General features: G+C 41.3%; 5 protein-coding genes and 3 long non-coding RNA genes across 10 annotated transcripts; 5 read left to right on the top strand and 3 right to left on the bottom strand.

Annotated features, from left to right (window-relative positions):
• Positions 1-25,645: 25,645 nt before the first annotated feature.
• Positions 25,646-71,175, top strand: LOC134225166 (LIM domain-binding protein 2). The gene is made up of 9 exons (XM_062705023.1): positions 25,646-25,786; positions 55,421-56,141; positions 56,186-56,288; positions 56,370-56,472; positions 56,541-56,713; positions 68,686-68,898; positions 69,066-69,189; positions 69,253-69,386; positions 70,490-71,175. Exons 1-9 carry the CDS (start codon positions 25,780-25,782, stop codon positions 70,775-70,777), a joined length of 1,866 nt encoding a protein of 621 aa, XP_062561007.1. The 5' UTR covers positions 25,646-25,779; the 3' UTR covers positions 70,778-71,175.
• A 33,354-nt stretch (positions 71,176-104,529) lies between these two features.
• LOC134220676 (cuticle protein 76-like) lies at positions 104,530-105,507 on the bottom strand. The gene is made up of 2 exons (XM_062699782.1): positions 105,420-105,507; positions 104,530-105,343 (listed from the first exon to the last, which is right to left on the bottom strand). Exons 1-2 carry the CDS (start codon positions 105,426-105,428, stop codon positions 104,894-104,896), a joined length of 459 nt encoding a protein of 152 aa, XP_062555766.1. The 5' UTR covers positions 105,429-105,507; the 3' UTR covers positions 104,530-104,893.
• Positions 105,508-106,985: 1,478 nt separating this feature from the next.
• Positions 106,986-108,326, top strand: LOC134220674 (uncharacterized). Its single transcript, XM_062699780.1, has 2 exons — positions 106,986-107,090; positions 107,148-108,326. The coding sequence occupies exons 1-2, from the start codon at positions 107,071-107,073 to the stop codon at positions 108,241-108,243; spliced, it is 1,116 nt and encodes a 371-aa protein (XP_062555764.1). The 5' UTR covers positions 106,986-107,070; the 3' UTR covers positions 108,244-108,326.
• On the bottom strand, positions 108,297-109,535 carry LOC134220675 (uncharacterized). The gene has a single exon (XM_062699781.1). It carries the CDS (start codon positions 109,475-109,477, stop codon positions 108,419-108,421), a length of 1,059 nt encoding a protein of 352 aa, XP_062555765.1. The 5' UTR covers positions 109,478-109,535; the 3' UTR covers positions 108,297-108,418.
• Positions 109,536-150,578: 41,043 nt separating this feature from the next.
• LOC134225162 (plexin domain-containing protein 2) lies at positions 150,579-266,366 on the top strand. 2 transcript variants are annotated; one of them, XM_062705009.1, is made up of 9 exons: positions 150,579-151,152; positions 241,067-241,378; positions 241,463-241,731; positions 246,839-247,031; positions 247,098-247,307; positions 247,370-247,524; positions 247,589-247,661; positions 247,723-248,090; positions 264,287-266,366. In XM_062705009.1, the coding sequence occupies exons 1-9, from the start codon at positions 151,065-151,067 to the stop codon at positions 264,353-264,355; spliced, it is 1,737 nt and encodes a 578-aa protein (XP_062560993.1). In that variant the 5' UTR covers positions 150,579-151,064; the 3' UTR covers positions 264,356-266,366. The 2 variants fall into 2 exon arrangements, with proteins under 2 accessions (XP_062560993.1, XP_062560992.1); XM_062705008.1 differs by having other exon boundaries at positions 150,580-151,152; positions 241,067-241,731.
• On the top strand, positions 176,710-178,039 carry LOC134220671 (uncharacterized). Its single transcript, XR_009982003.1, has 3 exons — positions 176,710-177,252; positions 177,314-177,456; positions 177,527-178,039. It is a non-coding gene; the product is annotated as an uncharacterized LOC134220671 (long non-coding RNA).
• LOC134225163 (uncharacterized) lies at positions 253,982-276,329 on the bottom strand. 2 transcript variants are annotated; one of them, XR_009983183.1, is made up of 4 exons: positions 275,742-276,329; positions 275,615-275,679; positions 275,181-275,543; positions 253,982-254,517 (listed from the first exon to the last, which is right to left on the bottom strand). It is a non-coding gene; the product is annotated as an uncharacterized LOC134225163 (long non-coding RNA). The 2 variants fall into 2 exon arrangements; XR_009983182.1 differs by having other exon boundaries at positions 275,184-275,543.
• A 1,698-nt stretch (positions 276,330-278,027) lies between these two features.
• LOC134220668 (uncharacterized) lies at positions 278,028-281,598 on the top strand. The gene is made up of 2 exons (XR_009982000.1): positions 278,028-278,855; positions 279,244-281,598. It is a non-coding gene; the product is annotated as an uncharacterized LOC134220668 (long non-coding RNA).
• Positions 281,599-288,358: the final 6,760 nt, after the last annotated feature.

Raw genomic sequence — 288,358 nt, 5'->3', positions numbered from 1 at the left:
CCAGGTTAGATTTCGGTCGACTTCTTTTATTTCTTGATTGAGGCTTCGCCGCCATGAGCCTCTGGGTCTGCCTCTGCTGCGATGTCCCGCTGGGTTCCAGTCTAATGCTTGTTTACAGATTTCGTTTCCGCCCCTACGTAGAGTGTGCCCGACCCAGCCCCACTTCCGATCCTGAATTTCTGTTGCTATAGGCCTCTGGTGACAACGACGATAGAGCTCGTTGTTTGAGATCCAGTTGTGAGGCCACCAGGCCCGAATTATATACCGCAGGCATCTGTTAATGAACACCTGCATCCGTTAAGTGTTCTCCACTGACACACACCATGCTTCGCTAGCGTATAACAGCACAGATTACACGTTAGTGTTGAAAATTCGTATTTTGGTGCGTTCACTTATCTGCCTGTTTTTCCAGATATTTCTTAAACTCGCAAAGGCAGCCCTTGCTTTCTTGATCCGTGCGCCTATGTCGATCTTGGTACCGCCGTCTGACGCCATTTGGCTACCAAGATATTGGAAGCTTTCAACATTCTCCACTGGTTGCCCGGTTACTGTGAAACTGAAAGGAGTCACCGTGTTTACATCCAACGATTTGGTTTTGTTGACGTTGATGACGAGGAGGAGCGCTCGGCAAGGTCGTTGAGCTTACTCTGCATATCATAGCGCCGTTGCGCGAGGAGTGCAACGTCATCCGCCAATTCAAAGTCGTTTAGGTGCTCCATGGTTATAGGCTGCCATAACAGCCCGCGGTTTGGTTCACGGTCAATCGCATCTACCAGAATCTCATCGATTACGATGAGGAACAGTAACGGTGATAGAATACATCCTTGCCTCACACTAGCTACGACCCGGATAGGGTCGGACAGGACCCCATTGTGCAGCACTCTACACAAAAAGGCCTCGTACTGTGCTTCGATGAGGCCGATGATTTTCTCAGGAACCCCCTTGCGTCTCAGGCCGGCCACATCATATTCTCGTGATTGAGTCGGTCGAAAGCTTTTTCGTAGTCAATGAATACCAAGTAAAGGGACTCTTGGAATTCGTTGACCTGCTCCAGAATGATGCGGAGCGTGACAATATGGTCCACACAGGATCTTCCGGCACGGAATCCGGCTTGCTGCCGCCGGAGAGTCGCATCGATCTTCTCCTGAATCCGGCTAGGATAATTTTGCACAGAACTTTGAGAACGATACACAGCAACATAATGCCTCGCCAGTTATCGCATACAGTCAGGTCACACTTTTTGGGCACCTTCACTAAGATACCTTGCATCCAGTCGACCGGGAAAGTTGCGGTGTCCCAGATATTACGAAAAAAACGATGCAGTAGTTGAGCGGATGTCATGGGGTCAGCTTTGAGCATCTCGGCTGATATGCGGTCGATCCCTGGGGCTTTATTCGATTTCATGCTTTGGATGGCTGTTTGAATCTCTAGCAGTGATGGAGCTTCGGTATTGACGCGTGTTATACGTCGGATCCTAGGCAGATCATGTCGAGGTGGTGATGGCCTGGCTGGCACTTGAAAAAGTTGTTCGAAGTGCTGTTTCAGCTGGTCAGTTGGGTCGGTCAATAACTGATCATTCGCGTCTTTTACAGGCATCGTTACATTCATCTTCGCCCCGCTTAAGCGTCGTGAGATATCGTAGAGGAGGCGAATGTCCCCGGTTGCGGCGGCTCTCTCTCTTTCGTCGGCCAGAGAGTCTGCCCACGCTCGCTTGTCCCGTCGACATGAGCGTTTTACTTCCTTCTCAAGAGCCGCGTATCGTTGACGGGCTAAGACTTTGGCTCCTCTGGTTTTCGATCGCTCTATCGTGGCTTTGGCTTCTCTTCTCTCCTCTATTTTCCTCCAGGTCTCATCGGTAATCCATTGTTTTCTCTGGGTGCGCAGATCGCTCAGATTATTCTCGCTGGTGGCGATGAAGGCATTTTTGATGGCGGTCCATTGGTCTTCCACGCTGCCACCTTCCGGAATATCTGCAGCACGCGTCTCCAGTTCTTCAACGAAGGACCATTTCACCGTGGCATTTTCCACTCGGCGTGTGTTGAATCGTCGTCCAACTCTTTCCTCCTACCGACAAATCCGCGCAATGCGCAGGCGTATTTCGCCGATGAGGAGGTGATGATCAGACGCGATATCGGCACTACGTTTATTCCGTACATCAAGAAGGCTCCGTTTCCATTTTCGGCTGATGCAGATGTGGTCTATTTGATTTTCTGTAAAGCCGTCACGGGAGACCCACGTGACCTTGTGAACCGGTCGATGAGGGAAGAGCGATCCCCCGATCACCATGTCGTTATTACCACAAAATTCTGCGAAAAGCTCTCCGTTTTCGCTCATTTCTCCGAGACCATGGCGTCCCATAATGCGCTCATGGTTCGAGTTGTCGGATCCGATCTTCGCATTAATGTCGCCCAAACAGATCTTGATATCACCCTTCGGAATTCTATCTACGACGGCATTGAGTTGACTGTAGAAGTTCTCTTTGTCTTGCAGATGGGCAGCATCGGTTGGAGCATAACATTGAATTATAGTAAGGTTTCGGACCCGTGTTCTAAATCTGGCAACGATTATCCTTTTACTTATAGGTTCCCACTTCATAAGCGCAGAGTGTGCCTGAGCGCTTAGTAGGAAGCCAACTCCGCGATGCCGGGGAGCGTGTTCACCTCGTAAACCAGAGTATAGCAGAACTTGTCCCGACGGCGTTCTGTGTTCTCCAAAGTTTGGCCAACGGACTTCACTCAGTTCCAGGATCTCAAGTTTCATGCGACGTGCCTCATTGGCAAGTTGTGCCAATTTACCCTGCTGGGCTAGGGTTAAAACGTTCCATGTTTCCATTCGTGTCCGTTGTTTCGCGCTAAGAGTCGTCGCCGTAAAATCAGTCCGTATTCTTTCATTATCGGATTCTCTCGGATATCGGAAATTGATGTTTCGGGAACAGTAGGTTGTTGGCCCAAGGTCCCCTATCCACCGGGATGGGGTTGCCATCTTAGATATAGCTTCCGGGGAATAGCCATTCAGCTCTCACCTTATTCGTTGAGTCATTTAGCTCCCGCCCGTGATCGCGAACGACTCGGATAGTCCCCGATGGCGGATCTAACATACTCCGACGAGATTCTAGAAATAATTTGATTGGATAAAACCCTGATTAATCCACCTAGCGGCGATGGTGCCTTTCTCGTGCATTATAAAAATAGTATTTTGGCCTTTGGCGAGTAAATCGGTTAAGGATAAGTGCCTGAAAAATTTATGACATTTTATGACAAGCCAAAGTTCAGCTCTCCATGAGATCTGCTAATCCATGCCGACACACTTGGGATGGGAAGGCGATGGGTCCACCTTTCATTAGCTTAGTTTGATATGCATCATGCCCGCGAGTACACATGCCGCTGTCGTGATGGGGGCGCTAGCCAAGCCTTCGTCTGTCTCGAAGATCAATACTCGATTCTGAAAGTAACTTCCCAGAATCTTATACAGCCGTACCGGTACTCCCAGCCGAAGCAACGAGTTCGCGATCTCCATCCAGCACGCACTGTTGAATGCATTCCGCTTATCGAGTGTTATTACTGCGCAGTAACATATACCACGCCGCTTGGAATGTCCGCTCGTCCAGACATCTCTGCATGGCTAACCTAAACATGTCCGGATTAGTCATTATGGCTGCCTTCAACACCATGTTCGGGATCCCGTCCGGACCAGGTACTTTACTCGGATCGAGAGACTTTGCCACCGTCATGAGCCCCTCTACCGTCACCTTCGCCATTGCTTCGTCATTTGCTCCTACCCTCGCTGCTGGTGGCCAATGAACCTGCAATGGGTTGGGCCGTGGTGCAGGAATAGTGCTTCGATTATCGTCTTCAGCCTCGTTGGACATCGCTCGGGTGGTGCCAGTGCTCCATTGTTTTGGCAATCACCACCCTGTAGGCGTCTCCCCATGGGTTCGAATTGGCGCTCTGGCACAATCTGTCGAAGCAGGCTTTCTTGCTTTCTTTGGTGGCCTTGTTTAGAGCCAGTCTCGCTGCTTTGAATCGCTCGATGCGTTCCTCCCTCACTTCTGCCGAGCGTGTCCTTTGCGTTTTTCTTCTAGCCCGTAGGCAGGCTGCTCGAAGGGCTGCAATTTGCTCGCTCCACCAGTATACCTGTGGTCGACAATTCCGCGGTTGTGCCTTCCTCGGCATGGTAGCGTCGCACGCTCATGACAGAACGGTAGCTAGTTCATCCCCACTCAAATTTTCCATGTTTTCCTCCAGGCGCAGGCGCAAAGCTTCACTGAAGGTTCTACTGTCGAAGTGGGCGACCTTCCACGCTCTGGTTGTAGGAGGAGTGGCTCCCCGATCTTAGCTATAACTGCACCCTCCGCCAGAGATGCATCATGAACAGAACATGAGCCAAGAGCGTGCCTTGGTGTTCTTAGTTTTGAACTCTGAACACAGTACAGTGTTCAGTAGACTGGCCCAGATTAGTATGGGGAGAAAAAAATGTTGTCGAATTCCACGGGGCACCCCCCAGAATTGTGTCTTTGGGTGAGAAAATCAATCTCTGAAAATTTCAGCTCAATCGCTTGTTGCATAAGCTGGCGCATTTGATTTGAAGTTTGTATGGGGATTTCAGCCAAAATGTATAGGAAAATACACCTCCGTCACTCATTCGATCTGGAAATTGGTTCTGATTGCTCGATTGACCTCAGAATTGCAAAAACGGCAGTTGGTATGCTACAGAACAATTTCACAGAACATTGCATGATGATTAAATGAACTTTTATATAGTTTTCGGCTGGTTTATTTGGAGCTGATTTGTGTATTTTTGGATTTTTTGATCGAATCGCAATTCCAATTACACAACTTTTTGTTTCCTGGGCCAGTCTAGTTCAGTGCACTGGGTTGGTACGCAAGCAAAACGATCGTGGTAATTAAGATTGCTTAGATTTGGAACTATGCAAAAACATACGAGCATGCTTGATTTTTTATCTGTTAGATGCCCACGTGTTCCATTACTAGCCGAAAAATATGTAGCATGCCGTCGCTTGAATTTGTTTTCCTATGATACAAGTTGCTAAGTTAGGTCAGTGCTCTTGAACAGTGTGCTGTGTTCAGAACGTTTTGAACACGAACGCGCGTTCTCGTGTTCAGATGCATCTCTCCCCTCCGCTCTTGTGTTTACTACTTCAAGGATAGGAAATCTTACCGTCGTACAATTCGCCGCTAATCTAGATCCGTCTGCTATCCAGTTCCCGTTATTCGCGGGGATGCGGTACGGGTCCGACAGGATGCTACGTTTGTTCTCGCTTCTGCTACCGACTGCCACAGCAACTGCTGGCCGGCCGCACAATGGTTGAGGTTGAGATGCGTTACTTGCATGGCACGGCATACAAAAACAAGGCAGGCTCATCACGTATGTAAACATTCAGTTTGAATGTAAACATGTGTCGTCACTGCTATCTTCGCACAAGCTGGACCGAGACGATGCTCTATGGTCCTGCGGTCCTCTTCACAGGCGGATGGACGCCTTTGCTACCACCACTCCACCTTGGTCCTTAATGGCCGAGGCAATCTCTTCCGATGTCGTTGTAGAGTCACTTTGTCGTGTAGAGCCCTCCCTTCTACACTCTCGTCTAAGACTTCCTGGGCTAGCGCTCCATATGAGGTACCGTTCGCCTTGAGCCCTTTCTTAAGACAAGGATCACTTCACCCGCTCTCGTCCGCCTTATGCTGCGAACCTCTTTACCCAGGTCCGCCAGTTTATCGGCGCTGCGCATCGCCTTGAGCACGTCGGCGTAGCGCTTTTTCTCTGTTTTAATGTTTTAATTCCATTGTCGAGTTATATCAATTTACTTGAAAAAACATGATTTTAATAAAATTGGTAAAACTTGAGATAAAAAAATTGCATATCTCCAATTTTTTGACATAATACATAATATGAATTGCTCTTTCAAATGCCGTTTAAACATATTTTTTAGACTGCCCTAACCGGATATATAAACTTATGAAAAAAAAGTATTTTTGACAGAAAAACGATAATAACTTTTGATCGGAAAAAGATGTTGAACATATTTACCCATCAAAAGATGCATTTTATTGAGCTCTAGAAGTCACCCGAGGACGACTTTTTTGAGTAATGTATAACAAAATACTTAGTATACGAGAAAGGCAAAAAAGTAGATCAACAATACAGTTTTTTTAAGGTACACCCTAATCCAATTAGGTAAATACTGGCTGTGCATGTGCTAAGACAAGACAAGACAAGACACCCTAATCCAATAAGGTAAAATTGCTCTAAATCAGACAACTTAAGAGCTACAGAAAAAGATTTTGATTTATCGGAATAAGCTGCGCTACAACTTTGTAAAACATAACATGTCAGTATTCCGAGAAATAAAAAAATATTTTCTATTTTTGCCTTTCTCGTACAACTAAGTTGTACCGAAAGGCTATCATTTCACTCCAAATTCGAACTTTTGATAGAAATCCCGGAGACCCATAGTGTTATATACCATTCGACTCAGCTCGATGAGCTGAACAAATGTCTGTCTGTCCGTGTGTGCGTGTGTGTGTGTGTATGTGTGTGCGTGTGTGTGTGCACAAAATGCCATAAAAAACATTAGCCAAATTTTCACATAGAAACTCTTAACCGATTTTCTTGCAACAAGTTGCATCCGACAGAGACTAGAACGCTGTTGATCACTATTGAATTTCATAATAATTTAAAATTGCAATAAATAGATAATATTAAAATAGTGATGAGACATAGTCACATAGAACAATAATGTGTTATGAAAAATGTCTTGCATCTATGAATATTTCTCCCATTAAGAGTTTCATCGTACTATAAAGATGCTCGTGTTGCACGCATTTAGGCGTAGGTATGCTCTTCGTTCAGTTTCATAGTACTATGAAGTTGTCCGAAAGTCAAAATTCGAACATAGGAAATTCGATAAACTTTTGGCAGCGCCATCTGTCGTCTACTAGTGTAAATTTTCTATCATAACATTAGACGGTGTAACTGTTTTGCCTTTCTTGTACATCATCGAGGTGTAAGCGTAAAGGCTACATTTATTACCTTTTTGCGTGAGAAAGGCGCCATCACCGCTAGGTGGATTAATCTGGGTTTTATTATATTATGGGCCCTGTTTTTTGGTAGCACCATAATGATGACTTTACTATTTGGCCTTACTGATGGCCTAAAATTTTGTAGAACAACAGTTTTTTTTTCTAAAAAATATAGTTTTGGCGTAAAATGCATCTTTCCGCGTAAATCTGTATCCTGGACCATAGCAAATATACTATATTAATAATATGATTCACTCTCACGAAATTTTGGCGACACCACATGTGGCGCCAACTCGCGTCCGAAAGGATCGATACACACGTTAATCGAACTACCCAAAATATGACGATCGTTTTACACACACTTCAAAATGTCACCATGAAAAAAAAATAGGGATGCTTGATGTTTTTTTGCAAACTTAATCGATTATGTTTAATCGAATGCAATTGGAAAATCAAATGTTGTAAAAAAAAAAAAAAAAAAAAAAAAAAAAAAAAGAAAAAAAAGGTAAACGTCAAGATAGCCGCCGTGTTAAAAGATAGGCAGAATTTACCCGCTCAAAACAAAACCACGTGCTTTTCGCGAAATGACAACAGTGTTCGATTGTATTAGTGAGAGGCAACCGGAGTCACTGAGTACATGGAGAGTGTTTATAATGGCAAGTGCATACAGTGGGTGAGATTTTCATTGACACTGTTGTGTTTAGTGACCGTTGCGATTACCTGAGAAGCAACCAGCAGGAAGCCGCAGTATTCTATTTTATCTCGAGATGCATAATATATTAACAATATGATTCACTCTCACGAAATTCTGGCGACCCCACATGTGGCGCCACGATACACGATACACGTTATAATTAAACTACCCAACATATGACGATCGTTATACACACACACTTACGGAGCCGAATTTATTGAATTCAACATTTGGCTAGCAAACATTACCGCTAGGCAATGGTTAAACTCACTGGTATTTTTTAACAGCAAGGAAGTGACCCTGATCAATTTACTTATGTTTTGTTACACTTTTTGAATTTAAATGTAAATTAACAAAAATTCGTAGAGATTTATAGATTTATGATTTATAGATATATAGATGCATAAGAGTTTACAAAATGATTGTTTGATCAAAATATTTTATCTACTTGTGAGATGAACATTAGGGTGGTTCAAAAAATTGATTTTGATCCACAGTGCTCATCTGATTCTTTACCATGTTCTGAGTTTCCCCTGAAAATTTGAGCTCATTTGGATTAAAACTGATTTAGCACAAGCCGTTTCAAGTTTGCATGCAAATTAGTATGGAGAAAATTATTTTTTCGTTGTACTGTTAATGAAGTTTCCCCATCAAGCGCAGGGTAAAAGAAAACCTACATAGCTAAAAGGAATACTCAACAGCTTTCACTCAGTGTAAACCGTATCTCAATTAATCGTTCCAATAATTCATGATTAGACAATGTTTTCACCACGTAAAACACTTTTTTGGTAGTTGATTTGCATTATAAATATATAAGGGAGAAATATCAATATATTCAAGGGAGATCAGGGATATTGCTGTTACAATTATTTTAAATTGATATTTGAAAACCATCCCTAGAGCGGAATAAAACTTGTAATGTTGCTTGGGATATCACCATTATTATATCTATGATATCACCGCATGGCTAAGGAAGGCTTTTATATTACTATGGTAGATTATTGTTTAGCATGATCAAACTTATTCATTCGCATAACAAGTTTCAATTTTGGCAGGTGTTGAGAAAGAATTGGGTATATATGTAAAAAATATATCGAACCAGTGCATAATCTCCATCCAAGCGTTTCTCAGCTATTTTCAGAGGATTTCATACATTTATCGAGTTTGGCTTCGTTAGGCTCTTTGACGCTTGAGCTTCAATAAACAAGTTATTTAGACTATAACTTGGTAATAATCGGCCCTCCTTAGCCGTGCGGTAAGACGCGCGGCTACAAAGCAAGACCATGCTGAGGGTGGCTGGGTTCGATTCCCGGTGCCGGTTTAGGCAATTTTCGGGTTGGAAATTGTCTCGACTTCCCTGGGCATAAAAGTATCATCGTGTTAGCCTCATGATATACAAATGCAAAAATGGTAACTTGGCTTAGAAACCTCGCAGTTAATAACTGTGGAAGTGCTCAATGAACACTAAGCTGCGAGGCGGCTCTGTCCCAGTGTGGGGATGTAATGCCAATAAGAAGAAGAAGAAGAAGGTAATAATCGATTCCTCCTAAATTTTTTATATGATGATTGGAAGAAAAAAATTGAGGAAACTCATTTAGTAGTGACGTGGTAAATAATTGACTGTTTTACAACTAAAAGGTTCCGTTTAAGGGAGAAAAAAAAGTTGTTTGGGACCCTCGGTAGATTTTTTTCAAATAGTCACGAAATGAAAGCCTAAAGGGTCAAACACAATGGACACGTTTGCGTGTCAGTTTTCCCATGTGTTTGGCCCATAAGAGCTATATTTTCACGTAGTGAAAGTATTAGCGATGCTCATTTTTTTTGTCACACACCGCGTTGAATTATCTTGATTTTATAAAATCAATGATGATTTCTTTTCAAATTAACTCGCATGCATAATCCCATTTTTGAGAATTCCCAAATTGTTATCAATTTGTGAATATGATTTGACAGAGAGAAACGTACTTTTGTGAACAAACTGCCCGATATGAGAGTCTGATATAAATACAATTCAAACATAATTACGTTTGTGGTACAATCTCTCTATATAAAAATGAGTTTGCATTTCCTTTGAGGCAATATAACTCACGAACGGGTTGACCGATTTGTACGGGTTTCTCATTAATCGATTCGTCTTGAGGACTGCTGTGTTATAAAATATCACTAAATTTTGAGGATAAAGTTGAGAAATTGTGAAAATACAATTTTGATGCGAGCTGTAAGTTGTTTCCTCGGTCCCTTCAATCTACATACATTTTGGCTTTCTACATCTCGATAACTTCCCTATCTTGAAATCTTTCTATCCCGATGTGTTGTAATTTTTAGGCTACTAGACCATATTTGGACGATAACAATACAGATCAACAATAAGCAATGATATTTGTTTTGTTGTCGTTTTTCATAGCAACAAGCTGTTTTGGATCTAGTACCCATTTAAATTTTCCTTCTATTCCTCGATTTCTCCCTATCTCGATGGTCCCTTCAATATCGAGATGTGGAGAGCGACTGTAGTATACTCCCGAGCATAGTCGGGTACTTTCAACTAGTTTTTCTTGCGAAAGTATCGAAAAATAATTTATTAAATCCCAAAAAATAACTGATATTGGATACGAAATCGAGAAAGCACAATAAAATAGGCGTAATTAAGTTTAGCCGAAATATCTCACCGTAATGCTACGTTTTGAAAGGGCAAGTGAATTGAACAGCTTAGTTTAATGCAATTTACTTGCCAAGAGTTGAACATGTTCAACTTACTGACCGTTCAAGTGAGTTGAGCGGAGGTGTTTGGACGCGTTTAATCCAAGCGACTTGTTCAATTCACTTTCCATGTCTAAATGTATCCAAATAATCATACCCATTATGATAAGCGTAATATAACAAAACGCAATCGGATGAGTGTCATCTTCATGGCTTTCCACTCAAGATACATATTCATTCAATCAATGGTGGGCAGCAAAAAGTTTTCAATTCATAATAAGTTGCAACGCAGGTGTTAAGTTTCAGTAGGAATTTAGGACACCGAAGAGGAAGAAGAATGATGCATTGGAATAATATCGATAACATTCAGAAAGAATTAATCAAATTTCTTGCTGAAGAAAATGATAGAAATGCTTACAGTGGAACAATCATTTTAATGTTTGCGGAACGGCTTTCACAGTTTGAACGATTGAAGCAAAAGTGTAGTTTGTCTGCTTTGCACTGCTTCATCGAAATATTTACAGTAGTGTTTGCATTTAACAAAGTCGATATTCCGGTAATCGATTTATTGAAAAATGTATGGACATCCCCACACTGTAAAATGTCATCGAACAACTGTATGACTACTCACCGGAAGATGGCAGGAGGGTTTTCCAGCACAAGCTAGAAAAAAACATGTTTAGATTCCTCTTTGCTCGCTAGATGATGTTGTTATCACCGGCAAATTGTTCGCCATTTCGTTGTATGGAAAAACTCGAAGTGAACCATATTGTTAATATAATATATTTGACCATAGTGCATTGTCAGCACCTAGTGAGATTGCATCTCCAAGATTTATTTTTCTAAATTACGTTTTGTTCAAAATCAGCAGGATACGATTCTGTTTAGCTGATTCCTTTTCCAATTTGAATGGTATTTTAATTCGAGTGACATGAACCGAGGAACACCGTGAATATCATATCAAACTAATGCTTCATTGCCGCTGCCATAGCAGCAGCCGAGTGAAGCACAAGCAAGGCAATGAATCGCTCAGGTGGAAAAATTGCCGATTTGCAATCGCTCCCGCAGCAACGCAGCAGCAGCCGCCAGTCTCCTCTATCAGCTTCCTATCAGTGGGAAATGGTGCCTAATTTGGGAGGGCCCGGTGATCATTTTTGTCGGTAAATCGGTTACATTGCTCTCGGGTGTTTGTCTGTCTGCTGCTGTGGCAGCATAAAATGTGATGTTCGAAAAGCCCCATGTTCAAAAGAATAGAGATTTTTGAGGCAGTTGCACACGCGTTCACCTGTGTGAAGCCGCCGTCGGTGTGTTGGTTAATTTCGTGAAAACAGTGTGTAATGTGGAAGAAAGGAAAATCTGAAGAGCGAAACCTTTCTGGTGGAAGACTTTTTTTTTGGGTGAAACAACAGCACAGTAGAGAATAAAGTACGCAGAAAGTAGGAGTAGGTAATAACGGAACAAGGGAGAGGACGGTTGGAAGCGCAGCACGTACGGCCTCGACCGTCACCCTCCGCGATTCCGTCCCCGGAGGTAAACAGAGAGGGATTTACAGTGCTACGTCGGTCTCCCTCGTGCTGCTTGCTCAATGCTCAGTTGTTGTGATCAACACCGGATTGGCCCTAAGAGAGGTTGGGGTTAATTGGATGTGTACTAATTTTGTACTATGGAGCTAAAATAGACAGTGGACGTATGTGGTAGACGGATAGGTATTTATGATTCTACCAAATACATCGGGTATAAATTTAGAAGCATCCCCTTCAATAAAGGAGACCTCGAAGCCGAAAAAATAAAGATTAAAGATTTTGTCATGAAAGAAAAAATCAACTATAGAGCTTTGTATAAAGTCGCATTTCTTCTTCTTCAATGGCTCTACATTCCAACTGAAACTTGTCTTGCTTTTCAACTGGAAGCCTTGAACTACAATGCTTTGCATGATACAAATATCAGTTGTCTTGCTTTCTGCATTTTGCATCCAATTTTGCATCTTGCATTTTGCATCTAAGATATTAGTGGCTTTACAGTTTTGTACTCAACTCATCAAGCAATTCCACAATTATAAACATGTTAGGTTTTTAGTGTCAAGTAACTTATATCATGTAACTACCATGAATTCAACCATATTCAGCCTCTTCGTCGTCTTTCCGATGGTGTTCCAGTGGCTATATGTCTACGATTAGATCTCATAGCATACGTGATGAAATGCAAAGTAATAGAAGTGGGATGTTTTGAAAACATTGGGCTCGTATGCTAGCCTAAATAACTAACAAAATTCCTTTCCTTTGCCTAACAGTGGTGAGTTTATTGTTTGAGAATTTTGAGATAAATTTGTGTCAGTTATAAAAAAGATATTGGAAAAGCAAGTCGTTTATTCAAACACGAACTGAAAACCAGGAATAATGATTCGCAATTGCAAAAAAACGATTTATTTTAAACTGTTGCTGTTTCTGTTCCTCAGACTTCCTCTATTGCTATACATCTAAGAACATTTCTTCTTCTTATTCTTCTTCTTGGCATTACATCTCCCACTGGGAAATTGCCGCCTCGCTGCTTAGCGTTCATCAAGCACTTCCAAAGTTATCAACCACGAGCTTTCTAAGCCAAGTTACCATTTTTTCATTCGTATATCATGAGGCTAACACGATGATACTTGATGCCCAGGGAAGTAAAGACAATTTTCAAACCGAAAATTCCATAAACCGGCAACGGGAATCGAACCCAGCCACCCTCAGCATGGTTTTGATTTATAGCCACGCATCTAACAACATTTGCGGTGATAGAATTAACACCAAAAGAACTCATTGCTTCTGATTTGAGGCTCAGGTTAATATAACTTTTATCGAATTTTTCCACGACTTCCCCTATTCAGTCGATGGCAATATTGGCCGAGCACAGGGAGACGTCGTCGCTCGCACACCGAGAAACCTACAACGACGTCGGTCGGTCTTCGGTAGGGTAATCAACGCAGTCGGTATGGTATGATGGTGTCGATTCGTTTCGTTGTCACACGAACACTGCCACAAAACAAGTTAAATTTACACCCGCGCGCGCCTGTTACCACCTTCCTCCGTTATTGGGCAGCCCGTGCTGCGATGACGATGACGAGTGTGTTGTGTACTTCGACGGATCGGTCGGACGGACGGTGTATGACGACGGTGACGATAGTATCTAAAAATCACCGTCCATCCAGCCAACAGACCGCGGTCAGAGTTGCCAGCAGATAACATGACCGCAAGCTCGGTTGGTTTGTGGATGAATCCAGAGTAGTTTGCTATTAGGGCAGTCACTACCAGTCAATAACGATCAGAAAATTATTGTGTTCGCAGCTTTCAACGGACAGTTTTATTTTGCAATTGATTGATTCGAGGTATTTTACTATCGGTTGGGTTGTCATGATTTAATAAACCTTATAAAGCATCCTACAAAAATTGATTCCGAAAAAAGATTCTCAATCAAAGTTAGTTTCAAATCTATCGTGATAGAGATGGTTCTGCATATGTCCTGGAACTTGGCCTGCTTCTTAGTGTTTCTTCTTGCCTTCTTCTATGGCTCTACATTCCAACTGGAACTTGGCCTGCGTTTTAACTTAGTACTCCATTAGCATTTCCTCAGTTATTAATTGAAAGCTTTTCTATGCCCGCCATTGCATGAGTATGTATCTTGTGTGGCAAGTACAATGGATACACTATGCCCGGGAGTCGAGAATGTTTCCCACCCGAAAACATCCTAGACCGGACCAAGAATCGAACTCGCCATCCCTGGATTGGTAATCCTACGCCTTTGCTCGCAAGGCTACTGGAGACCCCAACCATTCCAAAATCCTTTCGTGGCTCCTATAAAAACTCGTAGAGTTCTCTGCATCTCAGGTTGGTGTCCAACTAACCATCCTTTCCCTTCTCAGCATTTGAAAGGACGTTTATTTATTTATCATCAGACTAAGGCCGGAGTGGCCTGTGCTGCACATAAAAGACTTCTCCATTCAGCTCGGTCCATGGCTGCACTTCGCCAACCACGCAGTCTGCGGAGGGTCCGCAAGTCGTCCTCCACCTGATCGATCCACCTTGCCCGCTGTGCACCTCGCCTTCTTGTTCCCGTCGGATCGTTGTCGAGAACCATTTTCACCGGATTACTGTCCGACATTCTGGCTACGTGCCCGGCCCACCGCAGTCTTCCGATTTTCGCGGTGTGAACGATGGATGGTTCTCCCAACAGCTGAAGCAACTCGTGGTTCATTCGCCTCCTCCACGTACGCCATCTGCACCCCACCATAGATGGTACGCAACACTTTCCTTTCGAAAACTCCCAGTGCGCGTTGGTCCTCCACGAGCATCGTCCAGGTCTCGTGTCCCTAGAGAACTACCGATCTTATAAGCGTTTTGTAGATAGTCAGTTTGGTACGGCGGCGAACTTGCGGAGTCCAAAGTACGTACGATTTCCAGCCACTATGCGTCTCCGAATTTCTCTGCTGGTATCGTTATCGGCGGTCACCAGTAAGCCCAAGTACACGAATTCTTCAACCACCTCGATTTCGTCACCACCGATAGAAACTCGTGGTGGGTGGCTCACATTGATCTCTCTTGAGCCTCTTCCTATCATGTACTTCGTCTTCGACGTGTTGATGACTAGTCCAATCCGTTTAGCTTCGCTTTTCAGTCTGATGTAGGCTTTCTCCATCCTCTCAAAGTTACGTGCCATGATATCAATGTCGTCGGCGAAACCAATCCCTGCCCTTCGTATTACTCCCTCCAAAGCGATGTTGAATAGCAGACACGAAAGACCATCACCTTGCCGTAACCCTCTACGGGTTTCGAAGGGACTCGAGAATGCCCCTGAAACTCGAACTACGCACATCACCCGATCCATCGTCGCCTTGATCAACCGTATCAGTTTATCCGGATTTCCGTTTTCGTGCATTAGCTGCCATAGCTGGTCCCGATCGATTGTATCATATGCGGCTTTGAAGTCGATAAATAGATGATGTGTGGGCACGTTGTATTCGCGGCATTTCTGCAATACCTGACGTATGGCGAACACCTGGTCTGTGGTAGGACGTTGAAAGGACGTGGCCAGGAGAGATCTCGACCATTGCACAGTGCATTGCTTCCATCTAAAAGATAGTGATTAGTCCTAAATCAATATCTGTGTTAACGGATGAAAGTGACGCTACTCTCATACATCACCTACGAATTTGTGCGAATCGGTCAATGCTAATGGATCGATTATACATTTTAATTATATTTATTGAACGACTATTCAGTCTTACAATTTAATTGAACCGTCTAATTATCCGTAGGTACATGAATTCGGAAGAATTGCTGTCCATTTTAATTATTTTTTTTCAAATTTAAACAAATTAATAAATATTTGGTATCGTTTTAACGCTGTGTGCGATTACTTACTTACTTGATACTTGATGGGCTACAGCTCTTCGATGAACCTACGTCGAATGGAGTATCCTTCTCCACTGGACTCGATCCTGGGCCAATCGCTTTCAGTCGCCCTGAACATTGAGCGCCCTCAGGTCCTCTTCAACTGCAAAAAGCCATCGTGTACGCGGTCTTCCACGAAGCCTGCGCCTCTTCCGGGTTCTCTACTAAATATTATCTTCGCTTGACGTTCTTCCGGCATACGAACAACGTGACCAGCCCACCGTAGTCTGCCGTGTTGTATAAGCTTAATAATATCCAGCCCTTTATACACCTGGTACAATTCGTGATTCATGCGACGCCGCCAGATACCGTTCTCCTGTTTACCGCCGAGTATTGTCCGCAGCACCTTACGCTCAACCACTCCGAGAGCTCTCCGATCAGCCTCCTTTAACGTCCATGTCCATGTCCATGTCCAAAGCCACCGGAAGAATCAGAGTAGTATACAGCGCGAGTTTTGTTTTCGTTTGCAGACTACGGGACTTAAGCTGGTTACGAAGTCCGTAATAAGCCCTATTTGCAGCTGCAATACGCCTTTTCACCTCGCGGGTAACATCATTATCGCACGTCACTAATGTTCCAAGATACACAAATTCTTCTACCACTTCAAATTTTTCACCATCCAGCACTATTTCGCTACCACCACCACTAATGAACACACGTTGATTGCCAGCGACCATGTACTTCGTTTTGCTGGTATTGATCGTGAGTCCAATCCTCGCTGTCTCCCTCTTAAAAGGCGCAAAAGCCTCTTCCACGGCACGGCGATCAATTCCGATAATATCGATATCGTCCGCAAATCCCAGGAGCATATGCGATTTTGTGATAATGGTACCGCTTCTTTGCACACCAGCTCTTCTAATCGCTCCCTCGAGCGCTATATTGAACAGTAGGTTCGAGAGTGCATCACCCTGCTTTAATCCATCTAAGATAACAAATGACGTCGATATTTCATCCGCAACCCTTACACTTGATTTCGATCCGTCCAACGTTATACGAATCAGCCGTATCAGTTTCCCCGGAAAACCATGTTCAAGCATAATTTGCCATAATTCATTTCGTTTCACTGAATCGTACGCCGCCTTGAAATCAATAAACAGATGATGTGTCTACAAGTTGTACTCCCGGAATTTATCAAGGATTTGTCTCAGGGTAAACATCTGATCCGTCGTTGATCGGCCCTCACGAAAACCCGCTTGGTATTCGCCGACGAAGGACTCTTCAAGCGGTCTCAATCTGTCGAACAGAATACGGGACATAATTGTGTACGCCGAATTAAGGAGGGTTATTCCTCGGTAATTGGCGCACTCCAGTCTGTGCCCTTTCTTAAAGAGGGGGCAAATGAGGCCGTCCAACCAGCTAGCAGGCATTTCCTCGTCTTCCCATATTTTCGACATAATATGGTGCAGAACTTTTTTTTTTGTGTCTTTATTAAAGAGACTTTCAGCCCGAGGCTGGCTCGTCTCCGTGGTGCAGAACTTCATAAAGCTGCTCACTGCCATGTTTGAGAAGTTCAGCCGGGGGCTAATCCTTCCCCGCAGCTTTATTGTTTTTCAGCTCTTTAACAGCTTTTTTAACCTCATCTAGTGTAGGTGACTCCACAGCTTGTCCATCGTCGCCAATATTTATTCTGTTCACCGATGCACCGTCACTTCCTCCATTCAACAAAGTCTCGAAGTGTTGCTTCCACCTGGCAGCCACTTCAGTTTTATCTGTCAGCAAATTCCCTTGTTGGTCGTTGCACATGACAGGAGATGGCGCTGTCTTTCTCCGCACGACCTTGACAGACTCATAAAACCTCCGCATATCGTTCTGCTCCTTTTTGTCCTGCGCCTCACTAATAACTTGTTCTTCGTACTCTTTTTTCTTCCTGCGGTGGGTTCGTTTTTCGGCTGCTCTTGCTTCCTTGTACCGATCTCTATTCGATCGGGTACCTGACACCAACATCCGGCTTCTGGCAACGTTCTTTTCGTCTGTCACTCTCTGACACTCCATATCGAACCAACCCGTCCTGGGTCGCCTCTGTGCAGTGTCTACCACTTCTCGTGCTGTTGTGCTCACCGCTCCATGGATCGACTCCCATAGATCGTTGATGTTGTCGCTAACGTTGATTGCACTTATCCGTTCGTCGAGCTTCTGGCGGTACTCAGCCGATACTCCTTCCGCCGACAATCGCTGGATATTGTAACGCATCGTTCGCTGTGATCTTTCGTTCGATACAGTTGACAACCGTGATCGAATTTTACTGACAAGGAGATAGTGATCAGAGTCAATGTTCGGACCTCTGAATGTCCGCACATCGATAACATCCGATAAATGGCGCCCATCCACCAGAACATGGTCTATCTGGTTGCAAGTTTCACCATTTGGGTGACTCCAGGTGTGCTTTCGGATGTTCTTTCGTGCAAAATAGGTGCTACTGATGGCCATCCCTCTGGCAGCAGCAAAATTTACTAGCCGTAGGCCGTTGTCATTGGCATTGGCGTAAATAAGGGGGGGCCGGGGGGTGCCTGGCCCCCTCCAGACCTACCTGTGGCCCCCCCCAGAAAATTTTGAAAAGTAATTCCAACTTAGTCAGTTTTTATTTCATTTACATATTTCCTACATATTTCTTAATATTGATTATGCATTCTATTTACATATTTTTTGTTGCGTTATCCCATCTATGACCATTTGCTCAGCAAAGCATCGAAATATTTAAGTTGGACCCCCGGGAACATTTTCTAGATTTTTAAGCTAAAATCAATGCCGCTTCTAATTCAGTTGCTAGCTTAAAATAATAAATTTGTTTGACTAGTATCCTGGTCGCAGAAACATAAAAACATAATTGTATTAAGATATAAATATTTCTGTTCTATTAAACTACCATCCGCTTCAAAAAAGACTGAAGCAACTACATCAAAATGAGCACATGTACACAAATCCGGTCAATGAAATTTCGAACGACCATTCTTTCGAAAATCTTCGAGTTAATCGCAAGGTATACCGCAAAACAGTTGATCAAATTCCTATGGAGCTTTTTGCTCTCGCTATATATTTCTGGCACAGAAAGATATAAAATTATAAAACTTAAGAATCTTTGTTACAATGACAGAAAAATCAACAACGCATTCCATTGAAAGTATTAGGACAAAACTTAGGCAACCTTCGCACTCACAACAGAGATTGCATTAAAGAAATATTTTTATAATCCTCAGAAGATCTTGTTCCATTTAATTTTTTGGCGATTTCATAAGGATCATCGGAAAACTCTTTTGTGCCTGCTTTAGTTAGAATTTGTTTTTTAGGATAAAAAAAATAGATTTAGAAACCATTTCGTATCAGAACACATTTCTTTTGCAGCACAATTCAGATCGATTTGGTTGTTTCTCAAGTCTCTTTGATTTTTGCAGAGAAATCTCTCACCTATTCAGAAAACCATAATAAAGTCTCTTCCTAACGTCAGTAACTACAAAAACCCTATGTTATTCTGGAATTTGATTTATGACTCATAATTTTATGACTCATGGAATTTATGACTCATAAAAAACACTTTAGGATTCCAAATTTGTGTTCATCGGTACTTAACTATTTCAGCACATAGCATACATTTTGGAATTGCATGAATACTTATATTGATTATGACAAAATTTCGTGGAATTTATTCCACATCTAAAGAGTTTCAAAAATTTCAAGTTTAAAAAAAATCGAGATCTTTATGCATTAAGTAATCATGGAAATGCTTGAAAACTTTCAGAAATATACTCATATCGAATTTCATTTATAGATAATTCGAAGAAGATTCTTGAATCTTAGATTACACACTTATCCACATTTAGTAACATGGAGAAGACAAGTTGACACAGACACAGCGTTTTGAAGCAATCCCAAGTAACATTTTAAGTTTTATAACGCTCTTGAAGACCATAATTTACACCAAAACCAGCATAAAACCAAAATGTTACTAGGGAATCACAGCATCATTGGAAATCAATTGTATTATTCGCGATTTTTTTTATGTTAGTTCTAGGACGAATGAGCGATAAACTTAGTCAAACAATTTCTATTGCAATCCATGCGCACAGTGCTTTAAATCGCCTTTGAAAATTACATCCCACCAGCTGGTGCCATGCCCCCCCCCCTAGACCGAGACTCTAGTTACGCCTATGGTCATTGGTAGCGGAGTGAAGGCTCTCGCTACCGATTATGGGACGGAAATAGTCCTCTCTACCGACCTGAGCGTTAGCGTCTCCGATAACAATTTTCACGTCATGCTTTGGCCACTCTCCATAGGCTTTATCAAAACATTCATAAAACGTGTCCTTCACGTCGTCGGATTTATCGTTTGTCGGTGAGTAAACGTTGATTAGGCTGTAATTGAAGAATTTGCCCCGTATCCTCAACACACAGATTCGTTCGCTAATGGGTTTCCACCGCATTACTCGCTTCATCTGTTTGCCCATCACTACATAACCAACTCCATGCTCTGCTTTTTCACCGCCGCTGTGATAGATGTTATACTTAAATGCAGTATTGGTCGTGGGGTCCACGGCTCGGAATTCACGTTCTCCGGATCTAGGCCATCGGGCTTCTTGAATAGCAGCCACGTTCACTCCAACCTTCTGCAGTTCACGAGCCAGAAGGCTCACTCGTCCAGGTTCATTTAGGGTCCTGACATTCCAGGTACCGAGTTTCCAATCATAGTCCTTATTTCGTTGCCGGGTCGGTTGCCAAAAATAACGTTCTCTTTTTCTTCTATCTCCATTTTTCGTGGTATTTGAGAGGCTTCAGTAAGCTACCTTACCGGGGTCGCGTTACCTACATCGCGATGATGGGGCTGCCACCTTAGGCTGATGACATACTGGGAGCGAAGAGAAGCGAAGCGAAGAGGTTGGAGATAAGCAAAGCGAAGTGAAGCGGCGATCAAAGCGAGCCATGACATACTGAAAGCGTTTTTCAGAGTGTTGATCTCGCAACAAATACAAGTGTGAAAAAATGGATTTCCTCAGATGATGAATATTTTGCTTCTCCAAGCACAAAGAGAAGAGTGTTGGGGAGATTTATAGAATGTCGCAATAGAAAACCGATTTTATGATGTGAGCGATAGATTATCACCACATACAAACAGACGTAGGGCGTAGCTATGGTAACAAATTTTTGGGCCATGTTTTATTCTTATTTTACGTTTGCTCCTATGGAAGATCCATTAATTACGTAACGGGAAATTTTAAAACCAACCCCCACCCCCAACGTTACACGTTTTGTATGAAATATCTGAAAATTTGATATGGATCGTCACACTTCGCCGACAACACCCCTCCCCCTTCAAGCATTACGTAATTTATGGATGTTCCTCTTTCAACATTTCTATACACTGAAGTTGATTTGTACTCGGGAGATACGTACATCATGAAAACAACTTCCACAAAAATCGTTTTGTCTCGGCAACCTTTTTAAAAAACGGCGTAAACAAACGCAAATCCCAAAAACCCGCAGAAAAAAAGGGAAACCATTTCCCACCAATGGCCGGCAAAAAATTGGGACAACAATTTCCTTATCTATCGGATTGTTCCCGAAGTTTTAATATGCGGACATAAGCAAAAATTGCGCAAACTCGATTTTCGTTGAAGTTGTTTTTTTTGCGGTTATCGAGATTTACGCAATTTAACGGGCTTATCAAGGTAGGGGAACAGGTGGTAAAATGAACACGTTAAGGACTTGCGTTGAATTCAATCATAAAACGAGGATAATTTGCAATTTTTACCACTTGGTTCAGCAATTTAACTCATATTCTTATTGCACTGAACAATTTTTTCGCTAAAAAACATTGTTTTATATAGTTTTTCATCGAAATAGAAAACATCGAAATTTCGTATGTACAAAAATAGTGCGGGTAAAATGAACACTGCCTGGTGGTAAAATGAACATCGCTTCTAAAACCCTTTTGAAACATTTAATTTTCTTTTTTATCTCTAGCACTGTATATATAACTAGTTAAGATTATGAGTGCCTTTTGAAAAACCTGGTATAACTTTTGAAAAGCGCTTAATTATCAATATAATAAAAAATAGAAAAAAAGTTTTGAAATATCAGTTATTTTTAAATTAAATTTACATATTCAAAGTTTTATCTTGGTTCTTTGATATGGTTTGTTTCTTGAACTTCCGCTTCACAATTGCACAACTTTTATCATAAATTTGTGAAAGTTTGATACAAGTGTTCATTTTACCCCCATACGTACCTTGTGATAAATAACTCTTTCTCTAACTATGCAAACCAATAATTTTACTATTTACCCCTGCAACATCTTTGTGAAGGTTGTCCTATTTGCCGCTGTGGTTAGAAAAGGTTTGAATCAATGTTATTATGAATTTATTAAGAATTAAAGCTTGGGGAAAAATGGTTAAAAATTACATCAGACCCTATTTTTACGGCCTCGTTTGATATTTTGGATAGTAAAAGCTATTCGTTCGGTCTCAAAACCAAAATATTAGCTCAGGTACCTTATTTTATTTCGAAGAAAAGGTCTGCATGATCAACATACGTCTAAATAGTGTTTTAACATAAAAATAGCCACCTGTTCATTTTACCACCCCTGTTCATTTTACCACCTCTTCCCCTACACGGTACGTATCTCCCGCGTAAAAACCGACTCCAGTGTAAAATCAAATATCAAAGCGATTGAGCACAATAATTTCTTTCGTTACAAACGCGCATTACAGATGCGTGAAAAATCTATCATTTAAAACTAATCCTAAATACGAGAACGATATTGAAATAACAAGTTCACATCCATTTGTCTGTGGTAACATCAAAATACGTGCTTTTTGTTTCAAAGTGTTTCTAAATGTATGGACTGCACCAGAATATACCGCTACCATAGTACCGTTACTATGAAATCTGCTACTACCGCTACTGCAAATCTGATGGCTCCATACATATAGCTAAAACCATACATATTTTAATGTTTTCAATAACCAAATTAACAAAATAAACAATGTTGCTTTCCTCTCCCGCAATACTTTTCACCCACAGCCATTTTACACAACTGCGAACGAGGGTAAACTAAAATCAACAAACATATAGAAGTGATCCTTTGCGATCTCGCGCGGCAAAGCACTCTACGAACTGCTTCACCTCTTTGGCTACCGCTTCTCGCCTCTTCTCATCGCTCCCACTATGACAGGTATAAGCGATTTCCATACATCGCTCATTGAGGTAGCTTTCACGCGGACGCTTCGCTTCCCTCTCAACTCTTCTAATCGCTTCTCTTCTCTCCCAGTATGGCATCAGCCTTAGGTATAGCTGACGCGATACAGCATTTCGTTAATCAGCCGCTGGGTACCAGGCAGACGCTGTTTGAGCCGCACCTCCTGGTGAATAGACGCTCGAGACGTACCTTCTCACTCTAGCTGATGTCAGAAAGACAACAGTGCCCAGGCTGCACTACCAGCTAAGTACACAACCCTTAGCTGGCGGTCTTTTGTCATCGGACGACCCGTGGAAGCGTGAGATAGGGACTTGTGGGGACCAGAGCTCTGTTGGCCGCTCCTTCCTTGATGTCAACCCACCATTTTGCAGCCCGACATATAGATTAGTCCTCGTAAAATTAAGATATGTGAACTATAACATCAAGATTGTTCAAATTATGAAGTTGGCTTTGGCTGAGTTTAGTTCTAACTCCGCAACACACAATAATTCAAATTGAACTCAGCTCTGACTCAGTTAGTGTGTAAAATGTTACTTGGTGCGATTTAGCAGAAACTCGACCATTTGCTTCGAAGAAGGTCTAACTTCTGATCAGAAGGAAAGATCCGGGAAAAAGCCATTAGGTCAAAGAGAACGATCACAAACGCGTGGATCTTGGGCTAATTATGTTGACATAAATGCACTACCAGAATAGACTTTTTCAAATGAACTCTAGTTTTTGAGATCATCCTGGAGAAAATATCACGGTCCGGTAGAAGGATTGTTTTTGCATTTCTTGGGTGTATGCACACATACCTACGGACAGATAGACATTCGCTTAACCCTGCCCACGACTTTTTACAAAGATTTCCATAGGAAGGTGTCATCTTCGAGAAAAATGCTAAAACAACAATACCTTGGCATATCTGAAATTAGTGGAAAACGAAAAAAAAATGTAAATCAATAGTTACTTGATTGTTTTCAATAGTTTCTATATTTTGACATGAAATTGAATATATGTATAAGCAGTCTAATGGAACCATAAAGATATGCTGAATTTTGCTTTTTGTTGGATAACAATGATCAGTCGTTTACACTCCGGCGAATCAAACATTTGTTAGAATTAGAATTTTTATGAAAAATATTTTGCACTGTTTTAGGTAGTATGTACTAAATTAAACTTTTGGTATCACTAATTTGTCAATTTGTTATTTTTTTACTCAAATGAGTCGGCACCTGTCTAATGATGGATCCACCTGGCAACTCTGACAGGATTGCTCGAGGAACGCTGGCAATAAGTATATCTACATTCTACATACTACACCTCTCTGGTGGTGTCAGCGCCAGAGAGCCACGGTATTTCGCGTTATTTTTTCCTACTTCCAAACTTCCCTCACACACAACAAAACCATCGTCATATTATAGCGTTTTTTGCTTTCTTTTCCTCGTTTGATTGTTGGCAGGATGATTCGTTGATGGTTGGTCGCCGTGTGTCTCCTACCCACCGTCATCATCATCATCATTATGATGGTCTTCTTTTTGACTTACGGTTTTTCTCCTTTTCTTTCTTTTACTGAAGCTGCAACTCTCAACGCGAACTCTCGGCGCGCGGATTTCGATTGGATGATGGGACGACGGTTCATGGATCACAACACGGCAGCTTGGAGCTGCGATGCTACCGACTACAATACTGCTGGCATTGCCTCCAATGTTCCTGCTGCTGCCGCTTGAAGAAGTCAAGTGCCCGAAGAAGTGTGCGCTCGTAGTGAAAGAGGGCTAAGTAGAAGAAGAAGTAGAAAATACCTATCAGTGAAACCAAATTTAACGCGAGAAGAAGCACAGAAGCCAAGTAAAGTTGAGAAAAAATAAGAATCAAACCTCCTCTACTTTCAGTGATTTAACAGAATAACAGCACACGCGGAATCTGCTGAGCAAGAATCAATAAGTCTTTGATTGGAGAAGTGAAAAAAATAAGTGAAAACGTGCAATAATATTATATTTTCTGTGTAATCAAACCCGGTCGTCCAAACAGCAGCAGAGCACCTTTTGGCTGTCGAAGAAAACAGTCCAAGCTACGAAAGATAGTGACAAGCGCGAGTGTGAAGAGAAAGAAAACTCACTAGATGAGCAATTTTTTGACCGAAAACAGGTTGGCCGTGTGTTGGGAAGATAAAAATGCGTAGCAGTGTAAAGAGAGCGAAATAGTTGAAGCAAAGTGTAAAAAGTTGAAAATAAAAACGAGATCATTGTGTATCTATCTTATTTTCTCCACCTATTTTTGTTTTTTTTTTCGGGGCTTTACAGTTAATTAGTGTATTAAGATGAACCGGAATATGGTGAGACTGGAATGTTCCTGCCTCGTCAATATCAACTATAGTAACGGTTGCTGGTGCTACTATTACAAAGCGAACTGTGGTTTGTCGCCGTCATCTCACCGTCATCGTCAACAGCAGCTTTCAAAAGGAGTAGCAGCCGTCGATAGCTCGTTGTTATCCTCGTAGAAACCATCGTAGTCACCCACCCCCTCCCGAACAAATTTCGTGCGTAGCTGTATACACACACATAGTACACACGAGCCGCTATTTCTTGAAGACTACGCAACCGAAAACCAACAAAAGAGCGAGCAATACGCATCACGCAAGAGACATTGTAGCTGTTTATAAGAAGAAAAGAGCTTAGAAGAACGCGAAACAATTGCCGTTGTCGAGCAACCCCTCTTCGGAAGAAGATTTCGTCGCAGCACTCTTCAGTTTAGAATATGATAGGTAAGTCCCTTCCGCTTATTTTCCTTCAGTTCTATTTGTTGAAAAGGCACATACAAAATGACAACAGTAAAGGACAAATGAGAGTAGAAATACTGGATTACAGTTGTCAGAGCATTATGTCAGAAATCAGAATGTAAAATGTATGTAGGTATAATCAGTCAAATACCTATATCAAAGTCTTATCAGCTTGCCGTCTTAACCTTAACAACACATGAGTGAGTAAGATAATATTTTTCGAAACAAAATTGATACTGAAATATATCGAAATTGGATTGGATTCCGTGACATTAGATACCCATTATTGCCAGGATTTTTTTTAATAAGCTTTCAGATCCATCGAAAATCTGTTTCGAGGTTGAGCGTTTTGTTGTTGATCCTTTCAATGGTCCAACTACTTAGAAAACCACGTTTCAGAAACACTTCCGAGAGGTCTAACACTTTTATTGCCACGGTTTCTTCTAAATAAATTGTTGACCCCTTCAATCTCCACGGGAACCTGTTTCCGTAACAAACCCAAGAATAGTGGTACCTAAATTGCCAGGGTCTCCAGCAATTCTAATCTAACATAGGCGTAGGAATTGTTAACTTGGAGATGGCCAGTTCGATTCTCGGTCCGGTCTAAGATGTTTTCGGGTGGGAAACATTCTCTACCCATTTGACAAAGTGTATCTATTCTATTGTGCTTGCCATATACTGCCGTCATACGCATATCTGTCCCATGTTTGCTGGGATTTCCTATGTACATGGGACAATTATGCGTAGAACGGCAGTATAGGACATATACTCATTGAAACCGGGTGGCACTAAGTTTTCCTCAGGAGGTTCTAGAATATTAGAAGAATTGGTCAACTCTTATAACTTATAAAAAAGCTTCTTGTAGCAATTTGAGAGCAATATTATTTCAATAATCTCCAATTGACTCCGAGTGGTCCTCCAGAAGTTCCTGATTATGTGGTTAAATATTGGAAATTGCTCTAGAACAGCGGTTCGTAAAATTTTCCTTGGGAGGTACTCCTTCGCATTTTTGCATTAATTGAGGTTCCCCGTATTGTTTCTTGCTGTAAATGAAAATAAGTGTAACTTATAAGAAATATGAAAATTAGAACTAAAAATTAGCGAGATATATGACTCTCCATAAATTTGGCTGAAATTTTCATTATTCCGAGCTTTTGGAGAAAAGCTTCCGAGCCTCTTGAAATGCGACTTTCGAGCCACTTAAAAGGAGGCTTCTAAGCATCTTGGAAGGACGCCTCTGACCCAATCAACACAAGATCGTAAGATGCTAAAGTGGATGCGATAAAGGTACTTCCCCATTCTACATGTACGTATATCGCCTCCACTTCAGCATCTTATGTTACGTCATATACGATTTTGTGCAGACTGATGAGCCTCTTGAACGCAGGCTTTCAAGCGTCTAGAAAGCTGAATTCTGAACCCCTTGAAGAGAGGCTTCCGAGCCTCTTGAAAGTAGGCTTCCGAGCATCTCGAAAGGAGGCTTCCGCACCACTTGAAAACAGTTTTTCGAGCCTCTTGAATGAAGGTTTCCGAACCTCTTGAAAGGAGGCTTCCGGGCTTCTTGAGAGGGAGCTTCCTGGTTTCTTGAAAGGAGGCTTCCAAACCACTTGAAAAGAGGTTGTTTAGCCTCTTGAAAATAGGCTTCCCAGCCTCTTGAAAGAAGACTTCCAGGCCTATAGTTAGAAGGGGGCTTTTGGGCCTCTTGGGAGGGGGCTTCCGGGTCTCTTGAGATGAGGTCTCTGGACCGTTTGAAAGTATGTTTTCGAGCATTTGGATAGGAGGCTTCCGATTTTCTTGAAAGAAGTCCTCCGAGTAGCTTAGAAGCAGGCTTTCGAGAAGCGTAGAAAGCTGCTTTCAATCCTCTTGCAACGAAGCAACTGAGCTTTCCCGAAAGAAGCCTTCATATCTCTCAAATGGGGGCTTCCGAACGTGTAGACCGTAAATTTTAGTCTAGAAGCATATTCTTAACATATAATTCAACATTTTGTTTCGATCAGGTAGATTGCATAGAAGATTTCTAAAATTTGTTCGTTCTGTCCTTTTGATCTTTTGTCCCACAGCTCTTCATCCACTGTGCTGGTCATGCAGGACAAGATTTAATAGTCTTCGAGTTACTGATCGCATACCTCGCGCTTAGATTCATAGAGGCGTAAGTGTATTGATCGATTTCTCTTAATCGATTTTATATTTTGTTTATAACTGTTTCAAAAGCTACAACCGTGATTAGATATAAGAGATATAATCATCCTTTATCACACCAAACCATTAAATCATCGACAAACTAGCGCAATTCGACACAATAATAAAAAGAAAACATCGACAAAGAGAAATCGATCCATACAGTAACGTTTCTATGAAACTAAGCGCGAGATATATCAAAAACTTTATCAATAAGTTTTGAATAAAATTGTAATACATCCGCCATTATGCATTTTTGTCCGAGGTACCTCCTGGGCCCGGCGGGGGTACATGTACCGCTGGTTGAAAACCGCTGCTCTAGAAAGCAGTTATTTTTTTAGAGTTCTGATTGTAGCAATTTGAGAGTAAATCGTTATAAAGAACCCCGTTGAGTCCCGATGGCCACTTCAGCTGAAGTTTCAGAACATTCCTTAGTATCCAATTCTAAAAATGCGCAATAAAAAGCTGCGAATATTTCTGAATCGTTGTAGCAATGGGAATGAAACAGTCATTGTCCCGGGTTACCAGTGCGTCCCGGTCCCGGAAGTGCCCGAATATCCGCAAAAGTTATTTGCCCTAAAAAGCAGCGGTTTTGTTTGAAAATCGCTTGTCGTAGCAATGTGAGAAAAAAGCTATAGCAAGGCTAATTGTTCCTTGCAGTAGGACGAAAAAACATCAGGTACAGTAGGAAGGATTGTAATCCACATTGAAGTCCCTCATTAGTGAACTTTGACCGGTGGCTAGTTATGGTAACCAAAATCCGATGATCCAATGATGAAGTGCGTTGTTCTCCGGAGATAAGACTACTATAGCCAGTCAGACCTAAACTAAGAGAAAAAACTTCAGACCGAAAGGGTTTTCATGACCATGGGTTCATGGGTTTCTGCAGAATTGATCAAAATATCAGCAACAAAAATTTTCAGATCCCTCATGAAAGAACATAAAGCGTCGTAAGGGCTCTGAAAGTGGTAGTTTTCAAGCGGCTGCAAAGCAGGATGTAGTCGGTTGGTGCGTTGGTGGCGTTATTAGCAGCATTATCAGCTAGAACGCTAGATCAGCTAGATTCTGGATGGTATACCGTAGTTGGGGAACGTTAAAATTCGAGTTGAGGGCATCAGCAAATTATGTGTTCAGCGGAGTTTTGGACTCCACAGACTTCGCGTACTGTCTGGAAGGGCCTCTGGTGTGGCCGGTACGGAGGTGGGAAATAATTGACTGGTCCTTAAAGCTAGGTAGATCGTTCTAGGGAACCGTGATTTTTTTTTCGGAGTAGGGTGGTGTTGGAGGCGCCCGCTGCCTCTTCCAGTCCTGGTTGACGATCTTTCGAACCAAGGGTTTGGCATCGCCTGAACTGGATGAGCCGAAGTAGTTTAGCCTCGATAACCAACCCCAGCCAATATGTACGCAGTGACATTTCCTGACACCCAATGTCCTGAGATCCAGGCGAATGTCATGGACTGTAGTTGACACGCACGAATGGCCTGGATCTATAGATGCTTCGCACTGGCGGAGTCCGTAAGAATTCGGATTGCTTTATCGGTGGGAGCGGTGTTTCCACATTGTCCTGGGAGGCTATCAGAGATTGTGATATTGTTTCCGGTGACGCCCAAGCCGACCCCTTGTATTGAGACAGACCCGTCGGTATAGCAGTCCACGTGGTTCCTGTAGTCTGTGCTGAGCAGCTCTGCGACCAATCTTCGTAATGGAGCGGTTTACGTTGGGTATAGGGGAGTGCTCCTCGCCGGCCATCGTGTGCGGAATCCGGTGAAATTTTCATTATTCCGAGCTTTTGGAGAGAAGCTTCCGAGCCTCTTGAAAGGTGGCTTCCGGGCCTCTTGTTAGAAGGCTTTCCAGCTTCTTGAAAGGAGGCTTCCAGGCTTCTTTTTCCTGCAGAAGTTAACTCAGGTAGTGTGGGGATGGGATCACCCGACCCACTAAAACCGAAACCCTTTCGCCAGTCCGTATCCCCCGGCTCGCAATTAGGCAATACTTCCGGAGAGGACTATTGAGAACGCCTATGCTAACGCACTCGGCGGTATAACACACCATCGACTTCAAGGGTGGTAACCTCATCACCCGTCGATCGCAAGCTATGATAGTAACTTATCGGTCTGTATCATAAACTCGCGTAGGAGACAAGCACCCCGACAACAAACGCCACGCGTGAACCGCAATGACCTCTTCTATATCTACATACGGAGGTCCCCGCAGCCCACCCGCGACGTTTTTGTTGTTGGGTATATTCGATACCTCCGGAATCAGTGTGTGGGTCTAACGACCTTTGACTGCAGTGTCCCATGCTCTTTTCTATTTGAGCAACGAAGCTGCTCTCTTGACACGCCGCATTTGCACCGAGTTCCTGTCGTTGAACCACTCCACATCTTCCTCCAGAAGTATGTCTATCGGCATCATCCCACCAATGACGCACACCGCCTCATAAGATATGGTGCAGTATGCGCAGTATGCCACCGGTCCGAGGATCGATCTCTGTGGAATACCTGCTGACACTTCAATCGACTGCTGACCAGCGTCGGTGTCGACTAACAATATCCTGTTCTGAAAATAGCTTTTCAGAATCCTGCACAGATAATCCCGGACTCTATATAGCTGCCCAGTTAGCGTTATTAAATGCATTCTTTACATCTAGTGTAATCAATGCACAGTACCTAATACATCTTCTATTCAAACCACGCGCTATCTTAGCCGTTTCCGTTATCGACCGTATTGCTTCGGTGGTAGAACGTCCTTTACGGAACCCATACTGGTTGCTTGATAAGCCACCAGCACCCTCCGTATAGTCTGTCAATCTATTCAGGATCACCCTCTCTAACAACTTACCAGTTGTGTCGAGTAGGCAAATTGGTCTGTATGCCAAAGGCTCTCCCGGGGATTTCCCAGGCTTAGGAAGTAGCATCAACTTCTTCCGTTTCCAAAGATCTGGGAAGTTTCCTTCTTCCAGGCAACGTTGGAGGCAGTTCCTGAACCTATCTGGAGCGGCAAGGAGCGCGGGCTTAAGGACCAGGTTAGGAATACAATCCGGCCCTGGTGCCTTATTTAGCTTAAGTTTTCTTGCAACGGCGATAAGCTCATCGTTAGTCACTAGCGGTACCACCTTCACTGACTCGTACGGTGTGGCGGGCCAGTCCGATGAGTCATGCTTCGTGATCAAACCTTTAACGATCCTGGCTAACATCGCCGAGGATTTCTCAGGAGGTGTGCTGTTGGTCCTCTTCAAAGCAGGCTCTCTTACTACATTTGATTTCGTAGTTCAGAGCTCTGCTCGCTGTTTGGAACACTCGGCGTCTTTCTAGCCTGTCCGCTTCGGTTCTAGCACGTCGCAACCTTCTTTTAGCTCTAAGACAGGTTCTGCGATGATCAGCTATCGTGCTCGTCCACCAGTGCACCGGTTTGCGGTTGCCGGTTGGCATAGTCCTTCTGGGCACTGTCACGTCACATGCTCGTGTTAGGACATCGGATAACTCATCACCACTAAGGCCTAGAGTTCGATTTTCCCACCGTAGTGATTCTTCCAGCAGTTCTGGGTCGAACTGCGAGGTACGCCATCCTAGATCAGCTTTACTGGCCCGCCTTGTGGTTCTGTTGGGGGTATAGCTGACCATAAAACGTATTTCCTGATGGTCACTAGCAGTATACCCTTCGTGAATCCTCCATTCAGGCTCCACTGTCCATCCCGCGCTGCAGAAGGCCACATCGATGCATTGCAACGCCATTCGGTCCTCTGAACGTTGAGGCTTGGCCCTCGTTCAGCAGGACTACGTTTAGTACCGCTAGAGACTGTAGCAGGATATGACCTCTAGCGTTAATTAACCGAGAGGCCCAATCCACTGCCCACGCGTTGAAGTCACCTGCTACAACTAATGGTTTAAGACCAGTTAGTCTCGCTACAAGATTTATTATCTAACACTCTAGTATACTGCTCTATGCTCCATCTTGGAGGACAGTAGCAGCTGCAAAAGTAAACTCCGTTTACCTTTGCTATAACGGAACCCTCATCATCAGGAGATGACACTATCTCCTGGATGGGGTACCTCCCGCAAGGCAGCATCAGTCTTATTCTCGTGTACCGACTGTTGTAGCAGCGCTTGCGCTGCCTCGCAGTGTTTGAGATTTAGCTGAGCTACTTGCTTGACCGAGCCCGTCTGGAGGCCGGACAGGCCTGCCCACCGGATGGGTGTTTGTTGTCTGTGCCATGACCACAGATCAAACACCTCGGTGTGGCCTGGCAGGTGTGAGCTTTGTGACATTCAGTTTCACACCTCCGGCAAAACCGACTCCGATCAGGACCTTTGCAGTCACATAACTTATGTTCGTAATCGAAACACTTGAAGCAGGCCTGAGGTTGTTGGTTTGCGCTCACCGAGCATACCGACCAATCCACCTTCAGCTTGGCCTTATCCAGTACCTTCTTGGCGTCAGCCACAGGTATCTGGAATGAGGCAACCTGCGGTCCAGCATAACCTTTCCGAAACCGAATCGCGGTATCCTGGATTTCAACGCCACAATGATCTATCAGTGCAGCTCACCGGCTTCGGTAATTTCGTCCAGGCCTCGGCATTGGATTACCTCTACTGGGCATAGGGCTCTCACCTGAACCGCATCACCAAGCACCTCTTCTGCCAACTTTTTATACGCGGAACTCTTCCGCGCAGCATCCCGCCTCAGGAAGAGGATCATCTCGCCCTTCTGCGTTCTGCGGATGCAGTTGACATCATCCCCTAGGCTAGTGAGCCTTTTATCGCCCCGCAAAGCCTTCAGAACGTCAGCATAGCTCTTACAATCAGCCTTGACGATAATTGCTTCGCCTCTGTCCTTCCTGACCATTGGAAGGTGTGCCCTTTCCTCTACGGGCACTCCCCCTCCTTCTTGGCCGATGGCATTTTCGCCTCTTCTGCTGCTTTTCGCTCCTTCTTCGCCTTTTTGGGATTCACAACTTCCCTCCAGGGCAGGCCGTCTGGTTTCCGTCGTTCCTTAGGGCCGGCTTCCTGCTTAACCTTCTCCCGACGGATCTTAGTAGCCTTCTTCTCGTGCAATACCGGCTTGGTGCTAGCTCCCTCCAGGTCGGTTGGCATACTGACCTTACTAGGCTTTGGAGTTGCTCCAGTAACAGCCATGCGTCTGCGAAGTTCTGCAGTCTGGCTTTCTGCCAGCTGCTTTTCTTCCGTAAGGACTCGAATCTTCGACTCGGCTTCCTTCCTGGCCTCCACCGCTTGGCTCACTGCCAACTCTTTCTCCTCGGTAAGTTGGCGGATCTTTCGTTCCGCCTCCTTACTTGCCTGCAGCAAGGACTTCCACTCCTGCTTTGCCTCTACAATCATGTTCAGAGGGTCAGCACGGACTTCTTAACGTCCTTGCTGTACTTCCCGCCGTTGTCCAGAAAGGACATGATTACGGTCGTTACGTCTGTAATAACCTCCATTTATCTGGTCTCCACTCTCCTTGTGACTGGTCATCACTTCCGTGATCAGGTTAGGACCTGGTTAGGGTAGCTCCGTCCATCTTGATCTCGATGGGCGGCTCATCCGACCTGCCACGCTCTTCTGCATCGCTGCCCCTGGCGATCGGTGGGGCGAGCTGTTGTTAAGGCCACTTCGTCTGGCGAAGGCATCCACCCTTTCGTCAGACGCTTCTTCCTCTCCACTCAAATTTGTTTTTTGTTTTGGTTTGGTCAACATTTTGGTCCCACGAGTCGCGTGAGAAAATAGGTCCGCCACGCCAGAGCTCCTCAATAACGTGGTAAGGGAGCGCTATACTGTGAAGGGTGCCCAAGTACCTCACAGGCTCCGTTAGCGGCCTGCTATTTATTTCACCCTTCAGACCATGCATCCCCTTGGCACGGGTCGCTACCGTAGGTTTAGGGGTTAGGGGACGTCATATTATTAGCTGCACTGAAGTGCTTCTGATAATAAATATGACTAGATTTACACCGCTACACACTGCTCAAAAAAAATTGCATAGAAGATTAAGATTTATTCATTCGTCGTTCTCTGTCCTTTTGATCTTTTGTCCCAAAGCTACTATGCAGCTTGTTTTTGAAGGCCTGGATTCAATAGTTACTGACCGCCATGCATAATATACATGTATCAAAACTTTATCAATCATTTTTGATTAAAATTGTAATACATCTGTAATTACGCATTTTTGTCCGAGGTACCTCCTGGGCCCCGCAAAGGTACCCCCAGGGTACATTACGTCTGTAATCACCTCCATTTATCTGGTCTCCACTCTCCTTGTCACTGGTCATCACTTCCGTGATGACCCTGGTTAGGGTAGCTCCGTCCATCTTAATCTCGATGGGCGGCTCGTCCAACCTGCCACGCTACATGTACCCCCAGGTTGAGAATAACAGGATTAGAGCTTTGTCTATCCGGAACCGGGTAGTCCTTTCTTTAGTACTATGTGGTTTGATTTTGGTTTTTATAAGGTTGATTCTCGATCTGCAGCTGGCCTTAACCGTTCTCAAGTGAAGTTTAAAAGATATTGCTTGGTCAATGGAGACACCGTGGACCTTTACAAGTTTGGAATAAGCTGTCCATCAATTTTAAGGCTGAGGCCAGACATACATGCCCGCGAATACTTTTTCTGACCGACATGGTAAAGCCGATCACTGGCACAACTCACAACTTTTCGTTTTTTTGGCATTATGATGGCAAAGCATTGATAGTGGTATAAACTTCCACCTGATAAAGACTCAGATCAAAGTTCCAGGGTTGTTACGACTACGCGGATTTCGCGATTTTCGCGGATTTCGCGGTTTTCGCGGATTTGGCGCGGATTTACATAACGATTTTAGGACTTCGCGCGAATTTGGCGCGGATTTAGTTTTAGGTAATAATTGAACAAATAAAATTCTAGATCTAAGGACGTTCATTTAAAAATTAGTTTTATGTCTATCTAGATGGGTTTTATTCTCGTTAGCAAATGTTTTCGAGAACAAAATTTGCGTTCGTAGTTGATTACTCACATTGTTTTTCGGATATTAACTAGTCCTGTTTGAATTCCATGATTACCCCCTTGAGCATTGATTAAACAAATGTTATGAGGGGCGTCATTTGTTGTCGTTTTTAAATCATTCTGAAACATGACGCATACAAAACATGTCTGTTGAAGGGCATGAACACCCATTATTTATTCCGACAACTTCGTCGTAATTCCGAGATATTTGTCAGTTTCTGATTAATTATTCCTTTTTAGATGCACTACAAGCATGATATTTCATATGTCATTTTTCGAAACTTTTTTTATTTTTTAGCATTCATCTATAACGAATAAGGGTTACACAACAATAAGATACACAAAAATAATTTTTGATTTTATTAAGGTACCTCATTTTAATAAGATTCGTTCAAACATTAAAATGTGAATTTAAAAAGGTGTTTTGAAAAAAAAAACACAATTTTTCCAGGAGCATTTTTTGTGAAACTTTTTAGAAATATTTTTGGGGAGTTTCCACGGAAATTATTGGAGCGCTGATCAAAGGAATTACCACGAATTACTGTAAAAACAATTTGCCGGAATGTCGCCTTGAATTTACGAAAGATTATCCACAAGCATTCGCCACATAATGTTTGCAGATATTTCCAAAACGATTTCCACAGGAATTGAAGGAGAAAATTTGTAATATATTTCCAGAAGAGTTTTTGCAGAGATTCGCAGAGAAATTCACGCAAGAATTCACGTTGCGATTCCTTTCGAAGTTTCTGTAGCAATGATCAAAATGATTTCTTTAAAAAATCCTGAGAAACGCGCCTTGAATTAAACGAAAGGTTTGTTTGTCAAATTTATTTTTCGCGGGAAGTCATCAATCAATTTCTGCAAGAATTTTCAAAGCGATTTCCACGGGAATTAATTGAAGGTTTCCACATGTAGTCTCTGAAATTTTCCCGCATGTTGTTTTGGAAGAATTTACTTGAATTTATGAAAAATGAATTTCCGCATAAATTGCCGGGGGAACTTTTGCAAGAATACCCGGAGACATTTCCGCAGATGTTCTCGGAAAATAATCCGCAGACAATTTTGGAGAGGCTTTTGCAGATATTCCAAGAGCAGTTGGATTTCTGCCAACACATCCAGGATAATTTCCGCGAGAATTGTCGGATGATTTACCACAGGAATTTCTGGGATGAAACTGCGCATGCATAATATATTTCTGCAGGAGTTTTCGCAAATTTTCTCCGAGATTTTAGCTGAAATTGTAGTAAAAAACGACACAGGCTTTCCTACCGAATAATTGCGATTAAATTGTAACTAAAAATGTCAATTGCCGGATTTTACTGCATGAGCTTGTAGAGAGTTTATCTATCACAAGAATTAAAAGAGGACCTTACGCACAAATTCCGAACTAATGTACACTGGAGTTTACGCAAATTATTCTACAAAAATTTTGAAGAAATTTCTGTTGAAACTTTCGAATGAACTTACGATTCAAACTCAGCATTCTGAGTTGCAAATCAGCGGAGCTTGAGCAACTACGTTAGATTTTGTATTATTTGTTTCTTGATACGAATTCAAATAATTGATATACAGAAGTTTTGTTAATAAAACGAAGTTGTATGGTCTAATTCCTTAATCTGTACGCAAGTCTGTCTTATGATCAATAATTACAACAAAATTGCATAATTTATTTATTCAGAAGAAATTACTGTTTTGTCAGATTCTTATTATTTGCCAAGTTTATCTATAATCAATTATGTTCAAATCTGGTATGAACATTCCTGACACACAGATAATAACGGAACATGCTAAAAAATTCATCTCATCTAAAATGCGGTGCTTATTAAAATAGTATTGGCTGTTAGGTTCTTGTTCTCTTAGCCTCAGTACTACTAGTGGTGAAAAGGACCATCTAGAAGGGTTGTTATATTGACTGCTGTACTAACTGTACTGTATGTGTAGCGTTGAAGTTAAAAAATATATTTAAAATCAGTAATATTATAAAATCGAACTCGAAAAGAAGACATTCAGTAAATTGTGGTGACCAAAATTGATATTTAAGGTTTATTTGCTTGGAATTTAGTTTTGGGTCGCGCGGATATGGCGCGGAATGGATTTTCATGTCGCGCGGAAATGGCGCGGATTTGATTTTAGTCGGCGCGGATTTGGCGCGGAAAATATTTCAGGATCTCCGTAACAACCCTGAAGTTCTCAATATATAAAAAGTGGTTGTAGGACAAAAGGTCGAAGGTCGAAAAGGTCGAATGTCAAAAGCTCGAAAGGTCAAAAGGTCGAAGGGTCAAAAGGTCGAAACAAAAAACTGCGCCAAAAGGTTGAAGGACAGAAGGTCGAAAGGACCAAAAGGTCTTTCTTTTTCTTCTTCCTTCTTTCTTATTATTTATTCCTTTTTCCATCTTCCTTTTTATTTCTTACTTCATGTGTCCTTCCTTTAATTTTTTTTCCTTCTTTCTTCTTTCTTACTTCTTTCTTCCTTCCATATTTCACCTTCTTTATTTCTAAGGGGCTGTCCATATTCCACGTGGACATGTTTCGGTCAGGTTTAGATACCCCCCTCCCCCAGCGTGGACAACTTCTCATATAAATTTTCAAAAATTTGTATGAACCGTGGACATTCGCCATACACCCCCTCCCCCCTAAACTGTCCACGTGGTATGTGGACAGCCCCTAACTACTTTCTTTTTTTCCTTTTTCTCCCTTCTTTCCTTCATCTTTCTTCTTTTTTTCCATCTTTTTTCTTCCTTCTTTTTTCATTCTTTCTTCCTACTTGCTTTTTTTTCTTCTTTTTCCTTCTTCTTTCTACCTTCTTCTTTCTTCCTTCTTGTTTCCTGCTTTCTTTTTACTTTCTTTACTCTTTACTCTTTCTTTTTTCCTTCTTTACTCTTTCTTTTTTGCTTCTTTCTTCCTTTTTTCTATTTTATACCTTCATTCATCCTTTTCTCCTTTCTTATTCCTTTCTTCTGTTTTTCTTCTTTCTTTTTTCCTTTTTTGTTTGTTCCTTCTTTCTTTTTTATTCCTTCATTCATCCTTTTCTCCTTTCTTATTCCTTTCTTCTGTTTTTCTTCTTTCTTTTTTCCTTTTTTTGTTTGTTCCTTCTTTCTTTTTTATTCCTTCCTTTCTTCTTTCTTTCTACTCTCTTTCTACGTTCTTTCTTCTTCCTTTCCTTCGTTTTTCTTCTTTCTTTCTTCCGTCTTTCTTTGTTCTTTCCACGTCCTTTTTTCCTTCTTTCTTCCTACTTTCTTTCTTCTTTTTTCCTCCTTTCTTCCTTCTTTCTTCTCTCTTCCTTCTCTCTTTCTTCCTTCTTTCACCCTTCTTTCTTTCTTCTTCCTTCTTGTTTCCTGTTTTTCTTCTAACTTTCTTTTTTCTTTCTTCTTTCTTTTCTTCTTTCTTCCTTCATTCATCCTTCTTTCTTTCTTCATTCTTCCTTTCTCCTTTCTTTTATCCTTCTTTCTTTCTTGTTTCTTCCTTATTTCTCTCTTCATTGTTCCTTATTTCTTCTCCCTTATTTCTCTCTTTTTTATTCCTCTTCTTCTATCTTTTTTCTCTTTTCCTATTGCTTGCTTCCTCCTTGTTTCTTTTGTTTTGCTTCATTGTGTCTTTTGTTCTTCATCCTTCCTTCCTGCTTTCTTCCTTCTTCTATTTAACTTTTGACGTAGAATTACGTCTTCCGGTAAAACAGGGGGATCATTCCAAAGTTTCAAATTTAGAACCGTCACGAAAAGAGGTTAGGAAATACGAGCCAATAACTAAGCCGTTTTTCAACGGATTCCGGAGATTTTGGTATGAGTTGATCAAAAAACTCTCTAAGATTCCTAACAACTATTGTAAATAATTGTTTCAACGCATTTAACCATTGAAAAATTCAATTTTGCCAACCAATGTTAAAATTGCACTTTAATAGTAAATTGCCTACATTTCGGCTATCCGCCATCCGGCATAAACATGCATAAAATGTTGATGATCAAATTTCGTATCCACTATCGCACTATACGTAATTCTACGTTCAATTCTTTTTTTTTTTCATTTCTTATTTACATTTCACTTCTTATTTCTCACTTTTCACTTCTCACTTCTCATTTATCTATGCTCACTACCTCCTTCTTGCATCTCACTTGTCACTACAGTGTTGACCCGATTTTGTCACTCCCCGGTTTTGTCTACCCCCGATTTTATCACGTTTTCGACCCAATTTTATCACATCCCGATTTTATCATGCTTTCGACCCGATTTTATCACGCCAAACATTTTTGTAATTCTTTTTATTTTCGTAAATAATACCACAAATAAGATTGATTTTCATAAAGTAACTTTCACCGCCTGTAGTTTATTACGAACGACTTCTGAGTACCTGGGAAATATTCTGTAAGCAATTTTGACGAGAAATAACGGGTACCGTTCAAGCATTTGGCCTTTCCAAGGCATAAAATGATTCATATTTGTGGAATGAATTAAAAAATTGGATTTTTTTTTTTTTTATTTTGTCACATACCCTGTTTTATCACCCCAAAATTCACCAGGGGGTGATAAAATCGGGATAATACTGTACCCACATTTCCCATCTCATTTCTTGTCTTTTTGTTTTTGACTTTCGACGTTATGACACATATTCGACCTTTTGACCCTTCGACCTTTTGTCCATTCGACCTTTTGTCCTTTCGACCTTTTGACCCTTCGACCTTTTGTCCTTTTGACCTTTTGACCTTTTGTCCTTCGACCTTTTGACACAGATTCATAAAAAGTTATTCGTATTTCAAAATATGAAGATTTTTTGAAAAGTTCATTTAAATCCATAAATTTGTCGATTTTTAGGTTTTCCTGCTGAAACTCTTAAAATTAATCCATTTGTATCAATACATGCAGAAAGATCCGTGAAACGTCGTTTTTAAGAATCTGTAGACGGCTTTTTCGATTCTTTTCATTAGATCCGCACAGCCTAGTGCTCGATTCTTAATATTCTGATGGCATCTCAGCTGAAAGAATGGAAAGTTTAACGCATTATTGATCGAAAGCTAAATAGTTCATACGATTCTTTAAATCAAAACGCACAGTGACTCCGTTATTATAACAAATTCACTCAAATGAAAAACCTCTGGGCAGCCATGATTTAAGCACAAGTACCAGCCTTTTAAATTCCGATTTCATCTAGCAGTAAAAAAGGAAACAAAAACTTCGTTCATACAGATAGGGTGGAAGCACCATTAATTAATTCAATCAATTCACGATTCATTTCTACGACTCTACTATCAAACAATATATTTTGGAGTGAAATTATAGCCTTTTAGAAAACTTTGTTGAACAAGAAAGGCAAAACAGAAGAGTTGTCTATCATGCTCCAGTAATAATTTCTCCAATTTTTCAGATCGGTTTCTGTACAGTTTTATTTATTCTAGCGCTAAGTTATGTTATACATTGATTTTAAAATCATACTAAAGTAGCATTTCTATCATTACCCGTACAGCAACCCTACCGAGAAAAAACTTTTCAATGAATGAAGCCTCTTCTGAAATTCCTGTTTGTTTACATTTGGATCATGCGCCGTTCCTCGCGCAAATATTTCACTTCGAATGCGAGAAACTGTTACACAGAGTTCTCCAGCGGGGTACATCACACAGCATTTCACTGTCATTCGACTGTATCCTGGCGTGTGTCAGACGGACGTCGTCTTCGTCGTTGTCGTCGTCATCCTCGTCATCGCCGCATATGCGGAAGTGCTTGTCTGCCCTTTCCCCTCGCACAACCAACACAAATCAACGCATTGTCGATTCGCTGTGGGAAAGTTTTGACATCGCACCGACAACGATTGTGGCGACACCGACGACGATAACTAGGTGAAACATTCCTTTTCTGGCAGAATACAGGGAGTGAGTGACGTTCCTCTTGCGCTGTTTACACATCAGCTACCCGCCGCGCGAAGGATCGTTCTCACCGTGCGACGATTGCATGCAATGCAAGTGGACTCGACGGAGCTCGGCAATTCTTCAGAAGGAAGATTCCCGAGGCAACAGGCGCGGTGGTCGTGGCAGTGGTAGTGTGACAAAACGAGCTAACAAGAAGGATGATCTCTTTTTCCGCACTGGGCTGCCTGACTGTAGATAGCTTTTGGAATCGATTCTCGACGGTCGACGAAGCGCGCGTCGCGAAGAAAAAACTATTATGCATACATAGCTTTCTGCACAACTACATCATCAGATGTTTTCAAATTACAATTCTGTGGCGGATATTGTGATGATTTACATGATATTTCAATTTCGACTTTACTTTTTCTGTACCAGTATTAATTAATACATAATTAATATTAATACTTAATTAATACTCTCAAGTGAAATGTGTTCATTTGGTATAAAAGCTTCTAATTTTTCTTTGGCTGTACGTGTCTATTGGAAGTTTGCCTGCATTTCTAATTGACTTTGATTGGTATTTTAAAACAAAAGCACAATTAAGTAGAACAATACAATATGCGATATCTTGTCCACTCGAAAAGAACCTGAACCAGGCCGAAAATCAAATTTGTCGTCTTCGAAATAACATTCCCAAGCGCTCGCAAGGTTATATGCTGAACATGTTTAGTAACATGGCCTAGTAAGTAATTGTGGCATGCTTTTGGATTGAGCTATCTAACGTTTACTAGAGCTCTATGATATCGAAATTTGTAGAGATGGAACTGACTTGGGTTGGTTTGACGTGATTGACTATTGTTTCTATTTGATTGGTGATTGGAATGTAATGGCCCGCGCGAAGAATTGAGTAGCACTTAAAATGTTTCATGTTAGTTTCGAAATTTGAATTAGAGAACACCACTATTCGCTCATGCAAGTGGTGTTCAATGTTGGTTTTCCAATACGACAGTTTTGCTGACATGAGCAAAAGTTTTCAATGTTGTTACTTTAGCTATGAAACAAATACATATTATAATTCTGAATTGACAAAATTGTTTTTTAATATGCATACTTCCATGAATTGGGAACATCTAGCTAGGTTAACTAACATCACATCCCTGAGGACCAAGAAGGTACGAAATATAGATGCATCCAGAGAGGGCGCGAACGAGCGAAATGGCACAACTATACACGAACAAACACATTCGAATGGACGCAGCAATGTACAAGTGCGAGAAGGACTCGCGCTTGTTATTATAATATAGTTTTTTGTTTTCTTTGGTTTCGTTCTCGTTGGTAGCACGGTGGGCCTGGGGAAGTATATTGATGAAATTTATGTGTGCATACTATGCTACCAACAGTACCATTTCACCTGTACCAGTATCACATTTTTTTTTAAATATTTTTTTCACACATTGGTTTAATCTTCTAAATTTTTTTTTCTCATTTTTTCATTGCTAAGGCAGCGATTCTCAATGTAAGGTACATGCACCTGGGGGGGTACTTTCGCTTGTCTCAGGGGGTACCTGTTAAATGTATCCCCCCTTGTTGTCCCGTTACGTTAGGATATAGATACTCTGTAGTAGTGTGTAACGGTGTAAATCTGGTCATATCGTCAGACTCAGTTTAATACTGAAGATGACAATATGACGTCCCACGTATTGCGCATTGAGACTGATGCCAGTTAAGACTCAATCAATTATGGTTCTGGCAGCACGCGTAATGGGTTTTGCTTTGATTATTGCTATATTTTGGATGCGAAGGCTGGCAGTCGAGAAATTCTACTCTCTTAGTAAGGCCGAGTGACACTGGCCTGAAACGACGAGTGGACTAATGGCTAGGCTGTCTTATGTCCCATAAAACCGTGGCGGGCCTTGTAGCACGCCGTCCAATTCTGCCACCCAGGTTTGCCTGCTGGATGGTAGTAGGCTTAGATGATAATTCCTGACTAGCGCTGATCTGGATCTGAACACGCAAGTGTCAACCCTCGCATGAACTCCCTACTACCTCGACAAGCATAGATATCCATGGGATCTTAAAGGCGACTACTTCAGTGGGAAGCTGCAAGGGGGACCCAATCGCTATGAAGTCTTATCACTACAAAAAATCAAGTGAAGCAGGTAAAGCGTCCGACAACAAGGTGGATCCTTGATGGACATCGTTGTAGAGGCAAAGCAGGAATGGAGGTCCCTACTGGACACCAGGAAGAAGGCGGAAAGAAAGGCCGAATTGAAGATTCGGCTCCTTTCTGAGAAAAAACAGCTGGCGGAACGCCAAACTGCAGAATTCCGAAGACGGATGGCCGTCACCAGTGCAACTCCTAAACTCAGTAAGGTCTGGTTGGAAGGCGATCAGAAAGGATCGAGTGCCAAGCCAGTACCACCAGACAGGAAAGATACGGCCAAACGTCGCGAGAAGGTCAAGAAAACGACTGATCCTAGGGAACGGCGGGGTTAAGTGTCTCCACCGTAAAAGGGTGCTGAAGTTCGCATGGTGAAGCCCAAAAAGCGAAACGAGCGGAAAAGGAAGCCGCATAGAAAACGGCTGAGAGAGAGAAAGGAGAGGTGGCAAAGAAGGGTAACGCCCGTATGCGAGGCAATTATTGTCAAAGCCGAGGACAAAAGCTACGCCGATATACTACGGGCCGTGAGAAGCGATGAAAAACTCGCTGGCATGGATCTTCAACTGTATTTGCAGAACGCAGAAGGGTGAGATGATTCTCGTTCTGAAGCGGGATGCTGCACAGAAGAGTGCTGCGTATAAAGAGTTGACAGAAGAGGTGCTGGTTAATGGGATACATGTTACAGCCCTGTGCCCAGTCGAAGAAGTCCAGTGTCGGGGCCTGGATGTATCGCCAGTGTGGCATCGAAATCCAGGATACAGCGATTTGATTATAGAAGGGTCGAGAGGAAACGCAGGTTGCCAGTACTTGGCTGATGTCAAGAAGGTGCTGGATAAGGTCATGTTGAAGGTGGGTCAGTATGCCCGGGCAATCATTGAGGTGTCATCCTGCGTTCCACAGGGATCGATTCTTGGACCGGTACTGTGGAATATCATGTATGATAAAGTATTACGATTAAATCTCACGGCCGGCGTGAAAATAGACGGGTTGGCGGATGATATAATGCTTGTGGTTACTGGCGAGTGGCGATACTCTCGATGAAGTTGAACTTAAAGATTGTTATGCGATTAGCAGAGTCGAGGAATGACCCTACTCAAGGAAATTGGCGTTAGCCGTTATCACATCATAAGACGGAAGTCGTGGTGTTGTATAACCGCTATGGGTTGCAGGAAGTCAAGAAAAAGGTAGGGACCTGCACAGTTAAGTGCGTGGGAGCATTGAAGCATCTGGGCGTAATGATCGGCGATTAGCTCAATTTTACGAGCCTCGTCGATTATGCTTGCCGAAGTGAATCACTAGCGATAAAATCATTATCACGAATGATGTTCAACGGATCGGCGGTGCATGGTCAGGTGCGTGGGCTTATATCGGGAGTAGTGTTGTGTATTATTGTTGTCTATTATACAGCGTACCAGCATGGTCCAAGGCCAAAAGAATTTCTCCTGCTGATATTCTGCTTTACGAATGCTTGGACGCGCTCCGCTTCGCTCGACATGTCAGTATGTCATCGCCCCAAGGCACTTCAGGCTAGGTTAAATGTCAAGAAATTGATCAGAGTACACTGGCTGATGTGTCTACGGGTCGCAAGCGCATACAGCACCATATCGTATGAGGCGGTTTGTGTCATTGCTTGGATAATGCCGATAGACATACTTCTGGAGGAATATGTGGAGTGCTTCAACGAAAGGGACTCAGTGCAAGTGCGATGTGTCCAAAGAGCAGCCTCGCTGATCAAATACCGCAGTAAACGGTCGTTGTACTCACAGGATTGTTCCAAAAGCATGGTCAGATCAACTTCCACCTTACACATGTGTACATGTTTCAAGTAGTTTTTTCATAGGTGGAGTGGAGTGGAGTCGACGTAACATGTGATGTTTGATGGATTTGACAACCTCATTGAGAGGATGTGCTGGAACTGGGACGAGGATATTTGGAATGCGGTGAACACAGCAGCTCAACAGATTTTATCTAAGCTGCAGCGATGATGGCGTTTTGAACAAAACCAGCAGCTGCAGTAGAGACCTGTGATGCTGTGAACACCTTGTTCACCCGGCAACCAACATGTCGCGGGTTGTCTGCGGGGACCTCAGTATGTAAATATAAATGTAATTGCGGTCCATGCGCGATTGTTGTTGCCGGGGTGCTCGTCTTCTATGTCTGAGCGTTCTCAATAGTCTGCCTCTGAAGTATTGATTAATTGCGGGTCGGGGGGCAAAGGGTTTTGGTTTTAGTGTGTCGGGGGAGTTTCTCTTCTATCCAGTATTTTGCGCTCGGTAATGGCTGCCGAGTGAGTTCCGATGAGTGCCTTTTTGACATTCAAGAGGTAGAAAATATTTACGTATTTTAATCAATGTAGGCCTTGATTCAGTAAGAAGCATCGGAACTCTTCAAACAAACAACAATGTCAAAAAAATTCCTTCAAGTTATTTAATGTTTTGGTATAAATAGTTTTCCCATGATTTTTTTTGTAACATTTTTTTTTATTTCCTAGGAATTTGGAAGCCATAACCTTACACGGATAGGGGGGTCCCGTAGCGTAGTTGGCTACACGTTCGCCTTACAAGCGAATGGTCATGGGTTCGATTCCCATCCCCTCCACCAAAACCTTCGTCAGTCGTCGGATGCGCAGCCATATACGGTGGCGTATTGGGGAGCGCCCTTGCCGTTACGACTGCCTGATGACGGCTGACAAATTGTTCTTCTCGGAGGCATTCCTCCAACGTACCCGGATAAATGGTAACCGAAAAATGCGCAACATTGCATCATTGAATTCACGACACGGACAAATGGACACAATGGACTCACGGTGAGATGGACCAGCAACGACATCAACAATGAATAATGGAAAATCTAAAAATAGATTCTGTGTGGATTCTGGCAGCAGAATACCACAGTAGATCTCGGCACAGTAGCGGTTAAGTAACACAGAGTGCCTACCAAATAAATAAAGGAATAAAAAAAACCGAACAACTACCGGAGGAGTGGAAGGAAGGGGTTATATGCCCCATCTACAAGAAAGGCGACAAACTGGAGTGTGAGAACTTTCGAGCGATCACCATCCTTAATGCCGCCTACAAAGTGATATCCCAGATCATCTTCCGTCGTCTGTCACCATTAGTGAACGAATTTGTGGGAAGTTATCAAGCCGGCTTCGTTGACGGCCGCTCGACAACGGACAAGATCTTTACTGTACGGCAAATCCTTCAAAAATGCCGTGAATACCAGGTCCCAACGCACCATCTGTTCGTTGATTTCAAGGCGGCATACGACAGTATAGACCGCGTAGAGCTATGGAAAATTATGGACGAGAACAGCTTCCCTGGGAAGCTTACCAGACTGATCAAAGCAACGGTGGATGGTGTGCAAAACTGTGTGAAGATTTCGGGCGAACACTCCAGTTCGTTCGAATCGCGCCGGGGACTAAGACAAGGTGATGGACTTTCGTGCCTGTTGTTCAACATTGTGCTAGAAGGTGTCATGCGGAGAGCCGGGTGTAACAGCCGGGAAACGATTTTCAACAGATCCAGTCAATTTATTTGTTTGTCGGATGACATGGACATTGTCGGCCGAACATTTGCAAAGATGGCAGAACTGTACACCCGCCTGAAACGTGAAGCAACAAAACTTGGTGGTGAATGCGTCAAAGACAAAGTACATGCTTGTGGGCGGAACCGAGCGCGACAGGGCCCGCTTGGGAAGCAGTGTTACGATAGACGGGGATACCTTCGAGGTGGTCGAGGAATTCGTCTACCTCGGATCCTTGCTAACGGCTGACAACAACGTTAGTCGTGAAATACGAAGGCGCATCATCTGTGGAAGTCGGGCCTACTACGGGCTCCAGAAGGAACTGCGGTCGAAAAAGATTCGCCACCGCACCAAATGTGTCATGTACAAGACGCTAATAAGACCGGTTGTCCTCTACGGACATGAAACATGGACAATGCTCGAAGAGGACTTGCAAACACTCGGAGTATTCGAGAGACGGGTGCTTAGGACCATCTTTGGCGGTGTGCAAGAAGACGGTGTGTGGCGGCGAAGAATGAACCATGAGCTCGCCCAACTCTACGGCGAACCCAGTATCCAGAAGGTAGCTAAAGCCGGAAGGGTACGATGGGCAGGACATGTTGCAAGAATGCCGGACAGCAACCCTGCAAAGATGGTGTTCGCTTCCGATCCGGCAGGTACGAGACGGCGTGGAGCGCAGCGAGCGAGATGGGCAGACCAGGTGCAGAACGACTTGGCGAACGTGGGGCGTATCCGAGGACGGAGAGATGCGGCCTCGAACCGTGCATTGTGGCGTCAAATTGTTGATTCAGTGTTATCTGTTTAGATGTTAACTAAATAAATGAAATGAATGAAAAAAAAAAACCTTACACGGAGCTATCATGAAAAAATATTGTATCTACTCGTCAAGTGCATCAAATCATTTGTACGGTAATATCCCGATTTTATCACCCCCCTGGTGAATTTTGGGGTGATAAAACAGGGTATGTGACAAAATTGGAAAAAAAATATTTTCATTTTTTTAATTCATTCCACAAGTATGAATCATTTTATGCCTTGGAAAGGCCAAATGCGTGAACGGTACCCGTTATTTCTTGTTGAAATGGGTTACAGAATATTTCCCAGGTGCTCAGAAGTCTTTCGTAATAAACTACAGGCGGTGAAAGTTATTTCATGAAAATCAATGTTGTTTTTGGTATTATTTACGAAAATAAAAAGAATGATAAAATTTTTTGGGGTGACAAAATTGGGTCGAAAACGTGACAAAATCGGGACGTGATAAAATCGGGGGTAGACAAAATCGGGGAGTGACAAAATCGGGTCAACACTGTACTGACATTCGTTAAAGAATTGTTTTTATTTTACAGCTGGAGACGAATAAAAACGCAAATAACTTTTATGAAACAATATTTGTTCACACATTTTCAATCTAAGCGTCGCACTGGACTTATTGATCGCTTCTAGTGGTACAAACCACTATAATAATTGGTTCTGTTTCACGGAAGCTTTTTTTATAAATCGAATAGTCAATTCCGTTTCATCAATCCCTTACATAAATCCTCCGGAGTCCGCAAATCGATGCGGAGTAATAAGACTGCTGGCAGTCTAACCGAATTGTACTATTCTTGTCACCTTGAGCAGTTATGGTTTTAAATGGTTGTAACTTGTAAGTGGTTGTAAGCTCGTAATGATCAATTTAACACTCGTGATTTAACGGGTTTAGTATTTTGAGAATTCATTAAAACTGCATATTTATCAACATTTGACTGCTTTGGCCAAGATAATCAAGGTAGATAATTGCGAAGGAAATAGTTTGTTTTATATGTTTTAAATTATAACTGGCATATTGCTACCCCGGGTTAACATTTTAACATTTTAACGTTTTCAGCTGGTTGCATTGGCTGTGAAAGTAGATATGTTAAGTGGATTCATGTACAAATATCAGGACGAATGGCTTGATATAGTTTGACATACACTCATTGTCACCACGCTAAGGTAGAGGAATGTTGTGGCACATATTCCTAGAAAATAATATAAAATTAATTCAAAAATATACGCGAAAGCTATCGAATTTTTGAAAACGGGTATACTATATAGAAAACATTTGACATTTTGTTTGTTGTAGACACCGGATGAGTGCCAATGTTTTTCAATTAATCTAGGCCTACATTGATTAAAATATGTAAATATTTTCTACCTCTTGAATGTCAAAAGGCACTCACTCTGCCGCCATTATGGAGCGCAAAATACTGGATATAACACCCATCCCAACACTACTTGAGTTAACCTCCTCAGGTGCCAGATTTTCGTTTACCCTTGCTAAAAAACAAATAAATAGGGGTACCTATGGGAGATCTGCATAATAACGGATCAACATAAATGTAAAAAACAACAACTGTTTTTGACGTAGGACTTACGTCTTTCTTTACTATACTGGGTGTCATTTCATTTTTTGGAAATCGAGAGCGTTACGCTGAAAGGAAATATTTCAAACGTTACTAGCGCCTTTATCTTTCGATAGGTTTTGAAGACTTACATGTTAATCGACTCGGACACTCTCCAGAAATTGCCAATTTCATTGAAACTTAAGATTATCAACGATAAGCTATTGAAAATTTCAATTATTGTCAAAGCCAGTAAAAATTCCATATAAAGGCGCTTATTCCACATGTTCCACCTGTTCTTGGAACAGGTGGAATAAGCTCATTCATCGTCCGCTCAGAATCATCATAGAAATATAAACAAATTTAACCAAAATGGTTCAGCCTTCTATCTTGTTCTATCTTCCGGTAAAACAAAACTTCGAACCAGAAACCAGAGAAGTGCTTTGTTGGACTGGCGAGAAAGAGAGATTTTGAGAGAGATTCTATTCCAAAGGTGAGAGGACAATAACGCGCAACTTCTGTGTCAAGTCATATGACACCAAGGGGTTATGTGGTTCCGAAAAGCTCAATAAATTGTTTCGCTGGCCCTGCTTGCTTTTCCACGGCAACAAAGATAAAGGAGTATGGTCAAAGTCTGGATTTGTCGATTTAAATCATCTGTCGACGGCATTAAGGTCTGAGGGAAGCTCTCTCGCGGTAGAGCGCTATTTTCGTACTAAAATATCTATAACTCGGAATTGGGAACGAATTTCGCTTATCCCAACTGACAATCTCTTTGAAATTTATCAAGGAATGTTCCTACAAAATTTCATGGACCTACTATTTCCCAAATTTGAATTAAGCTCCAAATACTGAACCATTGTACAACTGAAATTTTCGCTTCTCTGTACCTCTCTCCGATGATTTGAGGCACAAAGAAACCAAATTTCGCAAAACCCAACTGACAAAAGTTTTGAATTTTTCCAACGATCATTTTGATGTAATAAAAAGTATATGTCACCGCAATAAATTTTGAAGGAAGCTCTTTTTACTTCAACCAAGTTTTTTAAATTCCATACAAAAGTTACCATTTCGGGAGAGCAGCCAACAGCATATTTTCTTGCGGCGCACGGCAGGAAAGGAGCGATGAGAGCGATAGAAAGTCCGTCAATTTTGTATCTAGCGTGACACTAGAAAAAAGCGTATTCCTGTTTGTGAACACGAGGATACCAAATATATAAATTGAAATCAAATATAGGAATAAGAGATGAACAATTGAAAATAAATATGACAAATAAGACAAATAGAACAAATAAGACAAACAAAGCAAATAAGACAAATATGACAAATCCGGAAGTTCCTCCAGGAATTCTTCCGGAAGTTCCTCCAGGAATTCTTCGGGAAGTTCCTCCAGGAATTCCTCCGGAAGTTCCTCCAGGAATTCCTCCGGAAGTTCCTCCAGGAATTCCTCCGGAAGTTCCTCCAGGAATTCCTCCGGAAGTTCCTCCAGGAATTCCTCCGGAAGTTCCTCCAGGAATTCCTCCGGAAGTTCCTCCAGGAATTCCTCCGGAAGTTCCTCCAGGAATTCCTCCGGAAGCTCCTCCAGGAATTCCTCCGGAAGTTCCTCCAGGAATTCCTCCGGAAGTTCCTCCAGGAATTCCTCCGGAAGTTCCTCCAGGAATTCCTCCGGAAGTTCCTCCAGGAATTCCTCCGGAAGTTCCTCCAGGAATTCCTCCGGAAGTTCCTCCAGGAATTCCTCCGGAAGTTCCTCCAGGAATTCCTCCGGAAGTTCCTCCAGGAATTCCTCCGAAGTTCCTCCAGGAATTCCTCCGGAAGTTCCTCCAGGAATTCCTCCGGAAGTTCCTCCAGGAATTCCTCCGGAAGTTCCTCCAGGAATTCCTCCGGAAGTTCCTCCAGGAATTCCTCCGGAAGTTCCTCCAGGAATTCCTCCGGAAGTTCCTCCAGGAATTCCTCCGAAGTTCCTCCAGGAATTCCTCCGGAAGTTCCTCCAGGAATTCCTCCGGAAGTTCCTCCAGGAATTCCTCCGGAAGTTCCTCCAGGAATTCCTCCGGAAGTTCCTCCAGGAATTCCTCCGGAAGTTCCTCCAGGAATTCCTCCGGAAGTTCCTCCAGGAATTCCTCCGGAAGTTCCTCCAGGAATTCCTCCGGAAGTTCCTCCAGGAATTCCTCCGGAAGTTCCTCCAGGAATTCCTCCGGAAGTTCCTCCAGGAATTCCTCCGGAAGTTCCTCCAGGAATTCCTTCGGGAGTTCCTCTAGGAATTCCTCCGGAAGTTCCTCCAGGAATTCCTCCGGAAGTTCCTCCAGGAATTCCTCCGAAAGTTCCTCCGGAAGTACCTCCAGGAATTGCTCCGGAAGTTCCTCCAGGAATTCCTCCGGAAGTTTCTCCCGGAATTCCTCCGGAAGTTCCTCCCGGAATTCCTCCGGAAGTTTCTCCCGGAATTCCTCCGGAAGTTTCTCCCGGAATTCCTCCAGAAGTTTCTCCCGGAATTCCTCCGGAAGTTTCTCCCGGAATTCCTCCGGAAGTTCCTCCAGGAATTCCTCCGGAAGTTCCTCCAGGAATTACTCCGGAAGTTCCTCCAAGTTCCTCCAGGAATTCCTCCAGGAATTCCTCCGGAAGTTCCTCCAGGAATTCCTCCGGAAGTTCCTCCAGGAATTCCTCCGGAAGTTCCTCCAGGAATTCCTCCGGGAGTTCCTCCAGGAATTCCTCCGGAAGTTCCTCCAGGAATTCCTCCGGAAGTTCCTCCAGGAATTCCTCCGAAAGTTCCTCCAGGAATTCCTCCGGAAGTTCCTCCAGGAATTCCTCCGGAAGTTTCTCCCGGAATTCCTCCGGAAGTTTCTCCTGGAATTCCTCCGGAAGTTTCTCCCGGAATTCCTCCGGAAGTTTCTCCCGGAATTCCTCCGGAAGTTTCTCCCGGAATTCCTCCGGAAGTTTCTCCCGGAATTCCTCCGGAAGTTTCTCCCGGAATTCCTCCGGAAGTTTCTCCCGGAATTCCTCCGGAAGTTTCTCCCGGAATTCCTCCGGAAGTTTCTCCCGGAATTCCTCCAGAAGTTTCTCCCGGAATTCCTCCGGAAGTTTCTCCCGGAATTCCTCCGGAAGTTTCTCCCGGAATTCCTCCGGAAGCTCCCCCGGTAGTTCCTTCGGAAGTTCTCCCGGAAGTTCCTCCAGGGAATTCCTCTGGAAGTTCCTCCAGGGAATTCCTCTGGAAGTTCCTCCAGGGAATTCCTCTGGAAGTTCCTCCAGGGAATTCCTCTGGAAGTTCCTCCAGGGAATTCCTCTGGAAGTTCTTACTTACTTTTACTTATGGATCCTGTACACCTCCGGTGGTGCAAAGGGCCGACTTGAAAGATCTCCATCCTGAGCGATGTCCAGCTATCGCTTTAACCTGTTGCCAGGTTAGGTTTCGGTTGACTTCTTTTATTCCTCTATTGAGGCTGCGTCACCATGGGTTCCAGTTTAATACTTGTTTACAGATTTCGTTTCCGCCCTTACGTAAGGTGTGGCCGACCCAGCACCACTTCCGATCCCGAATTTCGGCCACTTGTATCAACGCCAATAAAGCTCGTGGCTTAAGAACCAGTTGTGAGATCCAAATTATGTACCGCAGGCATCTGTTGATGAACACCTGACCTGTTCTCCACTATATGATTCTGGTACGTCCGGAAAAAGGTCACTTTTTTATGTGAAAACTATCTTCTTATGTGTCAATCTTCCTGATTTCACGAAACATGCTCATTTGATTATTTTCTACAGGACTGGTCAAGACAGTCTTCATCTCAATTCTCAATATCACATAATTTCCCAGCTCCCAGCTAGAACTATGACCTTGAAATATGCATTTTTTCATCGTGTCATTAAAAAATCTTGATTAATCCACCTAGCGGTGTTTATGCCTATTTCCTGCATATAATACCAAAAAATATGAGTAGAGTTTTTTTTTACCGTTTTTTACCCATAAAAATAGTATTTCGGCGATAACTTCTTATACCATAGTCCAATCTGTACAATTTTTAATAGCAAACAATTGGACAGGAGTCCTCGTCGAGTGAAACTTGTTGCGAGTAATTCTGACAATGCTAAGTTCCAAAAAGTGATTCTACACAATTTTGTACAGATACACACATACATACATACACACATAACAGACATCACCTCAATTCTTTGAGCTGAGTCGATTGGTATATAACATTATGGGTGTCCGAGCCTTCTATCAAAAGTTTGGTTTGGTGTGATCATATAGCCTTTACGTATACTTTGTATACGAGAAAGGCAAAAATCCATTCGAAAATACTTTGTTTATAATTTTTATACTGAAGCCCAACACCTCACTCTGAATAGGTTGTTATGTTAGGATAATAATAGTAACGAAAAAGCTTCTTTCACCCCACCCTGTATTGATTCTCGAATCCTTCACCCCGTGCGGGTCCGTTCGCCCGCCCGTCACCCGAACGCTTAGAAAGGGGGAGGTAGGCGGACGGGTGAAAAAAAAAAGAGTAACAAAAAACCGGTTCTTGCACACCGACCGCGACTGCTGAACGTAGAGCGCACCTCAGTTCGTAGGGCGTCAAATGGATGAGGAACTAGGCAGAGGAGGGTATCATCAGGAGGATCGCGAGAAGCCTCGTGCCAGACTATCAAGTGAGCAAAGCGGAGCATCATCGGTGCTACGACGCGTTTGTGGTAGTGTTGCTGTTGCAGTCAGTGGTGCCAATAAGAAATTTTTTAGAAATCTCGATTCGGAATTATGTTTTCCAGTAGTTCTAAACAAAAATTCATATTGCAATTCGATGATTGGAATTGTGTTAAGACGAGGATAAATGTTTTTCATCTCTCACTAATTTAGAAGACAAATAAGATTCTGCTTTAATTCTAGAATTTGGTTTCACTTTTCTTGTTCACTAGGTGTACGCAAAGGCTATAAAATCATTCCACAACCGATTCTTTGATAGAAGGGCCAGAGACACATAGCGTTATGAACATTCGACTCAGCTTAATGAATTGAGATGATGTATGTCCATGCATATGTATGTATGTGCGTTTATGTACGTGTCTGCGCCATAAACTCACTACCGTGCACGCACCATACTTTGCGCAGTTAAGGAAATACAAAATTGAATCAACTCGTACAACTTACAGAAAGTAGCTATCTGCCTGAAATAGTTTCCATGCTGTAGTATTATTATTATATTATTGTTTGAGAACTAAATTTGGTACACAAATTTAAAATAAATAGTAAATTAAACTTCAAAGCAGACCCCTTATTATATGCCTAACTTTGCGCATATAACTAGGAAAACTATCAACACGAAGCAAGCGTCTATCAAACAGTTTTTCATCCAAATTTTATTTTTTCAACTAATACTACTATTATAATTTATGTTCATTCCATTTGTAGGCATATTTGAGCATATTTGAGAATATAAGGATGTCCGACATTATTTTCTTATGATTCAACATACTTAGTATGTTTTCACGTCTGTTGGTGAATGTACAGCCTCATTTATGTACATTGGCCACAGCTAACAAAAGTACTTTTTTGCGTAAACCCTATTCCGCGTAAGTATATCATAAATGTTGAAAATATCGAAGAAATACGAGTTGTGCGCAAAATTAGGTACACTGTATTGAAAAATTGTTCCTAACATTGCGCATCATATATTTTAAAGAAAAATGTAAATAACTAACCAAATTCTCATGAGATGGCTTCTACAATATTATAATTATTGGGTCCATGTGTAATCAGTTGTCAGCGAATGTAAAAATTTACAAAAAATACAGTTTTTCGGGTAAACCGTCACTTGTCATTTGTGCTAAGAACACGCCATTTTGGTCATTTTCACTGTTTTCAGTACAAGTTTCGACTATTAAAATGAAAAATATGTCATTTAACAGCGAAAAAATGCATACACTGTTATGATAACATGTATATTGTGCTGACAAGTAATAATTATATTTCGAAATTCAATTTAAACGCATTATATTACAAAAATAACCGCAAAATGCGCAAAGTTAGGAGCTGCGCAAAGTTGGGTGCGTGCACGGTAATATTTCAGATACTTGCTTCGATTTGCTTGTAACAAGTTGTTACATATTTGATAACTCTCGCCTGATTTTTGAAAACGTCGAATGTCCAAAAGAGAGGCTCGTTTTGTTTACTTTCTCTTTCGATTATTTCAAAGCCGTACTAACATTTACATTGGATTGCTTAGTAGAAATCGAAGAGATTAGATGATTGTCCATTGTTCTGAGATGAAAATATTGCAACAAATACAAAATTAGGCTAGATATTAGCGAAAGGGAGCGGAATGAAAAAGAGTGTCTCTGGACTTACGACGTTTTCAAAAATCATGCTAGAACTATAATTCTTACATTTTAATTTTTAAATTTCAACTTACTTTTTTGCAATTACGAATCATAATACTTGGTTCTACAGTTCATGCATCAGTGATGTGATGTCATGGTTGTTGTTTTGTTGGTTGTTAATTTCTTTCGTGATACGCAGAACTATGACAAAAACCTAATTTTTCTTCTGAAATGTATTAAAAGTATTCTAAAACCCATTATTTTTTCTCTTCCATTTTCCTCCTAGTGAGTCGCCGTGGAGTGAATGCTGGACCGGCATTGAGCTTGCCATCTACACTGGAGGACTCTACGAATAATTGGAAAGGAACACCTTCGGGTCCGTCCGATCCGTCGCAGCAACCCGGTGGACCGGGAGGCCCTGGTGGCCCGGGCGGTGGTGGAGGAGGTCCCGGCGGCGGAGGCCCTGGCGGTCAAGGTGGAGGCGTCAACAGCTTTGGTGGACCCGCGGGAGGGAACAATTTCGGCGGGCCCGTGTTTCCTGCCGCCGGTCAGGGATCCCCCGCGGGAGGATCCGCGGCAAATAACTATGTCCCACCTGGCACTGGTTCGAATACCCCGCAGTATACGGCCTCTCCTGCTCCATCGGGTTCCAGCACGCCTGGTCCCGGCCCGCAGAATGTAGGCTCTGGGTTTCCTCCACCGAATGCCGGCGGAGGCGGTCCCGGTCCTTACAATGGCCCCGGGGGAGGTCCTGTCGCTGGTGGCCCATTCGGTTCACCGTCCGCCAATGGTCCACAGTTCGGTCGGCCGGGTAGTTCCGGCTCGGCCTTCGGCAGTGGACCTCACTTTACGTCGCCGGGTGGCCCCGGTAGTTTTGGTGGGCCACAGTTTGGTCTACCTCCTGGATCGCCCTTCGGTCACGGGCCCAACGGCCCGCAGATGGGTGGACCGATGAACCAAGGACACATGATGGGAGGACCGCAGCCGGTTGATCGAATGGATCAAAGGTTCGTTGGGTTTAGAAGTGATATTTTATAAGATTTAAATTTAGGTTTGCTTACAGTCAATTGAACGTTCCCAGAAGGCATGCTTACTTCGGACAACCTGACTATAGAATATATGAATTAAATAAGCGATTACAGCAAAGAACTGAAGTAAGTCTTTCAATAGATCAATGGGAGGGAGGGATGAGATGGCAAAGTTTCCATATGTTAAGAATTCAATTATGTTTCTAGGAAAGTGATAACTGTTGGTGGGATTCATTCGCGAATGAATTCTTTGAAGACGATGCAACCCTAACACTAACATTTTGTTTGGAAGATGGACCAAAAAGATATAGTAAGTTTTTTTTTTACTAGTAATGCAATATGATTGATTTGATATCTAACTTTTACTCCACATTTCAGCTATAGGACGCACACTAATTCCTCGTTATTTTCGAAGTATCTTCGAAGGCGGTGTAACTGAACTGTACTTTAACCTGCGACACTCGAAAGAGTCGTTTCATAATACATCTATTACGTTAGACTGTGACCAGTGCACGATGGAAACGCTGCACGGGAAACCTATGTACACCAAGGTAAGGAAGCTTTACTGCAAATCAACTTTTTTTTTAGAAGAATCGTAGTCCCTTGAAACAAAAATGAGGCAAGTTGACTGACGTAGGTGCCAGGTTGTCTTAATTTTTAGGAACCGTTTGAATTAGATCATGCGTTGAGATCGCAGCTCTTACAACATTTTGTTGTCAGACATCGACAGTCCGTATGGACATGATGTCGTGTATTTCCTGATATTCAAAATTTGATGGAACCCAACTGACTTTCCTCCCGTCAATAAGTTCATTGGAGTTGACTAACTTGTGTACTTGCTTGGATTGCCTCACATTTGGGATGAATCTTTTTTTATTGTCTTTATTAGGGAGACTTTCAGCCCGAGACTGGCTCGTCTCCGCGAATGAATATTGAAACTTTGGCTTCAGGCCGGCGTCTTTGATAAGACCGACCGCTTTCTCGATCATTGGCGTAACTAGTCCCGATTCCTATGGCGGCTATACCCCCTTCATCTATTTTCTCTATTTTGAGCTTCTTTTCAAAAATTCTCGAACATTTTACCACCTCATTAAGTTAACTTAGGGGAAATGTGATAAATACGGTCCAACCACATCAGGCAATTACGGATCAATCACACTCATCCATATTCTCTTTTCATGAGCATGTGCCCACAGTATCGAAGTGTGTGGCCGATGATTGCTACAACGACTTAAATTGAAAGCGTATGGCTATTACGTCTAAGTGTAGTAGCGCTCGGCTTTGTCCCGCATAATCAAAGGACAATATACCGCCGGAAATAAGTATAAAGACAAGCATGATTTTCATACATTTTCGTCATGATTGAGGATCGATATCTCGATTCGTAGCGATTCGATTTGGCTGAAATTTTACTAGGCACCTGTTTTTCACTTGAACTTTCGATCTTTGAGTAAATTTTATACATATCTGTTGATTTTGACCTCAAAATCTGGAAATAATTATAAAGACACCCCTTTTTATATGGAGCTCCATACAACGGAACTGTCTTTATAATTATTTCCAACAGAAACGCGTATAACCAGAATATATGCATAAATGTAACTATCATTGAATAAAAATTCAAGTCATTTTAGGCTTGTTGGCAAAAAATCAGCCCAATCGAATCGCTAAGAATCGAGATATTGACTTCCCAATATGGCCATTTTGTATGGAAACCGAGCTTGTCTTTATACTTATTTCCACCAGTGTATGTGACGGATCGCCATCAGCATCCCACTGGTAGGCAATGGATATTTTTGGCATATTTCATAAATATTCTATCTATCCCTAACGAAAGAAAAAATAATAATAATGCAACATTCCCTTATGATTCCGACGGAAATCATTCCGTCGGATTCCGGATTCCGATAAGAATCATTCAGTAGTTCCGATGGGAATATGCAAGGGAGTCCGAAGGGAATGTTCCAAAGAATCCGACGGGAATGTTCCAAAGATTCCAATGAGAATTTTCTAGAGATTCCGAATGGCATCCTTCAGGAATCGCGACGGGAATATTCCAGGGATTCATAAAGGAATGTTTCAGGAGTACCGTGAACTGTCCTAATTCCGCGCATCGCCTAATACCGTGGTTTTGATAAAAAATCAGAACCTGGCTATCATGGACATCACATTATTTGGTGAAATGTTTAAACATAATATGTTTGAACATTTCACCAAATATTACGATGTCCATGATAGCCAGGGCCCTACTTGCGGTAAGACGCGCGGCTACAAAGCAAGACCATGCTGAGGGTGGCTGGGTTCGATTCCCGGTGCCGGTCTAGGCAATTTTTGGATTGGAAATTGTCTCGACTTCCTTGGGCATAAAAGTATCATCGTGCTAGCCTCATGATATACGAATGCAAAAATGGTAACCTGACTTAGAAACCTCGCAGTTAAAAACTGTGGAAGTGCTTAATGAACACTAAGCTGCGAGGCGGCTCTGTCCCAGTGTTGGGATGCAATGCCAATAAGAAGAAGATGATAGCCAGGTTCTGATTTTTGATGAAAACCACGGTATTAGGCTATTCGCGGAATTAGGGCAGGTCACGGTACCGACGAGAATGTTCCAGGGATATAGAAGCAAATCGTCGAAGGATTCCGAAGAAACCCAGTCAACACAAAATTGTATATAATGCAACATAGGATGCTAAAGGGGTGGCGATATACGTACATATCGGAGTACCTATATGGCCTCCACTTTAGCATCTTATGTGACATCTTATATGATCTTGTGTTGATTGGAAATCTGTCGAGGAATCTCGAGGCAAATCGTTGAGAGATCCGTAATTAATCCTCCAGAGATTTCGAAAAGAATCCTCCAGCGATTCCGATGGAATCTTCCAGGGATGTTGAAGCAATTTTCGATAGATTCGATTTCGAAGCAAATCGTCGAATGATTCCGAATTAATTCGTCGAGAAATTCCGAAGCAAATCATTGAGGGATTCCGAGGCAAAACGTCCACGCAAAGAAAATCTTGCTTTTTGAACTAAAAAATTAAATTATTGAAATATTTTTTAAACTCAAATATTTTATTTTTAAAATCAAAACTAAAATATATTTAATTCAGAATTTTTTATTGTTGTTTCTACTGCAATCCAGTAAAAATTAATACAATATGTCAGGTCGCCATGCAACGTGGGTGCACCATTCACCGTGGGGTTCAAAGTAATTTTTACTATGTTTACGAAAATATTGAAAAATACTTTATTTCAACATCAGCACCATTAAAGAAGTTCAAAAGAATCCTCTCCGAGGAATTACTGTAAAATATAACTGTTCCAACAGCTGTTTTGACGTTAGATTTTGGTAGCATCCTGCAGCTGTCTGCTTCCACTTTTGTTTTCAGCCATCAAGTATAATCTAATCTCGCTCAATATCAGTGGAAAAAGTTAATGTTTTATTGTTCTTTACCTCTTAATGTCCATGCAATTGAAGTATCAGGTTTGTATTTTGATTTTACGTATAAAATTAAGCCGAAAATGTCGGTAAGTAACACTTTCTCCACCGAATAAAAATGCACGGCGAATGGATCCCCCAGAAAATAACTGTGTCCATTCACCGGCCATCGAAATCGTGAGTACTACGAATTATACCGCCATAATTTTGTACAGGTTGAGCAGAAGCAATGGTTTTCCGGGGATGACTTGTTGCCTTGTTGGTGATTTCTGCATCTGCAATATAATTTTTTTGATTGATTATGTCCTTTCTGTGTTACACTAAAACACATAAACTTCACATGTTTATGCTTAACTAAATGAATAACACGAATAACATTTTAAAATCAATGTTTAAATTCATATTTAAATTAATTTAAATGAAAAGTTCTTATGCACGGTGAATGGGTACCTACCCACACGGTGAATGGTGCCCTAACACGGCGAAAGGATACTCTAATATATCACTGAAAAATCTACATTCATCTACTTTGCCAAAAACAGATAGTTTCTGATTTTCATTCGAACCAAACAATTATGTAAGGTTCGTGACGGTGTTCAAGAGTATAATTTTCAATTTAAATTATTTGGAGAGCTCTAAGATTTGCTAAATTGCCTAAAATGCACGGTGAATGGCGACTTGACGGTATTAAAACTTGTTTGTGAAGTGAATATTTGGAAAAATTACAAATATAATTAGGGAAGATCCATAAAGTACGTCACGCAAAAAATGGCGATTTTCAACCCCCCTCCCCCCTTCGTCACGCTTTTTATAACAATCCTCTAAATTTTTTGTATGGATCGTCACGCTGCTCTGAATCCCCCCTCCCCCCTTGAGGCGTGACGTACTTTGTGGATGGTTCTATATTATGGTTATATTTTTCACACGAAGCCTAACCAAAAATAAAATAATTGATAATCACAAGAAATTTTATAATAACACTTTTTTACTACAATATTTTTTTTGAATTTAAGAAAAAATATTGTTGAAAGCAAAAACTTCCCTTTTTCGTTTAGTAATATTTTTGTACAAACAAAAAAATATTGTAAATTCAACAATTTTTATTTTGAGTGGTGTTTTGGAACTCTACAATGTTTTTCGTCTGATCAAATCTGATTTATTGTTGAATTCAATAAATAAAATTGTTAGCCGGGGAACAACAAATAGTTTTGTTGTTTTTAAACATAATATCATTGAGTTGAAAAAAAAAACATTTCTCTGCGTGTCGGAAGGCTCCGAATCAACTCTTCGAAAGTTTCCGAAGCCAACCATCGAAGGATTCCGAAGCGAATCGTCGAATGATTCGAAGCAATTCGTCGAGGGATTCCGAAGTAAATCGTCGAGGGATTCCGAGGCAAAACGTCGGAAGGCTCCGAATTAAACCTTCAATTCCGAAGCAAATTTCCGAAAAATTCTGGAGCAAATCTTCCATGGATTATAAAGGGTGTCCCTAAACGATACTGAAAGGAATCCAGTGGCAAATATTCTGGATTCCGGTTGGAATACTGAAATGATTCTGAAAGGAATTATTTAAAGATTCCAAGAAGAATTCTGGGATTCTGATTGGAATTCCTCTCGGATTCTGATGAGAACCTTTCTCGAATGATGATGGAAATCCTTCTCAGAAATGAGCAACAAGCTTCAATTTTTTTTAAGGATTCATTATGCTATAGGTATATTGTCCGATCACGGACGATTAGCGGGGAACTGTCGGTATCTTAACCTCGACAGCGGCACCTTCTCTCTGAAGGATGCCTGGAATGAGCCACCCAGTTGGCTCGGTAGGGGATGTGGACTGTATTCAATGCCCTTCGGCTGAAGGGCCTCCAAATCCGTACGATAGCGACTTATGAAAATTATCCTTTAACTCTTGAAGCCTTGAGAAAGGATGTTTAGTTTAACTTGTCCAGAAATAAGAAAGCGGTTTCTACTCAAAATAAAGGTGTATTGTACTTGTACGTGATAGTTCACAACAAACTGAATGCTCTTGAGCGAATGCACATTTCATTTATACATGTTACTGAATGGAATCTGCTTCCTGATTGGTCGGCCAATCAGCGTGCGTCATGTTGCCAAGTCGTCATTACTGTCGGTGCTCTCGTCTTAGGCTTTTTCTTCTTCTTTGTCCTTGGTGGTGGCATCAGCTTCATAACGGGACCTTCCGCTAACGGGACTTCGTGAGCCAAGCATGCAAGCTATCAATTGCCGTTTGGATGAGGAGTGCGTGTTCATTTTTAAAACCTAGTTGTTAGTAGAAAGGGGACCGAAACACCCGCGGTCGACTCGGGGTTAGTAGGATTGGATGTGTGATTTTGGGGTGATTAACTTTAGGATTGGTAACTTGGGACAAACATTCTATCACGTTCGCTTTGGGCGCGAACATTCTCCCCCGGGCGGAAAGATTTGCGGTTATCTACAGAATGTGTATCTGAGTCAGACATCCTCTTCGAAGAACTCCCGAAACACGGAGACGAGTCAGCCTCGGGCTTAAAGTCTCCTTAATAAAGACACAAAAAAAAAACTCCCGAAACAGTACAACGGAATTTGCGAAAAGCCGTCTGGGCTTGATTTTTGAGGGGCAATCGACACTTTGGAGCCTTGAAGATTTTGAAGAAGATCTGAAAGACGCTTATCCATTTGTTTATGATTTGAATGCGTACGTTTCGATGATTTTGGTTTCAATGAAAACGAGAGACTACAATCTCCAGGATGTTTTAGACTAGCAGATCTGTCTACACAATCCGAGTCGAATGCACAATGCGATTGTACAAACGATGAACTAATGGGTGGCACAGCTGTTTTAACGGATCCAGCACAAACCCATCCCAAACGTGTTTCCTGAAGTGTTGGTAGTTCATCAGACAAAACTATTTGTCCAGACAACATCAATTTGAAGAACTCTCCTATTCCAATCAACAAATCAACAGACTCTGGATTATTAAATGATGGATCAGCGAGGAAAATGTTATGCGGAATTTTCCAGGATTTTATGTCAAAGGAATTAGATGGGGTTGATCCCGTAACCTCATCGGCAACTAGGCAATCAATCTCAGTTTGATAATCGCAGTACCGTGAAAACATTTTTAATTTAACATTACTTGTCAACATTGATTTCGTTCCGTTAGCTCCCACAATTTCTGTTTTTTTCTAAAGTTGTTGGCAAATTCAATTTATCAACGAACGATTTGGATGCCAGATGAGCTTGAGAACCTGAATCTATAAATGCTCGGCAGGGAACAAATTTACCCGAACTATCAGCCACGTTAACAAGTGTTGTCATAAGCAAACTGTTATTTAGACGAGGGGTTTGATTCACGGAGCAATTAATAAGTGGAGGGGTGAGGATGCCACAATTAGAACTAGAACTATCAATAGAATCAAGGTTATCGACGTGGAGAAGAGTATGATGCCTGGCCTTACATGTTACACAGGAAAAGCGAGAGGAACACGCACTGCTCTGATGACCCACCCTAAGGCAATTGAAACAAGCTTTGATACTTCTTACCTTGGCTTGGCGTTGAGCGATAGTCATTTCCCGGAAGGCGTCGCACTTGAAGACTGGATGGACTCCGATTCCACAGATCTCACAGGTGCGTTCCTCAATGATTGCAGCGTTGATGCTCGTTGCGTTCTTTGGTAGTTGTCCTTGGCTCCTTACTGGCGACGATGTCTTCACTGTGGACAGTGTTGTCCTACACTCAGTGCGAAAAATTCTGCTCTTTGATTTTACTCCATCTAAACGATTTTAAAATCCTAATTAAGAAAGTGCAACTAATAGAGGGATATTTGAATTTTCTAAATGTCATGTCAAACTACTAAAAAAATGCACACCAGAGCCACAGGAGCGCGCACGCTGAAAATACTCCAGTGAAAACACTCCAGTGTATTTTCAGCGCGCGCGCTCCTGTGGCTCTGGTGTGCATTTTTTCGATAGTTTGACATAACATTTAGAAACGGCACAACGTTTCTTCATAAACTCGATAGTGTCCTTGAATGTTGGCAACTGCTTGTGGGGAATGGAAGCCTCCCACTGAAGTCGCGTGTCTCTGTCAAGAGCGGCTGCCAGCAGGTTGACGACGAAACGTTCTGAGAATCCAAGCATCTCCTCCTTCATGAGACTTAACCCATCAACGTGTTGAGTGACCTTGTCGACAAGTTCTCTCAGGTCCTTGGCATTCTCTCGGTTCATCTTCCGCAATCCCAGCAGACCGTTGATGTGGATGTCTACGATTACACGCTTATCTTCGAAGCGTTCTTCCAGAATTTTCCACGCGTGCGCGTAGTTATTCTGGCTCAGCGTTCGGGTGTCAATCACTCCAGCAGCTCTGCCGACCAGAGCCCTATCCAAATGATAGAGCTTTATAGCATCTGAATCGGCTGACGTCCTCATGATGTCCAAAAACATGCCTTGAAGCGTGGCCAGTTTTCGGATTTTCCGTTGAAGGAAGGGATTGGTGCCTTCAACGGTTGCTGCTGGATAATGATCCTTGGAGGATCCGGTTGTAGTTGTGGGATCACACTCAATGGCGTGTTACTAGTGGCAGTGATAGACTGCATGATGGCTTCCAACAGCACGCAAGCTTCAGTGTGCTGTGTTTCGAACGCATCGTAGGACTTCATCTGCTCTTCCATCCGATCTTCCGGCGTAAGCGCAAGGATGTTCTCGTGATGGCTGCGGTATTCGCTGTAAAAGTGATCCAGCTTCTTCGAATACACCGCAAGCATTGCTATGCTGGGTGTTTCGGATCCAGCTTCATCAAATACTTCATCAAATGCCTTCCTGATCCTGGTAGTCTGGGCTTTCGCTTGGTCCCGCAAGGACACCAACGTTTTAATGTCCTTGGCCTTCGGCTTCTCGCCTTTCGCCGGTGCACAGTGGTGCGTTTGGCTAAAATCGTGAACTTTTTATTTTACCACTTCAGGGTGTTATTTTTTGGCATTGGTGTCTTTGGGAATAAATTTTAGAAAAATATGGCGCATCGAATGACGAAAAGTTGTAGTTCCAATTTTTGCCACAGGTGGCGCTGCAAAATGTAACTTCTTTAATAAACAATTTTTAAATATGGTGTCTTTGGCAAAGTTGTAGTGTAATTTATTATGAATTTTATTGCTGAAGACACCGAGGGTCCATCTATCATCGTTTTTGAAATACGGGCGTTTTTTATGGACAGACCCTAAAAAAACAGTATTTTAGAAACTAACAGTTTCAGGTCAATACAATGTTCTACAAAAATGTATATATAATCAAAACAGACCACTTTCTGGAAGAAACCAGGGATGTTTTTTGCAAACATGACTTGTTATCGGCAATTTAGGGTCGAAAATAGTGATATTTGAAGACTACATATGCAACAGAGAGGCAAATTGGGGCAAGGAAATCGCCACAGGATTTAAAATATCTGGTCTGTAGTTTCATATGCATATAATTATGTCTGTCTCCACGTGTATCCAAACAAGTATTTCTAAATTTCATAAATCGACATTTTCAACTGATATTTTATATAATAATTGAGATTTCACCACACTGCATACCACGCTGTTGAATGTTAATGTAAAAATAAGTGCAGCGTGAAGCTAGTTTTTTGTTCTCTTCATCCAATCATTTCACACAATGCAATTCTGACGTCATACGCTACTATGGATGTCGTAAAATCCCGAATAATCGATTAGTAACTAATCGATTACTCTTTATTCTTTTTGAATCGATTCATCGCTGAGTAATAATCGATTTAAAATTAATCGATTATCACAACGATGAATCGATTAATCGAAGTAATCGAATAATTTGCGACATCTCTATAACGCTAAGCGAGAGAATGAATGAGTTGACACCTTAACATTATACACTTTACAATGAATCCCAAGCAGTAGCTGGTTTTCTACCCACCAACTGCCAGCATTCACGTGCTATCATATACATACATTTCAATTAATCGATTAATCGTTGAGATAATCGAATTATTTTGAATCTATTACTTACCAACGGTTAATCGATTCAATAATCGACAAGAATCGAGAATAATTGATGAGTTACTAATAGATTAATCGGGAATTAACGACATCTCTAAGAAGTCGCAAATTAATCGATTAATCGATTCATCGTTGTGATAATCAATTAATTTTAAATCGATTACTACCCAACGATGGATCGATTCAATAATCGACAAGAATAAAGAGTAATCGATTAGTTACTAATCGATTATTCGGGATTTTACGACATCTCTAGGAGCGTATGACGTCAGATTTGCATTTTGTGAAATGATTGGATGAAGAGAACAGAAAACCAGCTTTACGCTGCACTTCTTTTTACATTAACATTCAACAGCGTGGTATGCAGTGTGGTGAAATCTCAATTATTATATAAATATCAGTTGAAAATGTCGATTTATGAAATTTAGAAATACTTGATTGGATACACGTGGAGACAGACATAATTATATGCATATGAAACTACAGACCAGATATTTTAAATCCTGCGGGGATTTCCTTGCCCCAATTTGCCCCTCTGTTGCATATGAAGTCTTCAAATATCACTATTTTCGACCCTAAATCGCCGATAACAAGTCATGTTTGCAAAAAACATCCCTGGTTTCTTCCAGAAAGTGGTCTATTTTGATTATATATACATTTTTGTAGAACATTGTATTGACCTGAAACTGTTAGTTTCTAAAATATCTTTAAATACTGTTTTTTTTAGGGTCTGTCCATTAAAATACGCCCGTATTTCAAAAACGATGATAGATGGACACTCGGTGTCTTCAGCAATAAAATTCATAATAAATTACACTACAACTTTGCCAAAGACACCATATTTAAAAATCGTTTATTAAAGAAGTTACATTTTGCAGCGCCACCTGTGGCAAAAATTGGAACTACAACTTTTCGTCATTCGATGCGCAATATTTTTCTAAAATTTATTCCCAAAGACACCAATGCCGAAAAATAACACCCTGAAGTGGTAAAATAAAAAGTTCACGATTTTAGCCAAACGCACCACTGTGCGGTGTATGCTCTAGCGGCATGTTCACTCGCGAGCGATAGAAAATAACGGGTAGAAAATGTCGGACACACAGAAACTTGTTCTAATTTCACTCGCGCGCGTCTTACTTCGGTTTGCAGCAATCGGTTCACTCACCTTATCACTTACGCTCAACGGACAGCCAAGAAAACTATTTTAATCAACCCGTCGCTATCGTATCGGTATCGGAACAGGAACACAACGATCGGCTGATCGTCAGCAGCGAACAAAAACTCGCCTTCGTGCGAGAACGGTGTCGCAATCGTCAGATTGGCGACAGAGAACGGTGATGTGGGCTGGCCGCAATCGTCAGATTGCCAGCACTCAGCCTGTTGCGGGTGCAACACACAGGATGCGGATCGTGGATCCGGTTCGATTGGACCAAATGTCCGATCACGGACGATTAGCGGGGAACTGTCGGTATCTTAACCTCGACAGCGGCACCTTCTCTCTGAAGGATGCCTGGAATGAGCCACCCAGTTGGCTCGGTAGGGGATGTGGACTGTATTCAATGCCCTTCGGCTGAAGGGCCTCCAAATCCGTACGATAGCGACTTATGAAAATTATCCTTTAACTCTTGAAGCCTTGAGAAAGGCTGTTTAGTTTGACTTGTCCAGAAATAAGAAAGCGGTTTCTACTCAAAATAAAGGTGTATTGTACGTGATAGTTCACAACAAACTGAATGCTCTTGAGCATTAATTTTTTTTTAATTTCATTAAATAAATGTTTATTCCAGATTTTTATAATACATACATTAATTCTAACATTTTAAGAGATTTACCACTAAGCATGTCAACTTTCGTCTTGTTTTTTGGTGTTTCTAGTATCTCCCTCAGACAATGACGATTTTCTAGCACGACGTCTGAGGTCTTCTGCCAGCTTCCCTTTATCCTTCAGTACCTTGTCTCTGTCACGTACATCTTCATCAACTGGTGTGTTTTCGATGTCTTCCAGTGCAGGTATTTTAGATCGAATCGTTCTACCGTATAGTAATTCAGTGGGGGTTTTACCGGTGATTGAATGAGGTGTAGTATAGTACATCAGCAAGTAGTCGCGAAGATCCTGCCGCCAGTTCTGCCGAGTGCGTTGCTGATCTGAAGGCGTTTCAGCAGGGACCGGTTTTGGCGCTCTACTAATCCGTTCTCTTGCGGCCAATATGGGGTTGAATGCCTGAGAATAATTCCTTTTATTTTGCTGTATTCATCCAATTCTATGCCCACGAACTGCTTTGCGTTGTCCAAAGTAATTGATTGTAGATATCCAAGGCGGCTGAATATTCTGTCTAGGCTTTCTACAGTTTCTTTTGCTGTTATTCTTGTCATTGTTTCCACTTCCTTGTATCGACTATAATAGTCGATAACAACAAGCAAGTAGGTTCCACATGGCATGGGTCCACTGCCCAGACCAGCGCAAGAGCTTCCTTTTCCGTCTGACAATAACGCTTTTCTGTGGTCGTTAAACTTTCACTGGCGTAAGCAATCGGACGGGGGTCAACGTCGGTACCAAGAGGCTCAAAAACTCTCTCTCAAGAGGCTCGAAAGCCGCCTTTCAAGTGGCTCGGAATCCTCCATTCATGATGCTCGGATACCAAAAGGCTTGGAATTTTTCTTTTTCGAATATATGTGTCGAAAATATGGAATCCATTTCGCTAACCCCATTGCAAAAATCCATGTGTGAACTCATGAATATAATGCGGAGTTTTTTATGAGTGTCGGCACGGGTCGCCTGTCACCTTGAAATTCAGGGTTAGGGAAGTCAAATTGTCAACTGCAGTGTATGGAGCTGAAGCTGACAATATGATCAAATTTATTCATGGACGACGGTATTTTTCGGCTATTTCAGTCCTTATGATAAGCTAAAACCTAAAACCAACCTTTAAATCCCTGAAGAAGGTGTAATAACACCGGAACGGATGAGGAGCACCTATCATTTCTTGTGCTGTTATATGGTTCAATATTCCGAGTTTTTAAAACAACTAATCATATTTAAAATATGTTTCATTTATCACTTCCATTGCTTCCTTCCAGGTGACTACCGAGGGTCGACTAATACTAGAGTTCACCTTCGACGATCTGATGCGGATAAAGTCGTGGCATTTTGCGGTGCGGGCGCACCGAGAACTGATACCCCGCTCAGTAGTGGCAATGCATACCCAACAGCCGGACCCGTCGATGCTGGAGCAGCTGACGAAGAATATCACCCGGCAAGGAATTACCAATTCGACACTAAACTATCTGCGCGTGAGTGGTGATGTTTTATCGACATTATCGACGGGAGCAAAATGCGACAGATACTCGACCCGATAAGGCTGTGCTTTCCTTTCGGGGCGTGTCATTCTGATCGCAATGCATCTCTCTGATTGTTTTAACGAGTTTTTCCTTGTCCACTTTTTTTTGCCTCCCCGCAGCTATGTGTGATATTAGAACCGATGCAGGAATTAATGTCTAGGCACAAAGCGTACGCGCTGAGTCCGCGGGACTGCCTGAAGACGACGCTGTTCCAAAAGTGGCAACGGATGGTGGCACCGCCGGGTAAGTTGTGTTGAACGAACGCGTTGACCGTTAAAGCGCTCAAAGAACCTAACCGTATTCCAGATGCGCAACGGCCAGCCAACAAACGGAGGAAACGCAAGGGCTCCAGTTCCGGGGCGGGGGCGGGCAATGCCGGACCGCCGGTGCCGAGTAAAAAACGATCACCCGGGCCGAACTTCTCGCTGGCGTCGCAGGTGGTGAGTATGGTGCATATCTAGACTTATTTCTGGCCCGTTGTATGTCATTTGAAAGGAGGAATCATTTCTTCTATTTTATTCTAAGCTCAAACATAGTTTGAAAAATATCCATTTTTGCCTCTGTTCTCGACAAGATAGGTTATACGAGGGAAACTCTTAATATCTTAAGAACAAAGACGAATTCGAACACATGGTTTAGATTGTTAGGTTATTCAAATATGCATAGGTATATTTCTTAGTTCCTTCCTAATATCTTAAGCGGTTCTCTATTCTTTTACGTGTTAGAAGGGATTCCTTTTTGCCTTTCTCGTATACTAAGTATACGTAAAGGCTATATGTTCACTCCAAAAACAAACTTTTTATAGAAGGCTCGGAGACCCATAGTGTTATATACCAATCGACTCAGCTCGACGAATTGAGGTGATGTCTGTGTGTGTGTGCGTGTGTGTGTGTGTGTGTGTGTGTATGTGTGTGTGTATGTGCGCACCAAAAGAGCAAAAAGTTTAGCTCACTTTTTTGCACTTACCCTCAACCAATTTACTCGCAACAGGTTGCATTCGTCGCAGTATACTGCCCCATTGTTTCCTATTGAAAATTGGCCGGATCGGACTATGGGCTTGGAAGTTATGGCCAAAATACTTTTCCTCATAAAAAAGCGCGTAAAAAAGTCTAGCTCACTTTTAATGCACTTACCCTAAACGGATTCCCTCACAACAGGCTGCATTCGACGCAGTATCTTACTCCATTGTTTCTATTGAAAATTGGACGGATCGGACAATGGGTTTGGTAGTTATGGCCAAAATACTTTTTCTCATAAAAAAGCGCGTAAAAAAGTTTAGCTCATTTTTAATGCACTTACCCTGAACGGATTCCCTCACAACAGGCTGCATTCGACGCAGTATACTGCCCCATTGTTTCCTATTGAAAATTGGATGGATCGGACAATAGGCTTGGTAGTTATGGCCAAAATACTATTTTTTACCGCACGAGAAAGGCATCATCACCGCTAGGTGGATTAATCTGGGTTTTTTATGAAATGTTTCGAAATCGAGAACCATTGTTTATATTTTGCTTCTATACATAACTTTTCTCTTTCCTTGCAGGACGTAATGGTGGTGGGAGAACCCTCGCTGATGGGCGGCGAATTTGGCGATGAGGACGAACGGCTCATTACCAGGCTAGAAAATACGCAATACGATGCGGCCAATTCCCTAGATCATGAAAGTCACAATGCGTTCGGTGGTCACAACGACTCGCCGATGACGGGTCCGGGCGGCCCTGGGGGTCCCAACTCGTGGCAGGTGGATCGGGGCGGTGGTCCGGGGGCACCGAACAACAGCGGGCCGGCCAGTCAAGATTCGGACAAGAAGAGCCCGTCGGTGTCCCAGTGACAGTTGTAATATTATAGGGTGAAGGAGGAGAACCCGTAGAGCAGAATGCGGAGCGCACCCTAGCTGCGAAGCTCTACAAACTACCACCGCCCCTCTCTTCTTGGAACTGGCACCGTGACCGCGCATTATTACCAAGAATCAAGACACAACCAAACCGGATGCGAACACCGACACAATAGCAGCAAGCGTATGTTCATCCTTTCCGCGCGATTTCCGGTCGGGGTCCTAATCCGGTATCCGGATTATCCGACGGCGACGTGGGACGGAGGGCATGCGCCATCAGCGTCATCGTCATTATCATACGTTTCGGGTTCGTTTTGTGTGGAACGTGAGAGAACTGCTGAGGAGAACGTTTCCGTTCTGCTGTGGTTAAAAGATTTCCTAGTCACCTGTCATAAGACGAGTTTGAACAATCCCATTGAATTCCACCACTTAATTGTATCCTGACAGATACGTATTTCGACCTCAACAGTAAGGCCGTCTTCAGTGTCTTGTACTTGACTCGACTTTAAGTCGAGTTATTAAGTCGAGTCAAGTACAAGACACTGAAGACGGCCTTACTGTTGAGGTCGAAATACGTATCTGTCAGGATACAATTAAGTGGTGGAATTCAATGGGATTGTTCAAACTCGTCTTATGACAGGTGAAAACATTCCACTAAAAAGCTCAAAATAATTTTCTTATCAGATTTCCTAGTGTTTATCGAACGAGCGTGTTTGGCCAATCGGATTGCGCGAAATACTTGACAGAATCGAACGGCATGGATATTTTGTTACTATTCTGATTGCATAATGGCCACCGCTGCCGGAAAGTTAGGTGGCTGTTTCAAAGTCTTAGTTTTTTTTTGTTTGTATCAATTTACGGTTACTCATCTATTGTATCCAACGCAATGGTTTCTTCGCATTGGTTTTGATATTAGTTTTCTGATTTTTTATATGCATGAAAACTTAAAAGTTTGTAAATATGACTGCAATGCGACTACCCTAAAAGAGTAGTATTGAATCCACAAAAACATGATTTCCTTATACGCAGTATCGACAGTATCGATTTTATGCAGGAAATGACTTACTTGTATGTAAAAAATAGTCATAAATATTTTTTTTTTCAATTTCTTTTTCTTTTCAATTTACGAGGGTAGTGGGGTTTGAATTCACGAACCTCACCCCAACCCAACGAAAGATGCTGGTTACCTCTAATACATTTTTCGAATTAAATCTTCCACAAGCTATGCTCATCCACATTAGGCTTTCAAATATTGTAATTATTGTCCATGGCGAGTAGACAATACTTGGAAAAAAGCAAATAACATTGATAGAACCGTGAAAGTTTATTTGGCTTCTTTAAGCTATTCGAAAGCTTTAAAGTGTCTATAATAAAATGTTAATGGAAGAAACATTGCCTTGGAACAATCAATGAACTAATAGTAAAAAGTATTTCGAAATCAATTGTCGTGATAATGTGGCCAAGTTTTGAGAGGAATTTTGCAATACTTATAAATAGATATCGCGTTGTTTTTTTTAACCTGCACGGAAACGGAACCAAATTTTGATTCCTGGAATCAACAACGTTTGCGTGTGGTGGCAGGACTGGAAACACTAGGCGCGTAAAACTAAACTAAAATAATTGAAAAACCGCGGGGTCACTGTTAGTGGATAGAGCGGCTGCCAAGCGCCAGCGCTACTAGGGCCAGGGCCAGAACAAAACCTCGTGCTGCATAGAAAGTACCGGCGGAATTCGCGAAACGAGACCGAGAGCGTTTGTTCGTGCGTGCGTGCGTGCAAAGCAAAGTAAAACATGTTGACGAAACCAATCCTTTAAGCTTAGGTGTAAATCATAGGGTCGAGAGCGGTGTAAATGTGGGAATCTATTAGCTTTTCGTTTTTAGTTTTTATTTTCCACGTGGAAATGAATGTCGAGTGAGAGTATACATGGGACATACTCGTAAGGATACTTTTAGTTCGTTTATATTTTCCGATTATTTATTTATAAATTGAAGGCGGAATTTTGCAACCGAAAAATAACGGACTGTTTTATTTATTATCGTACACAATGGGTTCGGAAAAAATCGGACAACGGTTGAGTTTCGTCCACAGGGCATGGATTACATAAATTGATTTCCCTGCTGTATTTTAACGACATTCATTTTTTACCATTCGATCAGACACCATTTGGTTGATTCGGCAAAATCAACTCAATGCCTGATATCGATATATTGCTTTGCAATAAGATCCATGTTAAAATACTGTTCTTTGGTTTGTGGGCCCTTATTATATGAACCAGCATCGATTTATTAAATTTGCGCTTCAAAGGCTTGCTTGGAAAGACCCCGTTCGCTTGTTTAGCTATGGGAGTCGCTGTTGGCTGATCCAGATCGACCCACTGGAAGTTTCCTTCTACTCATCGATGTGAACTTTTGGTTTCGGATGCTATGAAGCAATATTCTATTAAAGACAATCGTGTCGTAGAATAAGTTATGGTCTGGCAAATGCGTGTACTGGGCAACAATGAAATTTTAATGGAGTACCTAGGTAGCATTGCATTGAGAACGCATAGCTATTACCAGGCGTTTTTGATGACATAAATTTCAATAAATAGTTGATAAAACAACTAAAAATAGGTTTTTACGCATTCTGCATTGTAGCAAGCACTAAAAACATATTCGTTTGCTTCTTCTTGGTTGAGTTTTGTACTTCTGAACGTTTTTAATAACTTTAAAATTGCATTCTACATTTTATTCTTCTTCTTCTTCTTATTGGCATTACGTCCCCACACTGGGACAGAGCCGCCTCGCAGCTTAGTCTTCATTAAGCGCTTCCACAGTTATTAACTGCGAGGTTTCTAAGCCAAGTTGCCATTTTTGCATTCGTATATCATGGAGGCTAATACGATGATACTTTTATGCCCAGGGAAGTCGAGACAATTTCCAATCAGAAAAATGCCTAGACCGGCACCGGGAATCGAACCCAGCCACCCTCAGCATGGTCTTGCTTTGTAGCCGCGCGTCTTACCGCATGGCTAAGGAGGCCCCCCCATTTTATTCGATAAATAGTGTAACCGGCTTATTACAATCACCGAGACCTCGCAGTTAGACATACCGAAAAGCATCAAGCTGTTCTGATTCTGGATTCAACGTACTTTTCTTCAAGTTAATCAACCATGGACAACTGCAGTTGGCAGGCCATTTGCCTGCTATGCAAAAGACCTCCCTCGGTTGGATTGTGAGCGGTTTGATTCTAACTAGTCAATTGAGTGTAGGTGGTACGCTCGGGGGAAGCCCATATGGCATAACGATTTAAATGTCTAAAGGCCAATGTTTTGGGTATCTCGAGACCATTTGGCATAACCGTTGAAAAGATGTATCAAATACAATGGGTGGTTCGGCATAACAACCATTGGGCATAATACCCTAAAAAAGTCGATGACTCCTTCTTTAAAAGTATGCATTTGGCCGGAAAAAGACAAAAAAGTAGATGACTGTATCTTAAAGGTATGCATTTGCCCGGAATAAGGCAAAAGAGTAGATGATCCCTTCTATAAAAGTACGCATTTGTCCGAAATAAGGCAAAGGAAAAGGGAAATGACTAGATGACCCCTTTTTTTAAAAGTACGCCTTTTTCCGGAAGAAGGCAGAAGACTAGATAACTAATTCTTCAAAAGAACGCATTCTTTCGGAAAAGTCGAAGCGTACATGATTTCTTCTCTACACATACGATCGACAAATGAGAAGATGATTCCATCTTAGCACACGATTTCTCCTTACATCGAGAAAGCATGCATGCATTTGCTTGGAAGAATTCTAATGAGTAGATCATTCATCCATTTGAAGCACGCATTTGAAAAAAAAATCTTTGAAAATCGCATTTTTCAGGAATAAGGTAAATTAGTACATTATTTCTCGGGTACTTATTCAAAAGGACGTATGTGATTTTGTAAACAAAGATTGAAACGTCGATTTGTCTTTTCTGATAGCACTCCCACGCAAACCATCACCTCATACAGATAGGGGGAGGCTTTGGCTACCTGTTGGTGGTGTTGTTTTGCATGGGAGTGCCGTCAGATTGGACAAACCGACGTTTGAATCATTGTTTACAAAATCACATACGTCCTTTTGAATAAGTACCCGAGATTTCTTCATTTAAATCCATTTGAATTAAAATTTTCTCGAAATTAGGCGAAAAATTAAATCACTCCCTAAAACACGCATATGCCCAGAATAAGGCAATAATACAGATGACTCTTGTAAAGCGGCTATTCAACTCGTTATGCCAAACACGCTAAAAATGAACTACTCAAAATTGAGTCGAATCCGACTCATTTTCATTAAAAACGGGACAACTCAAAATTTGAGTAAAAGATACTACTTCAATAAAATGATGATTGCACTTAAACTAGGAGTCTGTTTGTCGTAAAATGCACTTAGATAGATAGATAAACTTGATTCGCATCTGTGGTATTAAAAATTGATGGAAGGCCAAGCTTAACTTTCGCGAAATCATCATTTTATTGAAGTAGTATCTTTTACTCAAATTTTGAGTTGTCCCGTTTTTAATGAAAATGAGTCGGATTCGACTCAATTTTGAGTAGTTCATTTTTAGCGTGAATGGAATTATGAAGAACGGATTTATGCCAAATGCCGTTTTGCCATTTGGGATAGCCCCGTGCTCTGTACGATCGTAACTGACGGCAACGACATCAGTAAATTACAAGCAATCACCTGAAGATGCATGCGTTGTGCATTTTATTGAAACATATATATCGGCGTGACGAAAACGGTCAATTTTTCGTGCGACTGCCCTTCGACGAGACAAAAGGTCAATTAGGCGATTCCGAAACCATGCCCAGGAAAAGGATTTTGGCCGCCGAGAAAAGCTTGGATAAAGCTTCCAATTTGAAACGGCAATACGCAGACTTTATGCACGAGTATGAAGGCGTGTGGTCGAAATAAATTCGTAACAATATGAAGATCCGACTAAAGCATTTTATTTGCCTCATCATTGCATGCGAAAGTTCGACTTCAAAACTTCGTATAGTATTCGACGGTTCGGCACAATCGTCGACCGGAGTGTCCGTCAACCGTCAACCGAACACAAATGTTTGGTCCTACGGTGCCGTGTCAAGCATATCTGTCCCATGTCGAAAAATATACAACTGAGAAAAATGCGATTTAAGTTGGAAACATATTTTTCAGTTTGTAGCTAAATTGCCTCATGAAATTTTTATTAATAAACGTATATCGATGAAAATAGTGTATTTCTAATGGCTTAGTATGTTTCAAAGGATAAACACTGTTTTTTAAGTGGAATTTATTCAGTGGGACATTTATGCTGCGAAATTGAAGACAAAATTGATAATTCCAAGCATATTTGTCCCAGTGCTAGAGTATCAACAGATTACTTTGCACTTAACAAAACTTAACAAAAGTTTAGTTGGGTCTGGATAATCTGTTTCTGGTCTGTTTCAAATTAGATGCATTATAAGGTCTTTTCAAAGCATATTGTTGTAAGGGGCCGTACAGTAATAACGTAAGCTTTTGGGGGAGGGGGCTCGCGCTCCATAGAAAAAAAATATGTATAAAAAATCTGACATGGGGACGAGTGTGTCTGAAAAACCCCAGAGATATTATACCTTACATAAGTATAAGGACAGTGAGAATTGGTTCAGGTCAGTGGCGTAGCCAGGGGGGTGGTTTTGGACATAACCCCCCCAGAGACAAATTTTTTAGAAGAATTTTATGAAGAAGCATCAAAATCAGGTTCCGTGGTAACTCAATACCGCAATACTGCGAAGGTGTTTGATGATTCCTATGAAATTTATTTCAGATTAGCATCTGATGTGTCGAGTGGAAACTTCCACCAGTGTGGGGTGCGTATATGAACATTTGTAAACACGTGTTAAGGACCATTTTTTCGTAATAAGTTGCACTCGACGGGAAATTCGGCCCCATTGTTTGCTTTTGAAAATCGATTAGTCACTTCCCTATTGCAAAAATCTTGTATATATGTAAATGAATTGAGCCTACCTTATAGCCATGCGCTTAGAAGCACGACTACAAAGCGATGATGCTTAGGTGGCTTGGTTGGACTCACGGTCAAAGAAATATTCAGGTGCAATTAGGTATGAAAGTATTATCGTGTTAGCCTCATCATATACGAATGCAAAAATGGTAATGCCAATAAGGAAAGAAGAAAAAGTGTAAATAAATACATATAGGGTAACGGTACCAATAGTGGAGGTATTAGTAGAGCCACAAATGAAAATATTTTTTAAAAATTGATAATTATTGAAAATTTACTGCTTTATTATCTTAGTCAATAGATAAACTAATAAATTTACTAACAAAAATGAGATAGATGTCATTTAACATCGACAATTACTAAATATTGCTTGCACCACTATGGGTACACTGTTCCTTTAGTGGCGGTAAAAATTAATTTTGGTTCCCATAGTGGTGCTATTCATTGGTTTCTTATGAGACTCGCCACTATTGGTACAGTTGCACCACTATAGGTGCAAGGGAGTCAATTTTGTTAAGGAAATTCATTGTTTTCAATAGTTTTTCAAGTGAAATCTTAAGATAAGTTGCATTTAACAGGATATTTCAAGCAAGACGCATCAACTGAAACCATCGTAAAGTGTATAAATATGATAAATCTCATTAAAACCCCACTACCTCCACTATTGGTGCTACCTCCACTAAGGGTACGGTTACCCTAATGCGAAAAAAATGAGAGACTATTCTCACTCAAGTTTTAATATAAATCATGTTAATATGCTTTAATTATTACTTTTCAACTTTCATAATGCACAAGAAAGGCATTAACGATGTTAGGTGGACTAACCTTTTTACCCATTGAAACTATTTTACCCATATTCTTTCTCTGAATGATTTGGTAATGAAAATAGGCCTCTTCGAAGTAATTTAATACATGTTATATGAAATTGGTTTCAATGGGACAGTTATGCTTGGAAATTCTACAATGGGACAAAATGACCCGATATTTTTTCGCTAAGTTTTCGAACAAACTATATGTATTTATTTGTTCACAATAAAATATACATTAATTTAGAACGTTTGGTGCATAAAACTCAAAAATGATAAAAATCGACATGGGACAGATATGCTTGGGACGGCAGTACGGTGCCGAACGATTTGGTGTCCATTCACTTGAAGTTCCGAACGTTCATGTTTGCAATCAGCGCGGATATTCCGAAAAGGTACCGGCAGGTGCTGATGGATGACGACTTTCTACGCAACCGTGACGGACCACTGAAGGTGTATGATTTGAAAACGGTGACCTACGGACTTGGATTTTCGGCCATCGTACATTGAGGCAGCTTTGAGGAAGAAGCTTGCTGCTAAAGCTGTGATGAAATCCGCTGACGATACGCTTGCAGCAACTTTGGATGAAGCATTGGAACAATTGCAACAGATAGTTTTGAATTCGAATGAATTGTGGGAGCTGGCACCAGTTGAAAAGTGAGAAAAGCTGGTTACGATCGATGATGCGACTATCAACTGTTTGATGAAAACGCTTGGAATTGCCTGGAATCCTACTATTGATGGGTTCATGTTTCGACCTGCAGAATCATCGCCGTCATCATGCTTGACGAAGCGAAGATTTTGAGTGAACTTTTCAGATTCTTCGACCCGCTCGGTTTTCTTGGGCCCGTATGAACAGCACCTAAATAGTTTATGATGTTATGGCTTCTTAAACTTCATTGGCAGGGATTGAATCCAACAGAGAATGAAAAAATCTTTCATTTATCATTTCTGTATACATATAAAATATGTAACATACCGTGAGAGACTTTTTCGCAAGCTGGCAAAGAACTGATTCGGGAGGCTATACCCCATGATAAATTTGTTTCAAAAGGCTCCAAACTCGAGGAGCACTCGTTCCATTGATGCATTTCAACTTGGTCTACACAGCTGTGCAGTAACCAACACACTGTGTTACTTGATGGTAGTGCTGAAATGAAATTCTTCTTCTTCTTAATGGCAGAGATGCATCTGAACACGAGAACGCATGTTCGTGTTCAAAAAGTTCTGAACACTGCACACTGTTCAAGAGCACTGACCTAACTTAGCAACTTGTATCCTAGGAAAATAAAGTCAAGCGACGGCATGCTACTCATTTTTCGGCTAGTAATGGAACACGTGGGCATCTAACGGATAGAAATCAAGCATGCTCGTATGTTTTTGCATAGTTCCAAATCTAAGGAATCTTAGTTATTACGGAGAAAAAGAAAAATTTGGATGGCTCCGCGGAAATAACACGCAGAAGGCAATCCCCGCATAGAAGAAATCATACATAGTGTGCGTTGAATTGAACATGATATCAAATCAACTGTCATAAAGCCCAATAAGTTGAATAGCGTGTTTACACGTCAGGCCTGGTAGCGGGTCACTTTTTTCGGGCTAGTCACTAAAAAGTCTCTTTTTTCGACCTCAAGTCACTAAAGTCACTTTTTCTCGCAAAAAGAAACCGTTGACTAAAATTTTGTTTATAAAGCTTTATGTATCCAACGGAAGATGCTTTGTTCATGATGGAAATTAAATTACGGATCTTGGAAAAATGATCACTCTGAAACATCGCCAGCCATTTAACTCGCTGCTCTTATTGGCATTTCACCAGTAGCTAATTGAAGGTGTTTTACGTCACAATTTATAAATTGGTATACAGTTATGCAAGCAAGAGACCTGTCGGTTTCGAGTTTTTTTAAACTCAAACTTTATGCAGTAGGGGAAGGTGGAGAGACTTGATTCTCCTCTGTTTTACCAAGAACTAAACTGCCCATGATCGCATGTTTGTAACACTCGCATTATTGTTCATTCTGTAAAAAGCCTGTGAATCGTTCACAAAGCTCAATTTAATGGATCTAATCCTACAACAGTAAAATAGGCTCTACTATCTTGCTTATCTGTGGTAAGCTGGAAATGATTAAGTTTATGGGGAGGATTGACAAACAATTTACAAAATCAACCAAAATACATATGTCACAAATATGCGATCATGATCAGTAAAGTAGTATTCTGCCGTTCTACACATAATTGTCCCATGTACATAGGAAATCCCAGCAAACATGGGACAAATATGCGTATGACGGCAGTATTGTTATAGCGTATTTTTATAATAGATCCTCTAGATAAATGATCGTTATGTGGCGAGTTATTTTTTTAATTGACAACCTTATTAACTCTATTATTTACTGTGTTTTGTTCCTCCTGAAGATGTTTTTTAGTGGCCACGCAAAATTAGAACAACTTCTTCCAATAATGACCAAATGCTATCATTTTTCCACAGCACAAATCCATAAATCTGCTAAATGATCTTTACTGAAAAAATGCCATCATTCCACCACAATTTGATATTTGGATTTTGAGTTGTTGCCTCAATTTGAGGAGACTTTATCCCTCATTAGGCATCCATAAAAAAAAAATCGTCTAAAAATTCAAGAAAATATATATTTATTGAGTAGATATCATAGAAAGGCGATCAAGTCTCCCCAATCATGAAGATTGCATGCGCTATCGAATTTCATAGCAAAAATCGTTCATGAATACGCACAGCAAGTAGGAAAATCTGCATATTTTGGAGTTAAAATATTTAAAAGTTCAGAGAGCATGGTCCTCATTACAAGCAGGAGGTCGAGCGTTCAATCCCAGGCTTGTTGTACATGAATTTTCATAATTTTTGTATCGTTTTCTACCAAAACGATCCTACTGTCTCAAAATTCCAAAAACATCCGTGGAACCTATGACAAATCGTAGAGTTCTCTACATCTTTCTTATGTAGGTGTTCAGCTAATCCAATGATCGTAATTTTCACTCATTCTCACGAGAAGAGAATGCTCATTCACGCAGATTTTCGCCGAGAAATAATTTTCAGGAAAGAAAAACAGGTGTGTCCTTATCACGGAATCCAAATTTCGAAGTACTGTCATTCCTATAATTTTACGCATGCTCCATATTTCGCTCACTTCCACTGGCATAAACATTTGATTTGCTTGCAGACTACTCATAGTTTTTAATTGTCTTGCTTTTTACTGATATTGATTAAATTTTCCGTGGGGTTTCCGAGAGGGCAATATTTTTACTTAGTCCCTAAGTAGATAAAAGTTAGCAAGTACGATTTTCGTTTCTCTTCTGAGTTCGTTCTAAGAGAAAAGATTGGTGAGTAAAAGGTGTTTTCCGCCACAAATTACGAAAAAAATATTCTCCTTCGACCCAAAAACGCTTGATTTCGTCTCATCGAACTCGAAAAATTGAAATTGGAAGTCACTATTTGGTCACTTTTTCTACACCTGAAAGTCACTATTTGGTCCCTTTTTTCGTCAGCTTTGGTCACTAAAGTCACTATTTTGAGTGGCTTCGGTCGCTACCAGCCCTGAACGTGTACCAACTTATATAAATATGGAAGGACTCATCATCAGCTCAGCACCCTTTTCATGCCAATAAACCCGAAATGAAGGACTGGTTCCTAATATGTAGTGGCTCAGTACTAAAGCCAGTTAATCGAAGAAATATCTATCATGCAGTTTCACGTCCTAAAACACTCATTTTTTGGTAATGATTGGTGTTATCGGTGGCTTATTGAGTCTGGGTATACTTCTTGTCTCGCCGGGAGGCCGTCGTGACGGGTCTGTTAAGACTCCACCATGATTTGGGTCAGTGTGCTTCGAGCGGCAAACGATCGCTCTGGTAGGTCCTGCTGTTGATACATGCAGCTTTTACCAGAACCCTCTGTCAAGACCCCACCACATCTTAGGCAAATTCCACAGCTCACAGTGGCTAAGGGAGGGGTTGTTGAGACTCTTGGGCATAGTCCTTGTCCTTATTTTTTTATTATAGAAATGTCATAAATATAAATAAAACGTCGAAAATTTTGCATTAGCTGTCTTTGATCATTAGTCCGGAAAATATTCATTGGAGGCGCTTTGAATTTTCCAGGATTCCAAATTTTTCTTGCAATGCGTAATACCATGATCGTTTTGCTTGTGTACCAACCCAGTACACACTGAACTGTGTTCAGAGTTCAAAACTTAGAACACCAAGGCGCGCTCTTGGCTCATGTTCTGTTCAGGATGCATCTCTGCTTAATGGCATTACATCCCCACACTGGGACAGAGCCGCCTCGCAGCTTAGTATTCATTGAGCACTTCCACAGTTATTGACTGCCAGGTTTCTTAGCCAGGTTACCGTTTTTGCATTCGTATATCATGAGGCTAGCACGATGATACTTTTATGCCCAGGGAAATCGAGACAATTTCCAATCCGAGAATTGCCTAGACCGAAGCAACTACAAGGACATCGAATTTGGTGGAACGGCCCTGAAAGCAAATGAATCTTGAAGCGAATGAATTTCCAAATTGATACATCACCGGTTCCGGAGGCAGCTCTTCCAGAATTACGAGTAGTAGTAGTCATTCAACGATCCATGGTCTACGTGATTCGTTCTACTGACTATATTCAGAGCAGAAGAAGAAAATTTGCAAAGGGTTTGCCTACTACCGAGAAAATGAAACGTGCATTGTTGCTGATTGTAAGACTGATTCAGAAATAGTGCAATCTTGGCTGTTGATCTCTTATAAACTCCCTGCTGGCGTCTTCACAGTTACTACTCGCGATACTGCATCTGGGTGCGTGTCCACCACTCTGCCAAGTTTCCACTGCATAGAAGAGACGTTATCTTCCTTGAGTACCACTAAATCACCAACTTTGACCTCGGTGTGCTGTTTGGATCACTTGCGGCGCTGTTGCAATTCGAACAAAATTTGTTTAGCCTGTGGACCATCGTCTCCAGAATGTTGCAATCTAGAGAATGTTCGGGTTTGAGGTGATCATACGACGGGTCGGGAATAGCTGTGAGCGGACGGCCAATTAACAAGTGACCGTGTGTTATAACGTTGTAGTCGTCTGGGTCTGCTGCTCGCGGTACCAGAGGTCGTGAATTTAGCATCCCTTTAATTTGTGTCAAGAGTGTGTTCCATTCTTCTTCGGTTAACTTCGCATCTCCCGCAGTGCGCTTGATTAGGTATTTAGCCGATTTTACGCCAGCCTCCCATAATCCGCCCACGTGTGGCGAGCGAGGAGGGATAAAGTGCCAGTGAATCTCCTTGGGCAGGCAAAACTCTTGAATGGCCTCCAAGGTTAACTCTTGTCTCCGAATTTGCCCCTGCGAAATGTGTAGCGTTATCGCTGTACATGTCTGTTGGAATGCCGCGTCGGGCAACAAATCGTTACAAAGCTGCTGCTACGAATGCAGCCGTCGTTAAATTAGAAACAAGCTCAATGTGAATGCATTTGGTGACCATGCATACAAATAACGACAGATATGCCTTACAGTACAATAGCTTGCAGCGATATTCGTAGTTCAGCAACAGTAGGACGTACTTCTTGTGTCGTATTAGGGAATCGTTTTCGAGCTCGGTTGACAAAGCGAATCACATAGGCGAATATTCGTTGCAATTTTCGGAATGAACTGAACCTTTTGAAGATTCGATCGTACTCTAGCTGACGTTCTGCAGTGGTCACCACCACAGCAACCTTCACTTCCGGTAGATCAATCACCTACTGTATTGTTTCTTATTCGTAGTTGCATTGCTGCAGAAACTGTTGTCCATGCAACCAGAAAGAATTTCCAATCAAGTTTTCCGGATAGAGACCGCGTGAAACAAGGTCCGCAGGATTGTGATTTGTGGGCACGTACTTGTACTCGTAGATTGGTCTAAGTGTAAGTTCTTGAACGTGTGCCACTCGATTAGCAACGTATGTGTTCAGCTGGTATAGGAGATTTCGTCAGCCAGGAGATTTCGTCAGCCATCCTAGTGTGATTGTAGACTCTGAATGCAATACTTTACGATCAAATTTCATCTTTAGAGCTTCGACGACTCTTGTCACCAGCCTTGACATCAAACGAAAGCCGCATAGTTCGAGCCTTGGTATTGTAGCCTTTGGTGCCAAATGAGATTTACTGACGAGCAGATGAACTTCAACAGTATTGTCCGCAAGAATACTTCGCCCGTAGACGCATGTGCCATAGGCCTCCTGCGACGCATCCGAAAACGAGTGTAATTCCAATGCAATTCGGCACAGCGCGATGACTCGACGATCTATTCGTAGATCCATCAATGTTTGTTAACCTTCACTGAACTTTCCTTTTCACCACGATGGCACTGCTGAGTTCTGCTGAGTTCTCCCATGACACTTTGCTTCTCCACAGCTGAAGTAAAATGAGTTAAGCAGTGACACAAACCGGTGCCTGTAGACCCAATGTATCAAAGGATTTGGCAATTTCAGACAATGTATCGTTTCGATACCGGCTGCTTTAGCTGAGTGGGGGCTATCCGAAACAACAGTTTGTCACTTAAAGGAATTTGTCATCGAGGAATTCGACAGAATTTGAGCACCATTTGTGCAGTTGAAATCCACCCTTGTCTGGTACCTCCCCCAATTCTTTGCGAGTCAACAACAATTGCTCCAGTGTATCGGCACTCGAAAGTGCATCGTCGATGTAAAAATCAGTCGCCAAGTTGACTCTCATTGTCACGGAAAGGAAGCTTCACTGTGTAACGACCACTTGCGTTGCGACTGTAGGTTTGCTGATAGAATTTTTCACACGTCGTCTCCTCAAATGACAAACTTGAAGCGATTGATATCGCCTCGGATTCCCAAAAACGTTCGACGAGATCGTTTAAATCCGCTTCCCGTACCACAACGTTGCAGCGATTCACATCGTACCTCCAGCTAGTAGTGTCGGCTACTACACCACCAACCACCCAACCAAACACTGTCTCATGTACAAACGGAAAATTCTCGGCTAGTTTGACTCTACCCGATTTCAGATAACCGAAGAAATGACCAACACCAATCAGCTGGTCCACCCGCTGAGGACGGTGGAAGTCCGGATCAGCAAAAATCATGTTCGTCATAGAGCCTTCCTTCGATTGTGCCGATGGCACCGTAGTTGCAGGAACTAAAACTTGATTGTGTCCTGATATGTACTGAGGAATGTCGCCATGATCCGCCATGAGGAATGTCGCCATGATGTTGCTTTCTCACAATTTTCTCGTCTCTAAGTCGAGCTTCGACGCCAGGATGCTGACGACGATTATATCCGTCCCCTCCATTTCAAACTCATAGAATTCGAGTGCATCCATGTGCCGCTTACAAGTGTCAACTAGCTCCTGTAGCTGCTTGCCACTTTCGGATGTCATCGATTTGAGGCCAAAAATGCCAATGACGTGAATGTCGGCAGTCGAGTGTGTGTGTTTTTTTTTACAAGGGAGAATGCATTTACACACTAACCCAGTACACGTGCATTGTAGTTGCCAAACTACCACACGGAAGTGTACTGGAGTGTCGGACTCGACCATACCGGTAATACCGACTAAACTCCCTTGGGCTCCACCATCGTTTCCCCCAGGAACTACCTCCCAGTACTACTTCTGGGGGATGGCAGTACTAAACGTACTCGCTCATTATCGCTCACACAGGCACCCGTCCCATGCGAGACTGACTTGGGTGCTCGCACACCATTCACTCCATTTGAGTCTTACTTGGATGCTCTCCCGTTCGCTCCGCTGCCATGCCTCGGAGTGTCAATAGCGGTAACTGCCTGGGCCTACAGATATTACGCTACGACACTCCTGCCTCAGCACGAGCAGATCAATCACACCACTGCCGAAGCAGACCACACGCTACCCTGCCGAAGCAGGGACACTCCCCATGCACCACATGTGCACAACTGTAGGTGTGTGGGTACAACCCACTGCTACCCTGCCGCCGAAGCAGCTTCTCCAAAGACCATTCGCTCCATGTGACCCTTTTTCGGGTGCTCACTCTAACACTCCACTGCTATGCCTCGAGGTGTCGATAGCTACCTCGACTCCTACATCAGCATGTGCAGTCCATACTCAGACTTCTGCTGCGCTTCGAGGTGACAATAGCGGCGACACTCCTGCCTCAGCACAAACAGATCACTCACTCCCTGCCGAAGCAGCTCACTCGCTACCCTACCGAAGTAGGGACACTCCCCATGCCAACTGGCACTCCCTGGGCTTGTGCTTTTGAAGCGGCACACAGTCGCTTTGATAGAGTCTGATTACGGGCACTTGTGGTTTTTTGGGAGGGATTTTAGCAGAGCCCACTGCTAAATCCCACCACGCCCTAGGCAGTTCTCCCTGACTCACAGACAGCTGGGGAGGGGTCGTCAAGCCCTTGGACATGGTCCATGCTGTCCCTGCTGTCCCTGCTGCCCCCGCAGTCGAGTGTGTAAATGGAGCGGATTGTACTCGAACTGGTTGAGACTGCACCGGAGCTGTTTTGAGGATCATTTGAGGTTGATGCTTTTCTTCTTGTTTCGCTCCTTCCAGCAACCGGCACACCCTGGTTCGAACATCGTTGTAGAGCTTCTCGAATTCCGTACCATGAACAGGCAAAAGTGCGTAAATTTTGTTCTGGAACTGGTTGAATTCGTCGTAGATCTTCAATTGGGTGCGCAGCAAAAACTCATCCGGAACTGTTTCCGATTGTTCGTGCCGGAACAGAACATTTCTGATCCGTGTAATTTTTCCCTTGACGGCTCCTCGTTGTAGAACCATTTTTGTTAAAATCAGCGGTCTCTGTGCGTACTGACCAAAGGATATGTGTGCGTTTTTTTGTTTAGGGTAAGACGGTATAATGCGCCCCACCTGGCCAAAACGCCCCCCTTGATTTCTAGAAAATTATAACTAATAAAGGGTGAAACACAGTTGGTACCAAATACCTGGTACAAATACCTCTAAGTATTTGTAAACCCATCATACTATGTGAATGTGGAAGTATTTTTGTATAACACAATGAAAATAATAGCAAAATACAAAAAGTTACAATTTTGATGTAACTTTTCATGTTTGTTTACTCAACATTCTGGAGCGACGCTAGCATACTCTCCGCAAAACTTGTACTGGAACACTCAGTTGGGCAACAAAATAACTTTTCTCAGTAATTAATATGATATAAAATTGATTCCATCTTCAAAAATGTAACGATTTTCGAAAACATGTTTCACTGGCCAAAACGCCCCAGTGTAGGCATGACGATATGCCCTTACCAACTGGACACAAGCGCAGCGAGCCTGCATCAGTTGCATCCAAATTGTATGGAAAATATTGAAATGTAAATCACACCTGCTTAAATGGACCTATGTTGATTTTTTAATGTCGAGTGCATAAGGATTTGTAACCTTTTTTATGGGATTGATAAAATACTAATGAAGGGCTATGAAACGTCTTTGGTTAAGGTGGAGCGTATTGCCCAGACACCTTTTGAAATCCATTTTTTCACGACTTTTCAAAAAAGCTTTATTACGTGTTATCTGTAATATTTTTATATGACTACTCACGGGCAATGCATTTGCGACTTCCTGGACTACTAAATAATACAAAGTTTGCATAAATTGCGTTGAAAAGTAAAAAGTTATCAAGGAGTTGCCTTAGGGGGGCATATTATACCGTCTTACCCTACATGGCTACACTGGCTATGCATTTTGAAGCAGTGACAAGTTTATCTACAGATGCATTTCTGGCTACTTTTCAGCGGTTTGTGAGTCTCGCCAATTTTGTTAGTGCAAACAATGAGCTAGGGAAATTGGCCGATCTTTTTGAAACTGATATGCATATGAAAAAGCTCGTCCTTTGTTTCCATAATCGGACGATCCAGACGAAGGGAGGAAAATAAAGCTATCGCAATTCTGGGAAAACAGGCGTTCTTACCCTTTACTCAGTTGCAGTCTGTTCCAAAATAACGGAAAACAAATGAAGCATTTTATTATCACCTGTGGTTGGGGACGGTTTTACAGATTCTGTATTTCTGTATCATGTTACAACTATTTCAAATAGGCTGCAATCATTGTAAGCCTCTCTATTATTGTCTTTCATTATCATCTAAGAGGAGAGACTAACATGTATGAGGCTGAAAGTCCTTTTATAATCATAATTTCAAATTCTACACTCTGTGCACGAAAGTAAAAAAAAGTCTGTATCCATCGCTCCATTTCGTACGATAGTAAATAATCGTCCGTTGGTGATCCTCGCAAGGGAAGTCACTCAAATGCAGGCATGTTGCACCAATTCGGAGATCAACAACACGAAATGCCATTTTATCATGGCCAGCAGACGATGTACCAGATCCACCCTGCATTAGAAACTCTTGTAAAAAGTAATTAAACAAAACCCTCACTGTACTGCTCTAAACTATTCAACACACACAAATTTATAACAGGAACTAAAATGCGATATGGAATTCCGTAAACAGGTAACAACACACAAGACAACGTATAAACATCCCATAGGAAAATTACACTTTGAACAAAACAAAATACATAGACATTAACAAACAATCCAAAAAAAATGCACATTGTAATAAAATTGAAATCTGAACCCTGTCAGAATGCTGGTAATGAATGATGCAAGTGTAGAAAACTACCCGAATGAGAAAGTACTAGTGTATCTTAAAAAGTCTAGTATTTTAATGTATTAAACATAGGAAAATTAAAAAGAAAACAATTCTCTAAAAGAAATGCAAGACACAGAAAACAAGTGGTAAAAAGTAAATATAAATTAAAGCGTTTTCAGGCAGGCATGGTCAAACAAAAAAAAATGGTAAAAAGTAAATTATTTTAATCAAGAATCTCTTTTTACAAAAACCCAGAAAATCACGACAAAAAGAGGGCATACATCCCCGGCGGAGCAACATATTGATTGGCCCGGAACTAAAACAAAACAAAATCGATACGTGTAAAAAGATAAACACTCTAAAGCTAAAGCGAAACACGCTATGTACATTGACAAACCTTGCATTGAACCTAACTAAAAGAAAATAGCGAAAAACCAATTGCAGAAAACCTTAAAGAAAAAGAAAAATAACTTATCGGGAAGCGGAATGTAAAGTAAAATTCGGGGGATGAGCTACGGGAAATTTAACACAGAATCATTCTGGAAATTGGCGAATTGGAACAATAGCAAAAACATAAACCAGGAAGAGATAGGGAAAAAAGGGGGAAAACAACCGGAAAGAGTTGAAAGAAGAGAAATAATAAAAAAAAACATCGTCAGTATTTGTTATATAAACAATCATTAAGAAGAAAAAGAGTGATCATTAAGGAAAAATCATTATTTTTACGTGTATATCTTATTATTATTATTATTATTGTAATTTAATGAAAAAAGGAAATAACAGAAAAAAGTGTTAGTAAATCATAATTTTACGCGAAAAAATGAACATCAAAATTTAATATGCTGCGTTTACATGCTATTGGAATGGTGAAAGAAACATCCCTTTTTGCTTTTCTCGGAAAGGCAATATTTCCGTCATGCCCATATTTGTCCCATGTTTGCTGGGATTCATATGCACATAGCACAGTTATGCGTATAACGGCAGTATAGGACCTGTCCAAAATTTAACTATTGATAGAACATCCGGAGGCCTATAGTGTTATATTCGAATCGACTCAAATCGACAAGTTGAAGTGATGTCCGTATGTGTGTATGTGTCCCCAGTAGGAATCAACATACAAAATTGTTTAAGTCCCACAATAATTTTTTTATGTCTTATTTTTTTACCACGCAGTTTTTTTACGTGATACAAGGAGCAAATTAAAAAAAAAACGGGTATCTTACGACAGACGGAAAGCACATAAGGCGGAATACGAAAGTCAGAATGAACGAAAGGCAGAAACACGAAAGGCGGAATCACAAAAGGCAGAATTGCATTGGACTGTTTTTACTTAGGCGGACATTTTGAACCACCAGATCGAATGGCCGGCCGTTTGATCTGTTGGTTCAAAATGTCCGCCTCAGTTAAAACAGCCCGATGCAATCCAACCTACCTTTCGTGATTCTCTTTTCGCTATAAAAAGATATACTTTGGTCGTTGATCGGCCAGATGCATGATTTCTTGTTGTTTAGTGGGGAGACCTTCTGTACTGCCGTTCTACGCATGCTTGTACCAAATTCAAAAAACGACAAATGAGAAAATGGCATTTGAAATTGAACACTAATTATCATTGCTGGTGTATAACCATAATGCAATATAAGATTATTACATCACATGAGTTTTCTTCAACTTGAGTTATATGCCAGTTGAATTTCTCAAACTTGTTTTACATGGATGAGCTGGGAATCGAACCCATGGCCATCCGCTTGTAAGGCGAACGTGTAGCCAACTACGCTACGGGACCCCTCTGAGTTTCTCATTGTATAAATGTCAAAGATGTAAATCAACAAATTCGACATGGTTGTTTCATAAGGGCCAATGTCGCAAACGTAAACAATGCCTTTTCCTGCAAATTCCTCAACAACTAGGACCGCTCCCAGCTAACAACCATATGGAACTGGTGGCGCTACGCGCCTTCTATCGAACGGAAGTGGAAAATACCGCCAGAAGTCTCTAATCTTCCTGAAATCAGCAGAAGCCAATGTTTACGTTTGTGACTTTCGCCCTTTTGAAACAACAATGTCGAAATGCATCTTCAGTAGCAGTTATAAACTGCACAAACTGCAGTAAAAATAATCTTCCGAGGCCAAATCCAATGTCAAACTGTTATGATGTCGATGAAACAGAATTTTTGTAGCTGATTGGCGCTTTGATGTTGCATGAAGAAGAAGAAGAAGAAGCAGAAAGATGATAATCGAAAAAATCTTCACGGGAAACCATACGAAGAAGTTTTTAAAACTCTTGCCAAAAATTCAAAAAGCAATTTAATTTAAAACGGTAAGCAGTACGAGGTTGGACTTTTCTTCTACTGTATAATAAACACAATATTTCTATTCGAAATTTTATTTTCTAATATTGCACTTAAAACACAGTATTGTACTTCCAGTTGAAAACCGAAGTAAGGTCTCGCGACAATCGAGTTTTCTCCCGTTTCCTTTTGTCGCAACTACGTCGCGACTAGTGCGCATCATGGCGCACGGCGGTGGCATAGATGCGCACTAGTCGCGATGCAGTTGCGACATCAGGAAATAGGGAAAAACTCAATCGTCGCGAGAGCTTACTTCGGTTTTCAACTGGAAGCACAATATAAGAAAAGTCCAACCCCTTACTGCTTACCGTTTTTAACCGTTGTGTGACCGGCAAAAAAACACCCTTAACAGGCCGGCAGGGTACCCGGGTACCCACGAAACTAAAATGCTATCTCTGGAAATTTACAATCGATTTCAACAATTTTGGGCTTATTCGATTCAGAATTTTCTCTTCTATAAAGATGTTACCAGGATGAACCGATTCGGCCAATTCGATTCCTGGAAAATACGGATTTCCAGGAACATGTCCTGAATAAACGATACTGATCGCGGATTTCGATATCTAATCAGCTATACGGGTATCAAACTTCTAGAAATTTCATCAGTAGATTGATTCTTATCGATTTGGGTCCATCAGAAGTGCAGATTTTCGATTGGCCATTCCAGAACAGGTTCCTCGAGGGGTCATAGGTGGCCATGAACATTGTTCAATGGAACATCAACAATATGGGTATCAAACTTCATGAAATTAACTCTTGCGTATGTCCTTAATGATCCTAGGCTCACCAGACAAGTTGACTCAGGAGTGGCCATTCTGGAACAGGTTCCCCGGGAGCCGGGGTTGGCCAAAATTATTTCTCATTGCAACCCCAACAATATGGGTGTCAAACTTCTTGAAATTGTCTCAAGCGTTTATTTCTGATCTATTTAGGTTCATCAAACAAGTTCACCCTGGATCTCCAATTCCAGAATAGGTTCCCTGAGGAGTCAAGAATGTTCATTAACATTTTCAGAGCTCATTGTTTTAAATACACCCAGGTTTTTTTTTTACACGGTTGGGATTCATTAATTTCTCGGTAAACCTGAACTTTCACAGTTTTTTAAATACCCCCTGAATTTTCTTTGTTTTTTTGTGTGATTTTTTACGTAGGGTTAACTCATTGCTTCATTGACGCTAAAGGTCTTAAACGACCAAAACCAAACCGTGTAAAAAAAAACCTGGGTGTAAATCTATCTAGCAATGTGAGTGCAAAATAAATGCAAGGACCACTCATTGACGCCGGGTGACCAGCAGGAGACCCGCCATAAGATTCCGGACACTCGGAGATATGATCGATTCAAGAAATTCTTCTAAACAGATGTGATTTTTCATAAACCGTTTGTTTTAACATTGTCACATCAAAACCAATACATGCACTACTCTTCGATCCTAGGTGGCCTCTATCTGATACTACGAAAGTTTGTTCTAGAAATATGCGCCTTTTCTTATAAACAATCCGTTGTAAATAATGTCCAGGGCCTTTAATTGACTCCAGGTGGACACTAAGTTATCCTTGGGAAGCTCCGAATCATCCGCAGCAGTGGTTAATTCTTGAAATTCGTCATTTGTTGTGAGAGCCCCCAAATGGTGCTCCAGAAGTGCAGAGGCATCCAGAGCAGTAGTCAATTATTGCAGTTCGTTCTAGAAACTTTCGAAAATCGTTTGTAATAGCAGTATAGAAGCAGTCTTTGCTCGCGCTTAGAATCATAGGGGCGTAACTGTATTGATAGATTTCTCTTCATCGATTTTATATTTGCTTCAGGTAGAAGATGCAATCATCCTTCATTACAACCATGAACCTTCGGCAAACTACCGCAATTCACTAAATTGATAAAAGGAAAATATCGTCTAAGATAAATCGATCAATACAGTTACGCCCTTATGATTCTAACCGCGAGGTTGCGAATATCATTCATTGATCCCGAGTGGCCACCAAGAAGTTCTCCTGAAATACCGGAATTCCCGAAGCAATCGTCATTTCTTACATTTTGTTTTCAACAGTTGCGTAATCGTGAATATTTTTTTTGTAACAAAGTAAAAAAAGAAGGAGAAGATAGCGGGCTCATAAGGCTACTGCTTCTGCCTCATACGCAGGAGGTCGTGGGTTCAATCCAAAGTCCGTTCTGTAACTAGATGTGCTCCCTCAGTAGATGAAGAAACTGGCTAGTCTAATCAGTTTCGTCGTTCCAGTTTCAAAATCTACCTGTCTGGCCATGAAGGCTGATGAGATGTCGACGGATGAGATGTTTAGCCTGAAGATGATCCTTTATGAATTTCGGGAGTACAACTTGCAGACTCACCATCTGTCTATTGATTTCAAAGCAGCGTACGATTCAGTGAAAAGAAATTAGCTGTGGCAGATAATGTCTGAACACGGTTCTCCGGCGAAGCTGATTACGATGGTACGTGCAACGCTTGATGGCTCGAAATAAAGTATTCGGGTTGCAGACGACGTATCAACCGCGTTTGTGACTGTGGAGAGATTGAAGCAGAGTGATGCGCTTTTAAATTTATTGTAAATATTGCACTCAAATGCACGGCAAATGCTGGGTAAAACGTACCATTGGTACTTCGCGTACCTGAAGGAATAAAATAGACCCCATCTCGCGGTCCTTAGCCTCTTACCCAGCAACTCCTATCCCTACCTCCCCGCGGTGCTGGCCGGGATACGAGCAACCTTAGGGAAGATCGGGTAACCAACCCCGGTGGGAACTATGGTCGTATGCTGACAGGGAAGGGGGAGTTTGCTCCTCTCCGGAGGTGCAAATCTTATTGAGCTTCTGTTCTCCATGTCAGGATCGGCTCACAACAGCGTCTGTTCTCCATGTTAGGGGCGGCTGATCATCGTCCGAGTGCCAGCGAGGGACTCTAAGTGAAACTGTGCACCATGGTCCACCGGAAATAAGGAGGAATGGTCCTCCGGAAATTTAGGGGGTTTGGTGTCAGGCCCTGCAAGCCTGCCTTTAAAAAATCATAAGCAATGAACAATCAACAAGAGAGTACGGACCGGAACCATCGGCGAAGACCACTGCGACGAAAAGGGACTAGCGATTGGAAACTCGGTTCGTGGAACTGCAAATCTCTCAACTTCATCGGGAGCACACGGGAGCATATTCGCCGATGTGCTCAAGGACCGTGGATTCGGCATCGTAGCGCTGCAGGATGTTTGTTGGAAGGGATCAATGGCGCGAACGTTTAGAGGTAATCATACCATCTACCAGAGCTGCGGCAACACACACGAGCTGGGAACAGCTTTCATAGTGATGGGCGATATGCAAAGGCGCGTGATCGGGTGGTGGCCGATCAATGAAAGAATGTGCAAGTTGAGGATCAAAGGCCGGTTCTTCAACTTCAGCATAATCAACGTCCATAGCCCACACTCCGGAAGCACTGATGATGATAAGGACGCATTCTACGCGCAGCTGGAACGTGAGTACGACAGCTGCCCAAGCCACGACGTCAAAATCATCATAGGAGATTTAAACGCTCAGGTTGGCCAAGAGGAGGAGTTTAGACCGACTATTGGAAAGTTCAGCGCTCACCGGCTGACGAACGAAAACGGCCTACGACTAATTGATTTCGCCGCCTCCAAGAATATGGCCATTCGCAGCACATACTTCCAACACAGCCTCCCGTATCGGTACACCTGGAGATCACCACTGCAGACAGAACCACAAATCGACCACGTTCTGATTGATGGACGGCACTTCTCCGACATCGACGTCAGGACATATCGTGGCGCTAACATCGACTCTGACCACTATCTGGTGATGGTTAAACTGCGTCCAAAACTATCCGTCATCAACAATGTTCGGTACCGGCGGCCGCCGCGGTACGACCTAGAGCGACTGAAGCAACCTGATGTCGCCACTGCATACGCGCAGCATCTCGAGGCAGCGTTGCCGGAAGAGGGTGAGCTCGATGGGGCCCCTCTTGAAGACTGCTGGAATACAGTCAAAGCAGTCATTAGCTACGCAGCAAAGAACAATATCGGGTATATGGGTCGAAGTCGACGGAACGATTGGTTCGACGAAGAGTGCAGACATATTCTGGAGGAGAAGGACGCAGCGCGGGCGGTCGCGCTGCAGCAAGGTACCCGGCAGAACGTGGAACGTTATAGACGGAAGCGGAGACAGCAGACCCGCCTTTTTCAGGAGAAGAAACGCCGCCTGGAAGAAGCGGAGTGCGAGGAGATGGAACAGCTGGGCCGTTCCCAAGATACACGCAAGTTCTATCAGAAGCTCAAGGCATCCCGCAAAGGCTTCGTGCCGCGAGCCGAAATGTGCCGGGATAAGGATGGGAGCATCTTGACGGACGAACGTGTGGTGATCGAAAGGTGGAAGCAGCACTACGAGGAACATCTGAATGGCGCTGAGAGTACAGGCAGTGAAAGTCAAGGCAGCGGAGGAGATGACAACGTCAGTTCAGCGGACGATGGAAGCCAACCAGCCCCCACCTTGAGGGAAGTTAAGGATGCCATTCAACAGCTAAAGACCAATAAAGCAGCTGGTAAGGATGGTATCGGAGCTGAGCTCATCAAGATGGCCCCGAAAAGCTGGCCACTTGCCTGCACAAACTGATAGTCAGAATCTGGGAAACCGAACAGCTACCGGAAGAGTGGAAGGAAGGGGTTATATGCCCCATCTACAAGAAAGGCGACAAACTGGAGTGTGAGAACTTTCGAGCGATCACCATCCTTAATGCCGCCTACAAAGTGATATCCCAGATCATCTTCCGCCGTCTGTCACCATTAGTAAACGAGTTCGTGGGAAGTTATCAAGCCGGCTTCGTTGACGGCGGCCGCTCGACAACGGACCAGATCTTTACTGTACAGCAAATCCTTCAAAAATGCCGTGAATACCAGGTCCCAACGCACCACCTGTTCGTTGATTCCAAGGCGGCATACGACAGTATAGACCGCGTAGAGCTATGGAAAATTATGGACGAGAACAGCTTCCTTGCGAAGCTTACCAGACTGATCAAAGCAACGGTGGATGGTGTGCAAAACTGTGTGAAGATTTCGGGCAAACACTCCAGTTCGTTCGAATCGCGCCGGGGACTAAGACAAGGTGATGGACTTTCATGCCTGTTGTTCAACATTGCGCTAGAAGGTGTCATGCGGAGAGCCGGGTGTAACAGCCGGGGTACGATTTTCAACAGATCCAGTCAATTTATTTGCTTCGCGGATGACATGGACATTGTCGGCCGAACATTTGCAAAGGTGGCAGAACTGTACACCCGCCTGAAACGTGAAGCAACAAAAGTTGGACTGGTGGTGAATGCGTCAAAGACAAAGTACATGCTTGTGGGCGGAACCGAGCGCGACAGGGCCCGCCTGGGAAGCAGTGTTACGATAGACGGGGATACCTTCGAGGTGGTCGAGGAATTCGTCTACCTCGGATCCTTGCTAACGGCTGACAACAACGTTAGTCGTGAAATGCGAAGGCGCATCATCTGTGGAAGTCGGGCCTACTACGGGCTCCAGAAGAAACTGCGGTCGAAAAGATTCGCCACCGCACCAAATGTGTCATGTACAAGACGTTAATAAGACCGGTTGTCCTCTACGAACATGAAATATGGACCATGCTCGAGAAGGACTTGCAAGCACTCAGGGTATTCGAGAGACGGGTGCTTAGGACCATCTTTGGTGGTGTGCAAGAAGACGGTGTGTGGCGGCGAAGAATGAACCATGAGCTCGCCCAACTCTACGGCGAACCCAGTATCCAGAAGGTAGCTAAAGCCGGAAGGGTACGATGGGCAGGACATGTTGCAAGAATGCCGGACAGCAACCCTGCAAAGATGGTGTTCGCTTCCGATCCGGCAGGTACGAGAGGGCGTGGAGCGCAGCGAGCGAGATGGGCAGACCAGGTGCAGAACGACTTGGCGAGCGTGGGGCGTATCCGAGGATGGAGAGATGCGGCCTCGAACCGTGCATTGTGGCGTCAAATTGTTGATTCAGTGTTATCTGTTTAGATGTTAACTAAATAAATGAAAAATGAAATTGCACTCAAGTGGGTGATTATCAGTTAGCGCTCAACTACCGAGCCAAGCGGTCGATGTTTTCGAACAAGCGAATCTCGGGAGTCGTTCACAGACTATTCAGTACGTTTTTTGTTGGTTTAATTCACCGTCGCTGCAAGTGTCGCATTCGCCGCGTCGCATTGTCCGCGCGATGCCGCGTCGCGAAAATACATTTCGCGTCGACTATTCGCAATTCCCAAAATTACTCTCCCATGATGAAATTCATAAATTCATCGGGGAAGAATTGGGGCTCACGCGCGAGAATGTTCTTCTCCTACAGCCAAGCAGGCGGCTTGGCTGTACCTTCGTAGAGGTCACTAGCCTCGAACTTGCAGAGGCAATCGTTCAACAGCATGACAACAAACACGAATACATCTACGACCGAAAGGCTTACAAGCTACGTATACTGATGGAGGATGGATCAGTGGAAGTGAGCCTGTTCGACCTTTCCAATGATGTCTCGAACGAGCAGATAGCTGAATTCCTCTCCGAGTACGGCGAGGTTCTCAACATTCGCGACCTGCTGTGGGATGAACGGTCCCGATTCAGCGGAATCAAAACCGGAGTTCGTATCGCTCGGATGATAGTCAAACAGAATATCCCCTCTCTCGTAACGATTCGTGGGGAAGACACATCGGTCGGCTACAAGGGGCAGCGGCAGACGTGTTTACATTGTAAAGAATACGTACACGTCGGCATTCCGTGTGTTCAAAACAAAAAACTGTTGGTGCAGAAGCTCGTAGCAGACCAATCATACGCTAACGTCGCTAAACAGCCGGCGCTGCCAAAGAAACCGGCCAAAACAAACTCTTTACCGCAAGTACAGGAGACACAAACACAGCCCAACTCGTTTCGGTCACCACAAGTCAAGCCGAACGAATCTCATTCCGCAGTAATCCAGCCTGCAAAACCAATGGCTCCCCCTACTGCACCTATTATCCATCGCAGCCGGCCAACAGAAGCGCAGCCATCTAGAAAGGTAGACGGCAACGAAACGGACAACTCGCAAGCATCAAATGACTCTAGCAGCCGGCGTTTACGTAGCAGACGATCACCACCTGGGAAGAAAATGCGACACAGCGACGAAGCCACTTCCGAACACGCACGAGCTGCCGGGGACGACGTACAGCAACAATAGAGCACATCAGCGTAAACATCGGAACCATCAACATCAACACAATAACCAACACTACCAAGATCAACGCTCTACGAAACTTCATACGAACGACTGAATTGGACATAATATTCTTGCAAGAGGTAGAAAACAATCAGCTTTCCCTCCCCGGTTATAACGTGGTGTGCAATATCGATCATGCAAGAAGAGGAACAGCAATCGCTCTCAAGGAACATATAAAGTTCACACACGTCGAAAAGAGCCTGGATGGAAGACTTCTTGCCTTGCGAGTACAAAACACAACCCTGTGTAATGTGTATGCCCCATCGGGATCTGCTCTCCGAGCCGAAAGAGAGCGTTTCTATAACAGCACCGTTGCCTACTATCTACGGCATCGTACCGACAACGTCATCCTCGGAGGCGATTTTAATTGTGTTATTCGGCAGTGCGATGCGACGGGTGCGAATTCCAGTCCAGCACTTCAATCCACTGTTCAACAGCTTCGGCTAACCGATGTGTGGCAATGTCTCCGATCGCGCGAGACGGGTTACACATATATAACTCACAACTCTTCATCCAGGCTTGATCGGATATACGTCAGCACTAGCCTTCGGGAACATCTGAGAGAAACAGCTGTTCATGTCTGCTGCTTCACGGACCACAAAGCTGTAACTGTTAGAGTATGTCTTCCCATTCCCGACAGAGCACCAGGCCGTGGCTTTTGGTCCCTACGTCCACATCTCTTGACCCCCGAAAACATCGAAGAGCTTCAAATAAATTGGCAATATTGGACCCGACAGAGACGCAATTATCGTTCATGGATGGATTGGTGGATATCATTCGCCAAGCATAAGATCAAATCTTTTTTTCGGTGGAAATCGAAACTTGCTTTCGATGCTTTCCACCATGAGCAACAACGTCTCTACGTACAACTACGTCTCGCGTATGATGGCTATCATCACAACCGTGCCATGCTTGCCACCATAAACCGTGTGAAAGCAGAAATGCTTTCTCATCAGCGTCGCTTCTCTGAGATGTTTGTCCGGATCAATGAAACTCTGATTGCTGGTGAGCCACTATCCACGTACCAGCTAGGAGAACGCACAAGAAGAAAGACCATAATCGAGCAGCTACGAACGAACGAACGAGACGAGGAAATCAATGATCCTGGTGCTATCCGAAATCATATGGTGCAGTATTTCTCCGATCTCTACGCACGAGAGGATTTAGCAGAAGCAGAAGAAGAAGAAAATACTTTTCGATGCGAGAGAATAATTCCCGCCGAGGATGATACAAACGCAGCCTGCATGAGCGAAATCTCAACAACCGATATTCTCTTAGCAATCCGAACGAGCTCTTCCAAAAAATCGCCTGGACCCGACGGACTGCCAAAGGAATTTTATCTACGATCGTTCGATGTGATTCACCGGGAGCTAAACTTAATTATGAATGAGGCTCTCAATTCAAACTTCCCAACACAATTCGTCGACGGAGTAATCGTGTTGGTCAAAAAACGCGATGCAGGAGATACTGCTCGATCATACAGGCCGATCAGCTTGGTAAATTTTGATTATAAAATTCTATCAAGAATACTGAAGAGACGACTTGAAAATGTATTTCGTACCCACAACATTCTAACCGGCTCACAGAAGTGCTCTAATGCCGGGAATAACATTTTTCAAGCGACTCTCACTTTAAAAGATAAAATTGCTCAGCTGAAAGCAAACGGTAGAACAGCCAAGCTGATCGGCTTTGATCTAGATCATGCTTTCGATCGGGTAGACCATAACTTTCTGTTTAACACAATGCGTGCTCTTGGTTTCGATGCAGGGATGGTAAATCTACTATCTCGTATAGCAAACTCGTCCTCATCTCGTCTGCTTATAAATGGATTTTTATCTGCTCCTTTTCCGATACAGCGATCGGTCCGTCAAGGGGATCCGCTCTCGATGCACCTGTTTGTTCTATACCTGCATCCCCTTCTAAAACAGCTGGAACGTGTGTGTGATGGCGATTTAATTGTCGCATACGCCGACGATATCAGTGCAATAGTAAGCAGTGTGGTGCAGTTAAACTCAATGAGAGATTTATTCAGGCGTTTTGGAAAAATAGCAGGAGCACGCCTCAATGAATTAAAAACGACATCAATCAACGTAGGCTTGATAAATAATCCCCGACTGTTACGTGGCTAAGAACAGAGAATAAAATCAAAATTCTTGGTGTTGTTTTTACCAACTCAGTCGTTGAAATGGTGAAACTAAACTGGGATACGCTTGTCACAAACTTCACTCGGCAAGTATGGCTCCATTCTCAGCGAAATCTGTCGCTTCATCAGAAAGTTACACTTCTGAACACCTTCATATCATCTAGGATGTGGTACATTTCCGCCCAATTGGCTCCAACTGCAGCTCATGTGGCGAAAGTGACGGCTACTATGAGACGATACCTCTTCCGCGGAGTACCTGCAACGGTTCCAATGCATCAACTTGCACGCAGCAAGGAAAACGGCGGTGTCGGATTGCAGCTTCCAAAGATTAAAAGCACCTCCTTGCTGCTTAACAGGCACATGCGCGAACTGGATATCATGCCTTATTATAAATCCTGTGTAAATGCCGCAAATCCACTCAACCCAAATTCTCTCTCTGATCTTCCTTGCCTAAAAGCTCTCATAAATAATTACCCTATTATACCCTTCCAAATCCGTCAAAACCCCTGCGCCAGCCATCTGCATCGTTTTTTCATCGAGCGTATGACAGACACGCCAAAAGTAGAAACTGATAATCCAAACTACAACTGGATTCGGATTTGGAAAAACATTTCAATCCCTGATCTTCTGCCTTCCCATAGAAGTATTCTCTACATGTGGGTAAATCAGAAAGTGCCACATCGTCGACTGCTCTTCAGGATGCAACGAACGAACGGAGAACAGTGTACAAACTGTGTGGGGAACATAGAAACAATACAACACAAATTCTTTGCTTGTCCAAGAGTAATCGACGCTTATCGCCTACTGAAACGAAAGTTGCATGAGATAACAGGCGGCCAGTGTTTCAACCATGAAAATCTGATGCGGCCCACACTGTATCGTCTTCGAAAGATGACGAAAGTATCACTATTAAATTATTTAGTGAATTATATTAGTTTTATTGATAGAAGCAATGGAGGAATAGATACTGATGAACTGAATTTCATTCTTGATGTCGGAGTTTAAACAATTACCTATTTGTAAATAGTTTTATAATCATAAATCGACAAATAAACGTATTAAAAAAAAAAAAAAAAAAAAAAAATTAGGAGATCTGGTATGCAGAAGAAGGGCATCGTCGCATATGCTCCTGATCTTTGCGGATGACATTGACTACATTGGTAACGATCACAGGGCAGTAGTGGAGGCTTTTGCCCTAATGAAGAGGGAGCAGGCGAAGATAGGCTAAATCATCGACTCTGCCAAGACGGAGTACATGGTTGCGGGTAAAGATAAAGGTAGGCCTATTGGTGTTAGTGCTGAGGTAGTGCTTGATGGGGAAGATGTTGAAGAATTTGTTTATCTTCGAACACATGACATGTGACATGTGACAATGACGTTTCCTGTGAAGTGAAAAGACGTATTGCTGCTGTGAATAGGGGCTTCGTCGAATATTGGAAACAAAACTTGCTCTGTTTCGTTAAGATGTAAAAATAGGTGGATCGGAAAGCTTTTGGGGTTTTCGAGCGAAAAGTGCTAGGTACACTGACTCCACAATCATGGGTCACACACTAATATGAGTCATTTCCATTTAAGCAACATGCAAATTGGAGTGACTAATTATTGTTACAAAGTGACCCATATATGTGGGATCAGTGTACAATTCTCGATGTTCCAAAAAAAAAAAAGAAAAAAAAAATTGTGGCGCAGACTTAGTGCGAATGTCGGAAGAAAGAATAGCAAAAACAATATTCACCAGAGATCCGGATAGAGGCCAGCGACTTCGTGGCTGCTGCACGCGGTGGAATCTGACCTGGGAACCCTAAACGTTTATGCAAACTGGAGGAACATCACCCAAGATTGACAATTATGGAGCTCTATAATACGTCAGTCAAAGGTTGTTTAGAGCTTCTAGTGGAGTGTCTTCACTTGTCATAAGGCGATTTCGAACTATCCTATTTTATTCAACCACTTGAAATGAACGAACGATTTATTGAAAGTCGCAGAATTATTGGATGTATTGTGGCTATCCGTTTAGATTGCATCAATTATGCTCTCACATTTCTCAACAAGCGATTTCTAAAAACTCACAACTTTCTAGGACGACTTAAAAATTGGCACATCTTCGAAAGTTCCGAAGCTTCCAGATGCTCACCTAACGGCCACACGGTGTCAATGAATGATCCTCGAATTGATTTTGATCGCACACAACTACAAAAAAAAGTCGCAGCTTTCTAGGGCGAGTTTCTAGAATTGTTTACCTTTTCGGCTATTCCGGAGCTTCTGGAGCACCACTTAGTGGCCTCCCGGGGTCAACGTGTGGTTCTTGAAATGATATTGCTCTCATTTTGATGCATAAATAGTTTTGTGAAACAGTACGGTTTATGAGAATGAATTGAAAAATTGGCCCTTTTTTCAGAATGTTCCGGAATTCCCGGAGGACCATTTAGCGGGGTTTTGCTCTCACATTCATAACAAACCACTGTATTCTAGGACGATTTTCAAGAATTTGTTTTTACTATGGGTGTTCCGGACATTCAGCGCCAGATGACCAATGGTGGTCAACGCGTTGGTCATGCAATGATTTTACTCTCACAATGCTACAACAATATAATCTTCTAGACCTGGTCATTTCTCCTGATGTTCCAGAGCTTTCTAAAACCACTTAGTGGCCACCCGGGATGAATGAGTAGTCTTTGTATTGATTTTGTTCGCTCATTGCTACTACAACACTAAAATTCTAAAAAGTCTCAGTTTTCTAGGATAAACTTTCAGAATCGGCAACTTTTCCGGATGTTTCGGAGCTTTCGGTGGTCCATTTAGTTGCCTTCTGGTGTCAAAGTGTGGTCCTTGCAATGATTTGGCTCTCAACACATGGGTTAAAAAAAACTGCAGCTTTCTATTTTTTTATTTATATTGAAAAGTATTTATGGCCACTTAACACCCTACGGGGACCTGTTCTGCAATGGAAACTATAAAGTCAGCACGTCTGGTGGCTCTAAAACAATCAGAAAAACACTGCTGAGGCAATTTCAAGAAGTTTGATGCCCATATTGTTGAGGTTCCATTGAAAAATGTTTATGACCATTCTTGGCCCCACTGGGAACCTGTTCCGTAATAGCCACTCAAATTTTCACACATCTGTTGGTTGGAACCAAGATAATAAACAACAGCCTGCTGTGGAAGTTTCAAGAATTTTGACATCCATATTGTTGGGGATCCAATGAGAAATGTTTTTGGCCAACCTTGATCAAACAAACTCCCCCCCTTCCCCTCCCCACCCGGGAAACTTGCTCCAAAATGGCCACTCCGGACTCAACTTGTCAAGAACACACGTTAGAAATAATTTCAAGAAGTTTGATACCCATATTGATGATGTTCCCTTGAAAAGTGTCCATGGCCACCTATGACCCGTCGAGGAACCTGTTCTGGAATGGCTTATTGAACATCTACACGTCTGATGGACCCAAATCAATAAAAATCAACCTGCTGATGAAATATCAAGAAGTTTGATACCCATATTGCTATTTACCTATCGAAATCCACGATCACTATAATCTATGGAAGACATGTCCCTAGAAATCCAGATTTCCCGGTGATCCGAGGGTCCGGACCGGTCCTATCCTAAAACAGCATGATAAAGGACAAAATTCTGAAGCGAAAGAGCCCAAAACAGTTAAAAACGGTTAAAAATTGCCTAAGATATAAGCATTTTAGTTTCGTGGGTACCCGGGTACCCTGCCGGACATTTAAAGGGTAAAAAAATGTCGGAACCCCTCCTGAATCAAAATTTCAGTTAACCCGTACAATCGATTTTGGCCGTCATTATTGTGGATATGACAGGGTTTCAACCTCCTACTATGAAAATTCATTTAGATATCGCGAATTGAATTCCAAAAAGGTACCCGGGTACCCAGCCGGCCACACAAGGGTTAATTAAATTGCTTTTAGAATTTTTGGCAAGAGTTTTAAAAACTTCTTCGTATGGTTTCCCGTGAAATTTTTTTCGATTATCATCTTTCTGCTTCTTCTTCTTCTTCTTCTTCATGCAACATCAAAGCGCCAATTGTGGTAGTAGCGGATTGTGTTAAAATAATAATCGAAGATACGAAATGGAAGCATGAATTATTTGAATTGCTCGGTCGGATCGAAGCAGTCGGCGTTCGAATAGTAGGCGCCCATTAGCACACAAATATGAGCTCGATTAACAGAACAAAACAATGAAAGAGACGATACTAATCCGAATATTAGGTACATCGCCTAGAGCTACTCGTTCTGTCAGAACATACTTGTGAGTACACAGCCCATGATAATTCAGATAGGTATTCGACGGATGTCCTAAGGACATTCGCTCGGCCACGACACTGAAGACGTCATCTTCTATTGTTTTGAACGAAATTAAACTCGAGTAAATTCTGTTTCAAATTCGTGCAAAATTACAACTGTGCAGTATTCCAATTATAAATTTCCCAATGAAACTGTTTGAATTTTTAAAACTACACGTCTGTTGAAGATGCCATTTTTATAGTTTCAATTTCATTTTCTAAATCCCATACAATTTATAACTCTACTAAAGATGCCCTTATTGTTTGGCATTCAGTAAAATGATCATGATCGAGATTCTCGAATCGCAATTATTTATCGGTATGCTATCGATATCATTGTTAGTAGCCGATAAAATTTAATGTAGCGAATTTGCAAAAGTGTCACCCAAATTAATTAAACTAATTCCACATGGTTTGGCTCAAATTTTGTTCATTTTCTTTTATTATCCGTTGTTGTCGCTGTTGTTCTTATCACAAAAGTTGCGTGTTAGGTGGGAACGTTGCTGGTCGGAGGTCTCATTTCACGTCCCCAGTTCCGTTGACTGTGTGTGTTGGTTGTTGCGTGACTTAGAGTTGTGGTAATTCCCGAGAGATTTTCACGATTGCCGTTGGGCCGGTGGTCCGTTTTGCCGATTGGTTAAATACCTTACCAGGCGTAGTTGATGCCGAATCCGTTGCTGTAGGTCATGTGGGCGACGGTTGGGGCAGCAGAGTAGGCGACTCCCAACAGAGCTGGGGCAGCGGCGACGGCCTTAACGGCTGGAGCACCATAGATGGCTGGGTGGGCGAGGGCAGGGGCGGCGTAGGCTGGGGCAGCGTAAGCTGGGGCGTGATAGGCAGCAGGGTAAGCGGCAGCAACGGATCCGACGGCCAGTCCTGGGTTGCTGATGCGGACATCGGACTTGCTCACCGACGAGTATGGGGTGTCGATGGTCTTGGAGTGGGTCGAGATCTGTCCCAGGTTTCCGTAGGTGCGGAGGATGTTCGATTGCTGGCTGGTGACGGCCGGGGTGTGGATTCCGGCGTAGGTTGGGCCGGCTGGGTTCAGGGAGTAGGCGGCCTGGCACACGGCAACAGCGGCAGCGAAAACAACGAACTGAAAACGAGTCGAACACGTGATTTTGGATAAGGATGAAGGATGAAAATCAATAACTTTCAATTAGAGAACTCACTTTGAACATTTTGAGCGGGTTTTGTTTTTTTTAATAAATAAATAACTTAAAAGTATTTGACTACACCAAGGTGCAACTATCAACTGATAACTTTATTGCAAAATGTGATCGCTTTATATAGTCGCGAGTGCATATTTGAGAGACGCGGTTGAATGTGACACAGCCCGAAACGCACCTCTTTTCGCCTATGACATCGTTTAGGTCGCCCGCGAAATAAGATTATGTGAGAAAAAAAAACGACGGAGATACCGACCTGCGCCGGGGTGTATCGATTGTAGGGGAAGTGGTTTAAAATGCATCGGTGCACTTTGAGCTGAGAAAAGTCAACCGAATCGACTTGAAGGGTTATGCATGAAACTAGCATTAAATAGGCACATAAATCTAAAACAACCTTCAGATACATAGTTCTGATTTAGACCGACATTTTTTTTGAAGAGAATTACATAGAGAGTTAAGCACAGTACGAACAAATATTTTAGTCAATATTAACGTCGACCGACGGCTCCAAAAGTCACTTTCAATTCAATTGAAGTCCTCCAAAGATGTTGAAGGATAAAATGTTGCAATTGATTCCGAAAGTTAACGAAGCATCAGCACAGGGTTTATTTATAGCGAACGAATTTTATAACAGGAAAATGCTGGACTGAAAGTTGATTTTAATTTACTCTGAAATTCTAACGAAACAGCGATCTTGTGCCTTTTACCTTTAGTCTGTGATTTGTTTGTTGTTATATCTAAGCTACGAAACGTGATGGATTCATTTGGATGGCACGGACAAACTCAAAAGAAACTATTTGTGCCAGAACTTTAAATATCGAGTCTGTCCTATACTAAGAACACACCAGTGGTACTTGTACCATGGTACAAGAGGACAAGAAAATTATTCCAAGACTATCTTTGATAAAGACAATAATTGGTATGGTACTAATTTCAAGATTATTGTACCATGGTACTTATACCACCAGTGTGTCATTAGTATTATGAAGGTCACATTTAGTGGAATTTGGAGCAAGTGCCCAACTAACAATTTTGGTGCAAAAGCTTCAACTTCTAGCCTTAGGCTGTATAATATTTGAATAAAAGCAGCCAATGCTGAATAAAAGAAAAGCCTCCGTAAATAATCCCTTAAACTTCAACTCGACTATTACCCAAATATCTATCAGCTAGTCAGTTTGTACCGAATATATTTCATCTTTTATCGTTTATGCAGCTTTCATATATTCATAAAACAGCTCTGTCTGAATTAGCAACAAAGCTCATCGGTTAAGAGCTCATGTATTGGGTATTTGACTGAAAATCAAAAATAGAGTGCAGTTCAGAAAGCAACTCTCTCATACGCGACTACATGTTAAAGAAAAACATACCAATTCAAAGTAAAATGCTACAATATGTTAATTGTTTCAACAGCCTAGGTAGCTACATTAGTCGTTCTTCGGTTATTTAACATAAGTGCATTTATTACATTAGCTCTTTATTTAGAAAGGATAATCATTTCCTGCATGAAAATGCACATTTTTTGGGTTAATTTTCTGTCATATTGAGTAACGTGAACGTTGTCGTGTATTTGTTTATGTTGTCGATACTCACCAGACTCGTTAAATAAATTTCAAGAGTCTTGAGAAAATAATTAATTCCAGTTACAGTTTCATTCATGGATTCACAAATTGAAGAGTAAGTTTTTAATTTCCATTTCCCCTACAGTTGATTATCAGTGCTCAAATTTCACAGATCATACGAAGCCGAGGAATATCTCGATGAGGATGGCCTTGATCTGCTAGAGGAAACTGCTGGGAAGAATACACGAATGTACAGCATTGAGGTTTCCGACGACCAGCGAGAATTCCGGCCGCTGAGTGACGATGCTCCTAGAGAGGACATCCTAGCAGATGAATCCCTAGTTGACACCGAGAATTTATTTGAAGGAGAAGATTTTGTTTTTTCCTTTACTGGCGTATTTTGCCGGAGATTGTATCGCAGTCAACAGCGCCCCAAGGAGAGTGTCAGAGCTCTTGTGAATGGGAATTCAGTGGACGAAACTATCGAATCAATCTGGAATCAAGCAAAGCATTTGATGGACCGGAAAGTTATATTCGAAAATGATGTTCCAAATTGGGCAGAAAAAACAGAACCAACCATTGACGACATTCAGGAGTTTGTAAATTTGCAGGACGAGGTGAAGAGAAGGATTTATACTGTTAGTGTTTTGACACCACGGCTGCTGAGAAACTGGCGCGGCAAGAGCGTTAAAATATTTGTCTATGCATTTTCAACTGCAGTGGAGACGGCCGGCCAGTATCAGCAAGTAGCAAAACGGTTGTTGTCACCACAAAATCCAGATCGAGCGGGCGCTCATTCCACAAGGGATGACTCTGCGTTGGCTGATGAACTACGGAAGAGTCATTGTCATCTAGAAGGCCATCAAAGTTCGTGGTTACTATGGGCCAACACAATCAATTCTTCACCAGCCCATATGCAGGAAGTTCTGAAGCAAGCGGATTCTCCTCCTATCGAGCTGTCAAAGTATTTCCGCTGGGCAGCCGTTTCTGAAGCAGCACGTTTGCAATCAATTCATTGTGGAATGGTTGTAGCTCAGACATCCAATAATACCTGGTGTCGCGAATTGGATGATTTGAAGACTGAAGTTTCCCTTGGAATTTCAGTTCTACAGGGAGTAATGCGCAAATTGGAGGCCATGACGATCCGAGGAAGTTCCGAGTCGGAGCTATTCAGTGCGATGGAATCGGCCACACGCCCAGAGGAAACAAGTTTGAGTCACTCCTTGGCGGATAAAGTAATGGATTGCACTGATGTTGATCACGCGTAGAAGTAATTTATAGAGAAAAGCACTTTTATGATGTAATGACCATTTCCAAAAAATCTTTCTTTCGCAGCTTTTGATAAGCGAATCTTAATGGCTTTTTTACCTTCTTCCATTTTGTTTTAATGAAATAAAAACATTAAACGTTTTACATAAATAAATTATAATTTTATTTGAAAACCTATCTTGGAAATACATTAAAGTCCATGTATTTTGGGTCTTGGCTCAAGCCTTTTTCAGGAATGAACACACCTCCAGACATGTACCCACAATTTTCGAAAAGCTTGTGGCAGGGATAAACTTTAAAGTAGTTCATTCCTTCACAAACTTCCTCCAATATCGATGCATTTTCTTGGTGATATCTCTGTAGATGTCTTTTAATTAAACCGAAAACAATTTCAATGGGATTGAAAAAAGGACAGTACGCAGGAAGGAATATGGGAATGATGCCAATAGATCTTAGATAGCGGATAATGTGTGGGTCGCAATGTATGCGGGCGCCATCTAGAATCCAGATTGAGTGGAACCCTGGATAGTTTTGAACGAGATTATTATTCAACGCAAACGTACGGCAGCATTCAAAAAATTTCCTTCTGTTGAAAGTTCCTTCTGTCCAAAAACTATCCAGCATTCCACCTAATCCGAGAAAACATAGAAAAGACACTCTTGGTTTCCTAGAAAACTCTCCACGGTAGATCAGTTTTTGTCCAACCACTCCATATCCCTTCCTGCGTAGCATGTCCTTGTTATCAAAGGAAACTTCATCCAGAAAAACTAAATTATATAAGTCCCATTGAATGGAGAGCATTTCCTGAACGAATCTAATTATCTCAGAGTCTCGGATTTGTATTGCTCTCCGTTCTATCGTTTTCCAGCTAAGCCCTGATTCATGAAAGTTAGTGCAAATTGAAGAAACACTGATGGAAATTTGAAAATGATGTTGAAATCTTTGCTTGGCTTCATCGAGAAATAGGATTGGTTCATTCCGGTAGAGGTTCACGACCCATTCTCTCTTTTCGATGTTGAATTTTCTGTAAATACGGTCACGTTGTTTCCTCCGGAACACTCCATCACGTTCGTACCGTAAAACCCAATCGTAGATTGTTGAAACAGCTTTCCCGTAGATTGTAGCCAATTCTCTTTTCGAAATGCCAAGGAAATAGTGTCCATAAAGAGCATGGTACACTGTGTTAATACTTGCATGTTGTCGTCGGACGTTATGTATAATAGGATTTGCCATTTTAATCCAGGTTTATTTTACAAAATGTGAAAAAAGCAAATTTTTAAAGCAGATGAACCCTATATTATTTTGAACAGTAATAATTTCACTCTCAAGACTCAACAACAAAACAATTACAAAAATGACAAATGTCATTCTGACAATTGATTCGGATATCAGTCTCACGTCGCGTGTCGCACACGCGCGTTCCGATTTGGTGGGCGCGCTACAATATGTAATTGAGTGGCTTGTTAGCAACTTCCCATATTACGGTGAGTAGCATTCAAAATGAAAAAGTTTTCGCTGTTGTTATCCAGCATTTTACGTGCGGTAATGGCCGCCACAACTTAACTAACTTTTTGGTAGGATTCATTCGATTTGACGTTTGGCTTGTGTCGTATGACACCGCAGCGATCATCATCATCATGAATTCATCATTATGATGATGAAAACTTATCGTTTTTGTGTCATACGACACAAGCCAAACACTCAGAAATAAATTTATACTAAATAGTATAAAAATCATGCTAAATGGCTATTCACCTGGTTGACCCCAAACTCGTATTCCACCCAGCAATACTCGAATAGTATAACTTTGAGAAAATCATTCTCTAGTATAAGTTAGCTTTATGACTAGTTGGATTACCTTGGATATGAAGCTGGTTTCTAGGTTAGGTTTGATTGTTTTTACATTTTCTTATAATTGGAAAAATAAAAGTTAAATTGAAGTACAGTTTATATTATTATTTTTATTGGAAAAACATGCCATAGAAATACTAATGTTATGCAATCGCTCATGACACACTCTGAAGGGACAGAACCGAGGCTTAGTCGACTCGCTGAACTGGAATAACTAGAAGTGTGCGGCTGGTCGTAATTATGTGCTTGGATGTCTTCCACCGAGGATGGTAGAGCTCAAGGATCTGGGAAAACAACGGGCTGATTTAGACCCTGTACTTAGTTGACTTCCACCGATAATGGTTTGTTTAGCACCAGAATCGAAATGAACATCATTTCATTGGGTTAGATTTTTCCGCTCGAATCCCGACGATCTGGAAAAAAGTGAATTGATTATAGAAAAAAAAACCTCCAAAAATAATCCAGGCTTACCAAAAAACATGCGCATTCCAACGCAACTGGATGCCAACTTGATGAGGGCAGATTATTTCGATCAGATGATCCGCGGGAAACTCCACTAAATGCAACCATCTTGCGCCGTAGTTGGCTGAGAGCGCCAACTTCTCAGGAATGATCGTGAAATCCGAATGGTTCGGAGCGCGATGCCCAAGTGCATGGCACCGATTCAAAACGGGAAACATCAACATGGCCGGAGTTCCGTAGCTGTCGTCCTTGAGTAAGCCGTATGCACTTTTCTCTAGACGGAGGGTAACCGGAACACTCGCGACGGAACTGTTATTATTCCCGGCTGGACAGCAAAATTTACGACGAATATTCTACCGGCAATTACTAAGGCGGGCACTCTTTGCGTAATTGTTCAACTGGTTTTGTGCGGATATTTACTGGGAAATAATGAAATTTTAGGAGCAACGTGCGGTGACTTGGTAAATGGAAAAAATATGATTTACAGAAGAAGAATGCAAATCACCAATATTTTCGCGTTATCCTGGTTTAGTATAATGTATAATGATGCATAGTATACTTTTTAAACTAAGTAAAGAATAAACGTCAAAAATGACTTAAAAGATTAATTTCAAACCTTTCATGGCTTTATTTTATTTCTGAGTGAACTTCAAACTGTTTCCACCGACCCTGTGACAAGCGCGGTGTCATCATCATCAATAGACATAGACCGCTGTCATCATTGAAAAGTAGTATGAAAAAAAATTTGTGCCCGGGACATCCTGGCTACGATTTGGCGATAGGCTAAACAATAGCATGACAGTAGCCTGGTTTCCACGCTACCAAAAACTGAGTTGGATTGTGGCGGCCATTAGCGTTCGTAAAATGCTGGATAGCACTAACAATATAGCGTAATGGCGCTACAAATGAACTAACGAAGCTTTTAGGCAACTTCTGTATTTTGAAGATTACACAACGTTTATGTAAACCTTATACTGCTTCTTTTAATAGCTTATCAGTATGGAACGTCAAAACCACAATGTTTACATTTGATTTTTGTTGCCGGAGCTGTGTATGAGCTATTGATTTCTTTAATACAGCTACAAAGGTTTTCACCTGCTCTTATAGCAACTGACAAAGCGCTGTCATTAATGCTAGCAGAGTGTAAGAAAACAAGCCATTTAGAAGCGATATTTTTGTTGACGGCTACTGTTAAACGATTAGCAGTAGAGTAGCATCTATACAGATCGAGAAAATGTTGCCTAAAAACAATTTCAGCGATTGATGATGCATAAAAGTTAGCCAACAGAACATGCTGATATATGTATGAATAATGGTTGAAATAATGCTGAAAGCATAATTTTTAAGCTTAAGTGCTAAAAGCAGCATGTAGGCTTCTTTCTAACGTTTATTCAGCATGAATCCGAAAATAGCGTTAGCAAAATAACCTATAGGGTATGCGAAGAAGCACATCCATAATTTTCTTTGTTATTTACATATGTCAAAGTGACGGTGATGACAGAGCAGCGGCCATTGAATCAGGAGATCAGGAGTTCGAATCTAGGTAGCAACAAAATTGATATTTCAGTTTTCACAAAAAAAACATTAAATAAACTCCGAAATTTACTCTCCTCTCAAATAATATTTAATCAAATTGAATTCAGTGGCTGTATAAAACTTATTTAACAGATTCAAAACATCTGAATAAGCGCCATTGAAGCGAATTATATTACTAAATGGTTTAGTAAAGATTGAGAAAAAATTGTGTAACATGCTGTAAAATAGTTGTGCCGGCACGTCAAAAACAGCTGAATAGATTCGCCAGATTTGCTGGTAAAGGAATTGAATAGAAGTTCTTGATCATATGTATAGCACACATATTCAGCTTGAAGCCGTATAAACGAGTTGAAATAACATTTACATTGATATTAAATGTTAGTTGGGTGTGTCACCTTGACTTGATCCCCTTTCTATGAGATCTACGCAATAAATAATTTTTCCTGCCAACCCTTCATCAAATCTGTCAAATCTACAAAAAATTAGCCTAAGAACAAATTCATATTTTTTTAAATTTTTTCGCCAATTTTTTGTATGGGTGACTAAACTGAGTTATTGACTCAAAGTGTCCCCATATTGAGGCAATAACTTCAAATCCAAATATCCTAAAACTTTGATGGAATGTTGACATTTTCATCAGTACAGATCATTAAGCATATTTATGGCTTTGTGCTGTAAAAAAAACGAAAACATTTGGTCATTGTTATGAAAAGTTGTTCAAATTTTGCGTGGCCAATAAAAAAATCTTTAGGAAGGTCAAAACATACAAACCGCACTGCAGAATAAATAAGGTTGTCAATTCAAAAAATAGCTCACCACATAAAGGTCATTTGTCTAGAGGATCTATACTAAAAAACACGCTAGAACAAAACTATTTTAGTTCTCGATAAAACAGGGGGTGATCAAGTCTCCCCGGGGATCAAGTCTACCCCCCTCCCCCTAAACTCTAATTAAACTGTTGAATCCATAACACCAAAGTACTGCTAGAGTTATAAGCTTTTGTTTAAGTCAAGTATGAAACTCAAACTGGTTGAATCAATAGAGGCAATGGTCAGATGTACTTCTGAAAACACAGATGTGTTGTTTGAACATAGTGGTTTCATAACGTTCTTGCATAGGCTCGGAATTGCAGACTTTCCGGACTATACGGAATACTTAGGTGACGTCTGGAGTAGAATCGCTGAAGCACGCTATATCAGCATGTCCACGAACCTAAAATTATTGGAATGCCATGCTACTTGTTAGCAGCACAGATACGACCTCGGATAAACCCGTAGAGAGGATGCAATGGCTCATGGACGGCGATTGCTGCCTGGGCGCTTCCCGATCCCCACACAATTTGAGATGTCTTCTCAGGCGTCTGGTTGCAGATTTTCGTTTACCTTATTCCAAGCAAAGGTAAGATACACTAAAAATAAACATGATTTTTGAGTGTTACAGTTCCAATTGATTTATGGAAAATAAAACATTCTTCCAAACAGTTTCAAAATAAAGCTCTATTGCTTTGTAAAAATAGCTAAATAAATATAATACAATACATAGGCTATGTTTTTTTTTAAACTAATTTTATTTGCTAATTATCTAATACATGCATTCATCTCTTAGACTAGGTGTTCCGTGTTTTCTTAACACTATCATCCTTATTTGCTATGTTATATTTTTAGTTATTATTAATGCATTTCAATTGCCTCTGGAGTTAATTGTTGCAATAGAAGATTGCAACGATTTTTGTCTAAAATTGGAAATTAGTTTGTTTGACATTTGTTGCAATGTCTCAATATTAGAAATTCTATGAAGTTCATTGGTACTATACCACGGAGGCAACTTCAGAATCATTTTCAGAATTTTATTTTGAATCCTCTGAAGTGCCTTCTTTCTGGTATTGCAGCAACTAGTCCATATTGGCACAGCATACAACATGGCAGGTCTAAAAATTTGTTTGTAAATCAAAAGTTTGTTCTTAAGACAAAGTTTTGATTTTCTGTTTATAAGTGGATATAGACACTTAATATATTTGTTACATTTGGCTTGAAGGCCTTCAATGTGATTTTTAAAAGTTAATTTTTGATCTAGCAGAAGTCCTAAATATTTAGCTTCGCTAGACCAATTAATTGGAACCCCATTCATAGTGACAATATGTCTGCTAGAAGGTTTCAAATAAGAAGCTCTCGGCTTATGTGGGAAAATTATAAGCTAAGTTTTGGAAGCATTCGGGGAAATTTTCCATTTTTGCAAGTAAGTGGAGATAATATCCAAACTTTTTTGCAATCTACTACAAATGACACGAAGGCTACGCCCTTTGGCTGAGAGACCTGTGTCATCTGCAAACAAAGATTTTTGACACCCTGGTGGTAAATCAGGTAAGTCAGAAGTAAAAATGTAAAACAAAATGGGCCCCAGTATGCTGCCTTGGGGAACACCAGCTCTTACAGGTAATCTATCAGATTTAGAATTCTGATAGTTTACCTGCAGTGAGCGATCTGATAAATAATTTTGGATCAGTTTAATAATGTACAGAGGAAAATTAAAGTTCATCAATTTTACAATCAAACCTTCATGCCAAACACTGTCAAATGCTTTCTCTATATCAAGAAGAGCAACTCCAGTCGAATATCCTTCAGATTTGTTGAGCCGAATTAAATTCGTTACTCTTAATAACTGATGGGTGGTTGAATGCCCATGGCGAAAACCAAATTGCTCATCAGCAAAAATAGAATTGTCATTAATATGAACCATCATTCTATTTAAAATAATCTTTTCAAACAGTTTGCTTATTGAAGAAAGCAAACTGATTGGGCGATAACTAGAAGCCTCAGCTGGATTTTTGTCCGGCTTCAAAATAGGAACAACTTTGGCGTTTTTCCATTTATCTGGGAAGTATGCCAATTGAAAACATTTGTTAAATAAATTAACCAAAAAGGATAAAGAGCTCTCAGGAAGTTTTTTGATAAGTATGTAGAAAATACCATCATCACCCGGGGCTTTCATATTTTTAAATTTTCTAGTAATAGATCTCACTTCATCCAAATTAGTTACCAACGAAGGGTCAAAAACATTATCTTGATTGAGAATGTCTTCGAAGCTTCGTGTAACCTGATCCTCAATTGGACTAGTGAGACTTAGACTAAAATTATGGGCACTCTCGAACTGCTGAGCAAGTTTTTGAGCCTTTTCGCCATTTGTTAATAAAATTTTATTTCCCTCTTTAAGCGCTGGAATTGGCTTTTGAGGTTTTTTTAAGAATTTTCGTTAATTTCCAAAAGGGTTTCGAACTGGGATCCAACTTCGAGACATTATTCTCAAAGTTGGTATTTCTCAGAATAGCGAAACGTTTTTTAATTTCATTTTGCAAATCTCGCCAAATAACTTTCAACGCGGGATCGCGAGTTCTTTGGTATTGCCTTCTTCTCACATTTTTAAGACGGATCAGTAGCTGAAGATCGTCGTCAATAATAATGGAGTTGAATTTAACTTCACATTTCGGAATTGCAATGCCTCTGGCTTCGACAATTAAATTTGTCAAAGATACGAGAGCATTATCAATATCACTTTTGGTATCCAAAGGAATATTAACATCAAAATTCCTATCGATATATGTTTTATATAAATCCCAATCAGCTCTATGATAATTGAAAGTAGAGCTGATTGGATTATAAATGGCTTCTTGAGAGATTTCAAATGTCACAGGAAGGTGATCAGAGTCAAAGTCAGCATGAGTTACCAATTGGCCACACAGCTGACTTGAATCCGTTAAAACCAAATCAATTGTCGAAGGATTTCGAGTTGGGCCATTGGGATATTGAATAGTATAATATCCCGCAGAACAATCTTCAAATAAAATGTTGCCGTTGGAATTGCTTTGAGCATTATTCCATGAACGGTGTTTGGCATTGAAGTCACCAATTACGAAGAATTTTGATTTGTTGCGAGTCAGAATTTGAAGATCAGCTTTCAACAAATTCTTTTGCTGCCCATTGCATTGAAAAGGCAAATAGGCTGCAATGAAGGAAAATTTACCAAAATTTGTTTCAACAGAAACTCCCAAGGTTTCAAAAACTTTGGTTTCAAATGAAGAAAATAATTTAGGTTTGATACGTCTATTAATGACAATGGCGACCCCACCACAGGCGCTGTCAATAAGACGATAATTTCTGTAGATAAGATAATTTGGATCTCGTTTAATGGAGAGTTCTGGTTTTAAATAGGTTTCAGTTATAATGGCAATATGCACATTATGAACTGTTAGGAAGTTGAATAATTCATCTTCCTTACCCTTTAGAGAGCGGGCATTCCAATTTAGAACTTTCACACAATTATTTAGATCCATTAAAACGGAGTCCGATAACAATTTTTTGTGTGTACTTTATACCAACCTGAACAGCTTCAGGAATGGTATTTGCTTTGAACATTGCATCAATCATGTGATGCAATTGTTCAGGTAAAAATCAAAATCAAGCAGTCATGCTACCTGAATCGGCAACATGACCATTATTTTCCGTTGGGACATGGGTATAAACCTCATTTTGAGAAGAGAAATTTTGTCTACCAGCAGCGATGTTTGCATACGTAGGTACATTGGAAAATTGGAATTTACTGAAGTGCTTGCTACCCGTTGACGAGCGGCAAAATTTGTTTGTGAATTGTGGTGGGTATGAATTGCTCGACCAGTAACTGGTTTCAAAATTTGAGCGTTTGAAAAATTTCTACCCGTCGGATCTGGGATCCGATTGGAATTTCCCGTCATCAATTTTGCACGGAATTCAAAACTTTTGCGTGAAGGGCATTCCCAGAAATTGGATTTATGATTGCCCCCACAATTTGCACACTTAAATTTATTGGAATCTTCTCTCACAGGACATGCGTCCTTGGCGTGAGAGGTTCCACCACAAATCATGCATTTAGCATCCATGTGACAATGTTTGGTTCCATGACCCCACTTTTGGCATTTACGGCACTGGGTGGGGTTTTGGAAATTTCCCCCAGGCCTGTGGAAATGTTCCCATGTAACACGGACATGGGACATAATACAGGCCTTTTCCAAACTTTTCATATTATTTAGTTCACTTTTGTTGAAATGAACTAAATAAAATTCTTGAGAAATGCCCCTCTGGGAAGTACCAGGGTGGGATTTCTTTTTCATCTTAATTACTTGGACTGGTGAAAATCCAAGTAATTGAGAAATTTCAATTTTAATCTCATCCAGTGATTTGTCATCACTGGGGAGACCTTTCAAGACGACTTTGAACAATCGCTCAGTTTTGTCGTCGTATGTGAAGAATTTATGGCGCTTCTCAGTTAAATACTGAAGAAGACGTTTGCGATCGTCAAAGGATCCCGGCAAAACGCGGCAGTCACCCTTCCTAGCAATCTGAAATGAAACCTTGATCCCCTGAAGGTTACTCAAAATCTCATTCCGGAAGCCAGAAAACTCGGCAACAGATACCACAATTGGCGGAATCCTTTGCTTTTTCGCATGAATCGAATCACCTGGGCTAGAGGTATATTCGATTTGCTCAATTTCATCATTAATCAAATCGAACTGATTGCTCAGTTCGATTGGAGAAGAATTCTCGCTTAACTTTTCAAAAGGTCCTAAGTAACATTTTTTTCATGAATTAATTTGAGTAGAGTAGAGTGGGGCAAGAGTGCGCGTGGGGTAAGAGTACGTTTTCGATTTTTTGTAGTAATAAAAAAAGAAAAACTAGCAGTACTGCATCAGTTTGACAGGTATTCTGGCCAACTATTATCATGTGTAATTGTAAACGATTTGAATAAACAACAAGGGAGATATGGAGTTAGATAACTTTTTGGTTATTTTGCTAAAAATAATTGGGTTTCCGCAACTAGTATTTCATTACCATATATACGTTCAATCAGGTGAACATTATACCATTTCGATAACATATTGTATAGAGTACTTTATGATACAGAACACCAATCCGGTTGATTTTCCAAGAAGTCAAAACCATTACTTGAATAATTTTTGGGACTGTGGGGTAAAAGTACGCAGGAACCGGTGGGGCAAGAGTACGCATATGAATCTTCAAGTTATGATGTCAAACCCATATCTCCGGCCGAAATAAGACTTCTTCCAAAGCGTAAAGATCCACAACTAAGAAAAAAGGGACAGAATTTGAAATTATCACAAGTTTTTAGGATAATTTGAAGTAATTCGGTGTTAGAAAGGACTTTGCGAACAAAGCACTGAAGCGAAATAATGAAATTGTATTAGGACTTGTTGTACACCTAAACATAGTACGAAAACACAATTTCATGTAAATGATAATTTCTTTTAATCAAAAGAAACATTCATAAATTACGCAACGTTTGTAGGAGGGGTTGTGAGATGTGTGACGATCCATATAATTTTTAGAGGATTCATACAAATAGTGTAAGATAGGGGGGAGGGTTGATAAAATAGCCAAATTTTACGTTACGTGGTTGGTGGACTTTCTTTAAGGAAAATGCCTTTGTATACGCCACACGGAACCTGATATATTTTTACCTCTGTAGTTTTTTTGTATATATAAAAAATAATGGTTTTACGTATGAAAGTGCACATTTTTAGGACCCCCTCCCCCTTTAAGAGTTACGTAATCTTTATACATTCCCTAATATATGCTCATTAAACATCAATTAAATGTTATTAACTCTTATTTGTGTTAATATATACTTAAAGCACATGATTGGATAAATGCGTACTCTTGCCCCACCCGATGCGCACTTTTACCCCACCGGTGGGGTAAGAGTGCGTTTTTCACTTGTCTTGCAATAAGGGTTCTACTAAAACGAATCTCAATAATTTCAATATTTTTTCCACTGGGTAACATAAAGGAAGAGTATATGAATCATCGACACTGATTTGATATGCAGAAGCTTGCTTCATAAGGGCCACATGATCGATTGAAAACTAAGTGCGTACTCTTGCCCCACTCTACTCTACAGCAATCAAAAGCTTTCATGTTGTTCTGTTGATTGCGCTATTCAAATTAATTCATGAAAAAAATGTTACTTAGGACCTTTTGAAAAGTTAAGCGAGAATTATTTCCGATATTAGAGTTAGAAGGAATATCTGAACTCTCCAGCTTCCTTCTATTTTTTCCGCGCTTTGGCAGGACGGTCTTGAAACCTTGTTTCTTTGAAGGAAGTGGAGAATTCAGAGACTCCCCCTTCCTCTTGTTTTTATTAATGATCATTGCTGAGCGTGGAGACGTGACCTTCTAAGAGGTTTTGTCCCAGAACGGTGTCCCTGCAGGATTACCACCGCTTGTCGAAATTTTACTTCCGCAAACGGGTTCAACGTAAAACGAAGGCACGGGTCCTTGCAAAGATCGTAACGGGATCAGTGGGTACGAATAGCGCTAAGAAGCACCGTTGTAATTAAAATAGCTTCGGGTAGCATTAAAAACTTCCTTCCGCAAAGAGAGAAAGAACCGCACAGCACGAAAGCACGATGCAGTCTGGAATAGGCTATGTTGGTTTCCTTCTCAGCCCCATGTGGTATTTTTAAAGTGGGACAGATTCCAGCGCTTGCTTACAGATTTCGTCTCCGCTTTTACGTGGCAGACCTACATCACACTGTGGAGTTGCTGTTGGTATTGGATTTCGATGGCGTCGTCGATGGGACTCAACATTCAGAATCCAGTTGTGAGGCCACCAGGTCCGAGCTGTGAAACGTTGATATCGGTTGATGAATACTTGCAAATCTATGTGATCTCTGCTAATACGCACCAAGTTTCCGTATAATACGTTAGAGTTGAGTATTCGGGATTGGGTGCATTGTCTAGACCACCGCCCAACGTTGACTGGCTTTGGTTTTCGACCTTCTTCACTATTTGCCCGGCTACCGTGGAGTTGGAGTTGCTCACATCCAATGATTCGTTGATGTTGATGAGGGGAGCGTTCAACCAGGTCATTCAGTTTATTCCATGATGTCATCGATTACTATTGTATACTATTTACTATAATTGTCAAAAAAATCATTTTGGTATTACAACAATAATTTTTTACCCTATGAATCAATATGGTCGAAACTCAGGGTGTGGTAAAATTCAAGTTATATCTGAGCTCTGGTCAAATTTTCAGCCAAATTGTTTCACACGCAATCGAGATCTAGATCTCCAAAGTTGACCGTTTTGTATGAAAATCGGCGAGTGGGCTTTTTATTATGCAGGTCACTGTACATCTCGATAACCTCCCTATTTCGATATCTCTCTATCTCGATGTGTTCTAATCGTATTTTGTTCTGGATTCACTCTCCTTATGTCGATATGTTCAAATTTGTAGGCTATACTCGGTATACTAGACCCAGGGGCATGTTACTGCCTTAAAATATTATTTTTGCCTACTCAACATGAACGCAAATGCTTTTTTTTTGGTTTGCTGTTTGTTCAAATGATGCAAACGTAAACATTTATGTTTTTTAGATGCGCGTTGAAGGCTGCACATCCGAAAGTTTCAGATTGACAATTTCCAACATTTTTCCATCATTTCCATCAATTTCCATCACGTTCATCGGTTGAATCTGTGAACCCTGGAAGCACAGACAAACAGACGTAACAGTTTGAACATTTTTCAGAAAAATCCATCGCCCATCTCCTCTACTACCATCTTGCGAGCATGTTGCACAAACCAATGTTTCGTATGACATTGTCACCAGAAGGCGCTGGAGTGAAATGTCAAACTCGAAGGATTACGACGCTAGCGCCTCTAGTTGTGAAACGCGCAATCGATCAAATTCAAATTGATCGTTGAAGTCATGGTCGATGGAAATTTCTTTAGTGTTACGTCTGTTTGTCTGTGCTGGAAGATTACAGGCCCTAATTCCTAGATGGAAAATTGGCCACCTTCTAAATGAAGAATCATGATGTAGTGAATAACGTATCAACAGATTTTGAAGCATAATTTATGGGTTTGTGATTTTGTTTTCGTGTTCAAAACCCAGAGTTATCTACAATACATACCAACACTAATTGGCTAACTTACGGCGTTCACACACGCTTTACAGACGTTACAGACGATCAGTTTTACACTGCAATATACACTTGACATAGGGGAACTGCTCCTTGAGTTCATACCATGTACCCAAATCAAAACCATTCGAAAACAAAGAATCTGTGCGCGAATTGTTCTATTTCTCATTTTAGTGATTTTTTCCAGCGGTGAGCATGCCGAATAACAACAAAACACGACACAAATTGAGCCTAAATTGCCTGTTTTGCGAATGTTATTGATATAGGAACATGTTATTAATAATGGAACAGATACCCTATGTTGCTTCTATGTAATCTGACGGCTTATTTAAATTGGTTGGAATATTATAAAATTGCACGCAATTTTGACGTTCTTTATAAAACTGATCAGAACAAAGTGAATATTTCTCGCCTAACTTTTCAAAAGGACCTAAGTAACATTTTTTTCATGAATTAATTTGAATAGCGCAGTCAACAGAAAAACATGAAAGCTTTTAATTGCAGTACTCAAATTAATTCATTAAAAAAATGTTACTTAGGTCCTTTTGAAATGTTAAGCGTGATTTGTCTATTTTTTATAAAATTCCGTACACTAATGTCCGGTAATACGATCAAATCTAGCTAGGTACCTGCTGGATCATTTAATAGATATTTTACTGAATGAACGCCAAGTGGCTCACTTGCTTCTATGGCACACGTGCCCCAAGCGCCGCTACTATTTGTCTAATTGCTTTTGAACACAATTAGAATTAGCTGCGTGCTCTATTTAGAATGTGCTCTTTTACCGAATTAGTGAATATTTGTTTGATAACCATCATCCTTCAAAGCTGCGGAAAACTGGTTTAGGGTCATTTGGCCGAATTCCGTTTGGCCGAATAGTTGAAATACGTTTCCTTATTAGGGGAGGTGGGGATAAAATGGACAGGGAGGGTAAAGCGGACAGGGGTCCCGTTTAACCTGAATCGTTACAAATTTGCACTCCATCAAGTGGATCTTATTGCTTGTTTCAAATTATGAGAGTAACATGTTTTACTACATTCAAATAATGAATACTATTCTGTTTATTAGAGATTTAATGTAAACTATGGCTGAAATGCCATGGTGATGAATTTTGCACTATTTAAGCTTTCCAAATAGAAATAGGCAAAACTAATCCATATGATTTTCAAGGATCTCAAACTTAGTCTACCCAAAAATTGTGTACGGGTTGAATTTATGATTTATCTCAAAATTTGATTTTTTGAGATTTTTATAAGAAATTGGATCATGGTGGGGTAAAACGGACATGTTCTGATGCGGGTAATCTTGACCATATGAAGTACATAAATTTTTTCCAACGAAATTTTATTTATTGTTTGCCTCCGAAAACACCAATCATTCATTAGCAAATTCGAATTTCCGAGATTTGTTCAGACAAATGGCATTTTTAAGTAGTTTTTATTTATGCAACATGCTTTTTTTAGTACAATCATTGTAAGTTACCAATATAATAATATCCAATATTATCCAACATTTTTATTTCCAGAGGCCCATTTTAAAGATGCTTAGCCTATGCATACAATTCATAAAGTAAATTCACTGTTTTAAGCATAATTTCTTAACATGTCCGTTTTACCTACACTCTATATCCATTTCACCTGCATACTTTGAAAACGAGATTTTTTCATCCTGATATTAATTGTCAAAAAAATCACAAAATCCGAGCCATCGTAGTTCTCCTATTCAAGATTCACGTAAGTGATTTAGGCTCCCAATATTACGACGTTTTCCTTGTGGAAATGACGCAATTCCTTAGCATGTCCATATTACCCCCAGCCCCCCTAGGTGTTTGAAGTGAGTAATGAGAGGTAAGCAGTGTTTGTAGTGGGCAGCAAGAAATGAGAAGTGATAAATGAGAAATGAATAGTTGTAAGTTATTGGTAGAAAGTGAGAAGGCATAAGTGAGATTGCGAGTAGCAAGAAATACAAAGCAAGATCATCTCTAAGTGAAAAATAAACAAAGAAGAAGGAAGTAGAAAGAAAGAAGGAAGAAAAAAAAGGAAGGGGGAAAAGAAGAAAGGAAGATGGGAATAGGAAGAAGAAAGAAAGACGAAGGAAGAAGCAAAAAGGAAGAAGGGAGAAGAAAGAAGGAAGAGGGAAGAAGAGAAAAGGAAGAAGGTAGGAAAAAGAAGGAAAAAGGGAGGAAGAAGGAGGAAGGAGCAAGAAAGAGGAAAGAAAGAAAGAACTTTAGGCACATATTTTTTTGTTTCGACCTTTTGATCTTCGACCTTTCGTCCTTCGACCTTTTAACATTCAACCTTTTGTCCTACAAACATGTCATGTTGCTCATTTGTTTTTGCTCTTTGAGCCCATTGTGTGATCAAATGCCAAGCCTGGTCACTTACTTACTTACTTATGGATCCTGTACACCTCCGGTGGTGCAAAGGGCCGACTTGAAAGATCTCCATCCTGAGCCCGTCTATCGCTTTAACAACAGTTGTAACTTTAACAATAGTTGCCAGGTTAGATTTCGGTCGACTTATATAATTCCTTAATTGAGGCTTCGCCGCCATGAGCCTCTGGGTCTGCCTCTGCTGCGATGTCCCGCTGGGTTCCAGTTCAATGCTTGTTTACAGATTTCGTTTTCGCCCCTACGTAGAGTGTGGCCGACCCAGCCCCACTTCCGATCCCGAATTTCTGTTGTTATCGGTCTCTGGTGACAACGACGATGGAGCTCGTTGATTGAGATCCAGCTGTGAGGCCACCAGGCCCGAATTATATACCGCAGGCATCTGTTGATGAACACCTGCAGCCGTTGAGTGTTCTCTACTGATATACACCATGTTTCGCTGGCGTATAACAGTACAGATTTCACGTTAGAGTTGAACATTGCCTGTTTTTTCAGATATTTCTTAAACTCGCAAAGGCATCCCTTTCTTTCTTGATCCGTGCGCCTATGTCGATCTTGGTTCCACCGTCTGACGCCATTTGGCTATCAATATATTGGAAGCTTTCAACATTCTCCACTGATTGCCCGGCTAGTGTGAAACTGGAAGGTGTCATCGTGTTTACATCAAACGATTTGGTTTTGTTGACGTTGATGACTAAACCTGCCGAAGATGATCGTTCGGCAAGGTTGTTGAGCTTACTCTGCATATCAGAGCGCCGTTGAGCGAGGAGTGCAACGTCATCAGCCAATTCGAAGTCGTTTAGGTGCTACATGGTTATAGGCTGCCAAAGCAGCCCGCGGTTTGGTTCACGGTCAATCGCACCTACCAGAATCTCGTCGATTACGATGAGGAACAGTAACGGTGATAGAATACATCCTTGCCTCACACCAGCTACGACCCGGATAGGGTCGGACAAGGCCCCATTGTGCAGCACTCTACACGAAAATGCCTCGTACTGTGCCTCGATGAGGCCGATGATTTTCTTAGGAACCCCCTTGCGTCTCAGGGCGCCCTACATATTCTCGTGATTGAGACGGTCGAAAGCTTTTTCGTAGTCAATGAATACCAAGTAAAGGGACTCGTGGAATTCGTTGAACTGCTCCAGAATGATACGAAGCGTGAAAATATGATCCAGACAGGATCTTTCGGCACGAAATCCGGCCTGCTGCCGCCGGAAAGTCGCATCGAACTTGTCCTGAATCCGGGCTAGGATTTTGCATTAGATGCATTTTGCATAGATTTTTGCATAGAACTTTGAGAACGGTACACAGCAACATAATACCTCGCCAGTTATCACATACAGTCAGGTCACCCTTTTTGGGCACCTTCACTAAGATACCTTGCATCCAGTCGACCAGGAAAGTTGCGGTGTCTCAGATATTACGAAATAAACGATGCAGTAATTGAGCGGATGTCATGGGGTCAGCTTTGAGCATCTCGGCTGATATGCGATCGACCCCGAGGGCTTTATTCGATTTCATGCTTTGGATGGCTGTTCGAATCTCTAGCAGTGATGTAGCTCCGGTATTAATGCGTGTTATACATCGGATCCTAGGCAGATCATGCCGAGGTAGTGGTGCCTGGTAGTGGTGCCGAGGTAGTGGTGGCCTGGTGTCGTGAGATATCGTAGAGGAGGCGAATACTCCGATTGCTGCAGCTCTCTCTCCTTCGTCGGCCAGAGAGTCCACCCACGCTCGCAGCACGCATCTCCAGTTCTTCAACGAAGGACCGTTTCACCGTGGCATCTTCTAGTCTGCGTGTGTTGAACCGTCGTCCAACTCTCTCCTCCTGCCGACGAATCTGCGTAATGCGCAGGCGAATTTCATTCGGATGAATTGAACGTTTGTCCGGTTATTACGTTGGTTATTATGTTGAAAATGGTTTGGACGAAAATGTTATTTGGCAGAAAGTGACGTACAGCCGAAAGGTAGTTTGGCCGGAAGAATTGTTTCCTCTAACAAGTCATTTGGCTGAAAATCCGTTTGGCCAAAATGGTCGTTTGACCGAAACTGTCGTTTTGCCGGATAGATTATTCGGTTGACAATACCATTTGTTAGAAATGGTCTTTTGGCAAGAAGAGTCATGTGACTCGAAAATGTTTTTTTCTGCCAAACACCCATTCTGACAAACGGCATTTTCGGCTGAATGAGCTATTCGGCTAAACGACTCTTTCAACAAAATGGACTTCGGCCAAATGGTTTGTACAGTCAAATAACATATTCGGCAAAACAACTTTCCAGTTTGTGGCCTTCGGATAAATGGCTTTCTGGCATTCTCCGTTCAACAATTATATTTGTAAAATGCCAGAAATTCTTTGAATTTTAACGAAATTTCCACTGTGGGTTCGTCTCAGTTTTTAAGAAGAAATTTCGAAATTTCAACGGAAACTTGTATGGAACTTTCAAGGAAATCATTGGTATTTTGTAGAAAAAATTCTCTGGAGTTTCAATGTGATGTGGAGATATGAATCAGGAAATTCTCCGGAAATTCCATTGAATCCTCTGATTTTCCACGAAAAATTCTGTGGATTTCCAAATTTGAATCGGCGTGGAAAACTATAGATCAGCGGCATGACAAATTTTGAAACGGCGGCGCGTCGATGTAAAAATGTCGTCGTCGGCGGCGGCGCACACCTCTAAGCAAGAGCAGCCGAAAAACGAACTCACCGCAGGAAGAAAAAAGAGTATGACGAACAAGTGATTACTGAAGCGCAGGAAAGAATGGAGCAGAATGATATGCGGAAGTTTTATGAGACTGTCAATGGCGTGCGGAGAAAGACAGCGCCATACTCCGTCATGTGCAACGACTAAGAAGGTAATTTGCTGACAGATATAACCGAAGTGGCCGCCAGTAGGAAGCAACACTTCGAGACTTGTGCAACACTTCGAGTGGAAGTGACTGTGAGCAGAATAAATATTATCAACGATGGACATGCCTACACTAGATGAGGTTAGAAAAGCTATTAAAAATACTGGAAAACAATAAGGGTGCTGGGTAGGACCAGCTCCCGGCTGAACTTCTCAAACATGGCAGTAAGCAGCTTTATGAAGTTCTGCACCATATTATGTCGAAAATATGGAAAGATGAGGAATTGTCTGATAGTTGGTTGGACGGCCTCATTTACCTACTCTTTAAGAAAGGGCAAAGACTGAAGCGTGCCAATTATCGAACAATAAACCTCCTTAATTTGGCGTACCAATTATGTCATGTATTCTGTTCAACAGATTGAGACCGAGAAGAGTCTTTCGTCGGCGAATACCAAGCAGGTTTTCGTGAGGGCCGATCAACTGCAAATCAGACAAATCCTTGATCAATTTCGGGAGTACAACTTGCAGACACATAATCTTTTTATTGATTTCAAGGTGGCGTACGATTCAGTGAAACGGAATGAATTGTGGCAAATTATGCTTGAACATGGTTTTCCGGCGAAACTGATACTTCTGATTCGTTTAACGTTGGACGGATCAAAATCAAGTGTAAGGGTTGCGGATGAAATATCGACATCATTTGTTACCTTAGTGTCGTGACTCAGCATTTCGCTGCCTTGGTCCGACATCGGAAGGTTCGTAGCCGGAACCGACTGAGTGAACTGAGTGGTACTGTTGTTCAACGAAAGAATATGACGCGCTTCTGCGGTTTCTAGGCTCCTATGGCACGGCAACTAGGTTTTAGGTACACCCGTCGAGACCAATCGCTCGGTTCGATGATTGTCCGAGGCTTATCACTCGGTGCGCTGATCGTCGGTCCGAGGCCTATCGCTCGGTGCGCTGATCGTCGGTCCGCGGCCTATCGCTCAGCTCTTAGCATTCAAGCTGCTGCCGAACTCGCTACCACTTCTGCTGAACTGCTTCTAGTGGGTGGTGTTTGCTGGGCTGGCTGATGACTGCTGGTCTGCTCGCTCCGAAAATCGTCAATGGAATGACACGGTCTAGTAGTAGTAAAATTCTTCTTTATTTAATCATTTTCTGTTCTACAATTATTATTTTTCTACATGTACAGTGCTCGGCCGGCTTGGCCCTCCAACTTCAATTTTAAATTTTTATGTTTACATTGTTATTTAGGTGTTAATATGATATATAATGACGGCCTTTAGGAGGCGCTGGTGTGTTTTTTTAAAATTTGATAACCTAACTACTATGTACACTAATATTTACAATAAAAAAAATTTGATAACCTAGATTGGAACTAGCGCCCTAATTTTCTTTACACTCACCAAAGCGTTCATGTAAGGTTTTTATTCCGGCCAGACGGTGGACCTCGGATGTTCTTGTCCTGGGAGGGGTGTTGAGGATCATCCTCAGGAATTTGTTTTGGACCCGTTGAAGTTTGAGGTGGTGGGTTTTAGCGCAGCTCTCCCAGACCGGCATGCCATATTCGATCACAGGGAGGATGATTTGCTTGTAGACAGCAAGCTTATTTTTCAGGGACAATGACGACCGGCGGTTGATCAAAGGGTACAGTAGTTTCAACAAGACGTTACACTTTGTCACCGTTTTGTCAACCTGTTGCCTGAAAATAAGCTTGCTGTCGAGGGTCAAGCCAAGGTAGCCGCGGACCCACGTAGCCACGGTCTTCGATGTTGCATCCTTTTATAACCGCGAGAAATGTTGCAACATGTATAGGTGTTGCATCAATAAACGAATTGATGTCGCAGCGAATTCGTATGCAACGACGCTCTTGTAGCATACAGAAGAAGGGAAACGTACGCCTAACGGTAAATGATGAGGGAGAAAGTTTGCGCCTAAACAAGATCAAGAGTGGAACGTACGAGGTGTAGAAAAGTAGACTAACAATCGAAAAGGTCCGATTTCCCAATAATAAAAGTATATAGGAGATAAATATATTTTTCTTTAATTTATTTATTATTCTTTTTGTTATTTGTATAATCCACTACACTTAGATGAAAGAAGCTTTTGTGCCTTTTAAGAGGGAGACAGCGCGGATTGGACTCACGATCAATACCAGCAAAACGAAGTACATTTTCGCTGTCAATCAACGTGGATACATTAGTGGTTGTGGTGAAATGGTGCTGGATGGTAAAAATTTTGAAGTTGTAGAAGAATTTGTGTACCTTTGAACTCTAGTGACGTGTGATAATGATGTTACCCGCGAGGTGAAAAGACGTATTGCAGCTGCAAATACTGCTTATTATTGATTTCGTAAACCGCTTAAGTACCGTAGTCTGTAAACGAAGACAAAATTTGCGGTATTTGGCGGCGTCGCATGAATGATGAATCAATATTGTTAAGCTTATACAACAAGACAGGGCTGGACACGTTGTTCGTATGCCGGAAGAACGTTAAGCGAAGATCATATTTAGTAGATAACCCGGAAGAGGCCGTAGGTTTCGTGGAAGACCGCGTACGCGATGGCTTTTTGCAGTTGGAGAGGACCTAAAGGCGCTCAACGTTCAGGGCGACTAGAAGCGATTGGCCCAGAATCGAGTCCAGTGGAGAATGATACTCCACTCGGCGTAGATTCATCGAAGAGCGGTAGCCCATCAAGTCCCAAGTATCAAGTAAGTACATGCAAGCATATCCGTTGGTCTATGCGAAGAACACCAATTTATTGTTTATAACAATGGATAAACAAAAAATGCTGCAATGATTCGAACGGATGGTTTTATAGAAGATGTGTCTGACATGTTGAAGATTTTGAGTTTTTCCTAACGAGGCATATTAGTCCATTCTCCTCTACGAATATCAGTTAGCAAATATTATTAACACTTTACTATAGTTTGGCGGATACAAAACTGATCAATGGTGCAAACACTGTTTCCAAAACAAACAGGGCTATTGCAATAAAAGCGCACCAAGATTCGTTATATGGGTTATGATCGATGTCGAATGTGATTTAAATGCTCCCTAAAAGCCTGATCGATAATATAAAAATAAATTTAAAAATTGCATTTTGTCATGCTATCCGTCAGACTATAGTAAAGTGACTATCGCAGATACGCGTGTGCGAGCGCGAAAATAAGAACATTGCGATCGAATTCATATGATCTGCCGTCTGGGCTGGGTGGACCCCGTCGCGTCACAGACAGTCACCACAATAGTGCGCGGAGGCTTGTCGCGGAGAAGGGGGCCAGAACGAGATCGAAAGAACAACAGACGCACTGCCCAAACTGCACACACCATACGGATGGCGGCGACCCGTTCGCGAATCGCAAAACTATTTACCCGCCTCAGTGTAGTATCAATAACCGCAAGTCAATCTCGTGCTTGGTCACACGTACAGCACGTGCGTTGGGGAACTCATTTGCGTGTTCAGTGCAGGGATCATGTCTTTACACCTGTCGATAATTGCCTTTAAGATAATTACGGATAGACGGAGTGATGTAATGACAATCGGAGTAGGATGGTTTTGCGTGTTTTTATAATTATTGGGAAAAAAGGCTAGGCAAATTGACGACTTTGTGCAAGACTAAGACTTTTTAAGCTCAAATTTAAGCTCAACACAATCAAAAAACTGCCCGATCTAACAGTCATCTTATTTTTTGATATTTCTAATCTACGATACCTTTGTTCAACATAGCACTCGGTGAAACTATTAGAAGAGCAGCTTCATGATATCAAACGATAGAGCTTCATACCCCCCTTGTTTATCAAAAACCCTCAAAACATCCACGATCGCGACCAACTTTCGAGCAAAATTCAATCTTCGACCCTTGCTTCCGCTGCAATTACAAGCCCCCTCCGGCCCACCAAAATCCATCATCGCATATAATAACCAACCTGATCGCTTTCCGATTGGGTGTGTGTCTTGTTCTGCGTTGTAACGTGATTAGGCTGTTTCTGTTTCGGTTCGAGACTATATCGCAGGCCTGGACATGACGCATTTTGTTCTAAGCACTTACCAACCTACACCGCCCGTCCGTACTAGGCTGCGCCACACCGTCAGCGCAGAACAGGAGCCAGGAGTGGTGACGACGGATCTCAAAGTGCATTATGCATATGACATCGCCAAGGGGGACTGGCGATAAGTACTCTGGGAAGGTGTTTACACTCTACAGCGAACACATGGCCGCTCGATTGGAAGCGGATCTCCCAGCAGCGACGATGACGACGACGACGGCATACCCGACTCGCTGACCGCTCGGTGGTCTAAGGTCTACTTGGTCGCGCTTGGATCTTATGGGACGGGACATGCTGCCGTGTGTCAGATGTATTGGATCGGGCGATTGTTTGTGGCTAATTGGGTAATATAAAATAATCGAAGGTTGCATTTGGTGGAATAAATTTGAATTTATTACACAAATATTTTTTTAATTCATGTATTGAGAGTATGAATCATTATTGAAATTTCTTGTTTTGTGTCAGTGAAACTATGGTTTGAAAAAAAAATATGCCAATTGGATCCGGCAACGCAAAAACCTTGTGAGACATTTACCTATTACCCGGAAAGGCATGCAGCATGTGGATTTTGTGACCACTAAAAAAATCTTTAGGTCGTTCAAAACAAACAAACCGTCCTGCGGAATCAATATGGTTTCCAATCCAAAATATAACGCACCAAATCATTTGTCTAGAGATTCTATACTAAAAATACTCTAAGACAAAACTTTGGTTCGCGGCAAAACAGGGGGGGGAATCAAGTCTCCCCACCTTCCCCCGCTGTTAGAATAATCGAGTCGAAGGTATGGAAACGGTATGGAAGCACGTTTCCACTTCTAGCGATTGCTAGAACATGAGAAATATAGACAAAGATAAAAATTAGTACATAGAATGGAATCAGCTTGGGATTAAACCCATGGCCTCCTGCGTAGCCTTATGACTACCAAGCCCGTTATTCATAATAATATGACAATAGTGGACCAGAAACAATTTTACATTTATTTAGACTAAGGCCGAAGTGGCCTGTGCGGTATATAAGAGTCTTCTCCATTCGGCTCGGTCCATGGCTACACGTCGCCAACCACGCAGTCTACGGAGGGTCCGCAAGTCATCTTCCACCTGATCGATCCACCTTGCCCGCTGCGCAACTCGCCTTCTTGTGCTCGTCGGATCGTTGTCGAGAACCATTTTCAACGGGTTACTGTCCGACATTCTGGCTACGTGCCCAGCCCACCGCAGTCGTCCGATTTTCGCGGTGTGAACGATGGATGGTTCTCCCAACAGCTGATGCAACTCGTGGTTCATTCGCTTCCTCCACGTACCGTCCACCATCTGCACCCCACCATAGATGGTACGCAGCACTTTCTTTTCGAAAACTCCAAGTGCGCGTTGGTCCTCCACGAGCATCGTCCAGGTCTCGTGTCCGTAGAGGACTACCGAATGAGCGTTTTGTAGATTGTCAGTTTGGTACGGCGGTGAACTCTATTCGATCGGAGCGCCTTGCGGAGTCCAAAGTACGTTCGATTTCCAGCCACTATGCGTCTCCGAATTTCTCTGCTGGTATCATTTTCGGCAGTCACCAGTGAGCCCAAGTACACAAATTCTTCTACCACCTCGATGTCGTCACCACCGATGCAAACTCGCGGTGGGTGGCTCACATTGTCTTCTCTTGAACCTCTTCCTATCATGTACTTTGTCTTCGACGTGTTGATGACTAGTCCGATCCGCTTGGCTTCCCTTCTTCAGTCTGATGTAGGCTTCTACCATCTTCTCAAAGTTACGTGCCATAATATCTATATCGTCGGCGAAGCCAAATAGCTGGACGGACATATTGAAAATTGTACCAATGTACCACTCGTGTTAATCCCTGCTCTTCGTATTACCCCTTCCAAAGCGATGTTGAATAGCAAACACGAAAGACCATCACCTTGCCGTAACCCTCTGTGGGTTTCGAAGGGACTGGAGAATGCCCCTGAAACTCGAACTACGCACATCACCCGATCCATCGTCGCTTTGATCAACCGTGTCAGTTTATCCGGGCACGTTGTATTTGCGGCATTTCTGCAGTACTTGGCGAATGGCGAACACCTGGTTCGTGGTGGGGCGTTCGCCCATAAAACCCGCCTGGTACTGCCCCACGAACTCGTGACCACGCAGTGGCCAAATCCCAAGTAACGAACAAAGCTCCAGTGCCTGATGGAGTTCCGAACAGCGCTCTTAAGACAGCAATCATAGCGAACCCGTACATGTTCAGGATAGCTATGCAGAGATGCCTCGATGAGTGTAGATTCTCCGAAAGATGGAAAAGGCAGAAATTGGTGTTGTTGCCGAAGGCCGTGATGCCGCCGGGACACCACGGGCAACTTGCTAGAGATGATCTTTCTCAACAGGCTGACCCCGTACTCAGAGGGTATGAACGGCCTGTCAAGCAATCAGTTCGGTTTTCGCAAGCAAGCAAATCCACGTTGGACGCTATTAACTCGTAAGACCGTAAAGACCGCCGAGGTAGCGATCCAACAGAAAAGGCGAGGTATTCGATACTGTGCGTTAGTGACACTTGATGTGAAGAACACATACAGCAGCGCAAGCTGGGATGCCATCGCGCTCTCGTTACATCGGCTTAGCTTGCCGGTGGATTTTGGAAAGCTATTTCTAGAACCGTGTACTATTATACGAGACCGATGCCGGTCAGAGAAGCGTACCTATTATCGCAGGAGTTCCGCAAGGTTCAATACTGGGCCCAATATTATGGAACCTTATGTATGACGTGGTTCTGAAGCTTAAATTCCCTCCTGGTGTTAAGATCGTCGGCATCGCCGATGACATAACCTTGAATAACATTCAGTGGTTCGCGTGAGTGAAGTCGCGATCGCATCAAAGCGGATTTTGAAGCCTCGCAATAGACGACAAGCTGACCTTCGCCAGCCATGTCGACTATGCGTGCAAGAGGGCTTCGACTGCTGTTGCGGCATTATCGAAGATGATGTCCAACAGTTCCGAGGTTTGTGCCGTCTACCGTCTTCATCCCTCTATATAAAAAGGGGAGGGGTGGTATGATGTTTGGAAAAGGGCAGGGTGTTTCGTTATCAATCAACCCAATGTAACTTCTGAACCCCTTGGTCAATTTCAACAAATTTTCGAACACATATTCTCTGTCCTAAGGAGACAATTATAGTGAATTTGGGAGGGTCATTAGAAAAGAAGGAGTTTGTGGGGGAGGGATATTGTTTAGTATTCGATCAACTCAGTGTAACTCCTGAACCCCTTGACCTATTTCAACCAAATTTGAACCAGAGGTGAACCAGCCAAGGGCTGAAAGCCTCTTTAATAAAGAAGAAGAAAAAAAAACAATTTGGAATAATTACTATCTGTCCTGAGGAGACGATTTAAGTGGAAAAGGGGGAAGGCGTGAAGGAGGGTAATTGTTCAGTTATCGATCAATTCAGTGGGAGTTTCGAATCCCTCTACTATTTCCACCTGGAACACATATTCTCTGTCTAAGGAAGACGATATTAGACTGGGTGGGAGTGTCATAGAGGAAAGGAATGGAGGGCATATTCATTGGCACATTTTTTATTTTTCTATAGTTATCTTAGTGGTAATGTGATAAATCTGGTCCAACCACCTAAGGCAATTGTGGAACAATCACACTCATCCATACATTTTTTTTTCTCAAGCACGTGCTTTCTGTTGTAGCCCACAGTATCGAAGTGTGTTTGTCAGGTAAGATGATTGCTACAAAGACTCAAATTGATAGCCTATATGGCTATTGCATATAAGCGTAGTATACACATTAGTTGCGTAGTGGCATTAAATCGAGCCGGTGACAAGCGCGGTGTCATCATCATCAATAGACATAGCCGGCTGTCATCATTGAAACGCAGTATGAAAAAAAATATAGCCCGGGACATCCTGGCTACGATCTGGCGATGGGCTAAACAATAGGATGTCAATAGCCTGCATTAAATGTTAGTTGGGTAGCGCTCGGCTTTGTCACGCACACCAAAAAGACAATATGTGATGGATCGCTGTCAGGTTCCCACCAGGCAGTGAATATATTGGCATATTTCTAGAAACGGGAATGTTCCAAAGATTTCAACGGAAATCCTCCAAGCATACCGAAAGGAACCTCCAAGGATGCAATCCACCAGGGATTCCAACAGGAATGTTCCAGGGAGTCAGAAGGGAATGTTCCAGTTATTTCAAATCCTGCTGGAATGTCGACGGGAATCCTCCAAGGATTCCGACGGGAATGTTCCAGAGATGCCGGAGGAATCCCGAAGAAAATCAACGCAAGATTTTGAAGCAAATCCTCCGTGGATTATGAAGGATATCCCATAGATTCCCAAGGGTATCCCTCAATGATACCAAAAGGAATCCAGTGTGAATTCTTCTGGATTCCGGTTAGAATACTTCGATGATTCTGAAAGGAATTCTTCAGAGATTCCAATGAGATTTTTTTCGAATTCTGATGGGATTCCTTTCGGATTCTGATGAGAATCTTTCTCGAATGCTGATGGCAATTGTGAAGATTATCATGCTGCTAGGCAAGCGGAAGTCTGCTAAAAAACTGTCATGTCCGTGATGATTAACTCTGTTTGTACATGTCTGGGTGTACATGTCTTTGACTGCTGGCGAGTACCACGATTGCTTTAATTGATATTTTGGTGGCTCTCCGTTGTTGTTCATATCAAGCTTACTTTGATGCTTTCAAATCAATTAGATATTGCCTTTTCATAATTAACACCAAGTGCAATTTCACTACCACACAGGAATCTCATTTGTCTTCCACTAATTCCATCATGATAGGGTGAATATGGGAGATAACTCCTTTGTCTTCAAACTTTTTCAGTAATTCATTATGCTATATGTTTAAAATTGATATTACTCAGGGGTCTGCGAAGCGGCCATGTTTCTGATGTCAGCATCAAAATCATCGATCAATTCAATACGAAGGCGTAATCATAATTGTTGAAACCTGTGAAAATGTATTTTGAATATCGTGATATTTTGGCGAGGTAGAGTGCTTGGTGCTGATTGAAATATAAAAATTTATTAAAGGCATCAATATTCTTGTTGAAATAGCACCTCGCATTCATACTTTCGCACAAGTTTTTAAAAAATGAAGAAAAAAAAATTACGTCCATTTGGAAAAAATTGTTGAAATTAAATTAAGCGTGCAATCGTCACCCCTCGTGTTCGAAACAACTGTATGTAGGCATTATGGATGTACTATGATTGTATTATCGAATGTTTATGTCATCGAATGTAAATAAATAGGAATTGTATTCGTTCGTGTAAAGTCCAACTGAGTGGTTGTTTTATTTCTTCCGTTCCGACGTTACCGCTTCGCTTTATCGGTCCGCTGTACGTTTGTTGTCCACTGTTGCGCGCTCTCCAACAAAAATCACTTCGGAATAGTGGTTTGTTTACAAAATAGAATTGTCAGTGGGAAACCCAATGTCAATAGAACAATTAGGGTCTCGCCGACATTTCTCACCAACACGAACGCAGGTTCGTGGTTGCAAACAATCCCATTTGATTTTGCCGTGACAGCTGCTCGTGGTTGCAAACAAACCGAGTAAAAGTGTGAGTGAAACGTGCGTGTACGTACACGATCGCTGAAAGCCTAATGGGAAACTCAAAGATGTTGGCTATTGTCAAACGTAGTGGGTAGGATTGGGGTTGCCAGATACCTGATATTACTACTAACTAACTTTTCAAATCCTACAGGGGGGCTAATTTCTAGGAAGCCCCCCTTATTTACGCCAGTGGGCATATTTATGAAACGAACAGTTTTTAACGCAAATTTGGAACACGTATTCTCTAACCAAAGAAAACAATTATAGACAGGCTTGGAGGGTCATTTGGAATACGGGAGGTTTTTGGGGTCGGGTATTTTTTAGAATGCGAACAAGTCAGTATAACTTGTGGACCCCTCAATGGAATTCCACCAATACTGGGATACTAAGAGTGAAATCAGGAGTGATTCAGTTTCGTTCCAAATTTTCGACCACTATTCTAGTTTGAATCTGGTTTCCCCAGCAGTGTTCTATTCATGTTTTTCAAATTTTCAATTAAATAAAACCATCATGTTGGCGCCAAGAAAGGCGCCGTAATTGCAAAGTGGATTGATCCGTAGATAAAATGACGCATTCATACACCAAAACAATTGGAAAATATTTGAATCTCGTGATTCAATCGTGGTTCAAATCTGCAGAAAATAGAATGGAGCGTTATACCAGTTTTATTTTTTTTACATTTGACTGGTATAAAAAATGAATCTAGAACCAGGGATGCCAGGGGATATTTTCAAATGTCTTCACAGTCGAGTAAAAATGTCTTCAAATGTCTTCAATATCAAAATTATGATTATCAGTGAAAAATTTCAAAATCCAATAGGTTTATAATTTTAATCATATCCTTGTTTTATGTAACGTTTATTTTTCAACACTAAAATTGTTAGAATTCAATAAAATATTCTTTTAATCTTCATGGGTAAGGGCAATCACTTCCCCTTGGATTTTTTTTATGAGTCTTTAAATATAATTCCAACGGATTTTTCTAACTGAATTTCTTTGTGGAATTCTTCTGAATTAATTTTTAAAGAATTGCCTGTAGGGATTCGGAATATATATATACCTGAAGAAGCTTCCACAAGATTTTCTGAAGAAATTTCTGGAGAAACTTCAAGATAAATTCCTGATGAATTTTTCGGAGGAATTGCTGTTGGAACATCCAAAAGATTTTCTGAAGTAACTTCCAGATAAATTTCTGGATGAACTTCCAGGCGAAATGCTAATGGAACTTCCGGAGGAATTCCTGAGGGATTTTCTGAAGGATTTTCCTGAAGAATTCCTGGAGGGGTTTCCTGTACAATTACTAAAAGAGTTTGCAGTGAAGTTCCTGAAGAAATTTCTGAAGAAACTTTTGGATAACTTTTTGGAGGAACTTCCTGAGGTATTGCTGCAGGAATATCCGAAAGAACTCCTGGAGGAAATATCAGATAAATTCCAGAGTATAATTCCAGAGGGATTATTGGAGAATCTTTCGGCAACGTTCTTGGAGCATCATCAAGAGGAATTCCTGGAGAAACTTCCGAAGGGATTCTTGGAGAAAATTCCGAACGAATGCCTGCAGGAGCTTCGAGAGGAATTCCTGGAAGAACTACTGAAGAAAGTCGTGAAAGAAACAAACTAAGGAATTTCTGGAGGAACGACTGGAGGACTTTCCGACGGAATTCTTGTAGGATCCTATGGAGAAATTTCTGGATGAACTTATGGAGGAGCTCCTAGATGTACTTCCAAAGGAAATTCTGGAGAAATTTTCTGAAAAATCTCTGAGGGAATTGCTGGACGAATTCCTTGAGGAACTTCAAGGGGAATTTCAAGGGAATTTTCCAGAATTGATTTACTGGAGAAATTCATAGAGGGATTTCCAGTTAAAATACTGGAAGAGTGCCCAAAGATATTTCTTGAAAAAATACCAAAGGAATTCAAGGAAGAATTCAACAAGAAAGTGTAACGAGTTTCTACTGAGTCTTTAATAGAAACTATGGCGGATTTGTTTATGAAATTCTTCTAATTTGTTTCAATAGATTTTCCTGTACGAATTAAAAATATTTTACCGTGGCTATTATAAGAAATATCCATTTAAAACCAGAACAATTTCAATTTCTTGTCGACATTCGTAAGCATTTTCTATGGAAACTAAAGAAAATTTTCTGAGAAAATTGAAAATAATTTCCTGTGGAAATTTAGAATTTTCCGTAAAAATGTGGTACATGGAAATTTCGAAGAGACATCCCTAAAATTTCAAATACACATCCGGAGTACATCCCACGATAATTCAAGACAAATTTCTTGTGGAAAATATTCCAGACACTTCGAAAATGCCATGCTACCAAGGAAAATTTAAACGAATGCTGCCATCGGGAATTTTTTAACCAGCACATAACTAAAAATTGTACGTTTGACGTCTAAAATGTGTTGCAATTAACAACCTTATCAACTGACTAGTGTAAATGTATTTTTACGTTAGAAATTTCAAGCCCGAAACATTAGTCTATTAAGTATAATTTTGTAATATTCATATTATCTGCATTTAGAAGTTGCAACATCCATAAATTAGTAATCAAATTATATTTTCTATTCGCTGGCTTATTGATTGTCTTCAAGTATCTTTCAATAAGAAGGTAAGTCTTCAAATATTTTTAAAAGTCTTCAAAATGTCTTCATGAAATAAATGTCTTCACGGAGATTCAAATGTCTTCAAATTGAAGACATGTCTTCAAATCTGGCATCCCTGTCTAGAACAGCTGCTGGGAAAATGAATGTTTCAGATTCATATTCAAACTGACAGCCCCGAACGATTTGAATTTTTAGATTTTAAGGCTCAAGACTCCATCACAATGTTTTGCAAATTGATGACTGTATCACTTGTTTGTAATAGTGATGCAATTGGTACGGAAAAGTGCAGCAGCGATAAATAAAATGTTGTTTACAACTGCGGTGGGTGCAAATGGGGTGGTAAAAATATGTCAGCTGATGCATAATGTTGCCAGACTTGACGAATTGTTTATTTTATATCATAAGACATGTTCATGGTGTATCAAATATATGGGTATTTATCGGTTTACATTTTTTATACACCACTTGGAATGTAATAGAAGCTTACGTAACATGTTTAAATATTTATTTTTGGTTTTATTGTTCAATCCGACAAACAGCAATGATTTTTTCCAATAAATAAATCTGGCAACGGCGAAGAGATGATTATTTTCTTGTGTATGCACATCTTTGTTTGCGTGTTGGCTGGCGTATACGTTGTATTGTTCGGATTGAATGAAGTTGCATCGCGTATATTTTGTACTCACCATTTCACTTATTGCGCTAGTGAATTTGAGTCTTCCGCATTTTATTGCATTCACAATACGGTCGTCAAATTTGTCTCTCACTTCGATTTTTGCAAAGCAGTTTTCAACAGTTTTTGGGCGTGAAGTGAATTAATTGGTAGTCAAGGTTGACGAAAAATGTGAAACTTAGTTAGTGAATATGTTTTAGGAGTGATAAAATCAAAGAAACAATGGGAAAAGATCCAGTGAAAAATCAAGTGAGTGTGTATGTGTTCGATCCGAACGTTCGAACGTTAGTATGCGTTCGATGAACAAACGAATATCGACCTAGGAAAAAGGCAGTTTTCATCGTTTTTCCAGCAATTCCTCAGTAATTGCTAGTTTTGATAAGTGAAAAATTAATATGGAAATGCCATGAATATATTATGATAGAGGGTAAGTCCGTAAATAGCCCAAAAATATTGAATTTAGTTCAAAACTTTATTAGTATTAGTGCGGATTTGAATAAAATCATTGTCATTATCGGATTGATTATGGTTTATAGAGCCTTAAATAATCTGGATATGAGCGACGTGGAACGCGAAATCGCGCAGAATCAAAGTTGAATAAAATTTATAACCAGTATCATAGGTGAAACATTGAAAATACTTCATCGAACGCAATTTAAAAATTTAGTGAAGTCTACAAGTATTATTAAACCAAGTTGTTGAAAAAATCGAGCGAGAAGTTCACCATTCAACACATTTCCATACAAATAAGGCCTCTAACTTTTAGAGAGAAATTTTTTAATTCAATTAAAAAAAATAGCGTTTCGTTGGCGAGATGGATCACATTGGTCCCAGCCTTCAGTTTGACAACATAAACAAAAAAAAGCGTTTCGTTAATTTCATAAATATTTCTCTATGAGTTCTGACGTTACGATCCTATAGTTTGATGTAGCTCTGTAGATTCCAAGAATATGCATACAAACATCATAGAATAACATAAAGTCCCGTGTAATATCCAGTTAAGCAATAAAAAATTCACAGCCTAACTAGAACTCAATTTTCGCCATCAAGGTCAGCGTTAGGCAATACCTGCCTGACACTATATTCTGAGGCTGGTGACAGCCATTCAAAGCAGTGCAACAGCTCTATGTTGGTGATCGATTGGCCTACCGTCAGCGACAAATCAATCAACACGCCAATCGCCTTTCATCGACGGGTTCCGAGAGAGGGGGTCAACAAACCACCCAGCCTGAAAGCGGCACGCAGTGCTAAAGTATCGGAGCTAATATGTCTCACTTTACAAAACCACGCGGCGACTTGCTCTGAACCTCACCCGCTGGCGCGGCGGTGCTTCACCGAACCGTACACGCCTTGCTGTAGCACAGCAAGCGGCCTGGCGATCCTTCGCGGCCCGCTAGTTTTTATCAGCGCCAGCGGTAAGAAGAAACATAGTCGAAAGGAAATAAGGGTGTCTAACTTATAGACACTATAGGTTCCATAGACGAGCTGAGGCGAAGGCGAGTGTAGCCAAACGAACTGTCAGTTAGTGTAGCCAAACGAGCATGACGTCACGAATGCAAACCAAGCAATGGAGCGTATGACGTCAAATTGGTGTGGTACACTGTGAAAAAACGGAAAAACACACTAAATCGAAATGACTCAACCGTGCCTCCGCTCGTCTATGGAATCTATAGTGTCTATAGTCTTGCTTAGATTGTAAGAGTCACGATAGCAAATGGAATTACTTTTGAATTTAATATTTAGTTGATAAGCTTGATAACCGTTAGAGTCATATTAGAAAGTAATGCAAAACTATTGATTTGATTCCAAATGTATTCCAAGGATCTCTAGAGTCAAGTCGAATTGAAATTTGTAATAACGAAGCCCATTGGATGTTTAGATGATATGATGAGCTGAGAGAGAAATGTAAAAGACAATACATTTTTTAAAGATAAAGTCAAAATATATTCTCAATCAGTTTGCAAAAATGGCACTGACCATATGTTTTTTTTCGCGCCGTAAATGAAAATGAAAATGTTCAACTGATAGAAGGGAATATGATTCTCACTGTCGAGTTGAAGCAGCGGAATAAATTCGATCAACCAGGTAATAATCGAACATCCTGTTCATTATTCATAATGAGATATAGAGGCGTCGGCAGTGCAGTGGTGTCCACTGCTGCGAGACCCAAAGGCCAAATGTCATACGCACAAAACAGAAGTAACCCTTGCGGCCATGGGCAACATTAATCTGTAAACTGCACCCCTCATATAGACAGAACAGCCATATGTAAGTAGATAAGTGCAATTAAACTGCAATTTAGGATATAATCGGCTGAGCTTTGAGAAAAATCATACCGCGGTGTGGTGGTGGCAATGAGGGCACGAAACCCACGAAAGTACCTACCGACAAGAACGTGAACTCGTAGGTCTAGGTCTCAGACCTGCTGCCGATGTCACGCACAAGGCAAGGGTGGAGACGTGTAGGATGATGTAAGCCAATAACGATATTGAGTAACTTGCATGGGATCCAAGCGACGAACCTGTGCTTGGATTTGTTGCAATCTGGAAATCTACACATGTTTTGGCGCCTTGGAATATTGCTCTATGCAAATGTCCTTTCCCATGATCAATTTTTATCAACTCAATCGCTTCCTTTCATTTATCAGAGACGCATTTTATGAAGGCCACCGGACTAAAATCCTTATTGCACCGATTTAATTAAGGGATTCATGTTTTTGAATTTCGACCATTGGAACTCTACAGATATTATTTACTATATTTATCGAAATGATCGTCTTGACAGCGCCTGTGTTGGGGTCGTCATTGTCATTAATATACGTATCAAACATAAATTATATTCTTCATTTGAAACCAAAGTTTTTGAAACCTTGGGAGTTTCTGTTGAAACAATGTTTGGACAATTCTCTTTTATTGCTGCCTACTTGCCTTTCCAGTGCAATGGGCAGCAAAGGAATTTGTTTAGAGCTGATCTTCAAAATCCGAATCCAAATTTTTCATGATTTATGACTTCAATGCCAAACACCGTTCATGGAATAATGCTCAAAGCAATTCTAATGGTAAACTTTTATTTGAAGATTGTTCTGAGGGATATCATTCTATTCAATATCCCAATGGACCAACTTGTTTTTCTTCCAGTCGAAATCCTTTGACAATTGATTTAGTTTTTACTATAGATAGTAGAATCTATAGATGAGCGAAAGCATGGTTGAGTCGATTTTTTTGCCCGTGCACACGCGCATATGACGTCACAGCCCTTAACGTTTCCATTGAAATCGTGACGTCATGCTCGTTTGGAGACACGTTTGACAGTTCGTTTGGAGACAGAGGATTTATCTTCGCTCATCTATATATTCCACTATCTATAGTTTTTACGGATTCAAGTCAGCTGTGTGGCCAATTGGTAACTCATGCTGACTTTGACTCTGATCACTTTCCTGTGACGTTTGAGAAGTGACGTGACGTGTGACGTCACAAGAAGCCATTAACAATCCAATCAGCTCTACTTTTAATTATCATAGAGCTGATTGGGATTTATAAAACGTATACCGATAGGAATTTTGATGTTGATATTCCTCTCGATACCAAAAAGTGATATTGATAATGCTCTCGTATTTTTGACAAATTTAATTGTCGAAGCCAGAGGCATTGCAATTCCTGAATGTGAAATTAAATTCAACTCCATTATTATTGACAACGATCTTCAGCTTCTGATCCGTCTTAAAAATGTGAGGCGAAGGCAATACCAAAGAACTCGCGATCCTGCTTTGAAAGTTATTTGGCGAGATTAGCAAAATAAAATTAAAAACGTTTCGCTATTCTGAGAAATGCCAATACTAAAAAGAGCTTAAAATATTTTTTCTGAACTTTTAGAATAATGTCTTAAAGTTGGATACGAGTTCGAAATCCTTTTGGAAATTAACGAAAATTATGAAAAAAAAACTTAAAATCCAGTTCCAGCGCTTAAAGAGGGGAATAAAATTGTATTAACAAATGGCAAAAGGCTCAAAAACTTGCTCACCAGTTTAAGAGTGCCCATAATTTCAGTCTAGGGCAGCAGGGACAATGTCCAAGGGCTTGATGATCCCTCCCCAGGCCATCTGCGAATTGTGGTGCCTGCCTAGGATGAGGTGGGGTTTGACAGTGGGCTCTGTCAAACTTCTATAAAAATCTGCATGTATCCACAAGTAGGCTCCGCCAAAGCTATTTTTATACACTATAATACCGTTTTTATAGCATTAAGAAAATAAAGAAAAACATGTATATTGTATATGTACTAGTCTACGTCGGTTGACGAAATAACTAAAAAAAAAAAAAAAAATTCTTCAAAGTTATATGTTGTTTAAAATTGGCCCATTCTCACCCCTCACAGGGGGTGACATTGGGCCAAATACAATAAAGTTTAGCGGTGACGATGCAGCAATTCAATCGTTCATAAAACATAAAAAAAGCGACCGTGTGCCGCTCAAAGCGCACAAGCCCAAGTCCTGGTGTTAGGTGGGACGCTAAACAGCCCTGACACGACGGCTCTCCGACGAGACAAGAGGTTTGCGCAGGCCCAATAAGCCGCCTTTAAAAACAGCCATTACGAACGACATAGAAAAATAAAGACGACGAATAAAGGATCACGATTGGAAGCTTGGAACATGGAACTGCAAGTCGCTAGGCTTCGCAGGTTGCGACAGGATAATCTACGATGAATTACATCCCCGCAACTTCGACGTCGTAGCACTGCAGGAAAGATTGTATAACATTTCACCGAAAACTATTTCGCGGAATTCCTTTTCGCGGTTGAACATTTCGCGGAATAACATTTGGCGGTTTGTAACTTTTCGCGGTACGACATTTGGCGGTTTGTACCTTTTCGCCGAATGACTTTTGGCGGAATGTACCATTTCGCGGAATGCACCATTTCGCGGAATATTAATAATAATAGCCTTTGTCCATTCAGCATTTCCAGAATTATTATCTGCGAGGTTTCTAAGCCATGTTACCATTTTGTTTACATTCGTTTAACACGAGATTAACACGTTGAAACTTTTGTACCTAAAAAGTCGAATTTTTTTATTTTATTGAGTTTCCCAGACCGGCTCAGAAGTTGAACCCAGCCTTCTTCAGCATAGTCTTGTTTGGCAGCCTTGCATCTTCCCGCTAAGGAAGGCCTCCCATAATATGTAGAAGTAGTTTTCAAAATTTCAATTGCCCCTTATACCGGGCAGATACATCCATTTAAAGAAGGCATCATCAAGTCGATTCGAATTATATCGGGCAGATGCGTCCATTTAAAGAAGACGTTACTCCTGCCTTCGCCTTATACCGGGCAGACTCATTCTTTTGAAGACGACATTATCAACTCCTTTCGCTTTATACCGGGGCAGGCCATGGAAAATTCGTTCAAAAACAAACGAAGGCCTCGTTTTTAGCCCACAGTGAGGTGTTAATTTCGGTGCACCGATTGATGTACGCTCGATGACGTGCTGCTTGTTGCACGAACAAGGGAAGAGGCAAATACAAAGCATTCGTTTTATACATTGAAAGTGGGGAGTTTTGAACGTGGCATCTTCACAAGCCGGGTAGTGCCGAGGATGCATCGTTCAGTAGGGCAGCGTGAAATGAGGATGCCTCCTTCGTTCATCGGCAGTGTTTCAGATACGAGTGAGTGTTGTGCAAATACAAAACCATATTAGCGAGAAAGAGATAGCCTGCATTTTGTACCTCTCTTTTACACATTCATTCCAACAGAAATGCGCAACTCAGTATAAGTGAGGCAAGAGAGTTAAATATTCTCTACATTAGCGGGCGCTTGATTTCACTCTCCAACTGTTTCGTACAACAGTGCCGTATGGAGCGAGGAAGCATTCTTCACTAAGCACTTTGAAACTGCTCTCTCATGAAGCTACCTTCCTCGGGAGTATAACTGGTGCTGAAGCATCGGTCCTCATCTTCATTGCTTCATTCATCCAAGCCCTGTACCGGGGAGATGCATTCATTTAAAGAAGGCGTTACCCCTCCCTTCGCCTTATACCGGACAGATGCGTTCTTTTAAAGAAGGCATTATCAACTCCTTTCGCCTTATACCAGACAGATGCATCCATTCAAAGAAGGCGTTACCTCTCCCTTCGCCTTATACCGGGCAGACGCGTTCCTTCAAAGAATGCGTTATCAAATCCTTTCGCCTTATACCGGGCAGATGCATCCATTTAAAGAATGCGTTACCCCTCCCTTCGCCTTATACCGGGCAGACGCGTTCTTTTAAAGAAGGCATTATCAACTCCTTTCGCCTTATATCAGGCAGATGCATCCATTTAAAGAAGGCGTTACCCCTCCCTTCGCCTTATACCGGGCAGATACATCCATTTAAAGAAGGCGTTACCTCCCTTCGCCTTATACCGGGAAGACGCGTTCTTTGAAAGAAGACATTAGCAACTCCCTTCGCATTATACCGGGCCGAACATATGGTGGGGTTTCAGGTTTTGAAACCTGAAAACCCGAATCACCGGATTCGGGTTTGAAAATTAGTACAATATCGGTTTCGGGTTGGGTACGGGTTTGTGAGATAAAAAATCGGGTCCGGGTCGGGTACGGGCTTAAGAAATAAAATACTAAAAATTGTTTTGTTAATTGTGAGGCTAGTTCGTTGTTTGAATTTTCCGGGGAAAACTTTTGTGCGGGCTTAAATAATTAAATTATCTCGGGTTCGGGTCGAGTACGGGTTTATGAATGCAAAAATTCTCGGGAACGGGTCGGGTTTGTATTAAATCTAAAAAAAATGCCCGGATTGCATGCAATTAAGCAGAAATCGTAAATATTTTAATGATAATTATTCTAACTGAATTAAAAAACTAACTGGCATTCCGCGGAATGATTTTCGGTGAAAAGGTACATTCCGCGAAATGTCTTTCGGAAAAAAGGTGCATTCCGCGAAATGTGTTTCGGAGAGTTGATACATTCCGCGGAATGTCGTACCGCGAAAAAAAATTCCGCGGAATGTTTTTCGGCGAAATAGTATACAACCGCAGGAAATCTGCTGGACAGGAAAGAAAGTGTGGAAAAGCGGGCATCGAGCGGCTGCCTTCTACCAAATATACTCTATTACCAATATAGTCCACTCTGGCTGATTTGAAGAGACAGCGCAGTAGTGCCGCGGTGTCACAAAAGGCAAGCACACTACACATTTCTCTTCACTACACATTTTGAGGGGTGCTTAAGGCTCTATAAACCGGATTGCGCGGCCGGTAATAAAGTTAATTAGTTCAGTGCGTGTTGGCTCTTGTTTCGGACGGCAGAACGATCGCGCGATTTGCCGAAATTTTGTGTTTTGCATTGCGCGGCCGGTAATAAAGTTAATTAGTTCAGTGCGTGTTGGCTCTTGTTTCGGACGGCAGAACGATCGCGCGATTTGCCGAAATTTTGGCTGAGATTTCTCTCTTGCGACATTCGCCCTTATTCCGGATGGAGCTTGAATTGAGCATTGTATAGCCACCCACGATTTGTACAATCACATATGCTATGCTATGCTTAAGGCTCTATCAACCGTAATCAATCCGATAATGACGATGATTTATTTGAATCCGCAATAATACTAATGCAGTTTTGAATTAAATTTAATATTTTGGGGCTATTTACCAACTTACCCTCCATCATAATATATTCATGGCATTTCCATATTAGTTTTTCACTTTTCAAAACTAGCAATTACTGAGGAATTGCTGGAAAAACGCTGAAAACTGCTTTTTTCCTAGGCCGACATTCGTATGTTCATCGAACGCATACTAACATTTGAACGTTCGGATCAAACACATACACACCCACTTTATTTTTCACTTGATTTTTTTCCCACTGTTTTCGTGATTTTATCACTCCTAAAAGCTATTCACTAACTTAGTTTCACATTTTTCTTTAATCCTGGACACAAATGATTTCACTTCACGTCTCACAACTGTCCAAAACTGCTTTTCAAAAATCGAAGTGAGAGACAAATTTGACGACCGTATTGTGAATGTAATAAAATGCGGAAAACTCAAATTCACTAGCGCAATAAGTGAAATGGTGAGTACAAAATCTACGCGATGCAACTTCATTTTAATCCGAACAATACAACGAACGTATACGCCAGCCAACACGCAAACAAAGGTGTGCATACACAAGAAAATAATCATCTCTATTATATATAGTAGAATCTATAGATAGTGGAATATATAGATGAGCGAAGATAAATCCTCTGTCTCCAAACGAACTGTCAAACGTGTCTCCAAACGAGCATGACGTCACGATTTCAATGGAAACGTTAAGGGCTGTGACGTCATATGCGCGTGTGCACGGGCAAAAAAATCGACTCAACCATGCTTTCGCTCATCTATAGATTCTACTATCTATAGTAGAATCTATAGATGAGCGAAAGCATGGCTGAGTAGATTTTTTTGCCCGTGCACACGCGCATATGACGTCACAGCCCTTAACGTTTCCATTGAAATCGTGACGTCAGGCTCGTTTGGAGACACGTTTGACAGTTCGTTTGGAGACAGAGGATTTATCTTCGCTCATCTATATATTCCACTATCTATAATTAGTATTATTGCGGATTCAATTAAATCATCGTCATTATCGGATTGATTACGGTTTATAGAGCCTTAAACGTATGATTCAATATGCAGTATAACATTTCGAAATAATATGCTAGAAATCATACCATGTCCCTATTTTGATATCTGAGTTTAAAAATAACATTTTTAAAGTGTAATTCAAATTCACAAAAATTGTAAAATTTGTGTAATTTTTGCAATTATCGCACCCCTTGGCTATCGTTTTCAGGCGTTAGTTACCTTTTGTGACGCAAGATGGTGTGAATGTGCTGTCTCTTGCCTAATATATGGGGATTCGCGAAGTGGACTATATTGTTAATATACTATATTTGCTTCTACCAAAGCTGTGGCACCACCAACGAGCTGGGAACCGGCTGCATAGTGCTGGGCAAGATGCGCCAACGCGTGATTGGGTGGCAGCCAATCAACGCAAGGATGTGCATTATGCAAGCTGAGGATAAAAGGCCGATTCTTCAACTATAGCATCATCAACGTGCACAGCCCACACGAAGGGAGACCCGACGACGAGAAATAAGCTTTCTATGCACAGCTGGAGCAGACATACGATGGATGCCCACTGCGGGACGTAAAAATCGTCATCGGTGACATGAACGTTCAGGTAGGAAGGGAGGAAATGTATAGACCGGTCATCGGACCGGATAGTCTTCATACCGTATCGAACGACAACGGCCAACGATGCATAAACTTTGCAGCCTCCCGCGGAATGATAGTCCGAAGCACTTTCTTCCCCCGCAAGAATATCCACAAGGCCAAATGGAAATCACCTAATCAAGTAACGGAAAACCAAATCGACCACGTTCTAATCGACGGTAAATTGTTTTCCGACATCACGAACGTACGCACTAACCGCATTGCGAATATTGAATCCGACCACTACCTCGTTGCAGTATGTCTGCGCTCAAAACTGTCGATGGTGTACAACACGCGTCGGAGTCGTCCAACACAAATAAGAATAAATAACATTTAATTGATTTGTCATAAGACGAGTTTGTACAATCCCATTGAATTCCACCACTTAATTGTATCTTGACAGATACGTATTTCGACCTCAACAGTAAGGCCGTCTTCAGTGTCTCGTACTTGACACGACGTCGGTAATATTTTTTACTAAAATTCGGTAATTCCTTTACAGAAATTTCGTCAATATTTTTCCGAAATTCGGCAAAGTTGATTTTTTGCCGAGATCTCGGTAACGATTACCGATGACTCGGTAAAGTTTACCGAAATCTCGGTAAAAAATTTACCGAAATTCGTCGAAGGTATTACCAATATCTCGGCTGTTGGATTATCGGCCATCGGTAAACTTAGAATTTTAAGTGTGTAACAACCATGTACAAAAATTTCCAATCAACAATTGATACACCGGCCAGTTATCAACTATAGTCACGAATCCTAAAAGAAATGAAGATATCATTTGTTAAACTTGGACATAAAGAATGCGAAGTTTGCGTTGCAATGCAGCAGCATAAAAAGGACATTCCGAGGAACAACAGGACTGCCTTCAATGTTCTAATCACGCTACCCATATAAAAAATGCCTGCGTCACTCGGAAAGAATATCGTGCTGATGGTGATGATGTTCTTCCAGATCAGTTGATTTTGTTAGTTGACTTACAAAAGGTAATTAATTCCCTTCATTTTAAATTTATGAATGAATGCTTGAAAGCTGTAATGTACTTTTAGGTCATACAATTACCACCTGTCGCCTGTCTATGGCCAGAATTAGTTAGTGGCCGTAGTGCTAATGATATTCTCATTTGCTTTCATCAAGTGATCTTGAAGTATAGCCATCAGCCAAATCCCGCAAATATATTTTTATTGCATTTTGTCTACAGCAATTAGTTTGCTGTATTCATAGATGAGACTTTATATAAGATTCTTAAACTATTTGGGCACCTCGCATCAATTAATGCCATTTGGCATCAACGATTCGATGTCTGTGTCTGGAACAAACTTGGGACAAATCAGAACTAAACATTTTATTGCCTACTTTCAGGCTTTCCTCTTGAGTCCAGACACCGTATCAACAATTAAAACAGACACTATTTAACACAAATGATATAAACTAAATCGATCATTAACGACTATTCAAAAACCAACCGTAAAAAAATGTGGATATTATCGACATGCAGTCGTTCTTCAGAACCGAGTTGACCGTTACGCAGTACACATTGAACCAAATTCATCCTAGACCGTATATCGACCAGATTCGCAAGGTTGGATTCCAGAAAGGCAGATACGATATCGGATACACGAACTCGGTCACTGATACACAACTAACTGTATGCTATTCTCTAAAAAGCAACAGAAGCTAATTTCGAATGAGGGGTTTTTATTGGAAAACAATCTTCACCGGCAGAAACATCCACAAGGTATTGAAAGTTAACTTCAAATAAGCCAAATAATCAACTGAGACAATAAAACGAGGTACAGTTTTGACGAGAATGGTCAATTCAACAGTGCTACCATTTCCGTCGCAACAGAAGCATAATGACATACTTTAAAATGAAAGTTTTACAAATTGATCTACACAATCATAAACTTCTAATCGTTGCAGCATACAGCTCAACGGTATTTTCAAATCTGTCCTATATGAATTTTCATACTAGCGTTTTCTGCGTTATGTTATATGAACATTCAGCTACGTTTACATTCATTATTCAGTTCTCAACACACCACGAGGTTAAAACGGAACGTCAAAAATTGCGCAAATCGTATACAAGATTTCACAAGTACTAACACAAGTTGGATTGAATGGTGGCGAGCCAAGTAGTAAAAGGTTGTGTTGTGTGTCTTCCGCTGGTCGTCTAGCCGCGTCGTCAGTAGTCAGTCGAGAAGGTGTTCGAATAGACATCGTCGGTGAAGCAGTACCGTCGTCGTCGAGTGTGAAGTCGAGTTTCGTTTTGCGTTGTGCGAAGTGGCGGCCGTCCCTCTCCGCTTTGCATGCGTCCCGTCCCGTCCACACAAGATAGAGCTGAGCTGTGATCCATGCAATCTAGTCGTCATCACCGTCGTCGGCAGTGGATCTAGATCGTGATTCGTGGTCGATTTTTGGGAGCCGTTCTGGGAGTTTGGAGTGGATTATTCCGGAAATTAGGTGGTGTTCGTTGTGCAAGAAGGGGTTCAGTTGGGGGATTTGAGTGAAATAAAAGGAAAAAGTGCAGCAAAAGTGGCCAACAGTTGGTGGGTTTAGTGCAATTCAGGGTGAGAAGAAAACGGTGTGGGGTCAGTTCCTCCCCCCTCTTGACCAGTCCGGTTCGGATTGAAAATAATGGCGAATATCCATGATGGTGTTGTGCTCAAAGGTGCACTTTTTCTGCTGATTTTGTTAGCCGATTGCGGTGTGAACTATGCGGAAGGTGAGTCGTTCAAAACGGTTCTGTTCGTGATAACGACGGTACCGGAAGCGAACAGTACTGCAAGTGCTGTATTGTTTCTGCATTGTCTTATCCATGCCATATCACAGGTTTTTTCTTCGGTTTTTTTGCGTGGTAAAATGTTCTTAAAATATAAGTAGTGTGAGATTTGCTTCATCTTCCTTTTGCACCAGTTTCTAGTGGTAGTTGTTGCTGTTTTTTAATACATGAAGCACACGAAAGCGAATGGGAGACGGGGACAAGATAACTTAAGTGCAGCAATTCTCAACTTGAGCAGGTTAACAACTAACAAATAGCACCAGTTGCTGAAAAACGTACAATATTTACTTGTTTTTTTTTTGTAAATTAGGACACCAAACTTTCGTTGCAATCCTAATTTATCCAATGAATCTAACGGAATGCATGTTACAAGACGATCGTTTTAGAGGTCCTAAATACATGTGAGCATTGTTCATACCTCTACTAACATTGTACCTACTCTGTTGCTATGGCTATAGAGTACAAGTTTCTTCTGATAATACTTTTAGCTTAAGATTATTGCATTTATGTAGGTAGTCAATCATGCAATAAAAGGTAAACTCTGCTATTTATGACTGACATTTTGAAACGTTCCTCTATACAACCTGGAGATTGTCTTCATCAACATGTGCGTGACTCGTACAAACATCTTTGGGGCATTTCTACGAGTGCGGTAGTATTCAATAAAAAAAAGGAATTATCCAGCCACAAAGCGGTCTGGAAGCATCTAGCATTTCTGGAGTGCTGAACGACATCACAGTGATACAAATGCAAATGAACAAACAATTATCGTCACATATTGATAACGAGACATCACAACAGCCATGCAAGCGAGTCTGTAAAGAACAATAGGTAGCAAGCTTTGGGTAGTTCTCCACCGTGCTAACGGCAGTGATGCCATACAACATGCATATTGAAATCACTTGAATTTGTTGATTGTATATCTGTATGTACAGAATTATTTCATCTTTACAAAAAAATTATACACATATTTTTTTGAGCAGAAATAGAACCGTTGACTAGGCTGTAGAAAACTTCATAAATTTATGATTCAAAATAATGTTCTTTTTGTGCTATATTAAGGCGATAACAGACAAAACTGAAGATATGCTCCATTTTTCAACGCAATTCGTTGCTTATTCGAACACGTCAGGAAACTATTTCTATTCCTTTCTTTCAAATGATATTTAGAATGCCATTCGACAGAAAAAAGTTTTTCCTTTTTATAATTATAGAGGATGACGAAAATATGTTCGCGATTCGAGAGGAAGGGGATAAATCCGTAGTCGACGATCTCAGTGGATCGAAAAATGGCGAGCATGAAAGGTTTGTTTCGAAACCGATCGATCTGCCCAGTTTTGCAGCGGATCATCTGATGATGAAAACATATTAGTCCCGATTTTAAACCGAATTAACATTACAGCCTATAATCTTTGTTAATGTGATGAATCCTAAAGCTTGATCCACTTAGTATTCGGCCGCTTCTTTCCAATTACTGCGGCGCCTGTATTTAATGGTCGTATCGAGAAGTAAAATACATCACATCGTTGCGGAAGGTTTGTTTAATTCGTGGTGAAAGTTTCATCAGTATTGATGCTCGCGCTCAAAAGTTATCGGAAATGAAACGCGAGAGATGGGAACAAATTTTGCACACTAACGTTGGAAATCCAACATGGTCAGGAGGAATGATTTCAATGTATCTAAACTTACCGAAATTGACTGTAAAAACTGTCAAAAGTTATCGGGAAACACTATTGCTGGATCGCGTGGAACAAAACAACCGTAGAAATGGAGCATACGACCAGAAACTACAAGTGAAAGTCTGCGGAACAATTCTCGGATTTCCTTCGTGATTTAGCGAAAAGGTTCACTGCCAAACATCGCGAATGAAAACTAAAGTTTTCATCACTGGAGCGACCATAAATGGGCAAATAAACAAGAAGGAGTGTCTTCAGAAACGATTTTTGCCATCCATTCAATCACAGGACTGTCCGGTGTTGCTTTGGCCTGACTTAACAAGCTACAGACGGGATGTAATGGAATGGTATGAACCGAATGATAATGACACTATTGAAAAAAACTATCAACACACCAAAATGCCTAAATTTTCGTCCCAACGAAAAATATTAGGCAATTATCAGAGGGAAACCTAAGAAATGGTACAAACAAGAAAACCATCTTATATGGAGAAGTGGTGTGAAAAAATGGCAGATCAAGTTGACCGTTCTACGGTGCAAAAAATAACGAGTGATATTGAAAGAAAAGTCCGAGAATCATAGGCGTAACTAGAGTCTCGGTCTAGGGGGAGCCATGGCACCAGTTGGTGGGATGTAATTTTCAAAGGCGATTTAAAGCACTGTGCGCATGGATTGCAATAGAAATTGTTTGACTAAGTTTATCGCTCATTCGTCCTAGAACTAACATAAAAAATCGCGAATAATACAATTGATTTCCAATGATGCTGTGATTCAGGCTAAAGACATCCCTATCTAACTCCCTTAGCCTAAAAATAGCCACCATGTCCCGGGCACAGTGTGCAGATAGACCGCTGTCAGTTGCATGAGATGTCAACAATCGTCAACAACACCAATGATTGTAGCTTGATAATTTAAAATATCCACAACAATAAAAGAGCAGGATTTATTTTTAAATTCTGCTCAAGCTTTTCACGGTGAAATAAAAGACAAATTGTTGTTCTCCATGTAAGTAAAATCAAAATTGATCATGTAGATAAGTTTTGAATCAATTAAACTCATTAGTCATTTTTAATGAATATTCCCGATTGAAGTTGCTTATTGAAGAAAGCTGAATTTGGATGTTTTATGATGTTAAGCTTTTTTAGAGTAAGGAATGTTGTCATCCGGGAATAATTTTTAAAAAACTTAATTATCACTTTTACACATTTACATCTATTCTTAACCGGAACAACAATTTAAACTACCTGACACTATACTAACAGAAGAAAGAGAGACCGAGCCGCGTGGCGCTGGCTCTTTTATAATTTAAAATTGCTTACCAAGCTTTCCTACACACCTGTATGAAGCTTGGCGCGCAACGTGGCGTGATTTACCGGCAGAGGTTCCTAACGGCTCCTCCCTTTGAAGAAAAGCTGTCCTCAGCGTATTGATCCATGGTTTTGATTCATTCCTGTGGTATGAATGGTATGTCCGGAAACTTGCTCCTTTTCATCTCGTCTTTTGGATTCGCGTCTTCAGAGATAACCAACGTTGTCCTTTGTGGGATGAGTGATTTGATTATATAAACTGCAAAAATGGCTATTAGAAGTACAGAAACTGTCGATATTCCGCCGAAGGATAGCCATCCGAATAAATGTATGTTCCAGTGGAGGTTTTCCGTTGTCAGATTGAGATGTTTGATGTGTTTGCGCTGTTCCAGATGAAGTTCCTGCAAGTACTCTAAAGGAATGCGGTTTATGATGACGGTTGAATTTACCTTTACTCCTATTGTTGGTATAAACGGTTTTACTGGAATTTCTATGTTGCTGTTGCTATACTCTTCCCCGTTTAGTTTTAGCATACAACTCGAAAACTGTATAAGGAATGATCCTTTCAATTCCCGTTGTTGATTTGAGCAGTTGGATGCTAATTGAATATCCGCGTTATTGATGAAAACGCTACCGTCATCCACTTTTCTGATGATGTTGCCTTTGTAGACTTTCTCCATAGGGCATTGTGCTGTTTCACCTTTCATGATTTGTTGGATGCACTCAGTCGCGGGCTCCAATTGTGACGTGGGGCATATATAAATGTCCCTGTATTTAGGACATGGAGATTTGGTACTGTATAATGTTAGACCATTCAAATAATAGTGGGAGGTCAGGAAAATCCTAGTATTGTTTGAAATTACTGATTCAACGTAGTTCAAGGTATATTCCGCATTCTTGACTCGGGGTACTTTAAGGATATATACGATAGTGTCTTTGTTGTAGATAATATAAGCGCTAGCGATATCCAGAACGTTTTCTACAAGAGTTGTTTCCAGACCCTGGTGCACTAGGAACTGCTGTACTGCTTCCAGCTCCGCCAAACTGATGATTCGGCTGCTCGGTATATTGCGCCTGGCCAAATCTATAGCTTCTTCTATGTATTCTAGCTGTTTAATGAGTTCGTCAATATTAAACAAGAAATTTACTATATCGAAACCAGTTAAAGTCCTTGAAGTTAATGAATCCATACTATGCATCATAGTTAATATGTAATTTGAAATATTATTGATTCTATTTTCAAAAATATGATTAATATTGATATGTTTATCATTCTGATCTATAAGTGAGTTCGAAGTTTTGTTTATAATTCTCAAGTCCTCTGCATCAGGACTCCCAGAGATGTATTTCCAAAATTTCCCTAACGATTCCCATCTTCTAACTCTAGAGGGTTGTAATTTCTTGAAAGTTAAGTTCAATTTTACAATTTTGGTTTTAACTAGAGAACTCATTAGACTTTGATTACCCATTCTATCCTGAGCTTGGTCATTTAAATCCTGAACGGTTCTGCTTATTAAGTTAAGGTTGATCCGGTGAACTAATCTGATATAGTCATTACTGATACGAGCTGGTCCAAGAGATATGATTGCCAAAGGATTCTTGTTTAGGTCGTGAATCAGGAGGTCCGTCCGTACTGTTGTTGTCCATAGACAAAGTCTGTAAATAATTTTGAATAATTGGACTTAAGTCTTTGTATGTTTCTTGTGAGTTTTTATGTCTTTTTCGTCGGTTACGGTCTTGTCCGTCTGTGCTTTTATCTCAATTAGTCTATAGCGATGGCCTCCAGGTGAAGGTTTAGCTTTGCCTTTAACTAATATCGTTGGTCTAGTCAATTTTTTGAAATTATCGTAATCCATAGTGGGCAACTTTGCATTATGATTGTCTGCTGCAATTTTAATGTGATCTCTAGCGGTTTGTATAGTCTGCTGTTTTGCTAGGTTTATTTCGTCTAAATTTAGAGATGTCGAATTTCCAAATATTATTTGTCGTGGAGTCAAATTCGTCGTCGAGTGTTTTGACTCATTGTAAATTGCTGTGATGAGGGCAAGTCCCTCATACAAAGTTAAGTGTTCTACTTTTCTTCTATTTGCCAAGTACATTTCTAACAATGTGTTATGGAAACGTTCCACGATTCCATTGCTATTACTGCAGCTGGCAAAATGAAGTGAAATATTGTGATTTTTCATAAAGTTCTTGAATTTTGCGTTATGAAAGCTTTTTGCCTGATCGCAAGTGATCATTTTAGGAAGTCCAAATGTTTTAAAATATTCTGCCAAAGTTTCTATCAGCTCATCAGCGGTTTCGTGAATTATTTTATAGATCTGAGCGAATTTTGAAAAAGAATCTACGAGTGTGAGAAATTTTTCGGTGTCCTTGACATAAACGTCTATATACACATTTTCGAATGGTTTCTCGTAAATTCTTCTGGATATGGGAATTTTAAATGGTTTTCTCTCGTACTTGGAAAATTTACAATCTTCACAATTGCTTATGAAGGCTTTAACTTTTCCAAGCATGCCTGGGAAATAAACTGATTTTTGTATTTCGCCGTAGGTCAGCTTGTATCCTCGGTGGTTGAAATTGTGACATTTTTTAATGAACTCCTGTTGGTCCTGAAACGAGACTAAATCGGGCAGTTTAATATTAGAGAATTCTACTTTAACCTTTTTTAAATTTTGTTCAATAAGTTTTTTACAGCTGTTTACCACTTCTATTGGGGCAAATATTCCATTAACCGCTCCGGGATCTAGGTAGGCTTTCAGTAATTGTAGAAGATCTGCATCTGTGTATTCCTTTCTATAAAAAACATGTCTAGTTTGACCAGGGAATATGGTACATCTCAAATGAGGACTTTTTCTGTTATCGTCGGAAATTTTGATTATCAATTGATTTTTATATTTATTGATAATGTGCGGTCCATAGCTTATATTATTTTCGAAGCATTCATTTTTCAGTTCTTGCAGATTTAATTCCGTGTTTTGAATTCTGGAGAGTCCATCTGCAACAACGTTCTGTTTTCCCTTCTTATAGACCATCTTGAAGTCAAACTGTTCTAGTTACAACCATTGTCTAGTGACTCTTCCGGTCGCATCTGTAAGTTTAAGTTCTTTGGTAAGAGGTTCGTGATCAGTATATATTGTGAATTCTTTTCCATATAGATATGATCGAAAAGTTTTCGTAGCAAAATATATACCCAAAAGTTCCTTTGCCGTAGCTGAATAGTTTTCTTCGGCTTTCGACAGTGTTCTTGAAAGAAATGCAATATGCCGTTCCTTTCCGTCAACAGATTGAGCTAAGACTGCTCCAATTGCCACATTAGAGGCATCTGTAGTTAGGATGAATGGCTTGGTGAAATCTGGGTGAGATAATAGAAGGTCGGTGGTCATAATATCTTTCAATTTGTTGAACGCTTGTTCGAAATCAGGTGTGATTTCGAAAGATTTGGCATTGCCTCGCAATTTTGAAGTAAGTGGTTTTGCAATATGTGCAAAATGTTGAATGAACCGTCTATAATAACCAACTGTTCCTAAAAACGATTTCAATTCTTTAGGCGTTCTGGGAAGAGGCCAATTCTTCACAGCTTCTACCTTTCGGGGATTAGGTCGAACTCCTTCTCTTGTTACAAGATGACCAAGGAATTCAACTTCCTTCCTTAAGAACTCTGACTTGTCGCATTGAATTTTAAGGTTTGCTTCTTTCAGAGTTTGCAACACTTTTGCAATGTCTTGTAAATGCGATTGCAAAGATGTGGAGAAGATGATTATATCATCCATATATACAAAGCATCTTACTCCAATGTGTTTCCTAAGAACCGAATCCATTAATCTTTGGAAAGTCGCGGGGGCATTTTTCAGCCCAAACGGCATACGCACGAATTCGTATTTACCGTGGTCGACATTAAAAGCGGTTTTAGGTACATCTTTGGGATTCACTTCGATTTGGTGGAATCCACTGGCCAAGTCCAGAACGGAAAAATACTGTGCTTTTCCCAGTCTGTCCAAAATTTCGCTTATTTCAGGTATTGGATACCTGTCAGCGGGTGTCTTCTCATTCAATTTTCTATAGTCTACGACGATTCGGTATTTCTTTTTTCCAGAATTGTCAGACTTTTTTGGCACTACCCATATGGGAGACGTCCATTGGGATGAAGATTCCCTAATAATACCTGCATCAAGTAGTTTATCAATTTGGGCCGATACTTCTTCCCTAAGGTGATAAGGATACTTTTAGGTTTTCTGATGAATCGGTTTTTCATCAGTCGTATGAATGTTATGTTTCACATCATGAGTGAAACTTAACTTTTCACTTTCGTGGAAGAATACACTCTTATACGGTTTGACAGTTTTTGCCAAAAGCTTTATCTCCTCATCATTAAGATGCTCAGAAGGAAAGTTCAATTTCAATTTTGATTGGGCTACGTGATTGTTGTTCTCCATGATAAAATAATCATTTTGAAAAGGAATTAAGCTATATTCCATATTGGGTTTGTTGAATGCTACGTGGACTAAGGCTTCATTGTTCTGTGCCTCGTAGAGTCCTGGTTGTAGAACTACGCCGCAAGTGAGGTTTAACTCATTCTTGATCAAAAAGGTTCCATTCGCCGTGGTACAAACTTTAACTAAGTTTTCTTTGGTTTCGTGAGAGTTCAAGGATGTGGGAAAATATTTAGAAAATTGATAAATTTTTGTTCCTACTTTAAGTTGATGCTTCTTTGTATCGATAATCGCGTTCATTTTAGACAAATTTTCATAGCCTATCAAGCCATCGAAGAAAGTGTGGAATTTAAAAACGTAATACGGGAGACTATCACTAAACGATTCTGACAAAAGATTAGCGTTTACCACGTGTTTAATCAAAAACTTGCCGTTCTTATTAGTCACTAAAGCCGGACGTTCTACTTTTTTTGCTGACTTTACATGCTGAGGGTCGATGTATGACTTATTTGCTCCGGTATCTACAAGAATGTTTAGAAAACCTTTCGTAGTAGGTATACGCAAATAGGGAATGAAATCTAAGTTTGTTTTCTCTTTAGCCTGACCATCTGAAAATTTAGTTCGTCTATCTGTTGTTCGGGATCATGTTCTTCGCCGACAGCGTTGCCGTCGTCGTGTTCATCGTCATCGGACTCGTCATCCGATTGCACTAAATTGGAATTCATTTCAATCTTACGGTTTGTGTGGGACGATGCGGGTTTTTGTAAACTTGCTGATGGGTTTAAATTTCTGGAGTGGAGCAGAGTTTGGTTTGGTATTACTTGAACTATGATTACCGTTACTGTTGAAAGTGGGGGGTTTGATTTTATGAAATGGTCTACGCGTTTCAGCGTTTTGATTAATGGTTACCGAATGAAAAGCCTCTTCAAGATTACTTGGATTGGTACTCCTAATGATGCTTGCTAAGGGTTCTTGGATATTGTCAAGGTATTTTGTTATAACGATTTTTTCTAGTAGTTCGGTTGAAGAAAGGGGGTTGAGTTGCAAATTGGATTTAATTCTACTTTCAAGATCTTTTATTTCATTGTAAAACCTCTGATGACTTTTATCACCCTTTCTAGTGTTGAATAACATGTTGATGTTGGTGGCGATATCTCGCTGATCGCCGTAGTGCTGTAAAAGCACTTTCTTGATGTCTGGAATGGTGGCGGGATTTCCATTCACGCATAAAATTTGGCGCGCATCGCCTTTGATTTTGTTCTTAATTGCCTGTATATAGTAGGCGTTCATTGAGTCAGGGGCACCGTTTTGTCCCTTGACTTTAAATGTGTTGTACAACTGGTCGACTTCGTCGAGCCACATGATTAATTCATTTTTGTTGCCGGAGAACTCCGATAACTGTTTTATGGGGTCGTGTACTTGATATGTATTCGAGTTACCTCTAACCAAATTAGTAAGCTCAGCGATCTGCTGCTTGAGCTGCTCAATTTCCATTGCACGGGTGTCTGGCATTGTTTTTCACTTGTAAGAGATATTAAAAAGAAATTCTACTTACGTTAAGATGCGTGGTAGCATCGATGTGGTAGGTGTGCGATGAGTGGCGGATCGCTCGTCGTCGTTCCCTTCGTCGGTGTCGCTGCTGCGTTGATTTCCTCCAACTGTTGCGAAGCGTGACCTGACTCCAGTCTCCGGTCGCGGCAGATCACTTTTTTTTGATTTACCGGCAGAGGTTCCTAACGTAGATTTGACGTACGTTGCTCGGCGTTGGTGTTGGTGTTGGCTACGCTAAACCTCGCTAAACATGAGCTCTTAGCATAGGCCTGCTGTGATTGCTTCAAAACGCTGTGTCTGTGTCAACTTGTCTTCTCCATTTTACTAAATGTGGATAAGTGTGAAGGATAAGATTCAAGAATCTTCTTCGAATTATCTATAAATGAAATTCGATATGAGTATATTTCTGAAAGATTTCAAGAATTTTCATGATTACTTAGAGTGAAATCAGTATTGATTCAGTTTGGTTGTAAATTTTCGAATACTATTCTAGTTTGAATATGAGCCAAAATAGAACAAACTCACAGGTTTCCTCAGCAGCGTTCTATTCATGTTTGATTTTTTTTTCCATTGAATGAAATGATTATGTTGCTGCTGAGAAAGGCGCGGTAAATGCAAAGTGGATTGATCCGTACATAAAATGACACATTCATGCACCAAAACAATTGAAAAATATTTGAATCTCGTGATTCATTCGTGGTTCAAATCTGCAGAAAATAGAACTGGGCGGTATAACAGTTTTAAGCTGTTGAATCTCGATTGTTATAAAAAATGAATCTTGAGCCACTGCTGGGAAAGTGCATGATTCAGATTCATATTCAAACTGACAGCCCCGAACGATTTGAATCACTGCTGATTTTACTCTTAATGCATAAAGATCTCGATTTTTTGAAACTTGAAATTTTTGAAACTCTTTAGATGTGGAATAAATTCCACGAAATTTTGTCATAATCAATATAAGTATTCATGCAATTCCAAAATGTATGCTATGTGCTGAAATAGTTAAGTACCGATAACACATATTTGGAATCCTAAAGTGTTTTTATGAGTCATAAATTCCATGAGTCATAAAATTATAAATATCCTAAATCAAATTCCAGAATAACATATGGTTTTTGTAGTTACTGACGTTAGGAAGAGGCTTTATTATGGTTTTCTGAATAGGTGAGAGATTTCTCTGCAACAATCAAAGAGACTTGAGAAGCAACCAAATCGATCTGAATTGTGCTGCAAAAGAAATGTTTTCTGATACGAACTGGTTTCCAAATCTTATTTTTTTTATCCTAAAAAAACAAATTCTAACTAAAGCAGGCTCAAAAGAGTTTTCCGATGATCCTTATGAAATCGCCAAAAAATTAAATGGAACAAGATCTTTTGAGGATTATAAAAATATTTCTTTATTGCAATCTCTGTTGTGAGTGCGAAGGTTGCCTAAGTTTTGTCCTAACACTTTCAATGGAATGCGTTGTTGATTTTTCTGTCATTGTAACAAAGATTCTTAAGTTTTATAATTTTATATCTTTCTGTGCCAGAATTATATAGCGAGAGCAAAAAGCTCCATAGGAATTTGATCAACTGTTTTGCGGCATACCTTGCGATTAACTCGAAGATTTTCGAAAGAATGGTCGTTCGAAATTTCATTGACCGGATTTGTGTACATGTGCTCATTTTGATGTAGTTGCTTCAGTCTTTTTTGAAGCGGATGGTAGTTTAATAGAACAGAAATATTTATATCTTAATACAATTATGTTTTTATGTTTCTGCGACCAGGATACTAGTCAAACAAATGCAGAAGAAATTTATTATTTTAAAAATCGAGAAAATGTTCCCGGGGGTCCAACTTAAATATTTCGATGCTTTGCTGAACAAATGGTCATAGATGTGATAACGCAACAAAAAATATGTTTATAGAATTCATAATCAAAATTAAGAAATTAAAAAAATATGTTTATAGAATTCATAATCAAAATTAAGAAATATGTAGGAAATATGTATATGAAATAAAAACTGACTAAGTTGGAAATACTTTTCAAAATTTTCTGGGGGGGCCACAAGTAGGTCTGGAGGGGGCCAGCCCACCCCCCGGCCCCCCCTTATTTACGCCAATGGCGAGAATAAACCCGAAATGCCAATGAATAATTTTTCGATATTTTTTCCTTCAAAGTTTACTAAATTCCCTGTATAATAAAACCTGAACCACCTTTTCATGTACTTTTTCGGCAAAGAAATGTCCAATTTCGTGCGGCCAAATACTAAGTGGATCAAGCTTTACTAAGATAAAGGTCATGCAATTTTTATTGCTCACGATTTTGTTCTCCAAGAAGTAATTTTGTATGAAATTTCAATAGAATTCGTATGTGATCGAGATATTTTAGGAAGAACATATTTTCCTATTTTAAAATTGCTTTATCATTTTTTTTAAGTATGAGATATTGTATTTCGTTTGATCCTCTTTTTGCTTTCCTTTTCAGATTTCAAGAAAACGTTTTCGCTGTTGCAGAATGATGACTTCATCTTTGATTTCTGCTGACTTACTAAAACGTTTCATGAAAAGAAAAAAAGGAGTTTAGTGCCGCAGTGGGAAAGAATTCAAATTGAGGGTTTTTCCCTCGTTTGCCAACCTTGGGAATTTTTCGTCTATTGGATCAAAGATTTGTTAATTCAAATGTTGCTCACACCATCCACACGCAAAACTGCTTTCTACACTAACCGTACATCAAGACATTCTTTCAACGAGACACTCCTTGTTTACAGAGAATCCTCTTTCAACAGTTGCATTACCGTGGGAAAGAATCAAAATCTTTTTCACCACTGATAAAAGGTGTGCAAAGCTCTTTCCACTTTCTTCAACTGTCCTCGTCCAGAATTTGTCCAAACGAGTATATTCCTTATAATTCGATGACAACTCTTTTAACGATGATATGGACAGAATCTGCGAGAATTAATCTTTTGTCTTATCTGCTGTGGAAACTTCAAGATGCTCTTTTTCTACTAAGATTTCCAGACACAAATCAAGTCTCTTCTTAGCAATTTCACGCGACACTGAAATCATTTCGGGACCCAACTAAGACTAAGACGGGAACAACTTAGAGATCTAGCTCTCAGAGGAGAGCGCTCGAGCATATTTTGTCTTCTGTTCCGGAGGCACTTTCCGAGTTCACTTTTCGACTTAGTGGCTACCTTTGCAGCCAAACCAATATAAACTTGTGCGGAAGTTAGCATATTTTGCTCATTGATTAGTAAATCAATAAACGATTTTACTTAAACCTGCAAGCATTCCGACTAAAGCACTTTAGACATTGCAGGTCTGATCAGCCCGATCAAATTATTAAACAAAATTGGTACCATTTGAGTCTGGAACTCCGTCAGGAATGGTTCCACTGATGCTGCGGTTGACGTAAAAAAGTCCAATTTGGGTTTAATCTTTCGTTCAGCGACCGCCTCAGTTACGTTTTTAAAATGCTTTAATCCGGCAACGTTTCCTTAATATTCTTATTCTGTTGCTCTTAGCATTTTGATCGCTATTTGAGTGCCACACTGGTTTTTTACCCAGCGAACAGAACAAAATTTTAGAGACAAATCTTTGCTACCGGTAACCACCTCCTATTCTGAACGTCTCAACGGAACATCTTTGAACAAGTAGTACAAAGAATGCACTAACTCATCAATACACCAACCCGTTTTTTGTGACCATTCTCAAAAGCCTTATGAACGCAAAGGCCACAGAGCTTAACGTTTGGCCCGTCCATTGAGATTTTACAAACTTTATGTAACAATCCAGCATTTGAAGAAAAACACGATTTTAATTCATCTAAAAGAGTTGAGGATAAAAAAGCCGATCCCACATACATGGGTTTTTTACTTACTTACTTATGGGTCCTGTACACAGGCCTGGTAGCGAGTCACTTTTTAGTGACTTGGTCACTATTTTGAGTCAAGTCACTAAAAAGTCGCTATTTGCATCCAAAAGTCACTAAAGTCACTATTTTTGCATTGCCTGTAGTGAAAAGTTAAAATAAAAATCTTTTGTACGTATCATTATCAAACATATCAAATGTGAATCTGGTAGCAATATATTAAATTTGGGAAATATGCACCAAAGAAGTTCCAAGTGTGTTGTGAAAATCTTGAGGTTATTTCCTATTCATGTCTAGTATAATCTTGGAATTTGTTAAAATGCGAAAGTAAAGAGTACATAATTGAGGAGTATTGGAACCAGAACCACGTCTGTTGGGAAGCGTTAATACTCTCCGGTGACAAAGATAATGAACAGCCTCAGTTTCAGTTACACGACAATGATTTTTGATGTTTCTCAGCGTCAGGGAGAATAACGGGCGACGATGACAGTAAGTACATTATGATTGTTAAATCCGTTTATGATTGTTAAATCCGCCTTACGACCCTTCGAGATAAGTCTCGAAAAAATTGTAGAGCAAGTTATGTCACAAGTTATTCTGGCACAAGCCTCTAAATTCAAAACTTTTTGATTGAAATTATTCCAGAAATATCATATTTTTATAAAAAGTGTGGTGATGGATGAATTGGTCGGATTTAATCTAAAACAAAATAAAAAATTAATTAGTTTTAAAAGTTTTTTTAACTAGAGATTATTTGGCCACCCATTTTTAATTAACTTTAATACTAAAGTCTGCCATTTTCGAAATTAAAGTTCATTCGAATTTCTGGATTCAGTCTTGTAAAATGTCATCTGCATGTCATTTGACTAATTTGTTCATAACTTTCTTCAGAAGCCAAATTTACTTCATAATTTTAGATGTACGCTATATGCTATATGAGTAGTACTATATTTTTGTCCAAGGGTACAGTGCTCTAAATATAACATTTGAAGCTAGAGAGTGAAATCTCTTCAAAATGTCACGTGTCATTTAACAAAATGTCATTTGAATGATATTTTGCCTCCCACGCCCTAGATTACATATTTACAGCAATGTCTTGTTAGACAAAGTTGTAGCCACATTTAAGCGCTATAAGTTCGTCATACGTGATAGTTGATAGCTAACTACTGAAAAAAGTTCTGGGAAAATTATTCAAACGAATGCAAATGACATTTTACAACACTGTCTGGATTTATAAAAAAGAGACCATCGTTTTATTGGATTTTCAAAATTTTCATCAGAATGACACGTTGAGTTCAAAATCTCAAAAACTTCATTGAAATTTGTTATTAAACCACAGTTTAATAACAGGTTTAATTAAAAAAAATCCTTTTTCTATTACTTATTTTTCAAATAAGTGGTCCTACCAAAGATTTATAAACTTTGGGAGTTCAAATAGTTCACCGTCTAATCAATTAGAACATTTTATATCATTTATTGGCTGTTATACAGAAAACTTCGAGCTCATATTAAACAACAAATGTTGTAATTATCAACATAATTTTGTGACACCTCACTTGACTCATGACCCAGAGAATCGTCCATGATTTGACTCGCGATTTGCATCCTTGCGTGATTTTTGCGTGTTCTTCTTCGTTAAATTCATCGGAATAACTTTTTTTGCTTAAAACTATGGATAATAAATCCATACGTAAACAACATAAAATACGCTTCGATTGGGTTTGACACTTTTTGAAGTGAAATCATTTTTCGGCGAATGAACGAAACGATGCGATTCTGCGTGGAAAACTCATGCGCGATGCTCACCATGCATTGTTGCTTTTGTTGCTTTTGCCTTTTCTTGATTTCTGATAGCATTCTAGATTAGGATTTCAAAAATAAAACACTAGTTTGCAATATCTATACTGCCGTGAATCGCAAGTCAGTCCCATTTGTATATGGCATACAGATGGGACTGACTTGCAATTTACGACAGTATACCCGGTTCTAAACTTCATACAAAAGTCACTATTTGGTCACTTTTTCTGTAATGGAAAGTCACTATTTGGTCACTTTTTCGTCATCGTTGGTCACTAAAGTCACTATTATGAACGACATTCATCGCTACCAGCCCTGACACCTCCGGTGGTGCAAAGGGCCGACTTGAAAGATCTACACCCTGAACGTTACCCGGCTATCGCTTTAACCTGTTGCCAGGTTAGATTTCGGTCGACTTCTTTTATTTCTTTATTGAGGCTTCGCCGCCATGAGCCTCTGGGTCTGCCTCTGCTGCGATGTCCCGCTGGGTTCCAGTCTAATGCTTGTTTACAGATTTCGTTTCCGCCCCTACGTAGAGTGTGGCCGACCCAGCCCCACTTCCGATCCCGAATTTCTGTTGTTATCGGCCTCTGGTGACAACGAAGATGGAGCTCGTTGTTTGAGATCCAGTTGTGAGGCCACCAGGCCCGCAGGCATCTGTTAATGAACACCTGCAGCCGTTGAGTGTTCTCCACTGATACACACCATGTGTCGCTAGCGTATCACAGCACAGATTTCACGTTAGAGTTGAAAATTCGTATTTTGGTGCGTTCACTTATCTGCCTGTTTTTCCAGATATTTCTTAAACTAATTTCTTAAAGGCAGCCCTTGCTTTCTTGATCCGTTCGCCTATGTCGATCTTGGTACCGCCGTCTGACGCCATTTGTCTACCAAGATATTGGATAGAGGTGTGCGCCGGTCCAATATTCATCGGCGGCGGCGTTTGTCAGAATTTTGGTCGGCGGCGGCGGCGTTTTCGGCGTCACGCCGATAGCTATTTTAGCCGGCGGCGGCGGCGGCGTGCATCGGCGTGGCGTTTTTTTTTTTATCACGTCCCTTAATTTTTTTGCCTTTTTCCTAAATATTTATTTGGAAATTATTTAGGACAAATCAAGCATCCGAAGATATTCAATTTGCAAAAAAAAAAACTAACCGATGAAGGTTTGTACTCTGATGGCTTTTCCGCAAATGTGACCTTTAAGTGGTCTTGTTGTGTAGGGGTTATCACGCCTATCTAGAGAGTAGGAGGTTGAGAGTTCCAGTCCCTCCAAGACACGTGGATTTTTTTTCGCAAATTTCATATCAATTTGTCCATTTTGAAACATGTGCTGTGCATATGCACAGCCAAGATATTTAACAAAAAAGGTTTTCGAGTTGCCGAATAATATGCAGTTAATTGTAATTTTCCTCGGGAACTACTCTGAAGTTTAGACAAATCTATGGAATTACCAAGAGAAGCTTTCAGCAAAAAATTCGTCAAGAGAAACTCGTCAGAATTTTCACGAGAAATTGTTCTAAATTTCTACAGGAAAATCCTCGGAATATACACGGAAAGTTCTTGTCGAGTTTCTGTTGAGTATTCTTCGAAATTTACTTCATAATTGTAGGAAAGTGCGACTGATAGAATGGGTGTTTTAACGTTTTAACGTTGCTCAGACTAAAATAATTAGTCTCCGGAATTTGACGGGAACTTTAATAGAATTTCCGCGTTCAAAATGTAGATTTTAATATGAAAAATCTTTGCATTTAAACGGAAAATTGTTCGGAATTTTTAAGGAATTTTAGGAAATTCTTTGTACAATAGATGTTTGACAACTGAAACTTATTCAACTGCAATGCTTTCTAACTGCAATTTAATAGTTACATCAGTTTTGTAGTTATCGGACCGCTAAACTTCGAAACGATTTTAAATTCGATGATAGCTGCATTGCGCTGAACAATCAAATGTACTTATATTGCATCTGAAGTTGTCGGACGTGACAATAGTTGGACGTTTAGAACGTTTAGAACTGCATTCGCTAACTAAAACGAAAACATATTGCAGTTATCGAACGACTAGTGTATTGTCCATAAGACATTCTTGGGAAATTCAGTTGGCCGAAAGCGTCAAGCGGCCGAACTGATAATTTGGCCGAAAAAATCGTTTATCCTAACAGGTCGTTTGGCCGAATAGATCATCTAATCAAATCCTATTAAGCTGAACTTAACGTTTATCCGCAACTATTATCAGGTCGAAAATGGTTTGACAAAAAATGTAGTTTGGTCGAAAGCGACATACAGCCAAAAGGAACATTCGGCCGAACTGGTAATTAGGCCGAAAAAATCATTTAACCAAATAAATCATTAGACCGAAAATGCCGTGTGGTAGGAATGGTCATTTGACACGAAAATATCCTTTCTGCAAAATACCCTTCCGGCCAAATGGCAATTTCTGTCAAATGACCTATTCGACCGAACTTGTTTTTTATTCAATTCCGTCAAACGACACTTTTTGAAGAAGGTTGTCTTGCAGACAGGACATTTTTGGGCCAAATTGCTCTTTTTCCCAAATGACAATCAACCGGCATTTTTTGTAATAAACATTGTGAGCTGATAGAGCACTTATTCAACCAAAAATCGTCTTCTACAATAAAAAACTAGCTTATTCAGCCCTAATTGTTTGTTGGGTATTCAGTCAAACGACTTTTTCAGCCTGTTAGGTGGAGGCGAGCCAGCCTGGGGCTGCAAGTCTCCTTAATAAAGCTAATAAAAAAAAGCCTGTTAGGACAAACTGTTACGGTCAAAATCCGGCCAAATGTTCCTGTACGTCGCTTACGACTCAACTACATTTTCTGTCAAACCTGTTTCGACCAGATAACAGTTACCGTTAAACGCTTAGTTCTGCTAATGGTACTCGGCTAGATTACTTTTGGCCTAAAAGCCAGTATCGACTTAAAAGTAGAGAGGCTACGAAATTTTGTTCAATGGTCAAATGACATTTTCCGCTGAATGGCCCATTCTGTCAAAAACTTTTTCGGCCAAACAGCATTTTCGGCCAACGATGCTTTCGGCCAGACGACCTGTTAGGACAAACGGCTTTCTGTGCCAAATTACCTGTCTGTCGCCTTCCGTCAATGGAATTTCCCAAGAATTTCTTATCGAAAATAGAAAGAATATTTGGAAGTAATCCAAAAACATTTCTTGAAAATTCCGAGCAATTTTCCAAAGAATTTTTCGTTGAAATCTACATTTTGAACCATCTTCTGCAGAAACTTTGAAGAATTGGAAATGCCGGAGTTTTTCTCGTGGAAAATCTACAGTCTCCCGCGGATATTGCAAAAAAAAAATCTGTTTTAAAGTTGGCTTTGCCAATCTAGCCGTCTAGTGATGAACTTCTCCCTGCGAAAAAAAGCAATCTAATAAAGAATAAAAAAAACTAACCATCTTAAATGATCTAGATTGAGGAAGTGTAAATTTCGAAAAATTCTCAACAGAACTTTCCGTGCATATTCTGAATATTTTCCTAAGGAAATTTTGAACATCTTCCCGTTAAAACTCTGAATATAATTTCCAAATGAATAATCTTGAAAAACTTGAAGAATTTTCTGACGAAATTCAAAAGATTCTACCGTTAATGTGTTGAAAATATCCAAAATGACCGATTCAGCCGAACTTTCGATCGAATGTTCATTTCGGTCAAATGGCCCTTTCGACCAAATGACTATTTCGGCCTATTAAGCTATTCATCTAACCATTTCTTTCAGCCAAAGAAACTATCCGACCAAATGAAATTCTATGCTAGATACCCTAGCAAAGTCTGAAAATGTAATGAGTGCATATATAAAACATATTTTGATTTTGACTTAAAATTGATTCATAATTTGTTTTCAAATATGAATAATCATGATTGATTACATATTTTGATCTAATTTTGCTGTAGATTACTAAACTGCATGATATGACATCAAACTGTGTATTTGTTTTGTTATCGGAAACCAATATCAAAATTAGTTTTCTATTTGCTCTCAATGACAGCAGGAATAGCTTTCGATTTGATGTCACAGTAAGACTTTTCTGCTATACGTTTTGTTACTCAACCGTTAAAACGACCAAAAAGATATCAAGTTAAGTAATAATAATCCATTATTTCACAACATTGAAACAAGTTATCGATTTGCTCTCAATCTTTGCTCGGATAGGCTTCTACCAAATAGTCTTTTCGGTTAAACGACATATTCGGCGAAACAACTTTCAGCCTTGTGATCTCCTTCCATATGGCTTTCTGCTGAACGCCTCTTTTCCATTCAAAAATTAATTTCAATGGTAAATTCTTTGGATTTCAAAGAGAAATCCTTCGCAATTTACACACAAAGTTTTTCTTAGTTTTTACGGAGTGATTTTCAAAAATTCAAGTAGAAATTGTATGGGATTTACATGGAAATCATTGGTATCTTCACGGAAAAATCTCTGGTGTTTCAACGTGATGGATCAGGAAATTATACAGGAAATCCATTGAATGTTCAGAATTTCCACTTCCACTTCCAAAATTCTGCGGACATCTTCAAATTTGTATCGGCGTGGAAAATTATAGATAAGCGGCGTGACAATTTTTAAATGGCGGCGCGCCGATGCAAAAATGTCGGCGGCGGCGGCGTGCCAAAAACTGCCGGCGGCGGCGGCGTGGCGCGGCGGCGCACACCTCTAATTGGAAGCTTTCAACATTCTCCACTGGTTGCCCGGCTACTGTAAAACTAGAAGGAGTCACCGTGTTTACATCCAACGATTTGGTTTAGTTGACGTTGATTACTAAACCTGCCGAAGAGGAGCGCTCGGCAAGGTCGTTGAGCTTACTCTGCGTATCAGAGCGCTGTCGCGCGAGGAGTGCAACGTCATCAGCCAATTCGAAGTCGTTTAGATGCTCCATGGTTATAGGCTGCCATAACAGCCCGCGGTTTGGTTCACGGTCAATCGCATCTACCAGAATCTCGTCGATTACGATGAGGAACAGTAACGGTGATAGAATACATCCTTGCCTCACACTAGCTACGACCCGGATAGGGTCGGACAGGGCCCCATTGTGCAGCACTCTACACGAAAAGGCCTCGTACTGTGCTTCGATGAGGCCGATGATCTTCTCAAGAACCCCCTTGCGTCTCAGGACGCCCCACATATTCTCGAGATTGAGACGGTCGAAAGCTTTTTCGTAGTCAATGAATACCAAGTAAAGGGACACTTGGAATTCGTTGACCTGCTCCAGAATGATGCGGAGCGTGACAATATGGTCCACACAGGATATTCCGGCACGGAATCCGGCCTGCTGCCGCGGAGAGTCGCATCGATCTTCTCCTGAATCCGGGCTAGGATAATTTTGCGTAGAACTTTGAGAACGGTACACAGCAACATAATGCCTCGCCAGTTATCGCATACAGTCAGGTCACCCTTTTTGGGCACCTTCACTAAGATACCTTGCATCCAGTCGACCGGGAAAGTTGCGGTGTCCCGGGGTCAGCTTTAAGCATCTCGGCTGTTATGCGATCGACCCCTGGGGCTTTATTCGATTTCATGCTTTGGATGGCTGTTTGAATCTCTAGCAGTGATGGAGCTTCGGTATTGACGCGTGTTATACGTCGGATCCTAGGCAGATCATGCCGAGGTGGTGATGGCCTGGCTGGCACTTGAAAAAGTTGTTCGAAGTGCTCGAAGTTTCAGCTGGTCAGTTGGGTCGGTCAATAACTGATCATTCGCGTCTTTTACAGGCATCGTTACATTCATCTTCGCCCCGCTTAAGCGTCGTGAGATATCGTAGAGGAGACGAATGTCCCCGGTTGCGGCGGATCTCTCTCCTTCGTCGGCCAGAGAGTCTGCCCACGCTCGCTTGTCCCGTCGACATGAGCGTTTTACTTCCTTCTCAAGAGCCGCGTATCGTTGACGGGCTAAGACTTTGGCTCCTCTGGTTTTCGATCGCTCTATCGCGGCTTTGGCTTCTCTTTGGCTTCGCTCCTCTATCTTTCTCCAGGTCTCATCGGTGATCCATTGTTTTTCCTGGGTGCGCAGTTCGCCCAGATTGTTCTCGCTGGTTGCGATGAAGGCATTCTTGATGGCGGTCCATTGGTCTTCCACGCTGTCACCTTCCGGAATATCTGCAGCACGCGTCTCCAGTTCTTCAACGAAGGACCGTTTCACCGTGGCATCTTCCAGTCGGCGTGTGTTGAATCGTCGTCCAACTCTTTCGTCCTGCCGACGAATCAGCGCAATGTGCAGGCGTATTTCGTCGATGAGGAGGTGATGATCAGACTCGATATCGGCACTACGTTTATTCCGTACATCAAGAAGGCTCCGTTTCCATTTTCGGCTGATACAGATGTGGTCGATTTGATTTTCTGTAAAGCCGTCACGGGAGACCCACGTGACCTTGTGAACCGGTAGATGAGGGAAGAGCGATCCCCCGATCACCATGTCGTTATTACCACAAAATTCTGCGAACAGCTCTCCATTTTCACTCATTTCTCCGAGACCATGGCGCCCCATAATGCGCTCATGGTTCGAGTTGTCGGATCCGATCTTCGCATTGAAGTCGCCCAAACAGATCTTGATATCACCCTTCGGAATTCTATCTACGACGGCATTGAGTTGACTGTAGAAGTTCTCTTTGTCTTACGCAGATCGGCAGCATCGGTTGGCGCATAACATTGGATTATATATAAATCTGGCCGATGCCGGGGAGCGTGCTCACCTCGTAAACCAGAGTATAGCAGAACTTGTCCCGACAGCGTTCTGTGTTCTCCAAAGTTTGACCAACGGACTTCACTCAGTCCCAGGATCTCAAGCTTCATGCGGCGTGCCTCACTGGCAAGTTGTGCCAATTTACCCTGCTGGGCTAGGGTTAAAACGTTCCATGTTCCTATTCGTGTCCGTTGTTTCGCGCTAAGAGTCGTCGCCGTAAAATCAGTCCGTATTCTTTCATTATCGTATTCTCGAACAAATTGATGTTTCGGGAACAGTAGGTTGTTGGCCCAAGGTTCCCTATCCACCGGGATGGGGCTGCCATCTTAGGTATAGCTTCCGGGGAATAGCATTTCATACTCAGCCGCTGGATGGCAGACGCTTTTGGAGCCGCACCTCCTTGGTGAACAGACGCTCGATCAGTCGGGTCAAATTTATTTAAAGTCCCACCCAACACCAGGACTAGGCTAGTGCGCTTTGAGCGGCACACGGTCGCTTTGATAGGGTCTGCTTGTGGACACATGCAGCTTTTTATAGAGGTTCAACAGAGCATACTGTCGAACCCCACCACAGGCAGATCCCACAGGACGCACCCTCTCACTCTAGCTGATGTCAGAAGGACAACAGTGCCCAGGCTGCAATATCAGCTAAGTACGCAACCCTTAGCTGGCGGTCAATTGTCATCGGAAGACCCGTGGAAGCGTGAGTATTGGAACTTGTGAGGACCAGAGCTATGTTAGGCGCCCCTTCCCGAATGTCGACTCACCATTTCGTAGCCCTATGTGGAGTTAAATTGATGCATTCAGACGACATTTCTGTGAAAAAATTTTAAAAATCGCAAATCTCGTATGATGCACCTCTAAATTTCCATGGATTTGGCTGAAATTTGGTCAGGAGACTCCATGAAATAGAGAGGTGGCACTTTGAATCTGGAATACTTTTGAAAGTGGTGAACAGGCCTAGTGTAAAATTTGATTCAATGTAGACACAAACACATAACCAGTTCTTATTTTCTCGTGACCTAATGCAAGGGCCTGCCGTTTTTTTTTTTTTTTTTTTTTTTTTTTTTACAAGGGAGAATGCATTTACACACTAACCCAGTACACGTGCATTGTAGTTGCCAAACTACCACACGGAAGTGTACTGGAGTGTCGGACTCGACCATACCGATAATACCGACTAAACTCCCTTGGGCTCCACCATCGTTTCCCCCAGGAACTACCTCGCAGTACTACTTCTGGGGGGACGGCAGTACTAAGCGTACTCACTCATTATCGCTCACACAGGCACTCGTCCCACGCGAGACTGACTTGGGTGCTCGCACCCCATTCACTCCATTTGAGTCTTACTTGGATGCTCTCCCGGACGCTCCGCTGCCATGCCTCGAGGTGTCAATAGCGGTAACTGCCTGGGCCTACAGATATTGCGCTACGACACTCTGCCTCAGCACGAGCAGATCAATCACACCACTGCCGAAGCAGACCATACGCTACCCTGCCGAAGCAGGGACACTCCCCATGCACCACATGTGCACAACTGTAGGTGTGTGGGTACAACCCACTGCTACCCTGCCGCCGAAGCAGCTTCTCCAAAGACCATTCGCTCCATGTGACCCTTTTCGGGTGCTCACTCTAACACTCCACTGCAATGCCTCGAGGTGTCGATGGGATACCTCGACTCCTGCCTCAGCATGTGCAGTCCATACTCAGACTTCTGCTGCGCTTTGAGGTGACAATAGCGGCGGAGACACGCTATGACACTCCTGCCTCAGCACAACCAGATCACTCACTCCCTGCCGAAGCAGCTCACGCGCTACCCTACCGAAGTAGGTACACTCCACAACTTATTCTAACACTCCACTGCCATGCCTCGAGGTGTCGATAGCGGTATGTGGGGACTAATCAACGATACTACGCTACGACACTCTTACCTTAGCATGTGCAGTCCATACTCAGACTTCTGCTGCGCTTCGAGGTGGCCATAGCGGAGGCGACTCGCTATGACACTCCTGCCTCAGCACAAACAGATCACTCACTCCCTGCCGAAGCAGCTCACGCACTACCCTACCGAAGTAGGGACACTCCACATGCCAGTTGGCACTCCCTCCCTGGGCTTGTGCTTTTGAAGCGGCACACAGTCGCTTTGATAGAGTCCGCTTACGGGCACTTGTGGTTTTTTGGGAGGGATTTTAGCAGAGCCCACTGCTAAATCCCACCACGCCCTAGGCAGTTCTCCCTGACTCGCAGACAGCTGGGGAGGGGTCGTCAAGCCCTTGGACATCATGCTGTTCCTGCTGTCCCTGCTGCCCCAAGGGCCTGCCGTTTAGTTAATGCAATCTGTGCATATGTCGCAAATTATGGCAAACTGTACGCGAAACTAATGCGAGATTGCAATAAAATGTTTCAGTCTCTGGTTGGAGTGTAAGCATGATTATGTTGGAATACCAGGTAGTGTGCGACACTTCGCAGTAGATCGTAGATGGATAAGAAGCAGGTGCTGGTTAGTTGTAGTTGCTAGCTGAAGTATCAGTCATTAGCCAGCCGTGGTGTGGAGATGGAGAAAATGGAACTCTAGTATTGTTATTATTTGTGAGGAGATTCCCTTGCTCTGTCCAACAGATAATATGTTCCCCAAACAGTCATCACGCATGTGATGATCGATAATACGCTCCCAGAATTAAAAAAAAATAGGTCGGACTGATGGGTCTAAAAACTCTTTGCTTCTTCATACGAAGAACGTACTCCATTTGGGATAAACTTTACAGTGACATTCCGCCAGGATATGGGAATATATACCCAGTTGGAAAACTGCATAGGGTTAAGGCAGGTATTTTCGTCTTTTCGTCATAGTCTCGAAAACCAATAAAAGAGAAACTTTTTTGACAAACTCATCCGTATCAAATCGTAAGCTCAGGAGATACGTTTTGCTATATTAGAGTTCTAGCCAAAGGACGTTCCTTTCGATGTTTTCAGCCCCTATGACGATGGACGGAAATACCTGCCCTATCCCTACTAAAAGATATTTCAAAACATTGCTACTCCGTGATTGACTGAACTTGCGAAATTGTACAGAGAACACAATGAATGGGGCTTGGGATTAGCTACCCATTCTCAATGTACACGTTTCGGGAGCTCAAATATTTAAAGCCAATAACGGCGCCGGCCACGTCCTTACGGTCATATAGGAAGGGAAGGATTGTTAGTCAGACTCTCGTTGCTACTAGAGACCGAGTATACCTCTGCATCTCCACGATTGTCTTGGGATAGGATATCGTTTTAGTTACAAAGGATAATTTATCTGGAATCACTTTGGTAAGCGATGCGATCTATAGGAAGGGAAATAATACTAATACGAGTTTAAAGTTAAAACATGCACGCCCGGTGGCATATGAAAACTGAGGATAATCGCGTTTTGAACGACCGAACGGAAGCGCAGCACTATGTACTAACTTGCTCCACCTCCACTTGAGCCACCGAACACACGATAGATATTTTATTTCTTTCCCGACAACTAAAACAAGCACTGCACTTACTTGTTTGATGGCTATTCTTATTACCGGCCGCTCAATGCAGAACACAATATTTCGGCCGATCGCGCGATCGTTCTGCTGTCCGAAACAAGAGAAATCACGCAATGAACTCTGTGGGGATGTAATGCCAATAAGAAGAAGTGAATTTATAGTGAATAATGCACAATCCTTTCATGGGCTGATAAAGCATCCATTTCCAGAGCTAAGATTAGGAAACTTTGACGAACATTAAGCCTATGTCGCGCGAAATTTTTGATAGCTTAAATAAGAGATTGTGCACAATTATTGTTGTTTTTGACTAGTTGGCGTAGCAACCAAAAGTAAGCAAGGCTTAGGGGCGATGCCGACGTAGCGTTTTTTCAAGCTGTATGCACGCCGCGTCCACGCAAGAAACCCAGCATCAAATGTAGTCGTGCACACGTATACGTGTGGATTACTCCATATGATGCTGGGTATCTGTGTGGACGCAGCGTGCACGCAGCTTAAAAACCCGCCACGTGGAACTTATCCTTAGCCGTGCGGTAATATGCGTGGCTACAAAGCAAGACCATGCTGAAGGTGGTTGGGTTCGATTTCCGGTTCGGACTACACACAAAAAAATAATACTGTTTTTCTAAATATGTTCTACTTTAGAATTAAAAAGTGATTTATTTTCGTAAAATTTAAAGTTGAATTGTTCATCGCAAAAGTCAATTATTTGTTTTTAAAGTATTTTTTGTCACTTTCAATTATACATTTAAAAGTTCATACTTTCCCCATAAAAATTGTCGAACTGTCAGATCACATATTAAAAGCTCAGCACAAAATTTTAGATTGGGACACCTTAAGAAAAAAATAAATGTATTACTCATTTCACATCAAGTGGTAAACTTGGGCAAAAAAGGCATTTCAAGTGATGGCAAAATATGTATTAATACTTATTTAATTACATTTCAACCGCTTTCAACTGTTATCATGCATAAGGACAATCAAATTAGCAACAAGTTATTTATATAAAATGCAATTTCATTTATACTTAACTTTCGAATACATTTCTCACTGTGTATTCATCTCGTCTAAGCATTCGGAGTTATCGGTGTATTTTTATTCCGTCATCGCAAAACAGAAGTATCCGAAACTGGGTGACTTCTGAAACGCTAACCGGATTCCAACGGGGGAATGCAGATCTCAAATAATCGGATACTAAAGCAGGTTCGTTTGATTGAAATTACAATTTAAGTTTTGTGATCAGAACCAGTAATTCTTTTTACAGAATCGATGCCGGCGAAAGAATTGTTTATATCCAGATGGTTTATCGAAGGAAAAAAACAACCTTTTTCAGCACTAAGCGGATACAAAAAGTGGGCATTTTTTCTCAAAATTGTATATTGCCATCGAGTGGAAGCCGATCAACAGGTTTGTTTGCATGATTTATTAGACATCTTTTTAAACTTGATCGTAATAAAAACTTGAATTTGCTCTATAGGTCTAAAAATGCAGACGAAACAAAATTTGGAAACAAATGGTTTACCGACGGAAAAGCAGAATAGGAACAGTCTATACACACATGGCCACAGAATAGTAATGCTGTAAGTTCAAAATGGAATATAAATAAAAGAATTTTCTCATGAATACAAATGAAACTGTTATTTAAAATAAAATGGAGGGAAACCCCGTGGGGAAGGGATGGGTTGGCAGGTTTGGGAAATTTTCGATTATTAACTAAAAATTACACATACTATTTTTACAGTGCAATCATTTCATTTGACAGTTCCACAATTTATTTTTAAAAGTTCGAACTTTTAATTTCAGAACGGCAAGCTACTTTCATACCATGGTTGTTGCAAAAGTTAACGTACTTTTATTTTGAACATTCGCAACTCTCTACGAAAAAGAACCAACGCAACTTTTTATTTTCACCAACGTTTTTTTTAATTTTAATAGTGTTTTTTCTTTCTGTGTAGGAGATTTTCGGGTTGGAAGTTTTCTCGACTTTCCTGGGCATAAAAATATCATCATGTTAGTCCCATGATATACGAATGCAAAAATGGTAACTTGGCTTAGAAACCTGGCAGTTAATAACTGTGGAAGTGCTGATCGAACATAAAGCTGCGGGTCGGCAATGTAATGTCCCAGTGGGGGATGTAATGCCAATAAGAATAAGAAGAAGAAGCAAGCCGTCTGGTGGCATAATTTTGGTTAGAGATTCAATATATGTAGATTTTCTGCTCAACCACAGCGTATTTAATAGACTAAGGTTTGAGCCATATACCCTACAATATAAGTCCCCACATGCGTCTCATGGATCATAGTTTGCAGACCACTGTTTCAGTGAAAACCACAATCAATCGAGGTCCGACATACATGCGGATATGCGCTGCACGCTCACCAACGTTCTCCGGCTACCGCATGCCATCATTGAATCGCTAGATTGCCTGACGTTAGACCTCAGCCAACATCAATGTCGGTGGATGTACTAACTTTGCTGCCAGAAGGGATGCCGTAAGTTTCTCTCCTTACTTTCAATGTTCAATCGTTTACCTCTCGGAGGATATAAATTTTGTGAGACATCAGCAAATCTCTTATAAGCGTATCGTAGCATATCTGACTGTTTCAGGCGCATTCGAGGCATTTATCGTAGAGTCGTTAACTAGAACTTATTTACCTATTAAAGATAACTATTGAACTACGACAAACATGAGTAAATGCACCGTGACAGCATGACTCCAAACCATGCGAGTTCCATCTACACCATTGCAGATTAGGGAAACGGTTCGCCGCTTCATCTCATAGCTCCTATTTCCATCCCATCAAAAACAAAGCAATGGAAAGGAATTTGGTTTCTTTATTATTTTTGTGATTTTTTCAGCAATGAGCACGCATGTTGACAAAAAGAAGCGACGAATTTGGTGCCGTATTTCTTTGTTTTGCGATGAGATGGATATATGTACAGTGAGATGGAGATCGGAACATTTCCCCTATATAGTATTATGAACATTCACTTGTAGCAATTGATGTCACTTTTTAAATAATTAATTTCATTTCAGATTTAAAGTTTCAGGCACAGATAATATGATCTGTGGTTTCAGTAGGACCACATTTTACATACACTGCTGATTCAGCTAAAACACTGGCACTGGCCCTGTCGTGAAACTTAAACGATGCTAAATGGCATTTCATGGATGATGATACCTCGGTCCTCGAATAAATAAATTCCCAACTGTATTCCTCTTCTGGCATTTTCTCCTGTTTGTTGATGCAAATTCAACCTCAAAGGAAAAGGAATATTCATCTATAAAGCATTATAATTCCTAATCAATCCATCGATGCGATACATCAGTCTGCCCAGAATGGCTCCGCATACCGGTGCTGCATGTGTTTACCCAGCTGTAATTCCATCCCCATTGCACTGGCAGCGACTATTAGGGTCTCGCCGACATTTCTCACCAACACGAACGCAGGTTCGTGGTTGCAAACAATCCCATTTGATTTTGCCGTGGCAGCTGCTCGTGGTTGCAAACAAACCGAGTAAAAGTGTGAGTGAAACGTGCGTGTACGTACACGATCGCTGAAAGCCTAATGGAATCGCGGCTTCTTTCGTGCGTAGTACCAATCAATTGTACAACCTTCTCGAACTTGCTAAGAATTTTCAGATTTTTGCTCCCCAGGCTAGTTCGAGGTTAGCAGTGTGGACGACTTTCCGATGCAGCAGTCCAACTGTTTGAGTTTGTTGTTTATTTACATTTTGCAAATTCCTTCGTGGTGTTTGGAGTGTTAATCGCACCTTGATGAAATAAGGGTCTGTTCACAAATTACGTAACGCTTTTGGGGGGAGGGGGGAGGTCCAACTTGCGTTATACTTTGTTACACTAAAAGGTGGGGGAGGAGGTGGGTACTACAAAATGTTACGCATAACGCGAATAAAAATTTATTTGAATATTTTTTTAAATCACTGATTGGAGTATGACATTTGTATTTTTTTTTTATTCTGAAAGACAGCCAGTTTTGTTCGAAAAATTGTTGCTAAATTTCGAGGCATTTTTGTCTCACGTATTTTATGATTAGATCTAACAAACCAAGCTAAAGTTAATAGAGGCAAGAGGGTTTTTATTGTAAGCAATTGCATTTTAGCTCAGCCAGTTCAATTTAAAAATTATATCGTTATCGCATATTAGTCATTATCGAAATCAAGCACATAGCGGGACTGATATGCGTTAAAATACCAAGCGAATATTATATTTCTCGGCAAAACAGTTCCGCTAAACTATTTAAATGGTCATGGTCGCAAATTCTATTTTCGTTTCTACTAGCTGCTTTCTTGATATCCTTGGTTTTTCATCATGTGCCGTCCCTATTCTAACAGTGTTTAAAAAATACCATAACCCACATGCTTCAGATGCTCCAGAGAAGAAAAAAAAATCTGCATTTAAAATTTTCACAGTTACGCGTTAGATGGGGGAGGGAGGGGGTACCAAAATGTTACTTTTTGTTACGAGGGGGAGGGAGGGGGTCAAAAACTCGGATTTTTGCGTTACGTAATTTGTGAACAGACCCTAATTTGTTTTGTGTACACGACTATCGGTTGAGGCAGATGAGGCTGGGATGAGGCAGCTGTGAGCTTACGCATTGTTAGGTAACAATCATCACTGATTTGAATAAGACGAACAACTTTCTCATCACCCATTGTTTCATAATAAAATGCGTTTCTCCCTCTATGCAATGGGAGTTTGTAAGGACAAGTTTATCTGAGTGGCAATCTATAGCAGTATCTACAAATAGCATAAATTATCTCGTGAAATTTCTAACCTGATGCCAAAGAAAGTGCTAAGATGCATCTAACGAAGAATTGCTACCGCGTGAGTCAACAGCTAAAAGAGTTTCTTTTAATTATTTTCTGAAGACTCAGATGTGAATATGTTCATTCTGTGGAAGATTTTGATTTAAAAAATATATTGGAGGTACCTCTAGAGTTGTATGGAAAAACGCAAACTTCATCCAATCAAGTTTTCTTCTTCAAGATCAAGTTTTTTTAAAATCATTTCGGGACCCCAATCAACTGAGCAAAATATGGGCTCGATTGGTTGCGTCCTCGCTTTCCGCAACGCGTTTCAAAATCTATATGAATATTTGTATTAGAAAACGTACTTTGTTACATTTTTGCCCTTAGCGGCTTCAATTTATCATCAATTACGTGACTCAATACGTAAGCAAATAGTCTGAAAAGTGCCGAAACAGTTTGCAAAGATGGTACGTAGCTGGAAGTTTTACATAAAATGGTATTATACTTCGAAAATTGATTGTTCAAGCCATATGTACTACCGGACAACCTATGGTTGATAGAGATCAAAACGCATCTCCCTTCTTGTCGGATTTTTTACTTTGTTAAATGATTCCGAATAACTCCCATTACCTCCAAAGCCCTAAAAGATCAATAATAAACACTTATTTAAATTATTGGTTCACGTAGTTCGGCAGTGCTGACAGAATAAACCATTTTTTGTATATGGTTGGAACAATCGATCTTCGAAGCGTTATAACTTTTCTCGTGGGCGTACCAGCAACGGACATTCTTCCGCAAAGTTTTTCGGCATCTATTGGGTTATACTTTCATGGTCTCGTTTCGACCGTCATCTAGTGCGGTTGGTTTTCGTGATCTACTTTTGTGCGGTGATTCGCACAAAAATAGAACAATAGAACCAATGCAGTGACCGCGGTCGAAACAAATGTGTATGTAATATTAAATGAAAAAGTGCTACAGCTGCTGAAGACGCGCGCATGTTCACACTGTAAACATATTTAAACCACCCCCCCTGAAATGAGAAGTAGTTCTTGAAGCCGTCTACCGATTGAGTGGCGCTAGTGTTGCTTTCCTTATTTTAAGTTCCGTTCATACCGCCGCGAGAGCATTGGCGATTGGCGCTTTGATATTGCATGAAGAAGAAGAAGCAGAAAGATGATAATCAAAAATATTCGCACGGGAAAACATACGAAAAAATTTTTGAAACTCTTCTTCAAAATTCTAGAAGCAATTTAATTAAAAACGGTAAGCAGCACCGGTTAGACTTGTTTTCTACTGCACAATAAACACAATATTTCAATTTCAATTTTTATTCTGTGTTATCATACTACACAATATAAGAAAAGTCCAACCCCGTACTGTTTCCTGTTTTTAATTAAATTGCCTCTAGAATTTCAGAGAAGAGTTTCAAAAATATCCTCGTATGTTTTCCCGTGCGAATTTTTTTAATATCATCTTTCTGCTTCTTCTTCTTCATGCAACATCAAAGCGCCAATTAATAACGTCGAAAATCACGCAACAATGCAATACATCTCGTTAAATATAATTTAACAATGCAACACATGCCGCTTACGCCGCTTGCGCATCCGACTGTTCTGACTTCGTGTGTTTATTGCTTAACCGGCAATGTTTACATCTAGCACCAGTTGCAGCACCATGTTTTTGGCTTCAGGCGAGTTGTTCGTGGATGACAGCCGTTTCATGGGGGTGATTTAAACATGCATCCGCACAAACGCACACACATTCACATACAGATATACACAAATACACATATACATACATACACTGATAGAAGGAGGGGGCAGCAGGGACTTTGTCCAAGGGCTTGACGACCCCTCCCCATGGCCACTGCGAGTTATACCGGGACCATCGTCCCTAACCCCTAATCCCAACGCGTCAAGCGACCCGTGCCGAGGGGATGCATGGCCAGGGAGTGAAATAATAAGCTAGGCCTTTAACGGAGCCTGTGGGATACCTGGGCACCCTCCACAGTAATTGTCCCTTACCGCGTCATGCTGGGCTCTGGCGTGGTGGACCTCTTTTCCCGAGCAACTCGTGATGATGATGATGATGATGATACTACCATCTATTGTAGCAAGGCACCTGCCGATAGCACTGGCCATATCTGACAAACGATTTCATCATGATTTTGCTATTGTTTGTATTTCATCAGACTCCTGTATGAAGGGCCAAAAATGGGTGGGGTGGTTCCATAAGCAAAGACGCTTATGCGAATCCACGGGATGAATAGAGAATCTCCTTCCAGAAGAAAGTTCGTACATGCAATATTATAATCTAGCCTTCGTTTCCCAGATTGACCCAATAGATGGGGAGAAGAGCCCGCCCTTTATCCACGAAATGTTAACAATAGGAAGTTGGCGATTCCACTCTTCCTATCCAAATCGCTTCAATTGGGTGCCCTGATGGTTATTTTTTTGTTTTGGTATATAATCATATAGTTTCAATATAATTTGGTAAATATATGTATATAATGGAATTCTCTCACCAAGTTTTAATTCGAATGTCCTGGATGAGGGAGGACCTTTCTTCAACACCAGCTAGTTTTTGATTTAGGATGTCTTCAGAGTTACTGAAAGTTCGTCAGGAAATGTCCTGGTTCAAAACGGGGAATATTCATCCTTCTGGTTCACAGATTGAAAAATAGACTTGATTTCTGAAAAGATGAAACAAAAAGACGGATGGCAGTATCATACATAACAACATGAGCGTTTGATTAAAATGAATATTGAAATATATATATATATATATATATATATATATATATATATATATATATATATATATATATATATATATCCAATTTTTTTCTTGTAATGTCCGGAAATTAGAAGAGTTGGCTAAGAGATTGGTGAAAAACCTGAGCAGAATAGCTGAAAAACAACTGAGATATAGTCATTTGAAAGATTAGGTAACAACGATTTTATGAACGAATGAATCCTATAGTGTTAATCATACAAATTGATCTGAAAGATGTCACTTTTGTTTTTATGATCAGAAGGTTGAATTATTTGGTTTCTCTAGGTTATTAGCACTACATAGGGGAGGAGAAGACCGCCAGCTGTCATCCAGAGAAAAAGTAGAATCATTGAAATTTCACACAGTGTGGTATAGGAAATGAAGTATATTTTTGTTATTAAATAAAAATTAAATATGTTTTAAAAAAAAAATCTTTATTTAAGGGGTTAGAATTTTAAAAGCACATAAAATAGGCAACACTGATGAATGAACCGCTCCCATTGTTTTGTCTTTCTCGTACAACACAGTTGTACAGAAAGTCAGTCATTTTACTCCAAAAACGATCCTATTATAGAAGCCGATCTTGAGCCAAGATCTTGAAAGGCACAAATTCAAAAAGTATTCAAAGTTTGGGAAATAAAATTTTGAATCCTGAAAAAATAGCAGTATCAAACAATATAAGACGAATGTTTTCATTTCAAACCCATATGTACTTCAATTTCATCAATTTCAATAGATCCTCATATAGATACGTATTCTGTTCCCTGCTTAAATGTGTTTTCCTCGATCCATTAATGAAAAAAGATGAAAACGCTATTATTTAAAAAACAAACAATAAATCAATTCACATTTTTAAACATTTGTCATAATTGAGTAACCAATTAAGCCGGAATTCAACATGGTGTCGCTACAAGATAAGAATTTTGTAAAAAAATAGGCTCTGTGATGTCCTCAAAGCAGTATAATTTTAAGTAAATTAGATGTGAAGTCAAGTAAAATAGATACTAAAAATAGAAATAAAATGTATGTAAAATAAAGTGATACTTAACGAACTCCACTTGTAGTTGCAGTACACGGCAAATTAAAATTTGCGATGAAATTGGACTTTGCGAAAAGGTGAGGTCTTCACTCCAGCAAAATCCTGCTATCATGCACCGATTTCTGCATATTTGGGGTACGCGGTCATGGTAGCAGCAAACGCATCCTCAGGGGCCAGCTTGGTTTGCTGCCACGTGAGGCTTTGTTTCTATTCCAGGTCGGTGATGAGTGATGAGAATACTAGCTTCTTCACTGCTGCTGAAGGAATAGCTGCCTGACTGTATTGCAATTGTCACCACTCGCTGCTACCGTCAATTGCCCTTGTTTGCTTGGCGAACAAGCTCAGTTTGCGCTGGATATGGGAGTCGAGCTGATGTCGGAACTTGTGTTTCAATGGCTTCGTGAGAGGAGTTGGTGACATCAGCACATAGCTTTGATAGTCTTAAAATCTTTATTTTACCGGACACATATTTAAACTTAAAAAGCTTCAAATACAAAAATAAAAATCGGCGAAATGACAGACACAAAAAAACGAACCCCTCTTTTCCCGAGCAACTCGTGGGACCAAAATGGAAAACTAAGTCAATTCTTCAATTAGTGGTTGTAGTGTAGGTGACAACCCCTTCGCAAGAGGTGGGTTGTTCAAGTCTCCGCCTAGGAGGCCAGAGGCAATAGTCGGCAGCTCAGTGCGCAGCGCCAGCGTGGGTCACTCAACCTTCCTCTCGGCTATAAAAACGCCGGTAGGGGTTATTGACGGCCCATGGCTTGTGGAGGCGATGAACCGCAAACGCGATGGGCTTTCGGCCTTCGAGGTGGCGACGGAACAGCTGGATGCCATCATCGGCTTTGCTTCATCGAAGCATAATATCAGCAAGGACCTCAAGAGGAGCTTGCAGAAACTTCGAAAGTCGATGCTGGACGCCAAGCTGGAGAGGGCGGTCGGGACGGCCAAGTGTAAACCCGTGAAATCGGTGGAGTCGAGGTCTACCCAGACTGAGGCCCAAGGATTCGCGGACTCGGGCAAGGTCGAATCGACCGAAGGCGTGCCAGCGAAGACGGTGGTGCCAAAGTCTACCCAGACTGAGGCTCAAGTATTTGCGAGTACGTCGGGGATGACTGCTCCAACGGAGCAGACACAAAAACGGGGGAGACAGTCTCCAGGGGATGAGCTCCCTGAAGGCCGCTCCAAAACGCGGAGGGTTACTACCCCGAACAAGGGTAGTGGGGCTGGGAAGCTGAACCCCGGCCAGGTACCTAAAAAACCGGAGGAGGAAGGACCTGGAAAGGTCCGTCCACCCAGGAAAGACGGTGGTAAGGGGTTACGGCAGGCTGAGAGCTCTCAGCCGCATCAGACCAGGGAAATAGAGGGGGATGACGCCTCCTGGACCCTGGTCAAGAACAAGAGGAAACCGAAGACGTCAAGGGCCGAAAAGAAGGCCCAGGTGAATGAGGGTAGCAAGAAGTCTAGGGTAGGTGCCAATCGCTCCAGGGGCGATGCCTTAGTCATTACGGCGGACGAGGCTAAGTACTCGGACGTCTTGAAGGCGATGAGGAGTGACGTCAAGCTCGGTGAACTCGGCGCCGACGTACGTCGAATAAGACGTACCCGGATGGGCGAGATGATCCTTGAGCTGAAGCGGGGCGTCTCGCAAAAGGGCGCCGCCTACAAGAAGTTGGCGGAGGAAGTTCTAGGTGAGACGGTCAAGGTGAGGGCACTCACTACGGAGGTGAATCTAAGGGTTAAAGACCTGGACGAGATCACCGAAGTCGAAGAGCTCGTCACGGCACTGCGGCGACAGTGTGAAGTGGAGACGCCCACCGCAGCCGTTCGGCTACGGAAAGGTCCGGCAGGGACGCAGGTAGCATTGGTTCGGCTATCTGCAGCGGACGCCTCCAAGGTAGTCAAGGTAGGGAGCGTCAAGGTGGGATGGTCGGTATGCCCTGTGGGCATATACGAGCAACCCGAAGTTTTCTTCAAGTGCCTGGAACCGGGGCACAAGCAATGGGACTGCAAAGGCCCTGACAGAAGCAATCTCTGCCGACGCTGCGGATTGGAGGGACATAAGGCACAATGCTGCACGAACCCTCCCAATTGTTTGATTTGTTCCAGCAAAGCTGTGGACAGCAAGCACCCCATGTGCCCGGCGTTTAAGCGTGCTGCAAAATCACAGTGCAGGTAACGCAGCTGGCTTGCTCGGCCTCGCCCGAGTGTTTGGTGTGCGCAGGTTTAGAGGAAACGGCGGAACACGTGTTGTTCGTGTGCTCACGTTTTCGCGCAATGCGTGACCACATGCTTGCCACGTGTCGTCTGTACACTACCCCGGACAGCATAATTCGGAGGATGTGTAAAGATGAAGTTGGCTGGAACGCCGTTTTATCGGCTATCGTCCAAATCGTCTCGGAGCTACACAGGAGGTGGCGCGTGGACTCAAGCATGGCTAGTTCAGGCGCAAATAAGAGGTGGTCCAAGGGTTCGGAGTCGGCTTCATGGGTCATACAGGTGGTCATGCTCTGTGGTCGAACTCGATCCTTTTATCGAACAAGTGGCCGCGCGAAGAACAACATGGTATCGTCGCTTTCGCGGCGTTGGTCTACCGGGCGGGTTGGAAGCCCGAGGACGGAAAGGGGTCCTCGTCAAGGCTGGGGCAGGCGTAGGCACCGCGTCGGCAAGTCCCTCTGTGTGTCGCAGAGAGGTCAATTTGGGGTGCACGTGGCATCATCATTCTTGATACCAGTCGTGCAGAGGGAAGCAGGCGCGAAGTCGACCCTTCCCACCTTCCGAGGACATAGGGCGTGGTAAGGCCACCTGGAAAGCCGGCAATGCGCTGGCACGATACCATGGTGTTCTTCTAAAAAAGCGAGTCACGATGTTCGGTGCTGCAAGGACACGCAGCTAACCTCGAGGGTGCGTTGTGCACTGGCCCCCCTTTGAAGCAATACTTTCTGGTTGTACCGAAGGGGCCATGGGCTTGGCGGCAATGGAAACGGTTTAGCGGGTCGAGGATGTAGTCCTGCCTCCCTCGTTTGCTGTTGGAGGTGGTCCCTACCCAGACAACCACACATCGCATAAGAATGCACGATCAAAATCGTTTACCGATCCAAGTTTCATCAGATTCGCATTGTTGTGCAAAGCTCATCAGTTTATTTATAAATTTTCCCGCACAGTAGGCTATTTTACGAGTTTATTCCAGCTTCATTTGTTGACATCGCATATTCCTGCAATCAAACTCACATGAAATCGGATTATCTGTCAAACAGAGTTTGTTATCACAAACTACATCGCAATGCATAACGAACAAACTCGCATAAAAATCGTGCACATCGCATACACTTCCGTGCAACGTCGGATAAGAAATACACTTATATTGCCTCCACTTTTGTACGTAAAAAGTGTTTTCGCGACTGGTAAGCGATGAAATTTGTGCGCATAGGCATCGCATAACAGAAAAACAATTCTATTATGCATGCATTCTGGTTGTCTGGGTAACCCCGCACTTCCTGGTCAACCCAGGATGTCTGTTGAGCAGATTCCCCCTCCATTGCTTAGGAAGAAAAAAAACACCCAAAACACCGCTGTAACTTTGTAACGCAACGAGATAAAAATCTGAAAGATTCTGGTTTTTCCTAACTTTCGGTAACTAAGATTCCCTGAGAATATCAGCTTACAGCGACATCTAGGAGAGGCGCCACAAAAAAAACGAACAGTGGGTAATGTCTGTGACATAACCGCTAAGTGGACGTAGGACTTGACTTGACCATGCCTTTAAGATACATAATATGTCCAAATTTCTCACATCAACTATTTTCGATAAATAATCGGCGTTGCATACCATTCCTTGGCAAAATCTTCTCATCAAACCGACACAGAAATCAAATCTACCTCGAACAAAAATCATCAAAAAAAATTCAGGAAGTATCTGTCCGGTCACGAAATATTAGCCTCGACAGTGGCAACCTTCCCACTGAAGGACTGGCTGAAATAAACCACAAGTTGGCTCAGCAGAGGATGTAGACTGTATCTCAGCCCTTCCACTGAAGGGCCTTCTAATCCGTGCGATAGCGACTGAATGAGAACATTATTTTTAACTCTTAGAGCCTTGAAAAAGGCTGTTTGCTTCGGCTAAGTGCAAAAAGTAAGAAAACGATCTTTTCAAATAACCGCGAATTTCTAGTGATGGTATAAAAAAGACTGAATGCTCTGCGAGCGAATGCACTTTTCATTTATACCTTATTTTGAATCTTCTCTGCTTCCCAATTGGTGGGCCAATCAGCTAGTGTCTTGTATCCCGCTTCTTTGTCAGCCAAAGCGTCATCATCATCAACGCGTTCGAGAAGGGCTTCTTCTTTTTTACGCTTGTTGCTCGCTGCTGGCGTCTATTTCTTAACGGGACTTTTCGCTTGATACAGGCCAATAAGCCGGGCAAGCGAGCTTAGAATTGCAGTTCAGGTGGGAAGTAGGGTGTTCTTTTCTGAGACAACATTGTTAGTAGTAGAAGGAAGGAAACACCCGGACATGGGATTTCGGGTGATAAGATTTAGAATTCATAACATGGGACGATCATTCAGTCACGTTCGCTTTGTGTGCGGTCAGTATCAAACAATGTTTTTCTACATATTTTTTATCAATGCCAATATTGCATTGATCAATGAATTGATATTTAAGGTGTATTTGCTTAGAATTTAGTTTTGGGTCGCGCGGATTTGGCGCAGAATGGATTTTCATGTCGCACGGAAATGGCGTGGATTTGATTTTAGTCGGCGCGGAAAATATTTCAGGATCTCCCTAACAACCCTGCAAGTTCTATCCCGAAGGGAATTGAAAGCTTTGATATTGATCTCTATCATTGGCTCTCTGAAGAACCGTTTGTTTTTTTAACATACATGCTGCATCATGTGGCTTTTCTTCAGCCTGTCTCGGCTCATCACCGATGCCGGCCGGTCTCGGCTCGACTCTGCTGCTGCTGCCGGTATCTGCTCAGCATTGCTGCTTTGTTTCTGTAGGGTGGACTGCTGCTGTACTGGCTAGGTTTCGGCTGATGATGGTGGCTTCGATGACTTCATTCCCTGCTAAAAGGTGTGAGTGCTGTTCAATCGATGATGCGGTTGCTTCGCTTGCCCCGGTCAGAATGAAAGGAAAAAATCGCGTTGCGCTATTTTATGGCTTCTCGGCAGACCCAGCGGCTGCTCATTCGCTGGTGTCTGCACCAATCAGAACGTGGTAATGGAATGATGCAATAATTATGCGGTACCCATATTTATAGGTTCCCTTGATCTCAATGTTTTTCATTGAAAACTGTTTCATGCCTATTGAAACAAGTTTTTCGGGTCTTATCAAGCATGGACATGAAAGGCATACTTGAAATCTGTCGATTGAGGGGCTTACCGCAGAAATTCGTCCACTGAGACGAACGCTATTAAAGTTTAAAATCTTTCAACACAGCGTAACGCGGTCGATTTGAATATTTTGAAATGACACCCGGTATAGTAAAGAGAAACGTAAGTCCTACATCAAAAAGTGACACATTGTGCATTGGGGTACATTTGTACCCAAGATTTCATCACGATCACAAAAACTCAAATTTCAATCCATTTTCGATCTTTAGGCACCAAACGAAAGCTGTAGGTTCCTGGCCCATGGGGTGATTCATCCAAATTGACCTCTCTAGTCCCCGGGGAACCTATACTGAAGAGGTATTGTTTGAGCTTCTCAACTTGCCACCAAAGTGTTATGAAACAACAAATTGCTTGCAAATATGTGCTCTGATGATCCCAACTGTATTTGCTATCATGTATATGCCATTTCACAGTAGCCGGGCAACCAGTGGAGAATGTTGAAAGCTTCCAATATCTTGGTAGCCAAATGGCGTCAGACGGCGGTACCAAGATCGACATAGGCGCACGGATCAAGAAAGCAAAGGCTGCCTTTGCGAGTTTAAGAAATATCTGGAGGTGTACAGGATCCATATTTAAGTAAGTAAGTATATGTCATTTCTGGGCAAATTTGTCCCTCGAGCGGTCATCGGAAAGCCCTCTGGAAGATCCCGAATTTCCGTAAAAGTGGACAATTCCAAAAGTTCATCCCAGAGTTTCGCGTTTTTTTTTTGTAAGCATCAAATCTGACAAATTGAGCGTGCAATCAATAGTGAAAGTCTTCTGTGACCCCTAAATGTCCCAGAAACGGCCTTTCGGTAGATCTGGAACATCCGTAAAAATGACCAATTCCAAATCTTCGCCCCAGAGCTTTGCAATTATTTCAGAATAATATCTTTTTCTTCTTCTTCTTATTGGCATTACAATTACAGAAATTTGCGGAGGAGTTCTAGGAATTCTCAGAAGAACTTCTAGAGGAATGCCTTTAGGAACTTTTCGAGGTATTACACGATAAACTTCCGAAGGGATTACCGGAGGAACTTGTAGACGAGCTTCCGGAGGAAGTTCTTGAAGAACTTCCAGAGGAGCTTCTGGAGAAGTTTCGGAGGTATTCAAGGAGGAACGCCGCCATGCCGCCGTCGCTGGCTAATGATGATCTATTACGCTAACTGTTGGAATTGGCCTCTGTTACGGATGTTCCGAATTTTACGAAGGAATTTTTATTATTGATAAGGAAAATATTTTGCGCTTCCAGTGGAATGTCTTTACTTGTCATCACCCGAGTTTGTACAGTTCCATTTAATTCCACCTCGTACTTGACTCGACTTTTATTATTGTCATTGTGTATCACGGAGTATTTTCGCTATTGATTGCATACATAAATCACCCATATGAATGAAAGCTAAAATTAGCAAAGCTGTGGGATGAACTTTTGGAATTGACCATTTTCACTGATATTCCTGATCTCCCGGAGGACGGTTTTGTGGACATTCAGACGTCACAGAAAATTTCCACTATTGATTGCACAATTACTTCCCCGCTATGGATGGTTTCGAAATAAAATGTGGAGCTCTGGGATAAACTTCTGGAATCAATCATTTTAGCGGATGTCCCAATTTTCTCGGAAAACCGATTTGTCGACAGAGCACAAAGCTCTGAGATAAACTTTTGGAACTTTTGACCACTTTTACAATTGTTTGCGCCGCAAAGTGAAAGACGTCCCAAGAGTGGCATCGTATGTGAGCCCACCGTCGTTGGACCGGTCGTCAACATCTGTATCTGTCGCCGTCATCGTTGGCGAAGGTAGTAGCCTTGCGACACCATCTAACGCGACAAGGGTCATAAACGCTCCCCAGAACTAAGCCAAGCGATTTCATCGCCGCGACGGCGGCAATGTTCCTGATTGAGGACCAACTGGGTCGTGAGATGTCAACTTGGGGTACCTCCTGCAAGGTTGTTGGCGGTCTCGCGGCTCAGGTGGGTGATTGATGGGGCACATGTGGTGCCAGTGTGTCTTTGTACACAGGTGGTACATGGGAAGTACACGGAGAACTGATGCGCGTACGTGCACTTGTGTACGTCATGTGTCGTTTTGGGAGGAGTACGTTTAGTACTGCCTATCTTCTATACTGTAAGGTAGTTCTGGGGGGATTATGGCATTAGAAGAGAGGGCAACTCAAGTAACCTTTCGCTACTTGGGTGGGTTTATTGGGCCGGCCTTCGTCAACCCTGGTGTCTGTTTGCAGATTCGCCTTCATCCTTCTATAAAGAAGTCACATTCGATCAAACCAATATGTTTAAGCGTGTGTACGCTATATCACATTTAAATCTTCCTCCAGATGTAAAAAAACGGATTGCGGACGATGTAATGCTAGAGGTCGCTGACAGTATTCTTGGGGAAGTTGAACTGAATGCTTCGTATGCGATTAGTAAGGTGAAAAACGAACACACTACACTACGGAAGGCATGGTGGGTTGCTGCAAGCTGAAATTAGGGGGCCTGCACAATTACATAAGTAAAACATCTGGGCGTTATGATAAGCTTAATATTACGAGCTCCGTTTATTATGCAAGCGGAAGGGCGTAACTTGCGATGAAATCTTTGATGATATCGATTGGCATTCTCTTGGGCCTTGGAAGAAGATTTTGAGTGATTCAGGGAGACTCGATAGGAGTGGCAAGCGGTCAAGGATCGTTGGACCCATAGACTGTTTTTTTGTATTTATTAAGGAGACTTTCAACCCGAGGCTGGCTCGTCTCCGGGACCCATAGACTGTTTCCGGATGTGTCTGTATTTTGTAAAATATAGAAATATGGATCCTGGAAAAAGATCAAGTATCCTAAAATTTCGAGTGATGTACAAAAATCATCCGTTTTGTCGAAGTCATACGGATTATATTGCGCGTCGCATTTATTTATAAACTATGTATTAACAATCTCACCCTCGGTTAACGTTCCTAACAATCGTCATCGTAAAATGATTAGCGTGCAGCTGGGGCAAGACTGATGGATGGATATGAGCACGATTAATGTTGTGTAAAACTGCAACCAGTGAAAGCAAAATAGGTTCAGCGCTTTGCGTGCATTAGGACAAAAGCAAATACTTTTATCTTTCCATGGGAAACGCGAAAAACTCGCGACGTCGGCCGTCACCACTCGATGTATCCAGGAGAAATGGGTAAACCCTCCAAGTTGATGCATTTACTTGGAGCACAATTATTTACCTTCGGGCGTTATGCTGTTACGATGGAAAGCAAATTTATAAAAAAAAATAAAAATCAAAAGAAAGACCAGGGCAGTCAACCAGAGAGTCAGTGGTGTGGGATGATCTCACTTCGCCTCTTCAAGACGATGGAGCCGTGTGCCACGCGCCATACGGCGGGAGGGAAACCCTCAACAATGTTTCGCTTCGCGGGTCGAAGACGGATGACGAACTCGAGCTCAAGCGTTTGGTCGCCCGGCGGTCTTCGATAGTGTTGACGATTGGTGTAGCTGGAAAGGGTATAGTGCTGGCATGCCACCCATTGCACAAGTTGCAATCATTTTCGTCTTCTTCTTGATATGCATTGCATTCCATCTGAAACAGAACTAGCTTTTCACTTAATGTTCTTGAAATCGAAAAATGGCAATCCTCTTGTTGCACGAAGATATAGATAAGTACTATCATCAGGGCAGTCGTTAAAGCCACTGATATGTAAAGAAATGCCCAAACTACGCCAGTGGAATGGTGTTGAGAGCGGACCAAAAAGGGGAGCAATGGACAGCGAATGTGTTACACAAAAACTATGATGTAATAATTTTCCGTCTGCCATCATCGTGGTTCGTCACTTACCTACTCACGATGAGGGTTGCTGAATTGTAAGCAACTTTGCCCCATCTACTCTATTGCTGCTGGATGATCGCGCGCACACTGAAGTTGATATCTACTTGAGGAAATGGAAAACAAAAACAAGAGCGCGACGATAGACATAAACGAAAAAATGCCCATTATTAACCGACCACTGCTGACTGTGTTCGATTCGTTCAGATTGTATTTCTAGGTCTCATATTTGAACGAACGAAAAGCTGACCAGCCAGCAACTAAGGCAGAGGGTCGTAAAAAGACAGTGACAAGCCAAACAAAGAGAGTGACCGAAGGTGGCAATCAGTGGCCTGGAAAGCGCTTTGTTTTGGACGGAGGGTGGCAATATAGCGTACGTAAAATGTTATGATTAGGTAATTGGGCTAATCATGGTGCATGTGTAACACGAACCAAGGCTGAAGAAATAGCCAAAACATATGATTGTTACTAGCAACACTAACATCTGAGACCGGCGCAGTGATAAACTGTCGACAACCATAACAATGATGTTATGTACACTTCTAGCATCCTTTTTATGCACACATATTTATTATGCACAAAACTGATAAGCGTATCAACAATCAGAGGATATTCCTGCATAAGAATTGCATTGTTTCTAATTTATTAGGTTTCAGAACCGTGGCTTCAAGTTGTAAATAAAAGCCATCCCAATAAAAAAACTAACTTCTTCACATTTTGCCGAAAAGACACCAACTTTGAGTTTGATGCACTACACATAAAAAATGTTTAAAATTCAACGACCAGTAAATAGGCTTCGTTGTAAAAACACAGTAATTTAAATTGTCATTATTGTTGAAAAATGTTCATGAAACTCGATTCACATATTCAGAGATTTAAAAACCCTTTCATGCCCAAAGTTTTCAAAGCGGTATTACCCAGGAAAGTTGATATGTTTTATTTGTTTTCGTGGTTAGTAATGGAGAAATGTCAAAACAAGTTGAAATATATTTTTTCGAAGTGTACTAGATCGTCAAACTGTCCTTGAGTCCGGAACTTGCGATCTACAGTTATCATGCGAGCTTTTTTCGTCACTCCAAGCTTGGTTATATATTCAACTATATCGATAACATATTCCTAAAGATCAAGAGACATGTTCAGATGGTTTTGGGATATCGTGGGTCATCTAAACTGTCCTTGAGTTCATAACTTGTGATCTACAGCCACGACACTAGCTTCTCTCGTCACTAGAAGCTTGGATACGAATTCCAAAAGACCAGAAGACCAGTAGACATGGTCAGATGGTTTTGGGACATCTTGGGCTATCCCAACCGTCCTTGTCCTTGAGTCCAGAACTTGCGATATACAGCCACAGCAGTAGATTTTTCAGGTATCCGTACGTGCGACTATAACGATGTTACAGTGCAAACATGTTTAAGGCTGGCTTAAAGAGCCTGGCTCATATAGCTTTATATTGTCGAAAAGGCGAAATATAGTGCTAATGGTTACTTGGGGCTTCCGTCGAAGCTACAATATATCGGCACAAACATTTCAAAAGGGTGAAACTGATTTTTTGAAGAAGAGCTTCTCACGTCGCTGCTGGGCTAATTTGTGCCCTCCCACGCAATCCAGCGCCATTGACGGCATCAGTATCGCCTTTTCGAAATGTTGGTGCCGATATATTCAACCGTAATAATCATATACATATAGTAACTGTTAGAAAATATTCCTTAGCAACTGTAGATTTGTAGTCCAGAATAAAAGTATAGTTTAGATGATTGTACAACATTTCGCCGAAAACTATTTCGCGGTTGAACATTTCGCGGGATAACATTTGGCGGTTTGTAACTTTTCGCGGAACGACATTTGGCGGTGTGTACCTTTTAACCGAATGACTAGGCGGAATGTACCATTTCGCGGAATGCAACATTTCGTGCAATATTAATAATAATAGCTTAGTGTTCATTCAGCACTTCCACAATTATTACCGGCGAAGTTTCTAAGCCAAGTTACCATTTTTTTTTGCATTCGTGTAACACGCGATTAACACGTAGAAACTTGTATAGGAAAAACGACGGCTTTGACAGGTTTTTTTCTATTATTGACAGGGGCTTTTCTATAACTAAGTATACTCAAATTTGGCTTAAACATTCTTTGCATATCGAAGAATTGGGCAGCAGGGACTATGTCCAAGGGCTTGACGATCCCTCCCCAGGCCATCTGCGAGTTGTGGCGCCTCCCTAGGATGTGGTGGGGTTTGACAGTGGGCCCTGTTAAATCTCTATAAAAAGCTGCATGTATCCGCAAGCGGGCACCGACAAAGCGACCGTGTGCCGCTCAAAGCGCACAAGCCCAAGTCCTGGTGTTAGGTGGGACGCTAAACAGCCCTGACACGACTGCCCTCCGACGAGCAGGAGGTTTGCGCAGGCCCAATAAGCCGCCTTTATAAACAGCCATTTCGAACGACATAGAAGATAATACGACTCGATACAATCGGCAACGACCTAGGCGACGAATAAAGGATCACGATTGGAAACTTGGAACATGGAACTGCAAGTCGCTAGGCTTCGCAGGTTGCGACAGGATAATCTACGATGAATTACATCCCCGCAACTTCGACGTCGTAGCGTTGCAGGAAATCTGCTGGACAGGACAGAAAGTGTGGAAAAGCGGGCATCGAGCGGCTACCTTCTACCAAAGCTGTGGCACCACCAACGAGCTGGGAACCGGCTTCATCGTGCTGGGAAAGATGCGCCAACGCGTGATTGGGTGGCAGCCAATCAACGCAAGGATGTGCAAGCTGAGGATTAAAGGCCGTTTCTTTAACTATAGCATCATCATCGTGCACTGCCCACACGAAGGGAAACCCGACGACGAGAAAGAAGCGTTCTATGCACAGCTGGAGCAGACATACGATGGATGCCCACTGCGGGACGTCAAAATCGTCATCGGTGACATGAACGTTCAGGTCGGAAGGGAGGAAATGTATTGACCGATCATCGGACCGGATGGTCTGCATACCGTATCGAACGATAACGGCCAACGATGCATAAACTTTGCAGCCTCCCCAGAATGATATTCCGAAGCACTTGCTTCCCCCGCAAAAATATCCACAAGGCCACATAGAAATCACCTAATCAAGTAACGGAAAACCAAATCGACCACGTTCTAATCGACGGTAAATTCTTCTCCGACATCACGAATGTCCGCACTTACCGCAGTGCGAATATTGAATCCGACCACTACCTCGTTGCAGTATGTCTGCGCTCAAAACTCTCGACGGTGTACAACACGCGTCGGAGTCGTCCGCCGCGGCTAAATATTGAGCGGCTACAAGACGGTAGACTAGCCCAAGACTACGCGCAGCAGCTGGAAGTGGCACTCCCAACGGAAGAGGAGCTAGGCGCAGCATCTCTTGAAGATGGCTGGAGAGATATTCGATCCGCCATTGGAAGCACCGCAGCCGCTGCACTAGGCACGGTGGCTCCGGATCAGAGAAACGACTGGTATGACGGCGAATGTGAGCAGTTAGTTGAGGAGAACCCGTGTAGCACACTTGTCATATATCAGTCACTGTGACTCATATGCGACCAAATCCAGTCACATTGGAGTTGCAGCAACAAAATCAATCTGAATTGTGCTACTAGGGAAGGATGCAGCATGGGCGAGATTGCTGCAACACCGCACGAGGGCCAACGAGGCACGATACAAACGGGCGCGGAACAGACAAAACTCGATTTTCCGGAGGAAAAAGCGCCAGCAGGAAGATCGAGACCGTGAAGAGACGAGGAACTGTACCGCGCTAATAACGCACGAAAGTTCTATGAGAAGTTGAACCGTTCACGTAAGGGCCACGTGCCACAGCCCGATATGCGTAAGTACATAAACGGGAACCTTCTTACAAACGAGCGTGAGGTGATCCAAAGGTGGCGGCAGCACTACGAAGAGCACCTGAATGGCGATATGGCAGACAACGGTGGCGGTATGGTAATGAACCTAGGAGCACGCGCGCAGGACATGCGACTTCCGGCTCCGAGTCTCCAGGAAATCCAGGAGGAGATCGGCCGGCTGAAAAACAACAAAGCCCCTGGAGTTGACCAACTACCAGGAGAGCTGTTTAAACACGGTGGTGAGGCACTGGCTAGAGCGCTGCACTGGGTGATTACCAAGGTTTTGGAGGATGAGGTTCTGCCGCAAGAGTGGATGGAAGGTGTCGTGTGTCCCATCTACAAAAAGGGCGATAAGCTGGATTGTAGCAACTACCACGCAAACACATTGCTGAACGCCGCCTACAAGGTACTCTCCCAAATTTTATGCCGCCAACTAACACCAATTGCAAGAGAGTTCGTGGGGCAGTACCAGGCGGGATTTATGGGTGAACGCTCTACCACGGACCAGGTGTTCGCCATTCGCCAAGTACTGCAGAAATGCCGCGAATACAACGTGCCCACACATCATCTATTCATCGACTTCAAAGCCGCATATGATACAATCGATCGGGACCAGCTATGGCAGCTAATGCACGAAAACGGATTTCCGGATAAACTGATACGGTTGATCAAGGCGACGATGGATCGGGTGATGTGCGTAGTTCGAGTTTCAGGGGCATTCTCGAGTCCCTTCGAAACGCGTAGAGGGTTACGGCAAGGTGATGGTCTTTCGTGTCTGCTATTCAACATCGCTGGAGGGAGTAATACGAAGGGCAGGGATTGACACGATTGGTACAATTTTCAATAAGTCCGTCCAGCTATTTGGCTTCGCCGACGACATTGATATTATGGCACGTAACTTTGAGAAGATGGAGGAAGCCTACATCAGACTGAAGAGGGAAGCCAAGCGGATCGGACTAGTCATTAACACGTCGAAGACAAAGTCCATGATAGGAAGAGGTTCAAGAGAAGACAATGTGAGCCACCCACCGCGAGTTTGCATCGGTGGCGACGAAATCGATGTGGTAGAAGAATTTGTGTACTTGGGCTCACTAGTGACTGCGGAAAATGATATCTGCAGAGAAATTTGAAGACGCATAGTGGCTGGAAATCGTACGACTTTGGACTCCGCAAGAAGTTCCAATCGAATAGAGTTCGCCGCCGTACCAAACTGGCAATCTACAAAATGCTCATTAGACCGGTAGTCCTCTACGGACACGAGACCTGGACGATGCTCGTGGAGGACCAACGCGCACTTGGAGTTTTCGAAAGAAAAGTGCTGCGTACCATCTATGCTATGGTGGGGTGCAGATGGCGGACGGTACGTGGAGGAGGCGAATGAACCACGAGTTGCATCAGCTGTTGGGAGAACCATCCATCGTTCACACCACGAAAATCGAACGACTGCGGTGGGCCGGGCACGTAGCCAGAATGTCGGACAGTAACCCGGTGAAAATGGTTCTCGACAACGATCCGACGGGCACAAGAAGGCGAGGTGCACAGCGGGCAAGGTGGATCGATCAGGTGGAAGATGACTTGCGGACCCTCCGTAGACTGCGTGGTTGGCGACGTGTAACCATGGACCAAGTCGAATGGAGAAGACTCTTACATACCGCACAGGCCACTTCGGCCTTAGTCTGAATAAATAATAATAATACTGGGACAGAGCCGCCTCGCTGCTTAGTGTTCATTAAGCACTTCCACAGATATTAACTGCGAGGTTTCTAAGCCAAGTTACCATTTTTGCATTCGTATATCATGGGGCTAACACGATGATACTTTTATGCCCAGGGAAGCGGTGTTGTACTTAATCTGTAGATTAAAAAAACACATTAACAAAGATAAAAAAAAATGCCCAGGGAAGTCGAGACAATTTCCAATCCGAAAATTGCCTAGGTCGGCACCGGGAATCGAACCCAGCCACCCTCTGCATGGTCTTGCTTTGTAGTCGCGCGTCTTGCCGCACGGCTAAGGAGGTGGCGCTAGTGTATATGAGAGATCAGTTTAGTTCGATATTTCAGGATCTGTGGAATTTAGAAAATTGCCGTCTTCTTCAAAATTGTTCGGGGATTGGAAACCAATATGTTGAAATATAATGAAGTTTAAAATTCATCCGTAGAGTAGTGATAGTAAATGTGAGACCACCAGTTTGAATATATAATCCCGGATCTGTGATTTTAGAGAGTGGCCATCTTCTTCACAGCTGTTCGAGGATAAAAACCATTATTCTGAAGAACTGTTTAGTTTGGATTACATCCGCTGGGTGGTGATATATGGATCAACCATTTTTGTTAGATATCGCAGGATATGTGGGATTTGAAAGTGCCGTCATTTACAGTTATTTGGGATTTGAAAACCAATATTGTCAGAAAAGTGTGTTCAAATAACTACCGTTTCTGTCTCATACACAGGAGGCCTTGGGTTCGATCGCAGGCACATTTCATTCGCCTACTGTGTATCTTTTTGTATATTTCTCATTGTTACATTTCACAATGTATTTAGTTTGATAAATTTTAAATTATTACTTGAACACCCCTAGTAATAAGAACGAACAGTGTGGAGGTATTTAAGCAAGGAAGTGTGACACCGAAATTGTGAGCTATTTTAATTTGTATCAAAACTTGTAAACTAATTAATATATGTAGCTTTAGCTAACGATAGACAAACGAAATGTCTTTTCCTGCTGTAAGCATCGGGTTTTACGCGCTTGTCAATGACTCTTGCGTTTCCATTTCAATCCTGTACCTTCAACTTGACTAGTCTAACAGTAACTGTTAGAATTGGAAATGCAGGAAAAATTTGTTTCTTTCAACCCATTAGAATTCCGTATGTTGCGTTCCTATTACATCCTAACAAAGTTTTTTTTAGCTGAAATAGCTTCTTTCTGGCAAAAAAAAGACCTTTAACAGCATTCAATGTTTATTGGGATTTATCAAAAAACTGATCATACTAGCCAGGATTCACATAGATTTACAGTACATCGAGTAAGGCAAAGTGCACTGTAAGTACCTCAAGTAGGTATGGTACCTCATTGAGATATTTTCAGGAATTCAGATGGCTATTACAAACACATCATACTTGTCGAATAACTTAACTTAGACAAGGTATTGATTTGGTATTCAATGTCTCTCGAATACCTGATGTGGTTATTATCATCAATGACTACTATTTAAGTATTATTATGATAGAATTCATTGGTTTGCGTAGTACATATATTTTTGGACCATTATTATACCTTTGGCGAAGGTGGACAACTCTATACAATATTTTATGGTAAAGAGCATTGATTAACTCCCTGTCATTATCAGAAATGGTTTAGAAGAAAATCGTTGGTCTAGGACGAACTGACGAACTGGGAATTAACACTAAGATCACCATCAAAATTGTCTTAGAAAAAATTGCACTACTCTAGGACGGACCATACAAAATGACCATTTTACGGACATTCCGAATTATTCGGAAGGCCGTCTGGTGGCCACCAGCTGAGAAAGACTTTAAAATATCTCCAAGATCACCTTCAGAAATGGTTTAGAAAAAATTGCGCTGCTCTAGAAAAAACTTTCCAAAATCACCATTTCTACGGTCGTTCCGGATTATCCCAATGGCCATCTGATGGTCACATAATTCATTACTGGTAACTTTTTCCTGTGCACCTGAGCCTTTTATTTAGCTATATTTACCCGAGCCTTCTATCAAATCACTTTTATTATCTTTTCAATTGATGAAGAACTATTTTTTTGAGAAATACGTGGTGGTTTGGTGCAAATTGGTCAACTGACTAAAAAGATATCTCATTTTTACTAACTAACTTTTTACAACGGTGCGAGTCCCGGAAGGTTAAAGAGAGGCCAGCGACTCACCGACGCCCTCATAGATGGCAAGGAGTTGAATGGTTGGTAGGGGATATGGTTTAGGAATATCATCATAAGCAAATGATACAAAAAGAGTGAATATACGTTGGAAGTGACCATGCTAAGAAGTTTATGTCATTCCTTTATCAAAGAAGAGGTGTTGATTCAATAAGTGTGACATATTAGTCCTGAATGAGCTACATAACTTAATCAAATCAAAACACATGATATACTAGATGAAAATATATATTTTGGAGTTATGTTTGGTTCGACATTAACTTGGATTATTCATATTAATTATATCTAACGGAAAGTGTCTGTTCTTTGTGCAGATATGCACAGAGTTTGAAGTTTTGTAAGTAGAATAATGCCGTTGCATGCTGAGGAAGTGCTTGACAATCTCGATTGAAGAAGCTGAAAGTCCTGAAAATAATGAATAAACTAACCTACATTGGAACTGTACTCGAATATTAGATTCAGTGCCAATATACATCACAACTTGTGTTACCACTATATTATAGTCAATTCAGACATGCCAATCGACTCGTGCGAATAAGATCACACTCTGTTCTTGGTCAAAAGCAAATCACTATCGAAAGATCCCAAACTTTCAATTCTCTTCTTAGCAATTTAGGCTGCCGTAGAAATAAAAATATCTGTAAATTTTAACTCATGCTACATTTGAACAACAAAGTTCCAGCATTTTTAAAACTCATTTTATCACCTGAATCCGTTTGTAACATTAATATTCGAAGTTTAGTTCTTCTCAAATGTAATCAGATTAAAATTTTGATTTTTATTGAGTTTTGAAGAGTCGCTCAAGAGGAATTAATTTCCATTGGGATTTGATGAATATTCATGTGAACCGCTGCTTAAAATTAAACTTATTTAACCTAAAGATGGATTGTACTTTTCACACATACTTTTCCGATAGCTACCTGGTCTTCGTCTGAATGCGGTTGATGTTTGAGAGACCGCGAAAAATAAGAACGATCTAGCAGCCAAATATCACTGGTTTGGAAAACACTTTTTTCACATTTTCCATTTCACCCGCGAAATTCTTATATTCAAAATTTTGTTGGAAGATTTTTTTCCGGAAATTTATTAAAGAATGGGATAGAAAATCCTAGAGGAATTTTTGGAAGTGTTTCTAACAGAAATGTCAATGGAATTTCCAAATGAAATTTTCGACTGAGCTCTTGAAGTAATTTCTGAATTATTCGTAAAAGAATGTCGAATGAATTTCTGATTTTCAAAAGAATTTCTATATTCGAAAATCTTGAGGAATTTATAATAAAACTAGCGAAAGAAACCCAGCTTTGCCCGAGTGTTGAAAATGTCACAATGAACTATTTGCAGCACCGCACTCTAGATCAATTTCCGTGCGTTTGTTTTGTTTTCCTCAACAGCGTACCCAAAAATAGTATTCTAATGATTTTTCACATTTCCCCGTTATATTTACCAACTTTTTGTATATACAAACCTTGCGGTTCCCAAAACGAATCGATAAGGGAAAAAATCTTGCAAATCGGTCAATCCGTTCGCGAGTTAAATCGTCAGGCAGGAAATCTCAACTCATTTTTATTATATAGATTCCCGGAGAAATTTTTAATTTATTTTCTCAAGAATTCCTGGGTGAAATTATAAAGATATACTTAAGAGGAATTTCGAAAGAATTCCAAGAATTTCTTCCTAGAGTTTCGGAAGTAATTTCTTAAGGAATTACTGGAAGAATTTGTTTGAGAAAATCCTGGAATAATTGCTGATGAAAATCATTTTAAAAAAATGAGAGAGTTCCTTAGGGGCCGTACACATATTACGTAAGTACTTATGGGGGGAGGGGGGTCCGTCATTTTCTTACGCACCATATAAATAAAAAATCATTTGTATGAAAAAAGTCTTACATGGGGGCAGGGGGGGGGGTCGGAAAACCCAGAAAAAATGCTTACGTAATATGTGTACGACCCCTTATTCAATTTTATTGGGAATTCCTAAAGCAATTTTCAAAGGAATTTCAAAAAAATAATTCTTTTAAAGAAATTTTGGAAGGTTTTCCTTAAACAATTTCCGTAGGTATCTTTAAATGAATTTCTGAAAAGGTTTCCGTAGGAATTCTAAACAAATTTCCAATGGAATTTACAAATTTCTAAAAGAATTTTGGAAGAAATTCTTTAAAGAATTTGCAAAGGAATTTCTAGAAGCATTTCCAAGGAAATTTCTAAAGGAATTTTCGAAGATATTTTGCAAGGTTTTTCCAAAAATAATTTGGACTTTCCAAGGATTTCCTGAAGAAATTTCTGAAGGTTCTTTTCTGAAACAATTTCCGAAGGAATTTCTGAAAACAATTACCGTAAGTTAAAAAGCCAATCACGTGGTATGTAACTTGTTGTCTGAACAAAAAAAAACAGAAATACATATAAACATAAAATTATTTACTAACTTGAAACTCTACATAGATTGTACATCTTACATATAAATCAAAAGCCCATATTTTTTCGGTCCTACGCTACACCTTTCTTATTTGTTCCACCATTTGTAAAAAAAATGTCCACCTTTCCACCACCACTGGGACCATTGCCGTGGACCCCAAGCCAACCTGCTTTTACTTTCTTCTCCTACTGTCAAGTGTGCAAAATGTGATGACTGTCGAGTCTTTGCAATAATGTAAGTATCGTGGCACCCTACACGCTCAGCAAGCAATTAAGCTTCCCCGAATCAATTAAATCATTACGTTGCGCTCGCTGGTGCACGGCGTTTTTTCTTCTATCTGTCAGACATCATGTTGCCAATCGTCGTATTTGTATGACGGCTGGTGTCTTTGTTTACGTTCATAACTGTAGGATGATACAAACCTCAGTCATCATAGTAGTTTTGATAATACATTACGTAGGCCGTTTGGTTATCAGGCAAGTCAACTTGAATGTTTTATTATCTTTTAAGAGTTACAACTATTTCATAGAATAATTGATGATGTATTTCATTGATATTAAAATCTATTTGGTTCTCTGCTGAATATTATTCTAGTAATTTATTTTTTAGATATTCACACTAAGTGGCCTTTAATTCATTTACTTACGTGCCACATACTATTCATTGTTTTCCAACGAGTACCATGTTAGCTAAGCTTAGCTTAGACTGACTGTACATATCAATGTTTGCTACTCCGTGATTGATCGGAACTGGTGTAAATTGCACTTCGATCCAATTGAATAGTGGTTGAGATTTACCATCTATTCTCGAAGTGCACGATTTCACTGTTTTCCAACGAGTACCATGTGCTCAAAAACTTTGAATGTTTTATGGTTTGTCTCGTTTAAAACTATAATTTCATATTTATTAAGGACCACCAGAAAAAAAAAATGGATTTTACTCAGGGCAAATTTCGATTTCATTTGCAACACCTAAGTGTTGGTTACGTACTTCGCAAGGGTTCTTTTCTATAGACCAGTGCAAGATGACGTAGGTTGACAGTTCACAGAGCTTGTTTACCGGGACTTAGTCTCTGGAGCAGCTTCCGGAAAAACTGCTTTGCGATTAATTAAGAATATTGATGTCTTTCGTGATGGATTTATGGTAGGAATTAAAGCATATCACTAGAATATTCGGATCAAAATTATTTTGAGCGAAAATTACGGATTTTTATTTCCAGCTGATCGATTTTAATTCTAACACCCTGTAAACAAGCTCTGTGAACTGTCAAATAAGTGAGGTTAAGTCAAGATCTTGCATTGGTCTATATCAATACATTTTTTCATGTCACGAAAGACGTCATCACGCATTTTAGCATAATAAGCGATGAGGTTGGTGCTTTATTTCGTTCTTTCGCGATGTTCAGTGAGCTGGAAATGGAAACAGCTCCCCAACTTAATTTTGAGCAATTAAGGGTTGCATATATATATACATCAGCTATACTCATTGAGTGACTATTTTATCGATTATCCGTTTCTGTAAAAAGATCCTGGTAAACCCACGTACAACTCTACAAAATCAAAACAAAGCTAGCATCTATAGAATATCGCGAAATGTTTCGTCAATCAATTTATATCACTTTGAATACGGCAAAATACTGCACACAGATATACACATGCTTTCTTCGGAAGCGGTTGCACACGGCTGCAGATCGTTGAAAAGACACGTTCGCCCATAGATTCATTAGTTGGATGTTGCCTTGCTACGTACTGCTAGTGTTTGTATTTTAGTTGGGCACACGCTACGGATTTGCCTCCATTGATGTCATCATCGCCACGCCGGTACCTTCCACTGCCAGCCATCACACTTACCTACTCGGTAATAATAATGCTACGCCTTGTGGCTGGTGCGCTCAATTAACCCTGGAGATCTCTGTGAGATGATTACGTTGCATTTTTTTCTCGTTGTAGCTTCCTTGCTCACTGTGGAGTGAAATTGATAAGCAGTGTGTTTTTATTTATCGGGACTTTAGTTCTGTGCATTGACTATTCAAGATTGTTAGCAAAAATTTCATTTGCCATATTATTGCATTTGTACAAAACCATTACGAGAGTCTTGGGAGACCGCAACCAGCCTGCCATGCGGTAGATATCTTCGCATAGCGGTGTTGCTGCACTCTTCGATACAGTGCAGTCATGCTAACACCCAGATTGATAACGTACATAGTCAACGCGAACCATCGCACGTTGGACATGTGCTTTGTATGCACCCAAGATAAAGCACCTTTCATTTCGGCGGCGCATTGTCCCCTCGTTCCATCACCCTCCGCTGATAAGCAGCGTGAACGATAGAATACTTGTTAGTAGAGTAGAGTGGGGCAAGAGTGCGCGTGGGGTAAGAGTACGTTTTCGATTTTTTGCAGTAATAAAAAAAGATAAACTAGCAGCACTGCATCAGTTTGACAGGTATTCTGGCCAACTATTATCATGTGTAATTGTAAACGATTTGAATAAACAACAAGGGAGATATGGAGTTAGATAACTTTTTGGTCATTTTGCTAAACATAATTGAGTTTCCGCAACTAGTATTTCATTACCATATATACGTTCAATCAGGTGAACATTATACCATTTCGATAACCTATTGTATAGAGTACTTTATGGTACAGAACACCAATCCGGTTGGTTTTCCAAGAAGTCAAAACCATTACTTGAATATTTTTTGGGACTTTGGGGTAAAAGTACGCAGGAACCGGTGGGGCAAGAGTACGCATATGAATTTTCAAGTTATGATGTCAAACCCGTATATCCGGCCGAAATAAGATTTCTTCCAAAGCGTAAAGATCCACAACTAAGAAAAAAGGGACATAATTCGAAATTATCGCAAGTTTTTAAGATAAGTTGAAGTAATTCGGTGTTAGAAAGGACTTAGCGAACAAAGCACTGAAGCGAAATAATGAAATTGTATTAGGACTCGCTGTACACCTAAACATAGTACGAAAACACAACTTCATCTAAATTATAATTCCATTTAATCAAAAGGAACATTAAAAAATTACGCAACGTTTAGCTGGGAGGGGTTGAAAGATGTGTGACGATCCATATAATTTTTAGAGGATTCATACAAATAGTGTAAGATAGGGGGGAGGGGTGATGAAATAGCCAAATTTTACGTTATATGATTGGTGGACTTTCTTTAAAATAAATCCCTTTGGATACGCCACGCGAAACCTGATATATATTTTTACCTCTGTAGTTTTTTGTATATATAAAAACAATGGTTTTTCGTATGAAAGTGCACATTTCTAGGATCCCCTCCCCCTTTAAGAGTTACGTAATCTTTAAACATTCCCTAATATATGCTCATTAAATATCAATTAAATGTTATTTACTCTTATTTGTGTTAATATATACTTAAAGCACATGATTGGATAAATGCGTACTCTTACCCCACCCGATGCGCACTTTTACCCTACCGGTGGGGTAAGAGTGCGTTTTTCACTTGTCTTGCAATAAGGGTTCTACTAAAACGAATCTCAATAATTTCAATATTTTTTCCACTGGGTAACATAAAGGGGGAGTATATGAGTCATCGACACTGATTTGATATGCAGAAGCTTGCTTCATACGGGCCTCATGATCGATTGAAAACTAAGTGCGTACTCTTGCCCCACTCTACTCTAATGCACATCCTTCATCCTTCTCTAATCTATCTGATCGAGACAAGACGCATAGAGCTTGCTGACGTTTACTCATCCTTCTCTTTTAAGCGCATGGGGAGGATAGGATTTGTTTTCATCGGGAAACGCTTCGGAAGCGTTTCCCGATGAAAACAAAATCCATTCTTTCCGTGCGCGTGCAAGAGAAAGATGACTAAACGTCAGCAAGCTCTATAAGGCTATCTGACGTTTATCGTCTTTCTCTTGCACGCGCACAGACGGGATAGGGTTTGTTTTCATACGGAAACGCTTCCGAAGCGTTTTCGTATGAAAACAAATTCTATCCTTTCCGTGCGCGTGCAAGAGAAAGATGATTAAACGTCAGATAGCCTTATTGGCGTAACTACAGGGGGGCTAGCAAGAACTTTAGCCCCTTGATTTGTTGCTACTTTGCATATGTATTGCATATATCTAGCTATCTGTTCATGTGGGCGTATCTGCATACAACGAATTCTATTCATTATACGCATATTTGTCCCATGTTTGCTGGGATTCCTATGTACATGGGACAGTTATGCGTATATCGGCACTGCAGTATATCTCTCTTAGGAACACTTTGGCTTATTTTTTTATTAGGTTTCTGAACTTCGAACAATTGTTATATCTTGTGATTGGAATATCTATGGGTTTCGAAACGTATCAAAGTTTCCTACGACATTTATTGATTTTTCATGCCAAGGAGTTTGTATGTTCTTAAATGTTTTTAAATGGAACAAATTTTGTATAAGCGTTCATGTTCTCAAATGATGTGTTGTGAAAGCTCGGAAGCTTCCTTTCAAGAGGCTCGGAAGCCTCCTTCCAAGAGGCTCGGAAGCCTCCTCTCAAGAGACTCGGAAGCCTCCTCTCAAGAGACTCGGAAGCCTCCTTCCAAGAGGCTCGGAAGCCTCCTTCCAAGAAGCTCGGAAGCCTCCTTTCAAGAGGCTCGGAAGCCTCCTTTCAAGAGGCTCGGAAGCCTCCTTTCAAGAGGCTCGGAAGCCTCCTTTCAAGAGGCTCGGAAGCCTCCTTTCAAGAGGCTCGAGCCTCCTTTCAAGAGGCTCAGGAAGCCTCCTTTCAAGAGGCTCCAGCCTCCTTTCAAGAGGCTCAGGAAGCCTCCTTTCAAGAGGCTCAGAGCCTCCTTTCAAGAGGCTCAGAAGCCTCCTTTCAAGAGGCTCAGGCCTCCTTTCAAGAGGCTCAGAAGCCTCCTTTCAAGAGGCCTGGAAGCCTCCTTTCAAGAGGCTCAGAAGCCTCCTTTCAAGAGGCTCAGGCCTCCTTTCAAGAGGCCTGGAAGCCTCCTTTCAAGAGGCTCAGGAAGCCTCCTTCAAGAGGCTCGAAGCCTCCTTTCAAGAGGCTCAGAAGCCTCCTTTCAAGAGGCCTGGAAGCCTCCTTTCAAGAGGCTCAGAAGCCTCCTTTCAAGAGGCCTGGAAGCCTCCTTTCAAGAGGCTCAAGCCTCCTTTCAAGAGGCTCAGAAGCCTCCTTTCAAGAGGCTCAGAAGCCTCCTTTCAAGAGGCTCAGAAGCCTCCTTTCAAGAGGCTCAGGCCTCCTTTCAAGAGGCCTCAGGCCTCCTTTCAAGAGGCTCAGAAGCCTCCTTTCAAGAGGATCAAGCCTCCTTTCAAGAGGCTCAGGCCTCCTTTCAAGAGGCTCAGAAGCCTCCTTCAAGAGGCTCAGAAGCCTTCTTTCAAGAGGCTCAGCCTCCTTTCAAGAGGCTCAGAGCCTCCTTTCAAGAGGCCTGGAAGCCTCCTTTCAAGAGGCTCAGGAAGCCTCCTTTCAAGAAGGCTCAGGAAGCCTCCTTTCAAGAGAGCTCAGAGCCTCCTTTCAAAGAGGCTCAGGAAGCCTCCTTTCAAGAGGCTCAGAGCCTCCTTTCAAGAGGCTCAGAGCCTCCTTTCAAGAGGCTCAAGCCTCCTTCAAGAGGCCTGGAAGCCTCCTTTCAAGAGGCTCAGGAAGCCTCCTTTCAAGAGGCCTGGAAGCCTCCTTTCAAGAGGCTCAGAAGCCTCCTTTCAAGAGGCTCAAGCCTCCTTTCAAGAGGCTCAGAAGCCTCCTTTCAAGAGGCTCAAGCCTCCTTTCAAGAGGCTCAGAAGCCTCCTTTCAAGAGGCTCAGAAGCCTCCTTTCAAGAGAAGCCTCCTTTCAAGAGGCTCAGGAAGCCTCCTTCAAGAGGCTCAAGCCTCCTTTCAAGAGGCCTCAAGCCTCCTTTCAAGAGGCTCAGAAGCCTCCTTTCAAGAGGCCTGGAAGCCTCCTTTCAAGAGGCTCAAGCCTCCTTTCAAGAGGCTCAGAGCCTCCTTTCAAGAGGCTCAGAGCCTCCTTTCAAGAGGCTCAGGAAGCCTCCTTCAAGAGGCTCAGAAGCCTCCTTTCAAGAGGCTCAAGCCTCCTTTCAAGAGGCCTCAAGCCTCCTTCAAGAGGCTCAGCCTCCTTTCAAGAGGCCTCCTTCAAGAGGCTCAGCCTCCTTTCAAGAGGCTCCAGCCTCCTTTCAAGAGGCTCAGAAGCCTCCTTTCAAGAGGCCTGGAAGCCTCCTTTCAAGAGGCCTGGAAGCCTCCTTTCAAGAGGCTCAGGAAGCCTCCTTTCAAGAGGCTCAAGCCTCCTTTCAAGAGGCTCAGGCCTCCTTTCAAGAGGCTCAGAAGCCTCCTTTCAAGAGGCTCAGAAGCCTCCTTTCAAGAGCTCAAGCCTCCTTCAAGAGGCTCAAGCCTCCTTTCAAGAGGCTCAAGCCTCCTTTCAAGAGGCTCAGAGCCTCCTTTCAAGAGGCCTGGAAGCCTCCTTTCAAGAGGCCTGGAAGCCTCCTTTCAAGAGGCTCAAGCCTCCTTTCAAGAGGCCTGGAAGCCTCCTTCAAGAGGCTCAGCCTCCTTTCAAGAGGCCTCAGGCCTCCTTCAAGAGGCCTCAGCCTCCTTTCAAGAGGCTCAAGCCTCCTTTCAAGAGGCCTGGAAGCCTCCTTTCAAGAGGCTCAAGCCTCCTTTCAAGAGGCCTCGAGCCTCCTTCAAGAGGCCTGGAAGCCTCCTTCAAGAGGCTCAGAAGCCTCCTTTCAAGAGGCCTGGAAGCCTCCTTCAAGAGGCCTGGAAGCCTCCTTTCAAGAGGCCTGGAAGCCTCCTTCAAGAGGCCTGGAAGCCTCCTTTCAAGAGGCTCAAGCCTCCTTTCAAGAGGCTCGGAAGCCTCCTTTCAAGAGGCTCGGAGCCTCCTTTCAAGAGGCCTGGAAGCCTCCTTTCAAGAGGCTTGAAGCCTCCTTTCAAGAGGCTCGGAAGCCTCCTTTCAAGAGGCCTGGAAGCCTCCTTTCAAGAGGCTCGGAAGCCTCCTTTCAAGAGGCTCGGAAGCTTCCTTTCAAGAGGCTCGGAAGCCTCCTTTCAAGAGGCTCGGAAGCCTCCTTTCAAGAGGCTCGGAAGCCTCCTTTCAAGAGGCTCGAAGGCCTCCTTTCAAGAGACTCGGAAGCCTCCTTTCAAGAGGCTCGGAAGCCTCCTTTCAAGAGGCTCGGAAGCCTCCGATTTTGTGTTGACTGGGTAATAGCACCTTGGTTGTTATGCACACCTTCGAATCACGCTCGCGCGTTTTTAGAACTATGGTTTATGGAATTTAAGCCAACGTCGTCGTAATTGTGGAAACCTCATTGTTCGACATTTGCACATCGCCTTTCTGTGACCTTTCCTTTGCTTGCGAGTCCACCTTCTCATTGCCGTAGATTAAGCAGTGGCATGCAACTCATACGAATGTAATCTTGTATGATCTTTCGACTGAATCAGAATTATCGTTATTGTTTGTGTTGATTCTCTAAATGTTATTCGCAGATGCTTAATACATTCCTGTATTCGACGATTGTAACTACTATTATTTAAAGTTCTACATTATTCATCAATAATTTTCACTAATAATATATATTTTCTATTTTATTGCAGGTAACAACATGGTGCTAAAACTATTGCGTTGCAGAGTTGAGAGGTGCAAAGAAAAGTGGGTAATGAAAAATTAGTTCAGAGAAAATAAGCTTCCAGGACATTGTATGACAGTTGTCGAAAATCTTTGTGGTGGCAGGCAGTAAACTAAATTCGAAGTTATTGATCACAATTTTCAAATGTATTTTAACACGAGAAAGGTTTCTTACACAGTAACTCAAAAGTCTACATCAAAATTTCTTTTCCCCTCTAACGGTTTGCCTGACTCATTCCCTTTGTCAACCAACTTGACAATGACGAAGTCGAGATCACAATTAAGATGTGGATATCCCTCTTTCAGCTAACGAAAAATAAGCAAAAAAGCGCCCGTGGCCATAACGAGTTCATCATTTCCACTTTTGCTGACGAATTCGGTTTAGGAATCTTCCAGCCGCAGAGAAGTTGTCAATTAACGACTTGAGCTTGTGTCGTGGATGCGTCATAACAGCCTTGAATGGCCTTTTAAAAGAATCGGATTTCCTTCAGCGTAGATTTAGCAAAGATGAACAATTATATGACGTGTGACTATTTTATTTTCACCATGGGGTAGAAGTTTCACATTATGTTGGACATCAACAACAAACAGTAGGGTGAAAAGGCCTACAAATAATTATTCAGGAGTGAAGCATTGTGCCAACGAAGATATAAACCACTTTTCGACGTTATTGCTCCATTGCTCATAGTATTTCTTGCACCAAAGCAGTAAGTCAAATGAACCTTTGATGTTTAATTTGCATTTATTGAAAAAAAAAAACAACTTTTTCTCCGCTACCGCAAAAATAGGGCATCGTACAACGATAGGTCATTTTCCCCTAGCCTAGCTAGTGGTTTCAGCTTATTTCGCTCTTTATCACGACTTCGACAGACGGTGTGATGTTAATTTGTCAGGGGCGATAAGCACACTAATTGGAGAGGTCAACGGGGTTTTATTTTTTAACTGCCATAGATTATTGCAGATACAAAACCTTAGTACAAAATTACCTAACTCTAATGTGTAAAGCAATTTTGATTTTATTAGTTTCTGAACCTTTCCAATTAAAATTATGAGGCAAACGTATTTTTTTTTCAATATTTTGTTGTTGTTGAGGATTAACAACTAGCTATCCCGATTGTATATGATTCCCGTCTTCACAAGTTAACAAATTATAATACCAATATGATTTTGCCAAAAATCTACGATTTACATCTTGTTAAATTACATGTGAAACAAAAGACACTGTTTTAGACGTACCGAAGTGGAAGAGCCTATTGATTCGCTAATGTCTCAAATGTATTAACGAATGCTCTTTTCCTATAATTATCACCCACTCCTTGTAACATTTACATAATTGTTGTTAATCAAGAAATGACCAGCCCAACCAACTGAATCAATCTTCCCATGAATAAATGCAACGCGAGGAAGTGTGATTTGGTTGGCTGGAAATTTCCTCATCCGTAGCACCGCGTGAATGCTTGCATCAAATTGCAGCGGGCAACGCTATCGCCACATTGACAGCAAGGTCAATCTGTCGTACCTTCTATAACTGTATGAATGCCAACCCATCTCATAGCCACACTAAAGATGGGGAGAGAAAGTTCCTATCGCTTTGCAATAAAGTGGTTCCTATATACCACCACTAGGATTGTATTCATCATTCGATGGAATAAAATTATTTCGCAGTTTCGTGCGATACACACCCCCCGACCGACACTGTGGTTGTTGCAAATGTACATATCAAGTGCTGCACCTTCAGCCAGTATGTCTTGTTCAAAGAGTAAACGAGACGTGGCCTTATCTTAGGTGACCTGCGGGTTATTATTGAGCGGTGGAAGAACGTAAATAATGCTTCCTGCGTTTTGAATGGATCATGACTCCTATAAATTTTCATCTTCGATAGAATTTAGGTTTGGAATACTAATTAATACAAAGTAATCGATATTGAATTAAATTAGGGTTGAACCCTCTGTTGTGAAAAAGACGACTCATTATTAAATATTTGTAGTTGCGGGATTTCGCTTAAGTATTTCCATCTAGGGACCTAGGAGTGGTTTCAATGTTGTTCAAGTGTCCTTATGTTGGCCTTCCAGAAGATGCGGACCATTATCAAGAAATATCCATTTATTTATTTCGTCCCTCATCGGTGCGATTGATATTAGCCATAATGACCCGATTATGTTGAAAATAAAATTGAAGTTTTCAAATAAAAGCATGAATTATTTGTATACAAACAAAAATGTTTATCAAAGCAATCGACTCCACTATGCATAAATGTCCATGATTATTTTAATATGAAGTCGTTACCCGACTGAAAGAACAAAACGAACAAAAACAAAAACGATTCTGATACGAACATTTTTGGTACATCGCCTATGCATCACAAGAGCCACATGTTTTTGCTGGACGTACTTGTGAGTATCCAGCCCATGATAATTCAGATATTCGACAGATGTCTAAGGTATTCGCTCGGCCACGACGACACTGAAGTGTTCGTGCCTGCCTTATGCTACAACTATGTTGACATACTTGTTATTTGTTAAGTTGTTAAGATATCGAATCAGTCTTCGGGAAAATACGTAAGACACGTTTTGCTTTTCCGTTTTTGTATCATTATGAATATGGCGTTATTCAAAAGAAATACTTACCAAGACGATTTCCAATATATTTCGTTTCCAACTAACATACTATTCTTTTCCAGTGCGCTCACGGAGATGCAGAACTAATTTTCCTCCCCATATCCTAATTGAATGTGAGGACGTGGCCGGTATCGTTATTGGTCTTGAATTTAAGAAACTTGTACAGTGAGAATAGCTTTCTAGTTCCGAGAAAACTATTTAATTGGTGAGCTGTGCTGCTGTGCATTATTTGTTGTTTCTCGGCCAATCGCGACTAGCAACTACGATGGGTACAGTCAATCAAGCTAAGCATATGACCCCTTCGGCTAAACGACCCTTTCGGCTTATGGACCATTTCCTTCGAACGGCATCACGGTGAAATAACCTATTCGGCCAAATGATGTGCGGCCAGATGGGCTTCGAGCTAATGGTTTGTTCGGCTATATGGCTTTCGGCCGAAATACCTTCGGCCGAACGGCCCTTCATCGATAGTTAGATGGATTAATTTTCTTTCCTGGTTATTTCATTAGCTGGTAGTGTCATCTTCCTTTCTCGATCGATATATTTTTTTTACTTACTTACTTTTTATCCATTGTGAGCGAATTCTACCAAAAGTAAGTCTCTACTTTCCTGTAAACCAGCGATTCTAAACCTACCTACTCAAGGTACCCTTTCGAACTTTTACATTCATTGGGGTACCCCTATTTGTTTCGCTGTTAATGAAAATAAGCATAACTCATCAGATATACGGAAAACGCATCTGCAAACTAATGGAATCATCGTTTTTCTGTGAAACATTGCAATTCAAATTAAGTTTATCCATAAATCTTCCTTTAAGAATTTGATGACTTCTGGAGGCTTCCGAGCCTCTTAAAAGTAGGTTTTCACGCTTCGTGGCAATAACCTTCCGAGCATCTTGAAAGGAGGGTTCAGAGCCTCCTGTCAAGAAGCTTCGAAGCCTCTTTAAGGAACAATTCCGATTCTCTCGAAGGGAGGCTACCGAGCCTCTTGAAAGGAGGCTTCCCAGCCTCTTGAAAGAAGGCTTCCCAGCCTCTTGAAAGAAGGCTTTCCAGCCTCTTGATAGGAGGCTTCCCAGCATCTTGAAAGGAGGCTTCCGATCATCTTGAAAGGAGGCGTCCGAGCCTCTTGAAAGGAGGCTTCCGAGCCTCTTGAAGGGAGGCTTCCGAGCCTCTTGAGAGGAGGCTTCCGAGCCTCTTGAGAGGAGGCTTCCGAGCCTCTTTAGAGGAGGCTTCCGAGCCTCTTGAGGGGAGGCTTCCGAGCCTCTTGAGAGGAGGCTTCCGAGCCTCTTGAGAGGAGGCTTCCGAGCCTCTTGAGAGGAGGCTTCCGAGCTTCTTGAGAGGAGGCTTCCGAGCCTCTTGAGAGGAGGATTCCGAGCCTCTTGAGAGAAGGCTTCCGAGCCTCTTGAGGGAGGCTCTGAGCCTCTTGAGGGGAGGCCTGAGCCTCTTGAGGGAGGCTTCCGAGCCTCTTGAGAGGAGGCTTCCGAGCTTCTTGAGAGGAGACTTCCGAGCCTCTTGAAAGGAGGCTTCCGAGCCTCTTGGGAGGAGGCTTCTGAGCCACTTGAGAGGAGGCTTCCGAGCCTCTTGAGAGAAGGCTTCTGAGCCTCTTGAGAGGAGGCTTCCGAGCCTCTTGAGAGGAGGCTTCCGAGCCTCTTGAAAGGAGGCTTCCGAGCCTCTTGAAAGGAAGCTTCCGAGCCTCTTGAAAGGAGGCTTCCGAGCCTCTTGAGAGGATGCTTCAGAGCCTCTTGAGAGGAGGCTTCGAGCCTCTTGAGAGGAGGCTTCAGAGCCTCTTAAAAGGAGGCTTTCGAGCCTCTTGAGAGGAGGCTTGAGGCCTCTTGAGAGGAGGCTTCCTGAGCCTCTTGAGAGGAGGCCTGAGCCTCTTGAGAGGAGGCTTCTGAGCCTCTTGAGAGGAGGCCTGAGCCTCTTGAGAGGAGGCTTCTGAGCCTCTTGAGAGGAGGCCTGAGCCTCTTGAGAGGAGGCCTGAGCCTCTTGAGAGGAGGCTTCCTGAGCCTCTTGAGAGGAGGCTTCCGAGCCTCTTGAGAGGAGGCTTCTGAGCCTCTTGAGAGGAGGCTTCTGAGCCTCTTGAGAGGAGGCTTCTGAGCCTCTTGAGAGGAGGCTTCCAGGCCTCTTGAGAGGAGGCTTCCTGAGCCTCTTGAGAGGAGGCTTCCAGGCCTCTTGAGAGGAGGCCTGAGCCTCTTGAGAGGAGGCTTCTGAGCCTCTTGAGAGGAGGCCTGAACCTCTTGAGAGGAGGCTTCTGAGCCTCTTGAGAGGAGGCTTCTGAGCCTCTTGAGAGGAGGCTTCCAGGCCTCTTGAGAGGAGGCTCTGAGCCTCTTGAGAGGAGGCTTGAGCCTCTTGAGAGGAGGCTTCTGAGCCTCTTGAGAGGAGGCCTGAGCCTCTTGAGAGGAGGCTTCCAGGCCTCTTGAGAGGAGGCTCTGAGCCTCTTGAGAGGAGGCTTCCTGAGCCTCTTGAGAGGAGGCTTCTGAGCCTCTTGAGAGGAGGCTTCTGAGCCTCTTGAGAGGAGGCTTCTGAGCCTCTTGAGAGGAGGCTTCCTGAGCCTCTTGAGAGGAGGCTTCCTGAGCCTCTTGAGAGGAGGCTTCCAGCCTTTGAGAGGAGGCTTCCTGAGCCTCTTGAGAGGAGGCTTCCTGAGCCTCTTGAGAGGAGGCTTCCTGAGCCTCTTGAGAGGAGGCTCTGAGCCTCTTGAGAGGAGGCTTCTGAGCCTGTTGAGAGGAGGCTTCGAGCCTCTTGAGAGGAGGCTTCCTGAGCCTCTTGAGAGGAGGCTTCTGAGCCTCTTGAGAGGAGGCTTCTGAGCCTCTTGAGAGGAGGCTTCCAGGCCTCTTGAGAGGAGGCTTCTGAGCCTCTTGAGAGGAGGCTTCCAGGCCTCTTGAGAGGAGGCTTCCAGGCCTCTTGAGAGGAGGCTTCTGAGCCTCTTGAGAGGAGGCTTCTGAGCCTCTTGAGAGGAGGCTTCTGAGCCTCTTGAGAGGAGGCTTCCGAGGCTCTTGAGAGGAGGCTTCCGAGCCTCTTGAGAGGAGGCTTCTGAGCCTCTTGAGAGGAGGCTTCCGGGCCTCTTGAGAGGAGGCTTCCGAGCCTCTTGAGAGGAGGCTTCCGAGCCTCTTGAGAGGAGGCTTCCGAGCCTCTTGAGAGGAGGCTTCCGAGCCTCTTGAGAGGAGGCTTCCGAGCCTCTTGAGAGGAGGCTTCCGAGCCTCTTGAGAGGAGGCTTCCGAGCCTCTTGAGAGGAGGCTTCCGAGCCTCTTGATAAAGCTATGTCCATTTAGAATCCGGAATCATTTATTGTATTGCAGCGGCACGGAAAGTGACCGCTGCAAGAATTCTTTTACAGCGGTTTATCTACCTAGGCGCCCACTTGCTGTGGTATAAATTTCACGAAGTTTCGTGCAGCGTGTCAAAAATTATTCCAGATGGAAGCCGAAAGAAGAGAAAAAAGTCTGCACACCCACGTTGATAATCCTGTCATCGACGATGGAACCTACGTCAAAATGGATCTCGGACAGCTTCCTAGCCAAAAATTCTACATGGTGACGGCACGAGGAGTAGTTCCTGCGAAGTTTAAGTTTGCTTTTTGGACAAACTTGCAAAAAAAAAACGGATGATTGTGGCAAGGGATATGCAACTGTGGGGCAAAGACCTAAGTGTTTGTGACGAATAATACGATGGACTCGAAGCTGTACAAGGAGGAATGTCTCAAAAACCGCGGTCGACCTTCCATAAAGCCCATAAAGGTCCCGTGAAGTTTTGGCCAGATTTGGCGAGTTGCCACTACAGCCGGGAAGTCATCCAGTGGAACCGCGATAATAACGAAGATTTCATCGATAAAAACATAAATCCACGCAACTGCCCACAGCTCCGGCCCATCGGCATTTTGGGCAGTAATAAAGCGAAAGCTTAAGAAAAGTGAAAAAAGTGGAAAAACAGCTCGGGACGCGACTCAGATGACCAAAATGTGGAACAAATGTGCCAAGGAAGTTGACTCCGGAGGTGTGCAACTTTTGATGAGAGGAATAAAGAAGAAGGTGCGAATTTTCACTAGAAACAAGAAGAAATTATTTGAATCAATAATTTTTCCTTAAAGTACAGTAAATTACCCTTGTTTTGATGTATTAACCTTATTTGTACGTCAATCCGTTATCGAGATACAGATGATTTTATTATTCCGGATTCTAAATGGACATAGCTTTAGGAGGCTTCCGAGCCTCTTGATAGGAGGCTTCCGAGCCTCTTGAAAGGAGGCTTCCGAGCCTCTTGAAAGGAGGCTTCCGAGCCTCTTGAAAGGAGGCTTCCGAGCCTCTTGAAAGGAGGCTTCCGAGCCTCTTGAAAGGAGGCTTCTGAGCCTCTTGAAAGGAGGCTTCTGAGCCTCTTGAAAGGAGGCTTCTGAGCCTCTTGAAAGGAGGCTTCTGAGCCTCTTGAAAGGAGGCTTCTGAGCCTCTTGAAAGGAGGCTTCTGAGCCTCTTGAAAGGAGGCTTCTGAGCCTCTTGAAAGGAGCCTTCCGAGCCTCTTGAAAGGAGCCTTCCGAGCCTCTTGAAAGGAGCCTTCCGAGCCTTTTGAAAGGAGCCTTCCGAGCCTCTTGAAAGGAGTCTTCCGAGCCTCTTGAAAGGAGTCTTCCGAGCCTCTTGAAAGGAGCCTTCCGAGGCTCTTGAAAGGAGGCTTCCGAGCCTCTTGAAAGGAAGTTTTCGAACCTCTTGAAAGGAGGCTTCCGAGCCTCTTGAAAGGAGGCTTCCGAGCCTCTTGAAAGGAGGCTTCCGAGCCTCTTGAAAGGAGGCTTCCGAGCCTCTTGAAAGGAGGCTTCCGTGCCTCTTGAAAGAAGGCTTTTGAAAAAAAAGCACAAAGTTCGTCTTATGTCATTTTTAGTATACCACGATTTGAAAAAAAACTAGGGGTGAGTACAAATTATTCAATGAATGTCTAACGAGGAGTCCATCTGTTTGAAGATCTCATATACTCATATACTCGGCCAATCATTTCGATTGTTTTCTATGGGCGTTTGTATTAACTTCATGTAAATAGTAGCGCGATCTCAGTGAGAATTACCAATGGAAATTAAGCTGGAACGCCATTTAATACAATTTTAACAGTTTGAAACTCAAAAAGTTGCGAATAGTTGCAGCTGTGGTGTTAGAGATGGTCGGGTTTCACATTTTGTAAACCCGAACCCGACCCGAACCCGATTTAGAAATTCCTTTCAAACCCGGACCCGACCCGAACCCGGAATGAAAAATCTTATCAAACCCGAACCCGACCCGTACCCGACAATTTTTGCAGTCTTAAGCCCGAGCTGGACCCGACCTATTGTTTTGGCGGAAAATTCGAACTAGATATTTTATATGTCTCTTTACACCCAAAAGGGTATAGGCCCAAACAACGAACAAGCCTTAAAATTACCAGAAACGAATAAAAAAATATTCAATACTTTATTTTTCAAACTCGTGCCCGCCCCAGACCCGACATTGTTCTAATTTTCCAAACCCGAACCCGTCGGGTTCGGGTCGGGTTTCGGGTTTGAAAACCCGAAACCCGACCATCTCTATGATGCATATGAGCAACAATTCTGTTTTCATGGCATTTTACACAGTGTGTAGTGACAAGTATGATTATTATCGACGTGGAGCTGTAAATTATTGTAAATGTACTTGTTTCAGTATAGTCAAATATGGTACCACAGGGTAACGCTACAGTGGAAGAGTGAAAAAAATCTTAAGGTCATAATCGTTATTGCATAAGTTCACGTGTAATCAACAATGAGATCTGTCTGAATGGTGACTTTTGCAAATCATCACTACATTCAGTGACTCAATTCGGCACAAGGCCATGGCGGACTTGCCTCCAAGTTTCTCATTGTGTCTATCTTTCCTCGATCGTACTGAAGAAGCACACTCACTCTGAGTAACGCATCTATTACCTACCGCATGTTATATAGATCTTTTTTTGCTGTTGTTGTTGTTCGACGTGCAATTATCTCGCCGTTTATTTCTCCTTGCATGGGTTTTCAAAGCCAAACACATTCGATTGCCGGTGAATGATAGCCATTTCCAAACCGAACCAGACACAGTGGGATGCCACAGGTGGGCAGTCTTCATTAAGAGACAAACAGACGTAACCCAACCTCTGTCCATCGAACATCGTTCTCATATTTAACGATTGTTTTGAGTTGCATCAGTATTACGTCATTCCTTCGAAAGATGGTCATGTTTATTGATATTAGATTTGATTTGACTTGTCCTACAAGCTTTCTGGTGATGATAATTTTTGTTGCTGTAAATGTCAAATGGGTTTCTATTCAACAATAATCCGCGTGGTTCTGATTACAAATGGCAGTGATGTAAAAACGTGACTATAATTATGTCTGTTTGTCTGTGATTGCTTATATATTGCTTCCGAATGTGATTTTTCCAATCGAACGCGCTGTTTGGTCGATACCCAATGAATGATAACCGAAAGAAGGAAGAGAACCCATTTCATAGCCACAATGTATCAATTATGAAATGTAAAGTGAGCTATTAAATAATAACTGCTTGCTGGTATATTGCTACTGATAACCCAAAGAACCATATGTCCGATGATAATGTATGCGTAACAGTAAAAGGGATAAAAATTGGATTTGCATTCAGTTAAGGCTCATCGGGACAAGTGGCATCCATTGGAGCCAGTGAAAAAGAAAATATACAGGATTTTTCTGAAAAACGGTCACTCTATCAGATGTCTTTGCAAAACCTCCCAGCCTAGTTCAAACCTGATTTTGATCTCCACGGTCTACATTCTCCGAGTCATAACTGTAACGTTTGATTCACCAAGGCTGCCGAGGTCAAAGCCAGTCAACCGACGAATTTGAACTTTGATTGCGCTTCGTGTTATGGTGTTTAATTCCGCTCAGGCACATTCCTCCACTGCTGCTGTACATAACTTTCACCTCCAGCGCCCGCAGAAGCTAAAACAGCAACGGCTTCGACCTTGTTTCGTTAGACCGATTCTGCTTTGTTTGTTTTCCTGAGGTTCCATAACTCGTAGCAGTTCTCACATTACATTTGGGTAGGGGATTCTCGCGCAGTTCAATCATGGCAGAGCGTTAAGATAATTTGCTCAGCACACAGCCCTCGGTATCCATTTGCTTTGCTAATGGAGCGTTGTTGTTGGCCAGATGATAATGAACCAGCTGATAAACGAAAGCAAACCGCATCAACAGCAGCTTTGCTACCCACCAAGCTGCTTCGCATCTAGATTGTAGTTCAGTCTATTTATGAGGTTTTATAATTCGCTTCCTGCGCGAGGTCGGTTAGATGGATGCTATCATGGCAGAGCATTATGCTCTGTGGAGCTTTCTTTTATTACATCTTTTTCATCGCTGTTGAGTTTCATAAATCTACGATCAAAATAATGATATCACCCCCTCTTTCGTTAAGCGAGTAGTGGCGAAACAATTCATAGCTCGAAAGATAACATTGGTAGTTTGAACGAAAGTTCGGAGAACTCGATAGCTGTGGTTGTGATATTAATTAGAAGGTTAGAATCGGGACTACAGAGCTAATTTCCTAGTATCAGCTAATCAAAGGCCCCTCAAAACATGCTGATGGTCAGTTTCTACGGCATCCCACGTTTCCAGTCGATCCTCGTCTACGTATCGACCAAACGATCTACAAGCTCCTTTATTTTGACACCAACTTTAATTTTGGTCTTAATAACGGAGAAGCTAATATGAAATTTAAGGTCAGCATTTCAATTACGGAGAATTGTACGTAACTATCGGGGGCGACGACATCCACTAGATTTCTAGACCCACCCCTCTTCCCCATCTCTCACGTTTTTGTGTATACCAAATATATGTACAGTCTCAATATCTTAGACCTCTCCTCTCTAAAACCTGTGCCGTCATTTTTGAACGCCTCCTCACGAGGTTTTCTTCGAATTCTACGTAACATTTTTGGCGAATTCTACGTAACATAATTCTCAGTTTAATTATGACTTCACGGAGAACGGAGACGAGCTGTGGCCCCGATGATGCTGGTAGCAGCGGACTCAGGGCAAAGAGAATTATCGATTGGCTATCGCCAGGAGCAGCACTCAAGTGAAAATTCCACGCAATGTTTGACTACCGTTTGGTTTCAGTTTGCGATTAGAAAGGCGCATTGCAGAATGAAAATCGTTCCTTTTCAGGACCAACATTCTAGAAGAAGAAAAGGTTGATTGCAAAAATGGCATCGGTTACGGTCCCGTGAAATCACAGGCGATCCGAGGAGAACAAACAATACTCTTGAGCATCAGATAAACCGGTTTATTTCTGCTCTCTTTGTTATTTTGTTTTGATTCTGATTTCTGTTTCATGATGTTCCAATTTTCTTTTCTCCAAACCACGTGCTAAATAACGTATGAACACTTTTAAATTTGAACGATGTTCAAACCATCGGGGTTCAAATTAAAAAGTGTTTAAACTAAAAACGATTAAGTTACCGGGGGTCCACGGTATTCATTTAAGTTTCACAAACAAAGAAATTACCACAAAACTAAACATATTTTTGTGATATCAAAAACTACCCACATAGATCGGAAAAGATAATGAAAATCGAGTAAACTAATCGAATATGTCATTTTATTTCCGTTGATATAAGATAGTTTAAATACGAACACGCAACAAATGGTACGATAACCAATATTTGAGATGTTCTACTGACGCTCTTGTAAGCATAACTTCAATTGCAATTATTGAGGACCCCGGTAACTTGATCGCTTTTATAACCTGAACCTTTTGAATTTGTAGCTTGATGGCTTGAACGATTATACGACAATGCCCGAAAACCATTTCCCCGAATGGAAAAATTCCCGGAAAATAAATCTTCGCAATCGACTGTATGCGTTCGAAAGTAGCAGCGTTCAAAGTGACATTCAAGAGTGTCTTATTGGAGATTATCAGCTGAATATCCTTTGATAGTATTTGATGTTCTTGATCCTCAGAGATGTGTTGTTGAATTATAAAGATATCAGAATACAGTTTATTCCAAGGTAATTTTTGTTCTGAATAGTCTCAAACGGCAATTCCGATTGAAAGCGTTTTGGTAAATATTTTTCTATCTTCGAAATCAAACTCCTGTCCTGTATATACAGGCCTGGTAGCGAGTCACTTTTTAGTGACTTGGTCACTACTTTGAGTCTAGTCACTAAAAAGTCACTATTTGCATCCAAAAGTCACTAAAGTCACTATTTTTCGGAAAATGGTCACTAAAGTCACTATTTTTGCATTGCCTGTTGTAAAAAAGTTCAAAATAAAAATCATTTGTACCTGTTATGATCAACCAAATCAAATGTGTTAACAGGCTACCACTTCTGCCTCTTACGCAGAAGGTCGTGGGTTCAATCCCAGGCCCGTTCTATTTCTATCTTCTACCTTACATCTTGACTAGTTCTGGCGGTTCGATATCTGAGCGACAAAGCTCGTTTCTGGCGTCCAATTTACATATACCACCTTTCCATCACTACCACATTAGCAACAACCCGTTAACCAAGACGAATCTATGCCATGAAAACCCCTAGATTTCAATAACATTCCGCAAGAACTCGTGGCGAGTGCAGAGGCGTTTTCAGCTTACAGTTGGCTGCGTACATTGAGGTTAGAGAGCAAATCCCATGCTTCCATCCATTGGTTCCCTGTGCAATTACGATTGTTCTGGTCAATCACGGAGTAGGAACTACAAAATGCACGGTCATCATACCCATGATCAATCAAATCAAATGTGGATCTGGTAGCAATATATTAAATTAGGGAAATATGCACGCAAAAAGTTCCAAGTGTGTTGTGGAAATCGTGAGGTTATTTCCGATTCATGTGGACTATGATCTTTTTTTCCACGAATTTTGTCTAAATGCGAAAGGCGAACCTCAAGTAAAGAGTACAGAATTTAGGAGTTTTGGTACCAGAACCACGTAGTCTGCTGGTGAGCGTTGATACCTCCGGTGACTTCAGTTTCATCACATGACAATGATGTTTGATGTTTCTCAACGTCAGGGAGAATAATGAGCAATTAGGGCGTCGATGTTAAATGGTTGTTAAATCCGTTTATGATTCACTTGTCATAAGACTAGTTTGTACAATCCTCCTCTCGTGGTGTGTTACTTAATATGAGGTACCATGGTCACATTGCTAGCTTCTGGCTGATCCAACGAATATCATCCTCAATATCCAACTCCGTGGTACTCTTGAGAGTGTCGCAGACGTTGGCCTCTGGCTTCCATCCTCTCCCTTCCTACGATGAAGATGGGCGTGGCCAGTAGCAGTAATTATTATGCTTTTGTTGTTTTTGCCTTTTCTTGATTTCTGATAGCATTCTACATAAGGATTTCAAAAATAACACACTAGTTTGCAATCTACGAATTATACCGTAACAATGCTAATGCAACTTGTAGTTCTATACCCGGTTTAAAACAACATACAAAAGTCACTATTAGGTCACTTTTCCTGCAATTGAAAAGTCACTATTTGGTCACTTTTTTGTCATCGTTGGTCACTAAAGTCACTATTTTGAACGGCATTCATCGCTACCAGCCCTGTATATACCTTCTTAAGAAATATAAGGCAATGGTTGATGTGAATCCTTGTGAACAAAAATAATGTGTTTGCCCGGAATGAGGCAATGTGATGTGATTCCTTCTTGAATAAGAATGCATCTGCTCGGAATAATGCAATGGTAAATGTGTCCCTTCTGACACCCACTGATGTTTCACCAGATGATAAATGTTATTATTCGTTTATTAATAACATGTATCTGGCCGGAATATGATAATGGGGGATGTGATCCATTCTTTAAAAGAACGCGTTTTCACGAAGTAAGGAAATGGTAGAAGAGGTTCTTCAGCATAAGAAAAAAAAAATGTAAGATCCCTTCTTAAGCAATATGTATTGAATGTAGTATAAGGCTAATACAAATATTTAATAACAATTATGTCTCACCCTCCTCCCTCGGATTTCTTGCCCAAAATAAATATTTTGAGGGGGGCAACAAAAAAAAATTTCAGGAAATTTTGAATATTTTCAAAACATTCTTCAACTAATCCGAGGATTTTTTATTTTATTTTAAGATGATTATACAATAAAGCCAGAAATCGGCCATTTTGTGAACCACGTGCTTTTCCAATATTTTTTTCAAGAGCACGAGATGAAAGAACCATAACGCGTATGGGGCTGAAATAATGGTAGATCGTTTGCTTAGTTATGCTGGACAATCATATTTTGATTTTTGGCACTGTGCGAAAACTATTACGCCAGATTTAGGCTTTTGGAAATGTATGCAGATAAACGTGTGGTAAATTTGAAATTCACCACGGGCTTCATTCTATAATCACCTTAACATTTATTTTTTACTATCCCCCCCACCCCTCTTGACCTTTCGTGGACTAGTGGGACTTAATTTTAATTAAATGTTTGTAACGGCCTAATATTTCATCGAAAAACATTTTGCCAAATTCATTTTTTCAATATAGCATTAGGTGGTATGTAACTTTCGCGGTATGACATTAGATCAATTATACCTTTTTCAGAATGTTCTATTAAACAAATTAGCATTTTATTAGACAAGTGTGGTATAGTATAGCAGCAGTTTTGAAACATATAATTGCTCTATATCAAACCTTTATTATACCTGGCAAGCGCGCTCCTTGGTTAGTAAACGAATTATCTCCTCTTCTTGCTTTATTGCACGCTTAAAACCAATAACACAGAGATGTGTTTGCATCACACAAAACGGACCTAATGCGGAACATCCCCTAGATGAGCGATAGTTACACAGCCACAAAAATAGCTCGTGTGGTTTTATTGAAGCTAGGATTTCAATATTTTCAACAGTATTTGGTTCCTCATGAAACAAGGAATCTGTACAAACGTTTACATGTTGAAAAGGACCGTTATCACGACCGTACGAGGCTTTTTTGTGCCTGTGTAACTGTCGCTCATCTAGGGGATGTTCCGCATTAGGTCCGTTTTGTGTGATGCAAACACATCTCTGTGTTATTGGTTTTAAGCGTGTGCGGACAGATATTCTCTCTCGAGACGCCTTATACCGGAGAGACGAGTTTATTTAAAGAAGGCATCATCTCCTCCATTCTCATTCTCATTGTCATTACACGGGACAAACGGGATTTAAAGAAGGTATTGTCTCATTCTTTCACTTTATTCCAGACAAACGAGTTTATTTGGAGAAGGGGTTATCTATCCTCTTTGCCTTATACCGGGCAAATATGTTCATTTGAGAAAGGCATTATTACTTCCTTTCCTCTAATACCGGGCGGTGCTATCATCTAAAGAAGCAGAAGGCACTATCTCCTACTGTCGTCTTATACCGCACAGATGCTTTCATTTTAAGAAGATATTCCCTTGGCTTTAAACTGGGCAGATGCGTTCGTCATACCGAGGAAACTTATTCATTTAAAGAAAGAATTATCTTCTCACTTCGCCTTATACAGACCAAATGCGTTCATTCAAAGAAAGCATTGCCTTCTTTCAGCGCATTGTCTTCATCTTCAATGGCTCTACATTCTATCCGAAACTTTGGCTGTTTTTCAACTTACTGTACTATTATTATATCCACAGGTAATGAAAGCTTTCCCGTGTCTGTAAGTTGCATGAATGTCTGAACACTGTGCACAAGAGATCATCCTAGGCGAAACCGAGAATCGCACTCGCAACCTCCGGATCGTCAATCATACGTGTTGCGACCCCCTGGTCGACGCAACTCACCAAGACGACCATCGTTAGAAGCTGTATGGATCAATTTCGTTTTCTTGTTTGTCTCAAACGGCTGACAGATGACAGGTGGTAGAAAAGGAACGTGGAAAAATACTGTGTTGAGAGTCTACGCATATGTGCTACAAATTTATAAACTAATTATCTAAAATTACTCCTTATTATATAAATTGTTTATTCTATTATCTTTATCTTAAGAGGTAATTAATTTGTGCATCATCAAATGAACTAATTTAATAGAATTGTTACTACCTACAGGGAATTATATTGCTATTGAATTTGATAACCTAAACGTCGGACCAATGTTTCGGCAAAACCGCTGTCTGAAAAGTGAGTAATTTTAAAGTCATGAAACAGTAAAAAAACATTACATGACACTTGTTACACTAGGCATTAAAACAGGAATTGCTAATTAATAAAATGCGGACGATATGAAAGAGATACATACAACAAAAACTAAACGTAAGTGCTTATGCAAAATTGTAATAGAAACTAAAAAGAACTAATGAAAACGAATTACTTGTAGGTATTTTTTAACTGAACAATTAAACGCTGTTAAAAAATTGGAAACTTGTTGTAGCTCTCTCCATTGTTGACTGGTCAGTCAACAATACGCCTTTGCTCGCATTGCTAACTGGATACCCATCGCTTTGTGCCGCACTCAAAAAGAAGGGAGAAGCATTCGGGGAAATGTTACATTAGGGGAATTGTTAGATTGGGGGAATTGTTATTGGGGGAAATTGCATTCGAGGAAATTGCATTCGGGGAATTGGTTTTCGGGGAATTGTCGTACAATCGGCTTGAACATCGTACACATTAAAAATAGTCCAGACGCCATTCGGCACAAAAATTGAACATCGTGAAAGAGAACGCATAATCAAAACAATCAGCAAAAAGTTCAGACATAAACTGTTTTATCTGATGCTTATACGCTATATGCTACATGCTCTTCTACGCATAATTGTCCCATATTACCTTTGATGAAAAATCTCAAACTCGAGTCAATTTGTCCCACTGAAAAAATGAAGTTGTTATTTGATGATAATGGAGCCTACAAAAAGTTTACAAATGCAGTAATCCGTATTATGTTCTGGAAAAGTGTTGCCTACGCTCATTACATTCTAAAAATTTTTGTTAAATTTGCAGATCCAATCGATTTTAGAAATTAGTGGGACAAACTGACGCTAGTTTAATTTTTTCATCTGAGGTAACATGGGACAGTTATGCGTAGAACGACAGTATATAGTTATTAAAAATTCGAATTAGAAATGATTAATTTGATTGAAATACCATTTAAGTTACTTGGAGTATACGTATCGAACTTGATTCCTCTCTCAATCTGCTCACAGTACTTTTATTGCATTCATTTTCCAATTAGCAATCTGTAGCAAGTACTTATTGTACTTGAAAGATACACAAAACTGTATTTTGACCATCACAACTACCCACGGTGTAGTAGCAGCCATGATGGTAATATATAAATTGATTTCATATCGGCAAAAATCTTATGCGATATTCACTACCATATGTAGAAGCAACCGCTGCATTTCAGAATGATTTACAAATCTCGGAGCACGAGATTTGCTCAAATTCAATTTCCGTTAATCACGATATTGCGACGGCGCATTCAAATAAACTGCTTTTCTTGCCTGTATAGTTATAGTTACTGGTCTTGTTATATTCTAACTTTCAAGAAAATCCAAAAAGAAAGAGATTTATATGCACAATGCCCATACAGTTTTACACGCTCGGCATAATGGAAGTTGCTATACTAATTTTTTTCTCTTATTTCTGTGAATTTTGAAATTACTTCAGTTCTTCACTTATACCTACATATTTTTGACAGTGACTGTTTCCAACGCCGATACTAACATATTCGCATTTTTTTTAATTGAACTTTTATTGATTCAACATAGAATCAGTTTAATATTATGTACTTCTCATTTTTCAGAACATTTTAAATTATTAAGCTGATTACTTGGCTGTTTAGTGCTAACTAATAGGTTTGAGCATTTATAAATATCGACCCTACATGGGAACAATGTCGAGAAAAGTTTTCTATTTAAGGACGGAAATGTGCCGATAACAATTAGTCACTACACAAGAATAGGGTTGGACCGAGCCCATCGCAATGCCTTATTTGGATTGCTTCGCAAGGGGGTATAAGAATGAGACTGTACAGATAAAAAAAATCTGCATCCTTTCTACTTCCAGTTCAGTTTTCTCAAATTCAAGCAGTTCCCCTTTCAGTTTTGGAAAATAATTGAGTTTTTATCTGTTAAGAGTTAATCTGGACTCTTGTAATTTAATACGGTGCCAGAGTTGGTTCACCAACATTTTTTACGTAGTTAGTATTTACATTCATAATTTGACCACTAAAAAAGTAAAATAAAACCCTATTTTGACACTGAACCTAGTACAAATAAGACAATCCAAGTATTCTTTCGGAATTTCCTCTTGGGATTTCTTTTGAACTACGGATCTACGGATCCGTAGGTAAAAACTACGGAAATTTTAAAATTTCTGCGGAAATCTACGGATTTTTTTGAAAGGGCACTTCAATTGGAGTATCTTTGAGTTAAAAAATTGGACTTATGGGTACTCCCAGGCTCTTTGCAGACGACACCGCTTTATTCTATTCGAATGTTGATCCAAGATCAATCATTTCAAGTATGAGTGCAGACCTGCAAACCCTTCAGAACTACTTTTCCAACAACCTGCTTTCGCTTAACTTGCAGAAAACCAAATACATGATCTTTCGGTCTCCTAGAAAATCACTTCCAATTCTACCAGAATTAATGATGGGGGATGTTATAATTGAAAATGTAGATACATTTAAATACCTTGGGATCCTCCTTGATAGTACCTTATCCTGGGAACATCATATCAAAAAAGTAGCTGGAAAAGTTTCGACCATGTGTGGAGTTCTAAAACGTATTAGCAGTTTCGTCCCGCGAAAAGTTTTGCTTATGCTCTATTTTGCTCACATTCATTCTCATTTGAATTATTTGATAATAGTTTGGGGAAGAGCCAGTAAAAACTAAAAAAAGCTACAAACACTACAAAATCGTTGTATTAAAATAATTTATAATTTACCTCTGCTATACTCATCCATTGGACTTTATAATGATTTTCCTCATAAAATACTACCGATACAAGGTATGTGCGAGGAGCAAACATTACTCATGGTTCATAACATACTACATAACCCAACTAGTATCCATAATATAACTTTAGATGTGGTATCTGGACATCGTATTACAAGACAGAACAGTCATTTAGCTAGGCCTCGTGCATATTCAAGCTTTGGTCAGAAACGGTTTACTTTTATAGGTCCTGCAAAGTACAACAACTTACCCAGAGATTTACGATTGATTAACAATCGTTTAACCTTTAAATCCAACATAAAATGTCTCTTAAGAAGTAGTTTACACCAACTCATAATATAATTACTATTAAACCTTTATATATATATATTTTTTTGTATCCGTCACCAACATTAAACCTTAAAGATTAAATATTTATAGTTTCTAATTTAAGTTAATATTTTGTTTATTTGCTTTCAATTTGTGCTTCTTTAAAAGGATGCTTAATCCACTAGAAGCACTTGTTTTGATTTATGTAGTCATTGTTCTCTCTTTTTTGCATTAATTTTGTATTAAATTGTTCTCAGTCAATATTGAATTAATTTAGTTTTAGCTTTTTGTTTGATCGCGTTTATTTTTTTATGGCTGAGAACTGAGTGTCCACTACCAGGGGGCTCATTTAGAGCTTTTTGGTGTGGGGGAGAGCGGAGGGTCACTCAAAAAAAAAAAAAAAAAAAAAAAAATCACACAAGTATTCAATTCCGTAAATCTACGGAAATTTCCGTAGATCTGGCATCGCTGACAAGACGGTAGACTAGCCCAAGACTACGCCCTAACCCGTAAGTTGCTTAAATTTGATGCCTATGCTTGCGAAGCATGTACGGGATTGGTTGGTTTACCTATCTCTTAACTTTTTTCCATATCAATAATCGTATCTCTAAACTTTTTTGCCTTTCTCGTACAACAAAGTTGTACCGAAAGGCTATAATTTCACTCCAAAATCGAAAGTCTCGGAGACCCATGATGTTATATACCAATCGACTCAGCTCGTCGAACTGAACAAAAGTCTGTCAGTCCGTGTGTATGTGTGTGTGTGCGTATGTGTGTGTGTGTACACGAAAACCGAAAAACATTAGCCACTCATATAGTAAAAGTAAAAATTTCGTAAAACACGTGAGAGAGAAAATCCCATTATTTAGCCCGCCAGAAGAAGCTGCCAGTGTCACCAAAATTATTTCATCATTGTTTAGTTTACAATTGCTTGAGAATTTGCAGTAAAAGGAGAACAAAAGGAACTGGCAACAATGGGGAAGAAACTCATCACTCGTGCAGAGGATCGGCGAGATGCGGAGATCAAAATAAACAAACACCAGCTGGTTGAGAAATATGAAAACATGTGACTTTCCTGGAACAACATTGGAAAGTATCATAAAAGATTTCTCGCTTAACTTTTCAAAAGGACCTAAGTAACATTTTTTCATGAATTAGTTTGAGTACTGCAATCAAAAGCTTTCATGTTGTTCAGTTGATTGCGCTATTCAAATTAATTCATGAAAAAAATGTTACTTAGGTCCTTTTGAAAAGTTGAGCGAGATTTATTGCACAAAGGTTACAAATATGCAGGATTCGAGTGATGATCGTGGTGCTGATGAAGAAAGGATGTGAAATACAAAAGACAAACATGACAAATAAGACAAATAAGACAAATAAGACAAATAAGACAAATAAGACAAATAAGACAAATAAGACAAATAAGACAAATAAGAGAAATAAGAAAAATAAGACAAATAAGACAAATAAGACAAAAAAGGCAATATTCCCAAAGGAATTCTTTAGGATATTTCCCTAGTAATATTCCATATATTCCGGGTATTCTACCCGAAAGTTCTCTACAAAGTCCCTTAGATATTCCTCCAGGAATTCGCTGGATATTCCTTCGGGAATTCCTCCTGATATCCTCTTTGAAGTTTCTTATTTATTCCTCCAGAAATTTCTCCGGATATTCGTCCAGGAATTCCTCCGGCTATTCTTTCGGATATTCCTTTGGGAATTCCTCTGGATATTCCTCCAGAAATTCGTTTAGATGTTCGTCTAAGAATTCCTTCGGATATTCCTCCAATACTTCTGCATATTCCTCCTGTAATTTGTCCAGGAATTCCTCTAAAAATTCTTCCACATATTTCTATTATCAAAATGATCGTTGGAAAAATTCAAAACTTCTTTCAGTTGGGTTTTGCAAAATTCGGTTCCTTTATGCCTCAAATCATTGGAGAGGTGTAAGAGGGCAAAAGAAGATAAAATTACAAACTACAATATCAAAAACTTACACCGAAATATCATTTATATATCAAGATATGCTATGGATAAGAACAAACTAATGGCACATGATATTGATCACTTCTTACAACATTCGGTGATGTAGTGGTGACCGGAGTGGTTTGTTTTTGCCGTGCAGTGATTAAAAAAACGATTAATTACGTGTGAAATTGCGACAGTGCCGCGAAAAAGTGCTTTTATTCGCGTGCCCTAAAGTGCTAAGTGACGAAATAACCAAAAGACAAATTGTGTCTGCTGGTTATTCTCGTTCAATTTTGGATTTTTCAGCCCCAGCAGCAGCTGGCGGCCGGTAAATTTTTGTGCTTTGTTTTGCCTCTTTGTGTTCTGTGTCGTCTGCATGGTACCGTTTGCTAGCTGTGTAGGGCATGAGCGAGATGGTTGAGTGCAGTGAGTGTGGCATGGGGATCCTGCCCAGTGATTTGCCAATGAGTTGTTCTGGTTGTGGTTGCGCTAAAGTGTACCACTACAAGTGCACATCCATGACCAAACCATTGGCAAAGCTGGTCACGGAGAATGATAATGTTGTGTTTAAGTGTGATAATTGTTTATCAAGCCAGTGTTGTGGCAAGCAGAATGTATTGCTCTCGAACGTCCAAAAAATCGAAGAGGAAATGAAGAAGATTTCTTCTATGTCTGATTCGATCGAGGGCATTCGAGATAACATTGCTGCTCAGATAAACATCGCGCTAAAAGACGGGATTGAACAATTGGGGAAAAGGGTGCAAAATGCCCTAAATGATGCAGTTAATGGTTTTCGGGACTTAATTGGAAATGAATTGAAAAATATGAAAGGATCATTTTTACAATTTGATGCGACCAATAAAGTAGCTGCAATGAATGTGTCACAAGGTACATCAAGATCGTCTTCGGAATCGAATTTGAATCCCAGAGGTAAAAAACGTAAAGTTCAAGAAGACGTTGATGATGTTTTCAATGAGAATATTAGCTTCGCGGATATCGTTAAAAAAAGCACTGGGAGTAAAATTAGTAGTAATAAAGAAAGCAAGAAAAGTGTTGCCATTAATGATGTAAAAGTGGCTCGTAAGACTCGTCCGGTTATTGTGATAAAACCGAAAGAGTCCAATCAAAGTAGCGATGATACTCGCAAGTTTTTGAACAAAAAGTTAGATCCAAAAACACACAAGATCAGTAACTTTAGAAACGGGAAAGACGGCTCTATTATTGCTGAGTGTGCAACAGGGTATAATGTTAACGCTGTCAAAGAAGGCATTCAAAGCGAATTGGGTGAGAGTTATAACGCTGTTGTCCCATCATCGGTGCCAAGATTGAAAGTGATGGGCATGTCTGATAAATTTTCCTCCGATGACTTCATTCAGATCTTAAAAGATCAGAATGAAGACATCGCCATAAATGATGTTAAAGTCGTTAGGATGTATGAAACTCCACGTTTTAAGTACAACAAGTACAACGTGGTAATTGAAGTCGATAAAGAGACTCATAGTTGTTTGTTAACCGCGAAAAAGGTAAACATAAGGTTTGATCGGTACCTTGTAGTTCCAGAGATTAGCGTTTTGAGGTGTTTCCAGTGTGGAGAATTTGGGCACAAGAGTACGGAGTGTAAGAATGACATTGCGTGCTCAAAGTGCAGTGAACGTCACAAGACCTCTGATTGCACGTCAACTGTATTGAAATGTGTCAATTGTTTAAAAATGAATAAGGAACGTAAAATTAATCTGGACGTTAACCACGGGGCATTTAGCACCGAATGTAAAGTTTACAAAAGATTATTTGATCGGAAAAAGAGCAGCTTACGTTTCAATGAATAGCAACCAAGTTCCAGTAGTAATGTGAATCAGTTAAATATTTTGTATTTCAATATTGATAGGTTATCCACAAACTACGTTGCCTTACGTAAGATTGTGGAAGATACACGTCCGTTTTTAGTCTTTCTATCTGAAACACATATTATCGACATTGATGCTTTTGATCAATATAGTATTCCGGGTTACAGTGTGGCTGCTTGTTTATCACATTCGAGACACACTGGCGGTGTTGCTATTTATGTCAAAGAATCGGTTCAGTTCAAGCTTCAATTGAACGAAGTTTGTGATGGAAACTGGTTCTTAGGCATTACAGTTGTACGTGGCATGAAGATGGGTAACTATGGTGTTTTGTATCACTCTCCCAGTTCTAATGACCAGCGATTTGTTGAAATTTTTGAAAACTGGTTGGAGAGGTTTCTAGATCATAGCAAATTAAATGTACTCGCTGGCGATTTCAATATCAATTGGTGTGACGTTCATAATTCGAAGCATTTGAAAAATTTGGCGGATTTTTTCAACTTAAAACAGAAAGTTTTTGATTATACGCGTATTTCCCGGCACAGTAGAACTTTAATTGATCATGTTTATTCTAATTTTGATTCAGTTAATACTGTTATTAATTGCGATTTAAAAATAACCGATCATGAGACAATAGTAATCAATGTTGATGATAATAAAGGTAATAATAGTAATGTAAATAAATTGAAGTGCTGGAGGAAATATTCGAAACAAGCAGTTTCGAATCTTGTCGAAAGAAACGTGGATTTTCAAACAAATGGCGGATCTTTGGATCACAAATCAGCTGTTCTCACAAATGTCATAAAAACCTGTACCAATCAATTAGTTGAACAAAAGTTTGTATCTCAAAATAATTCGAACAGCTGGTACAATTTAGACCTCTTGCGCCTTAAACGTAAGAGGGATAAGTTGTACAGAAAATTTTGTAGACATAACAGTGATTATCGTTGGAATAGGTACCAGGTTGCGCGTAATAAATATTCGCAACGTTTGAAACGTACGCGATGCGAATATATTCAGAGGAAAATTGATCAACATCAAAACAACAGCAAAGAGTTATGGAAAATATTGAAATCACTTTTGAAACCTAGTACTAGTAAACCGCGGTCCATAACTTTTGATGGCACACTAGAACTATCAGAACAATTAATTGCAGATAAGTTTAACGAATATTTTGTCAGCAGTATTTCATCTAATGCATCTATTGAATTAGTTGATGAACCCGACGAAATACGACAGCCGATCGATGTTAACTGTAGATTTGAAGGCTTTCACCCAATAACATTGGAAGAATTAAGGAATATTTGCTTCTCGATGGGAAAAACGGCTGGTGTAGATAACGTAAATGCAAAAGTGATACAAGACTGCTTTGATGTCATCGGAGACAGCTTGCTGGACCTAATTAATGAATCTTTGCAAACTGGGCACGTGCCACAAGTTTGGAAGGAATCCCTTGTGATTCCTATACAAAAAATCCGAAGAGTTTCGTCCCATCAACATGTTGCACACATTAGAGAAAATTTTAGAACTTGTTATTAAAGGCCAGCTGCTAGAGTAAGGTACCCCGGGGCAAGTGGGACCTAAAAAAACGCTAGTTCAGCAAAATTGTAAACGCATACTTATAAAACACGATATTTCAGTACATTAACCACGCATACATCATTATATGCTTCCGTTGTTGAAGTGTAGACGTGTTGTAAGCCATTTATTAAATTACAAAAAATATTGGTAGTGAAAGAAATAAATTCACCTGTAGGACCCATTTACCCCTTCAAACGGGGCAAGTGGGACCTATTCTGTTTTATACTGTCGAACTAAACTAATTAAAGGAATCTACAATGTTCATGTTACTTCTGAGTCGTAGTATTTTCAGATCATGGATGGAGGTTTGTTGCTTGTCGGATTTTTGTTTATGCTACAAGGAAGGGATTATAATTTTAGCAAATATGAACACCAGACAACAGCCGATTTACAGTTTAATTGGCTCTTGTTTTGCTCTTCACTGGGTTACTTTTGTACCAAATGTTTTAGATGGAAAGGATAAGCAATTCTTTATTCATTCGAGTGAATGTTTCTGTGTTTAAAGCACAGATTATTACATAAATCAGTACTTCAAAAGAAACGTTTTTATTCAGGCTATGCGCACTGCTATAAATTTGTAATAGAACGAAATTGCCAATTTATGTGTTGAGCACTTTATTTATCTGAAAATCTGTAAATTTGATGCGCAATTTGAAAATAACAAAACACAAGACACATTTTGTTGACCTATCGTTGAACAAATAGATTATTTGCACTGTAAATGGAAAAATATCGCATTGTTATAACTATTGCGGGAGATAATTTTTAGAATGAATTTTGTATTATTGTTAATCAACTGTACAATACTATTTAACAGCGAAACCAACAATAAGCAAACTACATCTGATTCAGATCCATATCATATATGAGTGTCGAAGTTATTTTTCACTAGACAACGATTTAAAAACAATTAAAAGGGCTCTATCGAAATTGTTGTTCGTATATGTCCCACTTGCCCCATGTATGTTAAAACTAAAGGGTAAGTGAAAATTGCAAATTTTGGCTTAAATTAGAACTTATAAATCATTTTCGATGTCACACAATTATTTGATTGCTCAAATTATTCACCTTCCACATCAATGATAAATTTAAAAACGACTATTATGGTGGGAATCCATTGAATTAAAATATAAGTAATAGATTTTCCCGGTAGTCTAAAGTCATGATCAAGCAATAGCATTAGCATGGTGCCTCAAATGGTTTTGATTCCAAATATTTTTGTGTGGGCTGTATTCGTTGATAGTCCTGCTTCATCTTTCTAGAAGATTGTTACCACTAAAAACGTTTATCGATTGATCAGCAGCCATAGTACCCACTTACCCCGTATTTTCACTTGCCCCGGAGTACCTTATTTAAATAATAATAACTTGCTCATACCGGAACAATCGGGATATCGAGAAGGTCATTCTTGTGAAACCGCATTGAACTTGGTATTGGCTAAATGGAAAGAAAAAGTAGAGCAAAAAGATACGATTGTTGCGGTGTTCTTGGATCTAAAACGCGCTTTTGAAACAATTTCTCGGCCCTTATTGTTGAAAACAATTCAGCGCTTTGGAATTTCGGGTTCTGCTTACAAATGGTTTGAAAGCTATTTGAGTGACAGAACTCAACGGACTGCTTTTAACGATTGTGTATCAAGTCCCGTGGAGAACACGCTCGGCGTGCCACAGGGAAGTGTATTAGGGCCTATTTTATTCATTATGTACATAAATGACATGCGACGAGTCTTACGATTTTGTGATATAAATCTATTCGCGGATGACACCGTGCTGTTCATTGCAGCTAAAAACCTAGAAGAGGCCGTTTCACACTTAAACGAAGATTTGCATTCTCTAAGTAGATGGTTGAAATATAAACAGTTAAAATTGAACATAAGTAAAACTAAGTTCATGATAATTTCGCGGAACCGAATAAGTGAAAATGTCTCTGTTATGATGGATGATGAGGCAATTGATCGCGTACGGGAGATTAAATATCTTGGCGTGATTATTGATGACAAGCTAATATTTGACAAACATATTGACAATGTTATCAAGAAAATTGCCAAGAAGTATGGAATTCTTTGCCGATTAAAACACGATTTGACCATTGCTAGTAAAATATTGTTGTATAAATCAATCATCTCTCCTCATCAGGATTTCTGCCCGTCCATTCTATTCTTGGCTAACGGTACACAAATATCGAGATTACAGCGTTTGCAAAATAAAATAATGCGCTTGATTTTGAGATGCAATAGGTTCACGTCCTCAACTTTTTTGTTAGACGCCTTGCAGTGGCTGTCAGTGAAGCAACGCATTGTTTATTTGACTATGGTGTTCATTTTTAAAGTAATTAATGGTTTGCTGCCTCGATATTTGTGTGATCGAATTGAAAGAGGAAGTGACATACATAGATATAATACGAGAAACGCAGTTGATGTAAGAACACCTTTATTTTTACATGGTGCTTCACACAATTCATTGATCTACAAGGGTATTCAATTCGATGCCTACACACATCAAACGTGCAGCGACACTAGCACAGTTCAAGAGACAATGTATTTCACACGTCAAAGCTGCATTTTAGACAGCTACTCGACAATTTTTTAGCATTAACCAATTTAAGTTTTGACGAAGTTTTACCCAACGGATACTTTTGTGTGTTTTATTTTAATTTTATTTATTGTTTTTGGGGCATTAACGACTACAACGATCGCCTCGATGATGATGATGGATTTTTTACTTTCTTGACGTAATTATTAATTTAACTTTTCTTTGTGTAGTCTGCAAGAGTTTGAGCCTCGCGCGCGAAATACAGGTATAAATTATTTCAAATTTAATTTTCGTGTGCCACATTTTGATCTGTTTGAATGGTTAGGAGTGAATGACTTTTGTATGTTTACTGCTGAAAGAGTTTTGAATGTTCGATATAGCTATCCAGTAGATTGTTTCGCGGTTAAACTGAAACTTTTGATATCGACTGAGCGGTATCACAAGTGTTGGTGCCTGTATTGTCGAGAATCATGAATACTATAGATACATATAAGTTGTTGAGCGAAAATTGACTTGATACGCGATTCCTGGTGAAACTTTTGAAATCTGTGCGAGAGGTATCACAAGTTTTGCATTTTCATAGAGCTGTATGTATCACTACTGATGTTTTAGGAAGATTGCGGTTTTGGAAAGATCAGTTTTTTTAATTTATATTTTTTGCTGTATAGTGATGTAAAATATTCAAATTTATATCTGTGATAAGAAATCGGATCGTTTTTCTTTTTGGAAATCCGATTAAATGCATATCAATTAATTATCTTAAAGATAACTCGTCTAGCTCAAACCCATGTAGGGGTATGTGGCGGGACCATCATCATCATCATCATCATCATCATCTTACAAATAGCATACCTTGATCTCCTCAGAAGCAAACATTTCAGTTGTACAATAGTTCAGTATTTAGAGCTTAATTCAAATTTGGAAAATAGTACGTCCACGAAATTTTCTAGGAACATTACTTGATAAATTCTAAAGAGATTGTCAGTGGGGATAAGCGAAATTCCTTCCCAATTCCTAGTTACAGACATTTTAGTTCGAAAACAGCGCTCTACCACGAGAGAGCTTTCCTCAGACCTTAATCTGGGACACCATTTTTTCACATATTTATTTTTGAACTAGCGAAAGAAACCCTGCTTTGCCCGGGTGTTGCAAATGTCACAACAATGAACTATTTGCAGCACCGCACTCTAGATCAATTTCCGTGCGTTTGTTTTGTTTTCCTCAACAGCTGACCCAAAATTGTATTCTAATGATTTTTTACATATCCCCGTTAAATTCACCAACTTTTTGTATATACAAACCTTACGAATCGATTCTTCTTCTTCTTCTTATTGGCATTACATCCCCACACTGGGACACTGGGAATCGAACTCAGCCACCCTCAGCATGGTCTTGCTTTGTAGCTGCGCGTCTTACCGCACGGCTAAGGAGGGCCCCTCAGGGACATAGTATAGTGCTATTTCGATATTTTATATGATCAGCACGTGTTATAGTGAAACGAAATTTATACTACCTAGGAGCACATTGTAAATAAACACCATCGACTTTATTTATTTTAAAGCACAGCAGAATATTTTCCAATGGGTAACACAACATTCTTTTTGGAGGTGCTTTCATCGTATTTTATTTTTGTTCCAGAGCACTATTAAAAACGTCTGCTGATTAAGGAGTTCAACGAACGAACACAAACCATTCAATGAGCAGTATTATTTTCTTGGCTAGACAGTCTATCCAGGAATATATGAGTGTTCATCCCGAATATCAATTAAATTTTATAAATGAGAACGGATTTATACCGCCAAATTGACTAATCGTCCTTTCCTACTCATCAGATACAGTTTATCAAACATCTATTATGATATTCAAGTTACTCACATTAAGCCTTCCTGATCACTACCATAACTACTGATCATTACTACAACTACCACAAATCTAACGCGGAATGCTCGCCTTAATTAAGGTTTCTTCAAACTTACGTGAATTTTTCGCCACGACAGAAGCGATTTGTCGGCGTATGACGGTGTTGCTTTATAATTGATCTTTCCACCAATGCTTCCAGATTAATACACAGAGTCGCTTTTCACGCGGTTTGTTTTTGGTTAATTGTGCCCTTCGAATTTAGTGAAACATTGAGTCGGCCCACGAAAAAATCGACGATCCGCTGCGAAATCGCCGCGCTACGTTGTCTACCAGACAATCGGCGCGTAAGTTTGACTGAACCGTAAACCACCTTTTTAAACCGGTTATTTATAAATGCGTGACATGTGCGACCGGCGCGGTGACGCGTGTAATTATCGGCGATTTACAAATTCAAGACACAAGTAATGAAAACAACAACCGCTTTGAGGAGATAACCATCGTCGTCGTCGTCGTCGACGACGATTGTGAAGTCCCAGATGATTGACCGTTTGACCTGGGTGGCGCCCCGTGTTGCTATTTTCTTAGTGGATTGTTGATTTTAAATATTGCCTGTGCCAGCTCATTTTGTTTGGGATTCAATTAGCGAATGGATTTGCCAAAACATTCAACAGATCTTGTCTGTTATGCACATACTCATCATCAGATAAAATTTTGTTAACGAGAGACATTCTTCTTAATATTTAATTGGCATTGCATCACTTAGATATATGTAATTAAAAAAAGTAAAAAGTCGTGAATTCGTCATACAAATAGCATCCACAATATATGCACCGAACTATGGAGACGCATGGTGTTTTTTTTATATCTGATTATAATATTCAGCATAGACAACGCATGCAGCTCGAAATGACATTTTTCCCTTGTTTCGTTACAGATTCTGCCACAGCTGCCCGTGTGAGGCGACAATCAGACCCAGAGAAGAAACCCCCAGCTGAATCGCCCCCTCTGGTGGACACATCTCAGCCGATCAACCAAAAGGCTCCTGTCAACGAAAACAAAACCAGTGCAGCGAAGCAGAAGCTGCTGAATGAGAATCTGACCGGCAAGAAGCTGGCCAGTCTAAACGGAACCACCTATACCGACCACCTACTCGGGTTCAATGGAACCGGGCAGCGAAGGGACTATAACATCGTATCGATGAAACCCGGAGCAGAACCGACCACAATCCCCACCGTCGTCGGCGCAGGTAGCAGTAACGTTTCGATTGAATCAGTTGCCAGCAGCAGTAGTGATGGCAAAAGTAAACTGATAGCGAAACTTTTCTCCGCAGCAGATAGCAGCAGCACTGGGAATGCATCGGCGACCACCACTACGGTGGATCCGCTGAGTGCGGCCATCAATATCGACACGGTGGAACAGCCGGAGTCCGAGCTAAATGCCACGCTCCATAATTACAACATCACAAAAACGCAGGAAGATTACCACACTTATTACAACAGCGTGTGGACGACAGACAAGAATGCCAGCGATGCCTATTGGAAGCGGCTGGATAACATGAACGTGAGCAGTTTGCTGTCTAACTCGCATCGACGAGCTACGGTAAGTTGATAATGTTTACGGGTAATAGATAGATTTATTTTATAATTATTAAATAATAATCTTTAAAATAAGGCGAATACCTTTTGAGATATTTGCTCTTTTCAAATCTCACGCGCTGGAACAAAAAAAAAATCAATTTGGGTTGCATTTCAAATGTTTTAGGATTAGTTTTGGGACCATTCCCAAATTAGACAACGCTTTACGAAATGAGAGGGTATCTGTCAGAGTGTAACAGCCCTTCATTTTTTTTTAAAACCTCCAGTACAAAAAACGTTAGAAGGGTGTTGGTATGGGGGTTAATCAATGATTTAATATTTTTTTTCTCCTTATTTGTTTCAAAACTTGCGAATAAACCCTTTGGATTAAATTTGCATTAGATTGGTTTGGATTTGGAATGGATTTGGATTGAAGTTGGATTTGGAATGGATTTAGATTTGATTTGGATTTGGTTGGGATTAAGATTGGATTTGGATTGGATTGGATTGGATTAGATTGGAATTGGATTGGATTTGTATTGGATTTGGATTGGATTTGGATTGGATTTGGATTGGATTTGGATTGAATTTGAATTAAATTTGGATTGGATGTGGAATGGATTTGGATTGAAGTTGGATTTGGATTGGATTTGAATTAGATTTGGATTGGATTAAGATTGGATTTAGATTGGATTTGAGTTGGATTTGAATTGAATTTTGATTGGATTTGGATTTGGATTGCATTTGGATCGGATTTGGATTGAATTTAGATTGGATTCGGATTGTATTTGGGTTGGATTTGGATTGGATTTGGATTTGATTTGGAATATATTTGATATGGATTTGGATTGGATTTGGATTAGATTTGGATTGGATTTGGATTGGATTTGGATTGAATTTGGATTGGATTTGGATTGGATCTGGATTGGATTTGGATTGGATTTGGATTGGATTTGGATTGGATTCGGATTGTATTTGGGTTGGATTTGGATTGAATTGAATTTGGTATGGATTCGGTTTGGATTGGATTTGGATTTGGGTTGGATTGGATTGGATTTGGAATGGATTTGGATTGGATTTGGATTAGATTTGAATTGGATTTGTATTGGATTTGGATTGGATTTGGATTGAATTTGGATTGGATTTGGATTAGATTTGGTTTGGATTTGGATAGGATTGGATTTTGAATGGATTTGGAATTGATTTGGATTGGATTTGGATTGGATTTGGAATGGATTTGATTTGGATTCGGATTGGATTTGGAATGGATTTGGGTTGGATTTGGATTGGATTGGATTTGGATTGGATTTGGATTGGATTTGGATTGGATTTGGATTGGATTTGGATTGGATTTGGATTGGATTTGGATTGGATTTGGATTGGATTTGGATTGGATTTGGATTGAATTTAGATTGGATTCGGATTGGATTTGGATTGGATTGAATTTGGTATGGACTTGGATTTGTATTGGATGTGGATAGAATTCGGATTGGATTTGGATTGGATTTGGAAATGAATTACGATTTTATTTGGATTTAGATTGGATTGGATTTGGTTTGGATTTGGGTTGGATTTGGATTGGATTTGGATTAGATTTTGTTTGGATTTTGATAGGATTTGGATTGGATTTAGATTGGATTTGGATTGGATTTGAATTAGATTTGGATTGGATTTGGATTGGATTTGGAATAGATTTGAAATGGATTTGGATTGGATTTGGATTGGATTTAGATTAGATTTGGATTGGATTTAGATTGGATTTGGTATGGATTGGAATACAAAATTCACTCTCTCATTGGATTTGGATTAGATTTGGATTGGATTTGGATTGGATTTGGTATGGATTGGAATACAAAATTCACTCTCTCATTGGATTTGGATTAGATTTGAATTGGATTAGCATTGGGTTTGGGTGTGATTTGAATTGGATTGGATTGGATTTGGAATGGATTGTGGTTGGATTTGGATTGGATTTGGTTTGGATTGGATTTGGATTGGATTTTATTTGGATTTGGATTGGATTGGATTGGATTTGGAATGGATTGGGGTTGGATTTGGATTGGATTTGGATTTGGAATGGATTGGATTTAGATTGGATTAGCATTGGGTTTGGGTGTGTTTGAATTGAATTTTTAATGGATTTGGATTAGATTTGGGTTGGATTTGAATTGGATTGAATTTGGAATGGGTTTGAATAGGATTTTATTTGGATTTGGATTGAATTTGGTTTGGACTTGGGTTAGATTTGGATTGGATTTGGATTAGATTTTGATTGGATTTGGATTGGATTTGGATTGGATTTGGATTGGATTTGGATTAGATTTGGATTGGATTTGGATTGGATTGGATTTGGAATAGATTTGAAATGGATTTGGATTGGATTTGGATTGGATTTAGATTAGATTTGGATTGGATTTGGAATAGATTTGAAATGGATTTGGATTGAATTTGGACTGGATTTGGATTGGATTAGGAATGGATTTGGAATGGATTGAGGTTGGATTTGGATTGAATTTGGTTTGGATTTGGATTGGATTTTGAATGGATTTGGATTGGATTTGGTTTGGATTTGGATTGGATTTGGTTTGGATTTAATTTGGATTAGATTTTGATTGAATTTGGATTGGATTTAGATTGGATTTGGATTGAATTTGGATTAGATTTGGATTGGATTTGGATTGGATTTGGAAAAGATTTGAAATGGATTTGGATTGGATTTGGATTGGATTTAGATTAGATTTGGATTGGATTTGGATTTGGTATGGATTGGAATACAAAATTCACTCTCTCATTGGACTTGGATTAGATTTGGATTGGATTTGGATTGGATTTGGTATGGATTGGAATACAAAATTCACTCTCTCATTGGATTTGGATTAGATTTGGATTGGATTAGCATTGGGTTTGGGTGTGATTTGAATTGAATTTTGATTGGATTTGGATTGGATTTGGATTGGATTTGGATTGGATTGGATTGGATTTGGTTTGGATTTGGATTGGATTTGGTTTGGATTTGGATTGGATTTTATTTCGATTTGGATTGGATTGGATTTGGAATGGATTGGGGTTGGATTTCGATTGGATTTGGATTTGGAATGGATTGGATTTGGATTGGATTGGATTTAGATTGGATTAGCATTGGGTTTGGGTGTGATTTGAATTGAATTTTGATTGGATTTGGATTAGATTTGGGTTGGATTTGGATTGAATTGAATTTGGAATGGGTTTGGATAGGATTTTATTTGGCTTTGGAATGGATTTGGTTTGGACTTGGGTTGGATTTGGATTGGATTTGGATTAGATTTTTATTGGATTTGGATTGGATTTGGATTGGATTTAGATTGGATTTGGATTGGATTTGGATTAGATTTGAATTGGATTTGGATTGGATTGGATTTGGAATAGATTTGAAATGGATTTGGATTGGATTTGGATTGGATTTAGATTAGATTTGGATTGGATTTGGATTGAATTTGGAATAGATTTGGATTGGATTTGGATTGGATTTGGATTGCATTAAGAATGGATTTGGAATGGATTGGGGTTGGATTTGGATTGGATTTGGTTTGGATTTGGATTGGATTTTGAATGGATTTGGATTGGATTTGGTTTGGATTTGGATTGGATTTGGTTTGGATTTTATTTGGATTTGGATTGGATTGGATTGGATTTGGAATGGATTTGGATTGGATTTGGATTGGATTTGGATTGGATTTGGTTTGGATTTTGATTGGATTTGGATTGGATTTGGTTTTGATTTGGATTGGATTTGGATTGGATTTGGATTGGATTTGGTTTGGATTTGGATTGGATTTGGATTGGATTTGGATTGGATTTGGATTGGATTTGGATTGGATTTGGATTGGTTTCGGATTGGTTTGGATTGGTTTGGATTGGTTTGGATTGGTTTGGATTGGATTTGGATTGGTTTGGATTGGATTTGGATTGGATTTGGGTTGGATTTGGATTGGATTTGGGTTGGATTTGGATTGGATTTGGATTGGATTTGGATTGGATTTGGATTGAATTTAGATTGGATTTGGATTGGATTTGGATTGGATTTGGATTGGATTTGGATTGGATTTGGATTGGATTTGGATTGGATTTGGATTGGATTTGGATTGAATTTAGATTGGATTTAGATTTGATTTGGATTGGATTTGGATTTGGATTGGATTTGGATTGGATTTAGATTGGATTTGGATTGGACTTGGATTGGATTTGGATTGGATTTGGAAAGGATTTGGTATGGATTTGAAATGGATTTCAATTGGATTTGGATTTGATTTGGATTAGATTTGGATTGGATTTGGATTGGAATTAGATTGAATTTGGATTGAATAGGATTTTTATTAGATTTGGATCAGATTTGAATTGGATTTGCTTTGGATGGGATTTGGATTTGAATTGGATTTGGATTGGATTTGGATTGGATTTTGATTGGATTTGGATTGGATGTGGGTTGGATTTGGATTGGATTTGGATTGGATTTTGATTGAATTTGGATTGGATTTTGATTGGATTTGGATTGGATTTGCATTGGATTTGGAATTGATTTGGGATGGATTTGGATTGGATTTGCATCGGATTTGAATTGGATTTGGAATGGATTTGGATTGGCTTTTGATTTAAATTGGCTTTGTGTTTCATTTGTATTCTATTTGGATTTAATTTGGATTCGATTCGAAATATGGAATTTGATTGGATTGTCATTGGATTTGGATTTGAATTGGATTTGGATCTGCGTTGGATTGCATTTAAATTGGATTGGAAATGGATTTGGAAAGAATTTGGATTGTATTTGTGTTGGATCATGATTGGACGTGGATTAAATAGAATTTAAATCGGATTCGGTTTGGATTTGTATTGCATTCTGATCGGATTGGAATACAACGTCGATTTGGATTGGATTTGTTATGGTTGGAATACTTAATTCGACTCTCATGGAATTTGGTATAGATTTACAATGATTTTGAAGTAGATGAATAAAATCCTTATCAACGTAAGAAAACTTAGAAACTGTTTGCGGCTTTTATGGAGAACAAATAAATGTTTCAAAAGAAGTACCCATTATTGGGTAAATAATTACTCCGTGAAATATTTAAACTTTCTTTTTTTCATTTTCGTTTCAGACTGTCCTGCTGTCCTTCGATTTTGCGTACTATGGTTATCCCATCCGGAACATCACTATCGCCACCGGTGGGTTCCTGTACACAGGTGACTACGTGCACTCGTGGCTTGCCTCGACGCAGTACATCGCCCCGCTTATGGCCAATTTCGATACGACACTTTCCAGCGATTCGTTTGTGAAGTTCCGTGATGATGGTAGGTGACACCAGAGCTCTTGCTGATTCCGACAATGAACTACATTTAACCGTCTATCCATTCCAGGTGAAACCTTTACGGTAGTGTGGGAGAATGTATCGCTGCAGGATCGACCCGAAAATGGTTCATTCACGTTTAGTGCCACGCTGAACAAGTCCGGCGACATTGTGTTCGCCTATCAGACGATTCCCATTGATATCCAGCAAATCTACGATGACAAACATCCGGTCAAAGTGGGACTGTCGGATGCGTACATCATCGATAAGACCATTTTCCGTAAGTAATGATCATTCGATAGGTTGTGCGGCATGTTTTAGAAAGGAAATTTTCGCTTACAGGCACCAAGCAGAAAACAATCTACGAATATCACAAAGTCAACTTTGCCCGCGAGAAAGTTCAGAACAACACACTGATTACCCTCTATGCTCAGCCCACATGTTACAGCTTTAAGGACTGTCAATCATGTATGAATCATGAGGGTGCTGAGTTCAAGGTTCGTTGCATGAGCTAACTTTCAACAAATGTGGAACGAATCACTTTCTGTTCCTTTCTTTTAGTGCATTTGGTGTCCCACATTGAACCGCTGCTCCACGGGAGTTGATCGTAAGCGACAAGACTGGATCCAGAAAGGTGAGTTTGTCCTTCCTTCAGCAGTTCAAATCGTAAAACCTCCTAACCTCATTCCCACCAGGGTGCGACAAAAATCAAATCATGGAAATAGCCTACTGCCCAGCCCTCGGCCAGAAGGGCAACAACTACGGTGAACCGATTGAGATCAGCACCGAAGGGAACGACACCAACGGAACCTATCGGCACGAGGCCGAAATCCCGCCCTCCAAGGGCAGCACCAATAAGAGCAAATCGGAGCTGCACCCGTCCAGTGGCGAAGACGGTGTGAACAAGGTTCCGGCGTTCCACGCGGCCATGGAGCCGGAAAACTCAAACAGCAGCCTGCTGGTGTCGATGATGGTCATCTGTGGTATCCTGCTGGGCTGCGGATGTTGGGTATTTTACGCGTACCGAAATCCGCACACCAAGAGCGGTCAGCTGTTAATTAGAGTGAGTATTTGTCCGCTGATTTTGTACTCAGCAATGATGTTCATGCAATTAATATTCTTTCTTATTTCAACACTGCTAATAAAAGATGCAAAAGGTATGGGAGGTTATTTCGATCGTATAATCATCTTTACCTTATTTTATTTTTCATCATGCATAAATCATACTCATTTTATCCTTGTGATTTGAGTCTTTAAATCGAGTACAACTTAATTCCTACATTGTTAAATAACGATAATTCTTGGGACAGGTTTTTGCCTTTCTCGTTCAATGAAGTTGTACTGAAAGGCTATCATTTCACTCCGAAAATTAACTTTCTATAGAAGCCTCGGAGACCCATAGTGTTATATACCAATGGACTCAGCTTGATGAGCTTAGCACAGGTCTGTCTGTGTGTATGTATGTGTGTATGTGTGTGCACAAAAGCTAAAAAAAACATTAGACAACTTTTCGTATAGTTATCTTTAACAGATTTTCTCGCAACAAGTTTTATTCGACAGGGGACAAAGCCTTGTTGATCACTATCGAATTTGATAACGATCGACCGTTGCGTTTAAAAGTTATGAAAAAAATGGTACATCTAACCACATAAGCCCCATATAAGGTTGGTATCTTGACTAAATTCGAGAAAGACAGCATCACTACTAGGTGAATTTAAATGGTTTTAAAAAATAATATAACCTAGCATAGCATAGCATTTAAAAAAAAATGCAAAAGTAGAATAATTAAAAGTTCCTTCCGAAAATTCCTCCAGGAATTCGTCTTCGTATTTCTGCAGCAATTCTTTCTGGAACTTCATTGAAAATTTCTCTGGGATGTTTTTTGGGAATTCGTCCTGAAATCCCTGCGGCAACAGCTCCTGAGATTTTTTCGGCAATTTATTCTGAATGTTTCCAAGATATTCTGTCGAACATTTCACCTGAAGTATTTCTGGAATTCCTCTTGGAATTCATTCAGAAATTATATTCAATGTTATTTCAGGCAGATTTTTGCAAGCATTTCAAGAGAATACTCATTATTTCAGAAAATCCTGCTGGAATGTTTTATGGTAATTTATCTCGCAATTTCGTCAAGAATTGCTCTTAAAATTCTACGGAAATTTTCTCAGCAATCCCTCGGGAATGTGCTGTAGAGTTTCTTCGGAAATTTATTCTGGAGTTTTTATTTGAAAAATTTGGATTTCTTATGGACCTCTTTGAATCCCTGGAGTTTGTACGATTGACTCATCCGAAACGACGTTTTTTTTTTATTAATTGAATGAACCAGTTCAACAAGTGCCTAACCGCGACGTCTGAGAGGTTCTTGAGCAGGTTTAACTTCGATCCATTCTTGGGGCTGTATTGTTATATAGTTAGCGAGCTAGTTAAAATTCAGCTATTGAAGATATTTATCTCATTTCATCTCTAATGGTCCAGCGAGTATTCATCGATAATTCCTGTAAAACCCATCAAACAAATGGCGCATATCACCTCGTTTCTAAACATTGACGAGGCTCATGAATTTGCGTTCAAGCCCGATATTCCACGAACTCGTCTGATTTTTCCTGTCGGGGCTTGGAATCGCCGTCAATCGAGAGAGATGTGGGAGAACGTCATCGCACATCATTGTTTTTTAACACCTTATTAAAATGATTCTAAACACATAAATATCATTGTTTATGTTTAGAATAAAAACAATCATTGGCATGACACATGCTTCCGCGGATAAAACGCAATGAATAGTATTGGAAGGCTGTACTTCTCTGTCAACCGAGTGCATATTGCAAAATATACCATCTTCACCATTAAAATCATTGGTGTAAGTAACTCAAATGATGGATACGGGTAGCGAGTAACTGCTGGACAACTGGGCTGGTTTTTCTCGATGGGTCACTCGCTTCCATGATTTTCCTGACCATACAATCGTTCGCTTTCGTGGGTACCAGACCCGAGAGCATTGCCTGGGTGAGGTGACCGACTGTAGGGAGTTCTGTATACTTAATTCATTTTTGCCAAACGATCGTTGATTCGTTGCTTCGTTCTTTCGCCAGTTGTCCGTACAGCTTTGTTTTTTTTTTCGCCAAAAGGTTTGCCAGATGATCTGCAATTTATACCTTTAGACAGTTTTTTGAAGGTTTAGACAGTTCTGTGAAATCATGCAGTTTGAGGTGTCACATAACCTATTTTGACTTAAATTAGGAAATGGCCATTCCAAAGGTCCCTCAGATTCTGACGCATGTGGCCGGACTGAACCCGAGTGGCCCAGGAACTCTAATATCATTCCCATTATTGCTTTGTAAAATCATGAAGTTTGAGGTGTGGTGTGACACGACCTGTTCTGACTTATATTTGTAAATGAATATTCCGAAGGGCCGAAGTGGCCTGTGCGGTAGTCTTCTCCATTCGGCTCGGCTATGGCTATACACGTCGCCAACCACGGAGAGTCTGCAAGTCATCTTCCACCTGATCGATCCAACTTGCCCGCTGGGCACCTCGCCTTCTTGTCGGATCGTTGTCGAGAACCATTCTCACCGGTTTACTGTCCGAAATTCTGACTACGAGCAGACCACCGCAGTCGTCCGATTTTCGCGGTGTGAACGATGGATGGTTCGCCCAGCAGCTTATGCAACTCGTGGTTCAATCGCCTTCTCCACGTACCGTCCGCCATCTGCACCCCACCATGGATGGTACGCAGCACTTTCCTTTCGAAAACTCCAACTGCGCGTTGGTCCTCTACGAGCATCGTCCAAGTCTCGTGTCCGTAGAGGACTATCGGTCTAATGAGCGTTTTGTAGATTGTCAGTTTGGTACGGCGGCGAACTCTATTCGATCGGAGCGTCTTGTGGAGTCCAAAGTACGTACGATTTCCAGCCACTATGCGTCTCCGAATTTCTCTGCTGGTATCATTATTGGCAGTTACCAGTGAGCCCAAGTACACAATTTCTTCTACCACCTCGATTTCGTCACCACCGATGCAAATTCGCGGTGGGTGGTTCACATTTTCTTCTCTTGAACCTCTTCCTATCATGTGCTTCGTCTTCGACGTGTTGATGGCTAGTCCGATTCGCTTAGCTCCCCTCTTTAGTCTGATGTAGGCTTCCTTCATCCTCTCAAAGTTACGTGCCATAATATCAATGTCGTCGGCGAAGCCAACGGACTTATTGACAAGGACTTATTGACAAGGACTTGTACCACTCGTGTTAATCCCTGCTCTTCGTATTGCCCCATCCAAAGCGATGTTGAATAGCAGACACCTTTCATCTATGTTCATATATCACTATAAAATTTGATAACCTAGATTAGAACGAGCGCCATAATCGCTGGCTGGTCCGAAAGGGCGCAACGGACCCTAAACTTTTCTTTATACTCACCAAAGCGCTCGTGCAGTGTTTTTTATCCCGGCCAGACGATGGAGCTCAGATGTTCTTGTCTTGGGTGGGGTGTTCATGAACATCCTCAGGAACTTGTTTTGTACTCGTTGAATGTTTCTGATGATGAGTTTTAGCGCAGCTCTCCCAGACCGGCATGCCGTATTCAATCTCAGGGAGGATGATTTGCTGATTTGCCGGCGGTTGATCAAAGGGTACAGTAGTTTCTACAAAACGTTACAATTCGTCACCGTCTTGTCAACCTGTTGTCGGAAAATAAGCTTGCTGTCGAGAGTCAACCATGGTAGTCAGCCTTATTGGGCCATTCCACAGTCGGGTTTTCAGTCCCCAGGCGAAACATGTCCAAACCTGGGTCTTCGCCGCGTTGATACAGATCTTCCAGCTCCTGAGGTACTCTGTCAGGCCTCATTGAAGTTTTGCCACTAGCGCTCTGATCATTCTACAGTTGTAGACGATGGAGGTATCATCAGGGACAGGGACATGAGGATACTGCCCTTGTTGATGCCTGCGACGATGTTGTGCGCATTGGAGCTCTCTCCGCTGATTGAGACCCGGAATATCCTTGCCGACAGGTAATTGTTGATGATTTTCACCAGATAGCTGGGAATATTGTAGCGTTGTAGTTTGTACACCAGGCCATCATGAGAAGGCTGGTGGGACGATAACTTTTGGGTGAGGAAGGATCCGTCCCAGGCTTACGGATTGGGATGACTTTCGCTGACTTCCAGGACGATGGAAAGTAGCTGAGCCGGAAACACTAATTAAAAATCAGCGAAAGGTGCTCGATGCTGTCGAAGCCTGGGGCCTTCATGTTCTTCGATGATTTGATATAGGCCGTCAATTCGCCAGCTGAGATCTCCAACTCCTCCGAGAAGTCGTTGGGAATCAAATGGATGTTGTTAGCATGCTCGTTGACGGCTGCTTCGTGTGGACTGACGATGTTTTGCCCAAGATTGTGTGAGCTGATGAAGTGACGACCTGTTTCAGCGACCTTCTCTGCAGGAGTTATCAAGCGATCCTTAGAGCCATTATTGTCTAGTGGAATCAAAGATGGAATGGGCCAAGGCTTGGATTTTAGTATTTTGGTCATTTTACAGAACGGCTTTGCGAAAAATCGTTATTTTTGTGGTCCACCATTCGGGCCTGGATAACTTTTGTGATTCGATTGCACCGTGCCTTAAGCTCAGGCAATCCAGTACGCTGAAACTGCCTGCGAGTGACATTCCGCAATTGAATCAAATCTTTGGTGAGTGTATCGATGTTTAAGGAGTTGCTTACCCGTCGAGCCGTCGGGACATGCTGCTCTCTGGCCACCGAGATTGCTTTTTCGATGGTGCACAGCTGGCGGTCGATACTTTCCGGCATCCCTGGACGCACCTCGTATTCGATGGTGTTGTCGACGCACTGCTAGAACGGCTGCCAGTTCACTCGATGGTAGTTTCGCCGTAACTGCTGGTGCCGATTGACCGAAGAGCCCACTTCCGCCACCACCGGATAGTGATCCGAACTGAGCTCCTGGTAGACGATCGGCTGCGAGACGTGATCGTTCATGTTCGTTATGTATACGTCGAGGGTTGCGTGGATACCAGACCGACTCAGCCGAGTGGGGCAATCCGGGCTCAAAATCGTGTAGTGGCGCCTTCCTCCATGTCGTTGCTCCAGATGGTGCCGTTTCGATTGCCGCGACTGTTGCCCCAGGCTTGATGTTTGGCATTCAGGTCGCCGGCAATGATGTACTGCCCTTGTCTCCGCGTTAGCTTGACGATGTTCCTCCGAAGGGCGGCCGATGAACCATCGCCGGCTTTAGCTTGAGTTGGACAGTACGCCGTGATGAGCGTGATTGTGCCGACGGAAGTAGTCACTTCGACACCGATGGTGTTCAGCTGGAAGCTTGGCAGCAGACGACAGTTGATGTTGTATCGGAGTGCGATGGCCACACCACCTCCCCTGGACGGCCGGTCGAGTCGCACGATGCGGAAGTTCGGTGGATGCTCACCTCCGATTTAAGGTGCGTTTCAGTGATGAGCGCCACGTCGATCTCCTTCTCCTCGAGGAAATCAGCCAGTTCGATGCTTTTGCTCTTGTGCGAGCAAGCGTTCCAGTTGACCAGGCCCACCTTAGCAGCCATTTTCAATAATGAACATGCCAAGAGTGAAGACCTGGTCGAAACGGGTTCTGCAGCCGCGCAGCCGAGTGGCGAGCTGTGCAAAGATCTGAAACTAGCTGACTCACCGGTACGGGAATCTAAGGGTCGTTGATTGACATTCGTACCACATGCACATTCAAACCAACATAAACTATCTCGAGCAGGAGTAGACTTGGAATTGAACTCGACTGATGGAGGTTTTCCGTACTTAGGGAAGGCAAACATAGCATTACTGGAAGTCATAGAATCGGTTTTAAAACAAGGATCCCCGAAGGACGAGGCGGTTCCGTTATGAACCCGGTATGACGAAACACGAAAATTCGGCAAATAACCATATGACTCAGGGCTGGTCTTTCTAAAAATAGGCTACACCTGAAGCTGTTACAATTTAACTATTTATTAGTGACGTCACACAGGGGTACATACTCTCATGCTGGTTCGACGGGATAGATCCGGATCTTGGTGGTTGTAGCTTCAGGAATCGTTTTTGGCTTGGGGTACTGATTTGTGGACGGTGGGATCACCATCTAGCGTTGCTCACAGGATTGCAACCGAAGATTGGCTGCTGGATTGCAGCACCGAGTGGATGTCGGATGGCAGACTGGATTTGGCTGCCGGATTGCAGACCGGAGAAGACAACGGAGTATCGGAGTAGGTGACACTACGAATATTGGGATTCGTTGCTCGTGCATGCTGTTGGTTTGACGGAAGACGGATGCCAGCGGCCGTGGAATTGTCTGCTACAGTTGAGATGGTGGCGGAACGAGTATCGGCTCCGATCGGCAATTTTGCAAGATGGCCGCCCGTCATTTCGTTCACTCGATACCCGTGTATCCAATCCTCCAGGCTGTCTATCGGCGACCTTGCCGGACATCAGTGCTGCGAAATACTCGGAGAAAAACAAGAAGAAAAAGGCCCTTTGTTCGGGCCTTTTTCTTTAGATTTCTGGATGTTTTTGCTCTTCGTTTATGTGGTAATTATTTTAGCATAGGATACACATTAACACTTTAAACTCACAAACATATCTTATTAAGGTGGTTATACAACAAAGCCACCAATCGGCCATCTTGGAAACCACGTGCTTTTATGGTGATTTTTCAAGAAGACAAACTGGAAGAACCACAACGCCAATGGGGATGAAACATCCGTAGATCGTTTGCTCACTTATGCTTAACAATCGACTTTAATTTTAGCATTGTATGAAAATTATTATGCTAGAATGAATTTTAAATTCACCACACGGTTTTCTACTCCTATTATCAAAAGTTCAAATCTAGCATAATAATTTTCGTACAATGCTAAAATTAAAGTCGATTGTTAAGCATAAGTGAGCAAACGATCTACGGATGTTTCATCCCCATTGGCGTTGTGGTTCTTCCAGTTTGTGTTCTTGAAAAATCACCATAAAAAGCACGTGGTTTCCAAGATGGCCGATTTGTGGCTTTGTTGTATAACCACCTTAATTCTACTAACTACTTTTCCATAGCAGATTTGAAATGATTCCTCTAATAAATGAACTCTACACACGCGCGCACTACTATTTCGTTCGAGGATCACACAGAAAAGAAAACGATTCTGCCGGGACTCCTTCTTTTATATACAAAATGAATTATCATAATTTTTTGTTGCATAGTAGGGTTAGGCGGGGCAAGATGGGTCATGGGGTAAGATAGGTCAGGGCCGTTTTTGAGCATCGTGTACATTTTAATGTGGAGATTATGACTTTGAAGGAGGAATAATTTGGTTCTACTTTATTATCACTCGATTTGATGATAAAATTTTATTTTGGTAGAGTATGGCAAGGTAAAATATTTTTCAGCATTGTTTCTTATGCGAAACACACTTTCTATAAAACGTGTAATCTCGTCGAGCAATGTAAAATTTAAACATTTTTATTAACATAGTGAACGTTTTATAAGCAATGTAGGTGATGTTATACTAACTGCGTTGAAATAAATAAATTTGATCGAAAATTAGACATTCTAACATGAACTTACAAATGGGGCAAGATGGGTCAGCACATACTGAAGAGCATAGTTCGTATTCAAAACATATTTTCCATTGCTGGTTTAATCATTTTTAGGTTACTTTTGACATAATGATGTTAATTTGTTTATTGAAAATGTCTATTTTTACCCTTCTTACACCCTAAGAAGGGTATAAAGATCGCTTGAAAAACCGACTTTTTATCCGAGACTCGGAGACCCAAGTCGTATATACCAATCAACTAAGCTCGACGAACTGAGCACATGTATGTATGTGTGTGTGTGTGTGCGTGTGTGCGTGTGTGCGTATGTGTGTGCGTTACAAAAATCTCACATCAAGATCTCAGCCGTCCGTGGACCGATTTGCACGATTTTAACACTAAACGAAAGCTATGACTTTGTCATTGTACAAGTTCAATTTTTTTTGCAATCGGACATTTGGTTCCAGAGATATGTGAGAAATACGAACATGAAGTGCATTTTCAGAAAACTAACATAATAATGTCACATGAATATCTCAGCCGTCTGTAAACCAATTTGCATGATTTTATCTTTAAACTAAAGCTATGACTTTGCCATTGAACCCATTGTATTTTGTTTTTGCAATTAGACATTGGGTTCCGGAGATATCTCTGAAATACGAACATAAAGCATTAGACGTATCAACTTCACACATTGGTAAAATATGTCCCATCAAGATCTCAGTCGTCCTTGGACCGATTTGTGCGATTTTATCTTTAAACGAAAGCTATGTTTTTGTCATTGGACCCAATTCTGCAATCGGAAATTCGGTTTCAGAGATATCTGTGAAATACGAATATGAGACATATTTTCAGACTACTAATGAAAAATTGTCACACCAATATCTCAGCCGTCTATGACCCGATTTGAACTCTTTTGGGCTTAAACAGAAGCTGTAATATTGCCATTTAAGGCGGCAAATCAAATCTGCAGTCTTTTGTATTTTTAAAAATTGTTTAATTTCCAGAAATATCCCTTTTACCCTTCTTACACCCTAAGAAGGGTATAAAGATCGCTTGAAAAACCGACTTTTATCCGAGGCTCGGAGACCCAAGTCGTATATACCAATCAACTCAGCTCGACGAACTGAGCACATGTATGTATGTGTGTGTGTGTGTGCGTGTGTGCGTGTGTGCGTGTGTGCGTATGTGTGTGCGTTAGAAAATCTCACATCAAGATCTCAGCCGTCCGTGGACCGATTTGCACGATTTTAACACTAAACGAAAGCTATGACTTTGTCATTGTACGAGTTCATTTTTTTTGCAATCGGACATTTGGTTCCAGAGATATGTGAGAAATACGAACATGAAGTGCATTTTCAGAAAACTAACATAATAATGTCACATGAACATCTCAGCCGTCTGTAAACCAATTTGCATGATTTTATCTTTAAACGAAAGCTATGACTTTGCCATTGAACCCATTGTATTTTGTTTTTGCAATTAGACATTGGGTTCCGGAGATATCTCTGAAATACGAACATAAAGCATTAGACGTATCAACTTCACACATTGGTAAAATATGTCCCATCAAGATCTCAGTCGTCCTTGGACCGATTTGTGCGATTTTATCTTTAAACGAAAGCTATGTTTTTGTCATTGAACCCATTCATTTTTTTTCTGCAATCGGAAATTCGGTTTCAGAGATATCTGTGAAATACGAATATGAGACATATTTTCAGACTACTAATGAAGAATTGTCACACCAATATCTCAGCCGTCTATGACCCGATTTGAACTCTTTTGGGCTTAAACAGAAGCTGTAATATTGCCATTTAAGGCGGCAAATCAAAACTGCAGTCTTTTTGTATTTTTTAAAAATTGTTAAATTTCCAGAAGTATCCCTTTTTTTTATTTTATTTTGAAATCGTTAAAAGCATGATAATATCAGTTATTTTACATTCAATTGAAGGTCATATGCATAGAAATTGTAATATGAACTGGGCACACACAACCATTCAAAAGTGTAAGAAGGGTTGCGTTCACTGTAGGTGGATTAAGTCGGGTTTTGTTTTTAAGAAAGCTATACTTGGTCGGCTTGTTTTCATAAAAATTTGGAGACATTTTTAAATATAGAGCCATTTCTTCATCCAAGGCTTAAAAATTAATTTTTATTCAATATAATCATTGGCAATAAAGCTATATATCTGTGTGTAACTCAATATTGAGAATAAAAACAATATTTATTGCAGTATTTAAAGGTGATCCATCTTGCCCTGTTGTTTGACCCATCTTACCCCGCCATTTTTGGATTGACAGAAAAATAGACTTCTACTTTAATGACTCGAAATGGAATAAAAAGTGGAGTTTTTGTTATTTTATACCCCTGACTTACAGATTATGAGCTATTTTTATAGATCCATGTTGAAAAGTTGAATTAAAATGTTTCTGTTTTGAGATATTCAGGGTTCGCCTTAGGCGACCCATATTGCCCCCTCATACCCTATATTTAAATTTATGCTTTGCATGCCCACCCTGTTGTATCGTCGCACCCTTTATGAGTGAGTTTGACAGCAATATAGCTGGGTTCTCTTTTGCCTTAACTCAAGCTGCTCGCTTTTTGTTATCTGTCAATTTGGTGTGATGTGGAAATTGAATTCTCACTCGTTGTCATTTCCATGCACAAGGAGTGGGACATGTCTTATTTTTTTTTGGTCGGTTTTCAGGGTCGTAATCAGGGAGGGGAATTAGATGGGGACTTGTAGTGGAGCCAACAAGCAGTTCATTGGAACCGAACGGTTACAGATCAACATCAGCTGCTCCGGCGTGTATAGCGGAGCAGATTCTTCCTTGGGGCGTTTTCGTTCTGCGGCTGTCGACGGAACCCAGGAGGAGGGAGTGGGGGTCATTCGCTGGTAGATGGTGCTGATGGTGCTGGAGCTTGAACCTACGCAGCTGCCGCTGCCAGTCGCTTGTGCGGTTGCAACGGTGGGAGGATTGGAATCGCTCGACGGGGAGTCGTAATGGCCGGATAGTTCCCCTCGTTGACTACAGGAACATGGCTCTTCTTCGGAAGGTTCCTGGTGGAAGCCTTCTTTCGGATTTCCAGGAACTCGGCTCGCTTTGGGCAGCCCTTGGTGGTGGCCCGATGTTTGTCGCCACAGTTGGCGCACTTGGGATCGGCCACCTCCATTTTGTCGCACTCGTCAGTTGGGTGGGGTTCGCCACACTTGTTGCAGCGCGGCTTCATGCGGCAGTTTCTGGTTCCGTGCCCAAAGTTGAAGCAGTTGGTGCACTGCATAACGTCGCGGTGCACTGGGCGATATCGCTCCCAGTCAACGACGGTATGGTTGATTATCTCAACCAGCTTCAGGTCCTTGAAGGTGGTGGAGCCATGCTCCAGGTGGACCAGATAAAGCTGGTCGCGATACCTTCTCGTCTTGTCGTGACGAGCAATTTTGTGCACCGCGACTGGCTTGAGTTTGCTGCCTTCCAACTCCTGGATGAGCTCATTTTCCTCCATGTCATGGAGCCCTCGCAGTAAAGTCTTGAGCGGCTTCGTACCGGGGAGGTCATGAGTGTAGAACTCATATCTGTGGACCTCGAGGAAATCCACGACTGACTTGTAATGGTCCGTGTTGGTGGGCACCTTAACTGCAGAGCCGGAATGTGCAGTTTAGGCCTTTCGCGATCAATTGGCGGAGCTTTGGTCACAGTTCCGGCGGGTCGCCTCTGATGAAAACCGGCGGGCACTTCTCCTTCCGCACTGGTTGAGTTTGTGGCAGCTGCGACTGCTGCTTCTTGCGCTTCTTCGGTGGATCGCCGGCGTCATCAAGCGACAACGGCGAGAACACATTGCTCTGCAAAAGCAGCTAGGAGGGGTTACCCGCGCCTCCAAGAGCAGTGCGCTTAGGCACATTTTCCGTGACCGAATTGGCCACCGAGTCTCCCATGACGGGTCCGGGAGAAAATAACGCCAACGCGACGAAGCGAAAACGTGAACATCGAACTAACGAGAAAAACCACTTGGAAAAAATGTGCGAGCAAAAAACACGTCCGTACGTGCTGCTGTCTCGAACTGGAATGCGAGGCGATCTATGAGTGGAATCTCAAACGAAAATGACTCTTTTTATGGACAGGGAAAATGAAGCGGTGAGCCAAAAGGTGCGTACGTTACAGCAATCTGATGTCTGTGTTAGGGATGCAAGAACGGAATTGTTAAGTTCTAAATTTTTTACCAGACGTGAAAAAACTATACCCAAGTAACCATGGAGCTATATATGCTTGCAAATAATACAGCCATTAAAGTTGACTTAAAGTGGAAAAAGGCCCTTTTACGACAGAAATAATGCTTCATTACTTTGACATGTTGAAATAAAACATAAGTAATGCATCGCTGCATTCGAAACGCTGAACTAGTGTATCGTTGCTTGACAGTTGATGAATAAATGCATCTTTACATCGTTAAAACTGATCTAATGCAATTAGCATTTAATATGCTGATCTGTGATTGATTACATGCATTAATTAATGCTTGGTGGTTACTTGGGTAATTTTCACTAGTTTGACGTTGGTAACCAATAGTTTTAAAACAATTAGCGAATTGGAGGAAAGTTTCCGAAACTATTGATAAGAAAATCTCGAAAATCCATCGAAAGATAAAGTAATTTGTCGAAATTAAATTTCAGCTTAAAGCTGCGCTTACACTAAGCTGCTTTGAAGGTGTTGACGTAGGACTTACGTCTCTCTTTACTATACCGGGTGTCATTTCAAAATATTCCAATCGACCGCGTTACGCTGTGTTGAAAGATTTTAAACGTTAATAGCGTTCGTCTCAGTAGACGAATTTCTGCGGTAAGCCCCTCAATCGACAGATTTCAAGTATGCCTTTCATGTCCATGCTTGATTAGGCCCGAAAAACTTGTTTCAATAGGCATGAAACTGTTTTCAATGAAAAACATTGAGATCAAGGGAACCTATAAATATGGGTACCGCATAATTCTTGCATCATTTCATTACCACGTTCTGATTGGTGCAGACACCAGCGAATGAGCAGCCGCTGGGTCTGCCGAGAAGCCATAAAATAGCGCAACGCGATTTTTTCCTTTCATTCTGACCGGGACAAGAGAAGCAACCGCATCATCGATTGAAAAGCACTCACACCTTTTAGCAGGGAATGAAGTCATCGAAGCCACCATCATCAGCCGAAACCTAGCCAGTACAGCAGCAGTCCACCCTACAGACCCGACAAAACAGCAATGCTGAGCAGATACCGGCAGCAGCAGCAGACTGCAGAGTCGAGCCGAGACCGGCCGGCATCGGTGATGAGCCGATGCAGGCTGAAGAGAAGCCACATGATGCAGCATGTATGTCCAAAAAACAAACGGTTCTTCAGAGAGCCAATGATAGAGATCAATATCAAAGCTTTCAATTCCCTTCGGGATAGAAATTGCAGGGTTGTTACGGAGATCCTGAAATATTTTCCGCGCCGACTAAAATCAAATCCTCGTCTTTTTTCGAGTTCTATTTTATAATATTACTGATTTTAAGTATATGTTTTAACTTCAACGTTACACATGTTTGTACAAAATTGAAAATAGGATTAAGGAAAAAGCAGTTGATATAACAACTCATCTAGATGGTCCTTTTTGGAATTTCTGAAGAAGTCGCTCCAAAATTGTCTGCGGGTGTTTCTCCGAGAACATCTGTGGAAATTTCTCCATTCTTGCAAAAGGTTCCCCGAATGAAAGAATTTAATTTTTTCATAAATTTTTGTGAATTCCTCAAAAACAACATGCAGGAATTTTTCGGAAACTGTATGTGGACACCCCTAATTAATTCCAACAGAAATCGCTTGGGAAATTCTAACAGAAATTGGTTGGTGACTTCCTGCTGAAAAACTTCCGAAAAATCTGTTGTTAAATTTTCAGGATTTTTCACAGAAATTTTTGTGATCATAGCTAAATAAACTTCGAAGGAAATCGCAACGGGAATTCTTGCGGGAATTTCTCGGGAATCTCTGCAAAAACTTTTCATTTTCATTTTCAAAAATTTCAAAACAATCCTGAAATTGTACTTGGGTGCCAAATCCAATATTCCAGAGATAAAATATTATGCGTGATTTTCATAAATAGCGTTAAAACCAACAGTGGATAATTTTTCTGACTTAACCGCGAAGTGGACGAAGGACTTCACTTGACCATGCCTTTAAAGATTCATAAGATGTTCAAATCTTTCACATAATCTTATTTGGATAAAAAACCACCGATAACAGCTCAAACATTAATAAACTATCAATCGATTTTTCATCAAATGTTGGATTGTTTGGCATTGATAAAAAAATATGTAGAAAAACATTGTTTGATACTGACCGCACACAAAGCGAACGTGACTGAATGATCGTCCCGTTATGAATTCTAAATCTTATCACCCATGTCCGGGTGTTTCCTTCCTTATACTACTAACAATGTTGTCTCAGAAAAGAACACGTACTTCCCACCTGAACTGCAATTCTAAGCTCGCTTGCCCGGCTTATTGGCCTGTATCTAGCGAAAAGTCCCGTTAGGAAATAGACGCCAGCAGCGAGCAACAAGCGTTAAAAAGAAGAAGCCCTTCTCGAACGCGTTGATGATGATGACGCTTTGGCTGACAAAGAAGCGGGATACAAGACACTAGCTGATTGGCCCACCAATTGGGAAGCAGAGAAGATTCAAAATAAGGTATAAAAGAAAAGTGCATTCGCTCGCAGAGCATTCAGTCTTTTTTATACCATCACTAGAAATTCGTGGTTATTTGAAAAGATCGTTTTCTTACTTTTTGCACTTAGCCGAAGCAAACAGCCTTTTTCAAGGCTCTAAGAATTAAAAATAATGTTCTCCTTCAGTCGCTATCGCACGGATTAGAAGGCCCTTCAGTGGAAGGGCTGAGATACAGTCTACATCCCCTGCTGAGCCAACTTGTGGTTTATTTCAGGCAGTCCTTCAGTGGGAAGGTTGCCACTGTCGAGGCTAATATTTCGTGACCGGACAGATACTTCCTTGATTTTTGTTCGAGGTAGATTTGATTTCTGTGTCGGTTTGATGAGAAGATTTTGCCAAGGAATGGTATGCAACGCCGATTATTTATCCAAAATAGTTGATGTGAGAAATTTGGACATATTATGTATCTTAAAGGCATGGTCAAGTCAAGTCCTACGTCCACTTAGCGGTTATGTCACAGACATTACCCACTGTTCGTTTTTGCATTTTCTTGTATCGACTTCCCAACACTATATGTTCCTAGAGAGATCAACATTATAACACTAGGTACTAAACATTTCAACGATACAATCTATTTACTTCCATATCGTGGTTCTGCGATTAAAAACCACGATGTTAAGACGAGTTCATTTTGGAGTTCAGTTTTCAAAGGAATTAATCGGTTTCTCAAATGCAACATGGTCTCGCGCATATAAACATAGAAGAAAATCATTGCGCGTCCTATCCTAGAGGATTTTTTTTTTGCTTTTTTTATGAGAGGAGAAGGGGAATGTGGGGTTTGAGTAAGTTACTTTCAGCGTGTGATTATACGTCAACACTTCAGCGTGTCAATTGGTGATCAGCAAGCCATGACTCGCCCTCTTCTTGTCAGATCTCCGTGGCTTGCACTCGTACCGACGGAGAGCTGCTGTCTTCGCATTTCGTTCCGGCCATTTGGGGCCTCACGAATCAGATTACTCAGATTACACTTGATTTTAGATCGTTTCAAATTTCAGTGTACAGACAGCTTTCTTCCATAACATCACTGCCAGCCAGTGGGGGCTAGGTTGACCACACACAAACTACTGACTTCGCACGATTTGTTAAGGCGTTTGGTCTCAATTATGTGGTGGTTTTATACACGACTGGCACATACAGACACAGCTAATTGAAAAGAAATCATAGCGAAAAAACGCGACGTGTTAACGATATCGTTTTTATTCGTACATTGGCTAAATAAGTCATAAAGCTACTTCTGGCTCCCAACAGTTCCAATGCGAACTAAAAGCAACTTCAAGCTCGAAACAAGTTCCAAATGTAGTCTTAAGCAGCTATAAAGCTGAATAAAAATCCTCAATCAGATTTCGAGCATACAAGTAGAACTGGACACATTTGAAATCAGCCTTTGAGTCCATGGACAATAGACAATATCCCATAGACATAGTACGAGTGGAATAAACTTTTGATAGTTTCCCTACCCTTAAAAGACTAGGACGACACTTTGATTATACTTTTGGTCATAACTGTCGACACCGTGGGCCGATTTTCGAAATTAAAATAGTTTACAAAGGGGAATTTTTCTGGTTCGGAGATTCCATTCCAGAGAAATAACCGAAAATGAAGAGTACACCTCACATATGTCATATTTTAATTGTAGTCAATTGTTTTCTACTAAAAATGGTTCAAATCGAGAGTTATACTAATAGATGATCGCTGGAGAAAGTTAAAGGAAACAATATGGTGATTGTGGTCCCTTAACGTGCTGGAAAATATTAGAAAACATATAATGACAATGTTCGCCACTTGTACGATTTACACGAACTAGATACTTTCTGCTGTTCTAATTACCAAGGATTCATTTAATAAGTCGAAATATCTCATTTTCATACATCAACTCATCAAAAACTGTCATGATTTATCGTTCATCTAAGAAAGGTTTATCTAGGACCACGACAAATCCACGGACTAAACACTTCTTCACTTCCTCTTACCTCCCATCCACAGTACCGCCCGAACAAATGGTCCTGGCGACGAGGAGAGGCCCGCTATACGGCCGCCACGATCCACATGTGAGAACGGCATCACGATCATGACCGCCGCCACCAGCACCATCACCATCAACTGCACCATCAGCAACCGCTGTACCACCCGCAGCATCCCGAGTACCATCGACCGTTGGGCATGCTGAACATGGTCGGCAACGAGGAGGAACGCCTTCTCAGCTATCTGTACCAACTGGACGAGCCGGGGGATGCCGGGCTGGAGGTTGCCGATTACACTTTCACGACGGACCTAGGCGACTGAATTGGCGTGTGTATGAGGGGATGTGCCTACAAAAGTGTGGGAAGGTTGAAAAAAAAAAGAGTGCGTGCATGTGAGAATGGGTGAGACAACTCCTTTGTTATGTTTCTATTTTATGAAAACCGACGCTGAAAAAAATACTTAACCCTTTTCCCGAAGATGATAGGAGCAAGTCCAGGGGTGTGGATCCCGCCTTATATTCCTAAATCAAAAACAAAATTTATATTAGTGTTTTGTTTTCTATAATCTATCTTTCAATCAGTTGTAGTGATATTTACACCTTTAATTTAGCTAAAAAGATAATCTGTTCAGTCCAGTAATTTAAGTAAGAACCTATTGTGAAAATGATAAGTTTACCCTTCTTCCCATTTCGTGCAATTTTTCTCGTAAAATTCCTTTGTTTTTCCCAGGAATAAAATATCATTCAGTATCACTAATTGCGACTGACAAATATTGTCATAAACCAGAGCAACTTGAAATACGTTGTGATACCTATTAATTCTCTTTTAAAGACATTTACACATGTAAGTTTCGAATTTGGCAGACTAAATTTGGCACTCGAATCGGATCTCTCTTTAAGAATCCACAAATTAAATTAGACAGTGGAAAATGTTTTTTGAAACAAATAGCTTTCATATTTTGTAAGCGGTTTCCACTATTTTAAACATCTCACATAACACATCACCTGAAAAGCATAATCAACTATATTTCGAAGAAACAGAGAGAGAACTTGAAAAAGCCTATACTACATGTGTAGAATGAAGATAAACTTACTAGTAACAATATTAGTTATACTGTTAAGGAAAAGTAGACACAGACACTTTTAGAAAACACTTGGAAAAGTAAAACTGCAATTTTAATCGCTTAGCTTTAGGTAACACAAACTGAAAAGCAGATGGCACGCACTTAATTGTATTTAGAAATAAAGATAAAACGAAAACTGCTATGTAACTAAAACACAACTGCGCAATTGCTAACTTACACGGATTGCGACGCTTCTATCCAACGCCGGCATCAAAAAGTGACCTTTAGGGCCTTCTAAATTCGAGAGTGTTTGCAATCAAACAGCTTGGGGTCACTTTGAGCAAATCATAGTGGAGCTTTCTACTGTTTTTGTTTTAAATCACAGTTTACTGGGAAATACTCTAAATCGTAATACAAATCAGAAATATTAAAAGTTATATCATGAAACGCGACCGTCCCCATGATCTTCGGGTTGAAATGATAGAGTTGTTATGACGGTTCATATAAAGAATGTTGCACTATTCAATCAATTTTTACTCGATTTCTTACAATTATGTAAAATATGACTACATTTCTAACAGTGTTTTTTAAAATTTTCGGATTTTTTTTTCAAACCTGGAAATAATTATAGTGCCTTAAAATGATCGAGTAAATTAGTCCAGATGTTGCCTTTGTTCCTTTCGGTTTTTGATTCTGCTTTGAATATGCTCATAACTTGCATATAATTTGAACTTCTTCATAGAGTGATGAGAAACAATTCCCCCAGGTGTGAGCATTGTAAGGTCACAAACTCGATCCGTCTACTGAGCCTCTAGTTTGTACAATGAGAACAATAATTAATATTTTTCCTCCTAGACTTTGGATCGAGCTCAAAGTACTAATTTATCATCCGATTTCGACGAAGAAAATGTCTTAGAATGCAGTAAACTGTTTTTGGTTTCGCAAGCACAGCCGTACTCAGAGAAGACGTTCAGTAAAAGTAGGGCAGTAGATAAAAACAAGTGGAAAGGAAAGACCGAAATAAACCGGTTGAAAGTAATATGCAGCAATATTTATTGTTAGGATGGAATTGAAAGAAATTCAGTGAAGTTACCTACAGATGGTATTCTCGACAGGGATCCATTCTTGAAACAGGCTCAAAAACCAAATATGGAAACATTATTTTGCCAATATTTCTCCATAATCATACTTACTTACTCAACGATGAAGCTAATTGAAATTGAACTTGAAGATGCAACTGCGTCTTCAGACGGGTGCACCGAAGCGCAATAGCCTTCGGGACTACTTGCTGGTATACTCTAAAGGTTCAGAAGTTTGCTTAATGTATCAAATTTTACAGATACATTCCTGGCCAAAAGTTTGGTTTTATGAGTGTGACTGTTCTACGCATGCGGTCGCGTGTGCTCAAATTCGCAAATTTCATATCAATTTGTCCATTTCGAAACATATGCTGTGCATATGCACAGCCAAGATATTTAACAAAAAAAATGATTTTCGTGCGGCCGAGTTGCAATTAATTGTGAAAGTGACAGTTCGAAAATTAAAAAATCACCCGGTCATAAGAATTCGCGAATACGAAGGTAATGCCTCTACTCACTCTTGTGGCAAAAACTCAATGCTATCTGTCAGACTGTGCGTGAAACATGGCGCGAATGGCTGGTGCTACCCAGCAATTCCAATAGGACATCGATGAAAAATGATTCGATATCTGCCTATAGAACAATAGAGCTGCTCTGCGAGCTGGGTTATTCGATATGTATTGAGCTGTCACATTTAAGTTTTATTCTCCATATGAGACAGAGCCTAAGTGTCGGTGTTCCACCGCCATAAGTCGTGTTAGCACACGCGACCGCATGCGTACAGTCACACTCATTAAATGCTCAAGAGGGTACCAGGCGGCCTGTGCCATCGGCACAAGCGACCGAAAATTCCTGGTAGCTGGTCAGTAGGGCAAAGCGGAAGTCGAACGCATCTCGACCCGCAAAGAAATCTAAGGACAGAGGCGAGGCCTTCTTGGTGAAAACTGATAAGACAAAGTACGCTAAAGTCCTTAAATCGATGCGGGCGGCCGACAATTTTTCGGCGCTGGGTCAGGACGTGCGAAGCGTCAGACGCACCAAGACCGGTGAAATGACCTTGGTTCTGAAATACGGAGCGCAGACTAGTGGGACTGACTACAGGATGCTGGCCCAAGAGGTCTTGGGTGACGACGCCGAGGTGACGTCGTTGGGGGCGGAAGTGACCCTCCAACCCTTCATCTCAACAATAAAAATACCTTCATACTACACCCCGCTAGTATAACTGCAACGCATTTCAGACCTCATACGTGCTTAACTGGTTGAAAAATTCCCGATGGCAGAATTTGTTTGAATATTCCTAGGCGGCGGCGGCGTTTTTGACGTGTATGTAAAAAGGTATTTCGATTATTACACCGGAACGCGAAAGTTGATTGAATTCTTCTATGACTTGATTTAATCCTTTCAACCGTTGAGCTAGAACCTGAATTTTATCTTAATTCCTTTTGAATTCATTTGATCTTTTCGGCATTTCCATGTGACTTTCCTCTAAATATCCATGGGGAAACGCTTTTAATTTTCCGTGAATTTTTAAAAGAATTTACTGTAAAAAAAATCAAAGAATCAAGAGAATTGAAATTAGGAATTCAGTTCAAAATTTATATCTAATAATTTCCGTAAAAAGATATAAAGGGAATCCTCCAAAATTTTCTTCCAGAAAATCCCTCCAGAATTCATCCTAAAGATTCTACAGGAATTCCTTCTTAAGTTCTTCCAAGTATTCCTCCGGAAGTTCCTTCAGAACTTTCTCGAGATGTTCCTTCAGTAAATCCTTTGGATGTTCCAACAGGAATTCCTCAGGTTTTTTTTTAGGAGACTTTCAGAAATAATAAGAAGCTCCATCGGGAAATTATCCGGACGTTCCTTTAGAAAGTTCTCTGGATGTTTTTCAACAGTGTGGTAGAGTCCCACGTGAATGTTTAAAAAAAAACATTTATTCAACATCAGTAATACGAGGAGATTATTGAATTTACACACCTATTGGGGTCTCCAGTAGCCTTGAGAGCAAAGGCGTAGGATTGCCAACACGTAAAAAAAATTAATGTTATATATTATTAAGATTTCTAATACTTTTTTGCTTGGGCTCACTGGTGACCGCCGATAACGATACCAGCAGAGAAATTCGGAGGCGCATAGTTGCTTGGATATCGTACGTACTTTGGACTCCGCAAGACGCTCCGATCGAATAGAGTTCGCCGCCGTACCAAACTGACTATCTACAAAACGCTTATAAGACCGGTAGTTCTCTACGGACACGAGACCTGGACGATGCTCGTGGAGGACCAACGCGCACTGGGAGTTTTTGAAAGGAAAGTGTTGCATACCATCTATGGTGGGGTGCAGATGGCGGACGGTACGTGGGGGAGCCGAATGAACCACGAGTTGCATCAGCTGTTGGGAGAACCATCCATCGTTCACACCGCGAAAATCGGAAGACTGCGGTGGGCCGGGCACGTAGCCAGAATGTAGGACAGTAATCCGGTGAAAATGGTTCTCGACAACGATCCGACGGGAACAAGAAGGCGAGGTGCACAGCGGGCAAGGTGGATCGATCAGGTGGAGGACGATTTGCGGACCCTCCGCAGACTCCGTGGTTGGCGAAGTGCAGCCATGGACCGAGCTGAATGTAGAAGTCTTTTATGTGCAGCACAAGCACAGGGGGGTTTTTTCGACTGATTATGCTCAAATTTGGCCTAAACATTCTTTGCATATCAAAGAATTTTGTGGCCAAATTTCATCAAGTTCACGCTGATTAGGCCGGTAGTCCTCTACATACATGAAACATGGACAATGCTCGAGAAGGACTTCCAAGCACTCGGAGTATTCGAGAGATGGGTGCTTAGGATCATCTTTGGCGGTGTGCAAGAAAACGGTGTGTGGCGCCGAAAAATGAACCACGAGCTAGCTGAGCTCTATGGCGAACCCAGCATCCAGAAGGTAGCTAAAGCCGGAAGGGTACGTAGGGCAGGGCATGTTGCAAGAATGCCGGACAACAACCCTGCAAAGATGGTGTTCGCTTCAGATCCGGCAGGTACGAGACGGCGTGGAGCGCAGCGAGCGAGGTGGGAAGACCAGGTGCAAAACGACTTAGCGAGCGTGGGGCGCATTCGAGGATGGAGAGATGCGGCCTCGAACCGTCATGTGGCGTCAAATTGTTGATTCAGTGTTACGTGTTCGTACATACTAAGAGGTAATCAATTTGACGGGGAAAGATGAAAAATTGTCCACATGCAACGTTTTCATGAGTTCTGAAGAAAGCCATCAAGCTAGAACTTAAATCGATCTAAAAGTGCGACCCGAGCGAGATCGCCTATTTATTAAAAAAAATGATCTAAATTTGAGTGAAATTAGCTTCAATAAGAGTGAACTTTTTGACTGAAAGATATGAACAAACAGAATTTAGCATCAATACATTAACAGTTTTCTACTTCTAAGTCTGGTTGCCAAATTCATGAGGAATGATAGAAATTGCTATAGCATATATGCCGATAATAGAAAGGTGGAACTGTTCCAGTATTACAGGTTTACCTCGATTATATGGACTTCGATTATATGGACGTTTTTTTCGCTCATTTTTTTTTGTGTTTTGGGGTTTTAAAAAGATGTTGAATATTGTAAGTCATATTTTACATTGATTCTATATTTATTATGGTACATTGGGGCAAATAAAGGCCCGTAAGGCATGTTGTGATGTTATATATAGAGATGCACTCTGAGTCATATGTTCGATTGACTTGATTGATTTACCATTTTCGCGTTGGAAAATTTCATTGTATGTAATGATAAATATACAATTCTTTAATCTGCAACAGCCACGGCCACGTCCTTACAAATGGGTGGTGAAAAATAATGCGTATTTTTGGTGATCTCTGCCATACGAAAACGTGAAGTGAATTGTCAGACTGACAGTATGCGGAGCAAGTGATAAGATGAGATTGTCATATTTAGCTGTTAGATCTTTGCTTCCAACCTTTTTCTGCTTTTGGTGCATGGAATTAAGTATAGGATGTTATTATTTTAGAGCGTCTTAGGGGAAAAGACTATTATTCTTCCATTTACTTCCACTGGAAGTAAATGGAAGAATAATAGTCTTTTAACCTTATAGGATGTTAATTAAGTATAGGAATTAAGGACGGATGATGCATTAACATCCAGCAAATCGGATCCACCAAGACTGATTTTTTAGGTATATCCACGAAACTGAAAAAGTTTATTTCAATATGTGATACATAAAGTTCCAAATGGTTTTCAAACCTGACATTATTTCTTCTGGACGAACTTGATAATTATTGCTTGAGCTTGAGCTTGAGCTTGAGCTTGAGCTTGAGCTTGATTGACTGCTCGTAGTTGCTACTCCATTATGACCAGAGCAGCTGTTCTTGCACAGGGAACCAACAGATGTTTGCTTGGGACTAGCACACATCTTCAATGTACAAGTACTGGTGATCTCATTGGTTAGGTCATACTGGCGCCTGCCACGTCAGAATGCAAGTCAATGTAGGGAAGGGAAAGGAAATGATGATGCAATCACTCGCCCACTGCAAGCCGAATATACCTCTGCACTTGCCACGAGTTCATGCGGAATTTGTTGGAATTTTTGGGTTAGGTTCGAGAGGCAGAGGTCCGTCTTGGTTAACGAGCTGCCAATGTGATAGATAGGAGAAAGTAACTGTTGGAATTTCTAATTGGATGTAGGAAACGAGCTCTATAGTTCATTTCGAATTCTAGCAGATTACTGTTAGAATACTCAAGTTGAAAGTATAGGTATAGTAATGGAAACGGTATGGAATCCATTTCCAGTTCTAGCAATTGCTAGAACATGAGAAATATAGAGAAAGATACAAAGTAGGAGAATGGAACGGACCTGGGATTGAACCCACGACCTCCTGCGTATGAGGCAGAAGCAGTAGCCATATGACTACCAAGCCCGCTCTGGACGAACTTGATAATTATTTGAATGTAAAAAACTGAAAACTCTTCGAGCAGTCTTTATGTTTAAATAAATGTTGTCGAATATCCTGGTATTCACATTTGTTCAGCACAAGGCTTAAGGATTATACTGACGCTCAACGGTAGAAAAAGAAATTGAATATCTTTAGAATGTTCTTGTTAGCAGTTCTTAAATCAATTGCTGCTAAACCGTTCAGCAAAGCGTGATCCTGAAACGGTCATGCAAACTCGTTATTGCTGTATAATGTGAGCGATGTGTTTTTCGTTAGTGTTGTACAAAATACAACAGCGCGCGGTGGTGAAATTTTGAATGCAATCTCAAGTTTTGTCCGGGATTTTTATGAGGGCCCGCCGCTGTGCGTCATTTTGAATTTTAAAACTCGTTGCAAAATACAGCCCTGCTTTAATATACGAACATAGTCCAAAATAGCCATAACAATTTATCCTTTAATATTGCGCATAAGCCCCAACATTTTATTCCCACCTTTGGGTTTCCGCGCCGAGCACTCAGCGCCAGACTCGGCGACAAGGAGATATTCGTCAAGTTGGTACTCCTGATTTTTTGACAACTGATGTCGATTGGTTGTGTGAGTGCACCAGTGTCAAAAATAGAGCTTTTAGCTGAAAATTTAATTGTCAAATGCACATTTTGACAGTAATATAGATGTTTGAGTGCATAAAATGTGTAAAGAATCTATCGCGGAAGCAGTCGCTGAAGACAAAGTGTCAATGATTTCTCGCTTAACTTTTCAAAAGGTCCTAAGTAACATTTTTTTAATGAATTAATTTTAGTACTGCAATCAAAAGCTTTCATTTTGTTCTGTTGATTGCGCTATTCAAATTAATTCATGAAAAAAGTGTTACTTAGGTCCTTTTGAAAAGTTAAGCGAGATTTTAGTGACGAAACGAAAAGTTTCAATGCAAAAAGCAATATTCCACTTAGCAGGTGTAGGTGCACTGAGCATTTGACATTTCCGTCAACAATTTTTATCCGCTCAATCGATTCTTCAATTTTTTGAGGACAACTTTCCCAAAGAACCCATACTTTTTGACGCCATACTTTTTGATGAATAGTGCTGGTTTTCAAGCTTGACCTAACATTCGCCCGATTTTGAATTAAAATAAGGCCAATTCCAATTCTTCAAACGTGCGGCACTTTTCCGATTTTTTTTGTTCTAAAATATGAAAAAGTTGAACTTAAATAAGTCAAAGAATTGACTGAGACAATAAAACGAGATACATTTTTTGGCGGGAAATGTCAATTGATTCTTGTAAAAATGACACTGATACGTGGATGAAGCCCCTTATTTACATTGATTTAAATTCTTTTTAAGAATATCAATCAAACGCAACTTGTTGCAAGGAGATCTTTTAAAGATAAGTGTCAGAAAAGTGAGACTGTTTCTACGCGATTTTTGCATAAACAAATGCATTTTGGCCATATCTTCTGGGCCCATAGTCCAATCCGGCCAATTTTCATAAGGAGACAATAGGACAAAACTAGGGTGGGTGTACCAATTGTCGCCATTCATAAGAACAACTATTTTTTTAAAAATAAGTAAAAGGCATGTGGGTGGACTTTATATATCAAGCGAAAGGTTTTCTTCATGCTCCCTAGAACAGATGTAAAAACCACAATAAAATTTGTTATTATCCTCAACATTGATTAATCCATAATAGGAACCCATGCACCAGTTGTGGCACTATTCTTCATTTTGGTTCCTTATTTGGCAAATCCCATTGTTTTCTTATGGGACTGGCCAAATTGGGGCCACTAGTGCGACAACTGGTGCAAAGGATGTAAAAAATTAAGCGAAATCAATTTTTACAATTATGCTTTGCTTGTTTTGGAGGAAATCAAACGTGTTATCGTGTCGTATGAATATGCTTTATCGATATGAACTTGGTTTGCGGTAATTTGATTGGCCATTTGGCATATAAAGCACTAGTGCGACAACTGGTGCTATAGCCACAACTGGTACATCTAGCCTATACATCGGTTTCAATTTGCTGCGATCAAATCAAAAGAGGACAAGTGTCAGTCCTTCTATATAAAGCCAGTTTTTGAATCTAACATATACCTTTCTCGACCACTCAGTGTTTGCTTTGTTGCTGAAACAGGAAGGCACTGTAGTTAGAATTCGTGAATAAGTATATTAGTGTGCTCACATTGAGCTGGGCGAAGTCTTCATTACTAATGTAATCTTAGAAACAAGCGGCTGGAAAAAAGGTTACGTTCTTATAGAAAATCATAATCTACTGAGTTATCATAAAATGAGCCCAAACATGCGGATTAGACTGTAAGGCAATATATGGATATTTTCTTTCAACTTTTAAGACTTATTTCATCGTGTAACACAAATTTCGAGAAAAAAAAATTTGCTTCGATTATATGGAAAATTCGATTATATGGACTTTTTTGCATCGAAAAAGTCCATATAATCGAGGTATACCCAGGTATGGGAAAAATCGGTTCATTTAGCGTTAATCTTTCACTCACCTCTACACACAATCGCAAATTAAACAAACGTACAGGAGCCCTTCCAATATTTTCGATTTCGATTGTCTACCGTTTGGCTGCAGTTAGTAACGAATCGTGCCAAAAACAAACAGACAAAATTCACCACCGAATCTTTCCCACAGATAGCAAATGATGCATAGCCGAGTATTTGTTTACATTCGGTTCGTAAACGAATTAAATCGCAATTGAGTGGTGAGTGAGGATTCGGCAGAAAGATTCAGCCCGCAAAACGAATCATTGAGTCTAAATTGAATCAATCTTCTGAGTCCAACTCAGCATTTTCTGCTGCACTCACTACACATCGGTTTATCCTCATCTCTCGATTTCTTTTCGCACTATCTTTGGTTTCACTTATTCCTGCTGGGGAGGCACTCAGTAGCTATGAATCGTTTGTTGGTTAGCTGTTGGGTTGAGTAGCATTCATTTTGCAATCGTGTGTTCGGTGATGGATAGGGATTTTAAATCTGCGTGGTTCGTGTGAGTGAGTGAGTTTTCCCATAGCTGGGTATACCTATACATTACTGAGTTTGTGTTATAACCCGCCAACCCGTCACGTTCCCCGGTTAAATGGATGGCTTAAGCGCCACTCCGTGAAGGAGACCACCCACCAGGTTAAGGTTTGCCCGGCCTGAGACTATCCAGAGGATAGGGTCAATGTTTCCCGAAATCGGGGAGGGAAGTGACTGGTTGTGTCAAAACCGTCGTACTTAGCGTGAGCGTATCGACGCCGCAAGACTCTAAATCACGTACGTGCAACTACCAGAACCGCTCCAAAGACAATTAACCGTTCACAATAAGTTTTCATCACTGGCCCAGCTCTCCACAATCAAACGAATAAATCACGCTTTAGAATGAAAGTTATCACGACTACAAATGGAAATTGATAATTCGTCCGCGAAAAGACATGAGAATTCCTCTCAGATGACTAACTGTTTGTCTACATTTACGGGAATCTACTTCATCAAGTTCGAGACGAATAGCAGTATGCTGTACGCTATAATTTCTACATTCACACACATCAAGTATAACAAACGATGCTTTAATACAGTCAAACAAAGAGCTTTATTATATCTCGTTTATTCCTTTGCCTAGGCCTTCCTTCTTCCCCTTTTTAACATATTGCTACACTATCGCATACTATCTAATCCCCATCAACCTACAGTGTATCGTGCGTGTTGTTTGTGCGTTACCCGTTCATTCACTCGCTGATCATGTACCAATCATTTAACGGAGGCAATTAAGTACTTGAAATTTATTGCCTCATGCGCATGGACGTTCACAGTACAAAATGCATGCAAATACTCACTACCTAGGGTTTACGTGGATGGTTGGATGGTGATGAGTCGGCGGCTGAGCACACAGAGCTGCTTACGCACTACTCCGGCCCGATGTCGACGGCTTTACGTGTCGATCGTTGATGACTCTCTCACCTGGCGCGTGGTCTTACGCTTGAACGCGGCACATGCGTCCGTTCGTCGAACAATAGTTCTCGCTGCTGTCGGTTGGACGCTGATGGGTTGGATGAGCCTGCCTGTCTAGGGCGCGTAAAAGGAACGTGGCCTCTTCCGGCCACGTGTGCCCCGGGATTACCTCGACGCCGACGAGTGGGGTCAAAAGCGGTCTCTAATGGGATGGTGGTGTAACGGCAAATGGCTTCGCTGCCTCGCACCTAATTAAAAGAAACGCACACGCACTTTTGGTTGGGGACCTAACTAGGTTGCAATTATATCGCACTTTTACCTTTTCTAAACTAGTAACACGCACTGCCGCAACTTAGATCGAACAAATTACTGATTGACGATCAACTAGGGGAACAAAGGGGAAAAGTTAACACATCATACAAAAAGCTACCATGTCACAAACTAACATTTTAAATTACACCACGACGCGAAACAAATACGGACCACTTTTGCCTCTTCCACTGATCGAATCGAAGTGATCGATTAGAGTTGGAAATTGCCTCAGATTAACTGCGAATCTGTAAAATAATCCCCGGTTGCCGTGATATTACCCGAAGATAATATCACGAACGCTAATTCTCGCAATTGGACATAAAAGATTTAGCGGGCATCGCGACATCTCTTTCTGACGGCTTTCAAACATCCAGTCAAATTCTCTCCGATCTTGGAAGTAGAGTCCAAAGTCGAATAAGGAAGGTCAATGTATTTTGAATGGCGCATTTGCGGGTCGTTGTCCCTCTATTCAAGCTAATTTGCATAGCGAAATGACGCGCGGTTGGCTTGGGTCTCATGTTTAGCGTGTGTAACTGGTAATGGGAACTCACTTGATTAGCTTGTATGCCAGATGCAACCATTTCGAAGGCGTGAGGTGTGCGATTGTGTGGAGACTAACTTTAGGGATCTTATTAAGCAAAACGAACATTCATGCAATAGTTTCTAACTTATGAAATTCTATTATCGATTTTCCATGGGATTAAATTAAATAAGAAAACGTACTTGTTACAGTGTTAATAGCTGTTTTTTAGTGAGCACCAATCATAAAAGGAAGAGCTTACAAATGTATACCAATTGAGCTGTACCTGTGTACCAATTTGACGAATGTCTTGGACTGCAAACAATAGGTATTTTCCCCTAATTTAAAATCAATAAACTGACCGATCAGGTCTAAAGAGGTTTAAAGTTCTGATCGTGTGCTCAAAGTGTTGACATCGTCTTTAGGCATTTTTTTGTATTTTTATTTAAAAGGCTTTCAGCCCTAGTCTGGCTCACCACAATCTTTAGACATTCTCCAGTGAAAGAACCTCCAAAGCAAATAGTGCTTTTATTATACATCCCAGTGAACACTAAATTGTATATGATGCAACAAAAGATGATGAAGTGGAACCGAAACACGTACTTGTTGTATGGGGAAGTATCTATATCGCCTTCACTTTACCATCTTATGTGATATCATAAACGATCTTCTGTTGACTTGGGTATTTTCGGAAATTTTAAGATGATAAGGTCTGCTGAGAGACTGGATATCCGGACTCTACCCGAGCAGGAGAAATTAACTAAATAATACCTCATTCTGTTATTGGTACCATACTCTATTATGAACTAAAGCTTTAATACGCTCATCAAGCTAGTTATCATTAATTAATTGTGTTTTCAAATATTTGGATCTGCTTCAAGAACAATAGCATAAAATTTGATTTAGGAAATGAGTGGAAAATTATGCTGAAGTGTTTTGGGTGGTGACTGAGAAGTGCAAAATATAAATAATGTAAAAATTGATGAATCGATGTTAGATGGTGTTGGCAGTCATGGGTGTACATTAAGTGAATCAACTCATCATTAAACACACGACTACAATATATGTTCAACAGGGACTTATATACTTATTAAGGAGTGACGTGAATTTGGAAATGTTGTACGGGATTTTGAACAAGGATGGTTCTGAAGATTTAGTAATTTGATTTTGACCGTTTGGTGATTTTTCGGTGACCCGTTTCTGGAGATGGTTTTCCTGTCTAAGAGAGTTTAATAGTGGAGAAGTTGTGAAAGTGAAGAAATAACGATACGGTGATAGTGACCGCAATATTGTTGGTGATCACGATGACTGTGCCAAGATTTACGTATTGATAGTAGGTGAATAGGATGAATGATTTCATTGCTTATTAGGGTGGCTCAAATTAGTATGGAAAAAACTTTTTCCAATTTTTTTGATGGGCCGCCTTCTTATTCGGTTCTATTTGATGCCCTGATGCTCTGGGCACCCTATTGCTTATACTGAGTGAAGTGACTGAGGGGATTAGTAGTGTCAGAAAACTTATATATTTTTTAAAGATAAAAGAGAAGAAAAGAGTGATGTTGATGTTAGTGATAGCAGTTTGACAATACTAAGTGCTTATAATGATGGGGGTGGGCTGTTAAACAAATCCTTGTTTTCATCAACACGGCCCACAACAGTGACCACATGAGCAACATTGCTAAGAAACGTCTGTGTGGTGATGAAAAACGGGAGGCTCATAGAAGCCAACATGGGCGGAGTACAGTGTAGATTAATAGCAAGGGGCAGCCCGGATAAAAAACAACCATAAGCTCTATGGTGCAAACTGTATAAAAACAATACAATTCATGGGAAACAATAGAAAATACTGTTTATGAATTGTATGAATTTTCGAACAAATAAACCCATCTACTGTGTTTACAATAAAATTACAATAATTTTTATTTCTTCGAAAATGTGTTTTGTACATATAATAGATTTACAATATTTTTTGTTGTTTGTCACATTTTTGTTTGTTGTTTTGTTTTCTTTAGATTTAACTATTTGTAATTTACGAAAATTTGTGCTGTTTCTTAAAGAGCATGCAGGTAGGAAACTCGGCAAAAAGATTATCTTTTCAATTATTTATATAATATAAAACTTGTCATCTACATTTCCAGAAATTTACAAGATTGTGAGAATCCAGCTTTTGACGGTCGATGCCAAGAAGGTGAAGTTTATCATCGCTGCATGGTTGCAAAATCCGCAAAATTGAGTTCCGCTGCCGGGTGTCGGTGCCTATAGGCAAGCAGCGCAACGAGAACGGCCAGAACAATGTGTCGATGATGGGATTCGAACATTGAAAGGGCGAGAGACATGAGCGACCGGACCATCACTGACGATCGCGACCGGGAGGAACATCACCGCGACTAGAGGAGGTTGGAGGTGAGCGTGATGTTATTGTCATTCGTTCAACCACCCCTCCTCAATACTACCCAGAGCGGAAAAGTGGTTCAACGTCCAACGTGTGCGATATGTGATCCGTCGCCTAAACTCAAAGGCTTGATAGAAAAGAAAATGATAGAAAACGACAAAATAGGTTCGATTTAACAAACATACAGCTGAATAATAAGGAGGATACGCGCCAAGTTGGTACACAAGTCGTCGAGGATGACTACGAAGGAAAACATGAAGGTGAACTGGAGTTGAGCCACTCAGTCCTAGAGGACAATCCAGATTACAAGGCCACTCGCGATGAAAGTAGGAAAGGGTAAGTCGAAAATAGCATTTTCTTTGCGTGTTTAGCGAGTGAATGGCCAAGTCAAAAAATCCGGAAAAGACGGCACATTCCATACAAAATATGCCACTGTATATGTAGTATTTTTAAGGATTTTTTGCTTGGAAAATGTGTGTCGTAATCTTTGGTTCTAAGTAAGTTTGTTCTTGTTCCTTTTTTTGTTAGTCCATGTTCGTAACATACTAAGAAAAAAACAGAAATGTTTCACATTTATGCTACTTTTGGACGGGGCAAGTGAATTACTCAAACTTATTCAATTTACTTGCTCTGTCAAAACATAGCATTATTGACAAATTGTAGTTTTTTGTCCCAAAAATATCCTTTCGATGCAAAAACTTACTCACGTTTCTTTCTTTCATAGGTCGGTGCGTGTATCCGGGAATCAGTCATAAAAAAGAACATCGGACGAAGACACCTGAAACTAAAGCACTTCAAGCAGATATTTCTTCCGGTTTCAGTGGAAACTAAGGACGCTTTACATAGAGTGTGGATCGAACTGCTCGACTAAACGGTGTTGCTGCAAGAAGTTGTACGAAATTAGATAGATATTTTTTGAAACTACGGGAGGAAAAAAAAATTAGGTGACATAGAATGGCGTTCGTTAGCGCTCGCTGAATAACCGCAAATTGTAATGTTCATAACGAAGAATTCTATTTCCGAGAAGATCTATTAATAATATATTATATTGCATTGATGGTAGGGCGATTTGATTTTTACGCAGATTATTGTTTATGTAACAAAAGAATATTTGTATGCTTGTCCAAACATTCAATCAGTGCCTTTAAACTTTTTGAACCGAACATAAGTGCATGTTTGAATGAATACATTGAACGATAAGGATTGAAATCATAGAACAGTTACGAGAATATACATAATAGAGAAAGAAACAAAAGAAAAATCTGCTGAATTCGGCATCAATTGTTTTTTATCTACCATTATCATTATATATATATACTTCTAGTTATTAGTGCAATATGCTGAGTTGAGGAAATAAAATTAACATTACAGTATACATACATCATACCGTGCACACTTAATTTTTTTTGCCGTGATCTCAGCGAAATGCTCAACTTTTACCGAGATTCGCACAGCCGTGCCCCAGCAAACATGTTTTTTGCCGAGATTTCTGTCAAAATAGCTGAAAATCAGCAATTAATTTGCCGCAAATCAGCTAACAAACGTCATTTTTGCCGGGATATCAGCTTTTTATTTTGCTGGCGCACGGCTGTGCGGATTTTTGCCGAGCTGCAGAAGTAAAAACTAAGTGTGTGGTATATAATCTCATTGACAATGTTTAATTTACATTTATCAAGCTATAATCCCACGAAAAAAAATTCGTTTTATTGTCTTGCAAACTAACAATAAGCCTTTTTTATTATAAAAACAATTGATAAACAATAAAAGTAATAGTTTTGGTCAAAGAACTATAACAATATCGGAACAATAGAAATAATTGTTTTGTGTTCTAAAATGTATGAGAAAAAAAGGATTTTTTTACTGTGTTACCGACCAATCGGAACCAATTTAATTAAACCCACGTTATGGAAGTCAAGTGGCAATAGATAGTTAGCTTTGATGGATAGGAGCTTTGTAACGATGTAATTAAATTTAAAATTTTCCGTGTAATATCCCTTGCTACGTCCGCGATAGGAATGAGTACGTCTCACATCTTAAAAACAAATTGTAACCTATTTATATCTACGAGAGTGGCATCCTTGCCTTTAATGACAGTTCCGGTAATAAGAAAGAGAAGGAGGAGAGAAGAGAAGAAGGAGAGAGTGAGGAAGGAAGAAAACGGGAGAGCTGACGAGAGGAAAACGAAAAGGGGGCAGAAAGTGTCTGATCCTCGACGGTTACGGTGTTCGATCCGAATGATATTAAAAAAGAAAAGAGAAGTGGTTGACAAGTTTGGAAGCTAACAAGTTTGGAAGGAGTGTGATTGCCAGAATCCTTGGCGAACCGGGAAAGTGTTCCGGTGAAGAGAAAACCGGTTGTTGTGAAAGGGACGGTCCTCGAGAAAGCTGGGCACTACCGCGTGAGAGTCCATTCGGCGGGATTGGCCAGTTGGCGAAGAAGGCGGAACTCGACAAAGCCGGGAAGAAAAGCGTGGTAGTGTCCCTTCGGTGGAGATTGCCAGTTGGCGAAGAAGACGGAATTTCCAAACGCCGGCCCGGAACCGTAGTGGAGCGGATGTCATCAGCCACCATTCTCTAAAAGCCGTCATTGGGAAGGTCGGCGAGCTCAGTACCGGTGGTCAGTGAGTGACGCTATCGCTGAATCACACGCCACGAGGGTACGGTGACGAACGTTTTCGCGGTGAGGGCGACGGTGAGGTCCGAGGGCATGCCCCGCTTGCCGCCGCTCAACATCCTATGAGTCACCACCCCGTCTGCGGGCGCTGAGACGTCGACCAAGGTTCAACAAGCTCCGAAAACCAACATCCCTCCGCAAATCGACAGCAGAACACCCTGTTACGAACCACCAAGGAACTCGGAACAGCCGATCGTCATCCATGACCCAGAGGGACTACCCGAAGTCCGACTGCCCACGACGGAGTGCTTCAAATTGCGATTGTGGATCAGATGTGTGAAGCAGACCGTTGGGCAAGTAACCAATTTGTTCCTCTCCTTCTCTCTCAATATGCACGTGCACGGCCGCAACGATTCTTTTTTTTCTGACTATGGATTACTTTATAAATAAATATGTTTAAGCCTAATTTCTTGTATTGTACCGTTTAATCTTTTTATGACCGCCTTGATTTCCCTTTCAGTGGGTCAGTCTATCTTTTGTATTGTCTACCTCAGTTTCGTTGGGTAAGGTAAGTGTGTTCACCCGAAGCAAGCAGTCGCCGACCCTGAGAATCCCATAATAGGAGGTGAGCTAGTTAGGGGCGTGCGGACGTCCACTGCCCAGGCGTAGGGACGTCACTGGCAGTATCAATTGGCGATCCAACTAAAAAAAAAAAAAAACTGTCCATTTTTTTTTCTGCTTGCTCCGGGAGACTCACGATTCGTTCCTCTATTCATCGTGATTGTTTTGGTATGTCGTCGAAATAGATGCAAAAAGGTAAGATTTACGATCTGTTTGATCCATGTTCATAAATCAAATCGATTATATATGCTATTTTTCTGATTATCGAGTTTAGTTTCCATAGTTGTACTATTTTTCTTCTGAATTTTACTGATTAAGTTAAGTTTAGTGAATTGAATTGAATTTAAGGAATTAAAACTAAGGAAATTGAATTGAACTGAAAAGTGAATTGAAAGTATTGTTAGTATTTAATTTAAAAACTGAATGAATTGAAAAGTGAATTGTAAATATTGTTAGTATTAGGGATTTAGTTAGCTTATAAATTAAATTGAACAGTGAATTACTTAGGGTATTAAGCTTGAAATTAATTGAAAATGGCGATCAGTAATCAAAAGTTGATTGTGATGAAACTGAGACAGTGGTTCTTTGACATTAGGGTGGATCATTTAATGGAGGATGAATTAGATTTTGAATTGGAGGTGAGGAAAATTATGTTCAACGACAATGAATCAATTGCGAGGAAAAGGAGGGCTCTTAGAGAAGCATTGAAAGCAGAAAGGACAGTTGAGAACCCTTTTCTGATTATGAAGCGTGATCCCAATACAGAGTTTGAGGTTTGTGTGGACAAGTTCACAGAAATTGACGGTACTATTAGAGTTTCAGCCAAGGCTGTGCCACCAAGGTACCAATCGAGGTTGTTGCACCTAGGAAATCGATTGATTCTTATAGAAGATCAATTGCCAGCAGAAGATAGAGTAGAGGTTGCAAAAATGCAGGAAGCAGTTTTGGCTCACTTGAACGAATGTTTTTACGAGAAGCGGTCTGCTGTGCCAGCTGATCATGAAAATGCGGGAATAGAAGAATTATTTGAGGACGCGAATTATTCGGTAGTGCAAACGGCAGGAGGGGTCCCTCCAGGACAAAATGATAGGGAACCGTTATTAGCAAATGATGCAGATATCGCGGAGTCTTTGCGTAGATTGGGATTATTGAAGAGCGATGTGCAGAAGGTAGAGTCTGCCGATGTCAAAGAGGCACTATTATCACTAGAGCATGAAATCTATCTGTTGAGAAAATTCAAAGAAGTGCATTCGACTCTGACGGCTAATCCAGTTTCAAATGTGGCACAGGCGGTGATATTCTCACGTCCGAACCCTACTATCTACACAGGTACAATACCCAAACAATCGGGATCAGGAGTTGTTAGCTCGAGCATGGGCCTACCAATAGCGACACTTCAGTTAGAAGCTAGCAAACACTGTAACCCTTGCACATTCCCTGGCACTATACCAAGTACATACACAAGTAGCTCAGTCGCCACGGCGATTACGCCCGGTTTTAATCCCGGAGTATCAGCGACCTATCCTACCATTCAGTTCCAAACGTTGACTACGACTACGAATCCGAACCCTCGTGTTTCCACTTCCATGTATTCTAGTTCACACTTAGCAATGGGGTACACACCGGAGGCCCACGCTCCTTACGTAGTGCCATCCACTGCTTTTTCAGGCGCGGCTCCTGCCTCGCAAAATGAGCGAAGACAAGTTTGGCCGCCTTACGGTGATCCTTGGAGATGCTCAATGTCTTCGTCGGCGAGTTTTCACCCTTTGTTAGGACAGGCTTCAAGCTCGTCGCTCCTACCGGGTGCGAGGAATGTTCAATTTCCTCAGACTCTTCCGAGTCAGCCTTATCAAGGCCAGGTTCCAGTCTCACATCAGTATGTGAGTACGGCGGACCCGACTCGTGGTCAATATGGCCACAAATCATTACCTGTGTCGAAGTGGAAACTGGACAAGTATGCGGGAACCGATCAGGGACTCAAACTGAATGAATTCCTGGTTCTGGTGTCACAGCTGGCACTATCGGAACGAACTTCCGAAGCAGAGTTGTTCGATTCCGCTTTCCATCTATTTACCGGACCAGCTCTCAACTGGTACATGACCATGCGTTCTTCGGGACGCCTTATTAACTGGCCACATCTGGTCAGTGAGCTCCGGAAAACGTTCGCCCACCCCGAGCTCGATTCGCTGGTACGCACTAGGGTTTACCAAAGGCGCCAGCAAAGGAATGAAACATTCCAAGAATATTTTTACGACATGGAGAGCATGTTTAGATCTATGATCGTCCCCATGAATGATCATGAACAGCTCGATATCCTTAAAAGGAACATGAGAGTGGATTATAAGAAGACGCTTCTATGGAAGCCAATTCTTAGTTTGCCCGATCTGTTGGAAGCGGGTCGCATAATTGACGCTTCCAATTTTTCTTTGTTTGCCAAAGTGTTCGGCAATGAGAAGTCAGCTAATGCTATTTCCGAATCGAAGTTGGAGAGACCCGACTCAAAGAGCCAAAATAATAGGTCACCCTTTAAGCCAGGTCAGAATCAGGGCACCAACTTCTTTCCCAAATCGAAGGACGTGATCCCAAAAAGAAAAAACGAACCAGAAAATAAGAAACCCACCCCTTCCTTTCACCCCGGTCAGACGAAAGAACCGGATCCAAAAGAAGGGCCTTCCAGGCCAAGAAGGACTTTGGAAATGCTTATCGAAGCACATCGTCCTCCTCGGAGTTATGAGTGTCTGTATTGTCGGCAGACAAGCCATGCCTTAGAGCAATGTAGAAATTACAGAGGCTCTATCTGTATGGTTTGCGGGTTCAAGGGTTTGAAACCCAGAACTGTCCATATTGCCAAAAAAACGGCTTGCAGACGGTCCAAAAACGCAGACCGTCGAGCCCAAACGCGTAAATCCTGTTCCTAGAGGAATCACTCTTGCCGAATTTTGGGAACCAGTTCGAGAAGAGTTCTATAGACGTGACGAGTCCCAGGTTCTCAAAATTTCGATTGGTGACTCGCACGATAACCGACCCTACGCAAAAATTAAAATCTACGGCCGACCATCCAAAGGACTCTTAGACTCAGGAAGTCAGCTGACGTTGATAAGCGAAGAGGTATATCGCACTCTCAATAACCAAAAACTGCGACCGGTCAGCCAACCAGTAGTGGTAAAATCCGCGAATGGGTCAGAACTAGAAGTTCTGGGCCAACTTTCTATTCCGTACAACTTTGCAGGACGCCTCAAAATTGTTCAAACCCTCGTAGTAAAAACTCTTTCTGTAGAATGTATACTGGGGATTGACTTTTGGCAGAAATTTCAAATTTGGCCGACGGTCAAGGATTGTGCCACGGTAGAGATGAGCGTTTCTCCAAATATTAGTCTAGCTTCGAATCCATTCACGGAAGCCGAACGTCAGAAACTAGAGCAGGTTAAAAAGCGGTTCCTCTGTGCTCGACCAGACAGATTAACCCTTACTCCTCTACTAGAGCACCGTATAGAACTAGCAGAGGATTGGAAACACAAATCTCCGGCACGACAATATCCCTATACTCTTTCCCCGAAGGTACGACAGAAAGTAGTGGATGAATTGGATAGAATGCTGACGATTGGTATAATTGAGAGAGCGAATTCCGATTGGAGCTCGAACGTTGTACCAGTCATAAAACCAACCGGAAAGGTTCGACTCTGCCTAGACGCTCGCAAAATAAACGAAAGGACTGTACGTGACGCTTATCCCTTGCCCCATCCCGGCCGCATACTCGGTCAACTGCCCAGGGCCAAGTTCCTGAGTACTATAGATTTATCGGAAGCATTTCTCCAAATCCCATTGGAAAAATCTTCCAGAAAATATACCGCGTTTAGTATTCAGGGCAAGGGAATGTTCCAATTCACCAGATTACCATTCGGGTTGGTGAATAGTCCAGCAACTCTATCCCGACTCATGGATAGAGTTCTCGGTCACGGTGAATTGGAACCGAACGTCTTTGTATACCTTGACGACATAGTCATTGTATCAGAGACGTTCGAGCATCACGTGCAGCTCCTTAGTGAAGTAGCGAGACGCCTGGCAGAAGCGAACCTTTCAATCAACATCGAAAAATCTAAGTTCGGCGTTAATGAATTGCCGTTCCTAGGATACCTGTTGTCAACCGATGGCCTGAGGGCCAATCCCGAAAAAGTCCGATCCATTGTGGAATATGATCGGCCCACTACGGTTACAAAATTGCGACGGTTCCTAGGAATGGCAAATTATTATCGCCGATTCATAGAGGATTTCAGCGGGGTTACGTCCCCATTAACGGACTTACTAAAAACGAAGTCGAAGGTTTTAGGATGGAATGAGGGAGCAGAAGAATCGTTTAACCTTATTAAGGAGAAACTTATTTCGGCGCCAGTGCTTGCTTGTCCTGACTTTTCTAAATCGTTTACCTTACAAACTGATGCAAGTGATGTCGCCGTCGCGGGTATTCTCACTCAAATTCAGGAGGGATTTGAGAGAGTCATCGCTTTCTTTTCGCACAAGTTGACGACTCCCCAACGGAATTATCATGCGTGCGAAAAGGAAGCGTTGGCCGTCCTCCTGTCCATAGAGGCTTTCCGTGGATATATAGAGGGTTCACACTTCACGGTCATCACCGACTCCTCAGCTCTAACCCACATCATGACCGCAAAATGGAAAACGGCTTCCAGGTGTAGTCGCTGGTGCTTAGAGCTACAGCATTACGATATGACGATACGGCATCGTCGAGGTAAAGAAAATGTAGTGGCTGATGCCCTTTCGCGCAGTGTAACCACGGTGAGTTCAAATACTCTCTCGGTGTCCTTGGACATAGCTAACACGAATCCGATCCCTAATGATATTGCTACTTATGAAAACCTGATTGAGAAAGTTGCTGAGCAACCGGACGAACATGCAGATTTTCAAATTCGTGATGGCGTGCTGTATAAATACGTGGTGAACACAAGCGAGCCTCATGATAATCGATTTGACTGGAAAATCGTTCCATCTCCGGGTCAACGAAAGGAAATTATTCAAGAATGCCACGATGGATCAATGCATCCTGGCATTGATAGAACCGTGTCCCGTATTCGTTTGCGACACTTTTGGCCCAGGATGGTTCTGGATGTGAGGGAATATGTAGGGAAATGCACTACGTGCAAAGAAACAAAAGCCCCGAATATTGCGTTGGCACCCCCGCTTGGCGAACAGCGTGTAACGTCTCACCCTTGGCAGATCATCGCACTAGATTTTATAGGGCCCCTACCTAGAAGTCGGAACCAGAATCAGTATATTCTTTCCGTCGTTGATCTGTTCAGCAAGTGGGTTATGCTGATTCCCTTTCGCAAAATAGATAGCAAAAACCTCTGTAAAGCTTTAAGGGACCAGTGGTTTTACAGGAATTCAGTACCCGAAGTACTAATTACGGACAACGCTTCGTGTTTCTTGTCCCATGAGTTTCGTTCACTTTGTTCTAGGTTCGATATCCGACATTGGCTGAATTCTAAATACCACTCCCAGGCAAACCCTGTGGAGCGAGTGAACAGAACGGTCAATGCCGCGATACGAACCTACGTCAAAAGTGATCAAAAACTTTGGGATACCAAACTATCTGAAGTAGAAGCCGTCCTGAATTCTACAGAACACTCAGCGACGGACTTGACCCCATTCTTTGCAACTCACGGATATGAGATGTATATCAAAGGATCTGACCATCGTTTCGGCGAAGATGATCCACAAATTTCCTCCGCAGAGCGAGGGCGACGTCAGTCAGAAATGTTTGGCGATATTAGAAAATCAATCCAAAAAAAGCTGGAAAAGGCCCATCAAGAAAGCCACAAACGGTACGATCTTCGTCATCGTGCCTATGGCAAAGTTTTACAAGCCGGGCAAATGGTATACCGGCGAAACATGAAGCAGTCAAGCGCTATCGAAAATTATAATGCGAAATATGGGCCGCAATATCTCCCTGCTTCAGTAGTTCGCAAAATAGGTTCCTCCTCCTACGAGATTGCCGATCTTGACGGAAAATCTCTTGGAGTATGGCCGGCAGTTCACCTGAAGCCTGCATAACACTTAGATGTTTTTCATGTCACTGAGTCGACTGAGGTCATTGTCCTCGGTATTTACACTTGAACCCAGCCCAACTTCTTGTCCAGAGTTTTTTCTATCTCAGATGAACAAAACATTGATTTCCGGGTAACAATCAATTCCGCTGTCGATTCCTTTTAGCACCAGCACAGGACCGATAATAAATGGTAAGCGGTCCTCGGCTAAGTATCTTCTGTACGAGCAGTAATTCTCCATCCTCTAATATAGGCCGATTTATATTAAACAGCTAAATAAGAATCCACGGCTGCTGCGGCATGCTGATTATGATTCTTCTTACCGTTAAAAGTTTTGACCGTATTCTGTTTTGATCCCCGTTTTGTTTTGCTCGGAATTTCTGAACCGTGCGTTCAGAAGAAAACCGAAAGCACCATATAGCGGCTCAGATCTCTTTTTGAAAAAGAGAAATACGAGGGATTCGTCGTGAGGATCCACACGGCGAGGCCACAAATCAAATTTAAGGGAAAACTTCTTCTTTCTTAGAGAAAGGGGAAATGTTTTCC

This window comes from Armigeres subalbatus, chromosome 3 (assembly GCF_024139115.2).
Source record: "Armigeres subalbatus isolate Guangzhou_Male chromosome 3, GZ_Asu_2, whole genome shotgun sequence".
NCBI lineage: Eukaryota > Metazoa > Arthropoda > Insecta > Diptera > Culicidae > Armigeres > Armigeres subalbatus.
This window is presented reverse-complemented; position numbering and strand designations above follow the sequence as displayed.

Coding starts and splice junctions, on each gene's coding strand:
- LOC134225166 (XM_062705023.1), top strand. Junction 69,190..69,252: donor ACGGATGGTGGCACCGCCGG/GTAAGTTGTGTT, acceptor ACCGTATTCCAG/ATGCGCAACGGCCAGCCAAC. Junction 69,387..70,489: donor TCTCGCTGGCGTCGCAGGTG/GTGAGTATGGTG, acceptor CTTTCCTTGCAG/GACGTAATGGTGGTGGGAGA.
- LOC134220674 (XM_062699780.1), top strand. CDS start 107,071: ATGGATTCACAAATTGAAGA. Junction 107,091..107,147: donor ATGGATTCACAAATTGAAGA/GTAAGTTTTTAA, acceptor CAAATTTCACAG/ATCATACGAAGCCGAGGAAT.
- LOC134220675 (XM_062699781.1), bottom strand. CDS start 109,477: ATGGCAAATCCTATTATACATAACGTCCGACGACAACATGCAAGTATT.
- LOC134225162 (XM_062705008.1), top strand. CDS start 151,065: ATGGCGAATATCCATGATGGTGTTGTGCTCAAAGGTGCACTTTTTCTG. Junction 151,153..241,066: donor CGGTGTGAACTATGCGGAAG/GTGAGTCGTTCA, acceptor GTTTCGTTACAG/ATTCTGCCACAGCTGCCCGT. Junction 247,308..247,369: donor CATCGATAAGACCATTTTCC/GTAAGTAATGAT, acceptor TTTCGCTTACAG/GCACCAAGCAGAAAACAATC.